This window comes from Rhinichthys klamathensis, unplaced genomic scaffold (genome assembly GCF_029890125.1).
Source record: "Rhinichthys klamathensis goyatoka isolate OS25496 unplaced genomic scaffold, OSU_Roscu_1.1 h1tg000498l_1, whole genome shotgun sequence".
NCBI classification, from domain to species: domain Eukaryota; kingdom Metazoa; phylum Chordata; class Actinopteri; order Cypriniformes; family Leuciscidae; genus Rhinichthys; species Rhinichthys klamathensis.
In genome coordinates this window covers 225,047-513,404 of record NW_026606981.1, presented here as the reverse complement: position 1 = coordinate 513,404, position 288,358 = coordinate 225,047, and the positions used below count along the sequence as shown (strand labels likewise).

At 39.5% G+C, this 288,358-nt stretch overlaps 6 protein-coding genes and 1 pseudogene across 6 annotated transcripts; 5 read left to right on the top strand and 2 right to left on the bottom strand.

Moving 5' to 3' along the window:
- Positions 1-61,789: 61,789 nt before the first annotated feature.
- On the bottom strand, positions 61,790-147,435 carry LOC130072607 (major histocompatibility complex class I-related gene protein-like). Its single transcript, XM_056237787.1, has 4 exons — positions 147,287-147,435; positions 144,897-145,163; positions 62,333-62,611; positions 61,790-62,142 (listed from the first exon to the last, which is right to left on the bottom strand). Exons 1-4 carry the CDS (start codon positions 147,330-147,332, stop codon positions 61,823-61,825), a joined length of 912 nt encoding a protein of 303 aa, XP_056093762.1. The 5' UTR covers positions 147,333-147,435; the 3' UTR covers positions 61,790-61,822.
- A 74-nt stretch (positions 147,436-147,509) lies between these two features.
- Positions 147,510-203,498, top strand: LOC130072604 (major histocompatibility complex class I-related gene protein-like). The gene is made up of 6 exons (XM_056237786.1): positions 147,510-147,656; positions 147,935-148,189; positions 148,661-148,939; positions 151,385-151,651; positions 202,586-202,864; positions 203,070-203,498. Exons 1-6 carry the CDS (start codon positions 147,611-147,613, stop codon positions 203,375-203,377), a joined length of 1,434 nt encoding a protein of 477 aa, XP_056093761.1. The 5' UTR covers positions 147,510-147,610; the 3' UTR covers positions 203,378-203,498.
- An 8,937-nt stretch (positions 203,499-212,435) lies between these two features.
- LOC130072602 (major histocompatibility complex class I-related gene protein-like) lies at positions 212,436-222,310 on the top strand. The gene is made up of 5 exons (XM_056237784.1): positions 212,436-212,603; positions 216,620-216,886; positions 216,979-217,257; positions 219,183-219,467; positions 222,225-222,310. The coding sequence occupies exons 1-5, from the start codon at positions 212,558-212,560 to the stop codon at positions 222,308-222,310; spliced, it is 963 nt and encodes a 320-aa protein (XP_056093759.1). The 5' UTR covers positions 212,436-212,557.
- Positions 222,311-224,777: 2,467 nt separating this feature from the next.
- LOC130072601 (major histocompatibility complex class I-related gene protein-like) lies at positions 224,778-230,299 on the bottom strand. The gene is made up of 6 exons (XM_056237783.1): positions 230,118-230,299; positions 226,974-227,240; positions 226,049-226,315; positions 225,561-225,857; positions 225,278-225,391; positions 224,778-225,043 (listed from the first exon to the last, which is right to left on the bottom strand). Exons 1-6 carry the CDS (start codon positions 230,164-230,166, stop codon positions 224,778-224,780), a joined length of 1,260 nt encoding a protein of 419 aa, XP_056093758.1. The 5' UTR covers positions 230,167-230,299.
- A 40-nt stretch (positions 230,300-230,339) lies between these two features.
- On the top strand, positions 230,340-233,428 carry LOC130072600 (major histocompatibility complex class I-related gene protein-like). The gene is made up of 4 exons (XM_056237782.1): positions 230,340-230,538; positions 232,264-232,530; positions 232,636-232,914; positions 233,112-233,428. Exons 1-4 carry the CDS (start codon positions 230,490-230,492, stop codon positions 233,426-233,428), a joined length of 912 nt encoding a protein of 303 aa, XP_056093757.1. The 5' UTR covers positions 230,340-230,489.
- A 20,206-nt stretch (positions 233,429-253,634) lies between these two features.
- On the top strand, positions 253,635-269,785 carry LOC130072599 (major histocompatibility complex class I-related gene protein-like; annotated as a pseudogene).
- On the top strand, positions 261,882-264,097 carry LOC130072603 (E3 SUMO-protein ligase ZBED1-like). Its single transcript, XM_056237785.1, has 2 exons — positions 261,882-263,121; positions 263,414-264,097. The coding sequence occupies exons 1-2, from the start codon at positions 262,028-262,030 to the stop codon at positions 264,066-264,068; spliced, it is 1,749 nt and encodes a 582-aa protein (XP_056093760.1). The 5' UTR covers positions 261,882-262,027; the 3' UTR covers positions 264,069-264,097.
- Positions 269,786-288,358: the final 18,573 nt, after the last annotated feature.

Genomic DNA, 288,358 nt, shown 5'->3' with positions numbered 1-288,358 from the left:
TTTATGGTTAACGACACAGACGAACGATATCAATCAATTTTAAATAAATCGTTAGAAAGGGTTTTTTTCTTCCTGCTGGTGAACGATAAAAACATTGACAGCCAATCAGAATCTATCCCGCTTTACCTCATCCTTCCCTCGGGTCATTCTGACCTGAACTTTCTTTAAATTGAGTGAGGGGTCCAAGACTCATGACTTTTGTCGCACTTAAAAGAATGTGAAGAATGTGCTTCAAAATAACTATTTATTTATTGATTAAATCTAGTAATTTAAAGGTAAATAAAAAAATCTACAAAAAATGCATTAAAAAATAGAAAAAATATTATCAAAATTAAATAAAACATGCTTTCTAAGAAAAGAAAAAAAAGTATAATTTTTGTGCTTCGGGTCAGTTTGACCCGCGAGGCAAGGATAAAGAGCGCGAGCATTTAAAGTGACAGATGACAAAAGTGCAGCGAGAATAGCTTAGAATAAACATGCTTGATTTTCCTTTTAATCACACAAAGATTGTTTGCTAGTAAAAATCCCTATCCTCTCGAGTAAGACTGTTTGTGTGGTTCGACCAACGGGAAGCTGTAAATACAGACATCACTGCTGCTTACTAGGACGTCCATGGCAAGATGGGGAATTTGGAAAGAAAGCCAATATATGTCTGCGCTCTGGCATTTGACATTGGGTAACTTCATTTGACCGGCCAGCAGAAAGGGCAGGAGGACTGAAGACGCTCGACCAATTACAGCTCATTGGATTAAGCACTGTCCTCATTCCCAGTGACGCTCTTCTTGGTGTCATCATCAAATTAAAGGGCAGCGTTGAGGGTCGAGATGAAAGTCAGCATGGGAACAGAGAGGATTATGGGAAGCTGATGCGTACATCATATGCATTGACAATGTAAATGTGTGCATTTCTGTGTCGGCTACGTGTAAATAATGATTTGAACAATTTAATATGTGAAACTTCAACAATCAGTAGTTTGAGTGAAAAGCATGCCGAGGTATGAGACGTGATGCGAGAAGAACATAACAAAAAAACAAGGTAAATGTCACTTCTTTTTAAAGAATATCCTATTGTGTGTAATTTCCAGGTGAACTATAATTTGGTCAATTATGCAAAAAAAAAAAGAAAAGGATTTGTTATTTTTTTAATAATGTTAAAAATGGTTAAATATGATTTATAATTTTCAGCATGGTTTGAATTCAGATAAATGATTTAAACAATTGTCGTCATCATTTTTGAATAATTTGCAGTTAAATAAAAAAAAATATATATATATATATTAAAAACTAATTTAAATTTATCTGAAATCAAAATATGCAAAAAATATTAAACTGAAGATAAACTATGCAAAAAAGTGAAAATATATGTAATATCTTAAATATCTTTTTAAACTGAAGTCATATTGTGTTAAATATAATTTAACTTGAAATAAATTTTCACTTTTTTCATAATTTGATTTCAGATAAATATTTAAAATGAAAGATTTTGTAATATTTAGTCAGAGTAAATAGATAAAAACTGAAGTAAAATTTTGTAAGAAATCATATTGTCAAATTATTAATATATATATTTAACTAAAATAATTTTAATAATTTTAACTGAAATCACTTTTTTTTAAATGTCGCCCCAGACTGAATTAATATATTCGGATTCTGGCCTTTACGGTTAAAACAATCACATGCCGTTAAATTGCTACCTAAAGAGTTTCAAATTCAGCAAGAGTTGATTTAACATGTTTTTGTTTCCCCTTCATGTTCCCGCTGTGACCTCGTGCTCGTGTTGAACAGCTTCAGTTGACAGATCTTTAATAACTGTGGAAATGAAAGCGGATGATTAGGGCAGGAGGATCGACACCGCTTTCCTCGACAGAATAATGGAATAATAACTCTACAGGTACTAATCTCTCCGGAGGGTCGAAGGCTATCAGCAGTGTCCCCGCAGAGCCTTCATTGACCGTGCAACCACTGTCAGGTGACCGCTAATCCCTTCAGTGAACGTCCCGCTATTGTGACCACGTCCTTCCAGTCGCCCGTCATTGTGGAGATCAGAACGGAGAGCGCTTGTCAAACTCGAGAGGGCAAATTAAACGTTTTCTCAGGAGTCACTTACCTTTGAGCAGGGAATAATCAACGTTTGATGGCGTCGCGTGAGATAGTAGAGGGCTAAAAGGGCTAGTTTGCTAGTTAACGGTCGATTAGCATGCAGAAACATAGGCTAGTGGGTAAAATAGGTAGTTGGCTGGTTCTCAAGTCAGTTTTAGCATACAGTTAGCATACAGAAGCATAATGGTTAGTTGGTCAATTCACAATAGAAATACTGTTGATTAGCATGCAGAAACAAAGGCTAGCGGTTAACATGGTTAGTCTGCTAATTAACAAGTGTGTTTCCCTTACAAATACTGTCGGTTAGCAAACAGAAACATAAGCTAATGGTTAGTTAGCTAGTTCACAGTAGAAATACTGTCGATTAGCATGCAGAAACATAGGCTAGCTGTTAAAACTGCTAGTTGGCTGGTTCTCAAGTCAGTTTTCTTTATAAATGCTGTCGGTTAGCATACAGAAATATAATGGTTAGTTAGCCAATTCACTGTAGAAATACTGTCGATTAGCATGCAGAAATATAGGCTAGCGGTTAAAATGGCTAGTTAACTATTTAACAAGTGTGTTTCCTTTTGATAAATACTGCCAGTTAGCAAACAGAAACATCAGCTGGTTAGTTAGCCAATTCAAAGTAAAAATAATGTCGGTTATCATGCAGAAACATAGGCTAGCGGCGAGAACTGCTAGCTGGCTGGTTCTCAAGTCAGTTTTCTTTATAAATGCTGTCGGTTAGCATACAGAAATATAATGGTTAGTTCGCCAATTCACAGTAGAAATATTGTCGTTAGCATACAGAAACGGACTAATGGTTAAAATGGCTAGTTGACAAGTGTGTTTCCTTCAGAAATACTGTCGGTTAGCATGCAGTAACAAGCTAATGGCTAAAACGGTTAGTTTGGTAGTTTACAAGTGCGTTTCCTTCTAAGGGGCCGTTTATACAACACCGTTTTCAACTAAAAACGGAAAACTTTCTGCCTCTTGGTTGTTCACTTACATGACATTCACTTAAACTTGGGGGCCATAAAACATAAACTTTTGAAAAAGGGATGTAAAGTCCAAATTTTTGCTAAAGGTTAAAACGGTTGGTTTGCCAGTTTACATGTCCGTTTTCTTATACTGTTGGGTCAGCATACAGAAAAATAAGCTAAAGGTTAAAATGGCTAGTTTACAAGTCAGTTTTCTGTAGAAATACTGTTATATAAGCATACAGAAACATAAGCTAATGGCTAGTTTGCTTATTTACAAGTTACGTTTTGGGGTGTAAACACTCAATAATGGAAAAATCTGCCTACATAGAAATGTTTCTACACACACACATATATATATATATAGAGGCTAATTCATAAGGAAAATAAGATTTTGATATAGCAGAACATTTCTGTTCTCTCTTCATACGGCAGAAATCATAAGAGTAGTATGTTAATCCTAACTTAATCATATGTATTCAAAGTTTGACATTGCCTGAACAAACTTTCATATTAGCGTTTCGTTTCATATTTTAGCTCGCGCTCACATTCGAGGTTTTCAATTGACCTCCTCGTCGTTTTGTGTCTGGTTCTAATATTTCTCCTCTTTTAAGCTTTGTCTCTTTGACACGTAATAAATTAGCGCGCATCTTAGCTCTGTGCTTTTGGGTGGCTTCCGCGCGCTACGCCTGAGCGCGTTTTGGCTTCCTGACCCTGGATTATCTTCTGGTTATTATTGGCACAACTCTCAGTCTGTCTCTCCTTCCATAATCACACCTCAAGACTCCCCCACCTTAATGCTAGCAAGAAAACCTTATTAACATCATCTCACAGTCAATTAACCTGTCACATGTGACTTAGCCGCCTTTACCCACAATGCAGTGCTTCAGTCTATTAATAAACCGCTAACTCCTGAGCAGAAGTTGCTGTTAAAACTGTTAAGACTCTTCACAAAAAAGCACCTGGAATGTATTTGACACTCCTCATCCACTTCTTCTCGCTTTATCTCTGTTGTGTTTGGAGATGCTAGCGCATGACAGGCAGGGTAAATGGGTCTGGATGAGCTGAATTTCCCTCAAGACCTGTGATCTTGTCGCACAGAACAACACGCTAACGCTAACAGAGCATCTGCGATTGATGTGACTCATTCTGTGAATAAACGAAGGAAAGAAATAAAAGGGGTTGCTACTTTTAGACACTTTGCTTTTTCACAGCACTTTTTTTTCCACAGTTTCACAACATTGCAGTTTGTTAGCTGTTAGCTTATGTCGCAGAACAGTTTAAACCAGTCTAAGGTTGTTTGCTGGTCTAGCTGGTATCTTAGCTGCTGTATTTTGCTCATTTTCACAAGAAGCACATTAGAAGTAGACATGTAATATATGTATAACATTTAATTTTTTTGGCCGGATACAGTACAACATGTTTTGTTTACGTTTCCCTGATGAGAAAAAAAAGGTTTAAACCAGTCTAAGTTGGTTTGACAACCATTGCTGGTCTAGCGGTTATTTTTCTGGCTCATTTTGACAACCTTTCCGCAAGCAAAATGCAATGAATGTTACAGTACAGCGTTGTAGAAACGTTCTAGGTCATTTCAAGAAACTACACCAAATTGTTATACAATACTAACAAGCATGCACCATTTGTGGAACATTTTGTTCATATCTTCTATTGGGGGATATAGGCAAGGCGAGTTTATTTATAGCACATTTCATACATAATGGAAATTCAAAGTGCTTTACATAGAAGAAATTAAAATAATCAAAAGAAATAAAAATTAATAAAACCGTTTAGAATAAAATATAAGTTTATACTAGGTTTGAACCTGGTTTAAAGGATTCAAATTTCCTGATGATTTACTCATACAAGATGTCCATGTCTTTCTTTCTTCAGTCGAAAAGAAATGAAGGTTTTTGAGGGAAACGTTGATGTTTCTCCATATAGTGACTTCAATGGGGTCGAAGGTCCAAATGTGAGTTTCAGTGCAGCTTCAGAGTCTCGACACGATCCCAGCCGAGGAATAAGAGTCTTATAGACGAACCATCGCTCATAAAAAATATATATACTTTTTTAGTTGGTATTTATTTGGCTAATTGGCACACTGTGATGGTTTTGCTAACCTAACTGCAAACAAAATGCAATGTTAATGTTGTAGAAACGTTGCATCACTCATAGCAACATCGATCAGTTATAAGTCGCACAACCAATGACGTAAACCCGTTGTTGAGGAAAGTCAGCATGACTTTACAGTAACGTAACAGTGCTAAAAACAAGCGAGTACACTTTCTGCGGTTACACTTGTGCTTACGTCGGCTTCTCTCAGTGTTTGGCTCTGCTGAATGGGCTTTTATCCTCCTCCGGTGGGCTTCTCCATTGTGCCTTTCCTTGCCGATTTATTCCTGGAAATGATTGAGAGTGTACAAAGACAAGAGGTAGTGCTCTTAAAAAAGCAAGTCCTTGTGTTTAGACAGCGTGGGCCGCTCGTCACACTCGACAGTCGGAAAACACTCCAGTTAATCCCGTCAATGACAGGAGTCGTCACCCGCGCCGTACGGTAATGACACGGCGGTAAACACGCGCCAATCAACGGCTCGCTCGCGGACCGGCACTGTCGACTCGAGTAGCGGGAGCGAGCAAAGGACATCATCTGCACACTCGTTCCTCATTTCATGAGCTGATTTATCTTTAAACATGACAGTAGGACACTCATAGCTGAACACACAATTGCAATCGCTGTTAACAACATTAAACATCTTATTAGTACTTAGTTTAAATCCTGTCACTTCCCGTGTTGTTTACCATTAGGTCCGTATGCCGAAAGTATGGTCTGATATCAAGATGTAGGCTACTTGTACATGAACTTCATTCATACGAGAGATTTGTTCAGAGATGCTGATTTGTCCAGTAATAAAACAAGTGAAGAACTTATTGACTCATTCATTCAAACCAATAAAAAAAAAAAAAAAAATCATTCAGATTAAACATTTTAAATAGACTGCAGTCAATTAATACTTTGTCAGAATCTTTAGTAAATTAAATGTTATTTTGTTTAGTTTGTCTGTTTGGAATCGCAGGAGAATCGTGATTCTCCTGGTTTTAGTGCATGACTTTATGGTTCAGATGTTTGGACATATTTTTAGTGCATTGCTGGTTTTTAGCATTTTGTTAGATTGTTTTTGCACTTTGCTATGATGTTTCTAGATTGTATAAAATAGTTTTTAGTTTAATGGTATTGCTGAGGTATTTGTTTTATTTCTTTATTTTATATTTTTTATGTTTTTTTAAGCATGCTGCAAGGTTGTTCTGAATGTTTTTTGCTCTGCTGTTGAGTTGATGAAAAGGTTTTTTATGATCTAGTTATTTATACAACTTTTGAGTGCAGTAAACACAAAAATGCAATTTTTTTGCAAGCTTAAGTGTTTATTCAAATATATGCACTTGCTTTTATACACGTATAGCCATTTAAAATACATATTGACGTACAATGCACATTGGTTGACCTTAATAAAAACCTGTCTGCCAGTCTTGGTTCAGAAGTTGGCAAGGCTGCTCTCTTAAGCATTCATAATTTGTTGCTTTTTCACTCTTAACAAAATCCGTCACGCATAACATCCACCCTGTCAAATGAATTACACAGAAAAGTTATTATATTTATATTTTTTCTACAGGTCATATAGGCCCATGTTGACTCTTGAATGCTGATGAGAGCAGGACAGAACCTTAAACATTTCTCTTTCCAGCTTGAAATGACACACACTCTTCGGAAATGCACTGAAAAAAATGTTGTGGAACAGAAAATGCGTCCGTAATACAGATTCGTTCAGAAATGCTGATTCATAATGAAAGTATTTATGAGTGAGTTCATTTTTTTTAATTCATTCAGATTAAACATTTTAAACTGCAGTCAATTAACATTTAGTCAGAATCTCTAGTAAATGACCTGTTATTTCGTTTAGTTGTCCGTTACAGAAATATTGTGAGAATCAGGATTTTCAGTGTATCCAGAATCGCGCTCGTTTTAGTGCATCGCTTTATGGTTCAGATGTTTGGACATATTTTTAGTGCATTGCTGGTTTTTATGGAAGCTTGTTTCCGCTACGGAATGAAAAATAAAAAAGGTAATTGCGACTTTTTATCTCACAATTCTGACTTTATTCTCACAATTGCGAGATATAAAGTCAGAATTGTGTGATATAAAGTCGCAATTGCGTGTTATAAAGTCAGAATTGATTGATATAAAGTCCCAATTCTGAGAAATAAAGTCAGAATTGCGAGATATAAACTATTCTGAGGGGAAAAAAGTTAGTCTTTTTTTTCCTTAGAATTGGCCTGATAACTCGCAATTGCGACTTTATATCTCACAATTTTGAGAAAAGATGTCAGAATTTCGAGATATAAACTTGCAATTATATGTTATAAAGTCAGAATTGCGAGATGTAAACTCACAATTGTGAGAAAAAAAGTCAGAATTGTGAGATAAAAAGTCTCAATTCTGTCTTTTTTTCTTGCAATTGCGACTTTAAATTTTCATAATTGCGACTTTATATCTCGCAATTGAGACTTTATTTCTCAGAATTGCGACTTTATATCTTGCAATTGCGACTTTATTTCTCAGAATTGCGACTTTATATCTCGCAATTGCGACTTTATTTCTCAGAATTGCGACTTTATATCTCGCAATTGCGACTTTATTTCTCAGAATTGCGACTTTATATCTCGCAATTGCGACTTTATTTCTCAGAATTGCGACTTTATATCTCGCAATTGAGACTTTATTTCTCAGAATTGCGACTTTATATCTCGCAATTGCGACTTTATTTCTCAGAATTGCGACTTTATATCTCGCAATTGCGACTTTATTTCTCAGAAATGCGACTTAATATCTCGCAATTGAGATTTCTCAGAATTGCGACTTTATATCTCGCAATTGCGACTTTATTTCTCAGAATTGCGACTTTATATCTCGCAATTGCGACTTTATTTCTCAGAAATGCGACTTAATATCTCGCAATTGAGATTTCTCAGAATTGCGACTTTATATCTCGCAATTGCGACTTTATTTCTCAGAATTGCGACTTTATATCTCGCAATTGAGACTTTATTTCTCAGAATTGCGACTTTATATCTCCCAATTACGACTTTATTTCTCAGAATTGCGACTTTATATCTCACAATTGCGACTATATTTCTCAGAATTGCGACTTTATATCTCGCAATTGCGACTATTTCTCACAATTCTGACTTCATATCTCGCAATTGTGAGATAAAAAGTCGCTATTATTATTTTTTTATTCAGTGGCGGAAACAAGCTTCCATAGGTTTTTATAATTTTGTTAGATTTTTTTTTTTTTTTTTTTGCACTTTGCTATGAGGTTTCTAGATTGTTTAAAATAGTTTTTAGTTTAATGGGATTGCTGAGGTGTTTTGATTGTTTGTATTTGTTTTAAAAGTTATTACATCTTTTCTACAGTTCACATTTGTTGACTCTTGAATGCTGATGAGAGCAGGACAGAACCTTACTAACATTTCTCTTTCCAGCTTGACATGACTCTTCGGAAAAACGTACCGAAAAACTGTTTTGGAACTGAAAATGCGTCTGTTTCCCAGAATGCCTCTGGAGACGAGGCCTGTGATGTGAGATGCTTTGAGGTTGCAGACGGGTGAAGCTAAACCTCTTCTGTGTAAATCAAGGCCGTTCCCCCGTCCCGGAGCCGATGATGAGGCTGTTCTGTCAGCTCACCCTCGCCACTGGATCTGTGTCGAAACTCTCCAGATTCATCGACGGCTGATCAAAGCCCGCGCGCCCGTGACACTTTCATCTCCGACTCCACATCTTTCTTTGTTTTCGCTTGTCATTTCACAATGTTGCTTTCAAAGAAATATAATCATTATTTATCAGAGGAATATTTTTGATTTGTTTTGACTGGAGAATAACGACCCCGCCGTACGTGGCAGTAATTGACTCGCATGTCTGCGATTCGTTTGGTTATTCAGTCAGAGCAACAATTAAAGTGGATCTCGGGGAAAGTTTGGTGCAACTCTTCAAATCTAAAGGACTTTGGAGTTGTTTCAGTGAATGCTCATTTTCAGAAACAAAACTGCATGAATGCCTGGAAAAGGCTTTACACTGTTTAAAGCCTAAACCGTTCCGGTTTTACCGTTAAACGGATCAGTTGCACATGAACATTATTTGCTGTTTTAAATTATTTCACACCTTGAATCATGTTTTTTTGAGTGTGTTGGATATTTTAATAACTTTATGATTTTTTTTTAATATAAATTAGATTTTTTCTTTCTTTTACGCATTTACATTTTTATTAGAATTTTGTTTTTAATCTTTAATTAATCGATTTTTTAAATAATTACTATGTATAAAAACTGCAACAGTATTTTAACCGTTTTAGCGCATTGCTGCATGGTTTAGATTTTTTATTTTATTTATTTATTAGAGTTTTTTTTTAGCATATTTCAATGTATTTGAGATGTTGTGATGTTTTTTTTTGTGACGAGTATTGTTGCCTGGTTTTCAGCATGTTACTAAAAACCACCAAAACACTGCAACCATGCATCACGACACCTCAAATAGATTTGTGTGTGTAGCTTTGCAGTATCGAGGGTGTTCTGGGCGCTTGCATGCACTGAAACGCTGCAGGATAATGCACGCGCTGAGCTTTAATGCTTACTGTGAGGGGTTTGTTCAAAGCTAAAGCAAACACATGCTATATTCAATGATTTTTCCAATATGCTGAAAATACCTCAAAAGTCAAAACCACATGCTGCTTCCATAGCAACCATGGCATTGCTGTCCGCATCTTTAGATATCCTGTGTTGAACATGTGGAGAACAAGATGTGCTGCATAAAGTCATTCAATGCAAACATATTGACGTTTAATGTGCGCATTGGCAGTGTTTGAGAAGGCGGCCTGACTTTGAGCTAATCTACAGCAAATCCCCGGCCAATACGCATTACAGAAATCACATCCTACACGAATCAGTCCGTCAGCGAACTGTAAGTGGGGGCTGTTATGGGTTTAACGCGTGGAACAAAATATTTTCCGGATTATCCTCATTACAGCCTGATCAGTCCTCCGTAGCAATTAGTGTTTCACCGCTTCATCCGACTATTGCTAGCGTCGTGCTCACAGGCCTTTGGGCTCTCCAGCACTCGCTATTCTCTGTTTATTTACATTGTGTGTCTTGAAATCTATCAATCCATGGAAAAACTTCAATTGCGTGAAGTATTACTGGAAATATTAATATGTTTCAGCCTTAAGACAATATTTGATAATTATCTCAGTGTTAATTGTGAATTGTTAATGACTTGTTTTGCAAAAACCACAGTTTCAGAGTAGATTCAGTTTAATGCAGTTAGTAAAGTGCAGTCAAAATCTCCAATTTCCATTAATATTTTCTTGCAGTGCTGATATAAATGAATAGAATCAGAGTTTGACGCAGTAGGTTCACCGAATCGATTCACTGAAGCAACTAATCAATTTACTAAATCGACTAATTGATTCATTGAATCGACTCATGTATTCATCGAATTGACTCATTTATTCATTGAATCGACTCATTGATTCATTAAATCGTCCCATTGATGCATTCTAGTGATGGGAAGTTCGGATCATTTTACTGACTCTCTTGTTCGATCTCGTTCATCAAAATGAACGAATCTTTTTTCGAGTCATTTCGTTCATTTAAGGGGCTTTAAATGTTATACTTTTAACAGGCAAATTCCCCGAACACATCAACTTACGCAATCTTGATCATATTCCGAATTAAGAAATCCTTATAATTCAGTCAAAAAATTTTTACAGGGATAATAAATAATTAATTTACATTCCGAGTCTTTCGTTCATTTGACACGTGACAGACGCAATGAACGGATCGTTCATGAACGACTCATCACTAATTGATTCTTTGAATCGACTCATTGATTCTTTGAATTTATGAATTGATTCACAAAATCTAGGCTGCGTTGGAAATCCCATACTCTTTAGTAGGTAATTATTTTTAATAAGTAATGACTTTACGGTATGAATGTGTGTGGTGTGAATGTAATCTCGACGTACTCGCCATGCTGTCATTTGTCGCTTCACGTCCATTCACAAATGTTCACAAAAAAATGTCATCAAAATGAACAAACATGTTCCCTAAATAATTTATGAGGGGGAAAAATGCCCCAATGAGTTCCTAATTTTTGTATTTATATTGATAGTTAAACAACATGCTTTCACATGAGCAAGAATGCTGTTTCCCCGAAAAGCACACTGCCAATGCGATAATGATATTATAGAAAAGTTAAATAAACAAGAAGTTAAAAGTAAGTAACGTTTCATTCCTGAAAGATTCGTTTCTGAACAAAATGATTCAATGACTCCACCTACTGGTGTGCAAGTTGTTTGTAAGTGTTTCATATTCATAATTTATTGCTTGCAAAAATACCTACATTTTTTTAAATAGCATTACTTGTTGCATTACGATTGCAAGTATCACTACAGAATGTTCTATGCAATCTTTTTAAAGGGCGTTCTCATGGATTGTTTGTTATGCTCCGTGGCGTTGATGTGTTTTATAAATTATGTTTTCACCGTATGCACACCTCAGAATCTCTTGCCGGAAGAAGTAGGTCATCCGGATACTTTTTGCCTACTGTGAATTAAAACAACACTTTTGTCACATACTGTTTTTCGCCAACTATGTAGAAGGGAAGTATGTGATTTCAGACACAGCCCTACTCAGTGAGTCACTGAATCAATTCATTGATTCACTCAGTTGGCTCACTTATTCACTTAATCGACTCACATTCTTTCACTAATTTGACTCATTGATTCACTTAATCAGTTGGTCAATTGCCTACTGTGAATTTAAACTACTTCTTTTGTCACATACTGTTTTTGGCCTACTATGTAGTAGGGAAATATGTGATTTCGGACGCAGCCCTACTCACTGATTCACTGAATCGACTCACCCCCTCACATTTCCTGTAGCTCAAACAGGAGAGCGTTGGCACTTGCAACGCCAAGGTCGTGGGTTCGATTCCCAGGGAAAGCAAGAACTGATAAGAATGTAAATGTGTACCTTGAAATGCAATGTAAGTCGCTTTGGATAAAAGCGTCTGCCAAATGCATACATGTAATTGTAATTTGACTCAGTGATTCACTGAATCAACTGGTCTATTCATGGAATCTGACCATTTGAACTGATTCACTAAAACTTTTATTTTTATTTTTGCTGATGTTTTTTAATGTGTGTGTGTTCACTGCTTCTTCTGTTCGATTTTTTGCAAAGTCCTGTTGTGGGAAACGCAAAATATACTATCCTTCTGCTCAGGTTCTGGTTTAGCGTTTTTTGACTCATTTGCACTACTACACCACATGCTGAAACAAGTGTCTATAAATATGAGTGTACTTCAAGAGGAGGAAGAGGAAGATGATGAAGACGAGGAACAATGTGTCCCCGCAGCATTACTCACTCTGTCAGCTGCTGTCTCAACACCTTTCTGTATCCATGCGTTCACACGGTGGAGTCCGGCCAACCGGTGAGACACGCCGAGACTAAAATACACTCAGTCACCCACTGATGATCCTTTTATTGAGACTGGACACCTGCTTAATATTTTTAGGATCATTTGTAAAAAAAAATATATATATATATATACAAAAGCACATTTGATATGAAAGCCAATAAGGTACACGAGGCTGTGCTGTATCATGAATAAGTCACGACTGAAGGGCGTTGTTCTTATCTCGTACCTTATTGCTTTTATAAACCGGTTACCACATAATACAAATATTAAAGCCAAAAAAAGTGTCAATGCAACTTTCATAGTTTGCAAAAAATAGTCCCTGACCGTGAACAGCAACAGAAGTTACATAATTTCACCTTTAGATGGCGGCAAAGACTGTGTTTATGAGTGAGTCATTCAGAGAAGACTTTTATTTTGAAAGGACTGAAACTTGTGAACACGGAGAAGCAAGACGCAACTGACAAATGACTAGCGTTAGTACACGGAAAACCCCTTAAAGCCCCGTTCACACCGCCAGCGATTTTGTCGCTACATGTCCTTGTCTCTGTACTGTGAAGTCGCTTGTGGGCGTTCGTAGTGCTGTCGCTCTAATGTTATTGGTTGACTGCACGTCTGGCCATATATCTACACAAAATACCATCAGAAGTGACATATACAACTATATCATTTTAATTTGACTAGGAATTAGGCTCAAAAGAAACAGTATGCTGTTGGGAGAGTGTTTTTATATTACCACAGCAGTGTTCAGTGGATTAAATCATTTACTAGATTAACGATCGATCAATCAACAAATTAAACTCACTCATTCTGTCATAAATTACTAAAACGTCATTCGAAATTGACAAATAATCAATTTTCTTGTCCCTAATAGTCAACATAATGCAAGGGAAACTGTAAAATGATCAGTGCTAAACTTGCATCATAAAATTACAACACTCAAACTATAAATGTATATGAATTAAACTTACTGAGACTGTCGACAGTTTCTTTTCCATTCGTCATTTTATTATATCCATGTATGTGGTTACAGTCAAATCATATAAAACAGTGAAATCTCCCTCGACCTCTTCTGTCTTGCCTGCACTCGAGACGGTGACGTGAGCTCCACTGAAAGTCTTCTTTCCTATTGGTTGTCGCTCGCGAAAATCGCTTCTCATTTGCATAAAGTTGAAAATTCTCAACTTTTGTCGCTTGTCTCTTGTCGCTTGACACGCCCACATTCTGTCGCCAACGGTCACTGTCGCTCGTGTCGCCGGATGTCGCCAGCGCTCCATTGAAATGAATGGGATCGTGTCGCTTTGTCGCTGCGTGTCGCTGGCGGTGTGAACGGGGCTTAAAAAGGACAAGATTTTACGCAGCGGACATTCAAAGATTTTTATTACGTATATAAGCCAGACCTGAGGGAAAATGCTATATCTACTGTAAATGCAGGTACACTCGATCTCTCACAATGCTCTATATCAATGAGAACAAACATATGTTTACGTTGCTAAGAGTGGTTGCTAAGGGTGTTGTGTAGTGATACATAGAGCTGTTGGGTGAAGCGGTCGTGTTTATTGTGAATAAAACAGAGCTATTGACCAATCACAATCAAGGACTGGAACTAACCCACACAGCAGGAGACTCCTAAGCGGATCCGCGTTCAAGTCGCCAAACCCGCGTAACTGTCACATTCGTTTTGGGGCCGCCCAGAGGATCAGCTCCGCCTCCGGGAGGCGCCGTAAATTCTACTGTCAAACAACGGATCCAGTGCGGACCCATGTCGGATCCTAGGACGCGGACGCGCCTTTACTGTAACGGTTGAACTACAGCACACCAAGAGCCGATCATCAGTCGAGACTTTCTTTGCTGGGACACGGTTGCGCTGAACCCTCTTTTGAGTAAGTAAGTTATTTATATATGTATATAAGTTATATATTGCGACATTGACTGTAAACATTGTTTTTTTTATCATCATGTAAATGATTGTAATGTCGTTGTTTGAAATTATTGACAACTTTAACATGTTCACTCGTGGATAATGATTTAGCGCTAGCTTCTAGCTAGCTGTGCATTACATAGTTTAACAACAAATCAAAACGCTAAGTGAACATTATTAGCTAACGTTATGTTTATCATGTTGGTTTTAAAACAGTATCGTTAATACAGCGTGTCGGAGCAGCGTCTCCTGCAGCGGGGAGTCACAGGCAGAGGGTCCCTGCAGCGTTCGCTAACGTTAGCTTCTTGTCTGGGGACTGATAGCAGTAAACACTAAATTCATCAAATTCATAAATAAATTTATTTTCCAATAAACTGTAACGTTAGCTGTCATATTTCACGGTAACGCTACCCACGTGAGTGCGGATTTCAACGCTGTTTGTCACTTTGCCTATAGGCAAATATATTATATTATATACACTATAAATAAGTTTGACAAGTAGTAGGCCTAGCAGCTACTCGCCCTGTTGTTAATTTGGTTGCCATGACTTCGCGTGGGACGACGTCCTGTCAGTTGCTCGAGAGGGAGGGGATGACAGCTTATTTGACACATAAAAGTCTTATTCCGTATTGAACTGATCCGGAACGCACTTTGTTCCGTATTTTTGAGAATCAATTTCAGTGCAAATCCATGACAGACACATATAGCTTCTAAAATATAAATGTCAGACAGACTATGAATGAACGAAGACCTGCTATAATGGAAAATTCGGGGACCTGGCGCCCCCTTGGCTGGCTCTGACGTGTAATGACGTAGAGTTGGCTCATTGGTCGCACGCAGCTCGCACGTCAGAGGCGCCCGCGCCATTGGTTGTGCTGTTGCCGCTGCTTTCCACTGCACACGACAGATCGCATACGATTGTCGTATTTCGCCTCCTAGTGTCAGTCGAACGGAACTTTGAAATTGGTCGTGAAGCAACCGTTAAGTTACCCTCGGATATTCACAATGGTTAAATTAATGATTTTTAATGAATGTGCTGTAATGCATGCATGAATATCCACACAAAACAAATGACCCTCAATACATCTAAAATAAAAACATTGTAGATTTTATAGAGCTAATCGATATAATTATTGATTTAATAATTTTTTTTTTAAATCTGCCATAATTATTAATAACCGTCATTTGACAGAAATAGCGTTTACAGAATAAAAATGATGCACTTGTTTATACAAAAACAGGTAATTGGTGAAATGTGCTGTCAGTTATTAAAATTGCATATTACATGTGCATCAGACACCTGTGTGTGTTTACAGGGGATTCACGAGAGAGACGGACATTTTGCAGGCCATGCAGCAGTGAAGAAATGGACCAAAACAGTGGATCTCTTCCTCTATGATCTAGTTCTTGTTCCTTTGCACCTTGACTTGCACTGGGCTTTGGCTGTAAGTAATTTATGAATAGTAATGCCTTTGTAACACATTGTTTCCATATTTATACTGTATGATTAAAAGTGTAAAAATTTTATATTTACCTTTACACTATTTTTTTTTACCTTTGACCTCCATTGCTTATCACCAGGTAATTTATTTCCAGTGCTATGACTCCATGGTCAGAGACATGATGAGATCTGCCAGATATTGTTGTGAGTTATGTCCAATTAGAACTTTGGTTTTAACCTGAAACGGCTTTGAAGGCATGTATGCATGTCTCGTGTGATTATTTAACAGGAAATACCTCATGGAGGAGAACAAAATCAAAAAAGCCTGCTGCTTTGAGGCTTCCAGATGGACCATCGGCCGAATAAGAACCAACGTATGCATGCCCTCATATAATAAGTTATACAAATATTCTTTAAACTGTGCCCTTTTGTTTACCGTTATACTTACTTGGAATTTTGTTTCTAGGCAATTCCCAAACAGCCAAATGGAAATGACTGTGGTGCTTTTATCTGCAAATATGCAGACTTCCTTTCTCAAGGAAAGCCACTTACTTTCAGACCGGTACATGACCAAGCTAAGCTACAATATTTATATTTCTCACAAACCTGATTCTTAACACTTGTTTGACTTTATGGTAACACTTTAGAATACTGTTTCTTACTTACTGCATAACTAATAAGGAATTAGGTCATTCTTTATTAACGCTTAAGTCACTACTGTTAACTACTAAGGAAGATGTGTTAACTAATCAGTATGTAATATAATTTTATGATTGTGTTAATATCTGTCTGTTTGATTACAGGTGCTGTGAGAAAAAACTCGGTGACGCGGTCAGCCACAGATGCGGAGGTCACCAAGCATGCTATCCTCCATCCACACAAACTGAGTAATAGGAGAAATGATTACATTAAACCATCTTTTTATTGAACTTCTTGTTGTTCACCAGTTATTCATTTTCTGATATTTTAGCTGTACATAGTGCTGTATTTCATTGAAGTTGTAGCCTAATAGATCAAATATGTTATGTTTACACCGACCTAGGCCTATAAAGCACTAAATTAGGTTTTGACCACAAAATGAATGTAGATTAGCCTGGCCCACATAGGCTACTTAACAAACCAGAATAGGTTATAACCTATAACTTTCCATAAATGTAAATTTTATATTTCCATTGAGTAGTGATTACTTTTGTACAGTAAATTGATGTCTTGTATCGAAACTTTTATGTTAGGCCTATTTACAATATTGTTAGGTTAAAAATACAAGGCGATGCAGATTTAAGCTTAGGTCTATATTGCTGTAGTAGCCTACTAGCCTAGGCTAGCCCTATAGTTTTTGGTTTTATCCTATAGTTTAGTTTATCCTATTTTATCCTACAGCAAGAACAGAAGGGATTTTAAAAATTAGATAAACGGGTCCAAAACGGACCCGGGCCAGATGAGCCAGAATTTTATGAGTCCGTTGCGGGTCCGCGGCGGATGTATGTATCAATTTGCGGGTCCCAAACGGACCCGCCGCAGAGGTAAGGTTTTAATGGCGGATGCGGAGCGGATGCAACGCGGAGCCACTGCGGGTCCGCGATCCGCCTCCGTTGCGGATCCGTCACTGCGAGCAAGTGGACGCCGATACGGGTCCGTTTCGCGGGTCCGTTCCGGAAGCCGCGATACCTCCGCGGCAGATCCGCCGCGGAGTCCTTTTGCTGTGTGGGAACCGTCTTATATTATGTAATAAATCAGTTTGTTTTGTGATCTTCGCCTGTCTCGTTCCCTCTGTATTTCCCTCTCCTTTCTCTTTTCCAGTAGAAGAGCAGGTGAATATTGCCAGTGATGCGAGGAACATCTATAATGAATGTATGGAGTGGCCAGACGTGTCTCATCGAGGGTAAAGGATCACTTCCCCGCTGCTTTATTGCCACGCGCTTTATTTATGGGTTTGTCATGGTGCCGCTGGGCTGGAGGGAAACCGGACCGGACCATCACAACCTATAAACGCCATCAAAGCAGGGTTAGTTGAAGGGTTATTTCTCCCAAAAATGATATTTCTGTCATTGATTCCTCACCCTAATGTCGTTCCAAACCCGTAAGACCGTCATTCACTTTCAAAACACAAATTAAGATATTTTTGATGAAATCCGAGAGTTTTTCTGACCCCACATTGGCAGCAACGTCATGGCAACTTTCAAAGCCCAGAAAGGTAGTAAAGACATCGTTAAAGGAGCTGTATGTAAGAAATTTATTTCAATTAATCAAAAAATGGCCCTGATATGTCACTAGACATAAGAAATCATGTTCACTACAAATACTTCTATCACTGACAACAGTAGTCCGGCCAGGATATTGTCATTTAAAAAGTGAAGTTGCAGCCCTCAACTGATGTTGATGTTGTTATGTTGTGTTTTGGTCTGATGCTCCACCCTCCACCTATCTACCAATCACGAAGTCAGTAGTGTTGCTGCATCCGGGTTGCCAGCTCTGCTCTAGTTACCACAGCTGCAGCTCGTCACGTTCCTGCTGGATCCTGCAGTCTATCTGGCAACCTCGAGTCAGGGAGGAGGGGGAGGGGATACACCGCTCTACAGTCATTTGAAAGTGATTGCAGTACCAGTTTTGGCCACAATCTTACATACGGCTCCTTTAAAATAGACCATGTGACTCCAGTGGGTCAACCTTAAGTTTATGAAGCGACGAGAATACTTTTTGTGCGCAAAATAACAACTTTATACAACATTATCTTCTCTTCCACGTCATTCTCCTACGCTGTTGACGTTGTAAACACAGTGCAGCACTTCCTGGTTCTACACCAGAATGCCGGCTCACTATTGGCCGACGCTGGTCACGTGATCACCAGGACACATGCGTGTGATGCTGACGCAGGAGCCGGCCAATAGTGAGCAACAAAAATGAACCATCACTGAACTTACTTAAGCTGGACTGTGACGCTATTTTCTTCTAGAAACAAACTTTTTTGCATTTTTTTCCCTGTTATCTCTGTAAAGCTGCTTTGAAACAATCAGAATTGTAAAAAGCGCTTTATAAATAATGGTGACTTGACTTGACACTGTCAACAGTGTAGGAGACTGTCGTGGAGAGAAGAGATTGTTGAATGAAGTCGTTATTTTGTTTGTTTTTGCGCACAAAAAGTTTTCTCGTCGCTACATAACATTAATGTTGAACCTCTGGAGTCACATGGACTATTTTAAAGATGTCTTTACTACTTTTCCGGCCCTTGAAAGTTGCAATAAAGTTGCTGCGTATTCAGAAACCTCTCGGTTTTCATCAATAATATCTTGTGATCTGAAGATGAACGAAAGGGGTTTGGAACGACATGAGGGCGAGTAATTAATGACAGGGTGAAATAACTCTCTCAATCTCTCAAACTGCGCTCATTTGTTCAAAGTGCCAGAGATCAAGCATTTCTCACCAACTTTTTCCACAATCCATTCCATTATAAAATTGCTGTCTTTTGTGCTTTTCTGACAGAAATGCATCACATTGTGGGAGTAACGGCTCTCGGACATTTCCCAGTCTTCTGAGCTTTTAAAGGAGAAACCTCGGAGGAACTGTGAGAGTGATCGGACGCACTGATGTTCCGGTTTCGACTGGTTTTGGGTCTTGTTGGTTTCATCGGGGTCTGTGGATGGACTGTGACAGTAAAGTGGACGAGTTACAGTTAGTGAAAGTAGACCAACTCCAGCAGTTCATACAAACTTTTAAAAATCTTTAGGTTACACTTTATTTTAATGTGTCCTTGTTACATATGTTACCTGTACTTGCCATAGTAATAACAGTAAATTATGCATAATTGCATGCAACTAACCCTCAAACAAACCCTAATCCTATAGTAAGTACATGTTATTAATTCATATTAAACAGTACTTAAATATATAAATATAAAATAAAGTGTAACCAATCTTTAAAATCACAAAAAAAGAAATTACATTCAAAGAACAAACCATAGCACCATTTTTAACATCTTCATAAATGATTGAAAATTGCCATAAAAATAACATTCAGTCAAGTAAAAACGTTCAGATAAATCATGAAGGCAATGTCAGTGAAGTATTAGTATACAGTCGTTCTTATAAACTCAGCAGTCTGCAACAGTGAGCTTAAGCTATCCCAAAAACACTTTCAAAACCAACTTGTCTATTTATTGTTTGTCTGCCGAAATGTCTCCAAAAGTCAGCCGAAGCAATGAGAAACCCCATCTTGTGCTGCGCTTCAGTAATGTCTCCTGTGGTTTTGTGTTCGGGTTGTTGTTCCTCTTCAGTTGTTACACCGCTGGAAGAAAAGCTGAGGCCTGCAAACAGGGTTCTGGAAACATCCAACACCCAATATCTGACTAAGCGCTTCTCCGATCTCTGTCTGTCGGCGGCTTTATTCACTTGCGAGCTCACATCCATCAGAGAACGAGAAGATTAAACCCCTCGCTCATATTTCCGGGACAAATCCCATTTCATGCCAAAGATAGAATTCCAAGTTCATTACCGCCGTTTTCCATCAAGAAAAGTTTTTTGCCAACTGGCAGTTCGAAAATCACAGTGTGTTTGTCATTTTCATATGAATCAGGATTTTGATTTGTTCAATCAGTAGGTGATTGGGTGCTGAAAAGTGGACGGGATAGGCTGAAAAACAAGAGGGATTGGTGACGACGTTATTACATTTTGATTATGCATTAATAAATAAAATAAAAAGGTACATTTTCATTCCATGTTGACTTGAGTGTTTAGAGCAGGTTTCAGGACGTCTCAGTTCTTCAGATCTGCCTCGAGTTCTTAATGAAAGTGTTTTGTTTTTGTGTCCTGTCCGTCCGTCTGAAAGTGTTTGTCTATCTGTCTCTTTGGAAAGTATCAGTCTATCCTTCTTTGTGGAAAAAAGTGTTAGCCCATTTGAAAATGTATGTCTTTGTATCCGTTCGTCTGGAAAAAAAAATCCGTTCGTCTGGTTTGCCCATCCATCTGAAAAGGACACGCATCTGAAAAGTTTCTGTCTATCATACGGATGGAAAAAAGTGTCTGAAAAAAACGATGTTTTCCTGTCTGTTCATCTGAAAAAGTGTCTGCCTGTGTATCCATGTGTCTGAAAAAAGTGTCTTTTAGACTGAAAAACAGCATCTGTCTGTCTGAAAAAGTATCTGAAAAAAGTACCTGTCTGTCTGAAAAATCATCTGACTATCTGTCTGTCTGTCTATTCATTCGTCTGAAAAAAATACCTGTCTGTCCATCTATTCGTCTGACTATCTGTCTGTCAGTCTATCCATTCGTCTGACTATCTAACTGTGAGTCTATCCATTCGTCTGACTATCTAACTGTGAGTCTATCCATTCGTCTGACTATCTAACTGTCAGTCTATCCATTCGTCTGACTATCTAACTGTGAGTCTATCCATTCGTCTGACTATCTAACTGTGAGTCTATCCATTCGTCTGACTATCTAACTGTGAGTCTATCCATTCGTCTGACTATCTAACTGTGAGTCTATCCATTCGTCTGACTATCTAACTGTGAGTCTATCCATTCGTCTGACTATCTAACTGTGAGTCTATCCATTCGTCTGACTATCTAACTGTGAGTCTAATAATTCGTCTGAAAAAAGTACCTGTCTGTCTATCCATTCGTCTGACAAAAGAACCTGTCTGTCTATCCACTGGTCTGTCTGTCAGTCATCTAAAAAAAAAAACCACCTGTCTGTATGCATTCTTCTGACTATCTGTTTGTCTGTCAGTCTATGCGTCAGTTTATGCATTCATCTGACTACCTGTCTGTCTGTCTATTCCTTCGTCTGAAAAAAGAACCTGTCTGTCGATCTATTCGTCTGACTGTCTGTCTGTCTATCCATTGGTCTGTCTGTCAGTCTATACATTCATCTGAAAAAACACCTGTCTGTCTATCCATTCGTCTGACTATCTGTCTGTCTGTCAGTCTATGTATTCATCTGACTTTCTGTCTGTCTGTCAATCTATGCATTTGTCTGTCAGTCTATGCATTCGACGAATGCATATTCCCTCGTCTGAAAAAAGTACCTGTCTGTCCATCTATTCGTCTGACTAACTGTCAGTCTGTCTATCCATTCGTCTGACTATCTGTCTGTCTGTCTGTCTATCCATTCGTCTGACTATCTGTCTGTCTGTCTGTCTGTCTATCCATTCGTCTGACTATGTCCGTCTGTCTGTCTGTCTGTCTGTCTGTCTGTCTATCCATTCGTCTGACTATCTGTCTGTCTGTCTGTCTATCCATTCGTCTGACTATCTGTCTGTCTGTCTGTCTATCCATTCGTCTGACTGTCTGTCTGTCTGTCTATCCATTCGTCTGACTATGTCCGTCTGTCTGTCTGTCTGTCCATCCATTTGTCTGACTATGTCCGTCTGTCTGTCTGTCTGTCCATCCATTTGTCTGACTGTCTGTCTGTCTGTCTGTCTGTCTATCCATTCGTCTGACTATCTGTCTGTCAGTTGTAATACATCATGGGAGTGGCCAGTCACTTGATCAATTCTGATTGGTGGATCTCTCTACAGGATTATGGGTAATGTTGTTTTTCAATTGGGATCTGTCTATTTTTTTTTTTTTTAAACATAACGTAAAATCACTTTGACAGAAACATATCCACTGAACCGACCTAAAATATTAATATGTTGTTGTTAAAAATCAGTTTGGTTTATTTAGTGGCTGTATGAACTAAAGGAGCTGGTCTTCTAGAGTGTGTCATTTGGCATGTTATCAGTGAGGGTCTTTGTGAAGTGCTTCTCACGTTTGTAATTATCTCTTCATTCTGGAGACTCCAGCACTAACAGCACCATCTGTTTTGTGTGTGTGTGTGTGTGTGTGTGTGTTCAGGTACGGCACGCACACACACCTGTCTGATCTCTCTCAGCGCCGTCAGCTCACAGCGGCTTCTGTCCACATCTCACACATATCTCTGAGCTGAACACTGTTAAAGAGACGCCAGAGGAACACGTGCTGTTAGTGAACACCGACACCTGGGGAGGGGACAGGTGTCCTGTCTGTCTGAAGAATACCTGTCTGTCTGACTGAAGAATGCCTGTCTGTCTGAAAAATACCTGTCTGTCTGAAGAATACCTGTCTGTCTGTCTGTCTGTAGAATACCTGTCTGTCTGAAGAATACCTGTCTGTCTGTCTGTCTGAAGAATACCTGTCTGTCTGACTGAAGAATACCTGTCTGTCTGTCTGTAGAATGCCTGTCTGTCTGAAGAATACCTGTCTGTCTGTCTGTAGAATGCCTGTCTGTCTGAAGAATACCTGTCTGTCTGTCTGTAGAATACCTGTCTGTCTGAAGAATAGCTGTCTGTCTGACTGAAGAATACCTGTCTGTCTGTCTGAAGAATACCTGTCTGTCTGTCTGTAGAATACCTGTCTGTCTGAAGAATACCTGTCTGTCTGTCTGTAGAATACCTGTCTGTCTGAAGAATACCTGTCTGTCTGTCTGAAGAATACCTGTCTGTCTGTCTGTAGAATGCCTGTCTGTCTGAAGAATACCTGTCTGTCTGTCTGTAGAATGCCTGTCTGTCTGAAGAATACCTGTCTGTCTGTCTGTAGAATACCTGTCTGTCTGAAGAATAGCTGTCTGTCTGACTGAAGAATACCTGTCTGTCTGTCTGAAGAATACCTGTCTGTCTGTCTGTAGAATGCCTGTCTGTCTGAAGAATACCTGTCTGTCTGTCTGTAGAATACCTGTCTGTCTGAAGAATAGCTGTCTGTCTGACTGAAGAATACCTGTCTGTCTGTCTGAAGAATACCTGTCTGTCTGTCTGTAGAATGTCTGTCTGTCTGTAGAATGCCTGTCTGTCTGAAGAATACCTGTCTGTCTGTCTGTAGAATACCTGTCTGTCTGAAGAATAGCTGTCTGTCTGACTGAAGAATACCTGTCTGTCTGTCTGAAGAATACCTGTCTGTCTGTCTGTCTGTAGAATACCTGTCTGTCTGTCCGTCTGAAAAATACCTGTCTGTCTGAAATACCTAGTGTCAACTGAAGAATACCTGTCTGAAGAATACCGGTCTGTCTGACTGAAGAATACCTGTCTGTCTGACTGAAGAATGTCTGTCTGTCTGAAAAATACCTGTCTGTCTGAAATACCTGTCTGTCAACTGAAGAATACCTGTATGTCTGTCTGTAGAATACCTGTCTGTCTGTCTGAAAAATACCTGTCTGTCTGTAGAATACCTGTCTGTCTGAAGAATGTCTGTCTGTCTGTCTGAAGAATACCTGTCTGTCTATTTGAAAAATACCTGGCTGTCTGTCTGGAATACCTGTCTGTCTGTCTGTCTGTCTGGAATACCTGTCTGTCTGTCTGTCTGTCTGTCTGTCTGTCTGTCTGTCTGTCGAATACCTGTCTGTCTGTCTGTCTGAAGAATACCTGTTTGTCTGTCTGTCTGAAGAATACCTGTCTGTCTGTATGTCTGTCTGTCTTTCCTTTCTGTCTGTTAGTAAATTAGTTTCTGACACTCTATAATTATTTTTTATAAAGGACCAAAATGGCCCTTTGATTTCAACAATAATTTATAATTAGGCATATAATACAATCTAAACGTTTAAAGTAAAAAACAACATCAACAAAGAAAACAGCAGAGGAATTCATTACTACAGCATTTCTTTTTTGGCCCCACTTTTAGTCATAAATTATTTTTGCTCCGACCCCTAATAATTTCCATCCCTGCCTCTTTCCAATTACTGACTTCAAAAGGCTTGAATCCCGACTGCAGTGCGGCGAGGCCGATCATAACCACTGCGCCATATTTCATCATAAAGGGTCACTTTATCAAACATCTCGGCCGGTTTGGAGGCCTACCAAATGTGCGATTAGCAGCGGATGTGCTGATAACGTCCAGATGTCCCGCGATGACTTTCCTCGCTGAGGATTTTAATGACTCAGGTGTGAGGAGGAGGAGGATATTGATTCTGTCTGGAAGGCTGTAGACGGGATGTGTTTAAGATGAGGACAGGACCTGTGAGAAGACCGCGATGGCTTTGTTTCTCTTGTCGTTTGCTAATGCAGGGTAGCGCTCGTGGTCTGTTTAAAACCGGCGCGAGATGGAGCTGAATCTCGGATTATTGATTTGAGTTCACTTAAGGATATGAACTCAGCCATTGAGTGTGTGTACCGTAAAGACGCTCGATTCAATGCATGGCGCCACAGTGAAACACAGACATGACCGTTTGGGTTTCATCAAATCTTCGTCCACCAGGACAGAAACATGCTTTACACAGGAGAGCAAACGTGTCTCTTTCCCATCGAACAGGCTTGAGCTGTGCTTGTGTTACAAGTGTAGACATCATCAAAGCAGAGGTAGTTATTTATTAGCTGCTTGTGTGCCTATTATTATATATTATTATTATTATTATAACTCGTCCCGCACCATTTGTCGTAGGCCTATGAATGGGGTTTTTAAATCATGTGGTTTGAGGAGAGGTGTTCTCACTTTTATGAGCGATCGGGTCTGCGATGTTCGTTCAGTGGGAGAAAAATCAGGTGAAAATTCCCATTGACAGAACAAGCAGCAAATAAACACTGACGTTTAACCCTCCTAGCAACGCCTTAGCAACAATCCCATAGTCACCACTGAAAAAAGTTGTTTTTAGATTGAGCTGTACGATCAATCAGTTCCTAAACTAAATACAAAACCTGTCCTAACTGAGGGAAAACAAGTTGACAAAAAGATTGAATCCAATATTAGCGATGATGAGTGATTTATAAGCTTTTTTTTTTTTTAAACCAGTCTTTTTTTTTTACCACAAGTGTGAGTTTAATTTTGTACAAAATAAAAGCATTTCAAAACAATCTTCCTGGTTAAACATTAAAACACTCTAGTGTGATATATTTAGTTGACTATTGACAAATTTATCCAAAAATAATGCTTTTTTAGCATTATGGTGCATATAAGCTCAGATCAACGAGGCCTAGTTTCAAAAATAAAATGCAAAACCTGACCAAACTGAAGGAAAAACAAGTTGGCAAATTTGCTGATTATATAGCATAACGAGCAATTTACAAGCTATTTTTAAAAGACCAGGAGCACAAAAGGTGTTACCGGGTCTTCAACACCACATAAGGGATAAACACATGTTATTTATTATTATGGGGTTGTTAATTTACGGTGAGCTGATTCTTTCCTGCTCGGATACTGAAAGTCTGCATCATCGTTTCCTAATTAGCCATGAATGAGCGGCGTGCGGCAACTCTCTCTCTCTTGTGTTCAGTCTCTCTGTTGTGGCATGAAAGCGAACTGAATCAAAACGCTAGGCCGCGTTTAATGTCACAAAGCCGGAAGAGAAGTAGCCCGCCTCGACACCTCGGCTCGATGGGAATAAAGCAAATGGTGTGAATATCAACACCCACCAGTTGGCTCTACTTCACACTGAGTCTAAATTTAAACTCTCTAGTCGCTAGTATTAGCTGCTAATGCTCTGGAGAACGTCACGCCCACTCGCCTTCCAGACACGCTTGTTATTGTTTGTATTTCCACGTTTCACTTCTCAAAGCACCTGTGCTAAAATAGAAGCCGCCACCTCGTCTTGTCATCTCGCCTGCGCTCGCGCTATTTAAGAGCTTAACATGTTTTTTGGTATTCTTGGATTCTGAGACTATCCAGTATAGCTAATCTTAAATATATAACATGTGAGAAGTAAAACAGTGCAGATTATTGGGTTAAGTTCATTATCTTGAATCAGAATACTAATCTCTTCTCTGATGACGAGGGCGGGGCAACCTGTCACTCACATGAGATCCACCAATAGCAAACCACAACCATCCAATCAGCCAATCAATTCCCCACGGACAAAATCAAGCCCCGCCCACATTTGTTGTTGTTTCAGAATACAATACGTTTCTATTACGTTTTCTGTTAGATGTCATATAGACATTTAGAAGATGTCTTTAAGATGTTTAAAAGTGTTAAGGTTAAGTCTTAATGCCATTGCAGATTCTATTCTTTCCGGTGAAAGCACAAAAATACACACAAAAGTGTCCCTTTTCTTAATATACAATCATTAATGAACATCTTTAATTCCAATGAGGATTTTTTTTATATATAAATAAACTATATGAGGGCGGATTACAACACAGTACTACGAAAGCGTATTGCATTCACTTGAGGGAAAAAAAATCTACTCTGTTTTTCTGAATTAACGAGTTAATTATCTCAGAATTACGAGATAATTTTTCATGGAAAAAAGTTTTTGCTCTGTTTTTCTGAATTAATGACTTAATTATCTCAGAATTATGAGTAACTCATTAATTCATAAAAACAGAGTGAAAACTTTTTTTCATGAAAAAATATCTCGTAATTCTGAGATAATTAACTCGTTATTTCAGGAAAAACAGAGCAAAAACTTTTTTTTTCATTAAAAAATATCTCGTAATTCTGAGATCTGAGATAATTAACTCGTTAATTCAGGAAAAACAGAGCAAAAACTTTTTTTCATGAAAAAATGTAATTCTGAGATAATTAACTCGTTAATTCAGGAAAAACAGAGCAAAAAAAATTTCCATGAAAAAAGAAAAAATATCTCGTAATTCTGAGATAATTAACTCGTTATTTCAGGAAAAACAGAGCAAAAACTTTTTTTTCATGAAAAAATATCTTGTAATTCTGAGATCTGTACGGAGCCCCTAAAGGGACGTGGTGGTGGAAAAAATGTAAGATGGGAGAATTTTTTTTTTTTAAATCTTTTGCGTTCCCCCGAGAAACTTTGCGTTCCCTCGCAAAACTTTTGCTTTCCCTCGCAAAGATATTTGCATTCCCACGCAAAACCTGTTGGGAGCTCGGACAGACACTTCCTGTTTAATGTCCCGCTGGCAGTGCTTCAGATCTCCGTACGTTAATGGAGCGTTTCATAGTGTTTGAACTTGGACTCAAATATAAAGAAATGCGGTCCGTGCTTAACTCAAGGAGTTCAGTGAAGTTGGCAATATATTCAAATAGGCTATTCGAACTTCCCGGATCAATATTCTTGAGCTAAACGTTGTTAAAACACAAACGACACCTATTTACAATCACAGTTAACCATAGACAACGAGCTACAGCCCAATTCTCCTCAAAACGAGCTTTATAATATACATTTATCTCTAAACAACAGCCGATTGAGACAAGTCCAAATAAGGGGCCGTCTGCAAAGTGCAAATCCCCAAACCCTTCTGCACATTTTATATTATTAAACATATTCTATAGCTTCACTATGACACACTGTAGCTACTGTCACCAAATTCAGTTCACACATCACCACTCTCCGGCTGGTTATACTACACGTAGTTTGATAAAAAAAAAATCATAATTGTTATGATTTTTTATTATGAAATAAAATCAGTAACTTCACAGTTATACAGTGTAATGCTATCGAAATTCAGTAAGCAAATATAATGCAAAAGCTATGGTTGTGACTATTATGTTAGCTGTGCACAGTACCAATATAATTTGTGTAAATAATAGGCCTACTTATTTTTTATGTGCTATTATTTCCCATACTATCTTTCCTGTAGCTCAAACAGGAGAGCGTCGGTGCTTGCAACGCCAAGGTCATGGGTTCGATTCCCAGGGAAAAGCAAGAACTGATAAGAATGTAAATGTGTACCTTTGGATAAAAGCGTCTTCCAAATGCATAAATGCAATTAAGTGTTCTATAACCAATATTAGAGCAGTGATGTGTGAACTAAATTTGGTGTGTTACAGTGAAGTTATTGAATATTTTGCATAATATAAAATGTGCAAAAGCAGTGTAGTACCATTGATACTACAATGGTCACCATTGATGTGTAAGCTGAATTGGGTGGCACTAAAGTTTGTAACATTGAAGTTAATGACTATTTTTGTATTTTTGAATATGAGTTGATGCTGTAGTCGTTTTTTGGGTTATATTGCACTTTGCAGATGGTCCCTTGACTTGTCTCTCAGCCGCCTGCCCATAAAGATCCATTTAGCCTATATTATAAAGCTCGTTTTGAGGAGAATTGGGCTGTAGCTCGTTGTCTATGGTTAACTGTGATTGTAAATAGGTGTCGTTTGTGTTTTAACAACGTTTAGCTGATCCGGGAAGTTCGAATAGCCTATTTGAATATTGCCAACTTCACTGAACTCCTTGAGTTAAGCACGGACCGCATTTCTTTATATTTGAGTCCAAGTTTAAACACTATGAAACGCTCCATTAACGTACGGAGATCTGAAGCACTGCCAGCGGGACATTAAACAGGAAGTGTCTGTCCGAGCTCCCAACAGGTTTTGCGTGGGAACGCAAAGTTTCTCGGGGGAACGCAAAAGTTTTGCGAGGGAACGCAAAACATTAGAAAAACAAATTTCTCCCATCCTAAATTTTTTTCCACCACCACGTCCCTTTAGGGGCTCGTAGATACGAGATAATTAACTCGTTAATTCAGGAAAAACAGAGCAAAAACTTTTTTCATGAAAAAATTTAATTCTGAGATAATTAACTCGTTAATTCAGGAAAAACAGAGCAAAACCTTTTTTTCATGAAAAAAATATCTGGTAATTCTGAGATAATTAGCTTGTTAATTCAGAAAAACAGAGTAGATTTTTTTCCTCAAGTGAATGCTCTACGCTTCCGTACAGAACCTCTGACATGCTTAGCAAAAGTCCTACCATTAGATAATACAAACTGAAATGGTGGATCTAATGGTGTGTTCAAGTCATTTTCATCGGAGTAGGATGGCGGTGTACTTTCTCTTAATTTATTACACAAAAATAAAAATACAGCAAGAAATGACGACATAAAAAAAAAAAAAGAAACATCATGCCCGTGAACTTTTACGACGCTCACATCTGTCCTGACAGCCGAGCTCTCGGGTTTTCAAAGCGTATTGTTTTTTGAACAATGTGAAACTGCATCCTGAAAGCTTTAGGATACGTCTAACACTCGTCAGCAGGGCCGGACTGGGACCAAAATTCGGCCCTGGCATTTGTGGTTTTCACCGGCCCAACTAATTGATGACGTTAAAAAACGTCCCCAGAATCTGAACATTTTTACCACTGAGACACACCATACAAGGCAGCAATTTAGGCGCGTTTCCATTACAGATTTGCGCAAAACTTTTGCGATTTTTTCTAAATGTCGATAAAAAACTATTGCGAAATGACGGCGTTTCCATTAACTGATGTTATGCGATACAACGTCCTTTTTTTTCTCTCGCGATAAGTCATTTAAACATCATGGCAACGGGTCTATCAGCCACCACCACACTAGACATTAGGCTTGTTTGAGATGCGCCTTGCCTCGCCTGAAATGTAGTCGAGAGTAGGCGGCTGCAGTGAGAGGAGGAGTGAAAAAAGCGCAGGCAAGCCGGACAGATCGCTCTTCTCGCAGTGGATCAGACACCTGTGAGATCAAAGGCGGATATCGCGGGATTCACACTCGTGCACGGTGTTGCTAATAAACTGGATGTATTTTAAGTTTTGTTGCTTGAATATGAAAATAAATATAATGAACAAGACACCCAAAGTACTTATTTAATTCCATTTTAAATAGGCCTATATGTTTATGAATCATTTTTTTTCTTTACAGATATGTGTTTTTATTTTTATTTTATTTTTTTTAAATTACATCACATAGATCGCACTGTCAGAGAGTTTGGGGATATCCACACATAATCTATACACATAAAACATGATATCAGAGTTTTAAAATCAAACATTTTAAAAGAGAACAATACATCACGGTTGTTTAAACCAATGAGCATTAAGCTGTGCCGTCAGCAAGTCGTTTCCCATCATGCTTTTGATCAGCGCAGTCGGTGGAGAGCAACTGCGCGCGACTGCAGAATCCGACACGTGGGCCTTGCGGTCGCGAGAGTTTTTTGACACACGTCAGCATGACATCAGAGCAAGGCGGACCGCACTCGGACACATTTCTAACCGGCATGCATCTCGCGCTGATCACCGGTGATCGGTTCTGCGCAGATTTTGCTCATCTCAAACAAGCCTATTATTATTATTATTAATGGAATGAGACGTGGTGTGTTATCCAAGCATTAATGGCAGGGAAAGACGCATACTGCTAAGGAGTTTCTGGGTGTTTCTCTCTCATTTCTGCCCCGAGGTCTTGATTGTGGCATTTCTTTGAGGTTTAGAATCCAGTATTCCTGAAGCCTAATTATTGTTTATTTTATGAATTTAATAAAGAACTCTGTCCAAACGGTCAGTGTACATTTGTGTCCATTCGTTTTTCCTTTTTTAACCCGTATTGCAAAACGAAAAATGAACGGTGATTTTTTTATTTAAAATGCAAAGTTAAGCAGCAATTTTTTTTTAAATTTGAACTGTACACAAATGCTGTGCAAAAATAATAATATATCGACTAAATTTCAGATGTTTCTTTGACTTTTTGCCCCTTTATTAAACATTTAAAATATTCACAACTTAATACGAAAAAAATGTAGATTTTAATGGTTTTCTAAGGGCAAATTAGAACCTGGAAATTATATTTTTCCCGCAGTGCTGAATGAAAAGAGCCATATTTATGTCTCTGGAACCACAAGGTGATTTAGGTGAGTTATAGGCTAATGATAAATAAATCTGTCTGAAAAATAACGAGGCATTTTATTTGTTTATTAATAAACTATTGTTTTCTAAATCAGTGTCGGCTAAAAACATATCTCCATCTCCGCTGAGGCGCGCCGCGCGAATGCACCTTTAGAGAGAAATACACCTTTCATAAGGATTACATCATCAGAATGTATTAGCTTTCGATTCGAATTTGTTCGTTTTAAAGTGGACACTTCAAGCTTTAGCCTACATAGGCTATACTTTGTTTCAGTTCTCGCGCTCCAGTTCACGGAGATCATGAAAGCGCGCATGATTGTTTTATTTTATTTTACAAAAGCACAACGTTTTCTTGTTATTGTGAGTTTACACAAATAAAATCATAGTGGCGAATAATGTATTATTATTTTCTGTATGACCAGAAATTATAGAGTAGGCCTATTTTAAGTTGTTTCTACTGTTGATAGGAAAAAGCAAGTGTTCGCGGCCGCGCCTCCGTGCCATGCGCGCTCAGCAAACACTTGGATATGCGTCAATATCTTGTGTTTATTTGTGATAATCTTAGCCCTGTATTATTATTGTCTAACCATTATGAATGACATTTGACGAATTGCTTTGTTCCTTTTTTTGGATAAAAGCGTCTTCTAAATATGTAGCCTAATAACTGTTATAATAATGATGATATTTATTAGCCTATTATTTGCGTATATCACGGACCCCAAACACACCGCGTCTTCAGGTGACTGTAAATGCGCAAAAACTGTTTCCATTGCAGTTTTGCGAAATATTCCTTTTTCGAATTACCTGAAAAACCTCCTCATGCGAGCGTAAAAACTTTTTTGCGATAACGGTGCAGCAACGTGGTCAGCTCGGCCCAAAACAATAGAAAATCACACCGGCCCTTCTGGCATGTGCCAGAATTGCCAGATGGCCAATCCGGGCCTGCTCGTCAGATCTTTTCCAGAACATGAATGTTTAATTTCTGACAGAGTTTCCTCCATAGTTCGGCTTTACCTCAGGGATGCGCGCGTGTTTTCCCGCCGAGGAATTTTTGATGACGAGGACCGTGAGTCACAAAGTGCCGTTCCCATTATATTCCCTCTTTTCTCTCATGTAGCCTATAGCTTTCCGTTTGAAATGCATATTTATGCTTTCACAGGAGCGCTTACTGGGAAATACGAAAGCTGTTTGAAAGGTAAGCTTTTCTCACGGAGTGAAAGACTGCACAAAATCAGACAGAGTCAGCTTTAACCACACAAGAACACAGAGTGTAAACAGTCAACAGCAATATACATTAATGAACATTAAAAAGACTTGTTTTGCTTTATTTTATTTTTTTAAAATAATATATTCAGTGGTATGATGACGATGCAGCTGAACGTTAATAAATTACAAATTTATTCAAATAAAAAAAATAATAATAATTAATAATATTTTTTTAAAGATTACTATAAAACATTTTTACATATGAATAGTAACTTATATTTAAATGTATAAGATAATTATTAAATTACAACAATATATGGTATGATGGCTATGATGATGATGCAGTTCAACGTGAATTAATAACAAATGTATTTAAAAAAATGTCTTAATTTATTGTTATTATAAATAATTTTGGGCTGAATAATTTAAATAATTGGCTGAATTAATGCATAAATTGGTGACCTCATTTACACAAGATTATTACTTTATGGATCGGATGATAAATGGTATTCAGTTAGAAAAACATTTAGATTAAATCGATTTGTGATTAATAAAGCAAGATGAATTTAGGAGCAATTTTTCATGCGTTTCAACATGCAAGCCCAATGAATGTTTGTAGGAGCGTTCAGGCAATTATTGTAAGTTTGACATTTCGTATAATTAGACACGTGTTTAGAAACGAGACCCCTGAAAAGGCCACTTTCATGCGACACAAGTTCAGTTTGACCACGTGACCCGAACGGACTTGCAGAAGTTTCCCAGCACATGTTGGACGTGGTTCTGGCTGGATGCGGTGTGTCTGAAGACGAGCCGTTGACTCACTGGATCTGTCTTCGGCTCCAGTCCACAGATTTGACGTGGGAGAGACAATGACTTTGGCCTGTTACCAGCTTGACTTCCAACAGCTGCTCCCTCTCTGTCCAGAACCAGCCGGAAGTCTTCGCAATGAGCTGGACCTCAGTCTGGTAAGAAACGAATGCATATCGTATTTATACGGCCTGTTTAAACCAAGGACGATAGACTGTCTCATTCTAAATTTAAAATAATAGCAGAGTCCACAACACAACTATAACGATAACAACAGAGAGACATTTTCACGTTCAAAACAGCCAATCAGAATCCATCCTGCATTTAAAGCGACAGACAACAAAACTGGGTAACACTTTATTTTATTTTACAGTTTCCTTGTTGCATAATGTTACATGTACTTACCATAGCAATAACAGTAAATTATGCATAATTTCATGCAACTAACCCTCAAACAAATCCTAAACTCTATAGTAAGTACATGTAGTTGCTTAATATTACTCAGTACTTAAATATATAATTACACTGTAACAATGACACCTTAAAATAAAGTGTAATCCAAAACTGCAGTGCGCACTTATAATAAACAGAACAAAATCATCCTGTTATAGGATGATATCAGTGTGGGCGCTAATATCGTTACCGTTATAGTTCCTTAACTCAAATGGTAAACGCTAGGCGAGTTAGCTAGATGCTAACATAAGGCTTTCTTTTTATGTGCTTTTTTCACCACTTGACATGAATTCTGGGTCTTGAAGTGAAAATGTTTGAATGTTTTATGTGTTAGTTGAAGGATCGCCGGTTAGCCTGGCTTTCATTCTGGGCTTCAAACGCTTCAAGATGTTGCACAAACGCCGAGCAGCTCTTGCTAACCCGAGTTCTCCCGTCGCCCGAAGCCATAACTCAACCAAACAACAGCATGAGGCCGGTTTCTCCGTGGTTTTCCCGCGTCGTGAGCGTGACGTGTGTGTGGGACGGGTTAGAGGATCTTGACGGCTTCATGCTGGGGTTGATAAATGATGCTCCCAGATGCTGCTCTCTGATCAGACTCGCGACCTGCTAAGTGTCTCTGCTAAAAGCCCGAGTCGACCTTCGCCCTGTCCTGGGATCAGCTGAGGATGACATGTTTGGACAAACCTTCAGAGACGAACGCTTTCAAGTCTGAATGATGATAAACAGACCTTTGAGGACACCCGAAACATGCTCAGCATTGCTGCAAGGGACACTTTATTTATTAGCATAAACGCTGTTCTTCCATGCTAGCTTTTCTCTTTCTGGTCAAACGAATCTTAAAAGGTCTCTTGCTGAGCTAGTTAGTAAAAGTTAGCTATTAATGCTTTTTATTGGCATAGATATTTATAGGAAACTTGTTTATTTTTTTCTGGCCTTATACATTTTATAATATTGATAATATAACAATAAGTTATTATTATTAATAATAGTATTTATTTACTTTAAACAATTAATTATGATAATTAAACAACAATAAGAATAACTATCATTATTATTTTGTATTTATTTTAATTTATATTATTATTTTAATTATTAATGTTTTTAAATAGTTTTGTCTCTATAAAAGTTATGGTTAATCATGTTTTTTATATTAAATTATTAGTTATGATTATTAATTAAATTATATAATACAAAATGATTATTTATTATTAATAATAAAAAAATATATTAATTAGTTAACTGGCATTTATTTCTTTAAAAAAATGATGTACAATATAATTATACTGAAAAAAATTAACAATTATAATATATTAAATAAGTATAATATAAACAAATATTTATTTGAATAGTATTTGTTAAAATAAGAATAATTACTGTAATGTAATTTTTACATAATTATTTATTAAAATTATTAAATTTAATACAAGAAAATTATATAATACAAATGATTATTTATTATTAATAATAAAATGTATATTAATTATTTTTTTAAAGAAATGTCAGTTAACTAATTAATATACATTTTTATTATTAATAATAAATAGGGCTGTCAAATGATTAATCGTGATTAATCACATCCAAAATAAAAGTTTTTTTACATAATATATGTGGGTTCATTGTGTATAATTATTTTATATATATAAATACACACACATGCTTGTATATATTTAAGAAATATTTTCATGTATATACTGTATATAGATTTATATATAATTTATATTATATATAAATATTTTATATATAAATTATATTTTTTTCTTAAATATACATGCATCTGTGTGTATTTATATATATATATATATATATACAAAATAATTATACACAGTGCACCCACATATGTTATGTAAAAAAAACTTTTATTTTGGATGTGATTAATCATGATTAATCATTTGACAGCCCTAATAATAAATAATAATTTGTATTATATAATTTTCTTGTATTACATTTAATAATTTTAATAAATAATTATGAAAAAAATTACATTACAGTAATTATTCTCTTATTTTAACAAATACTATTCAAATAAATATTTGTTTATATTATACTTATTTAATATATTATAATTGTTGATTTTTTTCATTATATTTATATTGTACATATTTTTTTAAAGAAATAAATGCCAGTTAACTATGCACAATATAATTATAATGAAAAAAAAAACTAACAATTATAATATATTAAATAAGTATAATACAGGTTCTTCTAAAATTTTTTGCATATTGTGATAAAGTTCATTATTTTCCATAATGTAATGATAAAAATTAAACTTTCATATATTTTAGATTCATTGCACACCAACTGAAATATTTCAGGTCTTTTATTGTTTTAATACTGATGATTTTGGCATACAGCTCATGAAAACCCAAAATTCCTGTCTCCAAAAATTTGCATATTTCATCCGACCAATAAAATAAGTGTTTTTAACAAAAAAAAAGTCAACCTTCAAATAATTATGTTCAGTTATGCACTCAATACTTGGTCGGGAATCCCCATAGAGAAAATAATGAACTTTATCACAATATGCTATTTTTTTGAGAAGGACCTGTATAAAGAAATATTTATTTGAATAGTATTTGTTAAAATAAGAGAATAATTTACTGTAATGTAATTTTTTTCATAATTATTTATTAACATTATTAAATGTAATTAATACAAGAAAATAATTAATTTTATTATATTTTATATACATTTTTAGCCATCTTACATTGAGCTAGTCTGATGGAGGCCGATAAACACACTCGACGGGATCGGACGAGGACAGAAGATCAGTGTGAAAATGAACGGTGACCTTTCTAGCGTCCACTGACTCGAATCATGTCGTGTGTGTGTGTGTGTGTGACATACCTCAATTAATAAAACAATACAGCCAACAGTCTAAAGTTGCAAAAGCCAAAAGTAGGACAAGCAGGAGTGTGTTTTCTGATGCTGACATGTCTGATGGGGGAACACACACACACACACACAAACATATCTGCCGGCTGTGTCTCTGTAATCTTCCCATTACGTGAAGAAAGGCCTCGGGCTTTTCTCCAGCTGGAGACCTTAAAACAATCTCCCGCTGAAACACGATCCACGTCTGCGACGATGATGAATCCGATGCGTTCTCCAGCGACCCGACCGGCCAAGAGACCCGGAGAAATGAATCAGACGAAACACCATACGAGCCGACAGATGTCTGAAAGCAAGCGTCTCGGCTTCGTCACGGACACTTCCAGACACAAATCACCAGTCGACAGTTCTAGCTTTGACAATTAAAGAGATAATTCACGCAAAAATTAACGTCTGACACTCCTTCGAGTTTTTGGAGACTGTTGTCCAATGGATGGGAACTAGAGCTTCTGAAAAGCATCATAAAAGTATAATAAAAGTGTCCACACAGTATATCATATTCATAAGGAAATGTTAGCTATGTGTGAGGAACCGACCAAAATTAAGTCGTTATTTACTGAAAATGTTCAAGAGAGAATTCATGAACGAATCGTTCTTTTGAGTCGACTCTTTTTAAATGATTCATTCACAAAATGAACTGATCGATGGGAACCGGAGCTTCTGAAAAGCATCATAAAAGTATAATAAAAGTGTCCACGCAGTATATCATATTCATAAGGAAATGTTAGCTATGTGTGAGAAACTGACCAAAATTAAGTCGTTATTTACTGAAAATATTCAAGAGAGAATTCATGAACGAATCGTTCTTTTGAGTCGAATCTTTTTTAATGATTCAGTCACAAAATGAACTGATCGATGGGAACTAGAGCTTCTGAAAAGCATCATAAAAGTATTCACACAGTATATCATATTCATAAGTCCAGCGTTAGCTATGTGTGAGGAACCGGACAAAATTAAAGTCGTTATTTACTGAAAATGTTCAAGAGAGAATTCATGAATGAATCATTCTTTTGAGTCGAATCATTTTAAATGATTCATTCACAAAATGAACTGATCGATGGGAACTGGAGCTTCTGAAAAGCATCATAAAAGTATAATTAAAGTATTCACACAGTATATCATATTCATAAGTCCAACGGAACCGGACAAAATTAAAGTCGTTATTTACTGAAAATGTTCAAGAAAGAATTCATGAACGAATCGTTCTTTTGAGTCGAATCTTTTTAAATGATTCATTCACAAATATATTCATATATCAAACGTTAGCTATATGTGAGAAACCGGACAGAATTGAAGTCGTTATTTAGGCCTACTTAAAATATTCAAGGGAGAATTCATGAATGAATCAGAACTTTTTGATGAATCCACTCTAAATAATTAATTTACTAAATGAACTGGTTCAGTTAAGTTTGACTACCAGAGCCAAATTACCAATGCAAATTTCTATCTTTGACAATAAAAGGAATAATTCACCCAAACATGTACTTTAGGTCATTATTTACACACGTTCCATTACAGAGTTTTTGGAGGATTTTTATTTTTTAATTGCCATTGGACAAGAACTGGAGCTCCAGAAAAGCATCACAAAAGCATAATAAAAGTGGACCGGACAGTATATTCATAAGTCAAACGTTAGCTATGTGTGACGAACCGACCAAAATTAAGTAATTATATACTGCAAATTTTCAGGAGAGAATTCATGTTCGTTTGAGTCGAATGTTTTTGATGAATCTGGCCTAAATGATTCATTCACAAAATTAACCCATTCAAAAGTTTGACTTTTTTTTTAACACAATATAATAATCGAGAAACCCTTAATTTTGAGGTATTTTTTTAAATGTATTTGTTTTATTTTCAATGTGTTCATTTTTTTTTTAATCTCATCTGATCTAGGGCACCAAGTGAGCCAAAACTACCAAAAACACAAATACAGTTGCACGACATGACGCCCTACTTTGGACACCAAGTCTGGTTTGGGAAAGTGGAAAATGAAATTTGTTGGTGCGTACAAAGACACAAAAGACGTTTCATAATAACTGGACTAATGCAACCCAGAAACATAAAAGATGAGAATGTCATGTTCTGATCAGCTGGGGCGGTTATTGTGGTGTGTGAATGGCTCTCTGTGTCGTCAGGCTAGTGGATCCGCACACACAAGCGAGTATTGAGTATTGACACACTCTCGAGAGCATATCTATCTATCTATCTATCTATCTATCTATCTATCTATCTATCTATCTATCTATCTGTCTGTCTGTCTGTCTGTCTGTCTGTCTGTCTGTCTGTCTGTCTGTCTGTCTGTCTGTCTGTCTGTCGTTCGTTAAGTGCTGTGTATGTATGCAGCAAAGGCTTCTGGGAAAGTCCAGATACAGACTCTTTAATTGTCATCTTTAGAGATTCCCTAAGTGCTGCTCTTTTGAGGACAAAAAGAATTAGAGTTGAAAGCGCTGGTTTTAGGGAGCGAGTGCTGTGTTTTTGGGCAGCTGGAAGGGCATCGGTGTGAATGGATGATGAATCGTCTCATTAATTCTTCAGAGAAGAAACCGAGACACACACACACACACACACACACACACAGAGGGCCGTGTAGAGCAGTTACAGTTTTTTGGCCTGTAATTACATGACGGGACTCAGCCGAAGCTGTTTTATTTATTTAATTTCATATTTTCTGTGCAATTTGAGCTTTTCGAATAAAAGGTTTTCTGCTCATCACAGTGACAAAAATCTCACACTTATTATAGGCAAACCATCTTATTATGTTTCCGTGAAAATGTTTTTTTTTTTTGATGTTGTGAAATGACCGGTGATAGCGAACATGACAGAAATGTTGTTATAACTTTAGCAGTACCATTGCATTGATTTATAAGTCTCATAATCACATCCAACCCAGTCCGAGACATATTTAATAATGCCGAAACATTTGAGAGACATATATATATACACTCACCGGCCACTTTATTAGGTACACCTGTCCAACTGCTCGTTAACACTTAATTTCTAAGCAGCCAATCACATGGCGGCAACTCAGTGCATTTAGGCATGTAGACATGGTCAAGACAATCTCCTGCAGTTCAAACCGAGCATCAGTATGGGGAAGAAAGTTGATTTGAGTGACTTTGAACGTGGCATGATTGTTGGTGCCAGAATGGCTGGTCTGAGTATTTCAGAAACTGCTAATCTACTGGGATTTTCACGCACAACCATCTCTAGGGTTTACAGAGAATGGTCCGAAAAAGAAAAAACATCCAGTGAGCGGCAGTTCTGTGGGCGGAAATGCCTTGTTGATGCCAGAGGTCAGAGGAGAATGGCCAGACTGGTTCGAGCTGATAGAAGGGCAACAGTGACTGAAATAACCACTCGTTACAACCGAGGTATGCAGCAAAGCATTTGTGAAGCCACAACACGCACAACCTTGAGGCGGATGGGCTACAACAGCAGAAGACTCCACCGGGTACCACTCATCTCCACTACAAATAGGAAAAAGAGGCTACAATTTGCAAGAGCTCACCAAAATTGAACAGTTGAAGACTGGAAAAATGTTGCCTGGTCTGATGAGTCTCGATTTCTGTTGAGACATTCAGATGTTAGAGTCAGAATTTGGCGTAAACAGAATGAGAACATGGAACCATCATGCCTTGTTACCACTGTGCAGACTGGTGGTGGTGGTGTAATGGTGTGGGGGATGTTTTCCTGGCACACTTTAGGCCCCTTAGTGCCAATTGGGCATCGTTTAAATGCCACGGCCTACCTGAGCATTGTTTCTGACCATGTCCATCCCTTTATGGCCACCATGTACCCATCCTCTGATGGCTACTTCCACCATGTCACAAAGCTCTAATCATTTCAAATTGGTTTCTTGAACATGACAATGAGTTCACTGTACTAAAATGGCCTCCACAGTCACCAGATCTCAACCCAATAGAGCATCTTTGGGATGTGGTGGAACGGGAGATTCGCATCATGGATGTGCAGCCGACAAATCTGCGGCAACTGTGTGATGCCATCATGTCAATATGGACCAAACTCCCTGAGGAATGCTTCCAGCACCTTGTTGAATCTATGCCACGAAGAATTGAGGCAGTTCTGAAGGCAAAAGGGGGTCCAACCCGTTACTAGCATGGGGTACCTAATAAAGTGGCCGGTGAGTGTATATATATATATTAACTTATACTTATTATTATTATTATTATTATTATTTAAATAAGTTACATAATTTTAATAATTATACAACCTGACAGCTACATTTATTTATTAATCATTTATTTCATTTATGTCATTATGAATTTATTGCATTTATCATTAGAGTTATTATACCTATTATAAAAAGCATCATATTTATTAGATAGCATTATATTTAACTAAAGGTTCCACAAACACTTCCATCTTCCAGGATTTTCATAACATTTCCGAAACATATACAACATTCATAAATTTCCAAATGTTACATTTAAAACGTTTTAAATGGTTTACATAAACTTTTAATTTAAAATGAAACTTCTAAGTTTTAAAAAAGTTTACATAAATGTTTACTTTAAATTTGTACTTTACTTTAACTTTAAACTTTTAAAATAAAAGTAAATTAAAGTTTAAAGTAAATGTTTATGTAAACTGAAACTTAGAAGTTCACTTTTAAAGTCAAAGTGCAGTAAGTTTAAAGTAAAAGTTACTTTTAAATTAATCTTCTAGGTTTTAGTTTACATAAACATTTACTTCAAACTTTTACTTCACTTTTACTTTAAAAGTTTACTAAGTTTCTAAGTTTTAAAAAGTTTACTCAAACTTTTACTTTAAACTTTTAATTTATTTTTACTTTAAAATTAAACTTCTAAGTTTTAGATTATATACACATTTACTTTAGACTTTTAATTTACTTTTACTTTAAAAGTAAACTTCTAAGTTTTAGTTTACATAAACTTTCACTTTAAACTTTTACTTTAAACTTTTACTTTACTTTAAAAGTAAACTAAGTTTATGTTTTATTTTACATAAACTTTTACTTAACTTACTTTACATAAACTTACATTTTACTTTAAAAACTAAACTTCTAAGTTTCTAAGTTTTAAAAATGTGCATAAACTAACTTTTTTCTTTAAAAGCTACACTTTTAAGTTTCTAAGTTTACTTAAACTTTTACTTTTTTCTTTAAAAGTAAACTGTTTCTAAGATTTCTAAGGTATGAGTCATCTTTAAAAAATAATTACATACTTTTTTAAAATAAATGCATACATACTGTAATTATTTAATCATTGTTATTATCAGTAATCATTATTATTTGTATTATTCTAAATTGTAAATATGATCATTAATAACTTTTTGTATTAGTAAATGTGTACATGTTTTATTTTAGGTTATTTTTATTAACGTTGTATTGCAAAGTAACCAAAATTCAACATTTGGGAAGCACAAAAATGTTCTTTGCCTCATTTTCACCTAATTATGTTACACCCAAAACATAAAGCAATGCGATCAGGTGAGCTGTTGATGTTTGCAGAGGCTCATGGGAAATTAGGCCAGTTGAACGTCATTGCGTCACAATAGTGAGGGTGAAAGGTCATCGCTCCTGTCAGCTTAGATTGAGGTATGGATTGAAATTGATTTCCCTTTATTATAGTGTGCGTAATGAAAGTGCACATGATTGATTTGCCCTTTGAATTTCCATCCGTTTTCTTAATATTAATGGCGATAATTCGCTCAAACGAACGCTAGACTGTGTTTTTGTGGTGTCCCACTTTGTGGAGAACAAAAACAATCAGCTGAAACATAATAAAATAGCCTAATTATATAAACAATTGCATCTCTATTGAATGACATCTGATTAGCAGAGTAGCTTTCATCTGACATTTTCCCATCAGAAACATGTTAGCTTTGTATTTTAACAGTTTGTCATTGATTAGGATTATGCAATGTCTGGCAGGTTTTGTACTAATGCAACATTTTACAGTTTTCTTCTGTATTTTCCTTCTTTTCTCCAGGTTTATCGTCAGATGTCATTCCCGCTACACAAACAGTGATTTGCATACAGAAATATCATCATCTGGATCCTGCTGTTTCAACTGGGAAACCCTGCGGCGTCGCCAAAGGTCACATGACCATCAATCTCGCTCAGGTGTCGATTTCCCACTGAATTAATGAGAGCGTAAGACGTTTTTAGCTTTTCCTTTCATTTGATCACCTATTTATCTTCAGCGTGTCACTCAGATATTTAGTCAGTGAGACATCTGGACAAGATGGGATGGAAATATTAGATGTCAAAGCATGAGAAATATTCAGCGTGATCATTACATCTCATGCTGGCACGGCAACGTCTTCATTTTTAGTATCAAAATAGAATAAAACTCATTTCCATGGATATAAATAAATGTGATGTGATGCCGGTAAACTCTCTGTTTCTTTATGAAAGAGCAGTTTCTTTAAATTAATAAAAAGAAAATAAATATAATAAAATATAACTGTAATAAATAAATACCATATACAGTAGCATTGATTGATTTTAAATCATTGTTTAAAAGTGTCTCCAGAAATCACTGCTCAACAATTTTAATAAAAAAAAATATTATAAGTAAATATACAATTTTATTCTGTTTATATTTGTATTATTATTATTGATTGTATTTATTATTAAAATAATTGTATTTTATTATTAATTTAATAGTCACATTTACATTAATAATAATTTAAATAAATAGACAATGTATAATTAATATAATTATTTTTTAAACTTATTATTATTATTTTTATATTTATTTGTATAACCGTTTTTTAAATTTATTTCTTATTTAATTAACTCAATAATATATATATATATATATATATATATTAATATTTGAATAAATAACATGATAATTATATTAATTATACGTCCTGACAACCACATTGACGCTACATTATTTATTTATCAATTCATTATTAATTAATTTATTGCATTCATTCAATTATTATTAATGTAATGATTTATTTTGTTGTATTTGTATTTATTTATTTTTATTATTAAAATATGTTTTTAATTACTTAAAAACTATATTGAGTTAGATAGCATCATTGTAGTTCCTAGTTTGTATTCTTCCTAAAAAATAATTTGGCGAATCCAACGTTCATGCGTCTCAAGCTAACAATCAGACTAAAAATGTTTCCTCTCATGAACAAGTATTTAATATGTGTGTTAAATCTCATTTTGACGCCATTACGTTCGTAACACACTTTTTTTTGTTCGTACTAGTCTCAGTGGCTCGTCTACACTAAAGGGGTGGTTGATTATGATTTCACTTTTCTAACTTTAGTCAGTGTGTAATGTTGCTGTTTGAGCAGAAACAACATCTGCAAAGTTACAACGCTCAAAGTTCAAAGCAAAGGGAGATATTTGCTTTTAAAGAAATCGCTTTAAGGACTACAACAAACGGCTGGTAGAGACTACACGAGCTTCCTCCCGGGTTAGTGACATCACAAACCCTAGAATTTACATAAACCCCGCCCCCGGGACACGATTTAAAGATTATCAAGACAGAATATGCTAATCAATGACACATCAGCAACATAAATTCATCAACTAACCATTCAGAAATGTTGTCTACATGTTGTCACTTCTACTCGAGTCTCTCGATCTTTGTCTGACTCCGGTTTAAACACAAAAAGCTAAAAGTTTTTGAAATGTTCAGTGTGTGTCTGTGTGAGGTAATCAGAGCTGCTAACAGACACACACACACACACACACACACACAAACAAACACACACGCACGCACACAAGCTCTTGAAGCTCCGCCCCCTGCGCCGGGAGCAGCAGCTCATTTGCATTTAAAGGGACACACACAAAACGGTGCGTTTTTGCTCACACTCAAAAAGTGTCAATTTTAACATGCTATAAAACAATATCTGTGGGGTATTTGAGCTAAAACTTCACACACACACTCTGAGGACATCAGAGATTTATTTTACTTCTTGTGAAAAGGGCATTATACCACCCCTTTAAGTTTATTAGCAGTTGTCCCTTAGTTGTCAACTTGTTTTCTCACTCTCATTTTCTCGATCTTCTTCGTGGACGCCGAGCGATTCTGCTGACGCACGACTCTGACCTTTCCGAGCCGGTCGTTAATTTCCCCTCAGATTGTCTGGTATCTCTGACGAGTTAAAGTCTAAACGCCTCTCGTTGCTTGCAGAAGTTCTGTGAGAGTTTGTCAGCTTGTTTGGCCAGTGATTCATTTCATTTCGAGCGCCGGCTCGCGTTATTAAAGGCCTTTCAGTTGTTTCAAAGGTTCCCCTTTTCCTCACAAGACAGTCTCATTTCTGCCTTTTGTCCTGGACGGTATTTACAGCCATAATTGAACAGCGTCGGGTCCGCGAGTTCAATTGCAGTCAAAGGGGCTGGAGCCGGCGGATATGAAAAATGGGGCTCTTTTAAATGCTAATCAGCGTGGTTAGCGCCTAGCTCCTGCTTGCCTGGCAAAAATAATTGTGCAAATATACATGAAAAACTGCAGTCCTTATTTAAAGATGCGCCCCGTTGGCTCTGGGAGGGCAGTCATGCACACAATATCCCTTATTTTACCCTTCCACACTTAGCGGAAGACTTTGAGTGATAATTCCTGTCAAATATTTATCATTCTGAAGAGTTTTCGCTGTCGTTTTAGTGGGAAATGTCCAAAGAATAACGAAATGTGAGGATTATTGTAATTACGGATCAAAAGAGACTCAGCGGCCGATGAAATTAAATATATTACCATATTTTTGGGGGCTTTTGTGAGAGTTTGCTGTATAAATAATGTCTGAGGATGAAACCCAACAGAATGAATGCTGGGAAAATTATATATGAGCTCTTTATACGGTCTAGAGAGCGTTTAACCTCGTATTTCTCTTGTTCTCTCAGGCGTTTCGCATTACGTTTCTTAGGAGACATAAAACAGACCCAAATAAGTCTTGATCTTGGAAGAATCTGATGAGTTTAAGACATTTTAGATACAGTTTTACTCGTGTGAAAGTCTCCATTTGCTCTCCGTTCAGTCTCATTACAGTCTAGGAGGAACAACTGCCATATTAAATACATGGCATTTTTATTTTACGTTTATCTATTAAAAGATTATTTATTTTATTATTAATTTAATTGTTTTATTTATTATTAATTATTTAGATCTAGAATAGTCATATTATACAACCTTGTTTAATTTAATTTAATTGTTATTATTATTTAATAAATGTATTTATTAAATTATTATACATATTAAAATTATTCATTATTTAGTCTTTTATTTAATTATTTTCTTATTTATGATTAATAAAATATTATTATTAATAATATTATATATATATTTAAATCATCATTTGTTTTATTAGCAGTTATTTAAATTATACAATATTTATATTATACAACCTATAGTAGTCATATTATACAAACTTGTTTAATTTAATTTAATTGTTATTATTATTTAATAAATGTATTTATTAAATTATTATACATATTAAAATTATTAATTATTTAATCTTTTATTTAATTATTTTCTTATAAATGATTAATAAAATATTAATATTATTAATAATATTATATACAGTATATATATATATATATATATATATATATATATTTAAATCATCATTTGTTTTATTACTAGCAGTTATTTAAATTATACAATATATTATACAACCTGACATTTAAAATGAAGCTGAAATATTATTATTATTTATGCTTTTTACTAAAATAATTAATTTTATTTTAATGCAATTTATTATATAATAATATATATTATTTCTTATTATAATTTATTCTTCATTATTAATAAGTAGGACCTACTTAAATTTTAAAATCATATTATACAACATGACAGCTACATAAAGGTTAAAATATTATTATTGTTCAATTAAGTGTACTTAATTATACTATTAAATATCTATCAATAAATCATACAGTTATAATAATGACACAACCTGACACTTTTACAGTACGGTAGTTCTCACCTTGTAGTGCAACTAATGACTTTTTTTAACACTATCTTGATGGTAGTTTGACTCTGGTCAGTGTTTTTAGTTGCTCTCTTCCCTGTGTTCTCTCACAACAGAAGTCAAGTGTGTTGAAGAGTGAGAATCGATTGTTCTCCGGCTTCACAAACAAGCATGTCGCTGTTCCACGAAAGAGCGTGCAGAGGGGAAGAAACAAAACCAGGAGGAGGAATGAAATGAAATGCGGCAGATTTAAATCGCTGATAATCAGACTGGAGAACACCTGCGTCTCGCTGATAAGAAGAGAACAACAGAAACCTGATGAAACGATACGGTAAACAGAGCGAAGAAACAAATCAACTGCAGAGGAGAATGTGAGCTAACTAAATATCTGCATATCGAATAGACAGATTATTCCAAATGACCAAGAAGATATCATAGTAGACTTGTGATTTCATAAATGATACAAGTTTATGCTTAATATTTTGGGTGTTTCTGACCGCAGTGTCAAGTGCGTTTACTAAGCAAATCGACATCAGGATGTTTCATACAGTCAAGAAACAAACTGAGGCGTTTTAAAATGACCATCCATCTTAGTTTTAATGTCATTTACACAAGCTAACAACACAGATAAGGACTGTGCCAGGTTTATTGGTTAGTATAATTGGGTATCATCTGCATAAATATTGATAGGAAATTGTTGAAATTTAAAGATGGAGCGGAGAGGGAGCAAATATAAAGCAAATAAGATCGGGCCCAAAACAGAGCCCTGCTGCACCTCACATGCAACGAAAGCTGGAAATGATGAAAGTTCACCAGTTTCTACAGAGATAAGACTCAAGCCAACCTCGGTTTTTAACCTATTTAAAAGAATGCATATAAATTCATGATTTGTATTCATTTTTAAATAAAATAATTATATTTTAGTATATTTGTGTGTATGCTATATTTTCATATAAATAATATATATGCTCATTTATTATTAACTATTTAAATAAATTATATAATAGTTATGATAACTACATTAAAAACTATAAAAGCTACATTAAAGCTGTCATATATACTTTAAATTAAATTATTAATTATTATTAAATAAATTAAAGTACTAATTGTAATTATACTTATTTTCAAAAACCCGTTATTTTATTATTATTTATTTAATTTAGGTCGGTGCTCATTCGCATAGTTATATATAATTATTAAATAAATCAAATTATCACATTTTTTTTTTTAAATGCATATTTTTTGGCGTGAAACTGAAAATTTCCCGTTAAATAATTGTGCGACAATGGATCAATCATATTCGCCAGCGAAGTTATTAGTTAAGATTATTTTCTCTATACGCCAATGTACTGCCTTGAGTACCCAGAAAAGCACTATATAAATGTAAAAATTATTATTATTATTATAGGTCACGTTGAAGTTATTATATTTGTAAGATGAACGCCCCTACAGTGTCGTATTTACCAGTGAGATTTTCTCTAAGCCACAACTTTCCAAATATTTGTGTGTGCACTAGAACTAAAAAAAGAGTCTTGGTATTAGTTAAAAAGCGAGAAATATATACTATATTGGCCAAATATGTAAATTTCCCAACCGAAGTCGCCTCGTAATAACGACTTTGAGCTTGTAAATAGGATCTTCCCATGAGGAGGACTTGCATCAGCTGGAAAGTCATTAAAGTTATTGCGTTTTGATGAAAGATTATGAAAACAAGCATTTCCTCCTTCAGAATAACATCCAATCTTGATTCGGTTGAAGTGTTTGTGCAGGATAACGGCGGAGGGTTTTATTACGGAAGTGAACTGGATGAGTTTTGATGTCTTGTTATCTTTCACATCAGTTTGAGGAAGGGATCCAGCTCTCTATTCTCCGCACCAGTGAATCCACTCGACGTCAAAACTCCCTCCATCTGTCACTCGCTCCAAACCGGCCCGATTCCTCGTCTCGCTGTCGTTTAGCTGTGCCGTCACTGGGGTTTATTATTGGCTTCAGGTTCGCTGACACCCGTCACACGGCGTCTTTGTCCTGAGAGTTTCAGAGTTGGATCTGAATTAGAAATCACAAAACATTGGACTCTGTGTTCGTTTGGAGATACAAAAAAGGCCCAAACTTGCGAAACTGAACCTGTTAGTGTCAAAAAATGAATCCTGAGCTGGAGCCTAGCGGTTAGCTTAGATGCTAGTTTTGCACGTTGTTAGCATTGAGTGTATACACAAGTATTACATAGGGGACTTTAGCGTAATATAAACATGTAAATGGGTTTTCTTCCAAACTAAGTTACATGCAGAAACTAGTTTGTCAGTTTAGCATCAACTTTCTCATTTTTTTATCTTAAGAAAATGTGACATTAGCCATTACTTCTTTTTGTATTTCTTTTTACTTCTCATTAGTTTTCTAAAGCAAAGCTAGGTTTTCTGTTTGTGTTAGCATGAGGGTTGTTGCTTCATTTAGTATATAGGTATAATTTTTCTCTGTACTTCTCTTTATGTCCATGTTAGCTTTAGCATGAGTATTGTTTCTTCATTTAATAGGTATTTTAGCACAAAAAGGCTTTCACAGATTAAAAAAAGACAACGGTTCATTGCTAGCTTCTTTCAAAGCCTCTAAAATGTCAAATCAATCTGGAAAAAGAGTAATAATCTTATCAAATGTAGCTTTTAGCTTTCCAGAGAATTTTTTTGTTTTTATGTATGTTCTTCATTTTTCATTCTTTATCTTTAAATAATTTGACATTACCAATGATTTATCTATTTTTTTTCTATTTATTTCCCCATTAGCTTGCTAAAAAAAGCTAGCTTTTCTATTTTTGTCAGCATGAGTGTTGTTTTTCATTTTAACACGGTCTAATGTGTGCTGTTTTAGCATTAGCATTAGCATTAGCCGAAAGGCCTCCACTGATATAAAAAAAAAGAAAAAAGTTCATTGCTAGCTTCTTTCAAAAGCCTATAAAACATCAAAATCTATCTGGAAGAAGAGTAATAATCATACAGTTGTGATTCTGTCACGTTTCAGCTCGTTCTGAAATGTGCGCGGCGAGTGGGCGAACGCTGGTGTGTTTCCCAGAGATTTCCCGTTTTCCACTCAAAGCTTCCCGTAATGAATGGATCTTGTATGATCAGGGAGATTAGCATGGCAGAATCTTAATTCGCTTGTCGGGGGGAATGTTGGGGCAAGCAAAGTAATTGTATGTACACTAATCATGTACACCAGCGTGTGGGCGAGCGCTCGCGCAGAGTTACACTTCTGCCTCTGTCGCGTTATTAATCACGACATGACTGGTCCCGGTTAGCTAGTGCGCGTACAGGTCTGTTAGGTACACGACTTCTGACACACAAGCCTTTAGTGAGCAAAACAAACCATCAGTCACCGCTAAAGCCACGCTCTACTTGTGGACGGAGGGGTTTAGAGGGAATTATAGCGGTACTAGTGTGTTTGCTAACTTAAGAGCGTCTCTATGCTAATACAGGAATGCAAATGCTTCCAGCTAAGCAAACTCATATGCGTGTGCTATTGATTGTGTAAATTTGTGTGTATTTTATATACCTGCATGAATAACACAGCTGGTTTAAAAGCACATTTTATGGAAACTCTAGCGCCTCCTTCAGTACTGGAGGACTTATTATGACACTTTTTTTTTTTTGTGTGTTTATTAAATATATATTTCATTGTGTTGTTTAGATACATGATGTATAGGCGAGCGTGGCACAACCTAACACTTTTTGACTTTCTTAGTTTCCGTAAATCCACTTGGGGTTCAGAGAATTTATTTTTTCCCACATTCATTTCCCACGTCTAGTACAATTATGAGGTTTTGTTTCATTAATACAGTGTATATTTTTTTCTGGATTTGCCCTGAAAGAATGGAATTGAAATGTGACAACATGCCCCATAGGTGCGGTACATTATAACATGACCATATGACAGATTAGGGTTAGACAAACTAAAACTAAAACAAAAAGATTTTGTAAATTTTGGCGCATTTTTTCCCTCTATATAGTGTTAATACACTAAGTTTTGTCATGATGTTATGTGTGGAAAGTTTTAAACCATGTGTGTCACAACTAGCCCCGCGTTAGGTTGTGTCTCGCTCACACTTGTTTATTTCACTGGGAACCAGAGCACAATCCTCAGGAGTGAACAGTGTTTTTGAGCAGTGCATCTGTGAGAGCCGGTCTGTTCACCGGTGTCTCGTGTTTTAAACCGTGTGTGTTACAACGAGCCCGCGTTAGTTTGTGTCCCGCTCACCCCTTTATACTTAACTGTTCATTCCTGAGGATTTGTGCTCTGGTTTCCAGTGTTTTTGAGCAGTGCACCTGTGTGTGTGTGTGTGTGGCGTGTCTCGTGTGCTCAGGGTGAAGCAGACAGTCATGTGGAGCGCTGGTGTTCAGACGAGCTGATGTGACAGAGACCCGTTCACAGCCCTGATTCAGTGTGTCAGCAAAGAGACTAATAACCTCCTGTGAACATCCCTCACAAACAGCCCTGAGCGCTGAGACACACACACCTGCTGAGAACACACACTGCCAGCGCTTCACACGTCATCACACTGTGCACTGAAAACTAGTGAGGTTCACCAGGTTATAAAGATTAGAATAAATTACATATTAATACACTATCAGTCAAAAGTTTTTGATCTGTACGATTTTTAATATTTTTAAAAGAAGTCTCTTCTGCTCACCAAGGCTGCATTTATTTGATTAAAAATACAAAAAGTAATATTGTGAAATATTATTATAATGTAAAACAGCTGTTTTCTATATGAATGTATAGTAAAGTGTAATTTATTCCTGTGATCAAAGCTGAATTTTCAGCATCATTACTCCAGTCTTCAGTGTCACATGATCCTTCATAAATCACTCTAATATGATGATTTGATGCACAATAAACGTTTATTGTTATTATCAATGTTGAAAACAATTTACATTTTTATTTCAGGATTCTTTGATGAATATAAATTTCAAAAGAAAAGCATTTATCTAAAATAAAACGCTTTTGTAACATTAAACACTACCGTTCAAAAGTTTGGGGTCAGTAAGTTCTTTTATTTCTTCCCCCCAAAAAATAAAATAAAATAAATCAATACTTTTATTCATCATGGATGAATTAAATTGATCAAAAGTTACAGTAAAGACATTTAGAATGTTATAAAAGATTATATTTCAAATTAATGCTGTTCTTTTGAACTTCTATTCATCAAAGAATCCTGAAAAAAATTGTACACAACTGTTTTTAACATTTAAATGATAATAATAATAAATGTTTCTTGATTATCAAATTAGAGTGATTTCTGAAGGATCATGTGACACTGAAGACTGGAGTAATGATGCTGAAAATTCAGCTTTGATCACAGGAATAAATTACATTTCAAAATATATTAAAATAGAAAAGTTATTTTATATTGTTATAATATTTAACGGAACAGGGCGGGACCGGCGGATTAATGCGTGCATGAAACACAGGTTTTATTTTAGACGCATGAAAGGGGGAATTAATTCTCCTGTACGCAGGAGGAAGTTTGAGTCGGACTGCCACTGATTTTGGTGACAGAGAACGGGCCAATAAATTTGGGAGCAAGCTTGTTAGACACTGAATGTTCTTAGTTGAAAACCACACTTTTTGACCAACGACGTATACGGGAGGCTTCGACCTGTGGTGATCGGCCTTAGCCTTGGTGCGCGCCCCCACTTGAAAAGAGTCTCACGGGCTCTGCTCCAGGTGTGGCGACACCTCTGGACGAAGGCGTGAGCGGAGGGGACCGCGACTTCGAATTTCATACTGGGAAAAACTTGTGGCTGGTAACCTACACTACATTCAAACGGAGAGAGGCCCGTGGATGACACTGGTAACGAATTGTGGGCATACTCCACCATCGAGAGTTGTTGACTCCAGGAGGAAGGATTCTTGGAAACCAAACATCGCAATACTCTCTCCAAATTTTGGTTGGCTCTCTCGGTTTGTCCATTGCTTTGGGGATGAAACCCCGAAGATAGACTGACACTCGACCCCAGTAGTTTACAAAACTCTTGCCAAAATTTGGACACAAATTGGCGACCCCTGTCAGAAACCATGTCCATCGGGAGGCCATGTAAGCGAAAGACGTGATCTATAACAGTTACTGCTGTCTCCTTGGTGGAGGGTAATTTAGGCAAGGGAATAAAATGAGCCGCCTTCGAGAATCGGTCCATGAGGGTCAAAACGACCGTCTTGCCCTGGGAGGGTGGGAGGGCGGTAATAAAATCTAGTGCAATGTGGGACCAGGGTCTCGAAGGGACTGACAGTGGTTGGAGTAACCCATCTGGGGGTCGATTGGAAGTCTTACCAGTGGCACAAACCGAGCAAGCCAAGACAAAACTGCAGATGTCAAGAGCCATTAATGGCCACCAGAATCATTGCCTAACCAAACAACAGGTGCGGTTAACTCCTGGATGACACGCTAGCTTGGAACAATGTCCCCACTGAATGACGTCGGACCGATACCCCTCTCGCACAAACAAACAATTCGGTGGGCAATCGGGCGGATGCGTTACCCCTCCTAAGGCCGTCATGACCTTCGATTCGATCTACCATCTGAGAGTGGAGACAAATAGGGTCTCGGGTAAAATACACTCTGGAGTGGACGGGCGTTCGGATTGATCAAAAATTCGAGATAAAGAGTCGGGTTTGATGTTCTTTGAACCTGTGCGGTACGAAAGCGAAAAGTCAAAACGTCTGAAAAAAAGTGCCCACCGAGCTTTTGCCTAGAGTTGAGTCTTTTGACGGTTCTGATATATTCTAGGTTCTTGTGATCGGTCCATACGATAAAAGGTACCCCTGACCCTTCTAACCAGTGACGCCATTCTTCCAGCGCTAACTTGACTGCCAACAACTCTGTTACCAATGTCATAGTTACGCTCGGCAGGTGATAAACAATGAGACAAAAACGCGCAAGGATGCATCTGGTCATCTGTGGAAGAACATTGGGAAAGTACTGCTCCAACACCCACCTCTGACGCATCGACCTCCACCACGAACTGACGTGATGGATCAGGAGCAACGAGGATGGTAGCCAAAACGAAGCCGCTTTTGAGTTTAGCGAATACAGCCTCGGCTGTATCGGACCACCTGAACGTCGTTCTGGGGGAGGTCAAGGCAGTCAGAGGTGCGGCTAGTTGGCTGAAGTTGCGAATGAAACGCAGATAGAAATTGGCAAACCCCAGAAACCTCTGTAGGGCCTTACGGGAATCTGGACTTGGCCAATCTATCACAGCCTTAACCTTCTCAGGATCCATACGCACTCCCTCAGACGAGACAATGTGTCCTAGGAAAGGAACAGACTGTGCATGAAAAGCGAATTTCTCCGCCTTGACAAAAAGCCTATTCTCTAGCAACCTCTGAAGCACTCGTCTGATGTGCTGAACGTGTTCCTGGAGAGAAGATGAAAAAATTAATATGTCATTCAGGTAAACATATGAACTGGTCAACCATATCTCTCAGCACGTCATTGAAGAGTGCCCTGAAAATCTCTGGGGAGTTGGACAGCCCGAACAGCATGACCAAGTATTCAAAGTGCCCCCTGGGGGTATTGAACACGGTCTTCCATTCATTACGCTTCCTTATGCGGAAAATGATAAGCGTTGCGTAAATCAAATTTTGTGAAGATGGATGCTCCCTGTAATCGCTCGAAAACATCAACGGTAAAAGTAAAAAAAGTATTTTTTACCTTGATGTTGTTCAGCCCCCGGTAATCAATACATGGTCGCAGAGAACCGTCCTTCTTCCCCACAAAAAGGAACCCCGCCCCCGCTGGAGATGAGGAAGGACGAATGAACTCAGATGCTAGAGAATCAGAAATATATTTCTCCATTGCCTACCTCTCTGGAACAGAAAGCGAATATAACTTGTCCTTAGGCGGAGACTCACCTGGCATTAGGTCTATGGCACAGTCATAGGGACGATGCGGAGGAAGAGAAGCAGCACGAGACTTACTGAACACTTCCCTCAGGTCTTGGTACTCCTAGGGCACATTAGACAAATTCACTGCCTCCTCCTGGAACACAGAAACAGGCTAGGGGTTGAACCGACTAGTCGATTAGTCGACTAGTCGACCTTAATGAAATACCGCGACGCTTTAAGCTTGACGCCGACTAGTCGCGTTGATCATGTGACACTATGATTGCGCTAATTTTGATACTAACATGTTGCAGACGACAACAGATGAAGAGCCCAGAGGGTCATTGCAGCAAGAAAGCAGCATTGGTACATCAAGTGTAAATACTTTACTAACCTAACACTAGATATTGTTGAAAACGAAAGTAAAAGCATGACGCACGCTCACTGTTTTACCGGAAATGAGAGTTCTGTATCTGTATTAAAATCATTAAAACATTTTTTTTTCCATTTATTTATTTAAACATATTAATGATGTAGCTAATTCACCCGCAATTAATTGGAATATTATTTTGTATTAGCTACTTGGATCTGCGCATCACTAAGGCGCAGATGTGAATTTATAGCTTTTTTCCTTTTCTTTTCATCCTAAATGATGATGTAACTGCGGGCTGTTTACATCAGGCCACTTCATGTTTCTGTGATCTGATAGCTATCCGATCGTGAAAAGACCAGGTGTAAATGCCCTCCGAAACGCACTCGAGACGGATTTAAATCCGATCGCTCAAACCGCTTCAGGAGGAGGTCTGGGCCGCTTAACAGACGAAACTGGACAAGTGTAAATGCATCTGGTTGTTGAATTGGACAAAAACATTTCAGCTTCTCCCAACAATGCTAAAAATAAACGTGTGAGAGCGTATTATAGCGATGAAGCTATGGCAACACGCATCGCCGCATATGAGCAGCTCGAGCATCTATTCATCAAGCCAACGTGCAAACTATCGCAAATCAAAGTGAAAGTAAGTCACAGACGCTTAACACACAATAATCTTCATTAAAAGTAAAGAAACAAAAATTATCTTACCAGTGCTGTCTCTCTTATTGCGGTCTTTGATTTTGAAATTAGCTGATGATCAATAAAATGCAGCTCATTATTGTTGCTTTCGGTGACGTGAACTCCGTTAAATCTGCATAGCGCGTTGTTTGAAGATCGGATATATATCTGTTTTGCGAAAACATATTTATGTGACCAGACCAGGTGTAGGCTAATGGAATCGTTTTGATAAATCAGATCAGTAAAAACGCATGAAGTGACCAGGTGTAAACGGCCCCATTATGAGCTGTCTGTCAGCATCTGTATAATTTTCTGTTAATTACTTGCAAATTGTGGCATGTTGCAAAGCAGTCCCATCTCTTGTGTTTTTATGAATGACGTCATCGACTAGTCGACGTCGACTCGACTTTGATGTCAAAACAGTCGACTTCAAAAAATCTGAAGTCGTTCAACCCCTAAAACAGGCACAGACGAACACGCAAATTGTGACCCCAGTCGATTCTGGGGTTGTGTTGAGTGAGCCAGGGATGACCGAGTACTATGGGTTCAAGCGGTGAGTCCATGAGGAGGAAGGTTATAGTCTTAGTGTAGTTGCCAGATGTGATGAGTGTGATGGATTCAGTAGTGTGTGAAATGTTGGGGAGTTTCTGGCCATTGAGAGCATTGACAGAGATCTTGTGCGTGAGTGAGGAGACAGGGATCGGAAGTTGGTTATCTAGTCTTGAGTTCATGAAATTACCCTCAGCCCCAGAGTCCAGTAAAGCCTTGGTGTCATGTGTGTGGGTTGCCCACCTCAGTCTTACCGGGAGCAGTGTAGATGATGAGGTCTTCTCGGTGGAGATCCCACCCGATAGTAGCCACCATAGTTACTACCGGGCCTGATCCTTTTACCGGGCTGGAGTGGACGAAGTGGCCCGCTTTACCACAGTAAAGGCAAAGTCCTTGGGATCTCCGCCTTTCTCTCTCCTCCCGGGAAAGCTGAGCTCTTCCCACCTGCATGGGCTCGTGATCGAAGACGGGGCTGACCGTGTCCCCGCTGCTAGCGCATGAGTCCTCCGCGCCACAAAAAAGAAGATCCTGCGGCTCATTTTGCTCAACCGACCCTAAGCGCCAACTCGATCAGTCCATTCAACCTTGGAGGGAGGTCCAGCATGTAAATCTCCCTCTGGACACGGTCAGCCAACCCATTCAGGAATCTGTCCCACTGCGCCTCCTCGTTCCATTGGCACTCTGCGGCCAGGGTGCGGAACTGGATGTAATATTCCGACACCGAACGATCTCCCTGGCGGAGATCGGCGAGTAGTCTGGCCGCCTCCCTACCCGCCACCCCATGATCGAAGACCATCCTCATCTCTTCGGAGAGTGCCTGGAACGAGGTGCAGCATGGATCCTGGTTCTCCCACACCGCCGTTCCCCAAAGAGCCGCCTTGCCCGACAGTAGCGTAAGAACATGAATGTCTGCAGCTGTAACGAAAAATGCATCGAGCATCGGGTAAGGAATGTTCTGCAATATTCGGGCTCACCTGAATATCCTTCAGGTGTGGATAAGCATGGCTTGCGCTGATAGTCCGACTCTGGTGGAATGGGCTGAACGGACGGTGTGGGTGGCGCAGCTGGACCCTTCAGATGTTGTAGTTGTTGGGTGAGCTCGGACACCTGCGCCACAAGAGCTTGGACTGCCCGACCTGTGTTGGAGATGCTCTCCTCTTGTTGGTCCATCCTTGCGATACTGCGAGAAGCAAAATCGTCCCAATTCATAGAGCTTGCTGCATCCATAATGTGGTCAGATCTTTCTGTAACAAAGAAAGGATCAGGATGCAATTGCAAGTAATGCTTTTATTAAAAGCTGGTGATAACAGAGGCCGGTCAGGCGAACACAACACAGATGTTAGGTGGCGCAGGGACCTCGATAGACAACCGGTGATGGTGCTCGGTGATCCAGTGCAGTAGTGCGGGAATCCAGATGAACGACACAACGAAGAACAAGAAGTAATCCACAATCCAGACGCACAGCACGGGAACAGGAAACACACCGGGGAACCACAACGATCTGACAACATGAGACACCAGTCACTGAACATATAAAGGGACAAACAATTGGTACCGGCTGGAGCTGCTGATCAGGAGTGATCAGTGACCACGCCCACAGACACACACACACACAGACACACACACGAGACGAGAGAGAGACAGTGGATTCATGAACCGTGACAGTATGAGTAAAAATCTGCGAATCATAATCCATGAAACACATTTAGTCCGAATTTCTATTAAGTGATCTCTATTAAAACTATTATGTATAGATTAATGGCAGACACTGAACACAATGAGAACAGCATAGGAGTTTATTATTTAATATAGCACAAAATGAGGGAAAAAAGATAAAAAAAATGTACAAACAGGATGAAACAAAATGTGAATATATGTTGATTGATCACAGGCCGTCATCAATTTTGTTGTTAAAGGGGCTATGTGTAGGTTTTTACGTAAAAAAAATCTTTAAGATAGTCTTCAGTTGTACATTTATGAGCCAACCATAATGTAATAGAAAGAATGACACCTTGACTGTCCACCACGGTTGCCTCTATCAGCCTGTAGGCTCAATTGTGTGTGGAGGATTCGGGTCCGAATTGGCGTGAAAATTCACAAAATGTGACGTCATGCGCGTTCTCGTCTACTTGGGCTTACATCCGTACGGCAGCCATTAGTAAGCAGCGGCAATCGCTAGCAGTAGTGTTTCAAATGGACTCTGCGGACGGAAAGAAGCGACCAGCCTCCAGCACAATCCAGACACCCACGGAAACTCCTCGTAAGTAAAAAAAAAAAAAAGCCTTATCTAGTGCGGCCAACGAGTGTGTGCACCGAGAATGAGCATGATACTGGCTGCAGTTTCTCTAACGGCCACTGGTGTCAGTAACGGATAGAAATTTCAGAACTTCCGCAATGCTCCTTTAGCCCTCTGGGGACCAGAAACGCGCCGGCGCGTTTTGCTTGTTTTTTTTCACATAGCAGAAAAATAGACTTAAAGTACTACCATCATTTCTGTTCAAATAGAGTTAAGAAATATGAAAAAATAATCTGGTAAATGTCTACTTTTTTATGTGCCCACATACAATCGAAATAAAATATTGTGCTTTTGTAAAATAAAGAAAATAAACAGGGTGTGCCTTCTGCCTCTCAGTCACCGTGAACTTTTTTTCTGGAGCACGTCTCTAATCTTCAACACAACTCAGCTAATACTATTCACCCAGCCATAAGCAATATATCTTTTAAATCATTTGAGTTTGTACTTTTAAATGATCCGATTCAAAACTAAAATTAATATTCTCCGTTTATGTCATCTATATAAAAGGAGAGACGTGTCAGCCCGTCTCATTATCGTTCTCTCAGCTGATTATCTCTGGTAATGTGACACGCCCACGGAGAGCACGCGCTATTCAAACGCAAATATGTGAAGCAACACATTGAGATGCGTTAACGCCCATAAACTCTGAAAACACACATTATTTTTTAGTCAGATTAATCTACTGTCGTCTTGCGCGGCTATATGAGGAACAATCCTGGGACATTTACCACTGGGTTTATTTTCACTGCGAGGATGAACAGATTCAGCTGAGAAGTAAGTGTTTTTTGCAAGTGCTTTGTTCTAATCGCGATATAGAATAACGTTAGTGTCTGTAAACGGAAAAATATCATACTGTTTAAAATGTGAATCATGTTTGTGTGTGTGTGTGTGTGTGTGTGTGTGTGTGTGTGTGAATGAATGAATGAATGAATGAATGAACGCACAGATACGCACTGTTACAGACTAAATAACAGACAACATTTCGTTGACTCGTTTTGGATAAAGTTTTTACTCTAAAATAGACATCAAATAAGCTTTTTTTTACGAGTTTCTGCTCATATGTTAAATATATAGTATGTTTTGTCAATAAACCAATCAACTAAGATGTTATAGTGTTTGTTCAAGCTATATCAAAATAATGAATCCTCAACTTTGAAATATGTATGATCAAACTAAGACATTTATGGAGAAAGACAATTTTATTTTCAAGATGTTTCCAACTCTAACTTTGAACTTTGAACTGAAATAAAACCATGTCTATATGGTGAAGGGTGTGTGATAGAAGTGTCCAGACGTATGCACCCTGTATTTTCCTTATATAAATCCAAACAATCTAAAAGCCATTCTTTTTTAAATCTCCTCATTCTTTGTGCAAGGCTCCTGTAATGATAGGGCCTGATAGCACCTAATAGGGCCATTATGGGGAGGGTCTTTGTCTTTCTCAGGTGTGGAATGCCACACATATTAATGAGAGATCAAGCCTCCTGCATAAAGCTTTCTCAAACAAAACACGTCATTAAAAATGTAAAAGACTTTATTGACTTATCTGAATGAGTAGTCAGGATGATTCTCACATAGTTTTGGAGCAAATATTCTAGGCTATGTGATACAATTTTCAAAAGTCTTGTGAAGAAATAATCAATATGTGTTTTGTGGTCTTATTTCAGCAACTTTCATTTTTATTTTTTTCAATAACCACGCATAAACATTATTCTATTAAAAATACAAACATGTACATACATGTTGCACAGATATCATGGTAGCCAAGTTTGTGCTATAGAGTGAGTGAATTTACACCTTTGCCATTAACATGTTTATAAATAACTGAAAAAAGCACAAATGTCAGTGCATGTCAAAACATCCCAAGGGCCCCAAAAACACTCTGGTCCCCAGAGGGTTAAATCAAGATCAACAAGTACTTTTCAATAAGAAATCCTCAGACTGAGGAAATTTAAACTGATCATTGACTCCAGAACACAGAAAGAAATATATACATATATTTCCACAGGAAACAAGGCACATATATAGTACTTACAAATAATTACATATATTCAATATGTGCATAAACGTCTGATTGAGAAAATGTACTCTGATAAAAATGGTATTGGCTCATATCTTAACTTATTGTTATTTAGTGGCAAATCTCAGCTAATTCAATTTTTTAATAATTGTTTTGTAGTTAATCAATATTAATTATTTTAATCTATTGACAGTCCTAAAAAAAGGCATACGTTTGGCAAAATTCAAAGCAACAAATGAGGAAAACAAAATAAGAAGCTTTTCCATCGTCGGGCTGAACGGTTATAAGAACGGAAAGAAATGCTTACGTTGTATTTCCACTTGAGATGGCACGATTTCAAACCGTTCTCAGGCCAAACTGCGTTAACGACTGACGCATTGTTTATTTGTAAAGAGCTCTGTTATCATCACCAGTGGAAAATGAAATCATATCCGTACTGGCTGGAACGGTCAAGCAAAGAGAACGGTTTGGCCCAATGGTGGAAAATCAGCTAGAGTGATTTATTCTAAAAGAAAAGCTAATATTTCAAGATTAGAGATGGAAGAAAACGTAAAAGTATAAAGACGATTAGTTGAATGCTCGTGGAGAAGAGTCTTTAAAGGTCTTTAGCTGTTTCTTGGTCTTCATAAAAGGTCCCGGTTGTCGTTGGTGAAGGTTCTGGAGAGTGATTTTATTCATCTCTGTGAAGGGACCGTGAGGAGCCGCTCACTAACAGATCACTGACTTCTGAAGGGGACGAACTTTCATTAGAGGGAGTGGAGAGAGGAGAGTCCTGATCCGGTGCATGTTCTTGCGAGGGTTTAGTTTTGCCATTGTTGGTCTTCTTGTAGCCTGTGAAGAGAGATAAATGGAGGTGTAATATGCTTCAATGAAGTTTAAAGAACACTATCAAGGGATTCACATTTGATTCCTCACACACACACACACACACACACACACACTAAACAGCAACAGGTTCACATTCACTGCACTCTTCTTCATTGTATCGCCACACACAGAAACACATGTAAAACATTTGCACTTATGATGGGAATTATATCTCACAACAGGTCATTACTACTTACAAGCTTTCAGTTTCTTCCAGAGTTTCAAATGTACACACAGCACAATCAGTCCAACACTAACTGGGATAATGACTAGAGCCGGATACTTGATATATGATGCAGGTTCTAGAACACACAGAGAAACATAATGAATAATATGTCAGAAAACCCCAAACAACAACAAAACAAACCTAAAAACAGAAAAAAGTGACGCTGTTCTCATTGTCAGTGTTTTGCCGCTAAAATAAGTAAAATGTACAGGTAGAAAAATTAACCATGTTTAAACTCACTGTTCCTCTTGATCTGATCCTCAGTCAGAATCTTCTGGATTGTCTCAGTCAAACTCTTGTGCTCGACCACACAGGTGTACCGGTCCTTCTTCCATTTGTTAGGAAGGACATACAGGGCAACAGTCCTCTGGAAGGTCCCGTCCTCATTTGGAAGTGTGTCTCTAGACTCCAGTTTACTGGAATCGCTCATAGCTTGTCCATTTTTTCTCCACAAGATGCTTGCGTTTTTGAAGAGAAAGCCTGTGACGTGACACTCCACATCTTCTGCAAGGTTCTTCTGCAGCAGAGACACTTTAGGCTCTAGAAGTAAACACAGAACAGGGAACAAAACTGAGAACAGAGAAAGAAACACATGCACTTTATACTTGTCACAGTTTAACAATCTCTAAAGTTGACCTGCATAGATTTATCAAGCTGTCTGATAAAACATGGTTTATCTGGATCTGCTCATGCAAGAAAGAAATGATCGGTCTGTCCTCTGATACTGTACCTGTTTTCTTAAAAGTAGCTTTAGACAAATGTAAGAGCTCCTTCAGCCAGTAAACACACTCATGTCCAAAGTATTGTTGTAAGGTTTCAAGCTGTTCTCTGTCATTATTCCACTTCATCACTGTGGGTATTCCCTGTGGTACAGGTGAGATGTATCTGTTCTCCTTCAGGTCCAGTGAGATGAAATCTTCTCCATCATAACCGTACTGATCAAACCCATGTGAGTCTCCAGTCTCATCATCCCAATCACAGCCATACATCCTCTGATACGCATGAACTCCTGAAAGAGAGAGAGTGGGATATTATGTCCACGCCGAAACGAACACGCCGACATTTAACGGCGTGTATGTCTACGCCGTTAAATGTCCGAGTGATTCCGCATGTATGTCTACGCCGTTAAATGTCCGAGTGATTCCGCATGTATGTGTACGCCGTTAAATGTCCGAGTGATTCCGCGTGTATGTCTACGCCGTTAAATGTCCGAGTGATTCCGCGTGTATGTGTACGCCGTTAAATGTCCGAGTGATTCCGCGTGTATGTCTACGCCGTTAAATGTCCGAGTGATTCCGCGTGTATGTGTACGCCGTTAAATGTCCGAGTGATTCCGCGTGTATGTGTACGCCGTTAAATGTCCGAGTGATTCCGCGTGTATGTCTACGCCGTTAAATGTCCGAGTGATTCCGCGTGTATGTCTACGCCGTTAAATGTCCGAGTGATTCCGCGTGTATGTGTACGCCGTTAAATGTCCGAGTGATTCCGCGTGTATGTGTACGCCGTTAAATGTCCGAGTGATTCCGCGTGTATGTGTACGCCGTTAAATGTCCGAGTGATTCCGCGTGTATGTGTACGCCGTTAAATGTCCGAGTGATTCCGCGTGTATGTGTACGCCGTTAAATGTCCGAGTGATTCCGCGTGTATGTGTACGCCGTTAAATGTCCGAGTGATTCCGCGTGTATGTGTACGCCGTTAAATGTCCGAGTGATTCCGCGTGTATGTCTACGCCGTTAAATGTCCGAGTGATTCCGCGTGTATGTGTACGCCGTTAAATGTCCGAGTGATTCCGCGTGTATGTGTACGCCGTTAAATGTCCGAGTGATTCCGCGTGTATGTCTACGCCGTTAAATGTCCGAGTGATTCCGCGTGTATGTACACGACGTTAAATGTCCGAGCGAAACAAAGCAAAATGTAGATCTACATCTGTGGAGCGATATTTCTTTTCCTAGGATGGTAGGGGAAGACTCATAAATGGTATTAACCCCAGTGACGGGTAGGTTTAGGGACGGGGTTGGGTTAGGTCATATATTTATATATACAGTATTAATGTAACGTTAAGTCAACGGCGTTGATAAACACGCTGAAAAGCGATTATTCGTGTTGATAGCACGCCAAAAATGCAAATACGAATTGGCGTCTCATACATACGCCATTTCATGAGATCAGTCTGGTTGGACCACTGTGTTTTCTGAGGTCCAAGGTTAACGCAGCCGTCTACCAGGAAGCTTTAGAGCACTTCATGCTTCTGCTGCGGACCAACTTTATGAAGATGCAGATTTAATTTTCCAACAGAACTTGGCACCTGCACACAGTGCCAGCGCTACCAGTACCCGGTTTAAGGACCATGGTATCCCTGTTCTTAATTGACCAGCAAACTCGCCTGACCTAAACCCTATATTTTCATAAGTTGTCAGTTTTAATCAGTGCTTAATTTGTAAAGTGGGAGGTCCCGGAGCGCAGAGGGGGGGTGGATCCGGCGACTCAAAATGGGGGTTGGAGGTAACAAAAAAAAAAAAAAAAAAAGCTATGTAGCTTTTGACAAAAAAAAAAACCTTAACAACACTGTGTGTGTATCAGGGCAATGTTTATTTTAATTTCAGAACATGCACTACATGGGTGCAAAATGTAAAAAAAAAAAAACTTTTCACAAGCAGCAAGGGGGTCGCACACCGGACGAGAAGCGCCGCGTTGCGTCTAGAACAACTCAAGGTATCGCACATCAGACGCGCACTTTCTCAGTTTATGGCCAGCAATATTGTTATGTTTAAGGACATTATGGAATTAAGATAATGTCTGTATTATGTTATGATTGTACTGTACAATCGTTGCTAGTCTGCAGACTCTGAACACTTCACCTCAGAGTGTCCGTTAACTGAATGAATTGAGAATCTCACCTGAAAATCCGATAACATCAGCAATTTTCATTCAAGCAACTGATTTCTGTAAATGAATGTAAAACTAAATGTATATTGCATGCAGCACAGGGTGAAGTCAGACAGTTTTTACATTAACAACGCCGAATGGCGCTGCCGGTGTGTGTACATAGAGAATAATGTGTTCGAATTTTAAAGACCCACTTTACCCTGAAAATTCACCTCAAAAACGCATCGAAACTGCAAACACAAGATTTTTGTGGAACTTCAATGGGGAATAAAGACTAACAAGACAGATAACAACATTGAACCTTACACAAACAGTAATTATTAATTTGCCATAGTGACACAGGAGGTGCCGGTAATTAATATAATTTATATGAATGTAATATCCAAGTTTCATTTTTTGAATGGAATTACTGAAATAAATCAACTTCCACTCCAAAATATTCCCTCAACTGTTGTCAAGGCAACACTCCACGTGTTGTGCAAAACGCCCCACAGAAAAGAGGGCCGGAGTGAGCAAAGCTCATTATCATTTAAAGGCATATGCACTGAAACGGCGTGCTGAAAACAGAGCTGTTTTTGACCAGACCAAATTGTTTTTTTTCTTACAATACTAAGGAGAATTTTTAAAGGGACACTTCACCCATTTGCATTAAGCTTTGTATTGTTAGAAACCCAGTCATATATTATAATGATCGTGGATTTTTCCTTTATTTTTCCCTGAGATGGGAGAAATAAGGATTTAAGTGTTTTACTTCCTGCTTTTTATGACGTAAAAATCGTCATTTTGCGTCATAAAAAGCAGGAAGTCCCATTTCATTGAAAAGTGTAGAGACTACAAAAGCAAGCACATCATTTATTCAGGGTGTGGGACCCACTCACGCGACAGACCTATTACAGATCAGTGGGTGGGAATCACTTACAGATACAGAAAGCAATATCCGCCATCTTGTTTGGAAGCTGAGCTAACAAGCGCTGTGGATATAGGAAGCTACGACAATGACGGAAGAAACTAAACATGATATGGAAGAAGAGGATTTTGAAATTCTGCTGCTCGAATCCGGTGTTCGTGGCTATTTTTACGAGCCGCAATATAGTGAAGAGCAGCTGAGGCTGATGGAGGAACAGGAGGCGGACGAGGAGCCCGGACTGGCTCGAGCTGGGCGGACTGCTGGTGCCTGTGCTCTCGCTGTGCGCTACGGACACAGATAGAGTCCGTCTGCTGCAGAGAATTTCAACGATCGCAATTTCTCCTGGACGAAATCTCTGAATCAGACGAGCACACGGACGTTTGTGTTGTGATCCATCCAAGTTTCGCACCGCATATGTTCTGACTGAACATCCAGGTATCATCATCATGCAATAATTCACCATATAGAAAGAAATACAAACGAGGAGTAATTCACTAATGAGTTTGCCAATGTAACGGGGTTCGTTGTTGTGGGAAGAATGAGGCGGGAACCGGCAAACATTTAAACATTTTAATAGTAAAATAAACAAATACAAAACAAAAATATAAGCGAGCAGCCCCTCACTGTTGGCCACACACAACAGAAACAAAACACAACATAAAATCAGGCCTGTTCCTCTCTCGATCTGCCCTGTCGTCGCTCCTCGTTTTATGCGTCCGCTCCTCGGTGAGAGACCGGTGCGTCTCACAGCTGTCGTTCATTATCACTCGCGCCACCGGCCTCGCGCTGTCCTATCACATCCCTCGCCCTCGTCCTGCTCGCCACAGCCAACTAACTAGACATGTTGTGTGAAATGAATTTCTAACTCATTTGGCAGCTAACGTTAGCCTTGTAGACAGAAAAGTGATTTCTCTGATGTTTGCGCTGTTCTGGATTAGTGGGAGTGGCTTGCGGACTTGTGCAATGTGGTGCATTGTGGGAGTTGTTGTCTTACATACAAATGCGCCCTAAAGTTATTTTCTGTCTTTTCTCGGTCAAGAGGGCATCAAATTCAAAATTTCTTTTACATTTCGACTACATATATGACCCACTTTCAATAAAGATTAATGTTGAAATGGGTGAAGTGCTCCTTTAAAGCTGCAGTCCGTAGCTTTTTCCCTTTTTGTCGCCATCTCTGTTCGAAATCTGTAGCTGCAGTGATTCGCGGAATTATTATCTTTACGTGGGTTGTAAATCGGCATGAAACAGCGTGGATGAACACAGTGCTTTGAGGCGAGTGCTGCTGTCAGTCACCGCGCTGTGTGGACAGACTGATCTCATGAAATGGCGTATGTATGACACACCAATTCGTATTTCCATTTTTGGCGTGCTATCAACACGCATAATCGCTTTTCAGCGTGTTTATCAACGCCTTTGACTTAACGTTATATTACTGTATTATGTATATATAATATATGACCTACCCCAACCCCGTCCCTAAACCTACCCGTCACTGGGGTTAATACCATTTATGAGTCTTCTCCTACCATCCTAGGAAAAGAAATATCGCTCCACAGATGTAGATATAGATTTTGCTTCGTTTCGCTCTGACATTTAACGGCGTACACATACACGCGGAATCACTCGGACATTTAATGGCGTAGACATACACGCAAAAGATTTCGGCGTGGACATAAACGCGGATATCTCAAAATGCGTATAGATAACACGCCACTTGAATTGAAAGTGGCGTGTATGTTTACGCAAAGTCATGATGCCATGTTGGTGTGGATACTGTCATACAGAATCACAGATTCACTTTTTGAAAGCTTGACCAACATAAGAATTTTCACCTGAAAATGTCTTCTGAACAAGTAAATAACATCCATTTTTGTTCTGATAAGGGGGGAAAAGCATTCGACATGATAAGCGATCGTTAGATTTAATCAACGTGATTTACAGCAACCGTGCAAATTATAGCCTACTTTGTTCTCAAATTGTTCATGTTAACAACATCACATCAGCATTGCGTGACTAACGTTATTTAATGTGTTTTATGATTACCTGTGTAGTTCAGAATTCATATTCTCCATAATAGCAAAACGAGAAAGGCACAACAAAGGAAACTCCATAACTGTGTGAATTAAGAAAACGTACTGTTACACGATTGAACTATTGAAATGTCTTACTTGTTCAGCAGAAAAAAGCCGTCTCTTCTTCCGTTTCGAACCCCTTCGGGAGTTCACGCACTTTTCAAAAGCCCCGCCGATGTTTAAATCCTTGTGTTCGCATGAGACGGTTTCTTTCTCTTTCTCTAGCCACCTTAAATCCGAAGTACGAAGTCTTTTGGGTTTTATAACTGCTGAATCTCCAGTTGACACTGATGATTGTTGTTTGGATCTTTCTGGATGCCATAAGTTTAATCATGTAAAGTGCTGCGAGAAAAGCCTATACATCTAAACATCTGGTCACGCGCAGTATAGCCGGCTAGCCGAAACTCCTTCTTTATGTGTACGGGTGTGACGTCATGACGCAAAGACATGCTCGAATTTCCCGCGGAAACCCACCAGTACCACTGGAATTAAAATCATTATTACAAGCTAACCGTTTTGAATCTAGCTATGGCAAGCAGATAGTTTTGAACACTGGCTGAATATGTTTTTTTTTTTAATAATTAATTTGGATTATTTTTAACTTAAAAAAGTTACGGACAGCAGCTTTAATAATAGTATATTACAAAGGTTTCATTTAGACCCTAAATATTCATATTAACTTGTACAAAAATGGCATTATATGACCCCTTTAAGAAAGTATTGTTAGGATTATGTTTGTTCTTGCCTTTGTGTTCTAGTTTACTTCAGTTTGTTCATTGGTTCAGTCATCCTCGTTTCCTCCCTGTTTGTCTCTGCTTGGTTTCTAATTGATCAGGTTCCTTGTTTCATGTTTGTCTGGTTAATCATCTCATTAGTTCTCTTAGTTTGCCATGCCCATCTGCTTATATATCCTGTGTTCTCACCTATTCTCTGTTTATCCTCGTTTGTATTAGGTTTTGGATGTGTTTTTCATTGTTCTTCTCCAAGTTTATTATTAAATATTGTTCCAGGCTACTCTTCTTATTCTTCATCTTCATTTCATCACACCAAACCGTAACAAGTATATTTGAAATATTTGTTTAATGGCATATTTGTACTAAGCACTGAATGAGGGCCAGTATCACTGATGCCAGTACTGATGTCTCTATTACATGGATTTCTTTCTCAATTTTAGCCATAAAACCACCGGAGTCACATGCATTAGCTTAAAATTATGATGAACCTTTTTGGGGTTTGAAAGTGGTAGTTGCGCAGAAATATCTCAGATTTCATCAAAAACATCTTCATTTGTGTTCTGAAGATGAGCGAAAGTCTTACGGGTTTGAAACGACACGAGGTTGAGTAAATGTTGATCATTTTTATTTTTGGGCGGGTGAGCGAACCCTTTAAAACATTGTAAGCCATGAACCAAGCCAATCTGCAATGAGGTGAATTACAACACTGCAAGCCTTGATTTGAAGCAAAAAAATCTTTGAAAATCGGACAAAAAACGCACAGGCACAAGACTGTGAACTTAACGGCTTTAGTGTAATGGCAATACATGTATATAAACAATATATTTTAAGTTTGTTGCATATATCCATATTTAAATATTTCATGGGAGTGGGCAGAGGTAAAGAAATATTTTGAGACCGATTGAATTTAATGTACAGCATCATGAGTAATGTAGTTTTCACCACAAAATCTGCTGTTAAACATGATTATTTAAAAAAAACTAAGTTAAGGCGGTCTGGGCGCTTCAGCAGACGCAAATAAAAACAACCTCTTAGCTCACAGTAAGGTTGTCTTTAAAGGTAAAAGTTATCATTAATAAACTTCTGGAACCAGACTTTTGCGCTGTATAAACATTGTTAATGACGACGGTCATTATTGGGGAATAACTGACCTCGGAATGACTGACCAATCAGAATAAAGCATTTTTCGGAGAACTGTATAATAATGTATTTTCTCTCACCGTGTGACTGAGTGAATGTCTCCATTAGAACATGAATGTTGTTTTTGTAGATCTGCTGTAATTTTTCTCTGATCTCAAGGTATTCCTTCCACAGTTCTTTAGATGCAAACTCCTTCATCCAGTCCTGTCTGGGAATCAGCTTCTTTATGTTACTGTCATAATAATCGATCTGATGATCATCCAGTGTCGTTACAGCAGAAAACTCTGGAGCTCCTGCAGCCGTCTGTCCAGTGTAAGCGGCCATGAAGGTGTGTAACTCTGAAAAATATATAACACACATTCAAAAACACAACAACACAAATCTCTCAAACTGGTAAATACAAATACAGTGTCATGAATCAAATTACTATTTGATACCAAGACAAGTCATTCAGTTTTTTCTGTTTCTGTTTTAAAGCTAGGGGCAATTTTTTGGTTATACTGTTCTCTTCACATCCTGATAAGAATCAATAATTAGAACTAGTCTAAATATATATATTTTTTTTTTCACAAATATCTTATGTGGAAGTCTCAGGACCCAAACTTTTTTGTCTAATTGTCTATTCACCTGCCTGTCAACATGTATTTCCATACATCCGCGCACCGGCTTGCGGAGACATCACACGTACTTCGTTAGACAGACGTCAGTCACCGAGAGCCGCAAACGAACAGCAGATGCCTTTTACAGTTCCTCCTGAACCAAAACAAGCTGATGCTGCGTTTACACCATAACTACTGTCATTTGGAAGATATGGAAACCCGTGAGGTTCTACACGGAGCTGTTCATGTCCTCAGACTTTATTTAGGATATGTGCTTCAATGGCAACACTACAGCTCTGTAAGTTGTTAACGTTCATTATTGTAAAGTTATGTGCTTCTTTGGACATGAGGTAGTTTAACGCCATCTCTCATGACGGTTTCCAGACTCTGCTGTGTGTGTTTATGTGTTTTGAAGGATGTGTGGCTTTTGAGGCGTGCTGAAGGGAGGGTGAGATCTAATGCTTTCAAAGCTAGCTCGCTATTGCTAGCCTCTTCAAAATTGCCTACCCTACCTTTAAAGTCACCATGAAATCAAATTGGCCAATTCTTAATTTTTCCCCCCAACATTATTGTTGTTTAAAGTCATGCGGCTTGTCATCTCTAATTGTCCTACATTTGTTCTTGTTCCAAAAGCCGTTTTACTTGGATATACGACACAATAGGGAAGAAAAGACTAGCGAAACTTCAGTTTCATGCCAACTTTCATTTTAAATCAAAACTTTTACACAGATAACTATATATTTCACAGAACCATGGCACACAGACAGACACAACTGCACAGGAAGCATGTTCTTTCATTTACAATGTGCATAACTTTAGTCATTTTTAAGTTATAAGACTATTCTCAGTCTTGTTATAGTTTCGCCTTTAAAATTTACCTGCCTGCAGGAGACAAAATACACAACACATCATTGGAAAATACTGCACTTATTTCAGTGCAGCTTCAACCAAACAAATTCCTACTTATCAGTCCACGACGGAACGGCAAGCACTAAATCTGTTAACTAGTTCTAGCTATTATAAAAGATGTTTGAGAAAATATTGCATATCAGATTAAAAACATCTCATGATTTTCTGTCAGTTCAACACACGGAAGTAGCTGAAGGCCTTGTATGACAGAGAATTCATCGTTTAAACGACTTCACGAAATGAATCTCACCTGAGTAAACCAAAGGTGTAAAGATGAAGAAAATGATGAACCTCTTCATTATGTATGAAAATCAATGTATTTGACCCGCACTTCATTAAGTGTAGTCATCGAAGAGCGCTGTAACAACTCTTTAGCCTTCATTACATCTCTGAATCGAAAGGAAAAAACGGTTACTGACGTCACTGCAGCGGTAAACAGCTTCAATGCGGAAGTTTAGGGCGGAAACTTTTACTCACAGATTGTCGTCGCTTCGCTCAGTAACTTCCTTTCGTTTCAGATGTAGCAAAGGCTAACGAGTTTTTACAGCTACACTTAAAAGTGCGGGTCAGATACATTAATTTTCATCCATAATGAAGAAGTTCATCATTTTCGTCATCTTCATACCTTTGGTTTACTCAGGTGAGAATATCGTAAAGTCATTTAAATGAGTTCTGTCATGCAATGCCTTCAGCTGCTTCCGTGTGTTGAACTGCAAAACATACAATAATGAGTATTAAAAGTATTAATCATGAAAATTAAAACTAAGCCAAGAGTTTCAGTGGGATTATGGTGCGTTCAAGTCATCTCGTATAGATCGTATTTATGAGTTGAACACACATGAACGCCACCACAATGTCGTATACGAGTGGGGAGCTCGGGATTTTCATTAAGTCCCGATCTTTACGAGATGTGGGCTTGTCAGTGAGAAACATGGTGGAATATGACAATACTTAAATGTATTTAGCTGTGATATTGTCAGGCTTTTCTATTTACAGCTAATTGCCTGCTCAGAATATGATAGCATTATAAAATAACAATATAATACGAAAAAACGATAAAGTTTGCAGTGGCTCAATAAATAACTAAAAATATAAAAAAGCAAAGCACACCTTATGCAAATCTTTGTTTCTTCATTTTCTTGAACTAGAGTTTACGAACCTTGCTGTATTTTTGTGTAATTAATTAAAGGGTTAGTTCACCCAAAAATTAAAATGATGTCATTAATGACTCTCCCTCATGTCGCTCCAAACCCGTAAGACCTCCGTTCATCTTCGGGATATTTTAGATTTAGTCCGAGAGCTTTCTGTCCCTCCATTGAAAATGTATGTACGGTATACTGTCCTTGTCCAGAAAGGAGATAAAGACATCATCAAAGTAGTCCATGTGACATCAGTGGGTTAGTTAGAGTGTGTTGAAGCATCGAAAATACATTTTGGTCCAAAAATAACAAAAACTAGGACTTTATTCAGCATTGTATTGTCTTCCGGTTCTGTTGTGGATCCACGTTCAGTGCCGCCGCTGACGCAAGACACTGCTGACGTCACGTGTGTCTGGTGTGTGTGTGTGTGTATTCTGGTTCTGTTGTGGATCCGCGTTCAGTGGCGCTGCTGACGTAAGACGCTGCTGACGTGTGTCTGGTGTGTGTGTGTGTATTCTGGTTCTGTTGTGGATCCGCGTTCAGTGGCGCTGCTGACGTAAGACGCTGCTGACGTGTGTCTGGTGTGTGTGTGTGTGTGTGTGTGTATTCTGGTTCTGTTGTGGATCCGCGTTCAGTGGCGCTGCTGACGTAAGACGTTGCTGACGTGTGTCTGGTGTGTGTGTGTGTGTGTGTGTGTGTATTCTGGTTCTGTTGTGGATCCACGTTCAGTGGCGCTGCTGACGTAAGACGTTGCTGACGTGTGTCTGGTGCGCCCGAGCTTCGTTTACAGTCTGAGGGAGACGCACGCTGGAAACAAAAAAATCTTCGCAAACATGTCTAAGGATTTCCACACAGAGGAAGACTTGCATTTTTTTGCCCAGCCATATTTATTTGAACCCGAATACACGGACGCACCAGACACACGTCAGCAGTGTCTTACGTCAGCAGCGTCACTGAACGCGGATCCACAACAGAACCAGAATACACACACACACACACACACACACACACCAGACACACGTCAGCGGCAGCACTGAACGCGGATCCACAACAGAACCGGAACACAATACAATGCTGAATAAAGGCCTAGTTTTTGTTATTTTTGGACCAAAATGTATTTTCAATGCTTCAAAACATTCTAACTAACCCACTGATGTCACATGGACTACTTTGATGATGTCTTTATTTCCTTTCTGGACGAGGACAGTAAACCGTACATACATTTTCAATGGAGGGACAGAAAGCTCTCGGACTAAATATAAAATATCTTAAACTGTGTTCCAGGGATGGAAATTAACTTTTTTGTCCACCGGCCACTGTGGCTGGTGGATTTCAAAATCTACCAGCCACTCAATGTTTTTAACCGACAATGTGTAACTGCATGTGAAAATTAATACTACAAGAATACTTAAGCAGTTTATTTAATCTCAAGTCTCAATGAAATACTGACATTTTCTCTTTCTCTCACCCTCGGCCTCATCCACCTAATCTGTCATTTATTTTTGTTTTGATGATAATTTGAGCCAGCCTCCAAAAGTAATTAACCTGTCCTGTGATTTTTTTTTCTCTCACACAACACTCTCCAGACACGGATTTATGAGCTATAGTATATTGGTTGCCTTTACATTAGAATAATATTTAATATAATCTAGATATGAAATGGAATAAATAGCATTCAATACAAAATGAATATGTCTCATATATTGAAATCAAGTTTTATGTGATAAAATATTTGCTTTGTTGTGCATTAGAACCACATCAGGCATTTAGTACAAAATAATTTATTGAAGCATCCAGATACTTCACCACGTGACAGCAGCTAGGCTCCTGATTGGTTAACGCGGCGCGAATTGACCCCAAAGTTCAGATTTTTCAACTCGGGCTGCAGACGCGAATTCGCGTCAAAAGCGTGAATGCACAAAAGCACTCAATAAAATCATGCGCGCGGAACGCGTCAGACGCTCGAACTTGCCGCGCGAATGAGGCGTATTCGCATCTACCACGGCGCGCTCTACACCTCATTCGCGCCGTCTTTGCATTGACTTAACAATGAAATCACTCGCGCCAGACGCTCTATTCTCGTCTGGTGTGAACGCACCATGATGTTTTCTCTGCAGACCTCTACGCCTGCGATGTAACGCCACATTTTTGTTTGAAGGTGTGCCTCCTCTAAAAGTGTCCGCCGTCCGGGTAAAACAGTATGCTATTTTTATTTACCCGCCACGGCAGGCGCGCTGGAAGCTGTTTCATGCGAGGGGGGCTGAGGGCTGGGTTGGAAAATATGTGACGTGTGTTATGGCTGACGACAAGACATGACATTTCTCTGTATATGTTGTAGCCAATAAAGAAAACATATTTAGTTTCATATTTATGTTTAAATATTATAGGCTAATGTTATTTTTTATTTAATCAATGTTGATTATGAAAGTGAGCGTGCAGCGTGAGAAAGACATGATACATGAGATCATGAGATACCCAAAATGTCTTTGTTGTTGTTGTTGTAGAAAGACTCTTTTAAAAATATTTTCGTTTAGTATAAATTGTATCTTAATTTTGATATGTTTTATCAAACAATTGCCTGTATTTAATAGCTAAATAAGAAGCAAATATAGCAGACAATGTAAGGCGCCGGCGATCACTTGCATTGCACGTAAACTGGAGGGCGCCGAAACTCAGCTTGTGCCTCACAGATTTGATAAATATAGGATATCTATTAGCTTGAAATGTCTTCTTTTAAACGAAACTATTCAAAACGAAAAGAAATAGACGACTCTCTGATTATGTAATCAAATGTGCATTTCTCTCTGGCGTTCGAGTCCGCATAACTTCATCTTTGCAGCGACACAGAAAACACCTGTTTATTAATAAACAATTAAATGTCTCCTTGCTATTTTTGACACATTAATAATCATTACTTTCGCCGGTTCTTTGTGGCAAGGTTTATGAGTGCGGGCGTGCGCTTGAGTGCGGCTACATTAGGCTACGTAAACGCTCATCCTGTAGCCTATTTAAGTAATTAAATCAATATAAAGAGGGGCGATGTGTCCACAGTGGCTAAAATGAACAACTACTAATCGACTAGAAGAAAACTTTAGTCGGAGGCAGCCCTTATTTCACATATTTTCGAACCAGCAGGCCATTCTGGGTTGAGCGCGCGACCCTGAGCGGAATGAGCGAGCGGAGGGATTCAGAAATGCGCTCTCCGCTCACATGCTCTGATCGGAACAAACTAAGCATGACAAATTCAAACTTTATTTAATTTTCTCCGTAGCTTGAACACTCAAACACAGCATGTCTATTTTCATTTTTCCCCCCACGTTTTTTAGTACAATATTATGTTAGTCCACAGCCCCCACCTGTGGCTATGACGAGGGGGGCTGCAGCCCCCGCAGCACCCCCCTTCCAGCGCTACTGCTCCACGGTGGCCGGTAGGTGAAGCGAGTTTACCCGCCACAACACAAAATCACCCGCATTTGGCTGGTGGCGGGTGCTAATTTCCATCCCTGCTGTGTTCTGAAGATGAACGGAGGTCTTACGGGCTTGGAGCGACATGAGGGAGAGTCATTAATGACATAATTTTAATTTTTGGGTGAACTAACCCTTTAAGAGAAAGTACACCGCCACCTTTCTCCGACAAAAGTGACTTGAACATCTGCCGTCGTAAGTACGAACTTCCCAGGAGGACTTGAATGCACCAATAGTGTCTCAAATTCAGATAATATTCAGTTGGATACTTGAATTACTTATTTAATTTATGAAACTGTATGTGGTGTTTAATCATGTTTTTGATAGCTTTATGTCTTGTGTTGTTTTGTTCAATGTTTGTTCAGAGATACACAGGTTTATGACCACATACACTGGAATACATGGACAGACGACTGCAGGAACTCCAGAGTTTTCTGCTGTAACGACACTGGATGGACATCAGATGGATTATTATGACAGTATCATTAATAAGATGATTCCCAAACAGGACTGGATGGAGGACTTTAAATATAAATACATGTGGGAAACAGACACTATGATCAGAGAACATGTGCAGCTGATCTACAAAAAAAACATTCCTGTTATAATGAAGCGATTCAATCAGTCAGATGGTGAGAGAAAATGCTCATTTTACATTTTGTACATGTACATGATACAAGGGGTCCAATTATGCTTTTCCGCTTTTTCAACATTAGTTAGTCTGTAATGTTGCTGTTTGAGCATAAAAAAAGATCTGCAGGGTTACAAAGCTCAAAGTCCCTCCAAAGGGAGATATTTTATTTAACAGAACTCCCTTTTCAAGAACTACAACAAATGGTTAATTTGGACTACAACTGGATGAGCTGTGTTAGAGAAGACAGTGTTGTCGCTATGTCAAAGAGACACTGTTTTTTCCACAACGTTTACAAAACTCATTTGTTTGACCTTTCTAAGACTGACGAACTTAGTGTGTAACACTTATTTTAAACACTGTTCCTGAACATTAAAACCCAAACGTCTATCTGTGCGCTGCACATTTTATGGAGACCTGCTTGTTTTCTGTCGCTTTTGTAAGATGGTTCACCGCTCCTGAGGAAAATTAACCATGGTTTTGTAATCGATTACTGTTTTCCAACAAATATCACGATTAAATGGTGGATAACATTGTATCTATAATGAATAAGAAAATACAAAAAACATTCCACTCTGAAACGTCCTGTGAACTCCATGCTTGAAAGTCAGTGCATGAAATCCGTTCTGCATGATCCTTTCGTTCGTAAACATTGTCAGGGTCTGGATATGGCTTGAATTGTTTTGAAATTGATGCCATCCTCAATATTTACACTAGAGCAGAACTCGCAGTTATGGAGGAGCGGGACTTTTCCGGAACACACACTAAAGCACTGCCAATCACAACACACTGGGCCAGCTAACCAATCACAGCACATTTCTTATTTCAGAAGGAGGGACTCGATCAAAAATGACGTGTTCAACCAGACTGGGGAGAGAGGAGCTGTAATAATGTTTTTTGAGCAATCAAGCATGAACACATATTCTAGTACACTCTGAAAACAAAGTCAAGACTTCATAAAAGGGCATAATAGGACCCCTTTAAATGTCAAAGATTAACTTGTGCATTAAACAAAAAGAGCAAATGTTGTATTTTCTTCTCCAGGTGTTCATACGTTTCAGAGGATGTATGGCTGTGTTTGGAATGATGAGACTGAAGAATCACATGGGTTTGATCGGTACGTTTATGATGGACAGGATTTCATCACGCTGGGTGTGAGGGAGGGCAGATACACTGCATCTGTACCACAGGCATCTCCAACAGTGATGAAGTGGAATAATAACAAAGAACGGTTTACATTGCTGAAACGATACTACAATCATGAGTGTGTTTACTGGCTGACGTATTTCTTGGAGTTAAGGAAAGAGATTTTCAAGAGAAAAGGTACCTTTTCTTTGACAAGTAATTATGTTTTATTATAATGAGTCATTTGTGTTCACTTTCTTTTCTCATTGCTTCATTAAAACTTTTATGTTTGAGTTAATCATATGGATAAATGTAACTAATCTATAACCATCATTTTTTTTATAATTCTTTTTTTATATATATTATACTTAATGTTTATCCTATCTTTACCACATTTGGCTTATAGGATCGTACGATTACACTGGGCAAATTTATTAAATTGGTTTCTATCATGATATCATATGATATTTGAAGTCAATATCACACATTAACAAGTTGAAAGGGATAGTTGAGCTGAAAAATGAAAAAGATGATTGCAGTCAGGCTAATAAGGAGAACACAAAACACCTGTAGGAACAATCAGGGAACAAATCAATGAAACTACAACTATGGCACTGAGACAGAAAGTGAAACAAAAGTCCAAAGACAAACAGAGATCATGACACTATTATAATTTGGCATTCATGTTTTAAATGAGGTTTTCTTTTTAGATTTTCGTAAAAAAAAGTTACTTAGTTTTTGTATTTTATATTATAATTTAGGTTTAATTTATTTTTAGCTCCGTTTTAGTTTTTATTTATTCACAGTTAGTAATTACAGTGCTTTAACTTAAACCTATTTCAGATAGTTTCGTAATATTTATTTTTAATTTGATTTTAGCTGTATTTCAATTAACCTTTTTTTTTGTTAATGATAATAACCCTGGATCTAACTAATAACTTGTTATATTTAGTATTGATTATCATTTATTTCATCATTTAGTTGTGCTGTATATCATTACTTGTATCATCCTTATATTGCCGTTTCTGTATATTATTGCATTTCCAAATGTTTTGTTTTTGTTTTTATTTTTAAGGACCTACAAAAGAATACATACTGGTGTGTGTGATGGGACTCCTGGTTCTTTGTGTTTTAATGGGAATTAAGTCAGTAAGTATATGTTTATTTGTCTTTTTTTCTGCTCTTATTTCACATTCAAGTGGTTTCATCAGCTGTAGGATGATGGGAATGTCCTCAGCAATCACACAAGCATTCATTCATTTTACACACATTTGAATATGTTTGGTAGATTAGGTAGAAGTTCCAGTTTGGTGGAATTAAATAGGACAACTATTACTACTGGCAATTATTCAAAATTATTTAATTACAAAAAAGCCTTAGCAATTAAATCATATTGTAACAATGTCTTTAAACATTGAGAATATATTGTAAATAAAGGATCTCTACATGATATTTAAAGGATGTATTGTTAAAGCAAGCATTAAATCCAGTCTTCAATTGCTGTCTATAAATGGACCATAATAATCAGCTCTTATTCAGACTATTGTACAGACTACAGACTCATCTAACCATGTCAATTGGAATAAACTGGCCAAATAAGATTTAATAATTATAAGAAAAAAACATCCAAGGCACTCGAGTAACTAGTTTTTAGAAAAATACAGAAGGCCTTTATTCTTTCATGGCTTAGATTTTAAAAACAGGTGATGAGCAATTTGCTTGTAGCTTGTCAACTGTTTTTAAAATCTTAAGCCATGAAAGAATAAAGGCCTTCTATATTTTTCTAAAAACTAGTTACTCGAGTGCCTTGGATTCTGAGTGGAACCATCCATGCACGGAGATAGCTACTGAAGTTACCCCCGCACAGCACTTTTTGCATTACTTTTTGCAAAAAAAGTTTAAGTCTGTTTAGTTTCATTGTGTTTTGGTTTCGTTTTCCCTGTTCCTGATTATTATTGGTTTCCATGGTTTCTGATTTATCACACACCTGTTCCAGTTATTTACCTCACTCTGTGTATTTAAGAACTTAAGCCTGGTTCAGACTCTCAGTCCAGATCCGATCAGATTTAGCAAGTGTGAACAGCATTAAATGCTATTTTTACAAATCCATTCCAAGCTACATTTATATGATACATATCGCATTTCTGGAAACCCGTTTCAGTCTGAACGCTCTGATCGGATTTCGAATGGTTTATGTGACTTTCTCACGCTAGAGGACTTGAAAGAGACATGTATTGAATCCAGGCCCGCCCAAAGAAATGTCTGGGCCCCTGAAAAGGTCCAGTGAATGGGCCCTCACCAAATCTGCAATAGGCTACTCATATCATGCGTGTGCTCTCTCTCTCCTACATTAACACATACATTTAACTGACAGAGACTTACTCGGTGATGGGGTACACACACACACACACACACAGGCCTCTCAAGTGTCACGCATTGAGCATGACAGTCACTAATTTCGGTCTTTTGTCACGCACTCCCGCCACATATTTTATTTCTCACGCGGAAAAAACGATTTATAATATATTTAATATGTCGCAGCGCCCAAAATGTCTCTGGCCGCACCGCTCAGGCAAATAAAAATGGTCATGAAACAACTCATTCCCGCGACCTGTCCAATATCTAATGGTGTGTTCACACCGAACGCGAATTTAATTATTTGCACGAGTAGATTAGGCTACAAAGTCAATGCAAAGACGCGAATAGACGCATCATTCGCGCCGGGCGTCGCGAATGACGCGAATTGGGCGACGCGTTTGCCGCGAACGTCTTCCGCGCAAGTTGAAAAATTTGAACTTGAGTGGAAGATTCAAGCGTCTAACTAGACGCGTATTTGACGCTCTATTCGCGTTCGGTGTGAACACACCATAAGGCTGCCACTCTGCAGAAGCAAATTCCATCCTATCTTCGATATGTTGGAGTAGATTTAGCCGGACAGTGCACATGACAACTGCTGTAAATGACATGAAATATTCTCTCAGTCCTCGCGCATCTGATAAGGCCAAATTAGATAATTTACAGGACGATTTTAGGCAATCGATTGCTATCACACTGGGGAGGTGGTGAGCAATAGGTCTTACTTTTTCGTTTACTGTCTATGGTCTTACCGCGTCAATTCGCGCACTCCATCGTGTCACTCACTTGCGCTGCTGACCGCGAACTGCCGCGAAGCACTGGCGTTTTGACTTTGCGTAACTTACGTACAACAAAAATAGCCTACTCATACCATTTTCAGGAGAGGGGTGTTTCATTATGACACAGGCTACATTTTACTCAAGCAACATTAAATAAAATGCATTTTTTCTCACTTTCTACAATAATGGTGCTATTTTGGTTAAAAATAAAATATGGTAACCTTTGCTTATATATAGGATGAACATAATTATTGCTGGACTGCATGGGCCCCCCCTAGCGGCTGGGCCCCAGAAAACGTTCCCCTTTATCCCCCCTTATGGACGGCCCTGATTGAATCCGACGGAGACGAAAGCACAGAATACTCCAACTGTGTTTCTGCTGCCTCATAAACGCAGAAGTCCAGCGCACGGTTACATATAGTCATGTTGTAAATTAGACAACATCTGTATTCCAAACCAATTGTTGTGGTTGCTGTTGTATTTGGCGTATATTTATTTTTTTATTGCCATTAGAAACCGATGCAGATATTCTGGAAAACTAAAGAGCGGCACGGACACACAAATGGGATCTGAACAGTTGCGATACACAGTGTGGACGTCAATAATTTAAAATCAGATTCCAATCGGATACACACATAATCAGATTTGGGCTGACAGTGTGAATGCAGCCTAAGCTCCTCTCAGTTTGTTCATTCTAGTTTATATCTAGGTTTTCACATGTTCTCCTTGAGTTTTTAAAAACTGTTTGGGCCGGTTTCTTAAGTCTAGTCTCAGACTAAAATGCATGTTTGAGCTGTTTTAACTGAAAGCATATCTTAAAGGGGTCATGAACTGGCTTTTTAAATTGTTTTATATTGTTGTCTGAGGTCAACTTATGACGTTCGCTTGGTTTTTACATTCAAAAACATCAAAATGAATAAGTAATAGGCTATTTTCTACCCTAGTTTTGAGCCTAGCTCAAAAACGCTCGGTTTTATGGGCGTCTCGCATTGAAGACTTGGAAGTAAACGCCCACTGCTGTGAGTGGATAACAGTTTTGCATATTATAATGAGTTAAACGTGTAATGCGCGAATCGGTGGGCGGGGCTAAACCGGCCGTGTTGAAGTAGGCGTTGATCTTCTTCTGCGGGGGTGGGGTTTTATCCTCTTTGTCGTCATAGTTCCCCACTTTGAAAAACGAGTCGTTTGCTGAGCCTGGTGTCAATAAAAGCTTTTATTGGACTAACAAGGACGTTTTCAGTTCTGAAATTTACAGGATATTCTTATAATATGATGACCTCTTATCAAAAGCTCAAGGAAAATTTGATTTCTCAGTTCAAAACCCCTTTAAAATATGTCAGCGCCATTGTTTTGTCTCAAGATGCACACCGATGTTTTTAACCACTTTACTTCAAATAGTTTATTAAAGAGTCACTTTAATAAAAAAATTCCTTAATGTCCTAAACTAAGACCTAATCCTGGCTTAATCTAAGCCCTGTCTGTGAAACCAGGCCTTTGTTTCTCTAAATCTCCTGCCTCAGACGCCTTTTTTTTTTTAACAGTCTTTTTATAATTCCAATGTATAATTCCATAAATTTGTGATTTTGAATTGGTCACTTGCTGTTTCATACAAATCGTGTAATAAAATATCCTCATGTAATTCATCTTTATGACATTACTTTGCAGAAAGGAAAGAAGAGATTTTAAGAGATTTCTTCAACCATCTGCGCAGAATCTTCAGGATGTTGGAGAACAGATGCTTGTGTGTCAAAACACGTTTCAGTGTTGAATAATGTCCATGAGTTTGAACGTCTTTTATGAACGAGATACGACATGACTAAACAGGAAAAGTGTGTGTGATCTTGTCTTTCACCTCTTGCATTTGTAAATATTTTAAAAGGTCCTCCTGTTAATGTAAATTAATAAATAAAATTCAAGTTCACTGATTGCAAATAGTTTGATTTTTTTTTAGTTTAAATGTTAAAAAATTAACATTAAAAAGAAATTAAACAACACTTGCCGTTTTCTCCCCCAATTAACAATATAAAGCTGAAAAAAAACAAAGCATGTTTTAATAATAATTTATATAATTTAATAATCATAAGTGTAACATCAGATACATTTGTTAATGTTTTGTAAAGTATATTGCATTTCTGACTATTTGAACTCAAATTTCTATTTATTTTTAATCTAGTAGTTAATTTCTGGTGTTTGCAACATAAAAACATGGAAAACATTTTTTTGTCTTTATATCTTTGGTCCTTGTCCAAAAAAAACCCAACTAAATATGAATTAAGTTAAATAACATTAGAATATTTGTTGTCACTAATACACACAGGTGGCATACAGGCTCATACAGACTCCGCTGCGAAGTCATTGATTTTCTCATTATTGGAGTATTTTAGCCTTTTAAAAATCTTATAAAGATTTTTTTTTTATAAAACCTTAGCTAAATCACACAAATTATTATTATTAATTATATGTATGTGTATATATATACAGCCCTCACCCCTCACATTTCAGCAAACATTTTAGTATATCTTCACAAGGGACAATAAATGAAACTTGGATTTTAGAGTAGCTGGTCAATGTGCTGCTTGTAGCACTATAATATTTACTGTCCTCTGAAAATAACTCAACATACAGCCATTATTGTCAAAATAGCTGGCAACAAAAGTGGGGTTTATGAATTTGTGGGTAGCCTACAGATTGCAAAACTTTTCCCACAGGTGACTTCCCGAGCTCCTTATTATCTAAATGTTCCACAATTATCAAATTTCGCATTTTTGTAAAACGGAAAAAAAGTTGTAGCATATGTCAATTATTTGATTTTCAATTAAATAAGCATTGTATAAGGAAAATAAGTTTGTATGTGAATATTTTTCACCAGTCTAAAAACGAATAAAGAAGAAAGCAGGTTTTTCGTTTTTTAATTATGAGTTAAAATAAAGGAATGGACACAGAACTACACGGTCCGGACTGCTATTCAAGCTGTTTTCTCATTTTTCTACTCTTAATATTGGAAATATTAAAGCAAAAAAACGACTGAACGAACGATACACGGATTATCTTGAACCATCACCACGTTTGCAGCAGAAGACTACTGCAGTGCAGCTCTGTAGCCCCAATTCGCCATTGGCTAAGCCCCGCCCCCCTTAGTTACTGTTGCTACGTCCGACAAACAAACTTCATCTGGGCTCTGGTATCAACATGGCTTATGCTGTGACAGCTCTTCCTGCTGACATTTTATCAAACTTTTATAAAGCAGCAAATAAAGTGTCCGATAGAAGTAGGCAAAAGGGGCTGCAATACACGTTCGAAGGCTATATTCACGACATACAGGTGAAACGCAAGGAACAACAAGGCATCCAAATAGAGGCAAAAGCAAACCGGTCACAGTCAAAAAATGACCCACCGCATATCCTACTAATGGAGACGGAGGCTGGGACTAACAATATCCAGGAGCAACACTGTTCATGCAAAGCTGGGTAGGTCTCTATTCACTTCTATAATCGCTATTACGAAGCAAACGGACTACGCGAGTATAACGTTGTATTTATTAGCAGCGTGTGCTAGACGACACTTGTCAGGATTTGACTTCGGTTTGGGAAGGGAAAAAAACGCACACCCCCCTCCAACCTCTCTGGGAAACACGTGTCTGTGTTACAAATGCCCCAGGCACAACGTTTAACCATATTTTTGATAAAACTACGACGGTAATAGCCGGCCGAGACCAAAAATATGAGACGCCTGTGTTAAAGTCAATGGAGCGCTGTGAAAAAGTGTCGGACCTCTGTGGGAGCTCGTTCTTGGCTGCGCTGTGATTGGTCAATCTACATTCTAGGGTGTGGCTTAGCCAAAGGCGAATTGCCCAAAATGCTCCGTTCGACTTTTCCGAGATCCTCTACTCTTCCCTGAGGATGACCTTCTGTACGATCTGAATTTTATGCTTTTTGAATTTTAGAAAATTGAATTTGAAGTTCCGAATTTCTTCTTCATCTTGAAAACTTGAATCTGTATTTTTTTTTAAACTATATATTTGCAGTCTAAGAATTCAGAACAAAAAACTTCTGTTTGAAAATACATGTCTATAAAATTCAGCCATAAAAACATTTCAATTCGTTACATTTTAAAATGTTCAATATTGATTTAAAGAAATCAAATTCAGAACTTTTTAAAAGTCCACATATTATTCAAATTTGTTAATTACACATGTCAATAAGTCAAATTTACACAATTCAAATTCAAATCATTGTGTCCTCATATGAGCTCCATAGTCGTCGAATATCGCTGGTAAAACTCTTTAGCCTTTGCTCTCTGAATCGAAAGGAAAAAACGGTTACTGAGCTGAACTGACGTCACTGCAGCTCCAGAGAAACCGCCTCAGTACGGAAGTTTAAGGACTCGGAGGAACCTTTAAATCACAAGCTGTCGTAACCACTGTCTATGGTCGTAACTCGCTCATTAACTGTTTTTTCCCCTGTTGATTCAGATGTAATAAAGGCTTAGAGTTTTTCCAGCGCTCTTCGACGACTACACAAGGATTTTCATCCATAATGAAGTTCATCATTTTCTTCATCTGCGTAACGTTACCTTTTGTTTACTCAGGTGAGAATCATTTCATAAAGTCGTTTAAACGATGAATTCTCCGTCATGCAAGGCCTTCAGCTGCTTCCGTGTGTTGAACTGACAGAAAATCATGGTTTTAATAGAAATTAGATTTTGCTATGGTAAAGATCAGAACTGGATTAACACTCAGAAAATGTGTTTATTGAGTGAAACAAGTAGAAACCTAAGGATTATTTTCGGTGGGATTTAGTGTCTCAATTTTTTTTAGTTATTTGAAAAAAAAAAAGTATTTTTTTCTCTCAAGTATTTTGTAGTTATTTGATTGTATGGTGTTTAACCGTTTTGGATATCTTTATGTCTTGTTCAATGTTTGTTCAGAGTTACACAGCTTCATCACCACATACACTGAAATAAATGGCCAGACGGCTGCAGGAACTCCAGAGTTTTCTGCTGTAACGACACTGGATGGACATCAGATTGATTATTATGACAGTAACATAAAGAAGCTGATTCCCAGACAGTACTGGATGAAGGAGTTTGCATCTAAAGAACTGTGGAAAGAAGACACTGAGATCAGAGAAGATGTACAGCAGATCTACAGAAACAACATTCATGTTCTAATGCAGCGATTCAACCAGTCACACGGTGAGAGAAAATGCTTTAAACTAGATTAAAATTTCAAATATTACCTGGTACATAAATACACATGTTGTGTTTTCTCCCCCACCCCGTTATCTTCTTCAGGAGTTCATACGTATCAGAGGATGTATGGCTGTGATTGGGATGATCAGACTGGAGACTCACATGGGTTTGATCAGTACGGTTATGATGGAGAAGATTTCATCTCACTGGACCTGAAGGAGAACAGATACATCTCATCTGTACCATTGTCATTACCCACAGCAATGAAGTGGAATAATAACAGAGCACAGCTTATATTTCTAAAACAATACTACGATCATGAGTGTGTTCACTGGCTGAAGGAGCTCTTGAAGTTAAGGAAAGAGGCTTACAGGATAACAGGTACCTTGTTGTTGAGAAATTTACTTTGTTCGACAAGCAGATCATTGTTTTTATTATGAGTCTTCAATGTCTTTCATTATCTCATTCATTGCTTCATTAAAACATTAAAACTTCCCACAATTTATTAAGTTAATCATATGGATAAATGTAACTGATCTGATATTAAATATTCTTCTCACATTTGTCTCAATCTTTTTCAGCTCCTGAAGTGTCTCTGTTACGGAAGGATCCCTCTTCTCCAGTAGAGTGTCATGCCACAGGTTTCTACCCATCAGGAGTGAGCATTACCTGGTTAAGAAATGGACTGGAGCACCATGAGGATGTGGATCTTGGAGAGCTTCTGCCAAATGAGGACGGGACCTTCCAGAAGACATCTAGCCTTCATGTTTCTCCAGACGAATTGGAGAACAACAAGTTCACTTGTGAGGTGGAGCACCAGGGAAAACCCTACCCGGACCCTAGTCCCCCTAGGCACCCTAGGCCTATTACCATTGATTACTACGAGTGGTACAACGGTAAGTTATTAATAGTGCGGTAGAGTATTTATGGTACCTGTTATAAAGTTTATCCTATCCTTATCACATCTGGCTAATTGGTCATTTGATCTCTGCAGAGGGACAGAAGTCTACCAAATTTCTTCGAAAACATCTTCATTTGTTTTTTAAAGATAAACAAAAGTCTTGGATTTTTGAAAAAGTTGAGTTTGGATCGACATGAGGGCGATTAATTAATGACAGAATTGACGTTTTTGGCTGAACTAACCCTTTTATAGCCTGGATGCCAGCCCGAACCCCACCCACAACATTTTTTGGTTGGGAAGTTCGGTCTGGACTCGATCCATTGAGGAGTAATTATGATCGGTTCAGAATTAGTCGGGCCAATCAAATTGCCAGGGCGGGCTTTATACGATGATGGACAGATGATCTGCAGTTACGTAATCATCACGTTATCAAAGAGCGCTTGGGTTGAACTGGTTTCCCTCAAAGATGACAGCAGCTGGAGAACTGAGATGTGTAGATCCCGCTATCACGTCTGTTGTAAAAGAAATCGACAGCGCATTCATTTTAAAAGACGAACAGAGAACTGCAATCAAGGCATTTGTCGATCGGAAAGATGTGTTTGCCGTCCTTCCAACGGGATTCGGCAAAAGTTTAATTTATCAGCTGGCTCCGATTGTCACTAAGAAGATCCTAAACCCTGTGGTCGTTGTGGTTTCTCCTTTGGTCGCATTCATGGAGGACCAAGTAAAAGAAGCAACACTCATTATTTTACTACTTCTTCCAGCGTGCGTGCAGTTCAGTTCTATTGACAACTTTGCGTAGCTCAACATACGTCACTTACTGCGTTGCTCTGATTGGTTGTAGGTCTATCCAATTGAGTGCAAAGATTTTTTTTCCTGGTTCGGTTAAGACACGCCTCATAATCAAAGCCCTATGGAGCAGTATCAGACGAAGTCAGGCTAACCCTTTTACATAACAATGGGCAAATCTATCAGATTTTTTTACATCAAAATCACACATTAACAAGTTGAAAGGGTTAGTTCACCTGAAAAGGATGATTCTGTCATCATTTACTCGCCCTGATGTCATTCAAATGTGCGACTCTCATAAAGACGACATACAACACAATGTCTGATCTTTCATACAATGAATGTGACTGGGGAAAGAGTTTGTCAAGACAGAAACACAACATAAGTATTATGAAATCAGTCCATATGACTTGTGGGCTGTATATGAAGTCTTCTGAAGTCATATGATTGCTTTGTTTGTTTTTTGATTTTAATTTAAATTGATGTGCATCGCAGTGCGCTATGCAAACAGGTTTATTCTCAAGTATGTAAATAAGGCACCAGATTTGAATTTTTGGGCTGTATCTCAAACTAAACATTTACACACTTCAGAAGATTCTTGCACGTTTATTTCATTGTTAATTCAGTTTTAGTTTTTTGTTAATGATAATAACAACGTTTTTTTTTTTCCAGCCTTATGTTGCTATTATCTCTTTTACATGTTTTTTATTTATTTACAGAACTTTACCTAATACTTTTGTGTGTGATGGGAGGAGTCATAGTCCTGGCTATTGGTACTGTATTATATATTAAGTACAAAGTAAGTATATGTTTACATGTCTTTTTGTATTCTCTAATTTCTCATACTAGTGGTTTCATCAGCTGTAGGATGATGTGAATGTCCTCAGCAATCACACAAGCATTCACCAGTTTGCATTAACACAGACATTTTAATGTGATTGATAGAAATTGCACCAAGGTGGAAATAAACAGAGCAACTGCTTCACTAATATTGAAAATCACTATTATGTATTATAATGTTATTAAACTGCAAAGCAGCCATCATCAACAGCCATCACTATCAAATGTACATGTTTTTGAATGCTAGTGTAATCTGACTCCAAAACATCTTCAAATGTCAAGAAATTAGACATAGCCTATTGTTAGATGCATAATCCAGTTTTCAGAAGTCTTATTCACACTAGGCTAACTTTAATGAGTCTCATCTAACCATGTCAGTTGGGTATTTGATGCAACTAACAACAATTATGAAGAGCTGCATAAAGCTATATTTACAAAAACAGTCAAAGCCAAATGTTGATCTTTAAGCACATTTTAGAGAAAGATATTGTTTGCAGAATTTGGTGTTTAATTCCAGTCTGTAATTGCAACAAAAAAAGGGGGGATTTAAATTGGTTACACGCTGTTTCAGTGGTCATACGAATCATATAATTAAACATATCCTAATTTAATTAATCACTACTTTGCAGAAACCAAAGCATGAGCCGGTACCCAATGAAAGCGAAGGGCAGAATCGCATTGACAAAAGTCTTTGAAGAGTTTCCTCCAGTCGTCTGCACTCTCTCCAGATTTCAGTCCGGGAATCTTCAGGTCATTTCCATCATGCTTGTGTGACCAAAACATGTTTCAGTGTTGAATAATAATCATAAGTGTGGACACCATAAAAAAGTTTTCCCAAACAAGACATGACCAATCAAACAAAGAAAAAGAACATATGTGTGGCGTTGAGTCTAAAAACCCAGTGGAGGCGCATCAATATATAAGTGTGAATGCAAACAGCTAAAGAGCATCCAGAGACTGTCTAGATGTGAAACTTGTGTTAATATCGGGTGTAATGGGCGCCTTAGATGTTGTACAACATGTTATTTTGTCTTTCACCACTCGCATTTGTATATATTTTAAATGAAAATGTCACTTTTTTTTATAAATATACAATTTATTTTCAAGTTGTAAGTTCACTGATTACTAAATGGAACTAAATAAACAATGAAACATTTAAGAACATGTTCAGTTCTCTTCTTTCAACAAAGTTGTTAATAGTGTGCGTTTATACAAGTATGCTTATGTGTTCTTTGTTATTAAGTCTTATTTTTGGCAGGAGCTCTATTGTCCACACCAATAAATATGGTATGTCTTCAGTTCCCACAATGCACCATGGTATGAATTTATTTTGCAGATTATTGTTTATGGGTTTATACTGTCATTTATACTTGGTTTATACTTCTTAATACCAGTCCTGAGTCTTTTCTATGCACTTAAAGTTGTATTAATTAAAAATATGGTGTTATAGTTTTTTTGTTGATAATGTCAGATAAATTGTTGCATTTGACTTTTATCCTGAAGACTTTTAAACATCAAACCGGGACTGACAAGAGGGTAAGTATGATGACAGTTTTCATTTCTGGGTGCACTGTACCTTTAAATATGTGATTTGAAGCCCGAGTCTGAGCAGTAGTGATCGTGAAGTGGAGCCGAAGTACCAAAGACCCGTCCACAGACTCAATCTCCAGCAGAGCTGTCTGTTATATATGTAACTAAATGTTGTGCTATATGAAGAGTGACCACTAGGGTGCATTAGTGTTCTGTAATTGACGGAGTTCTCGGATAAAATAAACTAGTTCAAGAAGTGAGTGAACCAAAACCTGCGTGTGAGTGTGCTCTGTGTGCGAATATAGAATTGTTTATATGAAGATATTATGAGTAACATAATATAAATTGGCGACGAGTTGTGTAGTCCTGAAGACTTTTCACTGCATCGGCGAGTGAACAGCCAGTGTTGGACAAGTTGGACTAAAAAGAACAACCACGCTAAAAACACCGAGCTAGTGAGCTAGTGTTAGCAGTGATGAGTCGGTCTTCTTCCGAAGAGTCTAACGTTACAGTGCAAGCCACCAGAAGCAGACACATCATGGCTGGAATAATTGGACATATGGATCCCTTTGATGAGGCCGGTGAGCAGTGGGCAACGTATATTGAACATTTCGAACATTATATCTTGGCTAATGACATTAGTGACACAAAGAAAGTGCCTGTGCTGTTTAGTGTGCTGGGATCGAAAACGTATGGACTACTTCGAAGTTTGGTTGCTCCCGACAAGCCTGGAGATATGGGTTATGACGATATTGTGAGAGTGTTGCAGGCTCATTTCGCTCCGAAGCCGCTCGTGATTGCGGAGAGATTCCGATTTCACAAGCGAAATCAGGGGGACGGGGAAACAGTTGCACAGTATGTCGCGGTACTAAAAAAACTGTCAGAACATTGTGAGTTTGGTGCTTACTTGGAAGACGCACTAAGGGACAGGTTCGTTTGTGGACTTAAGAGTGAAACAGTGCAGAAGCGCCTTTTGACGGAGAAAGATCTCACGTTTCAGAAAGCAGTCGATTACGCTGTATCTGCAGAGACAGCAGCGTGCGACGTGCAGCAGTTAAGTGGCTCGCTTAAAGTGAACGCGGTGTTTTCCCAAAAATGCCGTCGTTGCGGGAAAACTAACCATAATGATGAGGACTGCTGGTACAAAGATCGTGATTGCCACCAGTGTGGGAGGAAAGGCCACACTAAGCGTATGTGTAAGAGCAAAGCCAAAAGCAGCCAAGGCAGAGAATGGAAACAGAAAGTGGAAAAACCGGAACAGAAAGGTAATGCAATTAAGCGCAGTGTAAAAGATAGAAAGAAGAGAATTTATCACGTGGATACAAGAGGAGATGAAAATGAAAGTGAGGAAACTAAATCTGACACTGACTGTGAGTTGGGACTGTATTCCATGTCGAAAAACGGGAAATATTCACGAATCTCAGTGCTGCCTGTAGTAAATGGAAAGAAAATGGAGATGGAATTGGATACAGGGGCTGCTGTGTCGTTGATTCCTTGGAAACAGTACAAAAGCATGCTGGGTCAACTGCCACTGCAACCCACTGATGTCATGCTCAAGACATACACTGGTGAGTCTTTGGCGCCAGAAGGGGTCATTAAGGTGCAAGTAAAGTTAAACAAGCAATGTGCTGATTTGCCCTTGTATGTAGTTAAAGTGGATGCACCCGCACTGTTTGGTAGAGAGTGGCTGAGAGTTATTAAACTGAACTGGAAAGACTTAAAGACTGTGCATGCAATTGAGCAAAGAGAGAAAGACAACTTGGAGACGGTGTTAAAAAGACACTCAGCTGTTTTCTCTGAAAATCTAGGCACAATGAAGGGAATTAAGGCCACGTTGAGTATTAGACCTAACAGTGTACCCAAATTCTGTCCACCACGTAATGTGCCATATGCTCTTAGACCTCGAGTTGAGGCCGAACTAAAACGACTGACTGAGCTTGGAGTGATCTCACCAGTGGAGCATAGTGATTGGGCCACGCCGGTGGTGCCTGTCAGCAAAAAGGATGGCACTGTGAGACTGTGTGGAGATTTCAAGGTCACTCTCAACCCAGCTCTGTGCGTGGATAAGTATCCAATTCCCCGCATTGAGGACATTTTTGCTTCTCTAGCAGGAGGCCAACGCTTTAGTAAGTTAGACTTATCAAATGCCTATCTACAGATGGAGGTAGAAGAGAAGTCTAGGGAGCTGCTGACTATCTCTACACAAAAAGGGCTATTTCGTTTTAATCGGTTACCGTTTGGTGTAGCATCATCGCCCGCCTTATTTCAGAAGGCTATGGACCAAGTGCTTCTCGGACTACCCTATACGCACTGTTACTTGGATGACATTCTTATCAGTGGCCCTGACGAACAGACTCACCTTAAAACCCTGGATGCAGTCCTGGGCAGGCTAGAAGTACAGGGCTTGCATCTCAAGTCAGAGAAGTGCCTGTTTTTCCAGGAGTCCGTGGAATACTTGGGCCATATCATTGACGCAGCTGGACTCCATAAGTCACCAGAGAAGGTACGGGCCATTGTGGAAGCACCTGCACCAGGTCAGTCAGCTACGTTCGTTCCTAGGGATGTTAAACTATTACGGACATTTCATTCCCGATTCAGCCACAGTCATGAAACCACTGAATGAATTGCTGAATAAAGGGAAGAAATGGCAGTGGACGTCAGCCTGTGAGTCAGCGTTTCAGACATCTAAAGCACTACTTGTATCACGGGAAGTATTGACCCACTACAATCCTAAGCTGCCCCTCCGCCTTATGGGGTCGGAGCTGTGCTCTCGCACGTCATGCCTGATGGTGAGGAAAGACCTATAGCATTTGCATCACGAACTCTCAGCAAGGCGGAACAAAACTATGCTCAGATCGAGAAGGAGGCGTTAGCGATAGTTTTGGGAGTACGCAAATTCCACCAGTACCTCTATGGTAACAAGTTCACCATACTCACTGACCATCGTCCACTGACGTCCATTCTGAGTCCATTGAAAAGTACACCGTCCATGGCTGCAGCCCGAATGCAGCGTTGGGCACTTCTCTTGTCAGCGCATGATTATACCATTCAATACCGGAAAGGTGCATTACACGCCAATGCCGATGGACTTTCACGGTTACCACTCTCCTACACCCACAAAGAGAAGCTGGGCGCAGTAGAGGTGTTCTACACATCTCAGTTAGACACACTACCAGTCAGTAGCACTGAGATCAGATGTGACACTTCGTCTGACCCAACCTTGTCTCGTGTCTTAGAAATGGTCTCAACTGGTCGTTTTCCAGCTGCGAGGGACACAGGTGAGGAGCTGTCGCCCTATCTGTTGCGTCGGCATGATCTCACAATACAACAGGGATGCCTCATGTGGGGTGTGAGAGTGGTCGTGCCACCTAAACTGCGCCCCCGGGTTCTGGAAGAGCTCCACTCAGCACATCCAGGTGTAGTGAGGATGAAGAGCTTGGCACGCAGTTATGTTTGGTGGCCCGGCATAGACTCTCAAATGGAGCTCCAGGCCAAATCTTGCCAATCCTGTCAGAATGTACAAAAAGAGCCTGGGCTAGCACCTCTACACCCTTGGATGTGGCCCTCCAGTCCTTGGGAGAGGATACGTGTGGACTTTGCAGGTCCATTTGAAGGACATATGTACTTGGTCGCTGTGGATGCCCATTCTAAGTGGCCTGATGTGCATATCATGGACAGCCCCACTGCCAGCATGACCATTCAAGTGCTCAGGGGCCTTTTTAGTCGCTATGGCAGTCCACACATCCTTGTGAGTGACAACGGACCTCAGTTCTGTGCTGAAGAATTCAGTGCATTCCTGAAGGCCAATGGAGTCAAACAAATCCGCTCAGCGCCATACCATCCTGCCACCAATGGCTTGACCGAACGATTTGTGCAGACGTTCAAACATGCCTTAAAAGCGTCAAAAGGGGCAGCACGTGTGCGCCAGAGACTTGATACGTTTCTTCTGACATACCGAAACACCCCTCATGCAACAACGAAAGAAACGCCGGCTATGTTGTTCCTCGGACGCAGGCTGCGCTCTCGACTGGATTGCCTGAAACCCAGTGTTGCTGGAGTAGTACACCAGTCACAGGATGCCCAACAACAACGGCGCCAACGTCACTCTAGGGCCAGACAGTTTGATGTTGGGGAGTCAGTCCTTGTGCGGGATTATAGGAAAGGGGAAGAAAAGTGGGCGCAAGGTGTTGTGATGGAAAAGACAGGACCGGTGTCGTACAAGGTGAATGTGGGATCACCAGGGGTATGGAAACGCCATGTGGACCAGATGCTGACACGCCCGGATTCAGAGCCTCAGCAGACTGAAGTGAACCTTCCGGTAAGCTCACAGGTGTTACTACCTCAGAGTGATAGTTGCACCACACCGCACCTTCATACACCTCCGCAAGAAAATAATGATGATCAAGTTCCTGAGATCACCGAGCCATCAGAAACACACCAGTTCCCGGAACCACCATCTACGGAACGTACTCAGGCAACAGAGACTGTGAAACGCTATCCTGTCGGGATCACAAGTCCACCAGCACGTTACCGTGATGAGTGAACGGTGATTAGTTAACGGAAGGTTGTAGCACAGTTTGAGTTGTGGGACACGTTGGTTTCAACATAAAAGTTATAACGAAAGTAAGATAACTCAGTTTTGTTTTGATATATAGGAAAAAAACAACAACAAAAAAACTGTACAAATGTATCTCTTATGTTGTGCACTGAAAAGTGTGTCATTTAGGTTATGTTAAAGACAGTATATTTTATGTCAATGGACACCGTATCTTAGTGGGGAGGAAATGTTATATATGTAACTAAATGTTGTGCTATATGAAGAGTGACCACTAGGATGCATTAGTGTTAGAGTTCTCGGATAAAATAAACTAGTTCAAGAAGAAGTGAGTGAACCAAAACCTGCGTATGAGTGTCCTCTGTGTGCGAATATAGAATTGTTTATATGAAGATATTATGAGTAACATAATACTGTCAATTATGACGCCACACCCTGTTTTATAGCATCAAATAATTGACTAACAACGAACTTAATTGAAAAACGAACACTTGAGCATACGACAGCGTGATAAGAGCTACCTAAAATGACAGAAACCATCTTTGGAAAAATGTTGAAGTGTAATTGGATTTTTTAGTTCGGCTCGAGTCCCATTGGATTACATGGAGAGGCTTATTGACCTATACTGCAGCCAGCCACCAGGGGGCGATCGAAAAGCTTTGGCTTCAGGACGTGTTGGTTTTAATGCTATAAAAGTTGTTTTTTGTTTTAAAATTGCTGTCAAATTGATTAATGTCGATTAATCAACATAATTTGTGTGGGCCGAATGTGTGTGTGTGTGTGTGTGTGTGTGTGTGTGATTGTGATTGTCCCAAAGCTGGCTGATTTTGCGGGTGTGAGGTCATAGGGACTCCTCGTTACGCGTTCGGCTTTTAATGTTTTAGGACTTTGTAATGGTATGTGTTGGGGTCGCTTGTTTTTAGGTGTTTCCAGAATTTGATGTCTCTTTTTGGGATGTTTAGAAGGAGGAATTTGGCCTAAATCTGACCGGCATCCGTCGTTTGCTATTTTTCTTTTGACTTTGAGTTTTCTTTTACAGAAATCTAAATAAAAATTGAATTTCAATCGGATATTTTTCACAATTTAAGAAATAAAATTATATTGGAGGACACTACATCCATATAATAAAATTTTTGATTTAAAACATTTTTTGAGCCAGATTTGGGTTGGGATTTCAATTTTAATCAAACTTGTTATGGCATAAAAAGCCCTTTGAGCTTTCTCTTTTACCCCTTTTCCACCAAAAACGAACTGGTTCGGAACTGGTGCTGGTTCAAAATTGGTTCGGAGTTGGTTCAACTTGCGAACCTTCTCAGAACCTGTTTGTTTTTCCACTGACTAGAGCGCCCAGCGAACGACGTCGTTACGTCACTGTGTACGTCGCCATACATCTTAGCTAGAAACGCTTGTACAACATTACTTTGGGATTATCTCTAACTCGTGAACCAAGAAGGCTTTAAAAACAATTGAAATATGTAAGTCTTTTAATCTTTTCCTTTGATATGTAATCTTTTCTGATTAGTACTCCTGTCTTGTGTCTTTTTTTCTTTCCATTTATTTGTTCTATATTGTGACTGTTTTCTCCTTTGCTTACATAATGTTTTCAATAAAAAAATAATTAAAAAAAACTAGAAACGCTTGCGCCAACTTCAAGCATAACAATTACAATGGCGGACTACATCGTGTTTCTGCAAATGTTTCTCCTGGCTTTGCGATCCTATATTATGTCAGAAAATATGTTATCTAAACCCGCCCCCAGCCCCCGACGTAAGCATGACGTGGTAAAAGAACGGTTCTAGTCCAGCAAAGAGTTGGTGCCGCTTTGGAACCAGTTTTCCTGGCCGAGAACCGGTTCTTTGGCTGTCGAAACACAAAGAACTGGTTCGCGCGCAGGCACCGGCTCCGAACCGGCTCTCAAAATGCGTTGGTGGAAAAGGGGTATTTGAGTTCATTCACAGCCACAGTAAAGTTACCAGTTGAAGATATTTTCAGGCCGAGGTAAGTGTATGTTCCCTTTCGAGGGAACTCGCGATGCGTCATCGACGCTTTGGGAACGCCCCCAGCGTGAATGCGTCTGAGCATCAATGTCAACTAGTCCAATGGAAAGAATGAGCGTCACGGGCGGGTGACGTCATGACCAGGAAGGCATAAGAGCACATCCGGTGAAATGCGGCATTAGCTTCTGTGTCTCAGCAAGCGATCTGTGTTACTCTGTCTCTGTCTATTTATTGTTGTCTGTTCGATATTATTGGGAAGAGTTATGGCGAAACAACTTTACAAACTCTGTGCTTCTCCCTGCCCGCGTTATTTAACAGGTGGGGACACACACGAGCTTTGTGTAGTTTGTTTGGGAGTGGAGCATGTGGTATCAGCCTCCGAGGGGGCTGATTGCAACATTGTGAGAAGCTTTCGCTTCGCATGCTCCACTCCCGCCTGTCACTTTTCGAGGAAAGTGGCCAGGCTCGCGATCCTCAGGGTGCAGGACACGCGTCTGCCGAGGCAGCGCGGAGAATGCATTCCTGTGGATCGCGAATAGGATCTCTTTACGGGGTTGGAGACGGGTCCGCGGATCTTATCTCCTCCCTTTCCACGAGGGATCCAGTGCTCTCTCTCCGATCTCGGAAGCCCGCGCTGCGGTCTCTTCCGCCCGGGGAGAGAAATCAATGCTTCAGTGCTCTACCTCCGAGGAGGTAGATGTGCTGGACATTGAAAGTGACACAATCATGGGGGAAGTGGATTTGCCATCTCTTCCCCAGTGTATGAGAATTATATATAGCCTATATATATATATATATATATATATGATAGTTTATATATTATATATAAAATAAAGTGTATATATATAAAGAATGTATATATATATATATATAAAAAAAATATATATATATATTAGTGCTGGGCAACGATTAAAAAAATTAATCGCGATTAATCGCATGATTTTCTTGCGATTAATCGCGATTAATCGCATTGTTACGCGCAAAATTTAATAATGAATTCTAAAGTAGTGTATTGCGCACTTTTGATTTAAATGTACTGCTACAAAAGTCCAATAACATGTGGTTTGCAAAAACTTTAAACAAATAAGGTGCTTTTATACCAGCAGTATTCCCTTTACACAGTATCAATAAAATATTTCTTGTAAATCTCAACTTAAACATTAACGTAATCAAATCAAATATTTAAACAAAGCTATTTGCCACTGCCAGTGCATTACCTTTTATCTAGCTTGGTAAAACGAGTCCAGTTTTTTTTTTTTTTTTTTAACAGGTATCTTGTATCAGGGATCAGCAGAAACAGTCTATGTAGTCAAAGGGTCATGATCACTACTACAGACATAAGTCGACCAACGTTACTTCTCTGATAGCAGCTTAGGTTTGGTCATGGCATGCCATGGTTTCCCACGTAAGATTACATTAAACAGAGGTAAAGCCAATTTATACTTCTACGTCGAACTCACGCCGTAGCTGTGTAGCGCGCGTACCCTGACGTGCATCTCTCCAAATATGTAACGTCAACTCTACGCGTACCGCAAGCGCTGTGATTGCTAGAACCGCTCCCCGGGTTTCACACTCTCCCTCTGCATGTGTAATTGCGCGTCAACGCGGACAACGACACAGATATAGAAATGAAAACCAACGCGTAGTCTATAGCGTAGAGGCTGCGGCTTAGGTCCGACGCAGAAGTATAAATCAGCCTAGAGTGAGGTGAAGTGGTCGAGCACAGGTGTAGCGACAAGCGGGTGCCTTCCTGTGAAACTGTTGCGGTCATGCTCGCCTCACGCACGCGCCCGCGCGTTGCCGAAGTTGAATTGTCTAACTTTTTGTACACGACGCGCAGCCCAAATCATTGGAAGAGAGACTGATCCTCGGCTCGCTGTTTGTGAGTTTCCAGAATCTAAATAGTTATCAGGACATCAACAGGAGGGCATTCACATGGCAGAGCATGATCACGGCGTCAGACCGGTGAGGGCAGCCCCAACCGGGGTGGAATGGTGTACACCTCATTATACGGTGCCCTTTCCATCTCTGTGCCCTCAGGGGACCGTTCTGCCAACCCCGCCACCCTTGGTGCTTCGGGGCGCAGCGTTCTCCAGCGAGCTTCTGGCGCAGCGTCAACTCGACATTGCGTCGGACTCGCGCCCTCTGAGGGGGGTTCGAAAACAGTCAGTTCGGGTGGTTCCTGCCAGTATGTTTCAGGTCCCCGAACTGGCTGTCTTTATTACACCAGAGGCCAGCCTCGAGGGGCTGGTTCCCTTGGTAGATTTTCTGGCAGCGCGGAAGCTACTGCCAAATATATCTCTATGGGTAATGGTAATCTCTCTGGTAATGGAGCAAGGGGTAAAGGCCCTGTTAGCAAAGAAAGCTATAGAGCAGGTGTACTCACCCGACATTGCGTCGGGTCTTTACAGTCGTTATCTCATTGTTCCAAAAAAGGATGGAGAGCTGCGTCACATACTAGATCTTCGTCTGTTGGAGTGTTTGATGCTGGAACTCAAGTCCAAGATGCTGACACTCAAACAGATCGTGACTCAAATCAGATCCGAGGACTGGTTTGTCACGATAGATCTAAAAGACGTATACTTCCATATCTCCATCCTCCCTCAGCACAGGAGGTTCCTGAGGTTTTCTTTGGGGCAAAGAACACCAGTATCAGGCACTTCCTTTCGGTCTAGCTCTATCACCCCGCACATTCACGAAGTGTGTAGACGCAGCTCTGGCCCCGCCAGGCTGCAGTGTATACGCATTCTGAATTGCATAGATGACTGGCTGATTCTAGCGGAATCAGAACAGTTAGCGGTTTGGCACCGAGGTGTCGTTCTCGCTCATATGCAGATGTTGGGGTTGAGGCTCAATGCCAAGAAGAGTGTGCTTTCTCCAGTACAGAGAACCACTTTCCTTGGTATGGTATGGGATTCAGTGACGATGCGGGCCACTCTGGCCCGTTCGTGTAGCTGCTATCCTAACAGCCACAAAAGAGCTGAGGCTAGGCCAGTCACGCACTGTAAAACAGTTCGAGAGACTGTTGGGTCTTGTGGCAGTAGCGTCCAACGGGATACCTTTTGGCCTGCTGTACATGAGACCTTTGCAGTGGTGGCGCAGGACCAGAGGGTTCTCCCCGAGGGGAAACCCACTTCGTATGATCAAGATCACGCGGCCGTGCCTTCGTGCCTTGGTTATATGGAGGAAACACTGGTTCTTAACCCAGGGTTCGGTGTTGGGAGCTCTTTGCCATCGAGTTGCTATCTCGACAGATGCTTCCCTCACCGGCTGGGGAGCGGTATTGGAAGGCCGCCCAGCTCAGGGCTTGGGAGGAGTCATCATCTCGCTTGGCACATGAATTGCCTAGAGATGATGGTCGTCTTCAATGCGTTGAGACATCTCCTTCCAGACCTGAGGGGCCATCATGTGTTGTTCTGAAACAGTGACTGTTAGGCCTCAGGGCAGCAGCGTTCAATGTGATACCCTTTGACCTGCTGTACGTGAGACCTTTACAGTGGTGGCTCAGGACCAGAGGGTTCTCCCTGAGGGGAAACCCACTCCGTACGATCAAGATCACTCGGCAGTATCCCCGCGCCTTGGTTATATGGAGGAAACTCTGGTTCTTAACCCACAGACATCATGTTGGTGGCCTATTATTTTGGTCCCTCAGGAAATTACGCTGTCTGAGGGCAGTGTATATTCCAGGGGGGCCAGAATATTGGAGCAGACACCCTGTCGAGGCAGGGGCTGAGGCCAGGGGACTCCACCCCGAGGCGGTGGAGCAAATATGGGAGTTTTATGGCCAGGCAGAAGTGGATTTGTTCTCGTCTCAGCATACGACGCACTGTCCACTCTGGTTATCCCTCACTCAACCAGTCCCCTCGGGGCTGGTTGCTATGGTGCAGACGTGGCTGAGGCTACGTCTGTACGCATTTCCCCCTGTTGCTCTGCTCCCAGGAGTTCTGGAGTGATTCCGCCAGGATGGAATAAGCCTATTTAGTAGCACCACCCTGGCCGAGCTGGATTTGGTTTGCGGACCTAATTTTTCTCCTCGACGGACCTCCCTTGGAGGTCCCGATCAGGAGAGACCTTCCGTCTCAGGCAGGGGATGCAATATTGCACCCCCGGCAGGGGATTTGGAAACTGTGGGTTTGGCCTCTGAGGGGGCCCAACTCATAGAGAGTGGTCTCTCAACCGAGGTTGTTGAGACCATTCTAAGCTCCAGAGCTCCCGCTACGAGGAAACTATATTCACTATTTCGAGAGTTTTTCACTTCTTGGTGTTACCAGCGTCAGTGGGATCCGGTTAACTGTTCAGTAAACACAGTATTCGAGTTTCTGCAAGAACGCTTTGTATCAGGTCTATGTCCTTCCACGCTTAAGGTATACGTGGCGGCCATTGCGGCTTTCCACGCCCTGGTGGGTAGTACATTTTTGGGTCGAGACCCCCTGATCACTCGTTTCCTTCGTGGCACTTTGAGGCTGAGGCCTGCAACTTGCACTAGGGTGCTGGCTTGGGACCTTGCAATAGTTCTAGAAGGCCTATCTGGGGCTCCCTTCGAGCCCTTAGATTTGGTCTCAGAGAAGTTCCTTTCTTTTAAGACTATTTTCTGCTAGCTATTTCGTCCCTATTAGAGTCAGACCTTCAGGCCCTTTCGGTCCCCACCTGCCTTGAGTGCACCGGGGATGGCCAAGGCATTCTTACCCGAAACATGGATATGTTCCAAAGGTGCCTACCATTATTTCGAGGCCTATTGTGCTGCAGGTTTCTGTCCTCCTTTTACATCTGCGGACCAGGAAAGGCTGAACCTCTTGTGTCCAGTGCGAGCACTGGATACTTATGTTCATCGGACATCTTCAATGAGGAAGTCCGACCAGTTATTTATTTGCTTTGGATCACCTAAGAAGGGTCTTCCTGCTTCTAAACAGACGGTTAGTAAGTGGATAGTTGAGGCTATTTCACTTGCATACGAGTACTCTGACCAGCCGTGTCCTTTGGTGGTCAGAGCTCACTCTACGAGGGGTATGGCGGCCTCTAAAGCCTTATTATTTGGAGTTTCTCTTCAAGACGTATGTGATGCGGCAGGCTGGTCCTCACCGCTCACGTTCGTCAGGTTTTACAGTTTGGACCTGGATGCTGCCCCAGGTTCTCAGGTGCTTAGTGCTTAGTTCCAACAGACTAACACTCAGGTACTTGGAATTCTGGCGTTTTGGGTATTCTCGTTCCCAAAGCGTCGATGACGCATCGCGAGTTCCCTCGAAAGGGAACGTCTCAGGTTACGACTGTAACCATAGTTCCCTGAGAAAGGGAACGAGACGATGCGTCACCCTGCCATACTTCCTGCATCCCTGTGATCGGCTTGCTTCGACTTTTTGAAGCTTATGCCGCGTTTCACCGGATGTGCTCTTATGCCTTCCTGGTCATGACGTCACCCGCCCGTGACGCTCATTCTTTCCATTGGACTAGTTGACATTGATGCTCAGACGCATTCACGCTGGGGGCGTTCCCAAAGCGTCGATGACGCATCGTCTCGTTCCCTTTCTCAGGGAACTATGGTTACAGTCGTAACCTGAGACGTTTTTGCTCTCAATGGTTCTGTGTGATAGTGTGTGAATGTGTGTGTTGGTCCCTGAGATCTGAAGTGTTTCTGGAACATCATTACTGTAGTTTTCTGGAGGTTGACGGTCAAGACTCACAGTAATCCTCCAGCAGATCCAGGTTGTCCTGAAGACCCTCTTTAGTGGACGGCAGGAGAACCAGATCATCTGTGTAGAGAAGACACTTTCTCACAAGCGACTTTCACACCGGGTAGTTATAGGAACGAGCCACCAGGGTGGTTGTCCGAGTACTAATGGCTTCATCTATCACTGTTTTCCATGTTCGTAGAGTTAGTTTCTGGAGTAAATATATAGCCTATAATCTGTGTGCTTACATAGCCTTAGCCTAGAAATTATCAATTGTCTGTCTGAGAAAAAAAAAAAACGCATAGCCTACTGAGCAAAGCGACCACAGCTAGTGAGTAAAAGCTAAACTTCCGTATTGAGGCTGTTTATCTAGAGCATCAGAGTCTGTTCTCCACAATCTCACCACTTTTTCCTGTTGATTCACATGTGCTGAAGGCAAAAGAGTTTTACAGCGCTCTTCGACAACTGCAGGACTAAGGATTTTTGTCCATAATGAAGAAGTTCATCATTTTCTTCATCTGCGTACCTTTGGTTTACTCAGGTGAGAATCATTTAATAAAGTCATTTAAATGGGGTGGTGATGGCGCAGTGGATAGGACACATGCCTTTGGTGTGAGAGACCAGGGTTCGAATCCACTGCGAGACACCAATGTGTCCCTGAGCAAGACACTTAACCCTAGTTGCTCCAGAGGCGTGCGACCTCTGACATATATAGCAATTGTAAGTCGCTTTGGATAAAAGCGTCAGCTAAATGAATAAATGTAAATGTAAATGTAAATGATAAATTCTCTGTCATGCAAGGCCTTCAGCTACTTCCGTGTGTTGAACTCAGTGTTACTTTAGTTTTATTATAGTTTTAGGATTATTTTGAATAGCCTTTTATTAGCTTTTTCATTAGCTTTTATTTTATACTTTTATTTTTCTATTTTTCTGTTAAAGGGAGGGTAGGCAATTTCGGAAAGGCTAGCAATAGCGAGCTAGCTTTGAAAGCATTCGATCTCACCCTCCCTTCAGTCTGCAAACCGTCACGAGAGACAGTGTTAAACTACCCCATGTCTCAAAGTAAATAACTTTACAATAATGAATCTTAACAACTTACGGAGCTGTAGTGGTGCTATTGAAGCACATATCATAAATAAAGTCTGAGGACGTGAATAGCTCGGTTTGCCAGCTTGTAATTACAGTTACGACATGGATTGAACAGCATCAGCTTGTTTTGGTTCCACAAAAGATATATGTAAATGTTTTAATATTTAGACCACTTATATTATTAATTTCAACCAGAATAACATAAAAGTTTTAATGAAAAATAAATTAATAATTTTAATGCTTCAACTTCAAATTATTTCAGTTGCCAAGACAACATATACATTTTGTTTCTACTAAAATTTAAATTTTATTTATTTTATTTTATTTCAGCTTCATTTCAGTCAACAAAAATGTTTTTAATAGTAGTTGTTGAACTGACAGAAAATCACGAGTTGTTTAGGGCCCTGCAATGCAGCGCCAAGCAAGTGTTTTTTGCTCGTTTCAGCCCGACGCAGTTTTCATTTTCACATCCTGCGTGCACCACGTTGTTTAAATAGCAAATGCATTTGCACCCATTTGTGCGCCCCTGGGCGGCTAGTCTGAGAACGAGGTGTGTTCAACTTCAGGCGTGTTGTTGGCGCGTTGCTATTTTGAGGAACTGAAATAAACTGAAGCATTGACCAACTGCAACCTTGTCTAAAGGCAATGCTAAAGTTTTTATTTATTTATTGTTATTAAAAAGCGCGTTAGTAATATGCGCCTATAGGCGGATCCAACGTGCACGTACACTCTGCTTATTACACACACACTCTGCTTATTACACACACAGGGATGCACAGCAGCACACAAACATTCCAAATATTCATAATAAAAGTATTACAATGTTAAAGATATGGTGAATCCGGCTTGTCCTGTTGATGGTCTCGCTTTAACCTTGCGCACGAGCAGATCCGTTTCCTCGCTAGAGAAGCGTTCAGTTTTTCCGATGCAAATTCTGCCATTTAAATAGCAAATCCACCATGGCGCGGGTGCAACTGGCTTTTAAAGGGAATGGGAGATAAGACTCTGATTGGTTTATTGCACGTTACGCTTAAAGTAACACTATGTAGTTTTTCAACCTTCATAATATATTTCCAAGACCCTTGTGATGGTACATCGACTTAAAATAAGTTAAATGACACGTCTGCCATAGCCTGACGTGGTCTGTATCGCTTTTACTGGCACTATGTAACTTCGGGTTTTGGGTAGGAACCCGTGCACAAAAAGAACTACAAAATTCGACTGCTTTACGGCATACGTCACTTCCCCCACCACTTCCTCAAATTGTCTGTGGCCATTGCAGACATCCCAAGTCTCCCGGGAGTCTCCTGCGTCTCCCTGATGCCCGCAAATTAGTTCAGATCTGCCGGAATCTAGAGCGCGCATGCGAGACAGAACACACTGCGCGCATAACATACATAGCGCGAGCACGGGAGAGAGAGAGAGAGAGCGAGAGACCTTGCGAGTGTGCCTCACGAAAGCTAGTCAACCCGCCACCAGCCGCCCCCCCGTCAACAATCCAGTCACCAAGATATACCTCCCTGAAATGACTTCTTGCAGGTTGGGATGTCTGCCATTGTTGATTCCAAAGCCGGTGCTGGATAAACAGCGAGCGTGCGACAGTCGGCTGCGGAAGGCTAAATTATTTACGACAGCAGTAATGGACAATTCTGCTTCCAACCTGTAGGGCGACCGCTGAGGAAAAATCACATGGTGTTGCTTTAAAACACACCCATTACTCATTAAGAGAATAGAGACAAAACACACACATTACTCATTAAGAGAATAGAGACAAAACACACACATTACTCATTAAGAGAATAGAGACGACCCTTTTAGACCATGCACCGGAAGCACCGACCATTTTTCCCATCATTAAACTAGCAAAAGTGGATTCAAACACGGCCTAACTGCTCTTGCGCTTTAGACCATGCGCTTAGATGGTTAAATAGGGCCCAGGTCTGGACGGTGTCAAGTAGACATGAGAGAGAGAGAGAGAGGAGCTGCAACAATGTAAAATATGGGGAAAATAATGTGTTTTGAACATTCAAGCATGGAAACCTATTAGTTGAGTCCCAAAATAGATAAATAGCCCTGGATAAGATGCAGTAGGCGTTTTTAAGGAAAAGTACCTCAAGTGTTGTTTCTATATGATTTTTAGGTGCTGAATCCATTTCTGCCGTATAACAAGTTGTAAACATCACTGTTTTGGCATAAACAATAAAAACAAAATGGCCACCAAAAAACAACAACGTTTTAATGCATTTATTGCAGTTTAAACATGAAACATTAGAACAAACTGTGCATTCTCAGAATATTTAAACAATGAAAAAACAACATTAACATGAAAGGGACAGTTTTTAATGTTAAAATGGCTGCTAGAACTCTGAAATTTCAACAAAATCAAGCAACAATACTGTGATCACAGATATTCCAAAAGTTATTTGTTCACACAAGTATCATTGGACTTTCTGCATTTGCAAGATACAGTGCTTGGATTAGGCTTGCAGCCGCATCGGGCTGTCTTGCACCCAGTGGTGCATACACAGGTGATTAACTCCTCACAGGCATCTGGAACTGGGGGTAGTAACATGAGTTGAGGAATAAGGGAATACCCCTCTGTCTTCCATCCCATGGTTTCAGGGGGTGGCAGAACTTGCTGCTGCACGTGGGCCTGCCGCCAGACCAAAGCCTGGAAGTGAGAGCGCTGAATGTGGAAGTAGAGTTTGTCATGCCCTTGACAAACATGCTTGCTCGAACTTCACTGATGTTATCAGCATCCTTTACAACATAGAGTTTGCAGAAAAACTGTTCTGCATTCTGAATGGTGTGGTCACTCAGTTCGGGACCTTCGCCAAGCCCCGTTAGTAGATGTGAATGCTCTTTGAAAACGTCCCATCATGTCTTCTTTGAATGTCCTGTAATGTATGAAGTTGAGTCACTCCCAGTGAGAGCATGGAAACCATGAAGTAGCTCGAGGACCTGTGGCTCCATCTGCAGTTGTTCAACTACAGAATGAATTAGGACGTACTTTCTCTCCTTTGCTGTACCTGTCTTCATCCAGATCTTTTGGCATGGCATCATGTGGAAGTGGGCAATCACCAAGATGTCGGTGTCTCTTGCAAAGACAACAATTTTTTAAGCTTTGGTTCTGATGCAGTGAAGGATAATTCTTGTGTCTGCTTCTTCATGTTTAGCTTCCAAGCTGTCAGTGTTAAGGGTTGTGTTAGATGCTTCAACCCTCTCTTCATCGCTGAAGCCACCTGCAGCAACTATAATCTTGGTGTCCTCACAATCAGCTGTTGTGATAGAAAGCGAGCAAGGTCTGCCTTGTTGTCCTCGTGGGCGATAAAGTTCTCCCATTTTGTGAGAAGAGGTAAATCTCTGCCCTCAACTGGTCTTCTGATTGCCAAGCCTCTTCCACGCCTTTTACATGTTCCACTCTTGATTGAGTGTGTGTGGTAGCGATCAAACAGAACATCAATTCGCTGGAACTGTGCTCCACTTTCGGAGAACAGTTTCCACAAAGATGTCTGCCAGGTCTCCAAAAGTCTTTGCTTCTTGTGGCTTCCCAATAGCAATGACCAAAGCTTGACCATCAACGATAAGCATTGATTCGTCTTGTAGGTCTGTGGCACCAAGGTGGTTGGGACATGGAATGTCAGCAGTCAAGACCTTAGCAAGTATCGCCTTTGAACCTGAACGAAGCTGACCATTAACTTCTGCCAAGGACAGAGGTACAACGAATAGTTCATGCATCATGCATTATAATGTTTTTGAGGTTGACTGGGCGTCCTGCCTCATATGCAGCAATGAGGTGCTGTAGACTGTTTCTGTCTGCCTTGACAGTGTTTACCTTCCCAGTGATTGAGTCTGACTGTTGAACTTCAAACAGGGAAGCAAAAGTCAAAAACTTGTTCTTTTTCAGTTTGTCCCTGAAAGTGACTCTTCTCCCCTCAGTACAACCAAAAACACTGTTGTTGTTTTTTTATGCAGTGGTCAATTGAGATTTTGTGTTATTTTGCTTTCTTAACTTGTATTTTTTCAGATCAGTGCACAACACACAACATACACAACAATACAAAGCACAACTGTTAATTTCACTACACTTTGTCTATTCGAGTCTGTGGATTTCAATTCCGATATAAAAGTTTAGATTATGCAAATTAGCACATATTTAAATAGGTAATACCTCATTTGCATATGTAAACATGACATTTCAGAAAACTTATAATACAAACATTTTTTGTCTCTATGTAAGTAAAAAACTGGAAAAGTTTTATGGTGATATCTATAACTTAAAAATGTTACCCTATCCACCTGCAGTGTTTCAGCTGTGAATAATGCACCTATTGTTTCGATAACAATTACAAGAAAATGGGACCCTTATTTCAATGTTATACGGTGGATCCTTATTCAGGAGACATTGAACTTTCTAAAAATGTGGTATAACAACTTTTCCTCAAAAATGCCTACAGGGTTACACAATCTTGAAGATTCGGACCTGCCTATATTCTAGTAGAGCCCAAAAACAAAATCAAGACTTTGTAAAATGTTATAATATGGCCTCTTTGTTAATCTTCTCAATATTTCCCCTAGCGGCTAATGAATCGAAATGTCTTGCACATTCACAGATAGCTAATTTCCGCCTTGCAAATCATGATGTTGATCATGTCGAGATTAATTTCATGCCACCTTTATGGGTTTGTTGGAGCATGAACATGATGTATATATGTACAGAAAAGCGTCCTCTAAACGTCTGTATTGAGAGTTTATCTAGAACATCAGTGACGTATGTTCGGCACAATCTGCATCTTCCAGTGGTAAGAGCTTCTTCCTGTTGATTCACATGTGGTGAGGACTAAAGTGTGTTTACAGCGCTCTTCGACAACTACACTTAAAGAAGTGTGTCTAATATAAGGATTTTCATCCATAATGAAGTTCATCATTTTCTTCATCTATGTTCCTTTGGTTTACTCAAGTGAGTTTCATTTCATAAAGTCGTTTAAACGCTGAATTGAATTGAACTCTGTGCTGCTATAGTTTTATTATTATTTTCAAATGGCTTTTATTTTTATATTTTTAGTTTATATATTTATGTTCATTTAAGTGTATTTTTTTGTGTAATTTCATGCATGTGCTCTTTAAAAAAATATTGCTATTTTGGTTTAATTTATTTTTATTTCAGTTTTAGTTTTAGTTAGTTTTATTCATATTTTGAAATAGCTTTTATTTTTACAATCATAGTTTATATTTTAGTGTGAATTTTAGGTGAGTGTTTTAGGAATTTTGTTACGTGCTTTTGTTATTTTTATATATATTGCTATTTCGGTTGAATTCATTTTTATTTCAGTATTTTTTATTTATTTTCAGTTAATCATTTTAGTGCTTCAATTTGAACTTATTTCCGTTTATTGCTAAGACAACATTTCTAATTTGAGTTACTAATAAGTTTTTCAACTAATATTTACACTATTTATTATTAATTTTATTGATTTCATCTTTATTTCAGTTCAAATAAATGTTTATAACAGTTACAGTAGTTGAACTGACAAAAACTCATGAGATGTTTTTAATCTGATTCAGTGCTTGCCGTTTCTGTTGTGTGTTGAAAAGCAGTTCCCTATCGGTCAGTCACTACAACGTAGGTCATGACTGACCAATAGGAATCTCGCTAGAGAGGCCAATCTACTTCGAGTGAAACTAAAACAAGCCAATACACATTGGCGTGAATCATTTGCAACAGCTGTGCAGCCTCGCAGCGCGGGTATTTAACAAGCAGCTGGTGCGATTGCACACTAGCTTTTTGCTTCGGAGGCAAGCACTTCGTATGCTGAACAGAGTGAATTTGAAAGCAAGCCTCTTCTGGATCTCTCCACTTTGGTGTGGGCGTGATGGCACAGCAGCGCAAGCGGTCTTTTTTCTCTTCTCTCTCTCTCTCTCTCTCTCTCTCTTCTTTGTTTGTTGTTTTAAAACTGAGCAAACAAGAAAGCTGTTTTCACGGCTGGTAAGGTTCGCTGTTAAAGCGCTCAACGGCCGTTTTCACGGCGTTCGTGGATGAGTCATGTACCCATTGTGGGAAGATGACCATCTCGGAGCTGCGGTCGAGACTCACGTTCCTGCAAAGGGGTGGAGTCCCAGTGCCTCGGCCTCGAACCAATCCACCTCAGAGGGTTGCTTCGGGCAGTGGCGCGGGAGACCTGAGGATCACGGTGAGCGCGCTTCCTTCGGGGAACCAACCCTCTAGGAACCCTCACCCCTCCCACGCTCCGCAGCCAGTTGAGCCACCATAAGAACGTAATGGACCATCCTCGAGGTGTGTACCAGTCGTTTCTTTTGGTGCTCCCCACGACGATCAGATGTCGATCGCCTTCTGGTGTGCCAGCAGTGCCCGAGTCGGAGCCGGAGATGACGGCCATGCTTTCCCGGGCCGCCAACAGGATCGGGCTCATGTGGAACCCTCCACCGTGTCCCGAGCCCTCGAGGTTGGACGATTGGTATCTCGGGGTGGCGCGCTGGTTCTCAGCAACCCACCCAAGTGCCTTTCTTCCCGGAGGTGCATGAGGAGCTCACAGGGACGTGGACGGCACCTTTTACTACCAGAAACCGTCTCGGTGGCTCCTCCTCCCTCACCACCCTTGATGGCAGGGCAGCTAAGGGATACACGCGTATTCTGCCAGTGGAACGGGCCTTTGCTATGCAACTGTGCCCTAACTCCACTTGGCGTGGAGAACAGTGTCTTCCTTCCCGGGCCTGTAAGTACTCGTTGGACCTAACCGGCAAGGCTTACAAGGCCTGTGGGGAAGCTGCCTCTGCCGTGCACGACATGGCGTTGCTGCAGATTCATCAGGCTAAGGCACTGAAGGACCTGCACGAGGGTGGTCACGATCCGCAAGTTCTCCAGGAAATTCGTGCCGCGACGGACCTCGCGCTGCGTGCGACGAAGGTCACCACGCGGTCAGTGGGTCGTGCGATGTCCACACTAGTGGTCCATGAACGCCATCTCTGGCTGTGTCTGGCTGACATGCGGGAGACTGACAAGCTCAGGTTCCTTAACTCCCCCGTGTCCCAGACCGGCCTCTTCGGCGACGCGGTCGAGAAAAAAGCAGACTGAGGCCATCAAGCACATCCTGCCGTGGCGGTCAGCTGCTGCCTCAGTCTACTCGTCGCCGGGGGCGTCCTCCTGCGCCTGCCCCTGCTCCCGCGCCGTAGCAGCAGCCTCCACCTAAACGGCGTCATCGAGCCAGTCGCAGGCAGGCCGCCCCGCCCGTCCAGGCCCCCGCCAGCAATTAACCTGTGAACTGTTACTCCTAATCATGAATGTTTTGGAATAAAGACCTTTTTTAAAGAGACACTCAGCAAATTATTGCAGAAATTAAAGCACTTTGAAACATGTAAGTGTAAAAAAGTTATAGAAGTGCAGGTTTACTGTAAAGCAAATGCACTTTTATATATGTTTTACAGAATTCCAAAGTTGAAGTTGATGTGTCAAAATACCGCTAAAAGGTTTTAAAGTAGCATTACCATATTAAAACAATGTTCGATTTCAAAACAGTTTCACAGGATTAATTTTGAGTGTTTTTCTAATGATACCTAAAATACAAAAATATTTGTGCAAAAGTATTGATTTGAAATGAAAAGAAAAAGTGAATGACTCAAACAGTAATTTGATTTATGACATTGTATATGTTGCTTTTGAGAGCTTTATGTCTTTATGTTGTTTGTTCAGAGTTACACAGTTTTATCACCACATACACTGAAATAAGAGGCCAGAGGTTTTCAGGAACTCCAGAGTTTTTTGCTGTAACGACACTGGATGATCATCAGATCGATTATTATGACAGTAATATAAAGAAGCTGATTCCCAAAAAGGACTGGATGAAGGAGTTTGCATCCACAGAACTGTGGAAGAAATACATTGAGATCAGAGAAAAACTACAGCAGATCTACAGAAACAACAGTCATGTTCTAATGGAGACATTCAATCAGACACACGGTGAGAGAGAAAAAAACTTTATACTACATTTTTAAATGTGAAAGATTATCTTGTACATTAAAAAAGAGTAGATCTTATGGAATCCCTTTTTTCAGGAGTTCATACGTATCAGAGGATGTATGGCTGTGAATGGGATGATCAGACTGGAGACTCACATGGGTTTGATCAGTACGGTTATGATGGAGAGGATTTCATCTCACTGGACCTGAAGGAGAACAGATACATCACACCTGTACAACAGGCAACAACCACAGTGATGAAGTGGAATAATGAAACAGAACAGCTTGAATTTCTGAAACAATACTATGATTATGAGTGTGTTCACTGGCTGAAGGAGCTCTTGAAGTTAACGAAAGATGCTAACAGGATAACAGGTACCTTGTCACCAAGTAGATCATTCATTTATATATATATATATATATACAGTACATATAGGGTAGGGATGGACCAATACGATTTATCTGCATCATCAAATTATTTTCATTGAACATGGATAGGATCCATTTTTTATGGAGAAACAATATGAGAGGAAACAAATATATGTCACAAAACTTTTGCATCTATTTATATCAGCCTTTTTTATGCTATATCTGATTAGCTGATATTCTGATGGTTTTATATATCGCTCAATATCAGCGGCTGATACATCGGCGCATCTCTAATAATGAGTCATAAGCAGGGGCGTCATGCAAGCCAAAATTCTGGGGGGGCACAATCTGAGACGTTGCAATTGTTTTCTGACGGGTGATATGGATCATGTTAGGAGGGGTCAGGGGGTTTCTCCCCCTGACATTTTTTTAATTCTGGCTGCGAAACATACTATTTCAATGCAGTTTGGGAGGGACAGAAATACCTTAACGGAGCTAGCAGCAACCCTACTCTATCTGAGGACTACGTTAAAGTATATGTGTATCTTATATGTGCATTATAAGATGTTTTGAAGGCCAAAAAAACTCCTAAAGTTGAGCTTTGACTGATAGGCTTTTCATTTTTGTCTGTCAGTGAAGAAAGTAAACATAGGGTCAACTGATAGGTTGATTTATGAATCATTTTCTCAGACGAATTTATTTACTGAAAGCTACTAGGAAAGCTAGGTAGCCTAACTAAGTTTATTAAATTCATTCACAGTACACATTCATTATTGATCTTATGCCTATACAGGGCCGTAGACAGAGCTTTATAATCACAGAGGTCCTAAATTTGAGGTGGGTAAGGGGTTCAAATTTTTTATTTCTCTGATATGTGCATTTCAAGACGTTTGAAGGCCAAAAAAAGGATAAGAAATAACGTTAGCTTTAAAACCATGTCAGTGGGCAGATTATTTGTCAATACCTGCTCTCACTTCTTATCCATCACTCTTTCTTTTTCTCTCAGTCTCCTGATCTTGCCTTCCCCTCCTAAAGCTGAGCTTTTTTAATTTACTTAAGGCTACAAATTGTACTATATTAATTCTCAATATGTACACATTCATTATTAATCTTGTGCCTAACAATGAAAACGTCTTTTCCCCTCACAATGACAGTAAACTAATTATTAGCCTACATTACGAGTCACGTTACATAGGCCTATTTTCAGTTCAAAATGGCGAAATTAGACAAGAGTATATTCGTGTGCCTGATTATTTTTGTCATTCGTTTAACATTTATGAACTAAAAAAACTGTCAAATATGAAATGTTTAGTTTAGCTACTTACATCTCGCACTTGACTGTACACTGAAGCGTCGAGTCTCACTGCTAAAATTCGCGCTCAGCTTCTGTGAACATAAAGCCCGCCTACTTTGAGTTTGATTGGTCATCTCAAATATTCAGACATTGACGAGCAGTGACAGACCAATGAGGCTCAGATGAACACACACGCACACACACACACACCCCCGTCCTCTGTTTCTGACGTGCGCTCTGCTCGGCACCGCTGCGGATTGAAGATGAACAATGCGCTGAATCTGATTATAACAAGACTGAAGAAATAAAAAATTATCAGGGAGGAAAAATCTGATGGGCATCACTTTGAATGGGCATGACGCCACTGGTCATAAGCTACGTTTACATGGACACCTTTCGGTTCAATCGGAATGAAATCAATCCGATTGATGAATTATATTTATCACGCAGTAAAACCCGCGCCCAAAACCAGTCGTCTGTGGATGAGAGTGAAATGACAATTTTAAAATAACAGGACATTTATACGACTCTTTATTCAACAGGAAGAACAGCTCATTTCATGCGTCATACGTTACTACGCTATTTCTACATCATTGCACAATCCTTATAGTTTCGGTTTTCAATCCGATCAACTGTTTACATGTTCTCTCGATCGGGTTACAAAAGGAGTAAACCACCCCTTTCAATCCGATCGAAATTCCAATCGGATCGAGCTCAATCAGATGTGTTTACATGTTTTTTTAGTCCGATTGAGCCGTCAATCCGATTATAAGTAAACACAGCTACTGTTTGTATCTGTTTTATCTCATTGTCTTCATTAAACCAAATACACTTTTATTCATAAATGTATATGTTCTGAAGTATTAAACTTTTTTCTAACATTTTTCTTAATAATTTTCAGCTCCTCAAGTGTCTCTGTTACAGAAGAGTCCCTCTTCTCCAGTAGTGTGTCATGCCACAGGTTTCTACCCATCAGGAGTGACTATTACCTGGTTCAGAAATGGACAGGAGCACCATGAGGATGTGGATCTTGGAGGTCTTCTGCCAAATGAGGACGGGACCTTCCAGAAGACAACTAGCCTTCGTGTTTCTCCAGACGAATGGAAGAACAACCAGTTCACTTGTGTGGTGGAGCACCAGGGAGAAACCATCCAGAAGACTGACGAAGAGATCAAGAGTAACAACGGTAAGTTGTTAATAAAGCTGCATAGTGTTTTTATGGTTATGCCTCTTTAAATCATTGTTTCTTTTCGATACTTTACTCATACTGTTATGGGGAAAACTCATTTTACTTCGAAGCCTTTTTAATCACGCGGTGAAACTGCACGACCATTGGTTTAGAGGAGTAAAATGAACCAATGGCGAGGCAGCACAGCAGCACGAGTGCTGCGTGCACTGCGAGAGCGAGCTTTACGCTCAGCTGATTACAGCTTAGTTGGATATGACGTGCTGCTCTCCCTTATTACTTAGGTAAGACTCATGGAGTATATCCTTTCTGAAAGAGCATTTATTCACCGGCATTTGCTGTAAAATGCCGAAACTCTGAGCGCGTCACTTGCCAGCTCCGCCCCCGCAAGCTGCATTCATTGAAGACGAGCGCTTTCACTACGAGAGCGCGAGTCTCACCTCGCTGCATTTACTGACAGTGCTCAGCTGTATTACAGCACTGACAGCTCTCTGACATGACGTTCTCTCAACTATCAGGTGGAACTCATGGAATATATTTCTAAAAGACCATTAATCCAGAACTTCCGAGTGCGTCAATTGCCGGTTTCGGGCCCCGCCCCCGTAAACCCCCTGGATTTAAAATGGTCTTGCTCGCTACCAGAGCGCGAGTCTTGCCTCGCTGCATTCACAGGCTCCTCCCCTCGTTCTACATTGTTTTCTTTTCTATCTAACATGAGACAAAGAAACAATGGAATCGCAATGCTGATTGAATGGGACTAGGTGAGCTCACGCCGGCCTTTTTCCCGCGTGTCTCATCCTCTCTGCAGCAAGGGGATTTCCCAGCTCTATGTGCACCGGGAGAGCGAGCACAGGACTGACAGCGCTCAGCTGAATGCGATGCTAGTAGCTCGTTATTAAATGACGTTCTTCCCTGTGTCTGTCAGGTGAGGCTCATATAACTAAGAAAGGCTCCCAAAACCGCCTCTTTTATGCCTCCTAGCACCCGGTTCAGATCCTGGTGCTGGAGACGGTGTGTTTGTTGCAGCCACTTGGCCTGTTCAGTTTCACACGCCCATGCTGTTATAGCGAACAAAAACATACTCAAAAGAGAGAGCTCTTTTCCTCTTCCACTTACCATGAGCACCAGGCCCCTGCACAAAGGCCTGTCGCTCGACCTAATAGTACACCTTGCCACGCGGGCCAAGGCTTGGGAGGCCACCCCTGGAGTGTCAGAATGGGTTTTGGGGATAATAAAACGAGGTTACTCTCTACAATTTTTCGTTCTCAGACTACCGCTCTTCAGCGGCGTGGTTCCCACCTCGGTAAGGAGCAGAGAAGCTCTCGTCCTCCGCACGGATGTGATGAATTTACTGACGAAAGGAGCCGTAGAAACGGTCCCGCCAGCACAGAGGGAGTCAGGCTTTTACAGCCGTTACTTCCTCGTCCCCAAGAAGGATGGCGGTCTCAGACCCATCTTAGACCTCAGATGCCTGAATCGCGCCCTTATGAAATGGACGTTCAGGATGATTACTATGAAACAGATCCTCTCGCAAATATGCCCAGGGGACTGGTTCTTCTCTCTGGACCTGGACCAGTAAATTTGATACTATAGATCACACAATACTCTTAGATCGACTACAAAATTATACTGGTGTTCAAGGACAAGCATTAACCCTCTGGAGTCTGAGGTGTTTTTGGGGCCCTTGAGATGTTTTGACATGCCCTGACATTTGTGCTTATTTAAGCTACTTAAAACATACCATATGCCAACATATAAATGTGCTGTATTCAGCACAAACTCTGCTACAATAATATGTGAGCAAAATGGATGTACATGTTTGCATTTTATAGAAAAAAAATATTATGCGTGGTTAGTACGTTTTGGGAAAAAAATTTCACTGCAATGAGGCCATTTAACACATACTGAATAGTTGTCCACAAGACTTTTGAGTTACTATTCTTGTAGGCTAGAATTTTTACTTCAAAATGAAGTGAAAATCATTCTGACCACTCTTTCACAAGCAACAATCAAACGATTTAAATTTCTTACGTCAGTTTTTGGTCAGCACTGCTGTATGCCTGGGAGTGTGAATGGCCATTGTAGTAGTTTATACTGTATAGTAATGATAGTATCAGTATTAGAGGAAATACGGCAAAAGGGGTGGGGACACTCTCGCCCGGATATGATCTGTATCAGAGTTGTACCAGAAGTAAAATAGCACTCAACTTGGCTCCGTCTCTGCGTGTGTTGAAGTTGCTGGGAACCCAGTGAAAATGCAAGTTGATACAGCCGCTTTTGTGTCCTTGATTCCAGAGTCTCTCTATCGTGACCAACTGAAGGACTGTTCTCTGCAGCCAGTAGCCATTCATCTGTCTTCACACACAGGAGAAACCATTCCTGTGCTTGGGAAAATTCTAGTGCCAGTGAAGTATGAGGGATATGAGTGGAAGCTGCCACTTGTGGTGGTGAAAGGCAGTAAACCACCACTTTTGGGAAGAAATTGGATGAGGAAGATAAAGCTGAACTGGGGCAAGATCTTCAGTCTTCAAGGCGGCGAGAAAAATGAACAGCTCACCCTGCAAGCAATGCTTGAAAAGCACAAGGATCTTTTCAAAGACGGATATGGGAAGGTTAAGAACTTCAGAGCGAAGATTAGAGTCCAAAGTGAGGCCAAGCCCATCTTCCACAAACCACGACCAGTACCTTATGCGTTGAGGGACTCAGTGGAGAAAGAGCTGGAACGCTTACAGAAGAATGGCATCATAACACAGGTGGAAAGGAGTGAATGGGCGGCACCTGTTGTCGTGGTACCAAGGCAGTGAGATTGTGCGGTGATTACAAAGTGACCGTGAATTGATGCATACTCCCGGAAGAATATCCACTTCCAAATCCTGAGGATTTGCTGAGCGTCAGAGCAGTATCTTACAGTGAACACACACAAAGGCCTTTTCAGATTCCATCGCCTGGCCTATGGAGTTTCCACAGCTCAAAGGAAGAACCCCTGGCAATTTTGGATCAAGTGATGGCAAGACTGGAAAAGTATGGGGCGGCAGTGGCTCAGTGGTTCATGTGGGTTGTCTACAAACCGGAAGGTTGGTGGTTCAATCCTCGGTTCCACCTGACCAAGTGTTGAGGTGTCCATGAGCAAGACACCTAACCCCAGCTGCTCCCGACGAGCTGGATGGCGCCTTGCATGGCTGCCGTCGCCCGTCGGTGTATGAATGAGTGAGTGAATGGGTGAATGTGAGGCAAATTGTAAAGCGCTTTGGTGGCCATTGGGTCTGTGAAAGCGCTATATAAATGCAGTCCATTTACCATTTACCATTTACCATGGTATGAGAATCAAGCTTTCCAAATCTGCATTCCTGCAAGACTCAGTGGAGTACCTAGGGTACAGAATAGATGCACTGGGACTGCACCCAACCACAAGCAAGGTAGAGGCCATAGTAAACGCACCAGCCCCGCAAAATGTTACTGAGTTAAGATCATTTTTGGGGTTGCTTAATTACTATGGAAAATTTTTGGCAAATCTGTCCACATTGTTGCACCCACTGCACCAGCAAGCTGAAGCACCATAGAAGTGGTCTCCACAATGTGAAGATGCATTTCAGGGCTGTAAACAACGGCTCTTGAATAGCAAATGCCTTGCACACTGTGATCCAGAGAAGCCTCTCAGGCTTGCTTGTGACGCCAGTCCATATGCCATGGATTTAAAAAAAAAAGTTTTTTGTAATTTCACACAAGAATATGAACTTTTACATTATGACGATGTAACACAATTAGGCTACATTACATCTGTAAAATATTACGTCTATGCACTTACTCACTATGATTCTCGATCGCACTGAGAACTGAAGGACACCTCCTGGAGAAGGAGAACACGATGCAGCCACATTCCTAAAAAACAAAACAAAAAAACTGTTAGCACATTATCCAAAGTAAACTGATGGACAATTAATGGGTATTGATGCACAATGTATCTGTTGATGGACGGAGAAACATCTATTGATGGATAGACCGCGTCACCGCGAGTATCTGTTTATGGCCCATATAGACCGCACGCATTTACTGATACACTGAATGAACGGATCGTTTGCGAACGACACATCACTACATTTCAAACATTTACACATCTATTCACAAACATCTGTGCATAAGGCAGTATTTATACAAATAAATAATAATATATACAAATAAAACATCTCCAGTTAACTAGCGCTAAAATATTTTGTTTTTGAACTCAAGCTGAGCGCTTGTGTCCGCTGCTATCAGTGTCATGGATACAGTGTTCTCTTGTGGCGGCGCGCGCACAGTCTTCACTCGGACGCGCTCATCAATCTATCGCCGTTGCGGACACTATTCATTCCGGTGAAATGCCAAAATAAAATGCACACAAACGTGTGTCCCTGCTTGATATAGACTGTAACCACTGATGAACATATTCGGTTTTGATGAGAGAAAAAAACCTATACCGAGGGCGGATTAGAACCCGTAACCTCTGACACGCTTGGCAAAAGATCTGCCACTAGACCACTGAAGTACTCAAACAAAACTTGCGGATCGATATATTTCACTAAATCATTATAACCTAAGCAGTTATTCAAAAAGTTTACACGAGCGTATAGGCCTACACGAATGTTAGGGATATTGTGAGGTAATATTTCCTATGTCAAAAGCTAGCCAAACCTAGGCAAAATATAGTCTGAAAATTCCTTTGAGCTCTATGATCAGAAAAGGAATTATATAACACTAAACAACTTACTCCGAACTTGTATCCTCGGCGGGGTCAATTCGTTCTTCAAAATGCAGCCATTGGTCGTCCAAGTTTCAAATTCCTCTGAGGAAAAGGTGAATTCTTCCCCGCTGTCCAGAATCATCTGAAGGAGTAGCGTGCCATCCTAAAAACGCGCTGAACTATCAGTGAATCTGATGAAAAAACTTTGTGTTGTTATGGCATTGATCGGGGGGCGTGCCGCGTGTGCTATGCATAGATCGCCTATTTACCATGTGAAAAGCTCTGGGGGCGTGGCGGCCTCAGCTCATTAACCCTCTGGGGTCGGCGGTATCCTTATCCTTAAGGTTTTCCTTATCAGTGCAAAAGAGACTCAAATCACTCTGTTGATTTTGATCTTACATATAAGTGTTATACATCATTCGATCCTGTTAAGTGTCTATTTTTTTGTGGGTACTCACAATAAAAACAAAGTGTTGTGCTTTTCGTCAAATAAAGAAAAAATATACATGATGCGCGTTTTGCCTTCTCTCTGTCATTGAAGTCCATTCTGAAATGCGTCCGAAAAATTATCTGTAACTCAGTCAATACTTGTCACAGAGATACGAGAGATTTCTCTTTATGAAGCCGAAATTCTCTTCTTTTAAATGAAGTAATTTAAAAAAAAAAAATACTTCCAGTTTATGTAATCCGTTTGAAACAAAGGAGAGGTACAGTTTTTTCGTTCTCCCTTCATTATCTTTAAGCTGGTTCAGATCATACTTATCTGACCACTACCATTTTGTCTCTTTAAATGGAGAAAAATCTATTATAACTTCAGTAAACTATGGAGTGCCGCAGGGATCTGTTTTAGGCCCTCTATTATTCTCAATATATATGATGCCACTTGGAAATATTATAGGGAAACATGGAATTAGTTTCCATTGTTATGCTGATGACACTCAAATATATATTTCATCACGGCCGGATGAATACACTAAATTATACAAATTGACAGATTGTGTTAAAGATATAAAAGATTGGATGACGCGTAATTTTATTTTATTAAATCCAGACAAGACAGAGGTACTACTTATCGGTTCGAAAAAACTGTCCGCAAAACCTCTCACAACACAACTTTAACATAGTAGGATGCCCTGTTACTTTATCCTCTACAATAAAAGACCTGGGTGTTACATTAGACTGCAACCTGTCTTTTGAAAAGCATATTTCATATGTTAGAAAAACAGCCTTTTTCCACGTTAGAAACATTGCTAAGCTATGTAATATGCTATCAGTTTCTGATGCAGAAAAGTTAGTTTATGCATTCATGACCTCGAGACTAGATTACTGTAATGCTTTATTAGCTGGTTGTCCTGCATCCTCAATAAACAAGCTACAGTTAGTCCAAAATGCAGCCCCTAGAGATCTTACTAGATCATGAAAATATGATCATATACTGTAACACCGATTTTATCATCACTACATTGGTTACCTATAAAGTTCCGTATTAATTACAAGGTATTGCTACTGACTTCTAAAGCCGTAAATGGTTTAGCTCCAGTCTATTTAACGGATCTTCTATCGCCCTATAATCCATCGCGCTCTTTAATAATAATTCATTAATAATAATTTGTTACATTTATATAGCGCTTTTTCTGGGACCTCAGAGCGCTTTACATGGAAGAGGGGGAATCTCCTCAACCACCACCAATGTGCAGCATCCACCTGGATGATGCGACGGCAGCCATATTGCGCCAGAACGCTCACCACACACCAGCTTACTGGTGGAGAGGAGACAGTGATGAAGCCAATCAGTATATGGGGATGATTAGGAGGCCATGATGGACAGAGGCCAATGGGCAAATTTGGATTTTTTATGACCACAGAGAGTCAGGACCTCGGTTTAACGTCTCATCCGAAGGACGTCTCATCCGAAGGACGGATTTAAGATCACTATATTCGAGGCTTTTGGTTATTTCTAGGATATCCAGATCCACCAAAGGAGGGAGAGCATTTTCACATTTAGCTCCAAAGCTCTGGAATAGCCTTGCTGATATTGTTCGTTGCTCAGACTCGCTCTCCCAGTTTAAAACTAGACTAAAGACGCATCTCTTCAGCCTAATTCATATAATTTTTTTTATCTTACAGTTACTGTAAATCCGGCCTCTAGTTCATAAACGCCAGAGGAGAACTGGCCCCCGACTGAGCCTGGGTTCTCCCAAGTTTTTTTTTTCTCCATTAGGTCACCTGATGGAGTTTTAGGACACCAGTAGGTCACTTTTTTTCGGTTCCTTGCCACTGTTGCCTTTGGCTTGCTCAGTTGTGGATATTCAAATTAATTAACCAATCATTAATACCATTGACCAGCCCTACCTACCGTGGATGTTTTTTCCACTAAGAAACAAACATTGTTATGTTATTTTGATTGATACTGTGAAGCTGCTTTGATACAATCTATATTGTGAATATAGAAATATACTTGACTTGACCTGTAAGATGCATACTTTCACATCCAGATAGCCCACCATCACAGGCGATTCTTGAGATTCATGAGATTGAGGGAGTGGCATATAAGTATACGGTCCTGCCATTCAGTCTGTCCCTGGCTCTTTACTCGTACGATACTTTAGTGCATGGATGTTGCCCTCTCCCCTTCTGAGACAGACGGGAATCCACATTCTGAAACATCTCGACGACTGGCTCGTTTTGGCCCAGTCGGAGGCGGAGCTAAACTCTCACAGATCCGTGCTTCTCAGCCACGTGGAGTGCCTGGGACTCAGGGTCAATTTCGCCAAGAGGTCACTGTCCCCCAGAAAACGGATTTCATTCCTGGGAACAGTCTTCAACTCGACCCAAATGTGGGCTGCAGTCACGTCAGAGCGCGCTCTGACCATTCAGCAGCTTGCGGCCTCCTTCAAAATTGGAGCTTCTCCCACTGTCAGGTCTTTTCAGAGGATGCTGGGCCTCATGGACTCTGCATCTCTAGTACTTCAGCTACGCCTGCTGCGCATGCGGCCCCTTCAGTACTGGTTGAAACCTCGAGTACCAGCCCATGCCTGGTGTCACGGATGCCTACGTATCAAGATGAACCAGCCCTGTGTCTCAGCCCTGGCCTTTTGGAGGAATCCTCATTGGTTCCAGTTTGGCATGGTGCTGGGGGCGGTCACCAGAAGGAAGGTGGTCTTGACAGACGCTTCCAACACAGGTTGGGGAGCTCTGTGCAAGGGCAAACCGGCCTTCGGCTCCTGGTCAAACGAGGAAAGTCGGCAACACATCAACTGCCTGGAAATGCTGGCAGTCTGTTGAGCCTTTCAGACTTTCCTACCAGACCTGAAGGGACACCACATCTTGGTCCCATCAGACAGCATGACAGTGGTGTCTTACAAAAATCGCCAGGGCAGGCTCACCTCGAAACTTCTGTTCAAACTGTTGAAACACCTCCTGGTATGGGCACACCACTCTGAGAGCAGCGCATGTGCCGGGCAAGCTGAACCAAGGGACAGACATTCTTTCTCGAAGCAACGTCCCCTCTTGCCTCAGAAGACAACTCTCACTGACCAACTTATTTCTCAAAGAGCAGGGATGCGCTGGCCCACGACTGGCCCAGATTGCTTTGATCCCCCAGGTCATCAGACGAATCAGGGAGAGCAAACATGTAGTCCTCTTCATGGCCCCACTCTGGAGAAACCAACCTTGGTTCTCAGAGGTAACACAGCTGCTTACAGCAGCTTTGGCCTCTCAATGCGAGCCTATGGACCTCCCCGAGAGAGTTTAAATACTATTTCTGACGCTAGAGCCCTGCCTACACGACGCCTCTATGCCCTTAAATGGTCTGTGTTCTCCGCTTGGTGTACAGGTCGGAGCGCAGACCTCTCCTCATGCAACATATCCTTGATATTGTTCTTCCTGCAGGAGCTGCTGGATAAGAGCTCCATGCTCAGGGTCTATGTTGCAGCCATAGCAGCGTTCCACACCCCTGTGGCTGGCCAAATTATAGGCAGAAACAACCTTGTGGTCAGTTTCATGAAGGGGTCCAGGAGGCTGAACCTGCCTTGGCTCTTCACTGTCCCTACATGGGACTTGTCTATAGTGATGAGGGCTCTCAGGAGCCCTCCCTTTGAGCCACTAAGTCAGTCAACCTGCGACCACTGACGCTAAAAACCATACTTCTGCTAGCACTGGCATTGGTCAAGCGTGTAGGTGACTTACAGGCACTCTCTGTGAGCGCCTCATGGATGGATGGCTTCATATGCCTTTTTAATTGGGATGCATCACCTCAGCATTTGCCTGTGCCCATTTTGGTGTTGTCTTCACATGTAGACAGTCATTTCTCCCACAGAACTGTTGAAATTGAGCAGACATGAACTGAGAGCCACAGTCTGATCTGATGGTACAGGTCAGACCGTGACGTCTGAAAAGTTTTGATATTAAAGTTTATTGACTGAGCTGATCTCAGTTTGATGTTTTTATTCCTCAGACTCTGTCCACTGTTGTGGTCCTACTGAAGCTCTGATCCGATTTGTCCTCTCTGCTCTGGTGGGCCTGGCTACTGTGATCATTCTGGTTTATGAGATCAGATCCAGAAGAGGTGAACAGAAGAGGTGATGTAATTTCTAACAAACTGATTTTTTATATATATTTGTGAGATTTAATAATGTATGCCTTTATATGTTTATCTTTTTCAGAAAGTAATGAAATCTAAAGCAGAACACTGAACTTCAAGTGTGTTCTTGTTCTTCTAGTGTTTTTGTCATAAATACTGATGATTATTTGAGCTTGGGCTCCCTCTTTCAGTGTCAGATTTAAAAAAAAAATTCCAATTTGAAAGGCTTTTTAAAAATATATTTCTCTACAAGACACATATCAATTTACCACTACTGTTGTATATTTGCTCTATGTGTTTGCTTGCCTTTATCAATAAAGCTTTCTCACTCTAAGGTTCAAGAGTCTCTCCATGTTTTATTACATTTGTTATGTCAGGCGCCCACTGGAGGAATACTAATTTTATGTAAGCAATTAGTGTGCTGTATTGTGAATAAGTCCCTCACGAAAGAAGGGCGTGGTTAGACACGACTATAGCCTTTGACTACATTCACAATACAGCACGTCTCAAGTACCTTAAGTTACTGCTTTTATAAAACGGTTACCAGAAAACGGCAGTAAACGGCCTCATCTGATGGAGCTCAAATGAAAACAGCAAAACTACAGCAAGTATAATTTTGAGTTTTCATTTGATCCAATAGCGTTTCCATGACTTTCAAAAAGGGGAAATATAGAGAGATTGATTACAGCAGTCAGAAGAGAGAAAGATGTCAAATCCAGAAACACCCCTGCAGCAGTGTTTACTAGTTTTTCTTTTGTAATGTAATGCCAAGGTAAAATAACATAACGTATATTGTTATGAATGTACATTTATAAGAAATTTATTTATATGAAATATAAAATTTATAATTTAAAAATATATTTTAAATATGAAAACTTTGTTAGATGTGCGATGCTAATAACTGGAAGCTGACTGTTTTGACTGTTTCTCCTCTCGACAGTCTCTCACGTGACACCTCTTAAAGGTATTGTAGGTAGGAATTTTATAAAAAAAACTTTTTTCCAAATTTGTTTAAACTTTCTGTATATATCAATGCATAATTAAAATGTAAGTACTCTGAAAAAGAAAGTATAAACATCGAGTGTCTGTAGACCTCTCACGACTGTTTTAAAGACAGCTCATTATTTCCATTCACTCCACCCCCTCCCTTCTGGGCTCTTTCCAAAGCCACGCCCCAAAAACACATGAACGCGCGACTCCGAGCGCTGAGCTGAAGACGCATTATTTACCTGAGATGAGCGGAGAGGAAGGAGCACAGTGCATGTAGTGACATCATGTCAGAATCACATGTAATAAAAAAAATAACTTTATCATTATGAAGATAAACAAATAAGATGTATTTTAGTACTCACTATCAAGCTAGCATATTGATATTGGTAAAGTTTAAAATATATATTTATTGATTCGCTAATGGGCTAGTTATCTATAAGGCAAAGCTAAAAACAGGTTGCATGATACACGTTTTTCCATTGCCATCATTTACACTGTGATGAAGATGAATTTCGTGTAACATTCGTAACATATATGGTGTTCTGCACAGGGCCGGCTCTAACACTTTGGTTGCCCTAGGCGATATTGAGTTTTGCGCCCCCCCCCCCCCCCCCTTAAAAAAAATTATAAGTATTTATTAAACTAAACATGCTCTTATAGTTACTCGAAAACTTAAACAATAAATTGTTCATACAAATGCTACAAAGAACGTTCAAGGATATTTATATAGTTGCATTGTACAACTATATTTTATCTGACCATAAATAACTTTTAGTAGATAAATTACAACTACTACCACCACTAGGCCTAATATTATTACAATCTATTGGGCTGCTACAAGGTTAAGGGGGTTTAGGGGGTATTTCCCCTTAAGAAAATTTTGTGCATTTTAATGTTAAATTCATAAATCTGGCGCACTTTGAGAGTTCAAAACTAAAAGCTCCAACCCATATTCAGTGTGCAAATTGAACAAAGAAAAATTCAAACCTCTTTTAATTCTTCATTACACTACTACATAATAATATATATAATATTAATCCCATGACAGTAATTGCCATAGGCTATATTGTTAAACAAATGCACTGAAAAATAAAGGAAACTTTCATGAGTATTGTACAAATTTCTATAATTAAAAGTAAGTTATATATTTGGAAGTGACCCAGAGCCGCCAATTAAGCAAAACAAAACCAAACGAATGGGCCACCGATGTACGAGTTTTATGGGCCGTTAAGACAAAAATAGAAAAATAAAAGTATGAGATGTATGTATCGGCCCAAACAGCACGTCGGGCCCGCGGGAATCTCCCGGTAGTCCCGATGGCCAGAACATTTGACACCTTAATGGATGAGATGAGAAGACTTACCTCTATACTGGGCTTTCTTTTTATCTTGTTGCTTTCTCCGTTTTCGTCCCTGTGCACCAGAGGGTTTAGACCGCTTCATTTTCGATAAGCGCGCGCAGCAGCCGAGCACTTGCCTAACGTAACCATAGAACGTAACGTAACGCAACTAACCCCCGCCCCCCCTTTAGGAAATGATCGACAATAATCATCCATTCAATCTAATAATCAGGTTGACAAGTAATTAAACGTATGGCTGAGGGGCGCCTTAGGATGATCATGTTTAATAAACATGTTTTCGTTTCGCTTGTCATTCTAATTCTATGATTAATGGGAGGTACGCCAGGGGCGACACTAGAGGGCGCCCGCGCCCCCCAACACATTTGTCGCCCTAGGCAACCGCCTAGTTCGCCTATAGCAATCGCCGGCCCTGGTTCTGCATGTAATGGTGTGTTCACACCGAACGCGAATTTAATTATTTGGGCGAGTAGATTACATACAAAGTCAATGCAAAGACGCGAATAGACGCATCATTCGCGCCGGGCGTTGCGAATGACGCGAATTGGGCGACGCGTTTGCCGCGAATGTCCTCCGCGCAAGTTGAAAAATTTGAACTCGAGCGAATGTTCAAGCGTCTAACTAAACGCGATAGACGCGTATTTGACGCTCTATTCGCGTTCGGTGTGAACACACCAGAAGAGTTTCCATGATGAAAGCATTGTTGACTCTGATGAGGACTACACTCCAGAGACAAGTACCGCATCGTCAGCTCGAGGACAGATCCGGGGTCGAGGGCGAAGCAGAGGAGGTCGTCACAAGGCGTCACTTTTCAGCACCTTGAGGTCTCTCAGTTCTCGCTATCGCTGGAAAGCCACGCCGATATTGACGCGCGTTTTATTTCGTTGTTTATCCAAAGACTTTTTGTTCATTACCTTTTCTAGTAATGTTACTGTCTTCCTTTTTTTGCCTAGTTTGCCTTCGCGAACTGCATATGTGAATTTTGATTGGTCTTTCTCTGCCATTGTTTTGCTATTCCTAGGTTTCGTGCCTCTTGACTTCCTCAAATCAAACGGGTACGCGCAAGTGGGCAGGTCCTGTGTGGCAAAAGGGTGGTTGCGAGAGAGTGACAGTCGCCTAAGCCAATCCTTTGTTTCGTCCCGGATGGAAATAATGAGCTGTGTTTAGTGCAGATTAAACGGTCTAGAGTCACTCGATTTGTATACTCTTTTTATCAGAGTACTTACATTTTAATTATGCATTGATATATACAGACAGTTTAAACACATTTGGAAAAAAGTTTTTGTATAAAATTCCTACCTACAATACCTTTAATCATATGGATAAATGTAACTGATCTGATATTAAATATTCTTCTCACATTTTTCTCAATCTTTTTCAGCTCCTCAAGTGTCTCTGTTACAGAAGAGTCCCTCTTCTCCAGTAGAGTGTCATGCCACAGGTTTCTACCCATCAGGAGTGACTATTACCTGGTTCAGAAATGGACAGGAGCACGATGAGGATGTGGATCTTGGAGAGCTTCTGCCAAATGAGGACGAGACCTTCCAGAAGACATCTAGCCTTCATGTTTCTCCAGACGAATGGGAGAACAACAAGTTCACTTGTGAGGTGGAGCACCGGGGAAAACCCTACCCGGACCGTAGGCACCCTAGGCCTATTTTCTTTTATTACTACGAGTGGTACAACGGTAAGTTATTAATAGTGCGGTAGAGTATTTATGGTACCTGTTATAAAGTTTATCCTATCCTTATCACATCTGGCTAATTGGTAATTTGATCTCTACAGAGGGACAGAAGTCTACCAAATTTCTTCGAAAACATCTTCATTTGTTTTTTAAAGATAAACAAAAGTCTTGGATTTTTGAAAAAGTTGAGTTTGGATCGACATGAGGGCGATTAATTAATGACAGAATTGACGTTTTTGGCTGAACTAACCCTTTCATAGCCTGGATGCCAGCCCGAACCCCGCCCACAAAATTTTTTGGTTGGGAAGTTCGGTCCGGACTCGATCCACTGTGGAGTAATTATGATTGGTTCAGAATTAGTCGGCACTTTTTTTTGTTGTAAATATACAATTTATTTTCAAGTTGTAAGTTCACTGATTACTAAGAGTTTTACAACTATAGCTTTTGAGTTTCAAATGGAAAAAAAATAAACAATGAAACATTTAAGAACATGTTCAGTTCTCTTTTTTTTCCAACAAAGTTGGTGTGCGTTTATACAAGTAGGGATATGTGTTCACTATGTGAGTTCTTTGTTATTATTAAGTTATTTTTTGACAGGAGCTCTGTTGTCCACACCAATAAATATGATATGTCTTCAGTTCCCAGAATGCACCATGGCATGAATGTATTATGCAGATCACAGTTTATGCATTTTTACTGCCATTTGTACTTGGTTTATACTTATTAATACCAGTCCTGGGTCTTTTCCATGCACTTAAAGTTGCATTAATTAAAAATATGGTGTTATAGTTTTTTTGTTGATAATGTCAGATAAATTGTTGCATTTGCCTTTTATTTTGAATACTTTTAAACATCAAACCGGGACTGACAAGAGGGTAAGTATGATGACAGTTTTCCTTTCTGGGTGCACTGTACCTTTAAATATGTAATTTGAAGCCCGAGTCTCTCTGAGCATTAGTGATTGTGAAGTGGAGCTGAAGTATCAAAGTCCTGAACTTAATTGAAAAACGAACACTTGAGCATACGACAGCGTGATAAGAGCTACCTAAAATGACAGAAACCATCTTTGGAAAATTTTTGAAGTGTAATTGGATTTTTTAGTTCAGCTCGTGTCCCATTGGATTACATGGAGAGGGCGGGGCTTATGACCTATACTGCAGCCAGCCACCAGGGGGCGATCGAAATGCTTTGGCTTCAGGACTTGTTCGTTTTAATGCTATAAAAGTTGTTTTTGTTTTAAAATTGCTGTCAAAGTGATTAATGTCGATTAATCAACATAATTTGTGTGGGCTGAATGTGTGTGTGTGTGAGTGATTGTCCAGAGGCTGGCTGATCTCTGCGGGTGTGAGGTCACAGGGGACTCCTCGCTACGCTCAGCTCTTGCTGTTTTAGGACTTTGATGTCTCTTTTTGGGATGTTTAGACGGAGAGGGTATTTGGCCTAATTCTGCCCTGCATCCGTCGTTTGCTATTTTTCTTTTGACTTTGAGTATTATTTTACAGAAATCTAAATGTAAATGTAAGTGTTTCAATCCAGTGGCGGTTCTAGAGGGGGGGCCAGGGGGGCCCGTGCCCCTGTGACAAAAAGCTTGGCCCCCCTTGTGGCCCCCCTAAATGTGGAGTTTGAAATAATTTTTACAAAACTGTTTTTTGCTATCGTTGTATGCGTATTATTTTTTATTTTTCTATCTTTGTGGATTTGCATTTTCACGTGACAATTCGCATCACATTCGCGGGAATCGCGGCAGAATAACGCCTGTCTCCTGCACGCGAGAGGGGAGAGAAGAAGAAAGTTGGTAAATGTCAGTTCAGTTGTAAGTTCATTCTTTATGTGCGTATGGGGTGTGCGATGTGTGTTGTCTATTATGATATTGTAATCATTGTTTTAACTCTGTACGAGGCAATGTGAGCTGACATAGCATTTGTCTATCGTCCTTTCACTGCTGTGTGCAGTTCATATAGGCTATGTCCCCAAATTCGTTTTTGTCTTATATCATATTATGTTCTTATATTAGAATATCACATCAGCAAGAGTGCCGTTTTCCCGTGCACAATTGCAACTGTGATATTTATGTTATACAACAGTTAAATTAACAATAAGTTAACATTGGGAGTTACTTTTTAGACACAATATTGTCAATAATGTTTGTTTTCCCTTTATTTCGCCGACTAGAATTTCATGAGTCTCAATGCAACACAGCGATGATTTATTGACTGAAATCCGCGTTTTGAACGAATCACTTGCTTCTTTCCCGAATAAATCAGCCGTTTGAACAAATCGTTTGAATGAATGAATCCCTCTTACGGGTACTTGCCGCCGCCTACTGGCGGTTTTAGTTTCATATTTAAAGTATCCTTTAATTAAAACGTTAAAATTAGAAATAATTTCATATTTAAATATTGATTTAAATGTAAAAAAATTATTTATGCAATTGTAAATGGAGTGTAAATATATTAATGCCACTTCTGTGTCACCTCTGCACTGCAAAGATGGATTTTGATTGAATTAATTAATTTGACTGGTAACAGTGGTACTGTATAATTATTGCATAATTAAGTATTATTGTATAAATAAGTATAATTACTGTATAATTTGAATGTTAGTATTTGACATAAAAGGTGATGCATAACTCTAAATAAGTTTAGAAAAAATGTCCATATATAGGTGAAAATGCCCCTGGAAATCAATTTAAGGTGGCAAATATTGCCCCTTAATTAAAAAATGTATTTCTGTCACTGCTGTGAACTGACCACTGCATAGAATATGAAAAATATTAATATCTTCGTGAGTCAGCTGTCAACAACAGGCCTAAACCAGCCATGGCACCAGCACAAAAACACAATCAGTAAAATATTATCTAATTATTAACAAAATGTTGAAAATATTGAAATATATTTTTGTCAATATTGCACACCCCTAATGTACGGTATTAATTTTGATTTCTTTAGGTCTTAAAAAGCCTTAAATTTGACTTTAAAAAGAGTGCAGGAACCCTGTAAACGGTTAGACATATCAAGTCAGTTATTTTCAGTAAATTAATTAATAAGCTTCTTGGTCCCCATTGCTTTTGCTCTATAGTTCTCAAAATGAAGAGAAAGAAGGACATCATGTCTATTACAGTTACTGTGACTAATACTGAATATGTAATGCAAATGTAAAAATATAATGGAAATACAAATACATTGTTGAATGATTATAAACACGGTATTTTGCCTGTTAATGCCTGCAGCAGTGCAGAAAATGATATGACAACAATAAGGTCTAAATGTAACTGGCCCCTCTAACAGTACAACTGGCCCCAGCTTGGCCCCCCCAGTTGAAATGGGCTAGAACCGCCACTGTTTCAATCGGATTAATAGTTACGGATTAATAGTTTTAAGAAATCAAATTTTATAGGAGGACCCCACATTTCACTGCCATATAATGCAATTATTGATTTGAAAAGTTTGAGCCAGATTTGGGTTGGGATTTCAATTTTAATCAAACTTGTTATGGCATAAAAAGCCCTTTGAGCTTTCTCTTTAAGTTCATTCACAACCACAGTAAAGTTACCAGTTGAAGATATTTTCAGGCCGAGGTAAGTGTATGTTTGTGCTCTCAATAGTTCTGTGTGATAGTGTGAATGTGTGTGTTGGTCCCTGAGATCTGGAGTGTTTCTGGAACATCATTACTGTAGTTTTCTGGAGGTTGACGGTCAGGACTCACAGTAATCCTCCAGCAGATCCAGGCTGTCCTGAAGACCCTCTTTAGTGGACGACAGGAGAACCAGATCATCTGCGTAGAGAAGACACTTTAGGGGCTTTCACACCGGGTAGTTATAGGAACTAGCCACCAGGGTCGTTCCCCGAGAACTAATGGTTCCCTTAGGAATGTTTTCCTGGTTGCATTCGCACCGCCAGTAGGAACTCTGAAGTGACGTAAGACTTCACTTCAGTTGTTAATGTGACTTTTATTTTGACGGCGCTGAGAACGACTGAGCTCACAGTGCTCACATTCTCCATGTTCATTAGTTTACAATCTGTCCAACAGTCCTGCATCAAAAGCGCACCCTCATTGTACCCACTGATATGGCGATTAAATTGGGGAGGACGAGGAGCAGGTTATGTTGGTTGCGCCTCATTGGCCCAGCCGAACCTGGTTCTCCGAACTTGTACTCCTCGCGACAGCACCTCCCTGGCCAATTCCTCTGAGGAAGGACCCCTTTCTCAGAGACGGGGCACCCTATGGCACCCTGTCCCAATCTTTGAAACCTCCACGTGTGTCTCCTGGACGGGACGAGGCAGGTGTGAGTACCCTACTAGTGGTAGTGGCTACAATCACTTCCGCTAGAGCATCGTCCACGAGACATGTCTACGCGTTAAAGTGGAACCTCTTCATCAACTGGTGCTCTTCTCACCAAGAAGACCCCAGAAAATGCCTGATCAGTGTCGTGCTTTCCTTCCTCGAGGGAAAGTCCATGGGAAAGCACGACCTGATCATCAGGTTCCTGAGAGGAGCGGGGAGACTAATCCTCCTCGCCCTCCTCTCGTTCCATCTTGGGACCTCTCAGTTGTTTTTTAACTGCCCTGCAGTGTGCTCCCTTTGAGCCTCTGCAGTCAGTGGTGCTTAAGTTCCTGTCAGTTAAGACCTCAGACCAGCTCTTTGTCTGTTATGGTGGGAAGCTGAAGGGAAAGGCTCTCTCCAAGCAGAGGTAATCTCACTGGATAGTGGACACCATTGCTTGGCATTCCACCAGCAAGGTCAACCGTGCCTCCTTATGTGAAGGCCCACTCCTCTCGGAGTGTGGCTTCCTCTTGGGCTCTAGCGCATGGCGCCTCGCTAACAGACATCTGCAGAGCTCTAGGCTGGGCGACACCCAACACATTCGCCAGATTCTACTATCTCCGAGTGGAGCCTGTGTCCCCTCGTGTACTCGCTTCAACCAGCCGGTACTAGGACATGCTCAGGTGTCTTCGCTTGCTCGCCATTCACTCCACGGACTGGATACGTGTGATATTTCCTCAGGTGAGCTTCCCCAACAAGCCCTGAGTTTCTCCAGCACTGTTGACGTCAAACGCCAGAGTTATGCCACCGGCAGCTTTCGCGTTGGCAAGGTGCCTCCATGTGCATAGTCCCCCCTCTGGGCGACCCCAACATGTGTATTTCCACTGTAAGCCTCTGTAAGTCTTTCCCTTGGCAAGCCACCTTGCCACTCCTGGGGTTGAAACATTCTACCCTTCGGGCTGGACACCCCAGTGTTTTCCATTTGCAGCCCCCTCCCGGGTCATATGTGTATTCTGTAAGTCCCCCCCTTCGGACAGGCAATAATTGCATATTTCCACTGAGATATGCTTCCCAGTGTACCTTGGTTTTTCTGTGGTAAGCAGGAGTCCTATGTCCGTGGTAGTCTCACGACAGGGAGCTCAGACATAAGGCCATTGCACACTGAGTCCGAAATTCGCATCCGAAATTTTCGCACGTAAAAAAAAAAAATTGACCTCACGTTATGTCAATCACGCTTGCACACCGCCTCCGAAACTTTCGTCCGTCATAAAAAAAATTCGGATCGGGTTCGATTTTCTGCGTTTTTTGCATCCCCAGCCAGCATTTTGAGAGGTTTCTTGACAATTCACAGCCACCGTACAAGCGAACGACAAAATCCAGAATGGCGTCTGACAAGTTGATAGACTTCGTCTCGCAGCACAAAGTACTGTATGAAAAACAAAATGCGGATTACATAATCCTTTCAGTTTCGGTTTTCAATTCGATCAAGTGCTTACATGTTCTCTCGATCAGTGAGAAAAGGAATAAACCTCCCCTTCCTATCAGATCGAAATTTCGGATCGATTGATTGAGCAGCCAATTCGATAACTAATGTATTTTTTGGGTACAATATATAACCTGTAGCCTATACTGCTGTACTGTCTGCCCAGCGCTTCCGCCGTCTGCGTGGGCGTGTGTGTGTGTGTGTGTGTCCATACTTAGACATGCCAGTCTCTGTTCAGGATCGATTGGTTCACGGAAATTGGTGGTCTTCTTTTTAATATGTGGCTCCAGAATCGCTAGCAAAGCATCAAACTGTTCCACTGACATTCTGAAGTAAATTTTGAATCGCTCGGGATAATTTCGCAACTCCTTGATAAGAAGGTGGAACTCTCCTTCCTCTCTGCGCAATTTCAGGATTGGATGGACCCAATATTTTCTCTTTCTTTTTCTCTTTTTAATAAGAGAAAGGGCAACAAAATCATCCCACTGCTTGACGAATCCATTTAGTATTTTTTTTGCGTTTTTTTCCGCAAAAGTTTAATAAATACGCATCGGACTCAGTGTGCAAGGTTTCTGTGCGTGATGAATTTTTAGGCTGACTAACACGAAAATTTCGCACTCGGTGTGCAATGGCCTTTACGCAGGGCACTGGAAGACAGCCGAGTGATGTGATTATACTGGGATCCCCATTTCCTCATCACAACGTAACTCGTAGTGACTACGAAAGGGAACGTCTCGGTTAAGGATGTAACCCTTGTTCCCTGAGTAGGGAACGGAGACGTTACGTCTCCCTGCCACTTTCGCTGTACCGCTGGAACAGCCTGAGTTCAGTCTCGGCTCCTCAGCAAGTAATATAACTGCATGTTGCCAGCGTACTTCCTGATATACCCACGAGGTGGGTCGGAGTCATTTGCTATTGGCATTTCTTTGCTATTGGCTCGTTTTGTAATACTCAAAGTTGATAGGCTTTCTAAGCGAACCCGATTTTATTGTCACAACATAATGTCTCCGTTCCCTACTCAGGGAACGAGGGTTACATCCGTAACCGAGACGTTCTGTGGCCACGATAGATGATCATTACTGGGTGTTAGCTGGATGAACAGGTTAATTGATTGTAATATTAATTCTGCTACATCAAGTAAATTATTTTAACTCTTTCCCCGCCATTGACGGAATTTTCCTGCTTTTCGTGTTTTCACTGTTACGGTATTATGCTTCTTCTGAAAGTACAGAATCTCCTGATTAAAACACAGGAGAAGAAGCAGTGTTTGGCAATTTTCAAACTGAGGTGAGTATCCCTATGCCCTACTCCCTTTGAAGAGCAGAGCTCTTGAAGTGGGGACTTTGGAGTGAGCAGGGCACTTGGCGAAGGGAGCATCGAAAGACAAACGTAATTTCCTCATTATTTTCACCTGGGATGTTCCCATGACAACGCAGCATGGCGTCCATCAGCTGAATAGCTGTTCTTACGACAGAAATGCAAGTAAATTTACATTTTATACAAAAAAGTTTTTCAAATATGCATTATGTATATGTGTGTGTGTGTGTGTGTGTGTGTGAGTGTATTTCTCTGCTCTCAACTTTAAAACTTGCCTTCTTATCTTTAACTATACACTATAACACATTTCTTACTTATGAAACTTATTTAAACATAACATTACAAAAATGAGTTAAATATATCACGAACAAAACAAAACTTGAATCGCTCTGTTTGTAAGTTAACTCGAACTCTCCTGCCATAGCTTTAAAATGAATAAATAGTATTTACTGGGTCACATGACCATAAATGATAAAATGACTTCCTTGAAGTGACCATCAGATTGTTCACTTTGGTTTGGACCACCCCTACAGTGTGTCAGTGAAGAGACTAATAACCTCCTGTGAACATCCCTCACAAACAGCCCTGAGCGCTGAGACACACACACCTGCTGAGAACACACACTGCCAGCGCGTCACACGTCATCACACTGTGCACTGAAAACTAGTGAGGTTCACCAGGTTATAAAGATTAGAATAAATTACATATTAATACACTATCAGTCAAAAGTTTTTGATCTGTACGATTTTTAATGTTTTTAAAAGAAGTCTCTTCTGCTCACCCAGGCTGCGTTTATTTGATTAAAAATACAAAAAAGGAATAATGTGAAATATTATTACAATGTAAAACAGCTGTTTTCTGTATGAATATATAGTAAAGTGTAATTTATTCCTGTGATCAAAGCTGTATTTTCAGCATCATTACTCCAGTCTTCAGTGTCACATGATCCTTCAGAAATCACTCTAATATGATGATCTGATGCTCAAGACACATTTATGATTATGATCAGTGTTGAAAACAGTTATTTACATTTTTATTTCAGGATTCTTTGATGAATAGAAAGTTCAAAAGAACAGCATTTATCTGAAATAGAAAGCTTTTGTAATATTAAAAAAGCTATTCAATTACCACTATTCAAAAGTTTGGGGTCAGTAAGAATTTTTATTGTATTTTTGGGGGGAAAGAAAGAAAAGAAATCAATACTTTTATTCATCAAGGATGAATTAAATTGATCAAAAGTTACAGTAAAGAAATTCATAATGTTACAAAAGTTTCTATTTCAAATAAATGCTGTTCTTTTGAACTGTCTATTCATCAAAGAATCCTGGAAAAAAAAATTGTACACAACTGTTTTCAACATCGATAATAATCATTTGTTTTTTTGAGCATCTGTAACGTGATGCGGTGAAGGCAGATAGGAGGCTGGATCCAAACGCAGTGTACACGCTTTATTTAAACAAACTATAAACTCAAACATAGACTCAGAACGTGGAACAATAATCTTTAAACTGGGAACAACCCACACTCACGTTAATCCTAAAACATATAACAACTCACAAAGACAGGGCAGAAACACAGGGCTTAAATAATCAGGGACAAACGAGCTAACAGGATAACAAGGGGGCGTGAGAAATCAGAAACACCTGGGAAAACTAATAGACAAGACAGGGAACCAAAGAACATGACAGGACACAAACCCACATCGTGACAGCAAATCATAAATGATTTCTGAAGGATCATGTGACACTGAAGACTGGAGTAATGATGCTGGAAACTCAGCTTTGATCACAGTAATAAATTACATTTTAAAATATATTCAAATAAAAAAAATATTTAAAATTGTCATAATATTTAACAATATTACTGTTTTTTTGTTTTGTTGTTGTATTTTTAATCAAATAAACGCAGCCTTTGTGAGCAGAAGAGACTTCTTTTAAAACCATTAAAAATCTTACAGATCTAAAACCTTTGACTGATAGTGTTACTGTAGGGTAAGAACTTGGATCCAGAAGCTACAGTCTGGTGTTAGTTCATTTGTTAATTCAATTTGAGATTAAGTCTCGCATATGCAATCAAGAATTCTGCGGTACATTTTTTTAATGTAGTTTTACAAATTGCCATAGTTGACAGATATCAGGTCAAATCTGTGTAGCATTATCCATGAAACACATAAAAAAAAAAATATAAAAAAATAAAAAAAAGCAAGCAAGCATCCATAAAAAACCCCCCAAAAAACACATTAAGTCAGAATCTCTATTAAATGATAAAACTATATGTATAGATTAATGACAGAGACTGAACTCGCTCAGAAAAAAATTGAGAAAAGTATAGGTGTTTATTATTTACTATAGCACAAAATGAGGCAAGAAAATTTACAAACAGGATGAAAAAATTGTGAATACATGTTGATTGTTCGCAGGTCGTCATACATTTTTATGCTTTTCTGTTAAACCACAAGATCAACAAGTACTTTCAATGAGATATCATCAGACTGAGGAAACTTAAACTGATCATCGACTTAAATATAAAAAAATATAAATATATACATATATTTCCACAGGAAATAAGGCATATATATAGTACTTACACATATAATTACACATATACAATATGTGCATAAACATCTGATTGGGAAAATGTACTGTGATAAAAATGGTACAAATGGTATTGGCTCATATCTTAATAACATATGACTTGTTATTTAGAGGCAAATTTCAGCAAATAAAAAAATTAATTGTTTTTTGTAGTTAACATTATTTTAATCTATTGACAGTCCTAAAAAATATATTTTTAGTAATTTATAAGACTTTGTTTTCAACAGAATGGGAATTTTAGTTTATATATATTTATATATTAAAAAAACACATCAAGTAATACCATTAAGACAATTATCATTAAGAAAATATTTACATTTTGTATCATTTTACAAAATTCAAAGCAACAAATGAGGAAAACAACAAAAAACACTTTTCCATCGTTGGGCCGAACGGTTCCAAGAACGGAAATAACTGGTAAAGAGCTCTGTTATCAGCAACATCGTGAAAAATGAAACCATGGCACGGAATTGAACGGTTAAGCAAAGAGAACGGTGGAAAAGCAGCTAAAGTGATTCATTCTAAAAGAAATGGTAAAATTTCAAGATTAGAGATGGAAGAAAAGGTAAAAGTATAAATAAGATTAATTCAAGGATGTGTAGTTGAATACTCAGAGTCTTTAAGGGTCTTTAGATGTTTCTTGGACTTTATAAAAGGACTCAGTTGCCGGGTAGAGTTGGGAAGATCCGTCCACCGGTGAGGAACTGTGAAGGTGACGGTTCTGGAAAGTGATATTGTTCATCTCTGTGGAGGAACCATTAGGCGCTGCACACTCACGATTTAAAGGATTCTGGTTCATGAGAGGGAGTGAAGTAAATTTTAAATGTTTGCGATTTAATAATTTCTTTATCACACTAATGTACTAGGAGGTTGCCGATCATGTCCATGTTCTGTACGCTCGCTTTGAGTTATGATATACTTGATGTTCTTGCTGGCTGTAAAGACAGATAAACAGAGGTGTGTCATGCTGTAATGAAATTCAAAGAACATTTTCAAAGGATTCACATATAATTTCACACACACACACACACACACACACACGCACACACACACACACACACACACACACACACACACACACACACACCACCACCACCAACAGAATTCTTAAAGTTTGATCATTTCAGAGAATATAAACATGATGGCAACAGGTTCACATTCACTGCACTCTTCTTCATTGTATCGCCACACACAGAAACATATGTAAAAATATGTGCACTTATGATGGGAATTATATCTCACAACAGGTCATTAGTACTTACGGTAACACTTTAGAATACGGTTCCTTCGTTAATGAATAACTACACAGGAACAAATGAGTAACACAATATTAACAATCTAGTAACTACTATTAACTAACAAGAAATTCTGAATAATGAAATAGTAAGTAACAGCGCACAGATGAAAGTGGTAGTTCACTATTAACTAATTGATAACTACTATTTTTTTAATGCTTCCCAGAGAACTACTGAAGAAGATTAATAGTTCATGCAAAACTAATCAATAACTAATGCAGGACAAATGACTAGCACTACATTAACATTAATAACTGCTGTAAACAAATACACAAGGTTTATCAATATGTAATAGCATAGCAGACTTATGATTTGGGAAATAATTAGCCTATGCTCTCTCCTAGAGAACTATTTATCAACTGAATAATTTTAAAGAAATGGCTTTTTAAATGCAGTTGTCGGGACCTTACTTGTCCTGTAGTGATTCAATGCCAGTCCAGAGGAATGCCAGAAAATTGGCCAGAGTCACGGTGACGGCTGGAACATATTGAGTTATCGGCCATCCAAATACCATATACAGTGATTTTATTATTTAACCTATACCTCGCAAAAAAAAAAGATTTTATTAATGTCTCCTACCTCATACGTGCGTGCAAATATCTTGTGAAGGATTAGAAGATTCTACACTTTAGGATTGGCTTTTCATGTAATAATCATGATAACTAACTAGTAATTACTCAAGTGTTACTACATACTTCTAAAGGAATGACTAATTATTTGGATCCGTATTCTAAAGTGAAGATCATGGTAACTAACTAGTAATTACTCAAGTGTTACTACATACTTCTAAAGGAATTACTAATTATTTGGATCCGTATTCTAAAGTGAAGATCATGGTAACTAACTAGTAATTACTCAAGTGTTACTACATACTTCTATGGGAATTACTATCTAAAACTTCACCAAAAACCTCAAAAGCTTAAAAGAATTAGTAATTCCTTTAGAAGTATGTAGTAACACTTGAGTAATTACTAGTTAGTTACCGTGATCTTCACTTTAGAATACGGATCCAAATAATTAGTCATTCCTTTAGAAATATGTAGTAACACTTGAGTCATTACTACTTAGTTACCATGATTCTTACAGTAGTTCTCTGGGAAGCATTAAAAAAAAGTAGTTATTGATTAGTTAATAGTGAACCACCACTTTCATCTGTGCGCTGTTACTTACTAATTTGTTAATCAGAATTTCTTGTTAGTTAATAGTAGTTACTAGATTGTTAATATTGTGTTACTCATTTGTTCCTGTGTAGTTATTCATTAACGAAGGAACCGTATTCTAAAGTGTTACCGTACTTACAAGCTTTGAGTTTCTTCCTGTGTTCCCAAATTACATACAGTCCAATCAGTCCAATCATTACAGCAATAGCTGTGATAATGATGACTAGAGCCGGATACATGATATATGAAGAATCTGATGCAGGTTCTAGAACACACAGAGAAACAAACACGATATGCAATGAATAATATTGCATAAAAACCTAACAACAACAGAACAAACAAACCTAAAAAAACAACAGAAAATTAAAGTCAGTGTACAGTACAGGTGAAAAAATTAACCATGTTTAAACTTGCTGTTCCTCTGGATCTGATCCTCAGTCAGAATCTTCTGGATTGTCTCAGTCAAACTCTTGTGCTCGACCACACAGGTGTACCGGTCCTTCTTCCATTCGTCTGGAAGGACATACAGGGTAACAGTCCTCTGGAAGGTCCCGTCCTCATTTGGTAGTATGTCTCCAGACTCCACCAAGTTACTAGAATCGCTCAGAGCTTTTCCATTCTTCCTCCATGAAATGCTTGTGTTTCTGAAGAGAAAGCCTGTGACGTGACACTCCACATAATAGTCTGGGTTCTTCTGCAGCAGAGACACATTAGGCTCTAGAAGTAAACAGAACAAAACTGAAAAACAGAGAAAGAAACACATGCACTTTCTACTTATCATAGTTTAACAATCTCTAAAGTTGACCTGCATAGATTTTTATCTAGGATCTTCACATGAAAGAAAAACATTTGATATATAAATCCTGGTAACTCTGATAATGTACCTGCTTTTTCATAAGTAGCTTTAGACAAATGTAAGAGCTCCTTCAGCCAGTAAACGCACTCATATCGCAAGTATTGTTGTAAGATTTCAAGCTGTTCTCTGTCATTATTCCACTTCATGACTGTAGGAGATGCCTGTGGTACAGACGCAGTGTATCTGTTCTCCTTCAGGTCCAGTGAGATGAAATCCTCTCCATCATAACCGTACTGATCAAACCCATGTGAGTCTCCAGTCTCATCATCCCAATCACAGCCATACATCCTCTGATACGTATGAACACCTGAAAGAGAGAGAGTGGGATACATGTACTTACTTTTTATTTTTAAAGCACAATATAATCCTTTGATGTTTATAAATGTAGTATAAGAAAGGGATGATGTACATATAAACCCTTCAGAGTGATACAAGACTCCTCCTGATCACCCTGTCGGGGTTTATTCTGCGATAACAACTGACTGGATGTGCATTATATTTACAAGGCTGCTTGCCACATAAGTAAATATTTAGACATTGAATATTGATTTAAGTTGAAATATTTTATTATCTCATCAGTTGTGTGATATGATGTGTGATAAACTTAAGATCGAGCCACTGTAGTCACTTGGACTATTTGAACGATGTCTTTCATAACTTTTCTGGGCCGGCCAGTTTCAATCCCTTAGAAGCCTATGGAGGAGTGATCCAGCTCTCAGATTTAATCAAAAATATCTTAATCTGTGTTCTGAAGATGAACGAAAGTCTTACGGGGTTGAACAACATGAGGGAGAGTCATTACTGACAGAGTTTATATTTTGGGGTGAACTAACCCTTTAAGGTCAGGCGAGTTTACTGGCCAATTAAGAACAGGGATACCATGGTCCTTAAACCAGGTACTGGTAGCGCTGGCACTGTGTGCAGGTGCCAAGTTCTGTTGGAAAATGAAATCTGCATCTCCATAAAGTTGGTCCGCAGCAGAAGCATGAAGTGCTCTAAAGCTTCCTGGTAGACGGCTGCGTTGACCTTGGACCTCAGAAAACACAGTGGACCAACACCAGCAGATGACACGGCACCCCAAACCATCACTGACTGTGGAGACTTCACACTGGACTTCAAGCGACTTGGATTCTGTGCCTCTCCTCTCTTCCTCCAGACTCTGGGACCTTGATTTCCAAAGGAAATGCTAAATTTTTGCTAAAACTTTGGACCACTCAGCAGCAGTCCAGTCCTTTTTGCCTTTAGCCCAGGTGAGACGCTTCTGTCGTGGTGTCTTGTTCAAGAGTGGCTTGACAAGGAATGCGACAGCTGAAACCCATGTCTTGCATACGTCTGGTTCTGGAAGCACTGACTCCAGTCCACTCTTTGTGAATCTCCCCCACATTTTTGAATGGGCTTTGTTTCACAATCCTCTCCAGGGTGCAGTTATCCCTATTGCTTGTACACTTTTTTTTCTACCACATCTTTTCCTTCCTTTCGCCTCTCTATTAATGTGCTTGGACACAGAGCTCTGTGAACAGCCAGCCTCTTTAGCAATGACCTTTTGTGTCTTGCCCTCCTTGTGCAAGAGGTCAATGGTCGTCTTTTGGACAGGTGTCAAGTCAGCAGTCTTCCATGATTGTGTAGCCTACAGAACTAGACTGAGAGACCGTTTAAAGGCCTTTGCAGGTGTTTTGAGTTCATCAGCTGATTAGACTGTGGCACCAGGTGTCTTCAATATTTACATTAGTTGTCAGTTACAATCATCAAAATTAAAAGAAATGAACACTTGAAATATATCAGTCAGTGTGTAATGAATGAATATAATATCCAAATTTCACTTTTTGAATGGAATTACTGAAATAAATCAACTTTTTGATGATATTCTAATTATATGACCAGCACCTGTATATACATATACATACAGGTTTAAAACAACTTCAGGGTGAGTTTATTACAAAATTTGCATATATACATATTCAAATACAAATTTTGTCAATCATTTACTCACCCTCAAGTTGTTCCAAACCTGTAAAAATCAAGCACAAAAGAAGATTGACTTCCATAGCAGGGGCCCATCAACTGTTCAGTTACCCATATTCTTCAAAATATCTTCATTAACCCTTAAAGACCTATACAGCCGCCGGCGGCTAAAAATAACTGTTGTTCTTAAATTTTAAAGAACTTTTGAACCGCTACTCCAATCCGTATGCTTTAAAAAGTCCCATAAAGAGGAGATTCACGGCTTTTCTGTGATATCGGGTTAATCGCGTTTGGACATTCAGAAGCTCCGTAGTGAATGTGATTGCGTCATCAAGTTTTGATCAGCATTGATTCGTCAAAGAAACCCGTGCGGTTTGTTCCTCTGAGCCAATCATGAATGACTGTTGATGCTTAGTCCCGCCCTCATGCCCAGATTGGTTGAAACTATCATCTACTCAACCAATAAACATAGTTCTTGGTCTTTTGCACGAACAACTAGCATCATTCTTTGGAAATTTGAACTGAGGTAAAGTGAAAGTAGTTCATATAGGCTATGTGTGTGTGTGTGTGTGTGTGTGTGTGTGTGTGTGTGTGTGTGTGTGTGTGTGTGTTTTAATACATATAAAGTTTATTTTGCTTCAGTGTTCTATTACAATGTTTCTATTTATTTTACTTCCTACACTTTTTTGGACACATCTAAATTGTCAGTAAATAAAAAACACCAGCTTTTCACTGAAAATCGCCTATATAATGTTGTAATAAATGGCTATAACTTGCTTAGGGATTGTTACATGTAGTCAAAATTACATCTGGAAATGTAGAATATCCAAGTACAGCTTTCTAAAGGAAAAAATCCAAACTTCAGGAGGATTTGTTTGAGTTGAGTAAAAAAAAATCACAAAAAATACGCTGCCGTTTTTCTTAAATCTGGTACATTCATCCATTCTAAGACAAAATAAATGTAAAATTGGATTATTTAAATGAGATAGATTGAAACTTCAAGTTCTCCTGTTAAAAATGATATATGACACTTGATGCTGACTGCTATAGACGGTTTCATCGAACGCACGCGCGTTGCCCGGGTTACGCGCTGGCCCGAAGTTAACTTCCGGTCTGTGTTTGTTAACCGGTAATATCATAATATCATTCTCTGGTAATATGGCGCCGACTACAAACGCAGTGAAAATTAAGGTGATGAGCAGACTGAAGTTGGGCTCAGGTTGTTGTGTTGTGGGATTCAACCTGAGGCTCTGGGACAAATACCTTATCAAAAATAAAAAAAATTCGTTTTCCTAAAAACGAAGGGAGACGGCGAGCGTGGATCACCGCTGTGCGATGAGAGGCTTGGCAGCCAGGCAAGAATTCAAGGATCTGTAGCACTCACTTCGTTACAGGTAACAAACTCATAATAAGCAACAGATAATTATGGAAGCTTGTTTCCGGCCATGAAGAATAAAAAAATAATAATAATTGAGACTTTTTATCTCATAATTGCGAGATAAGAAGTCAGAATTGTGAGAAATAAAGTTGCAATTCTGAGAAATAAAGTCGCAATTGCGAGAAAAAAAGACAGAATTGAGACTTTTTATCTCACAATTCTGACTTTTTTCTCACAAAAAGTCTATGGTTTCTACAGATGAACTCTGTTGTTATTGACTCTACCGGAAGTTAAGTTTGGGCCACAAAAGCGCGCATGCGCAGTAACGTTTGTTTATGTTGTTGCCGTTGAAACCGTCTATAATGGGTTAGAAAAACAAAGAAAAGGACAGGCGGTGCAGGTGCTCCAAAAATGGTCTAGGTCTTTAAGGGTTAAAGGGGTGATGAACTGAGAAATCAAATTTTCCTTGAGCTTTTGACATCTAAGAGGTCATCATATTATAAGAATATCCTGTAAGTTTCAGAACTGAAAACGTTCTTGTTAGTCCAATAAAAGCTTTTATTGACACCAGGCTCAGCAAATGACTTGTTTTTCAAAGTGGGGAACTATGACGACAAAGAGGATAAAACACCACCACCGCAGAAGAAGATCAACGCCTACTTCAACACGGCCGGTTTAGCCCCGCCCACCGATTCGCGCATTACACGAAACTCATTATAATATGCAAAACTGTTATCCACTCACAGCAGTGGGCGTTTACTTCCAAGTCTTCAATGCGAGGCGCCCATGAAACCGAGCGTTTTTGAGCTAGGCTCAAAACTAGGGTAGAAAATAGCCTATTACTTGTTCATTTTGATGTTTTTGAATGTAAAAACCAAGCGAATGTCATAAGTTGACCTCGGACAACAATATAAAAAAAATTAAAAAGCCAGTTCATGACCCCTTTAAGTATTGAAGTCTTTTAATCGTTTTTTAACAATTTACAAGTTATTGTTAAAAATGAATTTCCTTATGGAGAAAATGAATGGAGTTTTTACTTCTGGAACCCGACTGTTTCGCTCTATACAGCGTTGCTATCAAGCAGAAACCTTCCGATCTCTCTCTTGAAACCAACACGGAAGTGACTTAAACTGCAGTCCATCGCCTGGCCACTAGAGACAGTTTCAAAAGAGAGACAATCCTATAAACCCCATGTTTATATACTGCAGAAACCTTACAGCAGATGTTTTTTTTACAGCCTGGTGCAAAAAGGGGGTTTGGTCTACATAACTAATTTTACCCTTCTTGACAACTGTGAGGGGGGTGCATTTTTTTATAACCCTTTTCGGTTATCTGGGAGTGACGCGCTGCCAAAAAGGTTGATGCTCTTCAGAAACCCACAGTGACGTCCCGGAGAGTATGTCCATATTTTTTTACAGTCGAAGGTTGCTACTGATAACAGTTATTATCGGGGAAAAACAGACCTCGGAATTTCATGACTGACCAATCAGAATCAAGCATTTCAGAGAGCTGTGTAATAATGTATTTTAACTCACCATCTGACTGAGTGAATTCCTCTTTTAGAACATAATTGTTGATTTTGTAGATCTGCTGTAGTTTTTCTCTGATATCAGTGTATTCCTTCCACAGTTCTGTAGATGCAAACTCCTTCATCCAGTCCTGTCTGGGAATCAGCTTCTTTTTGTTACTGTCATAATAATCGATCTGTTGATCATCCAGTGTCGTTACAGCAAAAAACTCTGGGATTTCTGCAAACGTCTGGCCGCTTATTCTGGTGTAAGCGGTCAAAAATCTGTGTAACTCTGAAAAAAATAAATAAACACACATCAACACACACACACAAAATAACACAAAGCTCTCAAAATGGTTTCTATATAAATACAAAATACATACAGTGTTAAGTCAAATTTCTTTTTGATACAAAAATGTCTTGGTAACTCGTGTAACCTTGATTCCCTGAGATAATGGGAACAAGGATTGTGTCAGTCACTGACGCTTTGGGGAAACTGCTTTTTATCTGAAATACTGAAGCCTAATTGAATCAGACAATTGGCATTTCAGTCCGCCAAAATGGGCAGGGGCGACTACCTATACATGTTGACGCTGAATGCTATTTCATCTGAATCCTTTGACCTCTCCTTTGGCTGATCGGACCACAGCTCGATCGGCCCACTGGAAAATTCCCAGTGCTCATGACAGCAAGTACATGCCAGGGCCTGTGAGAGAAACTGGGGAGTCGAGGAGAGCTGTTTTGGCCACGTCCTAGATCTCTATTAAATTTAAATGACCACCAAACTGCTCATCGCATGGCCAATCGCCTGGGTCGTTTTCTTAGTAGCGCTGCACAGCTCCTTGAAAGCAGCAGGGTCTGGGCCAGACTCATCCCAAGCGTGGACACCGGCCAAGTCGGGGGGAGCGTCATGTCTTGGTCAGTTCATCATGAATTTCGGGAAAGAATGGAGCAGTTCTGCAGGAACCGTTTGTCAAGGCGGCTGCGGGCAGGCTCTTACGGGGCCACTCCAAGCCGAGGTCTTCATAAGCCTTGGTCAGGAAACTGATAAGTTTGGCGTCCAGACCAGGCCTGACATCAACTGGCTCCTTAGGCGGCGGGGGGGGGGGGGGGGGGGGGCCTGGGGGGGCAGAGTCCTCCATGATGTTCGACCACTCCTCCGCATCATAAGTTGCCACTGACATGGTGAATGTCATTAGTGAATTCCTCCTCGGAACCCTGAGAAATAGACCAAACCGCTCACACCAGATGAGGGTTCTGGTCTTCACAGGAGAAGGAATCCCCTTGCAAAGAGTGATGTACGCGGGATCTAAGCGTGAGCTCACTTAGTCCTCGGTCAGTCCTTAGTCACTCATTGCTCGGCCCTGTGACTCTGCTGTTAACTTCTCTCAAGCTCCTGACAAGGAGAGCAATTCGTCTCGATGAGCGCGGCTTCAGCGTGGGCACAGCCCAGCCAGGTAACGCACTCACAGTGCTCATTCGAGGAGTGCGTGAGAGCCCTGCATGTGCACCTTCATGGCCTGGCGAGCAGAAGGCTTCTTCTCTTTGTCTTCTCTTCGTCTTCTTCAGAGTCAAGCAAGGAGACGATCTTCACGCTTGGAGAATAATTCAGATGAAATGGCATTCAGCGTTGACTTGTATAGGTAGTCGTCCCTGCCCGTTTTGGCGGGCTTAAATGTCAATTGTCTATGTGATTCAATCAGTATTTCGGAGAAACAGGAGTTTCCCCCAAAGAGTCAGCGACCGACACAATGCGAGTGAACCGTATCGAAAGGGAACAAGTCATTCATTATTTTTTTTTTTTGCAAAGGCACCATAAAATCAAAATTGACAATTTTATGGAATATTGCAGTAATTTATTATAAACTATTTATTTATCTGTGCACATCTTTTTTTTATTCATGTGCCTCGTAATCTTTAATCGCCCTACATTTGATTTTGTGACAGAAGCCATTTTACTCAGATATACATCATACTAAGAAGAGACTAGCGCAACTTTCATTTCAAATCAATACTTTTGCACGGATAACTATATCTTTACAGAACAGGGACACAGACATAGACCTGCACAGGAAGCATATTCTTTAATTTACATTAAAATGTGCATAACTTTGTCATTTATACAAGGCTATTCTCATTCTTATTATGGTTTTGCTGTTTAAATAGACCTGCATGCATGAGACAAATACACAGAACTGGATAACAATGAAACATTTTCAGTGCAGCTTCAACAAAACCAAATCCTGCTTTTCAGTTCAAGAACAAGTTCTATTATCCTGGATATTATACGAGATGTTTGAGAAATTATTACATATCAGATTTGAAAACTCTTCATTTCTGTCTGTTCAACACACGGAAGTAGGCCTTGTTGAAAGAGAATTCGTTGTTAAAATGACATCACAAAATGAATCTTACCTGAGTAAACCAAAGGCATGTAGATGAAGAAAATGATTAACCTCATTGCAGACGAAAATCCATTTATTTGACACACAATTCTATGTGTAGTCGTCGAAGAGCGCTGTAAAACTCTTTAGCCTTTGCTACATATGAATCAACAGGTAAAACCGGTTACTGAACTGACGTCACCAACTCTAGAGAAACAGCCTCAACACGGAAGTGAAGGGAGGAAACTTTTTGCTCACAGGTTGTCGTAACTTGCTCAGTAGTTTAAAGTTGAAAGTTTCTCTTCGGTGACTACACTTAAAAATTGTGTATCTTATACATGGATTTTCGTCAGCAATGAAGTGCATAATTTTCTTCATCTTCATACCTTTGGTTTACTCAGGTGAGATTCATTTCGTACAGTAGTTTAAACGATGAATTCTCTGTCAGCAAGGCCTTCAGCTACTTCCGTGTGTTGAACTGACAGAAAACCATGAGATGTTTGTAATAGAATAGATTAAAATATCAAAGTATAAAGAAAGTAAGTTGAGAATTTCAGTGGGATTGGTGTCTCAAATTAATGTAATATTCATTTGGTTAATAGTATTTTATAGTTATTTGATTTGACATTATGACCATGTTTGAGAGCTTTATGTCTGTGTTTGTTCAATGTGTGGTCAGAGTTACACAGCTTCATCACCGCATACAATGGAATAAACGGAGAGATTTCATTGTTTTTTGCAATAACTTTCCTGGATGGAGAACATATCGATTATTATGACAGTAACACAAAGAAGCTGATTCCCATACAGGACTGGATGAAAGACTCTACATATAAAGACATGTGGAAAAGAGACACTGAAATCAGAGAAGAAGTTCAGCAGATCTACAAAAACAACATTCCCGTTCTAATGGAGCGATTCAATCAGTCAGGTGGTGAGTTAAAATGCTTTTATACTACATTTCTTAATGTCAAAGGATTACCTTGTGCGGTTGGGCGGCATGAAGATATATCTGGTTACCATGGTATAAAATTACATATAATTGTATATAGTTATAAGCTCAAAATATCCTGAAAAGGAACACTTTTAGAGATGGGTGAATTTGGGATTTGGTGTTTGAGTGTCATTAAGCACAATAAGTTTTGTTTCATTCATATTTTTTATAATTTTATATTTGGCCTTTTTTTGTAATTTGCTTAATTTTTCTTATTTTTATTAACAGAAATGAGATCAAATAATACAAAATATATATACTGTGTTTTTTTTTTATCATTGTTGTAAAATATTTCTCATATCATGAAATAAGAATTTGGTCATATCGCCCATCCCTACTTGTGCATAAACAAAAAAGAGCAGAAGTTGTACTTTCTCCCAAAAAAGTTGTACTTTTTTTTTTCTTCTCCAGGAGTTCATACGTATCGGAGGATGTATGGCTGTTTTTGGGATGATGAGACTGGAGAATCACAAGGGTTTGATCGGTACACTTATGATGGAGAGGATTTTATCTCACTGGATGTGAAGAAGCTCAGATACAACACATCTGTACCACAGGCAATACCCACAGTGCGGAAGTGGAATAATGACAGAAAACAGCTTGCAGTGCTGAAACGATACTACAATCATGAGTGCGTTTACTGGCTGAAACATTTCTTGGCATTAAAGAAAGCGGGTTTCAAGAGAAGAGGTACCTTCTTATTGAGAACTAATGAATAATGTGGCTAATAGCAAGATTACACTGGGCAAATGTATCTTTTTTTTTTTTTTTCATTGGGATTTTTATCATTAAAACATTATTCAAATAGATATCTGAAGACAACCGTTACTAGAACCAGCCATCCAGTATTGTTTAGTATTATTTATATGCTATTATAGTTTAGTAGTAATATTTTGAATTAGATTTTTTTCCATATTATTATTTATTTATTTATTTTTGTAATATTGTTTATTTTAATAAGTACTATTTAGGTTTTATACAATTTTAGTTCGGTTTTAGTTTTTTATTTCTTTTATATAACAGTACTTTGACTTAAACCATTTCAGCTATTTTCCATGGAAACATTTATTTTGTTTCATTTTTGTTGAATGCAATTTAAGCCCTCTAAATCAAGGAGCATCTCGATAGTTAAAGGAAAGGTAGTAGATAAAACATTCTTCATTAATGGTGAGGCAATACCAACAGTTTCTGAGAAGCCTGGAAATGACCTTAGTAGAGTCACGCGACAAATGTGTAAGGGAGGCAGCCCCTGTGTTAAAAACTGGTAGAAAGTGGTCAGCAAATAAATCTGTAGTAGAGGCAAAGGCTGCCCTTCGAATTGGGGATATCGTGGGACAGGTACAGCATGGAAGAGGGGGTTTTGGGCTCAGTTTAGCTCCTCCTAAATGGCACAAGGCAGGCCCAGCTCAAAGGAGGAAGCTGGTAGGAGGAGAGGATGAGGTGTGTAAAGGCCATTTCACAGGCCAAGCAGGGAGAGTGGATGAGATGGGAGAGTGTGGAACAACGCAAAATGGGCTGGCAAGACCTTTGGTCAATGGAAGAGAGTAGGATCAGTTTCCTTATTAGGTCAACATATGATGTTCTCCCATCACCGCAGAACCTAAACCTCTGGGTAGGAGAGGATCCCTCTTGTCCTTTGTGTTCATCACCTGCCACATTAAGGCACATTTTGACAGGATGTAAGGTGGCTCTTAGCCAAGGTCGGTTTACTTGGCGCCATGACCAAGTACTGCGATGTTTGGCTTTAGCATTAGAAGGCAAGCGCAACATGACCAATAAGTTGCCACCTGTTCTAGCAAAACATTACACGCAGAAGACAATATTCCTCCGCCCAGGCGAGCAACCACCAAGAAAAGGTGTTAACACCAATTCTCGCCCAGGACAACTGGAAGCTGCTAGGGACTGGAAGATGCTGGCTGATCTTGACCAACGGCTTATTTTTCCACCTGAGATTGCCACCACTAACCTACGACCAGATATTGTTTTGTGGTCTGGATCAGCACGCATTGTTCAACTGATAGAGTTAACAGTGCCATGGGAGGATGCGGTAGATGAGGCATATGAGAGGAAGAAACTGCGGTATGCTCATCTGGCCACTGAAGCAGAACAGCGAGGATGGAGAGTCCAGGTTTATCCAGTGGAAGTGGGTTGTCGAGGTTTTGTGGCACACTCTACAACCCGGTTCCTCAGAGACATCGGATTCAGCGGCCAAGAGTTGCGTCGCACAGTAAAGAACTTATCTGAAGCAGCAGAAAGGAGCAGCAACTGGCTGTGGTTGAGACGGAAAGATGCTAGCTGGCTGAGTACTGGCCGCCACGCTACGGTTTCGTAGAACTCTTGAAAACTCGAAGAGTCTGTTGGTTTATTTTGCATTGTTTGCATAGTAATTACAGTTATTACGTTCCTGTGTATATTGCGTGAATGAGGGTTGGTGGTTGGGCAGATATTGTGTTTTGCGGTAGGTGGTATGCCATACGGAACCGTTGTCCACTGAAACTGCATATTAACGCACCAGTGGGGCTCGACAGCCTTAGTCAAACGGGTTGGCGCGTATGGTTGGTTTGCGGAGAGATTGTGAGATAGTGGTTAGGTCACATGTGAACTACGAGGAAGGAGCAACCTCAGCAGAAGGAGGGACGTAGAGGTCAGTAAGCTGGGCTGAGTTGAGTGGGGGACGGAGGGGGGTGACTCTGGGACGCCAGAGTCACTGTCGAGCCCTCTTGAGGTGTCGTGGGCTAGTCGACGAAACACTGAGGACGGAAGGTGCCCATTTGAAGACCCTAGAGATGTCCCCTACTCGGTTCAATCCAGACAGTTGTGGTGCTGGTCCACTAGGGAGATCACACTGTAGTTGCAGCCGTCGCGTGCGCTACACGCCAAGTACACTGCAGTCGTTAACGCCAGACAGAAGGGGAGTCACACCACCATATGGAAAGAAGCGTAAATGGGTGAAGCATAGTTTACTGTAAAGCTACGTCTTAGTTTTGGCAAAACCCGAGAACAAATCAGCATGAAGTTTTTAACATCTACTCTCGTGAAATTGAAATCATTTATATGGTTATTTGATTTGACATTATGAGATTCTTAACCATGCTTGATAGCTTTATGTCTTGTGTTGTTTTGTTCAATGTTCAGAGTTACACAGCTTCATCACCACATACACTGGAAAAAATGAACAGACGATTGCAGGAACTCCAGAGTTTTCAGCTGTAACGACACTGGATAAAGAACATATCGATTATTATGACAGTAACACAAAGAAGCTGATTCCCATACAGGACTGGATGAAAGACTCTACATATAAAGACATGTGGAAAAGAGACACTGAAATCAGAGAAGAAGTTCAGCAGATCTACAAAAACAACATTCCCGTTCTAATGGAGCGATTCAATCAGTCAGGTGGTGAGTTAAAATGCTTTTATACTACATTTCTTAATGTCAAAGGATTACCTTGTGCGGTTGGGCGGCATGAAGATACACTGTAAAAAAGTTTCATTCATATTTTTGTTATTTTATATTTGGCTTAGTTTTTGTCATTTTTCTTATTTTTTATTAACAGAAATGAGATCAAACAACACAAAATAATTTCTCATATCATGAAATAAGAATTTGGTCATATCGCCCATCCCTACTTGTGCATTAAACAAAAAAGAGCAGAAGTTGTACTTTCTCCCAAAAAGGTTGTAGTTTTTTTCTTCTCCAGGAGTTCATACGTATCGGAGGATGTATGGCTGTTTTTGGGATGATGAGACTGGACTATCACAAGGGTTTGATGGGTACACTTATGATGGAGAGGATTTTATCTCACTGGATGTGAAGAAGCTCAGATACAACACATCTGTACCACAGGCAATACCCACAGTGCGGAAGTGGAATAATGACAGAAAACAGCTTGCAGTGCTGAAACGATACTACAATCATGAGTGCGTTTACTGGCTGAAACATTTCTTGGCATTAAAGAAAGCGGGTTTCAAGAGAAGAGGTACCTTCTTATTGAGAACTTCAAATGTGTTCAAAAAGTAGATTTGTTTTATTATAATGAGTCATTGGTGTTTCTCTTTTCTCATGCATTAAAAAAAAAAATCTGCACAATTTACATTTGAGTTAATCATATAAAACCATTCTGTAACCATCTATTTATGTTTATATATACTGTATATATACTTACTACAATGTTTAACCTATCTTTACCACATGTGGCTAATAGCAAGATTACACTAGACAAATTGATCTTTTTTTTTTTTATTGGGATTTTTATCATTAAAACATTATTCAAATAGATATCTGAAGACAATATTAAACATTTACAACTTGAAAGGGACAGTTCAGCCAAAAATGAAGAAGATTATTGCAGTCAGTCCGACGCAAAATCAAACCGTTACTAGGACCAGCCAACCTGTGTTGTTTAGTATTATTTATATACTGTTATAGTTTAGTAGTAATATTTTGAATTAGATTTTTTTTCCATATTCATTTTTTTTTGTTTTGTAATTTTTGTTAGTTTTTTTATAAGTACGATTTAGGTTTTATACAATTTTATTTCGTTTTTCATTTTTTATTTCTTTTATATTACAGTACTTTGACTTAAACCATTTCAGCTATTTTCCATGGAAATATTTGTTTTTGTTTAATTTTTTTTTCATCTAATATTTATATTTAATTAGATTTTAGCTGTATTTCAATAAAAAAAATGGTTAATGATAATTACCTAACTAACCTACAGTAAGCTATCTGGACCTAACTAATAACTTGTTTTTATTATTATTTATTTCATCAGTTAGTTGTTTCAGCCTTTTATTGGTGTTTCAATATATTATAGCATTTTCAAGTGTTGTTTGTTTGTTTTGTTTGTTTATTTTTTAGAATCTTCAAGAGCAACCTTAATAGCACTGGTGATGGGTGGGATAGGACTATTGATAAGCCTGGTTATTGCTATTGTTTTAATTAAGATCAAAGTAAGTATAAGTTTTTTTTCTGCTCTTATTTCTCATTCTAGTGGTTTCTTCAGTTGTAGGAAGATGGGAATGTCCTCAGCAATCACAGAAGCATTCAAAAGTTTGCATTTACACAGACATTTTAATGTGTTTGATAGAAATTCCATTAAGTTGGAATTAAACTAAGCTAATGCTTCACTAAAGTTGAGGGTTACACTTTATTTTGATGGTCCCTTTTGAACATCCTGTTGACTATAAGTAAGGCTGCGATTTTTTTAAAAAAATTGATTTTTTTGCGAGGCGTTCACATTTCCAATTAAATGCGACCTTTTTTGATCTCCTGTGTGAACATGAAATGACCCAGAAGTGACCCGCATGCGCAGAAGAGTACTCAACGGTCAACGACGTCACTTGTTTGTGGAAGTAGCTAAACATGAATGTCAACAGTGGAGCTCGTTTAGCAATATTAAAGTTATTTGTGTGGGTGCGGAGTCACAGCCAGGAGTGGTGGGATACTGATGTGAGTGGCTTCACTAATACAGAATTCATCAGTAACTTCCGAATGACCAGATCCACCTTCGATTATGTTTGAGCCTTCGATTAACTCTGTCACGGGAAGAGACACGTCTGCTGCGGACCATAACAGTGCAACGCGTTGGAGTGTAGTGGCTAGCTACAGGTGCGTGCTATCGTACGATGGCTAACTTGTTTATCTTCTCATTTCCGCCTACTTCAACGCAGAATTATGACGTTTGTCGCATATCAATGGCGTGCGGGTCGGATACATGTGACCTGGCCGTTCAGATTGAGGTCGCATTTCAAAAGATCGGATACATATCGGATTTGGACCACATACCCAAGTGGCCTGGGTCGCATTTGAAAAGATCGGATGTGTGTCGTTCAGACTGTCATGAAAAGATCAGATACAGGTGCATTGCGGGGAAAAAACCACGGAATTGGGTCGTTTCAGCCTGCGGTGTGAACGTAGCCTAAGGCCGGAGACACACTGGCTGCGTGGCGTGAGCGTGGCGTTTCTGTTGCGTGGCGGCTGCGTCGCGTTTTCTGTGTCTTTGCACACCAGAAGCGTGTCTGACGCGGCGCTGCGTGGCGTACACCAATACATATTCGCTATATGTGACATTAGGGAGGGCGCCGACAGACCCGTCTACATTTGGATTACTGTTGCTCTTGCCTTTACGACAACAATTTCAACTTTTATCACGCATCTTCCAAAATCCGAAAAATAGGGAAACATGCGGCTGTCTGTTTATTTCAATAACATTTACAAATTTTGTGTAGCTTTAAAGAGCCTATATTTAGCCTACCTGATGTTGGACCGTCACTCAGAAGACACACTACGATGTTATTGTAGCCTATCCTAACTTTATATCCTCCTGAGGCCCAGAAAGTTTTTTTCAAATAATTTGTTTGATTTTTTTTTCATGTAATCACATTGTTAAGAGCATTAGAAACAAATGAATATATATAAATATATATAGGCTATATTTTATTCATATGCTATGACCTCTGTAGTGGACACCAGGACTCGACTGTTTAAAAAATAAAATGACATGAAATTGTAAAGGCAAAAATAATGGGATTAAAAAAAAAGACATTTATATCTGAATTTATGTCAAAACCTAGATTTTCAAACATCAAAATGTAATTTATTAATATGTATTCGTGTACAAAATGACATATAAACATCTTTTCCTATACTATTTTGCAGAGGTGGGAGTAAGTCACTAAATGCAAGTCTCAAGTCAAGTCCAAGTCTTAACATTGCAAGTCAAAGTCAATCAAGTCATACTCTTTGTCAAGTCAAGTCAAGTCAAGTCGCAACTTAGTCATCAGGTCATACCAAGTCGCACACAGGCTAGTTTTACACATTTTTTAACTCTGGGACTTTTATTACTTTATTTAGACACAGAGGGCTAATGGGTTACAAAAATAAATATATTAACTTAAAATATAATATCATATCATTAAGAAGCACTTTAAATGCTCTAATATAAAAATAAATTAAATGAACAGAAGTAAACAAGAATTAATAAAACTTTTCCCATCTTGTAAAAAAAAACAAAAAAAAAAAACCATATAGCATTCTAAATTAGTACTGTATGCCAAAGTCTGTATGTTCTTACTCTAAATATCCAGGTGATTTGATCCCATAACACAAAATATTATATGGAAATTAAGAAAACAAATTTAAACATTTAAATGATTTAAACCCGGCTATTTTTTAATACGTGGGTCGTTGTAACTGACGTTCTCAACTACTTTCTATATTACTTTCTCCCGCCCGCAACATTTATGTTTCGCTTCCGCCCGCAAAAAGACTTTTTCTGTACCGCCAAATACTTTCAATTTAGCCTACGTGTCGCCACCATAAACATCCCCAGTCGGTTCAGCTGATTTGGGACCAGTTCGGGGACGCTCAGGTAGATCTGTTTGCCTCCCACGACTTGACCCATTGCGCCGTTTTGCTCCCTGACGAGGGCACGCTCGGCACAGACGCACTGGCGCACAGCTGGCCGCGGGGCTTCCGCAAATATGTGTTTCCCCCCAGTGAGCCTTCTTGCGCAGACCCTGTGCAAGATCAGGGAGGATGAGGAGCAGGTCATTCTGGTCACGCCTCACTGGCCCACCCGGACCTGGTTCTCCGAACTTGTACTCCTCGCGAACAGCACCTCCCTGGCCAATTCCTCTGAGGAAGGACCCCCTTTCTCAGGGACAGGGCACCCTATGGCACCCTTGTCCCGATCTTGGAGCCTCCACGTGTGGCTCCTGGACGGGATGAGGTAGGTTTGAGTACCCTACCACCCTACTCGCCCTCCTCTCGTTCCCTCTTGGTACCTCTCAGTGGTTCTAACTGCCCTGCAGAGTGCTCCCTTTGAGCCTTTGCAATCAGTGGAGCTTAACTTCCTGTCTATGAAGACAGCGCTCCTGGTTGCATTGGCCTCCATCAAGAGGGTAGGGGACCTGCACGCATTCTCCTTTGACGAAGCGTGCATGGAGTTCGGGCCGGCCTACTCTGACGTGATCCTGAGACCCCGGCCTGGATATGTGCCCAAGGTTCCCACCACTCCCCTTCGGGACCAGGTGGTGAACCTCCAAGTTCAGACCCAGCCTTGGCACTGCTCTGTCCAGTACGCGCTCTCCGCGCCTATGTAGACAGAACGCAGTGTTTCAAGACCTCAGACCAGCTCTATGTCTGTTATGGTGGGAAGCTGAAGGGAAAGGCTCTCTCCAAGCAAAGGTTGTCTAACTGGATAGTGGACGCCATTGCTTTGGCTTACCAGCAGCAAGGTCGATCATGCCCCCTTGGTGTGACAGCCCACTCCACACAGAGTGTGGCTTCCTCTTGGTCTCTAGCGCATGACGCCTCGCTAACAGACATCTGCAGAGCTCTAGGCTGGGCGACACCCAACACATTCGCCAGATTCTACAATCTCCGAGTGGAGCCTGTGTCCTCTCGTGTACTCGCTTCAACCAGCCGGTACTAGGACCCGCTCAGGTGTCTTCGCTTGCTCGCCATTCCACTCCACGGACTGGATACGTGCGATATTTCCTCAGGTGAGCTTCCCCGACAAGCCCTGAGTTCCTCCAGCACTGCTGACGTCGACGCCAGTGTCTCTGCCTGTGCGTTGGCTAGGTGCCTCCTTGTGCATGGTCCCCCCTCTGGGCGACCCCCACCTGTGTATTTCCACTGTAAGCCTCTCTGAGCATGTGTCTTTCCCTTGGCAAGCCACCTTGCCATCCCTGGAGTTGAAATATTCCACCCTTCGGGCTGGACACCCCAGTGTTCCCCTTATGCACCCCCCTTCAGGGTCATATGTGTATTTTGTAAGTCCTCCCTTCGGGCAGGCACTGATTGCATATTTCCACTGAGATATGCTTCCCAGTTTACCTAGATATTCCTGTGTTAAGTAGGAGTTCTTCATCCGTGCTAGTCTGACGACAGGGAGCTCAGACTTACGCGGGGCACTGGAAGACAGCTGTGAAGGTGGCGTGAATGATTAGACTGAAACCCCATTCGTCACCACGACGGAACTCGTAGTGACAATGAAAGGGAACGTCTCGGTTACGGATGTAACCCTCGTTCCCTGAGTAGGAGTAGTTCCGTCTTCCTGCCACTTCCTCTGTATAGCTGGAACAGCTGAGTTCAGTCTTGACTCCTCAGCGAAGAAACATATCTGCAATATTGCGGCGTCCTTCCTTTTATACCCACGCGGTGGGGCGGAGTTACGCCATGCAAATTCCGCAGACCCATGGCATTTCCTTGCCATTGGCTCGTTTTATTTCTTTCGAAGATGAGAGGCTTCTAAGCGAACCCCATTCGTCGTCACGACAGAACGTCTCCGTTCCCTACTCAGGGAACGAGGGTTACATACGTAACCGAGACGTTATTATCTGCATTTACTGTACATGGACCACAATAGTCTTATTCACACTAGTCCAGGGGTTTTCCAAGACAGTCAAAGACAGTGGGCCTCCCTTTTGACACAACAAATCTTTTGCTCTTTGACATCTTTTCGCTTCTCAAAGAATTGTTTTCGCTATAATGTATTGATTTAAACTATTAATCATTTATTTATTCCATGAATTCTTTGACCACTCTGTGCCCCTCCCCTGGGAAGGCACACCCCACACGTGGAAAACCACTGGACTAGTTTAAATAAAAAAAAAGAGTTTCATCTAACCGTCAATTGTAATAAATGGTTCAAATCTGATGAGGATTTCTGTAACTATAAAATAGAATGCATTTAAAAAAAATACTGATTTATTATTTGGTTCATGTTTTCATTTGATGCTACAGACAACAATTAATAAAGTCGAATTTAAGTTTTAAAAAAAGCTATATTTGCAAAAACAGTCAAAGCCAAATGTTTATCTCTAAGCACATTTTAGAGAAATACCTTTGCAGAATTTGCTGTTTTTGCAATTGTAGTGTGTAATAGCCTTATTTAATTCATATTTATGACATTACTTTGCAGAAACGAATCATCGAGAGACAACAAGAGATCTACTCCGACAAAAGTCTATGAAGAGTTCCTCCAGTCGTCTGCACTCTCTCCAGGTTTCAGTCCGGTTTTGAATCTTCAGGATGAGGGAGAACAGATATTTCCATCATGCTTGTGGGACACGTTTCAGTGTTGATTAATATTCATGAGTATGGACGTCATAGAATTATTTTCCCAAAGAAAAAAGAACATCAAGACACTGTCTGAAACTTTTTAATGTGTGTAATTGACGCCTTAGATGTTGTACTGCTGTGTGTCACAGTGATTTTGTCTTTCACCACTAGCATTTGTATATATTTTAAATGATAAGGTCACTTTTTTGTTAATGTGCGGTTTATTTATTTTCAAGTTGTAAGTTCACTGATTACTAATATTTTGACAGCTTTTGTGCGTTTCAAATGGAACAAAATAAACACAGAATATTTTCTAAAAATGTGCAGTTCTTTTTAAAAATAAAACTTGTACATAAGAAAATATAAAGATGAAAATAGTAAAAAGTTTTAAAGTATGTGTAAAAACTAGAGAATACTATCTTGAACTAGTATATTGTGATATTTTAGCCTCTAATTTTTTTTAAATACTAGTTAATATCTTGCATTTGAACGCAAATTGCAAAATTATTTTATTTAGGAATATTTATTTATTTTATTGCTTTAGTTCTCACAATTTAGACTTTTTGTCTCAGTATCCAGAGATAAAAAAGAAACATGAATTTATATTTAACTAATATACACAAGTATCATATAGGCTCTTATCTTCATTTCTTTGCTGCTTAGTTTTCTCATCATATGAGTATGTTGGCATTTAAGTTAGTTTATACAAGTATGTGTTCAGTGAGTTCTTTATTATCAGTCTTATCTTTTGACAGGAGCTGTTGTTCACACCAATACATGCGGTATGTCTTTTCAGAAAACACCACGGCATGAGTGTATTATGCAGATTACTGTTTATGAGCTTATATTGTTATTTATACTGGAATATCCAGACAAGAGTCTTTTTCATGCACTTAAAGTTGTATCAATCACAAATATGTTAGTATAGTTTTCTTGTTGATAATCTCAGATCAATTGTTAACATCAAACCCGGACTGACATGAGGGTAAGTATGATGACAGTTTTCATTTGTAGGTGCACTGTACCTTTAAATAATACACCACACCACCAGATGCATTGGCTATCACCTTATTTATAATTAATTTATATATACATATGTGTATACGTATATGCGTATATAGTAGTAGGAAGGCTATATACTATACAGAAATGGCCTTTGCCCGAGTCTGAGCATTAGTGATTGTAAAGTATCAAAGGTCCTAGCCTGGTCCCACCAGATTCTCGTACATTTCATTTGTCTGGGCTTGCTCCATTGACAAGCGTTAACTTCCTTGTAGGCGGTAACTCTGTTGAAGTCTAAAACTATTGGATCTGCCCAGAGTCACTCTGGATCTGCCATAACCAATCGCTGACGTTTGGTCGTGACGTATGACGACTCAAACCCATAGACAGTAAAAACGGAGAAAAGTGAAATCAACTAGAAACACTCACATCTCGATTGCCAAGCGCACTGCGCCGGCTCACACTAGCCCCTTTTCCACCGAAGCATTTTGAGAGCCGGTTCGGAGCCGGTGCCTGCGCGCGAACCAGTTCTTTGTGTTTCGACAGCCAAAGAACCGGTTCTCGGCCAGGAAAACTGGTTCCCAAGCGGCACCAACTCTTTGCTGGACTAGAACCCATGGGCGTAGGTTTGGTCTCAGCTTTGGTGGGGAATGCTTGCTAACGTAGCATTCTATCATGATAGCGCGACTTCTATGAGTCTATCCGTGCTGCACACCCCTAATTAATGCTCCTAACCTTGAAAGATTACAGAAGCTAGGTTTAACTGTAACAATATGGGTAACCAGGATCACTAGTTAATACTATTTTCCACAGTAGAATCTGCATTTGAAAGCCTGGTCAGTCACTACTACTGCTAGTTATTTGTGTGGCTAGTTATTTTTGCCTGCTTACACTCTGCTTTATGAAAAGCTTCGTATGTCCCCTTTTCTTCTTCTTGGGTGACATAGCTGATCTACAAAGTACAAAAAGGGGCAAAAAAAAAAAACGGAATATTAAAATGTTTTACTCTGGCCTTTGTATATGGCAGGCAGAGAGACAGCCCTTGTAACTTACCGTCGGCGTCGTCACGCGCACACACACAAAAAGTAGTCCCGGCCCGCGCGTGTAGCCTGCCTGTCAGATACCCCACCGCCAATCAAATTGCGGCGTATCTTGTACTGTCGTCGTCCTGGCCGTTGGAATCGATCCAAATAGCAGCGCAAAGATCCAAAAGCAGCGCAAATATCAAAAAAGCAGTTCAAAGGAGCTTGCTAAATATTGGTGGGGACAAATTTGTCATCTCAAAATATTGATTGGGACTAGTACCTAGCGTCCCCCCCTAAACCTACGCCCTTGCTAGAACCGTTCTTTTACCACGTCATGCTTACATCGGGGGCTGGGGGCGGGTTTAGATGTTCTAAACATCTTTTCTGACATAATATAGGATCGCAAAGCCAGGAGAAACATTTGCAGAAACACGATGTAGTCCGCCATTGTAATTGTTATGCTTGAAGTTGGCGCAAGCGTTTCTAGTTTTTTTTTAAAGTTTTTTTTTTATTGAAAACATTATGTAAGCAAAGAGGAAAACAGTCACAATATAGAACAAATAAATGGAAAGAAAAAAAAGACAAGACATGGGTACATAACATATCATAAAAGATTACATATCAAAGGAAAAGATTAAAAGACTTACATATTTCAATTGTTTTTAAAGCCTTCTTGGTACACGAGTTAGAGATAATCCCAAAGTAATGTTGTACTTGCAAGCGTTTCTAGCTAAGACGTATGGCGACGTACACAGTGACGTAACGACGTCGTTCGCTGGGCGCTCTAGTCAGTGGAAAAACAAACAGGTTCTGAGAAGGTTCGCAAGTTGAACCAACTCCGAACCAACTTTGAACCAGCACCAGTTCCGAACCAGTTCGTTTTTGGTGGATAGGGGGTAACTGAGCTTGATGACGCAGATGTGACGTGAGCAACCGGTCTGACAGCTGTAAGTCTTCTAGTCGCGGTGCCAAGAGGAATCTGAATCATTCCCTTCCGAATCTCACAGAGTCGGAGAGCGTGAGTATTAGCTGTCCATGAGCAGCAGGAGCAACTTTATCACTCTATGGGATTCTCCCTCGACTTTATGCTCCACGTCCCCCGATTGCGCGCAAGCTTCTCCTTCTGTCTATACGGTAATTTCTCTACTGTGAGTCGCGTGTTATGACGCAATCGTTAGCCTATTTTTACAAAAACTGCATCTACGGGGCCATAACGTAATGGTAATACATAAAGGTAAGGTAATGGAGCCTTTTATACATTGTCGTGTTTCTTTAGAAATAAACAATGGACAAATGGAGTCTTTAAACGCCTCAGATGTAAAGGTATTCACTGCCAAAATGAATGGGAGTCAATGGAGTGCTAACAGCAGGAGAAGGCTTGCTAGCGCCCGGGGAAGCTTCGGTTTCCGGCTGATGGATTACCCCCCGCCCCACCCACTCAAACTAGCACACGACATCAACGTCATCGTTCTCAGCCACTCTCTGTTCGCTGATTGGACTGGTAAAAAATTGACCGGAGAAAACCAAAGAATACACCACAATCCCAGACGTAGTATTAAAGGAAAATTAAAATTGAGCGGAAGTACGTAGGAGGGCGGAGCCAGGCCATCAAGGTCCCGCCCATAGACTCAATCTCCATCAGAGCTGTCAATCATGATGCCACACCCTATTCTATGGCATCAAATAACTAACTTAAACCAAACTTATTATGATAAGAGCTAATGACAGAAACCATCTTTGGATTTGTTAAAAAAGTGTAATTGTATTTTTTTAGTTTGGCTAAGTTTGCAGCCAGCCACCTCTCTTCATTCTTCTTCTGGTTGCTGTTAATGTGGAAAAAAGGTCTGGAGATAAGATCTTTTCCCCGGTGCACAGCCGGAGGGGTTACAACCAGCCCTTTCCTAACTCCCTTGACCATAACCGAGTCAGACTAACACACAAGTTTGCCATCTCTTCATTCAACACGGAAGAATTGTTCAACAGCTATTCAACATGACTATACTAAGTACAACATTACTGAGTGTTCGCTGGATGAAGAGGTTACTTGATTATAATATTAATTCTGCTACACATCAAGTTAATTATATTAACTCTTTCCCCGCCATTGACGGATTATTGTAGCTTTCCATGTTTTCACTGTTATGCGGTAGGGAGCGCTATTACACATCTTCAGAAAGAGTGTAGAATCTCCTGATCAAAACACAGGAGAAGAAGAAGCAGAAACAGAAACAAGCAATATGATGGGCAAAATCCAAACTGAGGTGAGTATCCCTATGCCCTACTCCCTTTGAAGAGCAGAGCTCTTGAAGTGGGGACTTTGGAGTGAGCAGGGCACTTGGCGAAGGGAGCATCGAAAGACAAACGTAATTTCCTCATTATTTTCACCTGGGATGTTCCCATTACAACACAGCATGGCGTCCATCAGCTGAATAGCTGTTCTTACGACAGAAATGCAAGTAAATATAGCCTACATTTTATACCAAAAAGTTTGAAAAATATGCGTTATATATGTGTATTTCTCTGCTCTCAACTTTAAAACTTGACATCTCATCTTTGAACTCTGCATTAACTAACACATTTCTTACCTATGAAACTTATGTAAACATAACATGACAAAAATGTGTGAAATATATCACGAACAAAACAAAACTTGAATGGCTCTGTTTGTAAGTTAACTCGAACTCTCCCGCCATGTAGCTTTAAAGTGAACCACGAGTATTTACTGGGTTACATGTCACCTTCTATTATATACAGCGCTTTTACCAATACAGACTGTTTCAGAGCAGCTTTACAGTGATAACAGGAGATTACAGTAACAGATTGTTTTGGGTTTACAGCAGCGCTAGAATAAAGTTATTGTACGGCTAAAGTTAGTTTTGATTGAAACGCTCGAGGTTCCAAGGTGCAAGCCCTGAATTAAAAAAACAAAAACATGATCATCTCTGTGTAAACTTGATGGAACTTCAAAAACGCGAATCTGTGAAAACGCTGACGGCGTGCACATGTGTATTATGCGTTTAGTCTACATATGTGTGCAGGCCTGTAGTCTTGACACTTGAACTGTGCGCTTTAGACCATGAGCTTAGATCACAAAGGTAGGGCCCAGGTCTGGATGATGGTGTCAAGTGGACATGAGAGAGAGAGGAGCTGCAACAATGTCAAATATGGGGAAAATAATGTGTTTTGAACATTCAAGCAGTGGCGTAGGTTTGATTTTGAAATTGGTGGGGACGGGGACATCAATATTTAATATATTTAAAGTTTTGATCGGAAATTTTGCTAGGGATATATCAGTGTCACTGGATATTGGTAGGGACACGTCCCTAGCGTCCCTACTAAATTCTACGCCCCTGCATTCAAGCATGGAAACCTACTCTAGTAGAGCCCAAAAACAAAATCAAGACTTTGTAAAAGGTTATAATACGGCCTCTTTGTTAATCTTCTCGTTATTTCCCTTAATGCATCGAAAGTCTCGCACATTCACAGATAGCTAATTTCCACATCGCAAAATAAGGTGGATAAAGTGATCATGTTGAGATCCATTTCATGCTACCTTTATGGGTTTTTTGCAGCATGAACATTTTGTATATCTTCAAAAGCTTCCTCTAAACGTCCGTATTGAGTTTATCTAGAGCATCAGTGACGTCAGTTCTGCGCAGTCTGCATGTGGTGAAGACTAAAGTGTGCTTACAGCGCTCTTTGACGACTTCCCTTAAAGAAGTGTGTATCAAATACAAGGACTTTCATCCATTATGAAGTTCATCATCCTCTTCATCTGCGTACCTTTGGTTTATTCAAGTGAGTTTCATTTCGTAAAGTCGTTTAAACGATGAATTCGACGAGGCCTTCAGCTACTTCCCATCATATGGGGATATTCAAATTAAATGACCCATCATACCACTGATCAGCTCTACCAAACTTGGATGTCTTTTCCAGTAATAAACAAACACTGTTAAATTGTTTTGATTGATACTGTGAAGCAGCTTTGATACAATCTGTATTGTGAAAAGCGCTATATAAATATATTTGACTTGACTTGACTTCCGTGTGTTGAACTCAGTGCTACTCTAGTTTTATTATTAATTTCAATTAGCTTCTTTTAAAAATATTTTAGTTTATATTTTCATGTTAATTTAAGTGTAATTTTTAGTAATTTCGTTATGCGCTTTTGTCTTTTTTTATTTAAATATTGCTATTTAGGTTTTTATTTATTTATTTAATTTATTTTTATTTCAGTTTTAGTTTTAAGTTAGTTTTATAATAGTTTATCAATATTTTGATAGCTTTTATTTTTCGTTTATATTTTAATGTGAATTTTAGTTACTTTTTTAAATAATCAGTTAATTTTTGTGCTTTTATTGTTTATTTATCATTTATTGGCAAGGCAATATTTTTCCATATTTACATTTTATTTATTATTAATTTTATTTGATTTCATCTTTATTTGAGGTAAAAGAAAGGTTTTTAATAGTTTCAGTTGTTGACAGAGAGGTCTTTTTAATCTGATTCAGTGCTTGCCATTTTGCTGTGAGTTGAAAGGCAGTTTTCTTTCTTTCTTTTTTTCTCACTAAAATGTTCAAATATGTTTCAGTATTTTCCAATGACGTCGATTTGTCTCATGCAGGCAGATTTTTGTAAAACTTTTTTTTTTGTCTATTTAAAAGGCAAAACAATAACAAGTCTGAGAATAGTCCTATAAGAATGACTATGTCATGGTAGTACAGAGATCACAGAAAGCAAACGCGAGTATACTAAATATTTATTAGAGACAGTCCAGACAACAGTACAAGCAGGTAGATGGGTGACGCAGGGACTTCGACGGTCAGATCCAGTGAAGTGATGAAGTGAAGCGTTGACATTTGAGACGAACAAAATCCACACAATGATGACGAGGAACAGGAACACGGAACCAGAAGAGCAACGAGGAGGACATCAAACAACGATCTGACAAGGATGATAGAACAGCGGTGAGTATATATGGTGTGGTGAGATCAATTGCAGCTGGTGAAGTAATGATGAACAGCTGGAGCGGATCAGGTAATGACAGACATACACGCCCCTTACACATGTGCACTCATACAACAGCATAAACACAAGACTAGAAGAAACCAGTGAATACGTCTACCGTGACAGTACCCCTCCTCCTAAGAACGCCTCCTGGCGTTCCCAGACTCCCCTACCTGTCGATTATAATCATCGATAAGGGAGTGATCCAGGATGTCTCTAGCAGGTACCCAACTTCTCTCTTCCGGACCGTAACCTTCCCAGTCCACCAAGTTCTGAAATCCACGTCCCCTCCGCCTAGAGTCCAGAATACGATTGACCGAATATGTGGTCTGCCCATCTACGAGTCGCGGTGGAGGAGGAACCGGGACAGGCGGATTAATTTGAGAATGAAATACGGGTTTAATTTTTGATACATGAAACACGGAATGGACGCGGGAGGTAACTTGAGGCGGACTGCCACCGGACTAATGATCTTGGTGACAGTAAACGGGCCAATAAATTTGGGTGCAAGCTTATTAGAGACGGTGCGAAGAGGAATGTTCCTAGTTGAAAGCCACACTTTTTGACCAACGACGTATACAGGAGGCTTTGACCTGTGGCGATCGGCCTTGGCCTTGGTGCGCACCCCCACCTGGAGTAGAGTCTCACGGGCTCTAGTCCTCGTGCGGTGACACCTTTGAACAAAGCCGTGGGCGGAGGGAACTGCAACCTCGGATTCCAGACTGGGAAAAATTGGTGGCTGGTAACCTACACTACACTCAAACGGAGATAGGCCCGTGGCCGACACTGGCACAATAGATAGTTGTTGGCTCCATGAGGAAGGATTCTTGGAAACCAAACATCAAATCCTGGTTGGCTCTCTCAGTGTGACCATTGCTCTGGGGATGAAACCCAGAGGACAGACTAACCGTCGCCCCAGTAATCTACAAAACTCTCGCCAAAATTTCGCCAAAATTTCAGAATTTCAGAAACATCAGATTGGAGGAAACAAATATATGTCAATGCTCTTGCGCTCTCTCACAAAACTTTTGCATCGTTTTATATCGGCCTTTTCATGCTATAGCCGATTAGCCGATATTCTGATGGTTTTATATCGCTCAATATCGGCGGAAGATATATCGGTGCATCTCTAATAATGAGTCATTGTTTGCCTCTTTTTTATCTCATTGGCTTCATTAAACCAAATATATAGCTTTTATTCATAAATGTATATGATCTGAAGTAATAAACGTTGTTCTCACATTTGTCTCGATCTTTTTCAGCTCCTGAAGTGTCTCTGTTACAGAAGGGTCTCTCTTCTCCAGTAGAGTGTCATGCCACAGGTTTCTACCCATCAGGAGTGATTATTACCTGGTTAAGGAATGGACTGGAGCACGATGAGGATGTGGATCTTGGAGAGCTTCTGCCAAATGAGGACGAGACCTTCCAGAAGACATCTAGCCTTCGTGTTTCTCCAGACGAATGGGAGAACAACAAGTTCAGTTGTGAGGTGGAGCACCAGGGAGAAACCATCCAGAAGACTGACCATGAGATCAAGAGTGACAACGGTAAGCTGTTATTAATACTGCGGTAGAGTGTTTTTATGGTTATCCCTCTTAATTTCATAGATTTCACCTGATATCACACTCTTATACGTCTCTGCCCACCTTGTGGACAAAACAAGCCTTTCCTTCCGCCGCCAGTCATTTTACCAAGTTGTAATTTAGGAAGACAGTGATATTAAGAATTACATTCAATATACACCTTATTTATGATACATACCAGCAGAAGTGTTTTTCCATAGAAATCCATGCTAGAGAAAATCATTTAGCGTGTCACTGCTCGCTTGTATAGTATACATCATCAGTAAGGTCTATGCTGAATCTATTATTATCACTGTTTTAGGACATTACGGCACTTCTATATTAGATGTGATTTTCCATATTAACTTTTTAGAAATCACCACTGTTTTTAGTGGTTGAAGGTTCCTTGTATGGATCACACGTCCACAAAACTTGCATTCTGTTCAGATATTTTCGTTTTTCTTCTTTTGAGATGGAAAATTGACAGGCCTGTGCTGCAGTTTTATGACTGTTTTGCCCCCAAGCATATTTCTAGTCTTCTGAAATCATATGATAGTTTTGTTTGAGGGACAGACCAAAATGTAAGTTGTTATTCATTGCAGTGCACTATAAGCAAACAGGTTTACTCTCGTCTACTGGATATAATGAGCCGACATTGGTGGATTAACTTAAACCCATTTCAGTTATTGTAGGTGCCAGGGAAACATTCATAACTTTCATTTATTTTGTTTTTAATCTAAAAGTGTTAATGCCCGACGAGGTGTCCATTGTCAGGTATTAATGGACGACGGCGAGGCGTGAACCGTCCGACGCGCAGCGGAGTCCATTAATACCTGACATGGACACCTCGAAGGGCATTAACCCGCTAATACCACGATCACCTGCCGAATAACACATTAGTTTATATTTTAATTAGTTTTACAATCGAAATCTAAAGTTTTTACAAACAATAACTTGGTTTCCCTGGTTACGCCTGACGGTTTATTTAGCAAGCGGAGATATTTATAGTGCGCTCCGCTCGGAGAAGCCTTCAGTTTAGCTAACTTACGAGACAGAAACTTCATGTGTTTTTAGGCTTGTCTAGCCATGGGCGTTACACTTTCATTTTTTTTAACCTATAACGGCTAACTAGGGCTGCGTCCGAAATCGCGTACTATGTGAGTAGGTACTACATTTAAATAAGAACGTACTTCGCGACCGTTAAAAAAGTACGTTCTATATAGTATGAATACGGGTAGTATGAATGGAGTCCGGACGTACTACATGCGCCATGTTGGAATTGTCACGTGACATCCGCTGTCATAACAGCGCGGAAATTTAAAGAGCCCATTCCACTGACTGCACCAACTTCGCGCTGTTTTTAGTTCTGCTTTCTGTTTTCATCGGCGTCTGTCAGCTGCTCGCAGATCACGCCTTCATCGAGAGCTTTTGCGGAGTTTCTCAAATAACGTAAGTAACATTTATTTACCTAATAAATTTTACTTCAGAAAACACACACACAAACCTATGAACAATGACAGATGTTGATTTTTGGCAAGGAAAAAACAATTTATTTGCTTGTGATATTACCATCGATGAATAAACATGAATGAATCAATAGATACATGCATGTGTGTCTGTGTGTACCTGTTACCTCTATTGATTCATTCATTGATGGTAGGCTAATAGCACAAGCGGTGTGCCTGTTTGCTTGTGTATGTACGTGTGTGTGTGTGTATATATATATATATATATATATATATATATATACATATACATGTATGTTAGATTTTATGGCAATAGGTTCTTTTCATTGCCATTACAGTGAAATTACTGAACACAAATATACAAGCTTGTTAAAAATTATAATTCATTTAAACTACTACATCTGAAGTCAAATATATAATGTTATATATATATACACATTTGACTTCAGATGTAAAGTGACATCTTAAAATTTCTTCTAGAATTATAGTTTTTATCAAGCTTGTATATTATGATATATATATACACACACAGACATATATTCAAATACATCATGCATAAGAAATGGATCATATACATATAAATACATACATATTATATTTATAAATAAGCCAACACAGGAAACAAGTGTCTTGTTGATTCAAATTGTATTTTATATTAAAACTATATAAATGTTTACAGATTGTGAGCCCTACTGCCACCTGAATGCTGCTGTGCCAATTCTTTGGCTGTATTTTGAAGATGGAGCTGACCGGGGCGGAGGTCAGCTCCATCTTCAAAATACAGCCAAAGAATTGGCACAGCAGCCTCCGACTTTCACGGCAGTCCATCCAGTCCCTGATTGCTGCAGTGAAACCAGATTGCGACCATGGGTGGGAAAAGGACGTTGAGGTGCTGGTGTTCCCGACCTTTACTGGCTGGCCCATGCAGCATCGTACCGGGTCGTGCCACTCGCCTTTGACATCCCGAAGTCTACTGTGCACAGAATGAGTAAGGCAGTCATCAGCATTTTGAGACAGGTTATCGCTTTCCCCAGCGTAGATGACCTGGAGGCAGTGGGAGCAGGTTTTACCCAGCTGGCAGGGTCTCCAGCTTTCAGTGTAGTAGCTGGTGTATCACATCCGCATCAAACCACTAGCAAGTGACGTCCAGTGCTACTTCAACCGGAAAGCTTAATTCTATCCAGCTGCAGGCCATCACTGACCACCAGGGGAAGTTCCTCGACATTTTTGTTGGGTATCCTGGGTCGGTGCACGATGCCAGGGTGCTGAAGAACAGCCCTGTGTACACTGGCCGGCTGTTTCCTCCTGCAGGAAAGTGCATCCTTGGAGATGGTGGGTATCCTTGCCTCGTCTTGTACACATGCGTTGAAAAAAAAACATATTGAATCATTTTAAAGTGATGCCCTACAAATGAGATTGCTATTATCAAAGTCCCTTTAGATCTTTTTAGAAACCTGTGAAAGTTACCTTACTGAAGCTGCTAAAGTTAATTGTCTTTCCTCATGATGACACCATAATATATTTTTTTTAATACTTTTCCTTTTGGTGGTGCTTTAAGCTGTATTATACTAACTTATGCCTAAGTTATGTGATTTTGTTTTAAGCTTTGTATTCTGTATCCATTTAAAAGTTAATACACAAGTGATTTGGTGCCTAAAGTGGAAGAATGGGTAGATGTAATGCTAAGCATTTATAAGATGGAAAAGCTAACTGCGTCATTAAGATTGGAAGTCGATAAATTTAACAATATCTGGAAAGGATGGATTAAATATATTAGGCAACATAGAACGGATTTTGTTTAGAGACTTGTGGTAAGGTCTGAATGTTTTATGAATACCTCTTTAATGTACTATGTAGAAGGATGAAGAAAGCAAATTTACTATGCAAGGATTGTCACGGAGAGTAACACATACCACACCCCAGTTCTAAGCTACAATTTTATTTTAGTTTTATGTTTATGTTTGGTTTATGTTTCAAAAAACGAATGTCTTATCATTAAGGGAATTCAAGGAAAAACAAGTTTTGACTATTTAAATATTGTCAATGTTTGCCTTCCTTGTTGTTCTGTAAAATTCATATTGTGAAAAGACAATAAAATATAAATGAAAAAATAAATAAAAGTTAATACACAACAATAAAGCAAATACATTTTAAAGGTGTCTGAAGTGTGTGGGTATTTCTCTACAGTGCGGCATTCATAGTCAGACAATATATTTTTCAGATATACCTGGAATTTGCTTGTTTGCTTGTAAAACATATAATTCGTTAAAAGATTGCATTACAGGGCCAAACATGAGCATGATTCAACCATGACAGAATTCTTATTTTGGGGTGAACTATAAAAAGAATAAAAAATAACGGTAACACTTTACTTGAAGGGGGGCGGCATAAGACTAACATGACACCTTCATAATAATGACATGACACATGTTTGTTTATGACAACTCATTAAGTGTCATTTGCTCAATTATTACTTTTTTAATGCAAATATGACATTTTTTTAGACAAACTTGACACTGACAGGTTATGATGTAGGCCTATTGGTTTATGTCAAGTTGTCATGACAAAGACATCTCAAACTGTCATATTTGCATTAAAAATGTCAAAATTGAGCGAATGACACTTAGTGACAGTTGTCATAAACATGCATAAAACCACCTTAATATTAATGACATGTGTCATGTCATGATTATAAAGGTGTCATGTCAGTCTTATGCACACCCCTTCAAGTCAAGTGTTACCAAAATAACTTACTTTATATTTTTGTTTAAGGTTTTGCCCTCTAGGCTCTGCTCTGTGATAAAAACTGCAATAAATGCACAGAAATCAAGCATAAAAGAAATGCAGTAAGAGATTGAGTCGAAATGTTTACATCTAAGCTACAAATAACTTACCATTGAATCTACATATTCTTAATCTTACCATTTTGCCCCTGCAAAATCAACACAGGATTTAACATGTGATGAACTATGGTCAATCTATTAATGTTACATTGACAAGTTGAGGTTAGTTACACTTGTTAACAGTAGTTTGCTATGTAGCCAACACATATTTCATAATAACAACACCGGTAAAGGAGAAATAAAATCGTTTTAAAATAAATAAAATAAAAGTTGTGTAACTATCTCATTAAACTGCGAAACAACGAACGTCTTTGTTTAAAGAAAACAGAGTTAGCTAGCTGACAGGCATTAGCTCGTTCTGTTCGGTAATAATGATAATGATAAAAAGTGTCATTTTGCAGCCAATTCAGAAAATTGTACCCGCGATTTACATTATTTAAACGTTTAACACGTCAATGGTTTACTTATATGATGTTAAACAAACACAATTTAACCACAAATAAACAAAAAGTGTTTTATATAGTACTTACACTTGAAAACTCCCGCGTCTCCGGTTTCCGGCATTTTCAAATATAACGGCGTCAACTCCTCTCCCGTGGCATCATGGGATAGCAAAGTGTCCATCGTATGCGCACTTCAGAATCTCGCCGGAAGTAGTAGGTCATCCGGGTACTTTTCGCATACTGTTTTTCGAATTCTATGATTTCGGACATACTACTCTGCTCGCGTACTGTTTTTCGCATACTATATAGTATGGAAGTACGCGATTTCGGACGCAGCCTAGATGTTTGTTTTGATACAATAAATGGTAACCGGATACGTTGACTGCCTGTTGCTATGGTTACTCACAGCTGATGTCGCCAGCGCATTTATTTATTAATTTCGAACGGTAAACAGTCAGTTTCACCAGAACTCCTTTACTAGGTGTCCTCTATCACCCTGCAGCCAATCAGAATCGAGTATTCACCCAGACCATGGTATCCACCTTATTCTGCTCTAAACAATGCGCGCTGCCATGACGACGACTCCGGTTGTCAACTTCCGGTTCGTAGCGATCGACCGGTAAGTTACTAGCAGAGAGAGAATGAGTTCAGGTTCCACATGTGCTGTTGTTGGTTGTTTTAACAATTCAAAGAAGATACAAAACTTTTTAGAAACTGAGTGCTTCGAGCATAAGATAAGAAGGAGAGAATGTCCGTGTCCGGTTCCGTATCAGCTACATTCAATGCCAGAGTGTAGACATTTAGAGTGGTTAGCTGCGCTAAAACTGAAACATCCACCGAAAAAGGTGTACGTCTGCTCGCATCATTTTGTTGACAAACGCCCCACGGATGACCATCCCAACCCGGAATTATACCTTGGATATGACAGACCAGTGGTGAAGAAGAGACGTGCAATTGTTCGTGTCGAAGCGACAGGTAAGCCACTTTTAATGTTGAATTCTGTTGAGTTAACGTTAGCTACCTCCGGTTGTTTACATTTTACAAAATATTTATTTTATCTGTGGGCAGCCTAACCTATATTTTTACAATCAATATGCCCCAGCCTGAAATATTCGTGTCATCTGTGGGCAGTCTAACCTACATTTTATGAATAATATGCCCATTATGTGGATAATATGTAATAATTTTATGTAACACTATGCCCATTATGTAATAATATGCCCATTATATGCCCATAATGTGTTTACATTTTTACGAGCTCCACCGGCCTGAAATATTCTTGTTATCTGTGGGCAGTCTAACCTACAGTTTTTTTTTTTAACAATATGCCATTTATGAGTAAATATGTTAAAAACATGGCCATTAATGGTTTATGCCTTTGTCCACCGAATGTTACTGTAGGTTTAATGCTATATGAGTGCTATCTTTATGTGGGCTAGGTAGTTGTTAGCCTGAGCGAGGAAGAGCTTCCATCACCATTTATCATAAGCTTTTACTATAATGTTGTCAGTGTGAGAAACATGGACAGAAAGAGTTTAACATGTAGCCTATGTGCTCTTTTTTTTTTACAGCAACAGCAGAAGTGACAGACCAGGAGGATGAGGGCATACCTGAAGTGCCACAAGTATCATACAGCACTATTTCCACCCAGTGGGAAGATCCATTGCTTTGGGACCACAACTATGGTGAACAGCAGGGTGCTGATGAGACAGCCAAAGATGCCACAACACAAACTGAAGATTTCAGCTACTCCATGCTTCAGAGTGATGCCGATTCATTCCTCTACACTGGAGTCTCACTGGAAACCTTCAACTCTCTTGTTTCCACCTTAGATGGATTTGCTGAAAGGGCTTTTGTTTTGTCAGTGCGTGATCAGATACTAATGACACTGATAAAATTGAAATTAAATCGTGTGCTGGGTGACCTTGGTAGGCAGTTTCATGTGTCTCAGAGTGTTGCCAGTAAGGTTATCTCCTTCTGGATTGATAAAATGGAGGAGGTCTTGCGCCCTCTTATTATCTGGCTCCCAAAAGAAACCATTAAGGCCACTATGCCAACTGCATTCAAGAAGTTTTTTCCCAACACTACCTGTGTCATTGACTGCAGCGAAAGTTTATTACAGAAGGCGAAAAATCTTGACTCTAGAGGGGAGTCCTACAGCCATTACTACTCGCACAACACAATCAAATACCTTGTTGCTGTTGCCCCATGTGGCTTAATCATGTTTATCTCAACTGGATATGGAGGACGTGCCAGTGACAAATATATCACTATGAACTCTGGTATCTTGGACTATTTAAAGCCTGGAGACGAAGTCATGGCAGATCGTGGGTTCTTGGTTCGTGATTTGCTGTTTGAAAAAAGGGTCAAATTGGTTCTGCCTGCTTTCACTAGAGGGGGTGCCCAGCTAACTGAGGAACAAGTCACAGCATCTCGCAGGATTGCAAATGTTCGGATTCATGTTGAGAGAGCAATCAGACGACTTAAAGTATACAAGATCTTGTCTCAAGTAATACCAATAAACATGACCCCCAAAATTGAAAAAATCCTCAGAATCTGTGCGGCCCTCGCAAACTTAAGGGGTGATCTCATCTGTGAGTAATAAGTGAAAACAGTGATGTTCTGAGGTTGTAGTTTCATCTGCACACACACACACACACACACACACACACACACTTTACACATCTACATAAATTGCTCCTGTATATTTCATATTGACACTCGCTGCCTTTTTTAATTTTTGACTGTTTATATTTACTCTTTGTATGAAATTTAGCCTGAAATGGTTTTGGATAGTCATGTTAATTCAAAAAATCTTGTATAATATGAATTACTGTTTTTTTTATATTTTTTTTATATATATATATATATATATATGATATTTGTATTTTTGTAATTGAATTTGTCATGAAAATAGCTTTGAATGCTGATATGGCATTAAATAAAATAATCTGAATCTGTAAGAAATTTGTTGTTATTATTTGAGTTTGTGTACAATAGATTTTATCAGATTTGCATACAATTTTACATGAACAACATTATGTATTCATAAATATTCACTTATGTACAACAATACTTATGCTCAGCATTTTTACATGTATAAAATTGTTTGGGTAAAAAAATTAGTTTTCATACTGTTAACAGCAGCAGCACCTAACAGTTGTTTTGTGATTTGAACTAAATGTTTCTGAGGGATATTTTCTATTAATTCATTATGCTCATGTATCTGTTCTGCAGTTTCAGTCGCTGACCAACAAATTCATCCACAAGCTGGGGCAACATTGTTGAGAAATAAAATCTCTTCAGATGTCCTACCCTCTCCAGAACATAGGGCTCATCAAATGGTACAGTGAACATAACTGTGTCATTTGGGCTCCAGATAAACAATTTGGCCATCTTCAGACCGGCACAAAACATGCCTAATTGTATCTGCATGTAATATCCTCGACTACCGGTTTTCTGAAGTTGTGGTACTCCATCTACTAGCTTGATGTCACTGCAGTTATGGTCAAGTTGATCCAAGAGGGTAGAATGGAGTTTACTTGGGACGGGACATTTTATTTCGAGTAGGACAGATGAGTCAATTACCCCATCTGGGCTGGCTGACAACCATGGCTCTGTGACACTAACAACGATGCCCCTGTGTGTAATACTCATGCCTTGCTCTCGAAGTGCATTACCAGCAACCACCTCATTCTCCTTACCATAGTTTGTGGCATAGTTGCCACGAAAGGAGGGGTACAGGTGCTCTGCCATAAACTTATCAGGATTGGTGGATGCTCTAGAAGGAACCTTTTTAGCTGAACTTGCAGTTATTCTCAATTTTCTTGCATTGTGCCACAAATCGGAAGAACTCTGCTCCCTTGTTTCAGATTCTAAAGTAGAAGCCTGTGCACAGCTCACTTGAACATACAACTCATAGAAACTTTTACATGTCTCACATGTGAGATCAGAACCAGCATGTGTTTGATGGGGTCTTAAAAATCTTGCATCTACTGCAGTATTTGCAAGGCTACAAGGTTGCTCTACTGGTTTTACACTGTAACACTTGCCCAATAGACTGTTTTTTAACAAGAAAAGTGGCTTTGTTGGGTCTTTGTCTACATTATTTATCAATTCTGCTTGTGACATATATTGTGGGGTGTTTGGTAATGGCTGAGCACCTGACACACTAATGCTAAATTCATCTCCTGCCCTGTGGTGGCTGAAATTTATGTCCCTCAGTCGTTTTGGCTCAAGGTTCCTGACTGTCCCTGCATTCCACCTGCGCTGCTCATCTGTACATGCAAGCCCTGTCTTCCCGGTAGTAACTGCATTCTCAACCTGTCATGAGCACATTCACCTAAAACGTTACCAGAATCTGCTCTATATGCTTTTGCCATGTGTTTCAGATTGTGTCATCCCCACATCGCTAAACTAAATCGAAAAAAACATGCATCAAATGTGATCTGATCACGTTATTTTTTATTAAATCACAGATAAAAACAAAATGAACTTTTTTCTTTTCTTCATACCTTCCAAAGGATAGCTGATGCATGACTGCACGATCGCCCTAATCCAGCAATACATGAACATCCGGCAGTCTCTATCACCCCCGACTGCTGCAGCATAACCCAAGCAATAAGCTTAGGCTGATTAGCACTTTGACTTCTGTCTACCTCTGCTTTCAAAAATAAATAGTCTCCGTGCTTCAGTAAGGAAATGCGCCCGACTTTATTACTAAAGAAGTAATTGAAGGCCTCTGTGCTTTTGTAATTGCGCATCTCCTCATGATCTACACCCTCCGAAAAAAATAAATAATTAATAATGTCAATATGGCTAACTCCTGGCCAAAGCTTCATGTCATCCACCCAACCTGTCAATTTTGAGGGATGTAGCACTCTGATACGGTCGCCTTCACGATCTTTTGTGATTTCATCAGCGGTGTGTAGCCACCGACTACTTCCCATCTTGACAGAATAATTATCTTATACTTTAATAACTACAATCTATCACCGCAGCCTTTACGCGAGTGCTAGCATTCTATGTAAACAAACACTTCAACCGGAAGTAGAAAACCGTTTAGTCAGTTGAACCCGCTATGAATCATGGGAAATAGAACGGGCGAAGAATAAGGTGGATAAATACACATATATTATTTGATTTAAGCTATGTTTTAATTGACAGTTTTTTGTTTTGTTTTTAAGGACCTACCCAAGCATACATGTCCTTCTGTGTGTGATGGGAGTATTCATATTTGTACTGTAGTCCGTATGAAGTAAGTATATGTTTACATGTCTTTTTCTGATCTTTCTCTGAACTGCTCTTATTTCTCATTCTAGTAGCTTCATCAGTTGTAGGATGTGGGGAATGTACGGAGCCCCTAAAGGGACATGGTGATGGGAAATCATATGGGAGGAAAAATTAGATGTCAATGCTTTTGCCTTCTCTCCCAAATGTTGGGGAGTTTCTCTGGGGATCGCAAAAGTTTTACATGAGAACCCAAAGTTTCTCTGGGGAACACAAAACTTGTGAGCGAATGCAACGTTTCTCTGCAATAATTTTGTAAGAGAACCCAAAATCATTGAAATAATTTTTTTCCTCCCATCTAATTTTTTCCATCACAATGTCCCTTTAGGGGCTCTCTGTAGGACTCCTGGCCAATAACACCATAGGTATCCATAATAAAGGCTAGATGTCTCGTCCGTGCTGCTGGCCAATGGAGGTCGACGTCCACACCTGGCGGCCATCTTGTCACAGGCAGCTCGCTCACTCGTAACATTGTGTTTTAATGGCGCATGTACTTTTTAAATAACCGTAACTTGCTCAATTTTCTAACGATTTTCAAACGGTTTGGTTTGTTATAAACGTCAGAGATGTAGTTATGACACTGCACACTTATGAATAATAAGTGTATAAATAAATAACCCAGACTTGCACAATTTTCTACCGATTTTCAAGCGGTTTGGTTTGTTATAAACGTCAGAGATGTAGTTATGACACTGCAAACTTATTAATAATAATAATATAAATAAATAATTATCCATAATTATAGCCACGTTAATAACGTTTGTAAGAAACCAAACGTCTCGGTTACGTATGGTAACCCTCGTTCCCTGAGTAGGGAACGGAGACGTCTCGTCGGAGGAGTTTCCAACGAATTGGGATCACGCTAGGGAGACCAATTGCCTTCGAGTGAATTAAAACGAGCCAATGAACATTGGCATGCAGGACTTGCATTCCGCGCCCCGCCTATCAGTGCGGGTATAAAGCGGAAGCGAGCGCATAGGCAAAATGCTTTACGCTGAGGAGCCGAACGGAGTCCAGTCCTCCGCGAGGGTACAGCAAGCATGGCGACGGGACGAGACGTCTCCGTTCCCTACTCAGGGAACGAGGGTTACCATACGTAACCGAGACGTTCCCTTTCGTTAGGGAACTCCTACGTCTCGTCGGAGGAGTTTCCAACGAATTGGGATCCCTACTAAAACGCCATGGTGCTGGCCCCTTCCAGCGCCCAGCCTAGCTACCCGCCTAAGCAGTTTCTTAGTTTTCTTTACGGCGGGAGCTAGCTAGGAAGAGTCACACTGCTGTTCCGCAAGACCCGCTCAGTGGACTTTGGATAACACTGGGGAAGCGTGCCCCGTAGGAGGGGACGCTGCGGAGCCCCTGCCCGCCCGAAGGGAGGCACTGGAATACACGCATGTACTAGCCCGTAGGGTAGTGAAACATACGGCAGTCCTTGAGGTAGTCCCAGCCCGAGGGGTGGGAGCGTACTCAGCAAGGACGACAGAGCAGGTCTGTCGAGGGGAAGACACGGAGCTAACCCGGAGGGTAGCTGGAATGTGGAAAAAATGGGTCACCGAAGGGACCACTGTAAGGACACCCAGTCTAATAACAACTCACACGAGAGGTAGTAGACCTGGCGCCGAGCGATCCGCCTCGCCTGGCGCCGGAGGGGTGATGGAGGAACTCACGAGGTTAACCGTTTGTTGGGGAACCAACGGAGCAAAAAAGACGCACGTATCCGGCCCCTGGGGCGGGAATGGCGTAGCAAGCCGACATACCTAAATCCTCGTGCTACTGGCCGTAGCGAGTACACGGGAGGAAACCGGTACAACACGGAGGCTATAAAATCTAGCGAACGTGTTAGGTGTCGCCCAGCCCGCAGCTCTACAGATGTCTGTCAGCGAGGCGCCTTGAGCCAAAGCCCAGGAAGCGGCAACACCTCTAGTAGAGTGAGCGCGCAACCTGGGAGGACAAGGCTCACCTAGAGACTCATATGCTCTGGTGATAGCAACCACTAGCCAGTGGGCTAACCTCTGCTTGGAGACGGCCTTCCCCTTCTGCTGGCCTCCGTAACAGACAAAGAGCTGATCTGAGGTTCTGAAGCTTTGCGTTCTGTCGACATAAACCCGCAGAGCGCGGACGGGACAGAGAAAAGCTAGGGCTGGGTCTGCCTCCTCCAGGGGCAGCGCTTGCAGGTTCACTACCTGGTCCGCGAAGGGAGTGGTAGGAACCTTGGGCACATATCCAAGCCGGGGTCTCAAAACAACGTGAGACAAAGCCGGCCCGAACTCCAGGCACGATTCGTCGACCGAAAAAGCTTGCAGATCCCCGACCCTCTTGAAAGAAGCCAATGCTAACAGGAGCGCTGTCTTAATGGACAGGATATTCAGCTCTACTGACAGGGGCTCAAAGGGAGGACTCTGAAGAGCTCTAAGTACCAGAGCTAGGTCCCAAGAGGGTACAGGGTGCAAAACACGAGGTGGATTCAACCTCCTAGCACCCTTAAGGAATCTAATGATCAGGTCGTGCTTTCCCAAAGACTTACCTTCTACTGCATCGTGATGTGCGGCTACTGCGACGACATACACTTTGAGGGTGGAGGGAGACAGCCTTCGCTCCAACCCATCTTGCAGGAAGGAAAGCACGACTCCGACCGAGCAAGTTCGGGGGTCCTCCTGACGGGAGGAGCACCATTCGACGAACAGGTTCCACTTCAACGCATAGAGGCGCCTCGTAGAGGGGGCTCTAGCGGAAGTGATGGTGTCTACCACTGCCTGTGGTAGCCCACCTAGAACCTCCGCGTCCCGTCCAGGGACCAGACAGAGTCTCCAGAGGTCTGGACGCGGGTGCCAAAGAGTGCCCCGTCTCTGAGAAAGCAGGTCCTTCCTCAGAGGAATGGGCCAAGGAGGTGCTGTCGCGAGGAGCATAAGTTCTGGGAACCAGGTCCGGTTGGGCCAATACGGCGCAACTAGCAAGACCTGCTCCTCGTCCTCCCTGACTTTGCACAGAGTCTGTGCGAGAAGGCTCACTGGGGGAAACGCATATTTGCGAAGGCCCCGGGGCCAGCTGTGCGCCAGCGCATCTGTACCGAGAGACCCTTCGGTCAGAGAATAAAACCACTGGCAATGGGTCGTGTCCGGAGAGGCAAACAGATCTATCTGAGCGGCTCCGAAGATTCCCCAAATCAGCTGGACCGCCTGGGGATGGAGTCGCCATTCTCCCGGAAGAGGCGGCTGCCGTGAGAGCTCGTCGGCTGCACGGTTGAGCACACCCGGGATGTGAATGGCCCGAAGCGACCTCAGATGCTTCTGACTCCATAGGAGGAGATGGCGGGCGAGTCGCGACATACGACGGGAGCGTAGACCACCTTGATGGTTGATGTACGCAACGGTCGCAGTGCTGTCCGTACGGACCAGTACATCTTTGTGCAGAAGGAGCCCCTTGAGGCGGCACAAAGCCAAGCGTACTGCTTGCAACTCTAGGCAGTTGATGTGCCAATGCAGCTGAGGCCCCGTCCACAGACCTGAAACTGCATGCCCGTTGTACGTGGCCCCCCATCCGTTGGCAGAGGCATCTGTGAAAACCACAGCGTGCCTGGACACCTGGACTAGGGGTACTCCGCCCGTAGAAACGCAGGATCCGACCACAGGGAGAAGGTTTGGCGACAGTGCGGGGTTACTTTGACCCGGAACGTGCCGCTCTGCCACGCCCACCTCGGGACTCGATCGTGAAGCCAGTGCTGGAGCGGTCTCATATGTAACAGCCCGAGCATCATTACTGCGGCTGCCATATGCCCCAGGAGCCTCTGAAATTGTTTCAGTGGAACCGCTGTCCTGCCTCGAACCTGAGGCAGGTGAGCACTGACTGGACGCGCTCCTCCGTGAGGCGCGCAGTCTGGCGACCAAGTCCAACTCCATACCGAGATAAGAGATCCTCTGCATGAGGCAGCTCTTGTCCCAGTTGACCTGAAGCCCCAACCGGCTGAGGTGCCGTAGCACCATGTCCCTGTGATCGCACAACACATCTCGCGAGTGAGCCAGAATGAGCCAGTCGTCGAGATAGTTGAGAATGCGAACGCCTTGTTCTCTCATGGGAACAATGGCCGCCTCCGCGACTTTCGTGAAGACGCGGGGCGACAGGGCCAGCCCGAAGAGTAAGACCTTGTACTGACACGCTCGACCCTCGAAAGCAAACCGTAGAAACGGTCTGTGACGAGGAAAAATCGAGACGTGAAAGTACGCGTCCTTCAGGTCGATCGCTGCAGACCAATCCTGGGGACGGATGCACTCGAAAATGCGCTTCTGCGTGAACATTTTGAACGGGAGTTTGTGCAGGGCCCGATTCAAAACTCGCAGATCCAGGATTGGCCGTAACCCACCGCCTTTCTTGGGTACAATGAAGTAGGGGCTGTAAAACCCGGACCTCATCTCGGCAGGAGGGACCGGCTCGATCGCGTCCTTCGCCAGCAGGACATCGATCTCTTTCCGCAGGACAGGGGCATCCACTGACCGCACACGGGTGAAGTGGATGCCCCTGAACCTGGGAGGCCGGCGTGCAAACTGAATTGCATAGCCGAACCGAATGGTGCGGATGAGCCCTCGAGACGGACCCGGAAGCGCTAGCCAGGCTTCTAGGTACCGAGCCAATAAGCCCACCCGAACCACCGGCGTACCCGCGGAGGGGCAGCGAGGTGGAAGGCCGGGACCCGGCTCCAGTGGCAATGTAGCCACTGGAAGCGGGGTCTGGGCGGTCCACCGTGGGGCAGACGGCAGAAAGAGCTCGTAGGCTTTCTGCTGCGGGCTGCCCGGTGGCGAAGGGAGGGGGAGAGACGAAGAACGAGGCCCTGACTCCTCGTGTCCTGGTCTCTGCGCCTCCGGGCCCAGCTGCAGACCGGAGCGACGCAGCCGGGGCTGCGTCACTGCTATCTGCAAGCTGGGGAGAGGGGAACGGGAGTGGTGCAGCTCGGTGGCGGCACGCACTGCCATTCTGACCCTCTCGGACGGAGGAAACTGGTCTTATTATACTGCCAGTCTCGACCGTGAGGGGAAACGAGGAACGAGGCCCGGGGGCGTCGAGTCCTGGTTTCCCCTCACCCAGCGAGAGACGAGAGTGACAAGGCCGCAGCCCTCACTGTCATCTGAACACTGGGGCCCGTGAACGACTCAGAGGAAGTGGACTGCTCAAACTTTGGGTACCGCTGATTACAGGATAACCAGCGGCGGACAGAAACGAATTCTCCACCCGGCCCTCCCCCGGGGGAAGGAGTGGTAAAGACACGCACTCCCAAGAGCAGAACGTCACATACTCTGGGTCGCTCCTCTCAGGGTTGTTTCCCTTCCCTTTGCTGGGGGAAAACAAACTCCGAGCGGGCTGGTTTTGAGGTGCTTCTGGACCACCAGTGTGGACATCGTCTAACCGAGGGCCAGCGCTGTGACTAATCACGGTCAGTCACTAAGCACAGCTCAACCCCGAGTTAGAACTACGCACGTGCAGTGGTAGTGAGAGAGGAAAAAACTTCTGCAGATTTAGGCATGTTTGGCTTGCCATATTGGCACCAAAATGCTTCCATACTGCCAAAATTCTTCACACACATCCAGGCGCTTTAGAACAGCCCAGGAAAGTGTGGCCGTTAAGTCTGAATCTTCAGCACGAGAACACACCATTATAGTACGAACTCAGCATCATTTTCAGAGTATAACCGCCCTCTCTCCGATGTAGCGATCGACATCTGTCCTCCCTGGGGCCCCGAATGAAATGCCTGGTCCCTCATAAGAAGGACCAGAAACCCATTCGAAAGCCTCGACGGCACACGGCACGCTGAACTGCTCCAACCCTTACGTGAAAGGGGAGGCGAACAACGTGCCGACGTGGTCATGCACTCCTAAGAGAACATGAACCACCCACGAACGCAGTCTCAACACACTGATTAGGCATGTGAAACCGTGATCGTGGCCGTCAAGCAGGCATGCAAGATAGTGAACGTGGCCATCGCTTCGATGACACACGGCACGCTGGACGCTCAAGCCCTCAGGCAGGCGAACAACGTGCCGACGTGGTCATGCTCTCATAAGAAAGCATAAACCACCCACGAACACAATCTCGGCATGTTTGCGATGCGCTAGAGGAGTGAGTGGTTCGTGCTCACTGAAACCCTCAGATCACCAATGTTATTCGCCAAAGCAGCCCTCCTCTGGAGCACCAGAAGAGAAACTGGATCGGGAAATAAGCAAAGGGACTCACCTCATAGAGGCACGCGAGTCTTGATCTTGACCACGCATCTTGAGCGCCGAATGACGCGCGCTGGGTTGCCGTGACAACCCGCGCTGTCAGCCGGCGCTCGACGGCACACGGCGCGCTGAGCTGCTCCAACCTTTACGTGAAAGGGGAGGCGAACAACGCGCCGACGTGGTCATGCACTCCTAAGAGAACACGAACCACCCACGAACATAGTCTCACACACTGATTAGGCATGTGAAACAATGAACGTGGCCGTCAAATAAGGACAGGAAACGACCGCATCCAGAAACACACAAGTGAAACGTCATCCTGAAAAGGACGCGATCTTCACCCGTGTTGCTCTTTCACAGAAAACACTCTCTTAATTGTGCTGAAGCACACAGGGATAACCGCGGCAACACAGCGGGGAAACTGCAAGCCCGCTGTGCGCACTCAACCGAATACCAGCTGTGACAACAGCTCTTTGAAAAAAAGGCAGATCGCTTGAAGCAGCAGCTGGCACCCGGGAGATCGCGAAGATCGCTGAAGCGCCGTCACACCAACACAGAGAGGTCTTCAGAGAAACAGCAGACTCGTTGAGCGTGAAGACAAACACAATCTCAAAGCTCATCACTCAGAGGACACTACCGGTCGGCTCCGAAGGTAAAAGCATTTTGCCTATGCGCTCGCTTCCGCTTTATACCCGCACTGATAGGCGGGGCGCGGAATGCAAGTCCTGCATGCCAATGTTCATTGGCTCGTTTTAATTCACTCGAAGGCAATTGGTCTCCCTAGCGTGATCCCAATTCGTTGGAAACTCCTCCGACGAGACGTAGGAGTTCCCTAACGAAAGGGAACCGTTTGTAAATCCGTCAAGATTTCAATGAGATAAGAGTATTTGTGTTCGTGCTGATCACTCATCTTACATCAGGCACCACAGAGCCCGCCAGAACGCTTGCCTGTGACAAGATGGCCGCCGGTGATGGCGATAGAGACTCCACCGTAACACATCTAGCCTTTATTATGGATATCTATGAATGACACAAGCATTTAAAAGTCTGGATTTACATAGACATGTTAATGCATTTGTTATAAATTCCAGTAAGGTGGAAATAAATAGAGCCAAGGCTTCACTGTTGAATATATACACACACGTGCTGATTGGACGCAACTGACAATAGTTAAAGAAAGTTTTTTAAAAGTTACATTTAAAAAAAATGGTCATAGCCCAAAGTTTGTCTTCAAGCAACATTTCAGATAAAGAGATTTGCAGAACTTGCTGTTTTTACCATTTCAGTGTATAATTCCATGAATTGGGGATTTAGAATTGGAATTATGGCTGTTTCAGTGGCCATAAAAAAATCATGTAATCAAAAATGTCCTCATTTAATCTTTATGACATTACTTTGCAGAAACTAAAGTTTGAGCAGACGATCTGTCAAAATGAAAAGCAGAGCTAAAGTGACAAATCTTTGAAGAGTTTCCTCCAATCGTCTGCACGTTCTCCAGATTTCAGTCTTCAGCATGTGAGAGAGCAGAAGATTTCCAGCATGCTTGTGGGACCAAAACATGTTTTTATTTTAGATGAAAAGGTCCTGTAAATATACATTTTAAATATTTTTTTTTCAAGTTGTAACTTCACTAATATTTTTTTTCCAAGTTGTAACCCCTGATTTCAAGCAGTTTAAAGGCTTTTATGATTTTAAATGTTTAAACATTAAAAAAAAATTAAAGAACACTTGCCGTTCTCTTTTTTTCAATAACAGACGACAATATAAAGCTGACAAATTTAAAAATAAGCATGTTTTAAATTATATAATAATAATAATTTAAATTATTGGTGCAACATCAGGTAAATTTGTAAATTTAAATGGTGTTTTGTAAAGAATGTGTGAGAAACATTCATTTTAATATAATTAGCAATATAACATTCCTTTTAATATATTTTTGTGCCTAAAATCTCACAATTTATGTTCTGAAGACTGGAGTAATGATGCTGAAAATAACTGTTAAACATAACTGTTTTCAACATTGATATGATAATAATGAGAAATGTTTCTTGAGCATCAAATCATCATATTAGAGTGATTTCTGAAGGATCGTGTGACACTGAAGACTGGAGTAATGATGCTGAAAATCAGCTTCTATTAAAACTCTATTAAAACTTTCTGAACTCACTCAGAAAAAAATGAGAACAGTATAGGTGTTTATTATTTAATATAGCACAAAATGAGGGAAGAAAGATACAAAATGTACAAACAGGATTAAACAAAATGTGAATACATGTTGATTGTTCGCAGGTTGTCATACATTTTTATGCTTGTCTGTTAAACCACAAGATCACCAAGTACTTTTCAATGAGAAATCATCAGACTGAGGAAACTTAAACTGATCATCGACTCCAGAACACAGAAAGAAATATATAGGCCTACATATATTTCCACAGGAAACAAGGCACATAGTAATACACATATAATTACACATATACAATATGTGCATAAACATCTGATTGAGAAAATGTACTGTGATAAAAATGGTACAAATGGCACTGCTCATATCTTAATAACATATTACTTGTTATTTAGAGCCAAATTAAAAAAAAAAAAAAATTTGTGTCGTTAATCAATATTAAATATTTTAATCTGCTGACAGTCCTAAAAATAATATTTTTTTTAGTAAAGATTTGTTGGACTTTGTTTTCTGCAGAATAGGAATTTTAGTTCATATATAACCTAACAATAAAAAAGCACATCAAGTAATACCATTAAGACAATTATCATTAAGAAAATATGTAAACATTTTCTCATTTAGCAAAATTCAAAGCAAAAAATGAGGAAAAAACAGAAGAAGCTTTTCCAGGATTGGCGAACGGTTCTAAGAACGGAGAGAAATGCTTACGGTTGTATTTCCACTTGAGATTGGTTCTGTAGATTATGTGAAGTGACGTCGCCACTGGAAGTAAACACAACCATACTCCACGGTCGCTATTTACATCTCATAACGTCTGTAAACTCTTGCATTACCAACGACTGACGCATTGTATATTTGTAAAGAGCTGTTATCAACAACACAGTGGAAAATGAAACCATGGCACGGAATTGAACGGTTAAGCAAAGAGAACGGTGGAAAAGCAGATCAAGTGATTCATTCTTAAAGAAATACGAAAACTTCAAGATTAGAGATGGAAGAAAAGATTAATATACTCATGCAAAAGAGTCAGGGCCCGTATTCATAAAGAATCGTAACACAAAGAGTCGCTCCTAGTGACAAAATTCTAAGAAAATTCGTAGAAATGTGGGCGTTTACTCTTAAAATTAAAGAAAAAATCCTAGTAAAGAAAAAAGTAATTCAGAAAGCATCGTAACCCTTAAAAGAGGTCTTAAGGTCAAAATTGTTAGGAGTATGGATGAGGACTTTTAAGAGGATTAAGAGTTTCTTTAGCAGAAGAGAAAATGACAGAACGATGAAGAGGAGGGAGAAGACATGTGTTGCAGACGATAGATGACAGTGAGTTAATAAGACGCTATAGATCGACACCCGGCCCGAATGTCCCTTTAAGGATGGCCTTGTGTTCGTCCACTAACTGGGCTAACAGTAAACACTGTTCCTCTGTCCAGTCGGGCTTTCTCGTCCGTCTTGGTTTTGATTCCATGTTTGTTACATTAAAACCAACATTCAAACCACCACTTAAATAGACAGCAATCAGTGTTGGAATTGGAAAGAGTGGAACAACTTTTATCATTCTAAGCCAATCAAATAGCTTATACAGGAAATGAACAGCATGGTAAATAAATAAAGGATTTATATACACATTTATAATGTGTGTGTGTGTGTGTGTGAGAACGGTCAAATAGGAAAAATTACGCATGTAATTTCAAAGTAAAGGCTTAGAATAGACCCTATACTTAAAATCACTTTTTTTTTCCTTCTTGGACAACCAACTAATCACAGTCTTCAAAAGATTGTGTCACACATAGCAACGGGGTCAGCCCTGCCTCCTCACTAAGATGAGAGTTTTTGTCTTTTCCTTACTAAGAGTTGCTCTTAGATCGGTCCCGAATTAGCCTGGTTAAAACCAGACCATTCTCAGTTGTAACTGAGTTATGGTCTGGCAAAGCATCATAGACAAATCATTTCCAGAGGGGCGTCACCAACGGACGTCGCGGATAGACCTAAACCCAATCAGAGCGCTGAAGGAGATGACGTATGCAGAGCGGCGGAGAAACATCTCCGAGTGTTGTTCTTTGCTCGGTTTTTAACAAAAAGGAAACGTTCAAATGGCTTAAAACAGACGCGATAGCTGATTCGAACGAGTGATGTTCGACGGTGGCATCCATCTTTGTAATGTAGGCTACAAAATCTGCTTCAAAATCCCAGCGCTGTCGTCATCGCGTAATAGGGTGACCAGAGCCTATTCGAAAACGAAACCTATAATATATAAAAATATATATTAACGATGAAATACGGGACAAAACATGATTTTTTCATAATAAGTCGGGACACTAAAATTAGAGTTGACATACGGGACTGTCCCGGGAAAAACGGGACGTCTGGTCACCCTATCGTGTAAAGCCCGCCCCAACGTTTCTGATTGGTGCCGCGATTTCGGCGGATTGGAAATGGGCTTGAATGAGCTCTTTGCCAGACTAACTTTCAGAGCAAATCTAAATTTGCCGGAAGTTGTCTGGGTTTTCCCAGGCTAGTCCCGAATCGCTCTTAAGCTAAGACTCCTACGTAAAAGTTTTTTAAGATAAATTAAGATTTTCTGAGAGGATTCTTAGAATCTTTATGAATACGGGCCCTGGTCTTTAGATGTTTCTTGAACTTTATAACAGGACTCAGTTGTCGCGAAGGGTTGGGAAGATCCGTCCACCGGTGAGGAACTGTGAGGGTGAAGGTTCTGGAAAGGGATTTTGTTCATCCGTGAGGAGCCGCTCACTCACAGAATCACTGACTTCTGGAGGGGACGAACTTTCATTAGAGGGAGTGGAGAGAGGAGAGTCCTGAGACGGTGCATGATCTGGCGAGGGTTTAGTTTTGTAATAGGTCGTCGTCTTCTTGCTGTCTGTGAAGAGAGATAAACAGAGGTGTGTCATGAAATTCAAAGAACAGTGTCAAAGGATATGATTTCACAAACACACACACACACGCACGCACGCACGCACGCACACACACACACAATTCTTATAGGTTGATCATTTTAGAGAATAAAAACATAAAACAGCAACAGGTCCACATTCACTGCACTCTTCTTCATTGTATCGCCACACACAGAAACACATGTAAAACATTTGCACTTATGATGGGAATTATATCTCACAACAGGTCATTAGTACTTACAAGCTTTGAGTTTCTTCCAGTGTTTCAAACGTACACACAGTCCAATCAGTACAACACTAACTGGGATGATGATGACTAGAGCCGGATACTTGATATATGAAGCATCTGATGCAGATCCTAGAGCACACGGAGAAACATAAACACAATGAAAATTGATGAAAAAAACCTAAACAACAACAGAAAAAAGTAACTTCTCATGTGCTTGGCCCCTAAAAGTAGTAAAGTGTACAGATAGAAAAATGAACCATGTTTAAACTCACTGTTCCTCTGGATCTGATCCTCAGTCAGAATCTTCTGGATTGTCTCAGTCAAACTCTTGTGCTCGACCACACAGGTTATAACGGTCCTTCTTCCATTTGTCTGGAAGGATATACAGGGTAAGTGTCCTCTGGAAGGTCCCGTCCTCATTTGGTAGTGTGTCTCCAGACTCCACCAAGTTACTAGAATCATTCATAGCTTGTCCATTCTTCCTCCAAGAGATGCTTGTGTCTCTGAAGAGAAAGCCTGTGGCGTGACATGTATAATAGTCTGGGTTCTTCTGCAGCAGAGACACTTTAGGCTCTAGAAGTAAACACAGGACAGGGAACAAAACTGAGAACAGAGAAACAAACACATGCACTTTCAACTTATCTCAGTTTAACTTTCTCTAATTTAATGTTTTGTGTTTTTGAGGTTTGCGCAGAGATAACGGATAATCGTTTGCACCTTCAAACCTATTTCAGGGAGTGCGTTCTCGAGACACCAGGCACTGTTTTGTGCGGATGGGCGGCCGGAGCATGTCACTGTTTTTTCTGTTAGAACGGTGTCGTGTATCAATCAAGACTATCTTTAGCTGGACAATAACTTTATCTTAGAGCTGTGGTAAAGCCTTAACAATCTGTTACAGTATTTAGGTGTTCAAGCACGAAGTGCTGAAAACCTATTGTAATTGCTATTTAAAAAAAAAAAAAAAAACTAAAACGCACCGTGCAGCCCAAACTGTAAGGCCTAGAGACTTGAAACTCGGCCAGATGGTAGGCCACACTTTTGGGGAGAACATTTCCGAGTATGACCCCGATTGGCCCATAGGTGGCGCTACAGCAACCAAAAGTACTAAATTGCTCATAACTCCTAGACCGTTGGTCCTAGCCTCAAGCTTTTTACACCACTGTGATCGAATTTCGATTTAGGCAAGAAAAAATTTCCGCTATGTCGAATTTTGTTCAAAACCTACTTTTGCGAACTAGTCCCTGGTTTTTCGGCCGATCGGAACCAAACCAGTCTAGGCCTATTCTCTGGACACTCTAGATCAATAATCATCGGAAAAAAGTTTAAATTTTGCAATTGGGTGTCTCTAACAGGGTAATTTAGAAAAGGGGCGTGGTAAAATACAGTCAAAAGCCTATAAATCATAAATAAAAACTCGGAACTTCACAAAAATTGATGAGCATATGTGTCATAACATGGTGAAGAAGCATGCAAAGTTTCATGGAGATCGGACCATAGGTGGCACTATAACTGTTGAAAAGCTTTAAAACCATGTATTTCCTATGGTCAATTGCTTGTATTGGCTGTAAATGGTCTTTTCCATCTATGATCGTATAATTTTCATATCATAATGTTTAAAACCAGTGCAGTACAATTCTCTGGACTCTCTAGATCAGGGATTCCCAAAGTGTGGTACGCGCACCCCCAGGGGTACGTGAGCTGCCACCAGGGGGTGCGCGAGAGGAAAAATGTAATGGCGGTCTGTTTTGTAAGTGGGATTTTTCCATACAATAAAATAAAAACCATGAACAGTAAACATTTCCTTTGTAATCGCTTTTATTTTAAATAAAAAAACTATAATTTATTAGTTTTTGATAGAAACGTTGAAAACAGCTGCTGTCTTCTACGCACTGCTCTGGACTGCTAGCCTCGTGAGACTCGCAGATCAGTCTGGATACTTTCCGTTAAAGAAAATTTGGGAGCAGTTCACCAAACGAACGTCCAATCAGCGTTGGCTTTGAGGCGGGTTGAGGTGTGACGCAATGAGAAGCGCGACAGTTCAGTCTAAAGAACATGTCGGCTTCAGCGGATGAAACTAGCATCAGCGTGGCTATCGAGCAAGTTTAATCGGAATTACAGAGTATTTCTTCACTGAAAGAAGAGCAAAACACTGCTCTGGAGGCTTTTCTCAGAGGAAAAGATACGCTCTGTTAGTACGTCATATGCTTCGTTGATCTGATTGGTTGATTTGGCCCGTCTATCACCAACATAGGCCAATCAGCTAAACAGTATTTTCGCCCCTTACCAAAACTACTTCAACGGAAGGTTTCCAGATGGATATGCGGAGCAAATTCATCTGGCGGAGTCAGGTTACTGGACTGCAGCCGGTAACGTGACAAATGTGCTTTCGCGCGTTGGCTGGCGCTGAGCCAGTGCTGTCATTTACCACAACCATTGAGTGTTTTCAACCACATAGTGTTTATTTTAGGTTTCAGACATTTAAATACACATAAGTACTAGCAAAACAATGATTTTGATTTTGCTGATTTCTATGGAAGCGGCAATATTAATCCTTTTCATTATAATAAGACGACACGTTGTATTCATATCAGATAGGCTACACATTGTGTACGTAGCTTCACATTTTACCCTATTCTTCTCCCAGTTCACCGGCCTCTTACTTTCATGTATTTCGTGAGAAGTGGAGGAATTGACGTCACGTGTTGTAAATCCAACAGATCCGATTCTCTGAACTGTGGCACAAACTAACGATCGTTATGAAGGTGTTTGAACAATAAAACACATCCACTTGCACATATTTGACAATCGGAATATCAGTGTTTCATGCTATAGCTAATACATTTGTGAATATTTTTGATAAAAAAGGAAAAAAGGACATAAAAGCAGATCATCATTCATTCAGCGCTGTGTTGTGGTTGCGCTGTGTCACGTGACAAGGAATGACGCGTCAACATGGAAACATTAAAGTGACAAGTTCTAAATAACGGTCGCCTTGAAAAAAACACGCTGGGGGGTCAGTTAAAATATTTTAAAGTTACGTGTGAAAGGGTTAAAAGTGGAAGCTTGTGCGTAGCTTTGTTGCATTATATTGAAACTTTGTTGATGTTGTTATTGTCATGCGTGTTCTGGTTATTAGCGCATGATTAAACATGAGTCTTTATAGGGCGATAAAACAAAGCTTTGTTGCATTTTTTTTGAAGTGGGGATTGGGGGTGTGCCAACCCGGTTGGGACATAGAAGGGGGTGCGCAGGAAAAAAAGTTTGGGAACCGCTGCTCTAGATCAATAATTATCAGAAAAGGTATAATTTCTTCATTTGGATGGCTATAATAGGTGTAAGTTGGATGGCTATAACAGCTTGGATGGCTAAAACAGCCAATAAGTGGTATTTTACTGCCCCCTGCTGTCATTTCATCATACTACTCCCTAATATTGTTATATATAATTCATATTTAGACTTTATAAAATCATTATTTTAACATTTACAATCACATTTTGTCCCAATTCATCTATTGCTCTGTACTCTCTAGAACAACAATTATCAGAAAAAGTTGAACTTCTGCATTTGGATGGCTATAAGAGGGTCACTTCAATATGTAGCCTTGACCAAGTGTACCTGAAAGCCTTTATCTCTTCAATGAATGCTCAGATCTTCTTAAAAACAATTAAGAACATGTGAAACATGAGTGTAACAGTTAAAAAGGTGAAAAATATATGAACATAATGGCCTATTAAGCCAATAAGTGGTATTTTACTGCCCCCTACTGTTTAAAATAGTCATTTTGTCACACTACTCAACTAAAATTCATATTTAGACTTTATAAATTCACTATTCTAACATTTACAATCACATTTAGTCAAAAATCATCTATTGAAGTATTACTATGACAATTGTGTCACATTGTATCCTGAAGTTCAAAATGTCTGTATCTACAATGAGTGTGTGTACATTAAATGATATGAATAACATGGCATATTGTATACTTAGGCTGTAATACCACTGTTGTCCACTAGAGGGAGCAGCAGTATTAGACATTTTTAATCGTTTTTTTATCAGCTTTCAGCATTGGCTAACAAACAAATTCTTAAAGCTATTTTTTAGTGTGTGTGTGTGTAAGCATGCATTATGGAGTTAACATGATAAAACTGGTCTGTTTTGTACAGAATACTGGTGAAACCAAGTAGTTCACAATGAAAGTGAGTCAGTAAGTGGTCTTCTACTGCCCTCTGCTGGCCACTCTACTTATCAATAGTCTTTTCACATGTGCTTTTGCATTCATATATATAGACACTAAAAAATCCCTTATATAACAATTACTATTATAACACAATCATATTTTGTCAGAGTTTATCACTTCAATTGTTCTGATGCTTCACATAATTGCTATCAACATGGTAAATCATGGTAAATAACGCCAGAAACATGGTAAATCATAGTAAATAAGGTAAATCATGCTAGAATCCTGGTAAATCATTCTAGAATGTGCTATATCATGTTAAATCATCCTATAACATGGTAAATCAAGGTAAACTAAGATAAATCATGCTAGATTGATGGTAAATCATACTGGAACATGGTAAATCATGAAAAGTCACACTGAAATGTGGTATATCATGGTAAGTCATGCTAAAACATGGTCTATTCCATCTATGATGTCAATGGTTAAATGCTTGCTACATAAAACTTAATGTCTTTTGATGCTTTTGTGCTTAACGGCCTTAAAGGCGTTAACTGCTTGAACACCGCTAAATGCTGCTCGCAGCTTTAATTTCTTTTATCACTGTAAAGCTGCTTTGAAACAATCCATACTGTTAAAAGCGCTTTATAAATGAAGGTGACTTGACTTGTTGGCCTGCATAGATTTATCAAGCTGTCTGTTAAAACATGGTTTATCTGGATCTGCACATGCAAGAAAGAAATAATCAATTGGTAACTCTGATACTGTACCTGTAGCTTTAGACAAATGCAAGAACTCCTTCAGCCAGTAAACACACATACGATCGTAGTATTGTTTCAGATATCTAAGTTGTGTTTTGGCATTATTCCACATCATCACTGTGGTTACTCCCTGTTGTACAGATGCAGTGTATCTGTCCTCCTTCAGGTCCAGTGAGATGAAATCCTCTCCATTATAACCATGCTGTTCAAACCCTTGTGATTCTCCAGTCTCATCATCCCAATCACAGCCATACATCCACTGATACGTATGAACACCTGAAAGAGAGAGTGGGATACTGTTCCTCTTTATGTCTTTTAACATACAAGATAATCCTTTGTTGTTTATACAAGTAGTATAAGAAAGAGATGATGTACAAATAAACCCTTCAGAGTGATACAAGACTCCTCCTGATCACCCTGTTGGGGTTTATTCTGCGATAACAACTGACTGTATATACACTATCCTGCTTATAACTAGGGGTTGAACGACTTCAGATTTTTTTAAGTCGACATTTATGTGATGAAAGTCGGTTCCTACAGTTCCTAGCAAGCAGCTTTGACTAACGAACAAGATGGACATTTATGGGATATTATAATCATATCACTTATTAAATATCTTCTCACACATAAATAACAGATACATAAAATCATTATTATTATCTTATAATCCATGACCGCGTACAAAACAATTGTTCTAGCAACAAGACGAACACTTGAACAATATTAGCATAATCCTTCGGTTTTATTTTACAGTATATAGTCGATAACTGAGGCTGTTTGAATGAAACGAGAGCGAGCACGTCTATCCGCATCACAAATACCTGGATGAGCGACATTATATAGTACTGTTATTGACGAAGGTAATTATCTTGAATAACAAACCACAGAATGCCACGACAGACTAATCAGAATCAAGGATTTTCGACAGCCGTGTAATAAAGCATTTTCTCTCACCGTGTGACTGAGTGAATCGCTGCATTATAACACGAATGTTGTTTTTGTAGATCTGCTGTAGTTTTTCTCTGATCTTAATGTATTCCTTCCACATGTGTGTAGATATAAACTCCTTCACCCAGTCCTGTCTGGGAATCAGCTTCTTTATGTTACTGTCATTATAATATATCTGTTTTTCATCCAGTGTCGTTACAGCAGAAAACTCTGGGATTCCTGCAATCGTTTCCATTTGCTTGCCATTTATTGCAGTGTAAGCGGTCATAAACCTGTGTAACTCTGAAAAAAACATTGAACACACAATCAACATCACAAAAACACACCACCACAAAGCTCCCAAACACTATTCAACACCATACAGTGTCATAAATCAAATTACTATTTGACACCAACTTTCAACATCAAAATTCTTATTTTTTTATGGAATATTGCAGTGTTGCGAGACTGGAGGACTGAGGAAACGAGCGGCTGAAGGCCTGAATCTGACTAAAGCATTTGCCAAAAAGACGGCATTCTCAAACTCACTCACATTCACAGCACTGGAGAAACGTACTCGGTTACTAACGTAACCTCGGTTCTCTCTAGAGAGGGAACGAGTACTGCGTAATATCTTACGCTATGGGGAAAACCTCTTTTCCACGAGATATTGAAGCCAAAAATTATCCTTAATTTTGAATTAATGTAAAACGCTGTGCAGCAGCATGCAGACATAGGCAGGACGGCTCGCGCGCCTATTGGCTGCCCTGCGGCAACAGCAGCAGCCTATCGAGAGAGGCGCTGCGTGACACCATATCCAATGGGGGCATTTCGCGCACATTTCGTCACGTCCCGCCAGAAAGGGCGTGGTCTCTCCCTATAAATATAGCTCGATAAGGCTGGTACACTGGTTTTTATCGCCGAAGCGAACCAGAGCTGTGTATGCTTGGCAAGATACGCAGTACTCGTTCCCTCTCTAGAGAGAACCGAGGTTACTTTAGTAACCGAGTACGTTCTCTTACGAGAGTATCTCTCGTACTGCGTAATATCTTACGCTATGGGGAACACAATGCAACACGCCGTGCGTACTGGGATCCGACACCAAAGTCCCAAGGGCAGTAGCCCGGGTCTCATGTAGTGCATAATCACCATAGACTCACAGAGAGTCAGAGAAGAGAGGCTGCAAGCATCATTCCCCATGAAATAGCATCCTACAGGAGCTAGTTATGTTAACAGTGTTTCACACAGACAGGGTGAACGTGTTCAGCCTGAACTGGGTAACAGTACGGGTTATTCAACACCCATGGAGCTGTTTTATCGCTCAGTGAGCGATGCACAAGCAAAACTCCGCATATGGGCCGGTACAGCGGGGCAGATAGCACTGAATTCTATACCGACAGAAGCTTGGCTTGTAAGGCGGGAACCTCTAGGTTATAAAACCTTATAAATGTAGACCGCGAGGCCCAGCCCGCGGCCGTACAGATATCTTGCAAGGTAACCCCACTATACCACGCCCACGACGAGGCCACGCCTCTCGTGGAGTGCGCTCTGACACCCAAAGGACACTGCAGGCCCTTAGAAGTGTAAGCCAGTGCTATGGCGTCGACTATCCGTCTGGATAGGCTCTGTTTTGATGCGGCCAGTCCCTTGGAGCGTCCGCCAAACAAAACGGAGAGCTGCTCGGTCTGTCTGAAGACAGACGAGCGGGACACATAAGCTCTCAGTGCCCTGACAGGGCAAAGGAGACTCGCATCCTCCTCCTCATCATGAACCGAGAGAGCGCACAGGGAAATAACCTGGGCCCTGAACGGTGTGTTGAGGGATTTGGGCACGTACCCGTGCCTTGGTTTGAGTATGACTTTTGAGTCATTAGGCCCAAAATCCATACATGACGCGCTTACTGAAAGCGCTTGTAAGTCCCCTATGCGCTTCACTGAAGCGAGAGCCAAAAGAAACACCATTTTTAAAAGACAGATGCTTCATGTCTGACAAATGGATTGGCTCAAACGGGGCACCTTTCATGGCTCCAAAACCGTAGAAAGGTCCAACACTAGGTCGTTTTTCCCCAGTGACTGGCCAGGCACAGGTTTTGTAAACGTTGCTATGGCCGCCACCTACACTTTGAGCGTGGATGGGGTCCTGCCCTTATCCAGCAGCTCTTGAAGGAAGGAGAGTACTTCCGTGAACCCGCAGTCTACGGGTGAAAAGCCCTGAGCTTGACACCAGGCAGAGAACACAGACCACTTCGAGGAGTAGAGCCGTCTAGTAGACGGGGCTCTCGCCTGCGTGATCGTGTTTAACACTCCCTCCAGGAGGTTAGCGGGTACCCGTTGATGGCCCATGCATGTAGGGACCATAGTTGCGGGCGAGGATGCCAAATCGAGCCCTTGGCCTGAGAGAGGAGGTCTTCCCTCAATGGTATTGGCCACGGGGCAGTGCTGGTCAGCCGCATCAGGACTGGCAACCAAGTCTGGTTTGTCCAGACCGGAGCCACAAGCAGCACTGGGCATCCGTTTTTCCCTGATTCGTTCCAGCACTTGAGGCAGGAGCGAGACGGGGGGGAAAGCATAGAGGGGAACAGCGGGGCCAGCGCGTCCTTGCTCTTGGAGAAATATTTCGGACAGTGAGCGTTTTCGTGGGACGCGAACAGGTCCACCTGCGCTCTGCCGAACGTTTTCCACAGCAGTTGGATCGTCTTGCGGGTGCAGCGACCATTCCCCTGCTGGGACATTGTTTCTGGACAGTCTGTCTGGTCCCACATTCAGGTGACCAGGCACATGCGCTGCTCTCAGCGAGAGCAGGTTGTGCTGAGCCCAGACCAGAAGGCGGTCCGTCAACCTGTAAAGGTTTCGGGACCTGACGCCACCCTGGCGATTTATGTGTGCCACCACTGACATGTTGTCCGACCGGACCAGGACGTGGTGACCTTTTATCTGGGGACAGAAGCACCGTAGCGCTTTGTCGACTGCTATCATTTCCAAGCAGTTTATGTGAAGGAGCCTTTCCCGTTCTGACCACAGGCCAGCGAACGGTCTGCCCTTGAGCAGCGCTCCCCATCCCGAGGTGGAGGCGTCCGTAGACACCACCTGCACACTTGAGGCGGTCCCCAGACTCACACCTGACTGACACCAGTCGGTTACTTTCCAAGGTTTCAGAGCTGAAACGCACTTTAGATCGACCATGAGGCGAAACAGACCAGCGGTCCATGCCCGGGGCGGAACTCGCGCTTTCAGCCCCATCTGCAGTGGGCGCATGCGAAGTAGGCCCAGCTGGAGTACAGAGGCTGCTGAGGCCTACTTCGGGACTATAGAGCCGGACTATAGAGAGAGCGGGACTATAGAGCCGTGGCGGAAGGATTTCGCGACACGCTGAATGTCTAGTCCACGCTCCGATGACAGGCATGCTGTCATGGATCGCGAGTCCAGCACTGTACCCAGAAAATTAATTTTCGGACTGGGGGACAGTGAGCTCTTCGCCCGATTGACTGTAAGGCCCAGATTCTCGAGGTGCTCGAGTAATGTGGCCCTGTGTTCTATGAGCTCTGAGTGAGATCGAGCTAGAATCAGCCAATCGTCCAAGTAGTTCAAAACTCGCATGCCCCGGAGTCTCAGGGGTGCGAGAGCCGCGTCCATGCACTTCGTGAATGTACGGGGTGCTAGGGACAGGCCGAACGGCAGGACCGTGTATTGATATGCCTGGCCCTCGAAGGCGAATCTCAAGAATCGCCTGTGATGGGACGCTATTTGTATCTGGAAATAGGCGTCTTTCAGATATATTGACATAAACCAGTCCTCTTGGCAAACTTGCGCGAGGATTTTCCTGGTTGTAAGCATTCCGAACTGGCGCTTCACAAGCGCTCTGTTCAGCTGTCGCAGATCTAAAATGGGTCTGAGACCTCCATCTTTTTTCGGTACCAGAAAATATCTGCTGTATAGGCCCCCTTCGCTCTGAGCTTGAGATAAAGGTTCTATAGCACCTTTGCTCAGTAGTTTTGCTATCTCGGCTCGAAGTAGATGAGATAGTTCGTTTTTCACCGTCGTCTCGACGCGCGCCGTATAACGGCGGGGACGTCGAGCGAACTGTAGCGAATAGCCTCTTTTTATAGTGTTCAGAACCCATTCTGATACACTTTCGCGTGAATAGCTAGGGGTAGAATGAGATCTGGGCTCTGGCCGTGACATAGTGACGGCAAGGGAGCTCCGGCGTGCTGTAACGCAGACACTGTGTTTACAGTGTGTGAGGAGGGGGGCGCGCCGATTGCGGCGGGCAGCCTGGCCGCGCTCAAAACCCTTATAGCAGTTTGCTAAGGGAGAGAGAGCGGGGCGAGCCCCGTGGGGCTTAACATGTCTGTAAGTGAATGTGGGCGCAGGACAGCGGGCACATTTACTCCACTGAAAAACACCGTCGGCCTGAGCTGACTGAATGTGTGTTGGTTTCGTTTTTACAGAACCCGTGGGACATGTGGTGTGTAGTGTTTGTGGGCACTGAGACGTGGGCACATTCACTACATTTAGTGCACAATCGACATGAGGCGATTTTGTTTGTGCGAGCCCTGCATTTTTGCGGGCTGTGTTTGTGTGTAGAAATGAGCCCTGGGTTGTGGGCATTTTTATTACACTCATAACACCATCGGCTGTGGCCGGAATACCAGAAAATACACCGTTTATGTGATTTATCTGGGTCGCCGTGGGAACAGCATTTGTGTGCAGGCAAGCGGGCGTGGTACTGGCTTGCTTACACTGGAACAGTCACATTTTCTGGAACTGAACGAGCGAAAAATTTCAGTGGAAGTCTGGCCGCGGCGAGACTGAAACACCGTCGATTTCCTAGGAGGCTAGGAAGACTTGTGTTGGTTTCGTTTTACAGAAACCGTGGTAGTGTTTGTGGGCACTGGGTTGTGGGCACATTCACTACATTTAATGCACAATTGACATGCGTCGATTTCATTTGTGCGAGCCCTGTACCGTGGCGGGCTGTGTTTGTGTGTAGAAATGAACACTGGGCTGTGAGCATTTTATTACACTTATAACACCATCGGCTGTGGCCGGAAAACCAGAAAATACAATGATTACATGATTTTTCTGGGTCGCCGTGGAAACGGCCTTTATGTGCAGGCAAGCGGGCCGTGGTACCGGCTTGTTTACTGCAAAATACACTGGAACAGTCGCATTTTCTGGAACTGAACAAGCGAAAAGTTTCGGTGGAAGTCTGGCCGCGGCGAGACTAAATTTTTATCTGCTGCGAGAGCCGGGATCAAACACGGGTCTCTCACGCGAAGGCTTCGGGTTCCGCCACTGAGCCACAGAGGAGAACTACATTAGTGCAAGCAGATAAGAGAGTGTCATCACAGTTTTGTGTGTGTCGGCGTCTGTTTGCAGGTGTGCGTGTTATACAACAGGCTCATTGCTGCAATATTGACATTTTCAGCCGCTCAAACTAAGAGGAGCTGAGAAATGTTTGAGAAATGGAGATAAGTCCGGCCTCGGCGGGGACTAAAACACACTCTTTCCTCATTTGCCGGTGACGCACGCCCATGGGGGGCGGGGTATATTTCTTATAACGTAAAGAAAGCCAGCCGCGGTTTTAGGGCTCGCGGTCTTGATGCTGGCCCGTTTCCCTGACGACTCGCGGACAGAAGGGGGAGGTCCACAGAGCTCGCCCAGTCCTCACTGTCCGACGCCAGAATAAAGCAGCAGGTCTCCTCTACAGATGCAGCTATCTCGTCGTCATTAATGGCGGAAGCGGCGGCGCACGGCGGCCGTTATCCGTCAGTGAGCGACTCGAGTGAAGCTGGTGAAGCTGGCGGGCGAACCGGCGAGCTTTCACGGGCTGGAGAAGGCTCGGGGACCCGCTGAGTACGGCGCTTTAACGGCGCGGCACTGTAGCGGGTGGAAGTGCAGTCTCGCTTAAGGATGCCAGGCGAGTCCTCAGAGTCACCGTAGGCAATAGCTCGCAGTGAGGGCAGCCGCTGTCGGCGAGCGCGAGAGCTGCATGATCCTCTCACAGGCAGGAAACGCATCACATGGCGGTCCCCGTCGCTGAGTGTGGCTCGGCACGAGCCACAGGAGGATGGCATCTTTAAAAAGACGCGGCTATTTTAGATGATAGACGTGTGAGTCGCGGGGCGAGCACACACACACACACATACACACAGAGCAGAGTAAAGGATATATAGTGCGTCGGAAAGCGCAGCAGGTACGGCGGCTGAAGGTGGCGAGGTGAAGGCCAGCGACTTCAGGCTCAAGGGCTCGTCACGCTGAAGGCTTGCGTCGACGGCGCGGCTTCTCACTCCGGATCCAGCGATGCATGTAGCTTCGCTGAAGAGATGAAAACCAGTGTACCAGCCTTATCGAGCTATATTTATAGGGAGAGACCACGCCCTTTCTGGCGGGACGTGACGAAATGGGCGCGAAATGCCCCCATTGGATATGGTGTCACATAGCGCCTCTCTCGATAGGCTGCTGCTGTTGCCACAGGGCAGCCAATAGGCGCGTGAGCCGTCCTGCCTATGTCTGCATGCTGCTGCACAGCGTTTTACATTAATTCAAAATTAAGGATAATTTTTGGCTTCAATATCTCGTGGAAAAGAGGTTTTCCCCATAGCGTAAGATATTACGCAGTACGAGAGATACTCTCGTAAGAGAACTGTAGTTATGAAAAGTCACCATAAAAGCAAAAAAAAAAAAAAAAAACTGTCACTCACATGAGATCCACCAATAGCAAACCACATCAAATCAATTACTTTATAAAGATAAATATCCTTCACATAACCATGAACACCTGTATGGCAAGCCTGTTCTTTCATTTACAGTCAAATGTGCATAACTTTAGTCAGAACTATTCTCAGTCGAGTGTCTCCGATTTTGCTGTTTAAATAGACCTGCCTGCGTGAGACAAATACACAACATTAGAAAATACTGAAATGATTTCAGTACAGCTTCAACAAAAATCCTCACAAAGGAACTAGTTCTATTTACCTGCTTAGTATAAAAGATGTTTGAGAAAATCTGAAGATTTGAAACGTCTTATTTTCTGTTAGTTTAACACACGAAAGCAGCTGAAGGCCTTGTTGACAGAGAATTCATCGTTTAAACGACTTTACGAAATGATTCTCACCTGAGTAAACCAAAGGTATGAAGATGAAGAAAATAATGAACTTCTTCATTATGTATGAAAATCCATGAATTTGACACACACTTCTTTATGTGTAGTCGTCGAAGAGCGCTGTAAAACTCTTTAGCCTTTGCTACATCAGAATCAACAGGTAAAACCAGTTTCTGAACTGACGTCACTGCAGCTCGAGAGAAACAGCCTCAACACGGAAGTGAAGGGTGGAAACTTTTACTCACAGGTTGTCGTCGCTTCGCTCCGTAACGTGTTTTACCATTTCGATTCAGATGTAGCAAAGGCTAAAGAGTTTTTACAGCGCTCTTCGACGACTACACACAAAGAAGTGCTGGTCAGATACAAGGATTTTCATCCATAATGAAGAAGTTCATCATTTTCTTCATCTTTATACCTTTGGTTTACTCAGGTGAGAATCATTTCGTAAAGTCATTTAAAAGATGAGTTCTGTCAACAAGGCCTTCAGCTGCTTCCGTGTGTTGAACAGACAGAAAATCATCAGACATTTTTAATAGAAAATAGATTTGGTAAAGTTGCTAAGGTACCAGAACTGGATTCACACTCAGAAAATGTTTAATGAGTGAAAAAAGTAGAAACCTAAGGATTATTTGTAGTGTCTCAAATTCAATAAATATTCATTTGAATAGTGATATTTAAGTTCTTTGATTTATGACACTGTATATGTGGTGTTTAACCGTCATGTCTTTGTGTTGTTTTGTTCAATGTTTGTTCAGGAATGCACAGCTTCATCACCACATACACTGAAATAAACGGACAGACGACTGCAGGAATCCCAGAGTTTTCTGCTGTAACTACACTGGATGGACAACAGATTGATTATTATGACAGTAACATAAAGAAGCTGATTCCCAAACAGGACTGGATGAAGGAGTTTGCATCTACAGAGATGTGGAGAGAAGACACTGAGATCAGAGAAAAAGTGCAGCAGATCTACAAAATCAACATTCATGTTCTAATGCAGCGATTCAATCAGTCAGACGGTGAGTTAAAATGCTTTAAACTACATTAAAAAGTCAAAGATTACCTTGTACATAAAAAAAGCACATGTTTTGAGCACATGTATTTTGTTCTCTCCCCGACCTTGTTATCTTCTTCAGGTGTTCATACGTATCAGAGGATGTATGGCTGTGATTGGGATGATGAGACTGGAGAATCACAAGGGTTTGATCAGTACGGTTATGATGGAGAAGATTTCATCTTATTGTACCTGAAGGAGGACATATACATCACACCTGTAGCACAGGCAATACCCACAGTGCAGAAGTGGAATAATGACAAAACACAACTTACATCTCTGAAACAATACTATAATAATGAGTGTGTTCACTGGCTGAAGGAGCTCTTGAAGTTAAGGAAAGGGGCTAACAGGATAACAGGTACCTTGTTGTTTAGAAATTTACTTTGTTCAACAAGTATATCATTTTTTTATTATGAGTGTTAATGTCTTTCATTTATCATGTATTGCTTCATTAAAAAATACAAACTTAGCACAATTTAATAAGTTAATCATATGGATAAATGTAACTGATCTGATCTGAGATATTAAATATTCTTCTCACATTTTTCTCGATCTTTTTTCAGCTCCTGAAGTGTCTCTGTTACGGAAGGATCCCTCTTCTCCAGTAGTGTGTCATGCCACAGGTTTCTACCCATCAGGAGTGACTATTACCTGGTTCAGAAATGGACTGGAGCACCATGAGGATGTGGATCTTGGAGAGCTTCTGCCAAATGAGGACGGGACCTTCCAGAAGACAACTAGCCTTCATGTTTCTCCAGACGAATGGGAGAACAACCAGTTCAGTTGTGTGGTGGAGCACCAGGGAAAAACCATCCAGAAGACTGACCATGAGACCAAGAGCAACAACAGTAAGTTATTAATACTGCGGTAGATTGTTTATGGTAATTACTATAAAGGTTATCCTATCCTTATCATATTTGACATCACCTAGCTGAGGGACAGAAATCTACCAAATTTCTTCAAAAAGATCTTCATTTGTATTTCAAAAATAAACTAAAGTTTTGTAGGTTTGGATCGACATCAATTATGATCGGCAAGTAAATTGAGACAGTATTGGCATTTTGGCTGAAATAACCCTTTCAACTTGTTAATGTGTTATTTTGATTGAAAAAAAATCTATTTGATAGATTTGCCCAGTCTGATCTAGTTCACCTGAAAATGATCATTTACTCGCCCTGATGTCTTTCAAACCTGTGCGACTCTCATAAAGACGTCATACAGCAATATTCTGATCTTTCATACAATAAATGTGACTGGGAAAGAGTTTGTCAAGTCAAGAACACAACATAAGTATTATGAAATGAGTCTATGTGACTTGTGGGCTGTATTTCAAGTCTTCCAAAGTTATATGACAGCTTTGTTTGTTTGTTCATTTAAAAGTAAGTTGGTATTCATCTCAGTGCACTATACAAACAGGTTTATTCTCGTGTATGTAAATAAGGCACCAGATTTGAATGAGTTTTGAACTGTGTCTCAAACAAAACATTTACACGGCTTCAGAAGATTGTTGCAGGTTTATTTAATTTTTAGTTCAGTTTTATATGATAATAACTCTGGACCTAACTGATTATTAACTTGCTATTATTAGTATTGACTATTATTAGATCAGTTAGTTGTTTCAGCTGTGTCTGTATATATTGCATTTCTTTTACATGTTTATTTTCTTTTTAAGGACTTCGAGAACTAGGCGTAGCGATTCTTGTGTGTGTGATGGGAGGAGTCATAGTCCTGGTTATTGGTACTGTTTTCTATATTAAGATCAAAGTAAGTATATGTTTATTTTTTTTATTTTTCTGCTCTTATTTCTCATTCAAGTGGTTTCATCAGCTGTAGGATGATAGGAATGTCCTCAGCAATGCATTCAAAAGTTTGGATTTACAGAGACATTTTAATGTGATTGATAGAAATTCCATTAAGGTGGAATTAAACCGAGCTAATGCTTCACTAATGTTGAAAACATGTTGGGGAAGTTACTTTTAAAAAGTAGTGTAACTCGTTACTCGTTACTTCTTAAAAAAAAGTAATCTGTTACTTTACTTAGTTACCCCATATGGAAAGTAACTTTTTACGTTACTCTTACTTTTACGTTACTTTTATGTTGCTTGACTTTGGGCAGAACCCAATATCTGTTCCTAAATGTGTAGGCCTACATAAAGTTATACTATGCATAATGCCATATTTGATGCCATAAATGCATAATGCATTTATCAAAATTTTGAATATTTATGAAGAAATGCCCGTTAATGGATAGGCATATGCATGGGCGGCGCTAGGGAGGGGCTAGAAAGAAAGCCCAAAACAAAGACCAAAGGTCCCTGTTAGCACCCCCAAAAATAATTTCTGGAAGCAATTATATTCAGGCTGTATTCTAGGGAAGTCCTGAACCGCATGGTGAAAATTTTTAAAAAAAAAATTCGACATAATAAGGGGACATTCTAATCTGCATTAAGCGTTCTTATAATGGTTTTCTATGGGAGGAAAATGCTTAATGTGTAAGTAAATGCGTTGCGTTCATATTCTGGGCTCATCTGATTTTTTGTACATAGTATACTTTATTATGATTTTAGTATCATAATGATTAATAAATGCACGCACAATTATCCGTGAACTTGATAAATGTTGCAGATATGTTTTACTATGCACGTAAACAAATGCCTTTCAACATGTGTGCAAAATTCAGAATTAAATGAATGTGTAGCAATATACAAATAGAGAGTCTGTAGGCCTACTATATGTGTTGTAGCCATTAAATAAGCGCATTTAGTTTCATATTTGTTAAAATATTATAATGTTATTTTTTTCCATTTATGTTGATTATAAAAAGTGAACAGCATGAGTAAGATGGATGTGCAATATATCGGGAGACATTGAGTCGGTCGGACATGATTTTGACCACTTCATTAAGTTTTGAAGAAAGCCTTTCTTTAAAGTGAATTTTGTTTTGTATAAATTGTATCTTAATTTTAATAAATTTTTTATCAACCAATTGCCTGGATTTATTAAATAAGAAGCAAATATAGCAGACAATATAATCATGACATGGAGGCGCTGGCGCGGTCACTTGTTGCGCGTGAACTGGAGCAGCTCATCATAAATTACCCGAAACTCAGCGTATGCCTCACAGACATGAGAAATATATCTATATAAAAAGCTTGAAATGTCTTTAAACGAAACAATTCAAAACGAAAAGAAATAGGCTACTCTCTGATTATGTAATCCATTATGTGCATTTCTCTCTGTAGGCGTTCACTACGGAGATGGTGATCGCAGTCAAATCTGTCAAATGACGGAGATCCCGGTCAAATCTGTCCCTGGGAAAAGTAACGTTTCGCCGAATTGAAAAAGGAACTACGTTTCGTTACCAAATTTTTACAGTAGTAGCGCGTTACACTACTTTTTACCCGAAAAAGTAGTTACGTTAATGTAACGCGTTACTTTGTAACGCGTTACAACACTGGTTGAAAATCACTATTATTTTTGAATTACCGTACATTATGTACAGCCTTAAATTTACATGTAATAAACTTTAGAAAGCTAATGTAAACTGACTCCAAAACTTTAGAAGTTTAGATATTAGAAATTAGACATGTTGTCTATACATAATACAGTTTTCAGTCGCTGTATTTACATTAACCACAATATTCCAGTCATATTCAGACTAGTCTTAATAAAAAAAAGTCTCATCTAACCATGTCATTTGGAAATAATGGGCAAAATCTGATTTAACTTGGATTTAAACTGCTTTTTGTAACTAAAAAATGATGCATTTCAAATATACTGATTAAATATTTGGTTCTTGTTTTCTGATATACACAAATGTACTGATTTAATGCAACTGACAACAATTAAGAAAAGTTCAATTCAAGTTTTAGAAGCTATACATACAAAAACAGTCAAAGACAAATTTTTGTCTTCATGCAATATTTTAGAGAAAAAGATTAGCAGAATTTGTGTTTTTTACAGTTCCAGTGTAATTGGTCACATGCTGTTAATTCATATTTATGACATTACTTTGCAGAAACAAATGAGTGGGTTTAGGCCGGTATCCTGTGATAGCAAAGAGCACATTTTCATTGACAAGGGTCTTTGAAGAGTTTCCTCCAGTCGTCTCTCTCCAGATTTCAGTCCGGTTGGGAATCCAGATGTGGGAGATCAGATATTTCCATCATGCTTGTGGGACACGTTTCAGTGCTGAATAATATTTAGGATTATGGGCGTCATGGAATTGTTTTCCCAAAGAAGATATGACAACCAAACAAAGAAACACTTTCTTACGTGTGTGGCGTTGAGTCTATAAAAACATCGATGTATAAATGCGAATACAAATCAGCTAAAGAACATCCAGAGACTGTCTGGATATGTTGTGGTAATATCAGGTGTAATGGGCGCCTTAGATGTTGTTGCTGTGTGTGATTTTGTCTTTCACAACTCGCATTTGTATTTATTTTAAATGAAAAGGACACTTTTATTTGTAAATATTCAGTTTATTTATTTGCAAGTTGTAAGTTCACTAATTACTAATAATTTGACTGCTAACTTTTGTACTAACGTTTCAAATGGAAAAAAATAAACAACGAAGAATTTCAGAACACATGCAGTTGTCTTTTTGTAAATAAGAAAATAAGAAAATATTTAGCTGAAAATAGTAAAAGTATGTAAAGTATGTGTAAAAATGGAAAAAATTGTATCTTGCAATTGTGAAAGGTGTAACCTCTAATTTAATTTTTTTATATATATATATATAATTAGTAGTTAATATATCTTGCATTTGAGGACAAAATTGCAAATGTATTTTATTTAGTTAATATTTATTTATTGCTTTATATCTCACAATTTAGACTTTTTCTCAGTATCCCGAGATAAAAAAAACTAAACATGAATCTTTGTAATCACTGAAATACACAGGCATCTTTGCAGACATATATTCTCTTCTTTACTGCTAAATATTGCCCTGTAAGGGCTAAATATTGCCCTTAAATTGCCCTGTAAAGGGACAAATAAAGATTTTACTACTACTAAATCACTGTGAGTATGTTGACATTATAAAGAAAGTATAAAGAAAGAAAGAAACAAAAACTTCGTAAAGTTTAATAAAAAAAGCAAAAAATTTAACAAAAAGCTGAATTTTTTTATGTTTTAGTTAAAGACTACATCTGGATAGGATTCAGAAAAATGATCAAAACATAGATGGATTAGATAGTCCATCAACACAACTCAAATTCCTACTGTTTTGATCAGGAGATTATGTCATCTTTCAGAAGATGCATAATAGCAGAAAGCTATATATTTTCGTCAATGGCGGAGAAAGAGTTAAGTATATCAGAGTATGTGTTCAGTATGTACTAAGTTCTTTGTTATATGTCTTATCTTTTGACCGATGCCGACTGTAATGTCCACACCAATAATGCGGTATGTCTTTTCGGTATGTTTGTCCTGAGGCTCGGGACAAGGGACTCTCGTTATGCTCAGCTCTTGGTGTTTTAGGGCTTTGTAATGGTGTTGGGGTCGCTTGTTTTTTGGTGTTTCCAGAATTTGATGGCTCTTTTTTGGATGTTTAGAAGGAGAGGGTATTGGCGTAATTCTGCCCTGCATTCGTTGTTTGGTGTTTTTCTTTGGACTGAGTATTCGTTTGCAGAAATCTAAATGTAGCGTTTCAATTGGATGTTTTTCCCAATTTAAGAAATCAAATTTTATAGAAAGACCCCACTGCCATATAAAACAATTGGTTCAACTAATTGATTTGTAAAGTTCGAGCCAGATTTGGATTGGGATGGCAATTTTAGTCAATCTTTTCATGGCATAAAAAGACCTTTGAGCTTTCTCTTTGAGTTCATTCACAGCCAAAGTAAAGTTACCAGTTGAAGATATTTTCATGCCGAGGTAAGTGTATGTTTGTGTTCTCGATGGTTCTGTGTGATAGTGTGAATGTGTGTGTTGGTCCCTGAGATCTGGAGTGGAACATCATTACTGTAGTTTTCTGGAGGTTGACGGTCAGGACTCACAGTAATCCTCCAGCAGATCCAGGCTGTCCTGAAGACCCTCTTTAGTGGACGACAGGAGAACCAGATCATCTGCGTAGAGAAGACACTTTCTCACAAGGGACTTTCACACCAGGTAGTTATAGGAACTCGCCACCAGGGTGGTTGCCCGAGAACTAATGGTTCCCGTAGGAACGTTTTCCTGCTTGCATTCGCACCACCAGTAGGAACTCTGAAGTGACGTAAGCATGACGTAAGCAAGCATTCTGCTATTTAAACAGACAGTGTTTCTAATCCTAAAGTTTTTTTTTTTTCAGTTTAGTTTTTTATCTTTTTTATTAATCTTCTACATACATGCACCACTTTTATTATGCAATAAGAAGCTATTTTTTTCTTTATCTTAATACATGGTTTTATTTAAAAAAAGAGCTTTACGCACAACCTTATCAGAGCGAATGATAATGACCTGTATTGTTATACATTTATGTAGTCTTGATTTGGGTGTGTACAGTGGCTTTATATTTAAAAGGGTTGTAAATCACGCCATAGTCAACTTTAATCAGGTAATTTCACAACAACAAAAATGTGGCTAATAAAAATGCTGTGTGGCTAGTAACTTTGGAAAACCACTAGCCACATTGGCTAGTGAGCAAAAAAGTTAATGTCAAGCCCAAGGTCACAGTGCTCACATTCTCCAAGTTTCATTAGTTTACGATCTGTCTAACAATCCTGTCTAATACTTCATTAGATGGAAGTATTATACATAGAAAGTAGACAGTAATGAAAAGTTATTAGCGTATGGCGTGTGGTTGATGTCCAGAAATGCATAATCATGTTTCTCTTGGTCTCCTCAAAGTTGCGTTAGATTTTCTCCTCAGCGTAAAGATTAAGAGCTTCATCTATCACTGTTTTCCATGTTCATAGAGTTAGTTTCTGGAGTAAATATATAGGCTATAATCTGTGTGCTTACACAGCCTTTTTAAAAATAAGGAAGTCTAAATGTCATTTCAACATTTTAGGCCGAAGACTGAGAAGTTTTGACCTTGAATATTGTGATTTCATCACAAAGCTTTTAAAATAAACATTTTAAAATAAACATTGCACAAACGTCATGCAACGATTGAGCCACAGTTCATCCTCTCTAAAGTAATGTTGGCCTGAATAAGTTAATCAAGCTGTTTATTAAAACAAGGGTTTATCAGGGATTTGCATGTAAAAAAAGAAATTATCAATTGTCTGTCTGAGAGAGAAAAAAACCACATACTGAGCAAAGCGACCACAAGTAGTGAGTAAAAGCTGAACTTCCGTCTTGAGACTGTTTATCTAGGGCATCAGAGTCTGTTCTCCACAATCTCACCACTTTTTCCTGTTCATTCACATGTGCTGAAGACAAAAGAGTTTTTACCTTTGACAACTGCACATAAAGTGTGTGTCAAATACAAGGATTTTCATCCATAATGAAGAAGTTCATCATTTTCTTCATCTGCGTACCTTTGGTTTACTCCGGTGAGAATCATTTCATAAAGTCATTTAAATGATAAATTCTCTGTCATGCAAGGCCTTCAGCTGCTTCCGTGTGTTGAACTCAGTGTTACATTGATTTTGTTATAATACTTTTTACTTTTTTTTTTCAGTCAACAGAAATGTTTTTAATAGTAGTTGTTGAACTGACAGAAAATCATGAGTTGTTTTTAATCTGATGTGTAAAATTTTCTCAAACATCTTTTATAATATCCAAGCTAATAGAAGTAGTTAACAGATTTAGGGCCCTATCATACACACGGCACAGTGCCGAGCAAGTGTGTTTTGCTAGTTTCAGCCTGACGCGATTTTCATTTTCACGTCCTATGCCACGTTGTTTAAATAGCAAATGCATTTGTGCCCATCTGTGCGCCCATGGACTGCTGGTCTGAGAATGAGTGTGTGTTCAGGCGCATTGTTGGCGCTTTGCTATTTTGAAGAAACTGAAATAGACTGAGCCATTGACCAACAAAAACCAAGTCAATGCTGAAGTATTCATTTATTTTTTGTTATTTAAAGAGCGTGTTAGTAATATGCGCCTATAGGTGGGTCCAACACGCGCATACACTCTGCTTATTACACCACAGGGACGCACAGAAGCACACAAACATGCCAAATATTAAAAATAAAAGGATTACAATGTTAAAGATATGGTGAATCCGGCTTGTCCCGTACATGGTCTGCTTGTGCTTTACCCTCGCAGACGAGAAAATCCGATTGCGCTCTGCAAATTTTTCCGACGCAAATATTCTTGTGTAAATAGCGAATCCGCCAAGGCGCGAGCACATCTGGGTTTTGAAGGGAATGGGAGATGAGACTCTGATTGGTTTATTGCACGTTACGCCCAACACACACCAATTACTCATTACGAGAATAGAGACGACCCTTTTAGACCATGCGCCGGGACCGTCCACCATTTTTCCCGTCGTTAAACTAGCAAAAGCAGATTCAGACACGGACTAACTGCTCTTGTGCTTTAGACCATGTGCTTAGATGGTTAAAATAGGGCCCAGGTCTGGATGATGGTGTCAAGTGGACATGAGAGAGAGAGGACACAACAATGTCAAATATGGGGAAAATAATGTGTTTTGAACATTCAAGCATGGAAACCTATTCTAGGAGAGACCAAAAACAAAATTAAGACTTTGTAAAATGTTATAATACGGCCTCTTTGTTATTCTTCTCAATATTTCCGTTTAGCGGCTAATGAATCGAAATGTCTCGCACATTCACAGATAGCTAATTTACGCATTTCAAAATAAGGTGGATACCGTGATCGGTAACACTTTATAATAACACGCTAATATTCATTAGTTAAGCATGAGTAAACAGTTAATTCATCATTCATAAAGCATTAATAGACATTAATAAGCAGTTTATAAATACAGCTATAAATGCTTTCTTCTTGATTTACAAGCATATCTATAATTTATTTAATAATTGTATTTTCATCCTTTATTTATGATCAATTTATTATTTCTAAATGATTAATTGCATTTTTTATAAACCAGTTATTTAAGAGTTTTCAGTGGTTCACAAGATTACTTAGAACGTGTAAGTAAATGATTAATAAACTATTTAAATGTACATTCATATATCTTATTATTCAGACATATAGTGATGGTTACTTAGTGTGTTAATAAATGCTTTATTAACATGTATTTAAGCTGTAATTCAGGGTTAATTCGGGTAGTTATAAAGCATTTAGTAGTGGTCAGATAACTATGTTTATGAGCTCATCTAAAGTGAGGACTATTCATGCCTTGTAAAGCATTTATAAAGGAGATTTAAAGGCTGTTAAATATTTCTATGTTCTGTATCACTGTGTTGTGTTTGTTACATTTTACTGTTTAGAAGATTGATGCGCCTTTAAATCTCCTTTATAAATGCTTTACAAGGCATGAATAGTCCTCACTTTAGATTAGCTCACAAAATAGTTAACTGACCACTACTAAATGCTTTATAACTACCTGTATTTACTACATTTACTTACACTTTCTAAGTGATCTTATGAATGACTGACAACTCTTAAATAACTGGTTTATAAATAATGCTATACTTCATTTAGAAATTATTAATTGATCATTAACAAAGTATGAAAATACAATTATTAAACGCATTATAGATATGCTTATAAATCAAGAAAAAAAGTGTTTATAGCTGTATTTATAAACTGCTTATTAATGTCTATTAATGCTTTATAAATGATGAATTTAACTGTTTACTCATGCTTAACAAATGATTAATAGCATGCAGTTATTATAAAGTGTTACCAAGTGATCATGTTGATCATGTCGAGATTCATTTCATGCTACCTTTATGGTTTTTTGTAGCATGAACATTTCGAATATATATATAGAAAAGCTTCCTCTAAACGTCCGTATTGAGAGTTTATCTAGAGCATCAGTGACGTCAGTTCTGCACAGTCTGCATCTTCCTTTAGAAACCGCTTCTTCCTGTTGATTCACATGTGGTGAAGACTAAAGTGTTTACAGCGCTCTTCGACAACTGCACTTAGAGAAGTGTGTCAAATACAAGGATTTTCATCCAAAATGAAGTTCATCATCCTCTTCATCTGCATACCTTTGGTTTACTCAAGTGAGTTTCATTTCATAAATTCGTTTAAATGATGAATTCAACGAGGCCTTCAGCTACTTCTGTGTATTGAACTCTGTGCTACTCCAGTTTTATTATTATTTTCAAATGGCTTTTATTTTTATATTTTTAGTTTATATAATCATGCTAATTTAAGTGATTTTTTTTAGTAATTAAATTTATGTGCTGTTTTTTTATTTTAAATATTGCTATTCAGGTTTAATTTATTTTTATTTCAGTTTTATTTTTAGTTAGTTTTATTCCTATTTTGAAATAGCTTTTATTTTTACATTCATAGTTTATATTTTAATGTAAATTTTAGTTTAGTTTTTTAGCAATTTTGTTATGTGCTTTTGTTATTTTATTATTTATATATATATTGCTATTTCGGTTTAATTCATTTTCATTTCAGTATTTATTTTTTTAATTCAGTTACTATTTGTAGTGCTTCAATTTGAACTTATTTCCAATTATTGCTAAGGCAACATTTCTAATTTGATAGTTTTTCAACTAATATTTACCCTATTTATTATTAATTTTATTTGATTTCATCTTTATTTCAGTTAAAATAAATGTTTTTAATAGTTTCAGTTGTTGAACTGACAGAAAATCATGAGATGTTTATAATCTGATTCAGTGCTTGCCGTTTCTGTTGTGAGTTGAAAAGCAGTTCCCTATCAGTCGGTTACCATGACGTATGTCGTGAACGACAAATAGGAATCTCTCTAGAGAGGCCAATCTACTTCGAGTGAAACTAAACAAGCCAATGCACATTGCGTGCAATCATTTGCATCAGCTGTGCAGCCTCGCAGCGCGGGTATTTAACGCAGCTGGTGCGATTGCACACTAGTTTTTTGCTTTGGAGCCAAGCACTTCGTATGCTGAACCTACACAGAGTGAAGTCTGCAAGCCTCTTCTGGACCTCTCCACTTTGGTGCAGGCGTGATAGCACAGCAGCGTGAGCGGTCTTCTCTTCTCTCTTTTTTGTTTTTTTGTTTAAAAACTGAGCAAAACAAAAAAGCTGTTTTCACAGCTGGTAAGGTGCGCGGTGAGAGCGCTCAATAGCCATTTTCATGGCTGGTAAGACCAACGCACAGACAGGTACACATTCCTGTCCGTGTTTGCGGTGACCGTTCCCTAGCTAAGGTATACACGTGTATCCCGCCAGTGGAGCGGGCCGTTGCTATACGACAAGCTCCGGTTCCTCAACTCCCCCGTGTCCCAGACCGGCTTCTTCAGCGACGCGGTCGAGAACTTCGCCTAGCAGTTCTCTGCTGTACAGAAGCAGACTGAGGCCATCAGACACATGCTGCCTCCACCCCACCGCCCGCGGCTCCTCAGTCTGCTCGTCGCTGGGGGCGTCCTCCTGGGTCTGCGGTCGCTTCAAGCCATGTATGTCCCCGGCGTGCTCAACCGTGTGTCAGACGAGCTATCACGAGCTGTGCTATCGGGAGAATGGCGACTCCACCCCCAGGCAGTTCAGCTGATCTGGAGAGAGTTCTGAGAGACTCAGGTAGACATGTTTGCCGCCTCAGAGACCTCCCACTGCCAGCTGTTTTACTCCCTGACCGAGGGAACACTCGGCACGGGCAAATATGCGTTTTCCCCAGTGAGCCTACTTGCGCAGACACTGTGCAAAGTCAGGGAGGAGGTCCTTCAGGTGGCTCCCTATTGGCCCACCCGGACTTGGTTCCCAGAACTCATGCTCCTCGCAACAGTCCCTCCCTGGCCCATTCCTCTGAGGAAGGAGCTTCTGACTCAGAGACGGGGCACCCGCGTCCAGACCTCTGGAAACTCCATGTCTGGTCCCTGGACGGGACGCGGAGGTTCTAGGTGACTTGCCTCCAGAGGTACTTAACACCATCACTTCAGCACGGGCGCCGTCCACGAGACGTGTCTACGCCCTGAAGTGGAACCTGTTCGTCGATTGGTGTTCTTCTCGCCGAGAAGACCCCCGAAGATGTCCGATAGGGTCTGTGCTTTCCTTCTTGCAGCAAGGGTTGGAGCGAAGGCTGTGTCCCTCCACCCTCAAAGCTGTAAGGATTCAGGGCGGATCTAATCCGTGGGGAATTTGCATATCATAATTAATAATTGGTAATTAATAATTATTCATACATGTTTGGATTAGATCAGTCTTACATGTTAATAAATCTCCCGATAAGGGAGGATCTGTCATTCTACCTGCATGCGTGCATGTGAATCCCTGAAATTAACCACAAGTTGATTGCAGTTAATTACACGGACCATGTTTCACAAACAGGTAAAATGAATTAGCTCAATTGTCAGGATAATATTTGTGGGATCCACAATATCATCTTACTTTATAGGATTTCAGGAAACGCAATTCTCTGGCCAGAAGAATTGGGTTTCCCGCCCTATCAACACATACTCTTTAAAGTATCTTTAATTTGTAAAGCTTGTAGCATAAGTTAGACCTTTGGCACTTAAGGGACTTGAAATTGAGCAAAGAGACAGCACATCAATCAAAATGAATATAATGGATTTAATAAAGGCATGTCTACTTATATATTTACTACAGTACAGTAATATATATATATTTACAAACAAAAAAGACATAAACAACACAATAAGACATCAATGAACGAGAAAGTGTGTGAGATATAGAGATATGGATAAATTACACGCGTGAGAGCGAGTAAGAGAGAGAGAGAGAGAGAGGGTTACGTTCACCTAGACAGTCAACTTTCCTGAAACAACACGAAAACACATTCTTAATGCTCTGAAAACAGGGTAACCCAAATTTACTTGCATGTGGAAGGGTTCTCTCATGTGTTGCTGCGTTCCTTGAGCGGCCTGCATGGTCTAGCCGCGTTTTGGACGGCAGATCTTTTGTTCTCCGTGCGCGTGCGGCCCGCATGGTTTAGCTGCGTGCGTGAGCTGAATCCTTGGTTCCGTGGAGTCACGTGATGCGGCGCGAGTCTTTGAACAGCAGTCGGAAGTCTTTTAGGTCACGTTACTAACGGAAATAGTTCGGCTCAGGTCATTTCACTTCGTGGAAGTGAAACAAGTTGAGTACAGAAAACAGATCTTAGGCTAGAAAGTAAAGAAAAGATCCAGGATAGGATCTGATCCCCTGAGGGGACATCCGCGTGAATTACATGTTTCTGACGCGCTGGAAAGTTCAAGAGAGAGTTGGGCGGAGCCGCGCTCCTACATTTATCACCTCGGAGAAATCCATCCCCTTCCTGTTCACTGGGCCAATCGGGGAATGGATGTTGCACGCGGGAACCCTTGGTTTATTGTCCTTTGTTTGGGAGAACGTGCCCTCTCGTGGTACAGGGGTGTGTTCCAGGAGGGTGTATAGTTTAACAGTTTGAATCTTCAATGGCGGTAAAACCTATTAAAAATACACTTTACTTTATATCTCTGTGCATATTCAGATAGCCCGTTCCATGAGCATTTTAGAGGTGTCAAACACATCAAATGAAAGTCAAAGGAAAAATACAGAGGTATTTAATATGTATAAAGAAGGTATTTCTAATGTCTATTTATGCCGTGGCCAAACAAAGATATTTCACTGTGACATGGGGAAAAACACATATACATTTAACAAAATATATTCAATGGTTTTTATGTCTTTACCCATCAGAAATGTCCGTCTCTTTGTTCAGAGACATTCTGCGACATTCCGATGGGTTATAAAGTCTCATAACAGGAGCTTCACTCGTGTGTTGGGGGAGGGAAGGGCTCGCGTGTGTGTGTGTGTGTGTTACATTCAGTCTTTTTGGGTCTTTAGCAGGATGTATTTAGTTATTCAGATTCACCCTTTTAGCCCAGTCCTTACAAAGCATTACCATTGTAAAACAATGTTCGATCTCAAATCAGTTTCACAGAATTCATTTTGAGTGTTTTTCCAAAGATAACTAAAATACAAAAATATCTGTGGAAAAGTATTGATTTGAGATTAAAAAGAAAAAGTGAATGACTCGAACAGTAATTTGAGTTATGAAATTGTATGTTGCATTTGAGAGCTTCATGTCTTTGTGTTGTTTGTTCAGAGTTACACAGCTTCATCACCACATACACTGAAATAAATGGACAGACGACTGCAGGAATCCCAGAGTTTTCTGCTGTAACGACACTGGATGGACAACAGATCGATTATTATGACAGTGTCATAATGACGCTGATTCCCAGACAGGACTGGATGAAGGAGTTTGCATCTACAGAACTGTGGAAGAAATACATTGAGATCAGAGAACATGTACAGCAGATCTACAAAATCAACATTCATGTTCTAATGCAGCGATTCAATCAGTCAGACGGTGAGAGAAAATGCTTTATACTACATATTTAAATGTGAAAGATTGCTTTGTATGTTAAAAAAGAGCAGATTTTATGGACTCCCTTTTTTCAGGAGTTCATGCGTATCAGAGGATGTATGGCTGTGATTGGGATGATGAGACTGGAGAATCACATGGGTTTGATCAGTACGGTTATGATGGAGAGGATTTCATCACACTGGACCTGAAGGAGAACAGATACATCACACCTGTACAACAGGGAATACCCACAGTGCAGAAGTGGAATAATGACATAAAGCTGCTTACATCTTTGAAACAATACTATAATCATGATTGTGTTCACTGGCTGAAGGAGCTCTTGAAGTTCTGGAAAGAGGCTAACAGGATAACAGGTACCTTGTTGTTTAGAAATTTAATTTGTTTACCAAGTAGATCATACTGTATATATATATATATATATATATATATATATATATATATACAGGTGAAACTATAAAAAAATAGAATATCGTGCAACAGTTCATGTATTTCAGTGTAATTCAAATTAAAAGGTTGAAACTAATATATTTAGTATATATAACTATATACATATGCATGATTATATTTTCAGAGGGCTGACATTTCTGTATTTAAAATCCTTTTTTTATTGATTTCATGTAATATTCGAATTTCCTGAGATTTTGAATTGGGGCTTTTCATAAGCTGTAAGCCATAATCATCAAAATTATAACTTTTGCACAATATTCAAATTTTTCGAGTTTCACCTGTATATATATACACTCACCTAAAGGATTATTAGGAACACCATACTAATACTGTGTTTGACCCCCTTTCGCCTTCAGAACTTCCTTAATTCTACGTGGCATTGATTCAACAAGGTGCTGAACGCATTCTTTAGAAATGTTGGCCCATATTGATAGGATAGCATCTTGCAGTTGATGGAGATTTGTGGGATGCACATCCAGGGCACGAAGCTCCCGTTCCACCACATCCCAAAGATGCTCTATTGGGTTGAGATCTGGTGACTGTGGGGGCCATTTTAGTACAGTGAACTCATTGTCATGTTCAAGAAACCAATTTGAAATGATTCGAGCTTTGTGACATGGTGCATTATCCTGCTGGAAGTAGCCATCAGAGGATGGGTACATGGTGGCCATAAAGGGATGGACATGGTCAGAAACAATGCTCAGGTAGGACGTGGCATTTAAACGATGCCCAATTGGCACTAAGGGGCCTAAAGTGTGCCAAGAAAACATCCCCCACACCATTACACCACCACCACCAGCCTGCACAGTGGTAACAAGGCATGATGGATCCATGTTCTCATTCTGTTTACGCCAAATTCTGACTCTACCATCTGAATGTCTCAACAGAAATCGAGACTCATCAGACCAGGCAACATTTTTACAGTCTTCAACTGTCCAATTTTGGTGAGCTCTTGCAAATTGTAGCCTCTTTTTCCTATTTGTAGTGGAGATGAGTGGTACCCGGTGGGGTCTTCTGCTGTTGTAGTCCATCCGCCTCAAGGTTGTGTGTGTTGTGGCTTCAGGAATGCTTTGCTGCATACCTCGGTTGTAACGAGTGGTTATTTCAGTCAAAGTTGCTCTTCTATCGGCTTGAATCAGTCGGCCCATTCTCCTCTGACCTCTAGCATCAACAAGGCATTTTCGCCCACAGGACTGCCGCATACTGGATGTTTTTCCCTTTTCACACCATTCTTTGTACACCCTAGAAATGGTTGTGCGTGAAAATCCCAGTAACTGAGCAGATTGTGAAATACTCAGACCGGCCCGTCTGGCACCAACAACCATGCCACGCTCAAAATTGCTTAAATCACCTTTCTTTCCCATTCTGACATTCAGTTTGGAGTTCAGGAGATTGTCTTGACCAGGACCACACCCCTAAATGCATTGAAGCAACTGCCATGTGATTGGTTGATTAGATAATTGCATTAATGCGAAATTGAACAGGTGTTCCTAATAATCCTTTAGGTGAGTGTATACATGTATAGGGATGCACCAATACGGTTTATCTGCATTATCAAATAATTTATTGAAAATGGATAGGATCCATTTTTTTACGGAGAAACATGAGATGGGAGGAAACACATATGCTCTTGCGCTCTCTCACAAAACTTTTGCATCTTTTTATATCGCTCAATATCGGCGGCTGATACATCGGCGCATCTCTAATAATGAGTCACTGTTTGTATCTGTTTTATCTCATTGGCTTCATTAAACCAAATATACTTGTATTCATACATGTATATGATCTGAAGTATTAAACTTTTTTCTCACATTTTTCTCAATTTTTTCAGCTCCTGAAGTGTTTCTGTTACAGAAGAATCTCTCTTCTCCAGTAGAGTGTCATGCCACAGGTTTCTACCCATCAGGAGTGACACTTACCTGGTTCAGAAATGGACAGGAGCACGATGAGGATGTGGATCTTGGAGATCTTCTGCCAAATGAGGACGGGACCTTCCAGAAGACAACTAGCCTTCATGTTTCTCCATACGAATGGGAGAACAACCAGTTCACTTGTGTGGTGGAGCACCAGGGAGAAATCATCCAGAAGACTGACGAAGAGATCAAGAGTTACTATTGTAAGTTGTTAATACTGCGGTAGATTGTTTTTATGGTTATGCCTCTTCATTTCATAGTTTTCACCTGATATCACACTCAGATCTGCCCACCTGGTGGACAACACAAGGCTTTCCTTCCACCGCCAGTCATTTTACCAAGTATGTACCAAGATCTAATGTAGGAAAACAGCAATATTTAAAATTACATTCAATATACACATTGTTTATGATGCATATCATGTGAGCAGATGAACCCAGAATACAAATTCAATGCAACGCTTGAATGTTTCTTAAGTATTTTTCCATAGAAAACCATGATAGAGAAAACCATTGAGTGTGTTTCTGCTCGCTTGTATATAGTATACATCAATAAGATGAATATATAAAATAAGATCAAATACTGAATCTTTAAATATCACTGTTTTAGTACATTAAGGCACTTTATTTCAATATTGGAAGTAGTTTAATATATTCATATTTTCCGCATTTGGCGTTTCAGAACGTCCAGCTGTTTTAGTGATTACTAAAGTTTTTCTCGATTGTTTACACACATTTTCTGAAAGCATGCCTCATACTCTCAGAAGTCTACACACAAATAAAAAAACACACACACAATGGGCAAAACGCCTCAATTCTCCTGCAAAATGAAACTTTACATTCAAAACAAAGTTATTTCTTCTCACAATGGTATTTTGTTTTCAAATAACACACACAAACCATCATATGAATAGACATTTATAAGAACCAGTTGAACACTGATGTGCTCAATGTAAAACACTATGATGAATGGAAAACACTTCTTCTCCATTCATCATAATGACTTAGGCCTTTTTTTGTTCAGTGTTACACTTACTACAGACAGTACATACATAAGTGAGTTGTAAAATATTTGAGAATATTGTTTTTATACTCAGAACACGCAAATACACAGTTACAAATATATTTTATTTTTCCCTCAAAAACAATGTACAGAGTGTACATCCCGAACAACACAAAGTTGCACATACAGTGGTCTACATACAAAACAACAGAAAAATTTACTGTATACTGTTACAGTAAAAAAAAAAAAAAAACTATGCTGCATCCTCTCTTCTGTTTCGGTCTCTTATGCTAAAGCTCTGATTGCTAATTGTAAAACTGTGTGACAGGTGTTTGCCCATGTGACGAGTCAGTGTGCACATCTGAATGGCAGTGTGTTCCTTGTGAAAGAGATTTTCTGCATGAAAATTGTGCCAAATGCAGATAATTGTGTGTAGTGTTTTGAAAAAAGTGTGTTTTAGAACTGCAATCTGGTTGCTGCACGAGTTACATGTTGTGGTCATTGTGTCTCAAGTACCAGTATTTGTGTGTAAACAATTGAGAAAAACTGTAAAATACTGCAGCACGTGTTGTATATTATGGAAGCTTGTTTCCGCCACAGAATGAAAAATACAAAGGTAATTGCGACTTTTTTTCTCACAATTGCGTTTACATCTCGCAATTCTGACTTTATTTCTCAGAATTGTGAGTTATAAAGTCAGAATTGCAAGATATAAAGTCAGAATTGTGAGATATAAAGTCAGAATTGTGAGATATAAAGTCAGAATTGCGTGATTTAAAATCGCAATTGCGTGTTATAAAGTCAGAATTGTGAGATATAAAGTCAGAATTGTGAGATATAAAGTCAGAATTGTGAGATATAAAGTCAGAATTGTGAGATATAAAGTCAGAATTGCGAGATATAAAGTCAGAATTTATTGATACAAAGTCGCAATTGCGTGTTATAAAGTCAGAATTGCGAGATATAAAGTCAGAATTTATTGATACAAAGTCGCAATTGCGTGTTATAAAGTCAGAATTGCGAGATATAAAGTCAGAATTTATTGATATAAAGTCGCAATTGCGTGTTATAAAGTCAGAATTGCGAGATATAAAGTCAGAATTTATTGATATAAAGTCGCAATTGCAGGTTATAAAGTCAGAATTGCGTGATACAAAGTCGCAATTGCAGGTTATAAAGTCAGAATTGCGAGATATAAACTATTCTGAGGGGAAAAAAGTTAGTCTTTTCCCCCCCTTAGAATTGGCCTGATATATTCTGTCTTTTTTTCTCGCAATTGCGACTTTATTTCTCATAATTGCGACTTTATTTCTCACAATTCTGACTTTATATCTCGCAATTGCGACTTTATATCTTGCAATTGTGAGATAAAAAGTCGCAATTATTATTATTTTTTTTTTTATTCAGTGGCGGAAACAAGCTTCCATAGTATATGGATGACAAGTGCACAAAACTTGCATTTTGTCGACATAATTTAGTTTTTCTTTTCTTTTTTGATGGAAAATGGACAGGCCTGTACTGCAGCCCTATTATTGTTTTGCCCTCCAGCATATTTCTAGTCTTCCAAAATCAGTTTTGTTTGAGGGACAGACCAAAATGTAAGTTGTTATTCATTGCAGTGCACTATAAGCAAACAGGTTTGCTCTCGTCTACTGGATATAATGAGCCGACATTGGTGGATTAACTTAAACCCATTTCAGTTACTGTAGGTGCCCCGGCAACATTCGTAACTTTCATTTATTTTGTTTTTTAATTTGATATTTATATTTTATTTGATTTAAGCTTTATTACAATTAACACTTTTTTTTATCTTGTTAAGGACCTACCCAAGCATACACGTCCTTCTGTGTGTGATGGGAGTATTCATATTTGCACTGTAGTCCGTATGAAGTAAGTAAGTATATGTTTACATGTCTTTTTCTGATCTTTCTCTGAACTGCTCTTATTTCTCATTCTAGTGGCTTCATCAGTTGTAGGATGTGGGGAATGTACGGAGCCCCTAAAGGGACATGGTGATGGGAAATCATATGGGAGGAAAAATTAGATGTCAATGCTTTTGCCTTCTCTCCAAAATGTTGGGGAGTTTCTCTGGGGATCACAAAAGTTTTACATGAGAACCCAAAGTTTCTCTGGGCAAAGGAAAAAGTTTTACAAGTGAACCCAATGTTTCTCTGGGGAACACAAAACTTGTGAGCGAATGCAACGTTTCTTTGCAATAATTTTGTGAGAGAACGCAAAATCATTGAAATATTTTTTTTTTTCATCACAATGTCCCTTTGGGGCTCCGTAGGACTCCTGGCCAATGACACAAGCATTCAAAAGTCTGGATTTACAGAGACATGTTAATGCATTTGTTATAAATTCCAGTAAGGTGGAAATAAATATAGCCAACGCTTCACTGTTGAATATATACACACACGTGCTTCAATGCAACTGACAATAGTTAACGAAAGTTTTTTAAAAGTTATATTTTCCAAAAATGGTCATAGCCCAAAGTTTGTCTTCAAGCAACATTTTAGATAAAGAGATTGGCAGAACTTGCTGTTTTTACCATTTCAGTGTATAATTCCATGAATTGGGGATTTAGAATTGGAATTATGGCTGTTTCAGTGGCCATAAAAAAATCATGTAATCAAAAATGTCCTCATTTAATCTTTATGACATTACTTTGCAGAAACTAAAGTTTGAGCAGACGATCTGTCAAAATGAAAAGCAGAGCTAATGTGACAAATCTTTGAAGAGTTTCCTCTAATCGTCTGCACGTTCTCCAGATTTCAGTCTTCAGCATGTGAGAGAGCAGAAGATTTCCAGCATGCTTGTGGGACCAAAACATGTTTTTATTTTAGATGAAAAGGTCCTGTAAATATACATTTTAAATATTTTTTTTTCAAGTTGTAACTTCACTAATATTTTTTTTCCAAGTTGTAACCCCTGATTTCAAGCAGTTTAAAGGCTTTTATGATTTTAAATGTTTAAACATTAAAAAAAAATTAAAGAACACTTGCCGTTCTCTTTTTTTCAATAACAGACGACAATATAAAGCTGACAAATTTAAAAATAAGCATGTTTTAAATTATATAATAATAATAATTTAAATTATTGGTGCAACATCAGGTAAATTTGTAAATTTAAATGGTGTTTTGTAAAGAATGTGTGAGAAACATTCATTTTAATATAATTAGCAATATAACATTCCTTTTAATATATTTTTGTGCCTAAAATCTCACAATTTATGTTCTGAAGACTGGAGTAATGATGCTGAAAATAACTGTTAAACATAACTGTTTTCAACATTGATATGATAATAATGAGAAATGTTTCTTGAGCATCAAATCATCATATTAGAGTGATTTCTGAAGGATCGTGTGACACTGAAGACTGGAGTAATGATGCTGAAAATCAGCCTCTATTAAAACTCTATTAAAACTTTCTGAACTCAGTCAGAAAAAAAATTAGAACAGTATAGGTGTTTATTATTTAATATAGCACAAAATGAGGGAAGAAAGATACAAAATGTACAAACAGGATTAAACAAAATGTGAATACATGTTGATTGTTCACAGGTTGTCATACATTTTTATGCTTGTCTGTTAAACCACAAGATCAACAAGTACTTTTCAATGAGAAATCATCAGACTGAGGAAACTTAAACTGATCATCGACTCCAGAACACAGAAAGAAATATATAGGCCTACATATATTTCCACAGGAAACAAGGCACATAGTAATACACATATAATTACACATATACAATATGTGCATAAACATCTGATTGAGAAAATGTACTGTGATAAAAATGGTACAAATGGCACTGCTCATATCTTAATAACATATTACTTGTTATTTAGAGGCAAATAAAAATAAAAAATAAAAATTGTCGTTAATCAATATTAAATATTTTAATCTGCTGACAGTCCTAAAAATAATAGTTTTTTAGTAAAGATTTGTTGGACTTTGTTTTCTGCAGAATGGGAATTTTAGTTCATATATAGCCTAACAATAAAAAAGCACATCAAGTAATACCATTAAGACAATTATCATTAAGAAAATATGTAAACATTTTCTCATTTAGCAAAATTCAAAGCAAAAAATGAGGAAAAAAAAACAGAAGAAGCTGTTCCAGCATTGACGAACGGTTCTAAGAACGGAGAGAAATGCTTACGGTTGTATTTCCACTTGAGATTGGTTCAGTAGAACATGTGAAGTGACGTCGCCACTCAGGATTGGTTACTTGTCTGGCTACAGTTTCTCTGTAACATGGCCATTGAGCGAAGTAAACACAACCATACTCCGCGGTCGCTATTTACATCTCATAACGTCTGTAAACTCTTGCATTACCAACGACTGACGCATTGTATATTTGTAAAGAGCTCCGTTATAAGCAACACCCTGGAAAATGAAACCATGGCACGGAATTGAACGGTTAAGCAAGATTAGAGATGGAAGAAATGTAAAAGTATAAAGAAGATTATTTTAAGGATGTGTAGTTGAATGCTGACGGAAAAGAGTCTTTAAGGGTCTTTAGATGTTTCTTGGACTTTATAAAAGAACTCAGTTGTCAGGAAGGGTTGGGAAGATCCGTCCACCGGTGAGGAACTGTGAAAAGGAAGGTGCTGGAAATTGATCATGTTTATCTCTGAGAAGGAATCATGAGGAGCCGCATAACTGACTTCTGGAGGGGGTGTACTTTCATAAGAGCGAGTGGAGAGAAGAGAGTCCTGAGAGTCCTGACCCGGTGCATGTTTAGTTTTGAAATAGATGATCCTCTTCTTGCTGTCTGTGAAGAGAGATAAACAGAGGGGTGTCATGCTGTAATGAAATTCAAAGAACATTATCAAAGACACCGACATAATTCTTATAGGTTGATCATTTTAGAGAATAAAAACATAAAACAGCAACAGGTTCACATTCACTGCACTCTTCTTCATTGTATCGCCACACACAGAAACACATGTAAAACATTTGCACTTATGATGGGAATTATATCTCACAACAGGTCATTAGTACTTACAAGCTTTGAGTTTCTTCCAGTGTTTCCTAAGTACACACAGTCCAATCAGTCCAACAATAACTGTGATGATGACTAGAGCCGGATATATGATATATGAAGCATCTGATGCAGATCCTAGAGCACACAGAGAAAAATAAACACAATATACAATGAATATTGCAGAAAAAAAAAAGAACAATAACAAAACAAACAAACAAACCTAAAAACTAAAAAAGTAAATTCATGTGTTTGGCCTCTAAAATAAGTAAAATGTACAGTTAGAAAAATTAACCAGGTTTCTTACTGCTCCTCTTGGTCTTATTCACAGTCATACTCTTCTGGATTGTCTCAGTCAAACTCTTGTGCTCGACCACACAGCTGTACTGATCCTCATGAATGTCAGGATTGACATAGAGGGTAAGTCTCCTCTGGAAGGTCCCGTCCCCATTTGGTAGTGTGTCTCCAAACACCAAGTTCCTAGAATCGCTCAGAGCTTTTCCATTCTTTCTCCATGAGATGCTTGTGTTTCTGAAGAGAAAGCCTGTGGCGTGACATGTATAATAGTCTGGGTTCTTCTGCAGCAGAGACACTTCAGGAGGATCTAGAAGTAAACACAGAACAGGGAACAAAACTGAGAACAGAGAAAGAAACGCATGCACTTTCTACTTATCACAGTTTAACAATCTCTAAAGTTGACCTGCATAGATTTATCAAGCTGTCTGTTAAAACATGGTTTGTCTGGATCTGCACATGCAAGAAAGAAATAATCAGTTGGTAACTCTGATACTGTACCTGTAGCTTTAGACACATGCAAGAACTCCTTCAGCCAGTAAACACACACACGATCGTAGTATTCTTTCAGATATCTAAGTTGTGTTCTGTCATTATTCCACTTCATGACTGTAGGATGGGCCTGTGGTACAGACGCAGTGTATCTGTTCTCCTTCAGGTCCAGTGAGATGAAATCCTCTCCATCATAACCGTACTGATCAAACCCATGTGAATCTCCAGTCTCATCATCCCAATCACAGCCATACATCCTCTGATACGTATGAAGACCTAAAGAAGAAAGAGTGGAATGCTGTTCTTTGTTTTTTTAATGTTCAAACTAATCCTTTGTTGTTTATACATGTAGTATAAGAAAGGGATGATGTACATATGAACCCTTCAGAGTGATACAAGACTCCTCTTGATCACCCTGTCGGGGTTTATTCTGCGATAACAACTGACTGGATATACACTATCCTCCTTATTACCAGAGGTTGAACGACTTCAGATTTTTTTAAGTCGACATTTATGCGATGAAAGTCGAGTCAGTTCCTACAGTTCCTAGCAAGCAGCTTTGAGCCTAGACTAACGAACAAGATGAACATTTAAGGGATATTATAATCATATCACTTATTACATATCTTCTCACCACATAAATAACAAATACATGAAAATCATTATTATTATCTTATAATCCATGACCAATCAACAAGATGAAGACTTGAACACTATTAGCATAATCCTCTGGTTTCATTTTACAGTAACTATAGTCGATAACTGAGGCTGTTTGAATGAAACGAGAGCGAGCACGTCTATCCGCATCACAAATACCTGGATGAGCGACTTATTATCTGGGTAATTATCTTGAATAACAGACCTCAGAATGTCACGACTGACCAATCAGAATCAAGCATTTTTGACAGCCGCGTAATAAAGCATTTTAACTCACCGTGTGACTGAGTGAATGTTTCCATTAGAACATCAATGTTGATTTTGTAGATCTGCTGTTGTTTTTCTCTGATATCAATGTATTCCTTCCACGTGTGTGTAGAAGCAAACTTCTTCATCCAGTCTTGTTTGAGAATCAGCTTCTTTATGTTACTGTCATAATAATCGATCTGATGATCATCCAGTGTCGTTACAGCAGAAAACTCTGGAGTTCCTGCAGCCGTCTGTCCGTTTATTTCAGTGTATGTGGTCATAAACCTGTGTAACTCTGAAAAAAACATTGAACACACAATCAACATCACAAAAACACCACCACAAAGCTCCCAAACACTGTTCAACACCACATACAGTGTCATAAATCAAATTACTATTTGACACCAACTTTCGACATTAAAATTCGTATTTTTTTTAATAGAATATTGCAGTGTCGCGAGACTGGAGACGAGGACTGAGGAAACGAGCGGCTGAAGGCCTGAATCTGACTAAAGCGTTTGCCAAGAAGACGCCATTCTCAAACTCACTCACATTCACAGCACTGGAGAAACAGCTCGGTAACTATTGTAACCCTCGTTCCCTGAAGGAGGGAACGGGAGACGTAACGTCGACGTGACAACGTAATTGGGATCGCCTTGAGAGACCAATCTACTTCGAGAGTATTAAAACGAGTCAATGCATATTGGCATGCGATAATTGCATCAGCTGCTCTGCTTGCAGCGCGAGCATATAACGAGCAGCAGGTGCGTCGCATATTGTTTTACACTTCTGAGCCGAGACGTTTTCGGCCGTACAGCGTTGGTCAGCAACCTTCAGGGAACGAGGGTTACAATAGTAACCGAGACGTTCCCTTTCAGTCGCTCACATTCGATGTAACGTCGACGTGACGACGTAACTGGGATCCCATTGAAAACGCCACAGTTGCTGCCACATCCAGGGGCACATGACTGGGGCGGAAGAGGCCTGCGTAGAGGGAGTTCGAACTGCTGTTTCTTTATAACCCACACAGTGGAACTCTTGGATAACACTGGGAAAGTGTGCCTTTCCAGGGGAGAGGGACGCTACGGAAGCCACATCCTGCCCGAAGGGAGGTAACATGTGGAGATACACATATGGACTGGCTGGAAGGGGCAGTGCAACATATGGAATGTCACTGGGGTGGCTCCAGCCTGAGAAGGGGGAGGCTAAACCGGACCGTGACGGCAGCACGGACTCTGCCAAGGGAAAGACTCGGGCTCACCGCAGGGAGCTGGTCGTGGAAGAATACGCATATGGGATCGCCGCATATGTAACCCAGCCTAGCACAAGTTACACAAGCATACGAGCACTAGGCCTGGCGTCAGACGCTCCGCAACGTCTGACTGCCGAAGGGGTGCGGAGGAACTCTACAGGGTTCGCCTAAGTGGGCCTAAGTTCGTCTCAAGGCGATCCCAATTATGTCGTCACGTCGACATTACGTCGAACGTGAGCGACTGAAAGGGAACTGTAGTTATGAAAAGTCACCATAAAAGCAAAAAAGCAAACCTTTATTTTTATAATATTCAAGTTTTTTATATTTTTCATAACTTATCATTATTATTTTGTTAAATTCATGTGGAACCTGGAATCAAAATAACAGCGACATCTTTTCTCTGATGACGAGGGCGGGGGAACCTGTCACTCACATATAGCAATAGCAAACCACAACCTTCTAATTAATTATTTAATTAGAAGGTTGGATCAGCACGCATTGTTCAACTGATAGAGTTAACAGTGCCATGGGAGGATGCGGTAGATGAGGCATATGAGAGGAAGAAACTGCGGTATGCTCATCTGGCCACTGAAGCAGAACAGCGAGGATGGGGAGTCCAGGTTTATCCAGTGGAAGTGGGTTGTCGAGGTTTTGTGGCACACTCTACAACCCGGTTCCCCAGAGACGTCGGATTCAGTGGCCAAGAGTTGCGTCGGACAGTAAAGAACTTATCTGAAGCAGCGGAAAGGAGCAGCAACTGGCTGTGGTTGAGACGGAAAGATTCTAGCTGGCTGTGTGCAGGCCGCCACGCTACGGTTTCGTAGAACTCTTGAAAACTCGAGTCTGTTGGTTTATTTGTATAGGTTGTATAGTATTTACAGTTATTACGTTCCGGTGTATATTGCGTGAATGAGGGGTGGTTGGGCAGATATTGTGTTTTGCGGTAGGTGGTATGCCATACGGAACCGTTGTCCACTGAAACTGCATATTAACGCACCAGTGGGGCTCGACAGCCTTAGTCAAACGGGTTGGCGCGTATGGTCGGGTTGCGGAGAGATTGTGAGATAGTGGTTAGGTCTCAGCAGCAGGAGGGATGTAGAGGTCAGTAAGCTGGGCTGAGTTGAGTGGGGGACGGAGGGGGGTGACTCTGGGACGCCAGAGTCACTGTCGAGCCCTCTTGAGGTGTCGTGGGCTAGTCGACGAAACACTGAGGACGGAAGGTGCCCACTTGAAGACCCTAGAGATGTCCCCTACTCGGCTCAATCCAGACAGTTGTGGTGCTGGTCCACTAGGGAGACCACACTGTAGTTGCTGCCATTGTGTGTGCTGACGCACCAAGTACACTGCAGTCGTTAACGCCGGACAGAAGGGGAGCCATACCACCATATGGAAAGAAGTGTAAATGGATGGAGAAGCATAGTTTACTGTAAAGCTACGTCTAAGTGTTGCTTATCTTGGCGAAAGCCGAGTACAAATCAGCATGAAGTTTTAACATCTACTCTCGTGTAATGGAAATCATTTATAAAGATAAACATCCTTCACAGAACCGTGTACACCTATGGCAAGCCTGTTCTTTCATTTACAGTAAAATGTGCATAACTTTCAGTCGAGTCGAGTGTCTCAGATTTTGCAGTTTAAATAGACCTGCCTGCGTGAGACAAATACACTTCATTGGAAAATACTGAAATGATTTCAGTGCAGCTTCAACAAAAATCCTGCTTTTCAGCGCACAAAGGCTCAGCAAGCACTAAATCTGTTAACTAGTTCTAGCCTGGTTATTATAAAAGATGTTTGAGAAAATATTACATAGCCTATCAGATTTGAAACATCTTATTTTCTGTCAGTTCAACACACGGAAGCAGCTGAAGGCCTTGTTGACAGAGAATTCATCGTTTAAACAACTTAATAAATGAAACTCACCTGAGTAAACCAAAGGTACGCAGATGAAGAAAATAATGAACTTCTTCATTATGTATGAAAATCCATGTATTTGACACACAATTCTTTAAGTGTAGTTGTTGAAGAGCGCTGTAAAAACGCTTTAGCCTTTGCTACATCTCTGATTCAACAGGTAAAACCAGTTACTGAACTGACGTCACTGCAGCTCGAGAGAAACAGCCTCAATGCGGAAGTTTAGGGAGGAAACTTTAACTCAAAAGTTGTTGTGACTCGCTCAATAACTGGGTTTTCCTGTTGATTCAGAGATGTAGCAAAAGCTAAAGCGTTTTTACAGCGCTCCTCGATGACTACACTTAAAGAATTGTGTGTCAAATACTAGGATTTTTATCTATAATGAAGAAGTTCATCATTTTCTTCCTCTGCGTGCCTTTGGTTTACTCAGGTGAGTTTCATTTATTAAGTTGTTTAAACGATGAATTCTCTGTCAACAAGGCCTTTAGCTGCTTCCGTGTGTTGAACTGACAGAAAATCATGAGATGACATGGGGTTATTTTATTATTTTATAATGTTTCCTGGGTTGCCCTTATAATGTTAGTATGTTTTTTAGATCAAAAATAGTCATAATTTAGAAATAAAAGGCATTTTTCCTATAGCCTGATTTTAGCCTCTGATTTGAACGCTCTGTTTGAAGGGGCGTGTCTCTGTGGGATTCAGTGTAGCCAGCCACTGCTGTGATTGGCTGTGGGATTCAGTGTAGCCAGCCACTACTGTGATTGGCTGACATGCTTGCATATGAAATAGCTACATATTACATGTGAAACTCTCTCGAATACTTTTACTACAGCTATTGTACGTTTTTACTACTACAGCTATCGAGATTAACGAATCGTGAGAAGTTTTTAAAGTATTTAGATTTATTCCCATCACATAAAATGTTGCCGTGATGAGCATTGAGCAAGCAGATGACAGTCTGTTGATGGCGAGAATGAAGATCTTATCATTGCAACTCAGTTTCTGCACTCTCTAATGCTTTCACCAATGCAAACACGATGATGTAAATACAGTAAGAGCTTCGTTGTGCAGTGTAACGTGCGTCATTGATTTCATAAAGAGTTGTGCAGATAAACTCGCGCTGTGTGGAAAGATTGTTCTTTGATCGCTTTCTGTATTATTTGTTCACAATTTAAGATTATTTTCATCCTACTAAAAGAAATGATGTGAAGTTGATATTTTAGTCACTGGCTTGACTTACTGATGCATAAACAGTATTGAACGATTTTGAGAGAAAGATTACCTGTCTGAACTTGAACAATTAGCCTACACATCAGAAATTGTTGCTTGGTAGCTCGATCGATTTATTTTAGACGTTCATCGAGGCCAGCTCTGTATTGGCCCAAGTTGAGGAAACAGTCGTCGGTGAAATGTTCTTTGGACCATACAAAACTTTGGGAAGTTGTGTCAGCACATTTCCAGAGAAAATAAAATTAACCCATTGTTTCTTCAGAGGCTCAGATGAAGGAACTTAAAAATACTTGTGTGTTCATTTGTACATCCAAACACTGATCAACTGCCATGCTTCGCTCGTTTGCAAGCCATGATATCTCTCGAGGAAAAACTCAAATAGTGCTCACGTGTACCTAACGTTACTTCCTAGCTCATTTTCTCATGGGCGAGCCAAATTCTCGGGGCGGGCAAAGCAGAGAAAGGGGAGGTTACCTTTCCTCCGTATGACGTCATAAGGAGGGGATTCAAGATCAGCGCGTCTGAGCTTTCATTTTCTCAAAGGGAGAGAAAGATATAGCCAAAGCTCGGTTTACACCGATTGAAATTTCTAGCCACTGGGGGACCATATACAGGCTAGGGGAACTCATATTAATGTTATAAATGTTAAAAAACCTCAGAAAGTGAAAATTTCACGTCAGGGGACCTTTAAATAGAAATTAGATTTGGTAAAATTGCTAAGGTAAAGATCAGAACTGGATTCACACTCAGAAAATGTGTTTAATGAGTGAAACCTAAGGATTGTTTTCAATGGGATTAGGGTCTCAAATTCAATCAATATTTATTTGAATAGCGGTATTTTATAATTATTTGATTTATATCATTGTATGGTCTTTAGCTGTTTTGGATATCTTTATGTCTTGTGTTTTGTTCAATGTTTGTTCAGGAATGCACAGCTTCATCACCACTTACACTGAAATAAATGGACAGACGACTGCAGGAATCCCAGAGTTTTCTGCTGTAACGACACTGGATGGACAACAGATCGATTATTATGACAGTAACATAAAGAAGCTGATTCTCAAACAGGACTGGATGAAGGAGTTTGCATCTACATACATGTGGAAGGTCTACACTGATATCAGAGAAAAACAACAGCAGATCTACAAAATCTACATTCATGTTCTAATGGAGACATTCAATCAGTCACACGGTGAGAGAAAAAACATTATACTACATTAAAATGTCAAAGACCTTGTACATTAAAAAAGAGCACATGTTGTATTTTTTCTCTCTTCCACCCCATAATCTTCTTCAGGTCTTCATGCGTATCAGAGGATGTATGGATGTGAATGGGATGATGAGACTGGAGACTCACATGGGTTTGATCAGTACGGTTATGATGGAGAGGATTTCATCTCACTGGACCTGAAGGAGAACAGATACACTGCGTCTGCACAACAGGCAACAACCACAGCGATGATGTGGAATAATGATAAAACACAGCTGGAATTTCTGAAACAATACTTGCGATATGAGTGCGTTACCTGGCTGAAAGAGTTATTGATGTTAAGGAAAGCAGATTTAGAGAGAAGAGGTACTTTGTTGTAAAGAAATGTACTTTGTTCAATGAGTATATTTTTTTTTTATTATGAGTCATTAATGTCTTTCTTTTCTCATGCATTGCTTCATAAAAACTAAGCACAATTTAATAAGTTAATCATATGGATAAATGTAACTGATCTGATTGGAAGTATTACATATTTTTCTCACATTTTTCTCAATCTCTTTCAGCTCCTGAAGTGTCTCTGTTACAGCAGAATCTCTCTTCTCCGGTAGTGTGTCATGCCACAGGTTTCTACCCATCAGGAGTGAGCATTACCTGGTTAAGAAATGGAGTGAATCACTATAATGATGTGGAACTAGGAGAGCTTCTGCCAAATGAGGACGGGACCTTCCAGAGAAAATCTACCCTTTGTGTTTCTCCAGACGAATGGTATAACAACCAGTTCACTTGTGAGGTGGAGCACGAGGGAAAAACCATCCAGAAGACTCTGACTGAGGATGAGATCAAGAGCAACAACAGTAAGCTGTTATTAATAATGCGGTAAAGTGTTTATGGTGCTTGCTATAAAGTTTATCCTATCCTTACCACATCTGGCTAATGGGCATTTGATCTGAATGGAGGGACAGAAAGCTCTCAGACTTCATTAAAAGATCTTCATTTGTGTTTCAAAGATGAACGAAAGTCTTTCAGGTTTGTAACGACATGAGGGCGAGTATTAATGGCAGAATTTAGACTGCACCAAAGTCCTTTTAGGCAAGTCATGCCACTCGGCCGCCATCTTGGCAACGCCTCCGGGCAGCTATTTCGGACTAACAAGACCAGGCTCCTATCTAAATGAATGGGCAGAGAGTCAGAACTGCAGTTTCACTGGTCACCGGGACATAAAAACTGCATGTATAGAAACAGCAGTAAAATATGATCAAAATCGCTGAAAAAGTTTGATGACTTTGCCCCAAAATAAGGTTTAAAACGCCTTTTTGCCCACAGGTTATACGTTTACTACGCATGCGCATGTCGCATACGTTTACTACGCATGTCGCAAACATCAACTGTGCGCATGCGTCAGTGGAACCAGACGATAGGCTTACATGTTTCCCGGCTTGAATATGAGGCAAATGTAAAGCGCTTTGGTGGCCATTGGGTCTGTGAAAGCACTATATAAATGCAGTCCATTTACCATTTGACTGTTAAAAGCAGACGATTGGCTTTCCAGGGGGAGGGGCGGGACATGTGCATACAACCGCCATCTTTGGCGTTACGGGTTTTCCCTATATAGTTGTATTGAGGATTGAGGAAGTGGCATGTCTCTATATACATTGTCTCTGACTGTACTAACTCTTTAAGATCACACTGGGCAAATCTATTAAATAGATATTTTTTCAATCAAAATTGCACGTTATAAGGGATAGTTCACCTGAAAATCTACTCATTCTGGATACTCCATCTGGCGCGTGCAATGATGACGCAGATTCTCTGTGACCAATCAGCAGTCGGCATTGTTTTCACGTCACATTTTAGTATCGGCTTAGCTCGCCTCAGCTCGCTTAGAACCTCGCCGGAGGTGGTACGAAAAAAAGTACCCGAAAGCAGGTACAGGTACAACTTTTACACAGTGGAAAACCAAACAAAGGCGAGTCGAGTCGAGTCGAGCCGAGCCGAGCCGAGGCGAGCTGGTTCTGTGTAGTGGAAAAGCGCCATATGTGACTTGTGGGCTGTATAAAGTCTTAAGTAATATGATAACTTTGTTTGTTTGTTTGTTTGTTTGTTTGTTCATTTAAATGTAAGTTCATCTCAGTGCACTATGCAAACAGGTTTATTCTAATATAAATAAGGCACCAGGTTTTGGACTATTCCTCAAACATAACATTTACACGGCTTCAGAAGATTCTTGCAAGTTAATGTCCGGTTTTAATTCAGTTTTAATTGTCTTTCACCAGTTAGTAATTGCAGTGCTTTAACTTGCCAACACTCTAAAAAATAATTCAGAGGCTTTAAATATCACAGTATTAACTTTATTAACTTAATAAAATCTCTGAATATCATTTACTTGATGGTTTGAGTTGAACATACCAAAATAATTGACTAAAAATCCAAAAGTTAATTTTGTCTAAAATGTACAGTTATATATAAGTTTTTTTTCTCACTAAAATAATTTAGTATTTGACTAACCAATTATTTATTTTAAATAAACTTAATGTATTTGTGAAATTTCTATCAAAATATTTGAGAATGGAGAATTGATCTGATTATTAAACAATATTATTAATATATTTAACACACACTTAATAAATTGAGTAAGTTTACTCAATTAAAACAATGCACCCCTCCCCCACCGTCTGCCGTGACGACAACTCAACGGTTGAGTGAGCGCGGGCTGTTTGAACTCTTCAGTCTCCACTCCAGAACAGTTCTCCTCTTTTCTTCTCAGCGGCCCAGAATTGGTGTATTTCCTCTGTAAAATTCAGGTTTGTGTATGTTTTATTTTATCTATAAAATCATTACTGTGCTTTAAATCATTTTATTTAATGCAATGCAACATACAGAGGCGTAATGTGACACCCAAACTTGTGTCGCCTGTCTTTTCTCGTGATTGAAACGCCTTGCATAAAACACACGACTTTATTCCAAATGATAATGAATATAATTAATTTGGATGTCCTCAGAAGTGTGCACTGTTTGTTTATTGGCAGGTTTTGGAGTCGCGCCGCAGCATCTTTCGGTAGTGAAACGCGGGACGGCGGTCTAAAGTTAGAAGTTCCCCCGCAGAGCGCGAGTCCATCTCCGGCACGAGAACCAGCGCTGATCCGGTGGTTATTGGATAACAGACCGGTCGATTACACTTGAATAAGGCTACCTGAATGTTTAAATGTTTAATTTTTACTTCTAAAATATTTGGTAAATGAGTTTAAATGTAGGTAATATTGTATACATGTTAAAACAGTGTAAAATATGCAATATTGTTGTACTTATTGACAATAAAGGCCAATGTCATGTATACTGCTGGTTGTTGTATGGAATACTATTTTACAAGGGTTTAGAGGAAATAAAAAGGTTAATATTACTCATAATAAAAACAGTTAATATTAGGCCTACTCATAAATATTGTTTTTTTTTTTAATGTTTAAGTGTTAAATTATTTCCACTAAATTTGATTTGTTAATGTACCAGATGCAGTTACTCGGAATTACTTAATTTTTTTTACTTGCATTTATTTTCATATTTAATTGATTTCACAGCTTTAAAATGTACTCACTTTTTTTTAGTGTAAAAATGTTTCAGTAAATCGTAGTTAAACGTTTTAGAGTGAAGGCAACATTTGTAATTTACGTTTGTTTTTCATCAAATATTTATATTTTATTTGATATCATATTTATTTCAATTAACATTTTTTTTGTTAATGATATCAATCCTGGACCTAACTAATAATTTGTTATTAGTATTGATTATTATTTCATCAGTTAGTTGTTTAAGCCTTGTATTACTCTTACTTGTATATTATTGTATTTATTTTTTACACATTTTTATTTTATTTTTTTAAGGACCTACAAATGCATACTTGCTTCTTACACTGGTGTGTGTGATAGAAGTCATAGTCCTGGTTATTGGTGCTGTATTCTGTAAGTACAAAGTAAGTATATGTTTACAAGTCTTTTTTCTCATTTAAGTGCTTTCAGCTTTAGGATGATTGAAATGTCCTCAGCAATCACACAAGCATTCAAATGTTTGGATTTACACAGACATTTTAATGTGTTTGATCTGGAATTTGGAACGCTGTTTCAGTGGTCATAAAAATGCTATAATTAAAAATATCCTAATTTAATTAATCTTTATGACATTACTTTGCAGAAACTAAAGCATGAGCCCTTACCCTGTGAAAGCGAAGAGCAGATTTGCATTGATAAAGGTCTTTGAAGAGTTTCCTCCAGTCGTCTGCAATCTCTCCAGATTTCAGTCCGGGAATCTTCAGGTCATTTCCATCATGCTTGTGTGACCAAAACATGTTTCAGTGTTGAATAATAATCATAAGTGTGGACGCCATGGAAATGTTTTCCCAAACAAGACATGACCAAACAAATAAAGAAAAAGAACATATGTGTGGCGTTGAGTCTATAAAAACCCAATGAGGACACATCGATGTACAGTATACTGTAAGTGTGAATGCAAACAGCTAAAGAGCATCCAGAGACTGTCTAGATGTGGCACTTGTGTTAATATCAGGTGTAAAGGACGCCTTTGATGTTTCACTGCTGTGTGTGATTCTGTCTTTCACCACTCGCATTTGTATATATTTTAAATGAAAATGTCACTTTTTTTGTAAATATACAATTTATTTTCAAGTTGTAAGTTTAGTGATTACTAATAGTTTTACAGCTATTTTGAGTTTCAAATGGAAAAAAATAAACAATAAAATATTTAAGAACATGTTCAGTTCAACTTTTTTCTAAACAAAGTTGTTAATAGTGTGCATTTATACAAGTATGCTTATGAGTTCAGTATGTGACTTCTTTGTTATTAAGTCTTATCTTTTGGCAGGAGCTGTTGTCCACACTAATAAATATGGTATGTCTTCAGTTCCCAGAATGCACCATAGCATGCATGTATTATGCAGATTACTGTTAAAGGGTTTATACTGTCATTTATACTTGGTTTATACCCATTGGATTACATGGAAAGGGCGGGGCTTATGACCTATACTGCAGCCAGCCACCAGGGGGCGATCGAAATGCTTTGGCTTCAGGACGTGTTGGTTTTAATGTTATAAAAGTTGTTTTTTGTTTTAAAATTGCTGTCAAATTGATTAATGTCGATTAATCAACATAACAATTTGTGTGTGCTGAATGTGTGTGAGTGATTGTCCAGAGGCTGGCTGATCTCTGCGGGTGTGAGGTCACAGGGGACTCCTCGCTACGCTCAGCTCTTGCTGTTTTAGGACTTTGATGTCTCTTTTTGGGATGTTTAGACGGAGAGGGTATTTGGCCTAATTCTGCCCTGCATCCGTCGTTTGCTATTTTTCTTTTGACTTTGAGTATTCTTTTACAGAAATCTAAATGTAAATGTAAGTGTAAGTGTTTCAATCGGATTAATAGTTACAGATTAATAGTTTTCACAATTTAAGAAATCAAATTTTATAGGAGGACCCCACATTTCACTGCCATATAATGCAATTATTGATTTTAAAAGTTTGAGCCAGATTTGAATTGGGATTTCAATTTTAATCAAACTTGTTATGGCATAAAAAGCCCTTTGAGCTTTCTCTTTGAGTTCATTCACAGCCACAATAAAGTTACCAGTTGAAGATATTTTCAGGCCGAGGTAAGTGTATGTTTTTGTGCTCTCAATGGTTTTGTGTGATAGTGTGAGTGTGTGAGATCTGGAGTGTTTCTGGAACATCATTACTGTAGTTTTCTTGAGGTTGACGGTCAGGACTCACAGTAATCCTCCAGCAGATCCAGGCTGTCCTGAAGACCCTCTTTAGTGGGCGACAGGAGAACCAGATCATCTGCGTAGAGAAGACACTTTAGGGGCTTTCACACCGGGTAGTTATAGGAACTAGCCAGCAGGGTCGTTCCCCGAGAACTAATGGTTCCCTTAGGAATGTTTTCCTGGTTGCATTCGCACCGCCAGTAGGAAATCTGAAGTGACGTAAGACTTCACTTCAGTTGTTGATGTGACTTTTATTTTGACGGCGCTGAGAACGACTGAGCTCACAGTGCTCACATTCTCCATGTTCATTAGTTTACGATCTGTCAAACAAACCTGTCTAATACGTTATTAGATGGAAGTATTATACATAGATAGACAGTAATGAAAAGGTATTAGCGTTTGCCGTGTGGTTGATGTCCAGCGTCCAGTAGCTCATCAGAAATACATAATCGGTTTCTCTTGGTTTACTCAAAGTTGCGTTAGATTTTCTCCTCAGCGTAAAGATTAAGAGCTTCATCTATCACTGTTTTACATGTTCGTAGAGTTAGTTTCTGGAGTAAATATATAGGCTATAATCTGTGTGTTTACACTGCCTTTTTTAAAAATGGCGGTTGCTGGTGTTTCACGAGCGTTCAGCCAATCAGCGAACACTAACGTCATGGACAGTTCCTATAGCGCTGGTTTAGACCGACTCTGAAGTTGGAGTAAATTAGTTCCTCTAAAAGGAGTTCCTAGGACTAAAATCGCTCCTAGTTCCAGCAGTGCGAACACGCCAAACTCCGTGAACTCCCGCCAATAGTTCTAGGAACTATGAAAGAGTTTATAATAATAATAATTCATTACATTTATATAGCGCTTTTCTCGGCACTCAAAGCGCTTTACATAGAAGGGGGAATCACCTCAACCACCACCAATTTTCTCCAGTGTGAAAGCCTCCTTTATCTCTGTCGTGTAGAAGAGAGACCTTGAATGGGAGCATGTTCTAATATATTGGCCAATCGGTTGATGTAAATGTTGAATAGGGAGGGGCTTAAACGGCAGCCCTGTCTCACTCCACGCAGTACTTTGGTTTCTAATATTAACAGCACATTGGCTGGCTGTGTACATTGATTTGATCAAATCATAGAATTTTTCCCATATCCCACGGTCAATAAATGTAAACCCTAACGCTCAAAATACTTAATTGGTTTGAGTAGGAAAAACTTAAACTAATTAGTTCAGTCAAATTAACTTTTATGAGTATTTAGCACTTTCTTTTTCTTTCAAGTTCACAGAATGGATATATTTTAAGTAAACTGAACTGTTTCATTGTTTTGAGTTTTATGAAATTATTTCTTTTAATTTAGACGAACTTAAGTTTAACTGAAACGGCTGGGATGTATATTTCCCAGCATGCTTTGCCGATGGCACTCGAAAGGGAGTAAATGCTAAAATTAAGTGTAATACAATATTTTTTTGTGCAAGATTAATGTTAAGCGGGTGATTTAGTAATGATTAATGTTTCGTTATGCTAATTTAGAAGAATTTCTGTTAATGTTGGTTTTAGGATAGTTACCATCATGGTGACAAGTGGTGCATGAGCTTGATTTGAGAGCAAATAAAACCTTCTTATTGCTGAAAGTGTTACTGTATAGCATACTATTGTTAAGATGTTAACAAAATAGTATGTTAGCAAACTAGCTTGTTAAAGCTAGCTAAGTTTATACTAATAAAAGTGTTCACATTGAGATTACATGAAATTTTAAGTTAAATGTATGAATTAGTTTACTCAAACATTTCAAGTTAAGAACAATTCAAATGTACAAATACAAAATAAATATATGTCAGTTCTGCTTACTTAAACTTTGAATTTCTTAACTTAAAAAACTGATTGCCTTAAATTTTTTGAGTTGTGCCAACTTATTCGGGTTTACAGTGATCATTCATGCCAGACTGAATCAAATACTTTCTTGAAATCAAATTAGCCTTTTATTTTGATTTACACATATTTATCAATTAGTGTTTGTAATGTAAAAATGCGATAAGGTTTGTGCAACATTTTTGTGAGAAAGCCAATTTGACATTTACTCAAAGCTTCAAAAGGAACGTTCATTTCAATGTTTTAGGCCAAAGACTGAGAAGTTTTGACCTTGAATATTGTGATTTCATCACAACGCTTTTAAAATAATCTATGCGGTTTGTTTGTCATTTTGAGAAAAGAAAACGACACAAAAAAGGTGTAAAACCACAACAGATTAAACGCTGCAGTTATGGAAGGAACTGAAGATCACAGTTCAACCTCATAAAGTAATGTTGGCCTGAATAAGTTAATCAAGCTGTCTATTAAAACAAGGGTTAATTAGGGATGTGGACATATAAAAATTAAATGATCAATTGTCTGTCCTACAAACAAAAAATGCTTACTGAGCAAAGCGACGACAACTAGTGAGTAAAAGCTAAACTTCTGTATTGAGACGAGAGTATTTATCGAGAGCATCAGTGACTCAGTTCTCCACAATCTCACCACTTTTTCCTGTTGACTCACACGTGGTGAAGACTAAAGAGATTTACAGCGCTCTTCAACAACTGCACATAAAGAAGTGTGTGTCAGATATAATTTCATCATTTTCTTCATACTCAGGTGATACTCATTTAATATTTTATTTTACACTTTTAGTTTTCTATTTATCTGTTACAAAAAAATCCTTAACAAAATCCTGCTTTTCAGTTCAAGAAAAAGTTCTATTATGAGGGAAACAGACTCAATACGGAAGGGTGGAAATAAACTGAATACGGAAGGGTGGAAACAAACTGAATACTGAACCGTTTGATCGGTACACTAATGATGGAGAGGATTTCATCTCACTGGACCTGAATGAGGGCAGATACACTGCACATGTACCACAGGCAATACCCACAGTGGAGAAGTGGAATAATGCCCTGGCAGAAATAAATCTAGTGCTGAAACGATACTATGAGAATGAGTGCGTTTACTGGCTGAAACATTTCTTGGCGTTAAAGAAAGCGGGTTTCAAGAGAAGAGGTACCTTTTTATTGAGAACCTCACTTTGTTCAATACTATACTACTGTAATAAAAAGAAATGCATCAAATTACCTCACATACAGGTAGATTTTTCTGAATGCTTTCATTTTGTAAAAATGATATGTTACAGTTACAGTAATCAGAACTTCTATTTTCTAGGAGTCCGAGATGAAATGTAAGAAGTTGATGCGTGCCAGTGGGGAACGCATGCGAGAGGACTTCACCCCTCATCTATTATCCTGGATATTATACGAGATGTTTGAGAAAATATTACATATCAGATTTGAAAACTCTTCATTTCTGTCTGTTCAACACATGGAAGTAGGCCTTGTTGAAAGAGAATTTGTAGTTAAAATTACATCACAAAATTAATCTTAGTAAACCAAAGGCATGTAGATGAAGAAAAGGATTATTAACCTCATTGCGGATGAAAATTAATGTATTTGACACACAATTCTATTTGAAGAGCGCTGTAAAACTCTTTAGCCTTTGCTACATATGAATCAACAGGAAACACTGGTTACTGAACTGATGCCACCAACTCTAGAGAAACAGCCTCAATACGAAAGAGAAATAAACTCAATACTGAAGGGTGGAAACAAACTGAATACGGAAGGGTGGAAACAAACTCAATACTGAAGGGTGGAAACAAACTGAATGAAGGGTGGAAATAAACTGAATACTGAAGGGTGGAAATAAACTGAAAACTGAAGGGTGGAAACAAACTGACAGTGTTGTGTGTAACGCGTTACAAAGTAACGCGTTACAGTAACGTAACTACTTTTTCGGGTAAAAAGTAGTGTAACGCGTTACTACTGAAAATTTGGTAACGAAACGTAGTTCCTTTTTCAATTCCGCACAACGTTACTTTTCCCATGGACAGATTTGACAGCAACACTGTCTCCTCAGCTGCGCGCTTGCAATAGTCACAAGCTCCACATGGAACGTGACTGAGGCTGGTAGCAGAGCAATCAATTCTGTGAATTACACTGCGCAAACCAATACTCCCACCGGATGAAGAAGGGTTGGCTCTCCACAGAACATAAAATATTAATTGTATTGAATTTTTCGTGTTCGCATTTATGAGGAAAGAAACAATGTTATGGACGTAACAGTTCTTCGGACTTGACCGCTCTGAAAGCGGCACTAAAAGACTGCTTTAAATCTTTCACAGAGACCTCAAACATGCATTTAAAACACCAAATATTAAGGATTGGCATATCAAGCAAAATAATATTCGATGATTGCTCGAAAATCGTACCTCTACCCCCACATGCTTAGTAAGACGGCGTTCGCTCAAATCCCGCTCCGATATTAAATTTCTCTGTATAGACCTGCGTGTTGTAGCCTAGTCATTAAAGAAAACGATTTAGTTTCATATTTCTGTTTAAATAAAATAATTTATTTTTTAATTTCATCAATGTTGATTATATGAAAAGTGAAAAGCATGAGTAAGAGCATGCGCAATCGGGAGACAAATAGAGTGGGCAGACATGATTTTGACCACTTCATTAAGTTTGTTTTTTTTAGAAAGCCTTTCTTTAAAGTGAATTTTGTTTTGTATTAATTGTATCTTAATTTTAATCAATGTTTCATCAACCAATTGTCTTTAATAAATAAGCAGTAAATATAGCAGGCAATATAATCAGGACTTCTCAGGAGCTCCGTGCCAGCGCGTGGACTGAGCTCGTCTCATAAATGAACCGAAACTTAGCGCAAGCTACTTGCCTCAAAGATCTGAGAAATATATAGAAAGCTTGAAATGTGTACTTTAAAACAAAAATATTCAAAACGAGAGAAAACAGACTCTCTGCATGCAATCCATATGAAATGTGCATTTCTCTCTGGCGCGTTCACTACTGTAAAGATCGCGAGTCAGCATCGTCAACTTTATCTTTGCAGCCGACACTGACTGACAAAGAAAACACTTGTTTATTAATAAACAATTGAAATGTCTCCTTGCTATATTTGATATTCGATATTCATAATCATTTCTTTTGCCGGTTCTTTGTGACATTTTTCATGAACGCGTCACCACCGCTCAATAGTTAATATTGTGCTTTGGTGTTCAGTTTATACAGGTTTTTCAAATGTTATTTAAATAAACATATTTTATTTTTCTATCTCAAAATCTTTCTTTTTTTTCTAGTTTTTCAATAAGTAGAGTTCATAGTAGAATTTTATGTAGGCCTACACATTTAGGAACAGATATTGGGTTCTGCCCAAAGTCAAGCAACATAAAAGTAACGTAAAAGTAACGAGTAACATAAAAAGTTACTTTCCAAAGGGGGTAACTAAGTAAAGTAACGGATTACTTTTTTAGGAAGTAACGAGTAACGAGAAAACACTACTTTTTAAAAGTAACTTCCCCAACACTGCAAACTCAATACTGAAGGGTGGAACCTTTTACTCACAGGTTGTCGTAACTTCGCTCAGTAAAGTTTCTCTTCGACGACTACACTTCACAATTATGTCTCAAAAACATGGATTTTCGTCAGCAATGAAGTTCATCATTTTCTTCATCTGCGTACCTTTGGTTTACTCAGGTGAGATGCATTTTTTTTACAGTAGTTTAAACGATGAATTCTCTGTCAGCAAGACGTTCAACTACTAACACAAAAATCATAAGATGTTTGTAATAGAATAGATTAAAATATCAAAGAATAAGTTAAGAATTTCAGTGGGATTGGTGTCTCAAATTAATGTAATATTCATTTGGATAATGGTATTTTATAGCTATTTGATTTGACATTATGAGATTCTTAACCGTGTTTGAGAGCTTTATGTCTTTGTGTTGTTTGGTTCAATGTTTGTTCAGAGTATCACAGCCTCATCATCTCATACACTGGATATAATGGACAGCCTCCAGAACTCCCAGAGTTTATAGCTCAAACTTTCCTGGATGGAAAAGTGATCGACAGTAGCATACCGATGCCGCTTCCCAAAGAGGGCTGGATGGAGGATTTTAAAACTTCAGAACGGTGGAAGGAATACACTGAGATCAGAGAAAAACAACAGCAGATCTACAAAGACAACATTCCTGTTATAATGCAGCGATTCAATCATTCAGGTGCTGAGTTAAAATGCTTTATACATTTTAAATGTCAAACGATTACCTTGTGCATAGGGCTGGGAGGTATGAAGATATATTTGGTTACCACGATATAAAAATAATATACAGTTATATATACACACACACATATATATATATATATATATAATATATTTAAGCCTGTCCATATTGGTCCAATGAGGGTTTCCAATGATACGGGGAAGGTTTCTCGCGTGTTCCGTCTTTTCTCATGGCAAAGTATTTTGGGTTAAATGCAATACATTTTCTCATATGTATTTTCTCGTTATTTCATCTGACTCCATAAATGAAAAGGTTTTAATGATATCTGTGCATCATTAAATGTGAGCGAATGTTTGACTATTCTTTTTAACTCTTTAATGAAAATAATAACAAAGTTCGTTAGAATAAAATCAAACGTTTACAATTTATTATGTCAGGTAGATGTATTATGCCAATTTCATAATCAATTCAAAGATAATCAATACATCGAATGTTCTAGAATAAAGAGAATAGATGCGAACCCGACATTAGGAAATACATAAGGCTGAGAGTCTCGGCCGCTCTCACGGGCTGCTCCATTAAATATCCAGAATCTCTTTTTCATGGAAACATGCTAACAATGGTAATTTGCATTCAGAGGTTACATCTGTTGGGGGTAGGAGGACCGTTTGCCTATCTTCCTTTGTGTGCCAGTTTCTCTAAACTTCTAAAAACCTCATTACCTTGTGTTTTACTCTTTTGGGAATGAGACATTTGTACAAGTCACCCTGAGACATTTTAAATGATACTAAACATGTATTTTACTCAATGATAATCATTCTCATTAAACCATATGTATTCTTGTGTGAGTTTTAGATGTGCATGAGAGAGAGAATGAAATGTAGATTAGGTGAGACTGCATGAGGGGGAGGTCAAATGTTCATTTCCAGCAAGGTCTTTTGTCTTATTGAGCAGCGGTCGTTCTTCAACCAGTTTTTCCAGTCTTACATATATATATATATATATTTCTTGGCGTTAAGTAAAGCGGGTTTCAAGAGAAGAGGTACCTTGTTATTGAGAACTTTACTTTGCTCATATATATATATATATATATATATATATATATATATATATATATATATATATATATATATATATATATATATAAGCTCAATATATCCTGAAGAGAAACTCTTTTAGAGGGCGGATGGGTGAATTTGGGACGTGTTTGATGTTGAAAAGTGTCATTAAGCACAAAAAGTTTTGTTTCATTCATATTTTAGTTATAATATATTTGGCCTAGTTTTTGTAATTTGCTTCTTTTTTCATATTTTTATTAACAGAAATGAGATCAAATAACACAAAATACATATTGTGTTCTTTATTGTTATTGTAAAATAAAAAATCTTATATCGTGAAACGCCCATACCTACTTGTGCATTAAACAAAAAGTTGTACCTTCTCCCTTTTTTTTCTTTCTTCTTCAGGATTTCATTTGTATATGAGGAGCTCTGGATGTGATTATAATGATGAGACTGACGTATCAGAACCGTTTGATCGGTACACTTATGATGGAGAGAATTTCATCTCACTGGACCTGAATGAGGGCAGATACACTGCACATGTACCACAGGCAATACCCACAGTGGAGAAGTGGAATAATGCCCTGGCAGAAATAAATCTAGTGCTGAAACGATACTATGAGAATGAGTGCGTTTACTGGCTGAAACATTTCTTGGCGTTAAAGAAAGCGGGTTTCAAGAGAAGAGGTACCTTTTTATTGAGAACCTCACTTTGTTCAATACTACACTACTGTAATAAAAAGAAATGCATCAAATTACCTCACATACAGATAGATTTTTCTGAATGCTTTCATTTTGTAAAAATGATATGTTACAGTTACAGTAATCAGAACTTCTATTTTCTAGGAGTCCTAGATGAAATGTAAGAAGTTGATGCGTGCCAGTGGGGAACGCATGTGAGAGGACTTCACCCCCACTCCTTGGCTAAGCCAATATAGCCTGTGATGCTGACGAGATTCTCTGGCCTGAACAGACCAAACACAGGATGCTGAGGCTGAATACATTCTTTTTTGTGTATGTGTTGTACTGTGTGGTGCATGAATGAATAAAAATGTACCAATCTATTCATTGGTTGTGTCTTTTGTGTTCATCATGTGAAAAGGTTTGTGTTGGGGTGGGGGGGTGGACTTGTAAACTGGTAAAACTTACCAGTTTTAGAAATGTTGTTTTGAATTTTTTGCACCAGTGTGTAAGACTATGTTGTAGTGTGTGTGTTTGTGAGGGCTTGTGTGTGATGTCTGAGGGCAAAGTTTGTTTTTTCAGCAAGAGTGGATGTTTTTGAGTGTAGAGCTTAATTTTACTCCAAATCTTTTTATTGGTTTTCAGTGACAGTACAGAATAAGACAGCATAAACAGTAGACAGTAAGATATTGTCCATTATTAATCCCTTGCATCATCTCCCCCCTCCCCCAATCCAATAGCAAAAAAAAAAAAAAACATAAATATGAATTGGAAAATATAATAATAGTAATAAAAATAAAAATTATAATAATTATATCCCCCCTAGAAAGATCCTTCTAATAAGTGAAAATGATAATAATAATAATAATAATAATAATTAATTACATTTATACAGCGCTTTTCTGGGTACTCAAAGCGCTCTACATGGAAGGGGGAATCTCCTCAACCACCACCAATGTGCAACAGCAATGGGCCAGAACGCCCACCACACACCAGTTTACTGGTGGAGAGGATATATATCTACACTCACCTAAAGGATTTTTAGGAACACCATACTAATACTGTGTTTGACCCCCTTTCGCCTTCAGAACTGCCTTAATTCTATGTGGCATTGATTCAACAAGGTGTTGAAAGCATTCTTTAGAAATGTTGGCCCATATTGATAGGATAGCATCTTACAGTTGATGTAGATTTGTGGGATGCACATCCAGGGCACGAAGCTCCCGTTCCACCACATCCCAAAGATGCTCTATTGGGTTGAGATCTGGTGACTGTGGGGGCCATTTTAGTACAGTGAACTCATTGTCATGTTCAAGAAACCAATTTGAAATGATCCGAGCTTTGTGACATGGTGCATTATCCTGCTGGAAGTAGCCATCAGAGGATGGGTACATCGTGGCCATAAAGGGATGGACATGGTCAGAAACAATGCTCAGGTAGGCCGTGGCATTTAAACGATGCCCAATTGGCACTAAGGGGCCTAAAGTGTGCCAAGAAAACATCCCCCACACCATTACACCACCACCACCAGCCTGCACAGTGGTAACAAGTCATGATGGATCCATGTTCTCATTCTGTTTACGCCAAATTCTGACTCTAACATCTGAATGTCTCAACAGAAATCGAGACTCATCAGACCAGGCAACATTTTTCCAGTCTTCAACTGTCCAATTTTGGTGAGCTCTTGCAAATTGTAGCCTCTTTTTCCTATTTGTAGTGGAGATGAGTGGTACCCGGTGGAGTCTTCTGCTGTTGTAGCCCATCCGCCTCAAGGTTGTGCGTGTTGTGGCTTCACAAATGCTTTGCTGCATACCTCGGTTGTAACGAGTGGTTATTTCAGTCACTGTTGCCCTTCTATCAGCTTGAATCAGTCGGCCCATTCTCCTCTGACCTCTAGCATCAACAAGGCATTTTCGCCCACAGGACTGCCGCATACTGGATGTTTTTCCCTTTCACACCATTCTTTGTAAACCCTAGAAATGGTTGTGCGTGAAAATCCCAGTAACTGAGCAGATTGTGAAATACTCAGACCAGCCCTTCTGGCACCAACAATCATGCCACGCTCAAAAATTTCCACACTTTAGGCCCCTTAGTGCCAATTGGGCATCGTTTAAATGCCACGGCCTACCTGAGCATTGTTTCTGACCATGTCCATCCCTTTATGGCCACGATGTACCCATCCTCTGATGGCTACTTCCACCATGTCACAAAGCTCTAATCATTTCAAATTGGTTTCTTGAACATGACAATGAGTTCACTGTACTAAAATGGCCTCCACAGTCACCAGATCTCAACCCAATAGAGCATCTTTGGGATGTGGTGGAACGGGAGATTTGCATCATGGATGTGCAGCCGACAAATCTGCGGCAACTGTGTGATGCCATCATGTCAATATGGACCAAAGTCCCTGAGGAATGCTTCCAGCACCTTGTTGAATCTATGCCACGAAGAATTGAGGCAGTTCTGAAGGCAAAAGGGGGTCCAACCCGTTACTAGCATGGGGTACCTAATAAAGTGGCCGGTGAGTGTATATATATATATATATATATATATAGCAAGAGCATTACATCTAGCATTCAAGTCAAGTCCCCTTTATTTTTATATGGCGCTTTTTAGCCTACAATACAGATTATTTCAAGGCAGCTTTACAGTGATAACAGGAAAATAATGCAACAAAGTTTGCTTCTCCTTTACAGCAGATCTAGAAAAAAAATAGTGTCATAATCAAGCTTAAGTATGTTCAGTGATGGTTTATTTTGTTGTAAAAAAATATTAATTTATCTAATTTATATATAGCTTGCTCTGGATAAAACAGTGATGTCATCGTCCAAATGTCATTCATGCACAAACTATTCATTGAGCACTAGCAAAAGTGTTTGTTTGGGAGTTGATGGCAGCAATCTTCCACTAAATTATGGCACGGTTCATGTTTTCAACATGAATGAAACTGCAAAATGTCTTCTTTAATGTGAATTTTACATAAAACATAATAAACCTATAGCCTATAAATATCGTTAATAATTTTGGCAAATAAATTTGAAAAAATGCCATGTATCCCCCTTAAAACTGCACAACTGTATAGTAAAACATTAATTAATAAAAGTGATAGTAAATGCGTCTAAAAAAGACTGACATGATTGTTACAAATCGCATTGTCTGGGGGCTCTGAAGAACTCAGAACTACTGTTAGCATAAAGTTATAAGGTAAAAATAACTGCCATTAAATTATAGTATCTTACTACTATGCAATTAGATAAACTGTTCATTCATTACATCACTTTACCTCTGTCTTTATCCCCTTGTAGCCTCTTCTCTTTGGCACTGTATCGCAGGCTATAATGCTAATTTCAATGTGTCATGAAAATTCGGCCATCCGTCAATGAGGTAACTTTCACCGTGTCTCGAGCTGGCTCGAGCTGCCAGGCCCGTTTCTAGTGCTTGAGTGTGTTAAGCGCCCTCAAACGAAAGCAATGCTGTCAATTGGATGCGGCGAGGGGCGACGCTACACAACAAATGACCAACAGTAAACTGATCGCGGGCGCTCTCTTTCTGACGCACTTCAAGCGCTCGCTGGGCGGAGGAAAATTGATGCGCTGGACCGGGGACTTAGTTAAGTTTTTGTGGAGTTGGTTTGCTTTATTTTGTAGTATTTCGAATTAATGGTTTTAAAATAGTATTAGTAAAAATAAAAAAATAAAAAAATTTCACTCGTTCACTCATTTTGGCGCCCCTGTTGAGTGGTGGCGCCCTTAGCATTTGCCTATACCGCCTATGCCACGGGCCGGCCCTAGGCTATAATAGAATAGCAAAAAAAGACTTCTCATACAAAAAAAGAAAAATAACACAAACTCATTTTCCAAAACTGTAAAAGGTTATATAAAAATAGTACATTCATCAATTATTTTATGATAAACATATTACTGTCTTAAGTGAAGTCATTTATAGTTATACACGCAAATAATAATAATTATTATTATAGCCTATTACATTTATTAGGCTACATTTATTAGGCTACATATTTAGAAGGCACTTTTATCCAAAAAAGGAACAAAGCAATTCGTCAAATGTCATTCATAATACAGGTTAGACAATAATAATTCAGGGCTTAGATAATCACAAATAAACACAAGATTTTGACGTATATCCAAGGGTTTGTGCGAAGTGTGGAGCGCGCACTGCATGACGGAGGCACCCTCTCATTAATATTAAATTACATAAATCAAAATAAAATACTATTGTATATAGAAGGAAAGAAAACAAAAAGTAATAATCTCAACAAAACTTATTTTGTGAGTGTCACATTAGAACACAACTGTGTGGTCCTGTCCATGTAAAATACAAAATGACTTTCAGGCTTTTGTTCAGTGCCACATTTAATACCATCTAGGGCACATGGGCATTGCAAAGATTTTTCTAAATCGTGCTTAATATTTGCTTAATATTTTCGCTCCGCTCCTCGCTGTGCTCCACCATTTATAAAATCCTACAATAGCCTCTTCCGGTGCCTGTTCTTCTCTGTTCTGTTTAGTTTTGAAATATATGATCGTCTTTCTTGCGGTCTGTGAAGAGAGATAAACAGGTGTAATATGCTTTAATGAATTTTAAAGAACATTATCAAGGGATTCACATATGATTTCACACACACACCAACACCAACAGAATTCTTATAGGTTGATCGTTTTAGAGAATAAAAACATGACAGAACTGATAAAACAGCAACAGGTTCACATTCACTGCACTCTTCTTCACTGTATCGCCACACACAGAAACACATGTAAAACATTTGCACTTATATGATGGGAATTATATCTCACAACAGGTCATTAGTACTTACGAGCTTCGAGTTCCAGAGTTTCGTTCAGTCCAGTGAAGAATAACTACAATATTTATAATAACCACGATAATGAGACCAAGCGTAGGCAGCATATGAGGATGCTTGAACACACAGAGAAACACACACATGAATGAATGAAAAACACAATGAATATTGTAAAAAAAAAACAATACAACAAAAACAAACCTAAGAATAACAACAGAAAACAGTAAATTTTCATGTGTTTGGCCTCTAAAGTAAGTAAAATATACATGTAGAAAAATTAGCCAGGTTTTTACTGTTCCACTTGGTCTTATTTACCATCAGAAACTTCTGGATTGTCTCAGTCAAACTCTTGTGCTTGACCACACAGCTGTACCGGTTCTTCTTCCATTCGTCTGGAAGGACATACAGGGTAACAGTCCTCTGGAAGGTCCCGTCCTCATTTGGAAGTGTGTCTCCAGACTCCACTAATGTACTATAATCGCTCATAGCTTGTCCATTCTTCCTCCATGAGATGCTTGTGTTTCTGAAGCGAAAGCCTGTGACGTGACATGTGTAATAGTCTTCTTTCTTCTGCAGAGACACTTCAGGAGGCTCTAGAAGTAAACACAGAACAGGGAACAAAACTGAGAACAGAGAAAGAAACAAATGCACTCTATACTTATCACAGTTTAACAATCTCTAATGCTACGTTCACACCGGACGCGAATAGCGCGTCAGGCGCGAGTGATTTCAATGTTAAGTCAATGCAAAGACGCGTTAAGCCTTGTTTACTCGACGCGTCCGCACGAGCGCGAGTCTCCGCTGTCTGCGCGCGCACCTCTCCAAAAACGGACGAGGCGTTTATACTTGACGCGCTCGCCGTTGTGCTATTCTGTGAAACGACAGGGGGCGACTCGGAGTATTTCTCCTCTAAAACACCAGGAATCAGCAGTGAAGAAGTAGTTTGCCGTTTATTAGTAGTTTATTAATTGCTGATTCATATAAAAAGAGTAATAAATGCAGTAGGTTTATTGTACTTTCACTGCATGTAAACTAGTTAAACAACTGAAGCCTTATTGAAGAGTGTTTAAACTTTAATTTCATCAGCAGGGCTTACTTCTGCTATTGTAGGCTTATTTTGTAAATATAAGCAGTTTAGACAAGTGCAAACTGGGTGCTTAATGCAAATGTATTCCTATTCACAAAATGAGAGGCTTTTATGGTCGCCCATCAATGCAAATGTCTCTGTGTATAGAAGGATCATAAACATGCTGGTACAGATGTACCAGTTCGGCCAGATTCGGCTCGAAGTCGTTCATCTTCGGATGCGGCGCCGCACGCGATGTTACAAAAAGTGCCGTGCACACCGCCAGGCGAAATGGGGTCTTGCGCACCCAACGCGCACGACCGCCCACACCGCAATGACGTCATTTTTGCCTCGCGGACCTTCGCGCTCTTGCGGACGCGTCGAGTATAAACAAGGCTTTACGCGCGTAAAAAATTCCTGCGGCGCGAATAACCCCTCATTTACACTGCACACGTCTGCGGCGCATTACGGCTGCAACACAGTTTTATTCCGTCCTTCACACAGTGCCAACTCACACCAGGAGCATTTCAGAAGCGAAGCGACTGGATGCGCGAGACCACGTGATTTGCCTGTCCGGCGTGGTTTTTCTTGATTTTTGTGTGTCTACCTACAGTCTATGGATTTTACCAAGGATATATTGGTGTGTAATACAATTGGGATTCTGCACAGGGTGTTTATTATGAAATTGACAGTGTTTTTTTACTTTTATTTTGTATTTACGGTGCGGCTTGGACGCGGTGTCCGTCAAAAATAGACTAGGCGCCTATATTTAGCGAAGCGGCGCGGAGAGCCGCTTCTGGGAAGCTTCTGAAACGCGCCGCTTCGCGGCCGGTGTAAACACACGCATTGACTAGGATGGCCGCGATCAGCTCCGGTAGCCGTGTCGCAGCCGTAACGCGCCGCAGACGTGTGCAGTGTAAATGAGGGGTGAGGCGTAGAGCGCAGCGCGGTAGACGCGAATACGCCTCATTCGCGCGTCAAGTTCGCACGAATGGCGCGAATTGAGCGTCTGGCGCGTGACGCGCGAATGGTGCATTTTGTGCATTCACGCGTTTGACGCGAATTCGCGTCTGCCGCCCGAGTTGAAAAATCTGAACTTCTGCGTCAATTCGCGCCGCGTTAACCAATCAGCTACCTAGCTGCTTGCTGCTGTCACGTGGTGAAGTATCTGGATGCTTCAATAAATTATTTTGTAATTTGACGGTGGTTCTAATGTAGTTCTAATGCACAACAAAGCAAATATTTTATCACATAAAACTTGATTTCAATATAGGCCTATGAGACATTTTCATTTTGTATTGAATGCTATTTATTCCATATCTAGATTAGGCCTATATGAAATATTATTATAATGTAAAGACAACCAACATTCGTGTCTGGACAGTGATGTGTGTGAGAGAGAGAAAAATCACAGGACAGATTAATCACTTTTGGAGGCTGGCTCCATTTATCATCAAAACAAAAATAAATGACAGATTAGGTGGATGAGGGCGAGGGTGATCCTCGCTCCGATGCGGGACAACAGGTCATCAAGCTGGGCGCGGGACAGGCGGAAGTACCGCTGACAGCGGCCGTCATCCAGGCGCAGCTCCTGGAGCGAGCAAATGGTGAAACTCGCCACACTGGGTTCGCCTTTGAAGGGTCTGGTGGACACAAATACGGCGACGATGACCCCTACGGCGCCGTTCTGCTCTCGTATTCAGAATATATGCTATTCAGAGCAAATACAGAGTGGTGACTCTCTCGATGAATGCGCGATCAACATAAAAAAAGATGGCCGCCAACGGGTTTCGATTCTGACGCGCGTAAATTTCGCTTCAAAGTTTTGTTTTTTACGCGCGTCAATTTCGCTCGTGACGCGCGAATGGATTCAAAGTGGTCAAGCGTACAACTAGACGCGGTAGGCGCGAATTTGACGCGCTATTCGCGTCCGGCGCGAGTGATTTCAATGTTAAGTCAATGCAAAGACGCGTTACGCGCGTAATAAATTCCTGCGGCGCGAATGAGGCGTAGAGCGCGGCGCGGTAGACGCGAATACGCCTCATTCGCGCATCAAGTTCGCGTGAAAGGCGCGAATTGAGCGTCTGGCGCGTGACGCGCGAATGGTGCATTTTGTGCATTCACGCGTTTGACGCGAATTCGCGTCTGCCGCCCGAGTTGAAAAATCTGAACTTCTGCGTCAATTCGCGCCGCGTCAACCAATCAGGTACCTAGCTGCTTGCTGCTGTCACGTGGTGAAGTATCTGGATGCTTCAATAAATTATTTTGTAATTTGACGGTGGTTCTAATGTAGTTCTAATGCACAACAAAGCAAATATTTTATCACATAAAACTTGATTTCAATATAGGCCTATGAGACATTTTCATTTTGTATTGAATGCTATTTATTCCATATCTAGATTAGGCCTATATGAAATATTATTATAATGTAAAGACAACCAACATTCGTGTCTGGACAGTGATGTGTGTGAGAGAGAGAAAAATCACAAGACAGATTAATCACTTTTGGAGGCTGGCTCCATTTATCATCAAAACAAAAATAAATGACAAATTAGGTGGATGAGGGCAAGGGTGATCCTCGCTCCGATGCGGGACAACAGGTCATCAAGCTGGGCGCGGGACAGGTGGAAGTACCGCTGACAGCGGCCGTCATCCAGGCGCAGCTCCTGGAGCGAGCAAATGGTGAAACTCGCCACACTGGGTTCGCCTTTGAAGGGTCTGGTGGACACAAATACGGCGACGATGACCCCTACGCCGCCGTTCTGCTCTCGTATTCAGAATATATGCTATTCAGAGCAAATACAGAGTGGTGACTCTCTCGATGAATGCTCGATCAACATAAAAAAAGATGGCCGCCAACGGGTTTCGATTCTGACGCGCGTAAATTTCGCTTCAAAGTTTTGTTTTTTACGCGCGTCAATTTCGCTCTTGACGCGCGAATGGATTCAAAGTGGTCAAGCGTATAACTAGACGCGGTAGGCGCGAATTTGACGCGCTATTCGCGTCCGGTGTGAACGTAGCTGCATAGATTTATCAAGCTGTCTGATAAAACATGGTTTATCTGGATCTGCACATGCAAGAAAAATGGTCACACTATAGTTTAGAGTCCAATTCTCACTATTAACTAGTTGCTTATTGGCATGTATATTACTAGTATATTGTTTATTAGGAATTATATCAGCACATATTAATGCCTTATTCTGCATGATTCTACATCCTTTAATATCTAAACTTAACAACCTTACTTACTATTAATAATACGTAATTATGAGTTTATTGAGGCAAAAGTCATAGTTAATAGTGAGAATTGGACCCTAAACTAAAGTTTGACCGAAATAAATAATCATCTGGTAACTCTGATACTGTACTTGTTTTCTCAAAAGTAGCTTTAGACAAATGTAAGAGCTCCTTCAGCCTGTAAACACATTCATAATTATAGTATTCTTGTAAGAATCTAAGTTGTGTTCTGTCATTATTCCACATCATGACTGTAGGATGGGCCTGTGGTACAGATGCATTATATCTGCCCTCCTTCAGGTCCAGTGAGATGAAATCCTCTCCATCATAACCGTGCTGATCAAACCCATGTGAGTCTCCAGTCTCATCATCATAATCACATCCATGCATCCTCTGATACGTATGAACACCTGGAAGAGAGAGTGGGATACTGTTCTTCTTCTTTTTTTTTTACATACAAGCTAACTTTTTGATTTTATAAATGAAGTGTAAGTAAGAGATGATGTACAAATAAACTCCTTCAGAGTGATACAAGACTCCTCCTGATCACCCTGTCAGGGTTTATTTTGTGATAACAACTGACTGGATGGATTTACATTATCCCATTTATTACACACCTACTTGCCTCTCAAGTATATAATTAGACATGAAATATTGATTTGAGTTGAAATATTGTATTAGTGGTCGGGGCTAACAAGTTATTATGGGGTGTTTTGCTTGTTTCGACTGATTGGTTGAATTTTCTGTACAGCATCATGGGTAATGTAGTTTTCAACATACATTCCTTTGATTATTTAAAAAAAAAAAATTGAAAGAATGCGGGCTGGCAGCTTCAGCATACATAAATACCATCGATTACCAACCTCAGTTCACAGTAGGCTTGTCTTTAACGGTTTAAAATATATAGTTAAAAATAAAAGTAAAAATTATGAAGAAAATGAATGGAGTTTTTACTTTCAGAACCAGACTATTGGACTCTATACAGCAATGCAGCTTATTATCGGGGAATAACTGTATTTTCTCTCTCACCATGTGTCTGACTGAATCGCTGCATTATAATAGGAATGTTGTCTTTGTAGATCTGATGTACATGTTTTCTAATCTCAGTGTCTTCTGTCCACAGTTCTCTAGATGCATACTCCACCATCCAGTCCTGTCTGTGAATCAGCTTCTTTATATTACTGTCATAATAATCAATCCGTTGATCATCCAGTGTCGTTACAGCAAAAAACTCTGGAGTTCCTTCAATCATCCTTCCATTTATTGCAGTGTATGTGGTCATAAACCGGTGTAACTCTGAACAAACATTGAACACACATTCAACAACACTAAAAACACAACACAAAGCTCCCAAACTGGTAAATACACACAAATACAGTGTCATAAATCAAATTACTATTAGTAACCGAGACACTTCATTCAGTTTTTTTCCTTTTAATTCACTATGAAATCAAAATGTGCAATTCTTGTTTTTTTTAATATAATTTTGTATTATTTATTATAAATGATTTATTTATCTGTGCACATTTGTTCGTAATCTTTAATCGCCCTACAATTGTTCTTGTTCCAGAAGCCGTTTTACTCGGATTTACGGCACTATAGGGAGGACAAGATGAGCGCAACTTTCATTTCAAATCAATAACTTTTGCACAGATAACTAGTGTATCTTTCACAGAACACCCGCAGAGGAAGTATTTTCTTTCATTTAGCTACAAAATGTGCATAACTTTAGTCATTCATACAGGACTATAATCAGACTTGTTATAGTTTTGCTGTTTAAATTGACCAGCCTGCGTCACACAGATCGACGACGCCATTAGAAAATACTGAAACGATTTCAGTGTAGCTTCAACAAATAAATCCTGCTTTTCAGCCCAGGACAGAAACAATAAGAACTACCCAGCTAACAGAATTTTGTTATAAGAACGTTCTCTAAATATTCAGTGTTGGTTCTGGGAACGTGAAAAATGTTCAGTTTTCTTGACGTTAGAGGAACGTGTTTTAAAAGGTATAATGTTCCTCAAACGTTCTTTAAACGTAATTTTCTATTAAAAATTCAACATGATAGTAATGTTGATTTCTAACATTCCAAGAACATAAAAATGTCCAGTTTCCTGAATGTTACTACACAGCAAAAACTCAAGAGTGTTAAAGTGTTAAATTAACACTGAAGAGTGTTAAAGTTAATGTGCTATTTAAGTTATTGATTGAGTGATGATTGAGCATTATTGAAGACACCTGATAATAAAAAGCAGAATCACTGAAGAAGAAAAATCAAAGTTAGTCACCATTATGGGGATCAGTGTTTGATTTAGTTGGGCAGTTGACCTTTACATGTTTAACTTTAGAATTTGTTTGGCTGCTGTACATGAGTTATGACAGCCAGATGAACAAAGAGAAAAGGTGATCTGATGGTGTTGGTTATGTTAACGTGATCATAATTTCACAATCATATGACCTGAATCACCGAACTCATTTAGTCCTAAACTCTGACATAGATGTAGATTGGTCATTATCGTTTCAAAGTGAGTTAACAGCATAAAATCCCGATTTTTCAATATAATCCAAAAGATTTCTTAAAAGTTGTTCTGATCAAAAGTCGTTGAAACTGGAAATTTGTTTGGACACACAGATATCAATAATCAGCCTGTGATTCTCAACAATGGTGACAATAATAAAGCACGTTGCAGTGCATTCTGGGTGCCACCAATCAAAACTCATTCATAGCTCCCATCATACATTGCGGTATGAATAAATTATGATCTGAATTGTCTTAGGAATGTCCTTTTCCTAATCGAATATTCTTTTTGTCACCATTGTTGAGATTCATACACTGAATCTATATGTCTGTGTGTGCCTGAAAGAGAGATTTTTTTTTTTTATCAGAACAACTTTTAAGAAATCATTTAGATTATATTGAACAACCTGGAATTTATAAAGTTGAATCACTTTGAATCTGTAATGACCAATATACATTCTAATCAGAGATTAGGACTACTTGAGTTCAGTGATTCAGGTCATACGAAAGTGAAATTATGATCACGTTATAACATAACCAACACCATCAGATCACCTTTTCTCTTTGTTCATCTGGCTGTCATAACTCATGTACAGCAGCCAAACAAAATCTAAAGTTAAACATGTAAAGGTCAACTGCCCAACTAAACCAAGCACTGATCTCCATGATGTTGACTACAATTTGAGTTTTCTTCTTCAGTGATTCTGCTTGTTATCATCAGGTGTCTTCAATAATGCTCAATCATCACTCAATCAATAACTTAAATAGCACATTAACTTTAACACTCTTCAGTGTTAATTTAACACTCACATTTTAACACTTTAACACTCTGGAGTTTTTGCTGTGTAGCAAAATTCAGGAACCTGGACATTTTTATGTTCTTGGAATGTTAGAAATCAACATTACTATCACGTTGAATTTTTTAATCGAAAATTACGTTTAAAGTACGTTTGAGGAACATTATACCTTTTAAAACACGTTCCTCTAACGTCAAGAAAACTGGACATTTTTCACGTTCCCAGAACCAACACTGAATATTTGGAGAACGTTCTGATAACAAAATTCTGTTAGCTGGGTAGTTCTATGAGCCTGGCTATTATAAAAGATATTTGAGAAAATATTACATATCAGATTTAAAACATCTTATTTTCCGTCAGTTCAACTCACGGAAGTAGATGAACGCCTTGCTGACCGAGAATTCATCATTTAAATGACTTTACAAAATTAATCTCACCTGAGTAAACCAAAGGTAGGCCTACAACGAGGAAGAAAATGATGAACTTCTTCATTATGGATGAAAATCATTAATTCTGACCCAGAAATCTTTGTGTAGTTACAGAAGAGCGCTGTAAAAACTCTTTAGCCTTTGGTGCATCTGTATCAACAGGTAAAACTGGTTACTGAACTGTAATCACTGCAGCTCGAGAGAAACAGCCATAATACGGAAGTGTAGGGAGGAAACTTGTATTCGTAGGTTGTCGTAACTCGCTCAATAACTGGTTATACCTGTTGATTCAGATGTGGCAAAGGCTAAAGAGTTTTTACAATGCTTTTCGACGACTACACAAAAAACTGTCAGTCAAATACATGGATTTTCATCTGCAATGAAGTTCATTTTATTCATCTATGTTCCTTTTGTTTATTCAAGTGAGATTCATTTTGCAATTTAAATTGAATGATGTATTCTCCGTCAGCATGGCCTTCAGCTACTTCCGTGTGTTGAAGAGACGTAAAATTTTTAATAGAACAGATTTAATTATATAAAAGTATATAAAAAGTAAGCTAAGAATTTCAGTTGGGATTAGTCTCAAATTCAAGTCATGTCAAATATATTTATATAGCGCTTTTCACGATACAGATTGTATCAAAGCTGGTTCACAGTATCAATCAAAACAACTTAACAGTGCTTGTTTATTACTGGAAAAACACATCCAAGTTTGGTAGAGCTGATCAGTGGTATGATGGGTCATTTAATTTGAATATCCCCAACTGAGCAAGCCAAAGGCAACAGTGGCAAGGAACCGAAAAACTCCATCTGATGACCAAAAAAAAAAAAAAATCAATTAATATTCATTTGGAGGATGAAACTGTATGTGGTGTTTAATCATGTTTGATATCTTTATGACTTTGTTTTGTTTAATGTTAGTTTAGAGTATCAGAGGTTTATGACCACATACACTGGAATAAATGGACAGACGATTGAAGGAACTCCAGAGTTTTCTGCTGTAACGACACTGGATGATCATCAGATTGATTATAATCAGAGATGCACCGATTCCAATTTTCTAGGCCGATCCCGATTCCGATTTTTCCTCGAGTTTGACCTGCCGATACCGATTTTAGCCGATTCCGATTAAATTTTTTCAAACCACTTTACAGCACACACAAATATTTATTTTCTATCTTCTCTTTAATAGAATAGAACATTTTTTTTAACAGATAATCGCTACAAAATAGAACTATATAAATTACTCCTGGTGTGGGAAATTCACACACATCTAAAGTGCAGTGTTATGGAAGAACCATTTCCTTTTCACATCCAATATCCAACTAAAACAATTTGATATTTAGTATAAAGATATTTCTCTCACACACACACACACACACACACACACACACAGGCCTATTGCAATCACTTGTACATCAATGGCAAGGTTTATTTCTCACACAGTTCTTCTCTCATCTGGCACATGTCCAGCCAAGCTAAACAGGACAAGTGGGGCATGTCCAGGGAAACGATTGGGAAATAATAAAAACAAGTTTAAATGGGTAAATTTTCTATAAATATTTTTGTCTCTTCATTTTCTTTCTGACATAGCCTAGCCTACTTCAGTTCTTGTTAAAGCACAACAGACATGCAAATTCTGTGCATTTTGGGCACTTTTTGGATGAAATCATATTTATTTTGTCCATCAAAAGTGAGCTTTCACTTAAATTGAGCGCAGCAAAAATGGACTCGATCGGCGCTGAAGCCCGCGCTTCACTGTTGCTCACGCGACCCTCACGCGCTTCTCCGGCTCCCGGTGTGAATGCACTCATTGATTAACATGCACGCCAAACAAAAATAAAACGCGCTGCTCCCGCTTGCGGTGTGAAACGGCCGTAATTCATGAGGTTTCCTACATGTGCGCGTTTCGTGTGCACGTAATGCTGATGTTGCGCGATGTTAATCATGCGGCGCCCGAGTGCATTTGACCGGCATAAAATCGGATTATGTCAGACTGACCGGCCGGTCGCCGATCATGGCCGATCACGTGAAAACCGGCCGATTCCGGTCACCAGCCGATCAATCGGTGCATCTCTAATTATTATGACAGTAATATAAAGAAGCTGATTCCTAAACAGGACTGGATGAAGGAGTTTGCATCTACAGAACTGTGGAAAGAAGACACTGAGATCAGAGAAGAAGTTCAGCAGATCTACAAAATCAACATTAATTTTCTAATGCAGCGATTCAATCAGTCAGATGGTGAGAAAAAAAGGCTTAACCCTCTGGGGTCTGAGGTGTTTTTGGGGCCATTTGGATGTTCTGTGATGCCCTTACATTTGTGCTTTTTTCAGTTATTTATAAACATGTTAATGGCAAAGGTGTAAATTCACTCTATATAGCACAAACAGGGCTACCATAATCTGTGAGCAACTTGTATGTACATTGTTTGTATTTTTAAGAGAATATTGTTTATGCGTGGTTATTGAAAAAAATTAAAATGAAAGCTGCTGAAATAAGACCACAAAACAAATACTAAATATGTGTCCACAAGACTTTTGACAAATGGATGTTGACGCTTCGAGTTCTGGCTTCAAAATGATCTGAAAATCATCCTTCCTAATCATTCACATAAACCAATAGATTGTTTTAAATTGTGAAAAACATTTTTTTGTTTGCCAAGGCAATATGCAGATGGGCGGAACGGCCCAACCCCTATCATGAATATTAAGTGGTTCTCAGACAGTGACCCTACATAATAATGAGCCTTTCATTCAGGGGTGTCACACAAGAAATAATGCAAGGACAATATATATATATATATATATATATTGTCATTGCATTCTTTCTTGTATATATATAGCCTAAATATATATATATATATATTAGGGCTGTCAGCGTTAATGCATTAATCGCGATTAGTTAAAAAAAATCCATAACGCGTTATTTTTTTTAATCGCATTTCAAGGAACGCCTTTTTGTCCCTTTGATTAGCCCGTAGTCAGCCCCTTTGGTTTGTGAAGCGGTAAAAAGTGATGGATAGAAAAAGTACGACCGGATTTTTAAACAGCCTGTTTAACTTTAAAAAAAAAACAGACGGTTCCGTTGACAACACTAAGGTACAATGCAGCATTTGTTTCAAGGAGTTCAGCTACCATCGGAGCACGTCAAGTCTAAGTTACCACCTCCAGGCGAAACACCCCGGTGTTTCACCTGACGCCTCCCCGCCAAGCCACCCGCAGCCTCGCCAAAGAACTATTCCTGAGTGCGGGCGTCGCAGCAGACCCTTGGATGAAAATAAGTTAACCACAGCGATCGCCAGATGGGTGGCAACTGATTGCAGACCAGTCAACATTGTTGAAGATTCGGGTCTCAGGGATGTAATCAGGTTGGCAAGTTCTGAACCGGCTTACATGTTACCATCGCGGGGAACAATTGTTGCTCGCATAGAGGAGCTTTATGAAGCTGAGAAACAATCTAAAATCAATCTCCTGCGAAATGCAAATGCTGTGGCATTAACCGGGGATCATTGGACGTCAGTAAGAAACCAGAATTATCTTGGAGTTACTGCACACCATATAGACGCTGACTGGAAGTTGCATTCGTTTGCTTTAACGGTTAAACACTCAGAAGAACGGCACTTTGCAGAAACATGTGCCGAACAATTTTCTGAAGTTGCAGAGCAGTGGGAAATTGCGGGGAAGGTGACAACAATTGGCACCGACAGTGCCCGTAATATGACAGCAGCAGCAAGACTCCTGCCATACGAGCACATGCCGTGCGTTGCGCACAGTTTACAGCGATCGATCACAATGTCACTCCGTGACAGTGGTCTTGAGAATGTCTTGGCAAAATGCCGCAAATTGGTTGGACATTTTAAGCATAGTCCAGCAAATGCAGCTGAATTGCGAGCACAACAAGAGAAGTTGGGACAGCCACAGGAGCCCCTCATCCAAGATGTTTCCACCAGGTGGAACTCCACTCTCAGCATGATCACCCGGCTTCTGAGAAACAAGGACCTTGTCAAGGCTACACTTGAACTCCATCAACAAAGAGGCACACCAGCCATGCTGACTAATGCAGAACTGGAGAAGATCGAAAAGCTTGAAACACTCCTTGAACCATGCAGGTAAATATTTTGAATTTGTTTTGTTGAAAATTAAAATGTGACTGATTTATTAGTCTCTCTTTAATCATTTAGTTATTGCTAAAATTAGATGCTGCTGCTTTTGTAGCTTTAAACATTGGTTATATGAATATGAAAAGCACTGTAAGATGAAGAGGAGGAAGGCCTACTACACACATGCTCTAAAAATTTCGTTTTTAGAATTTTATTTCACTGGAGCTTAACTTCATCCTTTTTTTTTTGTTTTTTTTTTTTTTATTACTGGTCATTGATTGCACTTTATGTTTCTTGGCAGGTATGTGACTGAGCTTTTAGGAGGAGAACAGTACATATCCTGCTCCGTGGTCCTGCCTGCACTGTGTCATTTGTTCCGGTTGATGACTGCTTCTGACGATGATCCAGGTTATGTGCTCCGGTTTAAAGCGGCCTTCACATCTGACCTATCAAAGCGAAAACAAAGCACCAATCTCCAGTGGTTGAAAGTGGCAACAGCGCTTGACCCCAGATTTAAGGATCTGAAATGCCTTCCCAGATCTGAAAGGGAGGAAGTCTGGAAGTTGATTAAAGAGGAGAGTGCCCAGCAACCTGAGCCTCGTAGAGAACCTGAGCCAGGTCCACCTAAAAAGAAGATGCACTTTCTGTTAGCTGCTGCATCAGATTCAGATGACGAAGAAGACCCAGCATCTGACACGTCTGTGGATCGGTACAGAGGTGAGCCCAGCATCTCCATCGATGACTGTCCATTGGAATGGTGGTCTGGACACGCAAGGGCCTACCCAACCTTGGCACCTCTAGCACAAAAATATCTGGCTACACCTGCAACAACGGTACCGTGTGAAAGACTGTTCTCACTCTCTGGTCACATCTTGCAAAAAAAGAGAGCAGCACTGTCCACTGCTAATGTCAACAGACTGGTGTGTATTAGCAATTGGGTTAAAGAAAATAAATAGGAGAGACAACTTAGAACTCAAATAGTTCTGAATCTCATGTCCAATCATGCAATATTTTTCATTTCATCTTACTGTCATTTGGACTTTTTTTTTCATCCATGTGCAGCACAGGTTAATTACAAGGATGACATTCTTCATTTAAAACTAGAAAATGTTACAAATATCCCGCTGTGGCCGTCAATGTTTTAGACTGTTCTGTTTGTCATAACGCGAGTTAGAAATTTCCTACCAGTGTTACATATCACTTGATTGCTGTTATTTCCAGCTAGGAATTGTTTTGCTAATGATGTTATTGTTTATTTTTGAAGTAGCTTATGAGAGTGGCCTGATAAATGTAATCTCTCAAAGTAAGCACTGCGTTACTTTATTCCTCCTAATATTTGGAAGTTGGTCTACATTGCACCTTTTTTTTAATAAAAAAAGGTCAAAAAGGAAATTGTATGTGTTCTTTTGATTCCCAATGAAAACTCTGGTAAGATATACTACATTATGGGCTTAGAACTGCCTTGATATGCAAAATAACAGAATTTTACACGTGCAATTCAAACCGCGATTAATCGCAGTTAACTATGAAGCTTCTGCGATTAATTGCGATTAAAAAAATTAATCGTTTGACAGCCCTAATATATATATATATATATATATACACACACACACACACACATATATATATATATATATATATATATATATATATATATATATATATATATATATATATATATATATATATATATATACAAACAATCAAAATATAAATGAAAGCCAAAAGCACATTTTTAGTCATACCTGGAAACAAATTCTAGTCAAATGCTATATGGGCCATTCTACAGAATCTTGAAAAGAAAATAGTCTTTTTCCATAAATGTCTTATAAAGTATTATTTTTTAAAGTAGACCAATACAATAAAAATAAACCAGTCGCATTTCAAAGTCGTTCGCGAAATGACCGCCAGGTGGCGCAAAGGGACATTTATCAAAACGTAAGTGGGGCTAATGTCAATTAACAGTAAGGATGAAATTCTACAAGTTATGGTAATTTGCAAATAAGCCTACAACAAACATTTATTTTTAAACAAATATTTTTAAATATGCAACATGCACGTTTAAACAACAAACAATACAATCTGAACCAGCGCTTCTGCTCCTGTATTGAGACATGCAGCGCGTTGCAGTTACGATCCGGGTTCCAGTGGCCTTAATACATTCACGGCTTTTTAAAATGTCACAAAGCGTTTTGAGATGGTTTTGAATGAAATATTGAAGTTTATAATTAGGGTATTTTGGCACACCACGCCGAGTGGCTATGCATTATTCTAAAATCTGGCTTTATTCTGGCATGTTGAATTAGAGTTTGACAAACGCGGCGGCGCGTTCATTTGAATTTATTTTTCTCATAACAGCTAAAAGAACTTACTGCGTAATTGTTGGTCATACAGATAAGATATCATCTTTTAAAACTGTAAAAGGTCTACTTTTATTCATGTAGGCTAAAGTAGGCCTACACTCACAGGCTAACGACAAAACGTTTTCTCGCTCATGACAAACAAACGTTTGGGCATTTCTCAGTGAGAAAATTCATAGCCGAGTGGTAGAACTGACGGTTCGATCATCAAGATGACACGGGTTCAAATCCCGAACAAACATGGTCTATTGTAAATTTTATATTTATTAATGCAGAGAGATTTGTGTAGCTCTAAAACTCTGGTACACCATACAGTTTTTTGCTTATATTTATAAAATAAAATTACCATGCATTTCCATTTTACACTAAGGAACAATAGTATCCAACAGAACGACTTTGCATCTGTACCAATCGTATGAGGCCAATCGTAATTTCAAAAGCAGTTCTGTAAAAAAAGTAATTTTATATATATAGCCAATATATATATATATATATTTTATTAGGCCTATTATTATTATTTTTTTGATTCCCTACAACCTAGAGTTTTTAAAAACATGGTTTTAAGTAAAGTGTGATTTGCCAGGGGGACGGGGATTTCCTTCTGGTCTAAACATCCCTGCTTCTGCTGAATTATTTGAATCCCCACACCCCTCCCTCCACAGTAATCAATGCTATAGGCTACTTCACCAATAGACCATATCAAATATAAAATAGAGATATGCAACAGAACAAGCACGTTTAAACAACGATAAACAATAAAATCAAAACCAGCGTTTCAGTTGTCCATAGTTCAAGTGGCCTTAATGCATGCACGGCTTTTCAAAATTTCACAAAGCGTTTTGAGATTATTTTGAATGAAATATTGAAGTTTATAATTAAGTGTTTTGGCAGACCACGCCGAGTGGCCCTATGCATTTTTCTAAAATCGGGTTTTATTCGAACTTTTGCTAACGACAAAAGTTTATCTGTCGTCTCTGTCTCCGGGAACTGCGCGTCACAAAAATGAACCGAAAGCCACTTCAGCTCAGTCACTATAAGAAATCGGCTCTGTCTAATGCCTTTAAATGTCTAAATATTCAGGCTAATAAATGTTATCTGATTATGTAATCCATATGAAAACGAGAGGTACAGAGGATCTACTCAAACATGTAGCCTATGTAAGCGCTTCCCAATGAGAAAATGACAAGGGTGAAAATCTCGCTCTAATGAAATGTAGCAGGCTAAATCGCCCTGAATTAAAATGTAAAAACAGATCAAATAATGTATTTGTCGAAATGTTGCGATATTGTTTCATTTAAGTTCATAATTATTCTATAGGCCTACATGTTATTTAATTTAGCAGCATTACCACGAAGCACCGTGGTTCGATATTTATTTGAATAATAAAAAAAATAATAAAAACTTAATTCACAAATTGCATGCCTGGTTGAAAGGATCCAAAGATCCCTGTAGAATTTAATATTAAGTTGAACATTTTGTTCATGACAACAAATGAACATGCGTTTTTTCAGATTATATTTAGTTTTGCTTGGAAAAAGCTGGCCCAAACCAGTTTTATTTCATCAATTATTGAAATAATGAAATATTTAGTAATAAACTTTTATGACAGAAAATTCACTAGGCTACATGTAACTTAAATCATTTAATTCCTTCATTATCAACACTGTCTAGAATAGCGATTTAAGTGTGAATTACGACTTCTCTTTGTGTTAAATCAGCCTCAGACTCCGATAGCCTGTGGGGGGTTGGGGGACAGTTCAGTGCTGTGCGCGCAGGACAATAGGCCTAGGTGTTAATGTTCCTCTTTCATATGGAGAGCGAGGGAGACTAAATAAACTTGTTAAAAAGAGATTCAGCGCGAGAGAGGCAAAGAAAAACGCATGTTTTAATTTAATTATGTTGCTTTGGACAATTTTCGTTTTGTAGGCCTACTGTTTTAATTGTTTAATGTCATTTATTTGGCAATACAAATTTAAAATGTCGCAAGAATAATATTAGCCTAGTGTTTCTTATTTTGCATCGCAAAAGAAATAAACTCTAAACCCGATGCAACCCTGTTTTAAATAAAAAAAAACACTTTATTTAAACCTTGAAATGTTCGAACTTGGTTTCAAACTTAAGTAATTTTAGTGTTCTTTTACATTACACAATAATTTAGCAGACTAAAGACGAGCTTCTTCATTTTCATTTTCTGATGCAATCGGCTGACAATCTTCCTTCATCAGTTTGTGTCCTTTGTGCAGCGGCTGCGGTTCTACTGGAATGTAGCAAATTTATGTTGTAATGATAATTAAACAAAACTCTTGACTTTAAATAAGTAAACAGTTATAAACAGTTAGCTATTTAAGCATCAAGAAGGTAAAATATAAACGCTGTTGGCCAACATCGGTTAACAACATGTATGCCACATTGAGATTCGATCTCGGGTCGATTGAAGCTCCCTGAAGCTCGTGTTGATGCGTTGATCACTGAGCCACCGTTTGTACGCTGTTAGAGTTAAAGTCTTATGCTTTTGTAAAGCTTCATTGATGTAGCCTAAATGTTTTTATTGCAATGTTTTATGTTTTCATTATTTATTCAATTTCATTTCAGTATTTCAGCCTAATTTCAGTATTGTGGTAATGAATTATTTTAACTACGTTTCACTTGTTGAATTCATCTGCTACCAGCTTTCAATCGCTCTGAATGAGCAGCAGATTACGCATTAGAGAGAATAAACGAACACTTTTCAGAGTCTATGATTGTAGCGCCTCTTAGCGGTAAAAGGTAGCAAATACACCCCACATTTTACCGCCGCGGTGGAACGGCTGATGTGGGCGTTGTCATGGCTTTCCTCTACATTTGCGTTTGAATAGCGCGCGTTCTCCGTGGGCGTGTCAGATTAACGCGTAATGAAGTGTAATGAGCTGGGGGAAAAAAATTCTGACAGCACTCTCTTTTCATACAGATTACATAAACTGAGAATATTTGTTTTTTATATAAATTACTTCATTGAAAAGAAGAGAATTCAAGCTTCATAAAGAAAAATCTCTCGTGCCTGTGTGACAAGTATTTGCAGAGTTAGAGTTAATTTTTCGGACGCGTTTCAGAATGGACTGCACTGACAGAGAGAAGGCAAAACTCGCATCATGTTTATTTTTCTTCATTTGACAAAAAGCACAACACTTTGTTTTTATTGTGAGTATACAGAAAAATAATATACACTAAACAGGATCGACTGATGTATAACACTTACATGTAAGATTAAAATCAACAGAGTATTTTGAGTCTCTTTTGCACTGATAAGAAAAAAAGTCTGCCTATCGCGCCGGCGCGATAGCCGACCCCAGGGGGTTAATGCTAAATTTTTTAATGTGAAAAAGTACATTGTGCATTAAAAAGAGCAGATGTTGTAATTTTTTCTCTCCCACATCCCTTTTCTTCTTCAGGTGTTCATACGTATCAGAGGATGTATGGCTGTGGATATGATAACACTGGAGACTCACATGGGTTTGATCAGTACGGTTATGATGGAGAAGATTATATGACGCTGGACCTGAAGGAGGACAGATACATCTCATCTGTAGCACTGGGATTTCCCACAATGATGAAGTGGAATAATGACAGAGAACAGCTTGAATTTCTGAAACAATACTATGATCATGTGTTTACTGGCTGAAGGAGTTCTTGAAGTTAAAGAGAGCAGATTTAGAGATAAGAGGTACTTGTTCAGACATTCATTTTGTTCAACACGTAGATCTTTTTTTTTAATATAGTATTTTATTATATAACCATTTATTATAATAATAAGTCATTAACACATCTTTCTTTTCTCCTACATTGCTTCATTATATATAAAACATAAAAACTCAGCACAAAAAAGTTAATCATGGATAAATGTTAATGATTTGATCTGAAGTATTCAATATTTTCCTCACATTTATCTCAATCTTTTTCAGCTCCTGAAGTGTCTCTGTAACAGGAGAGTCTCTTTTCTCCAGTAGAGTGTCATGCCACAGGTTTCTACCCATCAGGAGTGACTATTACCTGGTTCAGAAATGGACAGGAGCACTATGAGGATGTGGATCTTGGAGAGCTTCTGCCAAATGAGGACGGGACCTTCCAGAAGACAACTAGTTCAGTTGTGAGGTGGAGCACCAGGGAGAAACCATCCAGAAGACTGACCATGAGACCAAGAGTAACTACAGTAAGTTGTTAATACTGCGGTAGAGTGTTTTTATGGTTATCCCTCTTAATTTCAATGATTTCTGTCACGAGGTTGGAGGAACGAACCCAAGCGCAGACAGCAAATAACTCAAAATGGGGTTTATTGATGACAAAACAGAAAACAAAACCCACGATGGGGCAAAACAAGACAGGTTAAACCAGGGGTGCCCAATCCTGCTCCTGGCGATCGACTGTCCTGCACAGTTCATCTCCAACCCTAATCAAACACACCTGCCTTTAATTTTCAAGTTATCCTGACGTGCTCTGAAGATCTTAATTGGTTGCTTCAGGTGTGTTTGATTAGGGTTGGAGATGAACTGTGCAGGACAGTCGATCGCCAGGAGCAGGATTGGGCACCACTGGGTTAAACTAATAAAACACCTTTACAAAACAAGACGGTCAACAGGTACTCACAGCTTGATACGATAGACAAGATTCACAGAACGTTTGACAAGGATCTTGACACAGTTTTGACAATGAACCGACAAAGGACAGCAAACACAAGGGGATAATATAGGGAGACACTAATGACACGAACAGGTGAAACTGACGTGACAATAATGACAAGACGATGATAACAAGGGGGCGGGGTTACGTAACAAGACAACACAAGCACATGGCCCAAGCAAAAGGCCATGTGCTTGTACACAAAACATGGGTCTGCCATGATCCTGCCACAAGACTAGAGAAATCAAAGACATGATGGCAGAATCATGACAGAACCCCCACCTTAAGGAGCGGCTTCCAGACGCTCCCCAAAGGGACACTAAGCACAAGGCAAGACAGAACGTGACATGGACAAAAACCAACAAAACATAGCGAACATCAACAACGGCATACATGAATAAACTGTAACAGGTTTAGGGTGAAACATCAAAAACAACATACAAGGCAGGGGAGGAGGAGGGAAAACAGAGTTCATGGGGGGAGGTCCAGGGTGGATGGGAGGACTGGGGGTCTTGGGTCCACGGGATGAGGGCTGAGGACGAGGACTCTGGGCAGGTTTAGACGGAGAAACACGAGGAGAGGTCTTGGGGAAAACAGTCCGGGGCTTAATGATGACAGGGACGGCCGGGGAACTCATACAGGTACTGTAGATGACAGGACAGGAAACTTGACTGGGAAAACAGGAGGCAACAAAACAGGTGGGGTAACAGGCGGTTGAAGAGCAGGAACAGGCACCAGGCTCTCAGCAACAGACCTGGAACCAGCGCTCCCTGATGAAGAATCGGCCTCGGAACCCGCGCTCCCTGAAGTCGAATCGGACTCGACACTCTCCATCTCCAACTCAGTAACGTTAGAGGCGTCGACTGTAGTCGACTCTAGGACAGCGCTTGCAGTAACAGGCTCTGGAACAGCGCCTGCAGTAGCGGGCTCAGGGGCAGCGCTTGTAGTAGCGGGCTCTGGAACAGCGCTTGCAGTAGGACGGAAGGCTCCCCTCCTCCTCCTCTTTCTCCTAGGTCGGGAAGCAGAGACCATAGCCGGAACTGAGACGGGTTGGGGAAGCACAGCGGGAACTGTGTCGGGCAAAGGAGGGGCTTTCTCTGGCAGGATAGACTCCGTCGCCGAGGACTCTGAAGGAGAGTCCCACGAGGACCGTCTCCCTCGTTTCCCTCGAAGACCGAAGGATGGAGTGCCAGGAGTCGTGGGGGAACCAGCCTGGTCCCCAAGCGTCGCAACGCCTATCATTCGACCTTCGGGAATGATAGGTAGGCAGGCAGAAGGTAGGCAGGCAACCAGACTTCTTCAAAGGGGTCCGGACGATGCTTGGCAGAGAAGGACAAACGTTCTGCTGGGTTCTTCTTTGGTCGGTTCATTCTGTCACGAGGTTGGAGGAACGAACCCAAGCGCAGACAGCAAATAGGGAGACACTAATGACACGAACAGGTAACACTGACTAGACAATAATGACAAGACGATGATAACAAGGGGGCGGGGTTACGTAACAAGACAACACAAGCACATGGCCCAAGCAAAAGGCCATGTGCTTGTATACAAAACATGGGTCTGCCATGGTCCTGCCACAAGACTAGAGAAATCAAAGACATGGCAGAATCATGACAGATTTCACCTGATATCACACTCTTATACGTCTCTGCCCACCTTGTGGACAATACAAGCCTTTCCTTCCGCCGCAAGTCATTTTACCAAGTTGTAATTTAGGAAGACAGTGATATTAAGAATTACATTCAATATACACCTTATTTATGATACATACCATATACAGGCGAGCAGAAGTGTTTTTTCAAAGAAATCCATGCTAGAGAAAATCACTTAGCGCGTCACTGCTCGCTTGTATATAGTCATAATTTGTTACATTTATATAGCGCTTTTCTGGGACCTCAAAGCGCTTCACATATGGAAGGGGGGAATCTCCTCAACCACCACCAATGTGCAGCTCCACCTGGATGATGTGACGGCAGCCATATTGCGCCATTTTCTGATCTGCTCTTATTTCTCTTTTATTCTAGTGGCTTCAACAGTTGTAGGATGTGGGGAATGTACGGAGCCCCTAAAGGGACATGGTGATGGGAAATCATATGGAAGGAAAAATGAGATGTCAGTGCTTTTGCCTTCTCTCCCAAATGTTGGGGAGTTTCTCTGGGGATCGCAAAACTTTTACATGAGAACCCAAAGTTTCTCTGGGGAAAGGCAAAAGTTTTATAAGAGAACACAACGTTTTTCTGGGAACACAAAACTTGTGAGCGAATGCAACGTTTCTTTGCAATAATTTTGTGAGAGAACGCAAAATCATTGAAATATTTTTTTTTCAATCACAATTTCCCTTAGGACCCTTGGCCCTCCTGGCCAATGACACAAGCATTCAAAAGTCTGGATTTACAGAGACATGTTAATCCATTTGTTATAAATTCCAGTAAGGTGGAAATAAATAGAGCCAACGCTTCACTTTTGAATATACACACACACGTGCTGATTGGACGCAACTGACAATAGTTAAAGAAAGCTATGACCATTTCAAAAAATGGTCATAGCCAAAAGTTTGTCTTCAAGCAACATTTCAGATAAAGAGATTTGCAGAACTTGCTGTTTTTTCATTTCAATATATAATTCCATGATTTGGATTTGGAATTATGGCTGTTTCAGTAGCCATAAAAAAAATCATGTAATTAAAAATGTCCTCATTTAATCTTTATGACATTACTTTGCAGAAACTAAAGTTTGAGCAGACGATCTGTCAAAATGAAAAGCAGAGCTAAAGTGACAAATCTTTGAAGAGTTTCCTCCAATCGTCTGCACTTTCTCCAGATTTCCAGCATGCTTGTGGGACCAAAACATTAGGGGTGTGCAAAAAAATCGATTCACATTTGAATCGCGATTCAATCTTTACCGATTCAGAATCGATTCATAGAATTCCAAAAATCGATTCATATTTTTTATTTATTTATTTTTTATGGCGTGCACGGGCGGAGTGGCAATCGGGTGAGTCGGGACTTTTACCGGTGGTTCGGTAGTGTTTCGAGGCTGCGAGGGCCGGTCTGATAAATAGTTACATTGCAAGTTCTTGCCGCCCGCTGGTCAAACTGTGCAGCCTCTCTGCTCAACCCGTAAATAAATGCATCGATCCGCTGATTATGTTTGAGTTCTTAATGGTCTGTAGATCTTTTGCCAAGCGTGTCAGAGGTTACGGGTTCTAAACCGCACTCGTATACAGGGCCGGTTCTAGACATTTGGAGGCCCTAGGCAAAATTCATGTTGGAGGCCCCCCACCCCCAATAAAAAACTCTTGAAACAAATATGATTCCTAACCTTTTAATTTATACAACATTTAATTTTAAATGTTTTTACTTACACAGTACATAAGTTTGGACACATTACTATTTTTAATGTTTTTGAAAGAAGTCTCTTATGCTAATCAAGCCTGGATTTATTTGATCAAAAATACAGATAAATAATAGTGAAATATTATTAAATAGTTTGGCTATTTTACTACTTTAAAATATATTTATGTGATGCAAAGCTGAATTTAGTGTAATGTGATCCTTCAGAAAACTTTATAATATTCTGATTTATTATCAAATGTTAGAAATGGTGCTTAATATTTATTTTATAACCTGTGATAGTTTTTTTCAGGATTTTTTTTTTATTATTAAAAAGTTGTTTAAAAAAAGTCTTCACTATCACTTTTTATATATTTAACACATCCTTGCTGAATATTCCTGTTTTTCTTTTTTGTATTTTTGATCAAATAAATGCAGGCTTGTAGAGCATAATAAAAACATTCTTTCAAAAACATTAAAAATAGTAATTGGTCCAGCCTTTTTACCAGTAGGCTACTGTATGTACATATTAATCAAACTTCATCTAAGGTAATCTCTTTTTTGTTTAATGAAGATTTTATTGTTATTGTTATTTTGCTGTTTTATTCAATTTATTCACAGTTCCAGAATACCACTTCAGTGATATATGCTTTTATCATTTTTTTCATAGCTGGTATGGGCAGGATTTTCCCCTCCCATTTAATAGATATTGACTGCAGAATGCAGATATTGTCATATTATTAATATAAGTAGGCCTAATATGATATTATGCATTGCATTGCTAGCTTAAATATGCTATACACAAATGAAGTGGAAGAGAAAGACACGATCGCTACTGATTAGAAAAAAAATTCTAAACTGATATTATTGGCGTAAGTAGGCTGATGTCAGACAGGGTATAATCTAATCATCAGCAGAATTTAGAAGATAGACCCATGATCCTTTATTTGAAACATTTAAAAATGTTGTAGTGTGTTGGCTTTTTAACTTTGAATACAAACGTCTTGTCTTTTACTTTTGTAGTGTTTTTAGTCAGCTCCCGACGTGATGTTATTCATTGTTGTACGCGCAAATTCAAAGCGTCGCGTCTGGGCACGGTAATGACGCTCGCGCTCTTTTAAACTCGTAATAAGGCGGTGAATGATTTTTCCAGAAATTACGCTGATCTACAGTACAAGTTTATATTTAGAATACATTGCAATCACTCCAAAATAGATGACGACAACGCACACACCTGCATTAGAGCTGTGCTTCTGTGCGTGCCTATTTAGGCTTTTGCTTCGCAGCACCTGATGGGCTGGCGTTAATGTGACGTAATGTAACAGTCTATGGTTAAGATAAACATCGTCACTATTTTTAGTTAATTAATAAATATTGAAATAAATTGTAGATAGGACATTTGTAAAAAAAAAAAAAAAAAAAAAAAATGTATCCCTCTGTCTGGGCCCCATCCCGCCAGTCGGGCCCTAGGCACGTGCCTAGTTTGCCTTTGCGTTAATCCGGCTCTGCTCGTATAGTTTTTTCTCTCTCTCATCAAAACCGAATATGTTCATCACGTTTGTGTGCATTTTATTTTGAGATTTCACCGGAACCACAACGGCGATATGAAGCGCGCGTCCGAGTGAAGACTGCGCGAGCCACAGAGAACACTGTATCCATGACACTGATAGCAGCGACAACGAGCGCTGACAGCGCTCAGCTTGATTTCAAAAACAACAGATCTCTTATTTAATAGCAAACTAAATAAATGCTCTGCTAGTTAACTGGAGATACCCGCAAATTACGCCTATGAACGACTTCACTGGATCTAAACAAATCAATCTAACCATAGATGTTACCAGTAGCGGTGGCTTTTTAAAATCTATTTAAAACTATTTCGCAAGGGTTCTATGACATTAGTATATTTTTAGGAAGTTCAATGTGCCCAGTCGAGTTCACATTTCAACAGTCAGCCTGGTAGCTGAAGTAGTCCTTAAACCACATTTAGCATAATTGTTTGTTTGATCTGACTACAGCACTTTAAAGCTAAATGTAAAAGCTTTTTATTTAAGTTTTATTTTAAACTTGAATTAAATGTATTTGAAAGCTGGCCAAAGCTTGGCACTTTGCACTTTTTAGTTGCAAAAGTTTTTATTTTTGTTTTTGAAGACATAAAGTAATATCAAACTACATTTAATTTGTTGTGTTTTTTTTCTTTTAAATTGTGTTTACTGCAATCAATCACATAGGAAAAAGTAAACTACATTTATATACTGCGAATCGTTTTTTGAATCGAGAATCGTTTTTGAATCGAAAATCGATTTTGAATCGAATCTTGAGACAAAAAATCGGTATCGAATCGAATCGTGACATTTTCTGAATCGTGCACCCCTACAAAACATGTTTTTATTTTAGTAGAAAAGGTCCTGTAAATTTACATTTTCAATATTTTTTTTCAAGTTGTAACTTAACTAATAATTATATTTTTCATGTTGTAACCACTGATTTCAAGAAGTTTAAAGAACACTTGCCATTCTCTTTTTTCAATAACAGTATGTAAGACGACAATATAAAGCTGACAAGTTTAAAAATAAGCATGTTTTAAATTATATAATAATAATAATTTTAATTATCGGTGCACAACATCAGGTAAATTTAAATGGTGTTTTGTAAAGAATGTGTATCGAGAAACATTCATTTTAATATAATTAGCAACATAACATTCATTTTAATATATTTTTTTGTGCCTAAAATCTAACAATTTAGCCTTTTTTCTTTCTTTTTTCTGTGAAAAAACTAAACATAAATTTGTATTGTAATCACTAACATACACAAGCATTATACAAGCTCATATCTTCATTTCTTTGCTGCAAAGTCACTGATTTTCTCATTATATAAGTATATTGGCATTTTAGTAAGTAAATACAAGTATGTGCTCAGTATGTAAGTTCTTTGTTATTAGAAAGCATGGAAAGTCTTGAGTTCCCAGAATGCTCCATGGCATTAATGTATTATGCAGATTACTGTTTATGGGGTTTATATTGTTAATACTGGAATTACCAGTCCTATATCTTTCCAACCATTTACAGTTGTATTAATTAAAAAATATGTTAGTATAGTTTTCTTGTTGATATTTTTAGATAAATTATGCGGCATTTGCCTTTTACCCAGAAGGCTTTTAAACATCAAACCCGGACTGACATGAGGGTAAGTATGATGACAGTTATCATTTTTGGGTGCACTGTCCCTTTAAATAATACACCACACCACCTGATGCATTTGCTATTTGCTTTTTTAATGTGTCAGTTGGTTGTCACTAATATTGTGGTGTGTTTAGTAATTATATATATATATATAGCAACTACCCATAAAAAATGTAAATATTTCTATAGCTGTTACATAAACTGTTATATCCGCAAGTGAATATTTTAGTATTCACTTGAGAACAGAGCCGTTGTCTCTTATAAAGGTCTCCCTCCATCGCACCACTGTCTCTCTAAATAAAAAAATAAAAAAAGAAAATTAAACAGTGTTTCAGATGATAAAACCCTAAATCGCGTAATTTTCTACCTCATGGGGCCGGGTGTGAGCGCCGCTGAAATATTGGTTATGAAAATGAAGAGAGATTCCAGCACGTAAGCCACTTTTTGGCTCGAGACACACCGTGGCGCTTCAGGAGGAATATAAACAGGTTTTGCCGGCGTGTTTTGGCTCACCTTCTTCGCCCTCTTGTTTCAAACAGCGAGGGTCTTTCTCTCTCCTCGTCTTTCCTCCCAGCAGGTTTATTCCTCTCAGCGGGTTTATTCCTCTCTCTCGGAGGCCCGAGTGCTTGCAGCGGCCATTAGCTCGACGAGAGGTAGAGAAGATAAACGCGCGGGCGAGTAAACACACACACACCGACACACACACACACACGCGCGCGCGCTCGCTCCCCGCTGTTCGCCACGGGCCAAGAGTTCCTGAAGAACCCTGAAGATTTCCCAGACCAAATCACATCTTCAGTTTCTCTCATCCGGAGGTTCACATTGTCATCTCTGACCTCTAGAGAAGAACCACTCACGTGACACACGTGTGTTCTGCCTCAAACACTACAGTTTTAGGTGTTCAATTCCGTGTTATTTACTGCACACGTTTTAGATAGAAACTAGATTTAATATGTAGATTTTTTTTACCCCTGTTTCCATGGTGTTGCTATGCAATTGCTATGGTGTTCTGTTTGGTTTCTTGGGTATTGTTACATAGCTGGTTGCTAGGGTCTATTGTGTGGTGTTGCTATGCAGTTGGTAGTGTTATAATGGTCGCTAAGCGTTTACTAGGGTTGTTGCTAGGGTGTAATGCTACATTGTGGTTAGTATGTTTGCTAGTGTGTTCTTAGTTGTCAGTGCATTGCTATTCAGGGTGTTAAAGTAGTTCTAAGGTGTTACTAGGTGATTTCTAAGGTGTTTGGCTTGTTGCCATGGAATAGCAATGCATTCAATAGGGTTTTGTGGCGGCTTCCTGGGAAGTTGCAGTAATTCCAATCCGACTTCTGACCTGTAATGTTGCCTGAATCATAATCATACACTGCTCGTCCGTTGGCCAGAGGAGAACTGAGCGACTGAGTCTGGTTTCTCCCAAGGTTTTTTTCTCCATTCTGTCACTTGTGGAGTTTTGGTTCCTCGTCTTTTTCACCTTTGTTGCCATTGGCTTTCGGCTTGCTTAGTTGGGGACATTAAATTTAACATTTAATTTAATATTCAACAATAATATTGATCTGCCTGCATTGACACCATTATATGAGAACTGAACTGAGCTGGAAGATGACATCACGGTTTTCTCCAGAACGGCTATATATATCAATGAACTAAATTAATAACTTTTTTACAACAAAAATGAACCATCACTGAACTTACTTAAGCTGAACTGTTTCCTATTTTTCCTATTTTTCCTATTGTTTCCTATTTTCTTCTGGAAACAAACTTTGTTGCATTATTTTCCTGTTATCTCTGTAAAGCTGCGTTGAAACAATCTCTATTGTAAAAAGCACTATAAATAAATGTGACTTGACTTGAAATGTGATTTATATGATGTCTGCAATATTTACATGATGCTGGTGCGTTGCTAGGGTGTTCTGTATTGTTGTTAAGGTGTTGCTATGCAATTGTTTCTAGGGTATTGTTACATAGTAGCTGATTCCTATGATCGTCCCTACTGTTAGGTTTTGCTATGCAGATGACAGTATTGATTGCTGGGCAATTACTAGTGTTGTTGCTAGGATGTAATTACTACATTACGGCTAGGGCGTTGCTAGGGCCTTCTGTATTGTTGTCAGGGCATTTCTAAGGTGCTTCTATACAATTGCTATGGTGTTCTAATTGTTTTCTAGGCTATTATATAGGTGGTTGCTAGGGTTTTCTGTATTGTTAGGTGTTGCTATGGAGTTGGCAGATTGTTATGGTGGCTGCTAGGATGTTGCCATGTAATTTCTACATTGTGGCTAGGACATTGTTAGGGTGTTCTTAGTTGTCAGGGCATTTCTATGTGTTGCTAGGGTTTTACAAGTAGTTTATTTAATATTACTACAGTAGGTGATTTCTAAGGTGTTTTATGGGAGGTTGCTAGGTATCTGCCAGGTGCTGTTATGTGATTGCTAATGTTTGGCATGATGACTAAAGCGTTGCTAGGGCCTTCTGTATTGTTGTCAGGGTTAGTAGGGCATTGCTATACAGTGTTTGCTAGGGTGTTCAGCATGGTTGTTCCTAGGGCAGTTTCTAAGGTGTTTTGGGTTGTTTCCAATGATTTGCTAAGCAATTAGTAGGGTTTTATAAACGGTTGCTAGGTGATTGCGAGGGTGTTCTCTAAGATGTTGCTTTGTGATTGCTACAGTGTTTGGCATGGTTGTTAGAATGTTGCTACCTGTTTTAGTTGTCAGGGCATTATTGAGGTAAGGGTGTTGCTTTGTGGTTACTATTCTGTTCTGCGTGGTTGCTTGGGCATTACTAGGTGGTTTCTAAGGTGTTCTGGGTAGTTGCCAAGGAATTGCTAAGCAGTTAGGGTTTATGTATGGTTGCTAAGTGATTGCTGGGGTGTTTGGGATGATTGCAAGGATTTTGCTATGTGATTGCCGGGGTGTTCGGCATGAGGACTAGGGTGTTGCTAGGTTGTACTGTATTGTCAGGTTGTTGCTTTTTGTTATGCAGTTTGGGGTGGTTGCCAGGGTATTACTACCGTAGGTGGTTTGTAAGGTGTTCTGTGCTGTTGCCAATGAATTTTGTAATTAGTAGGGTTTTATGTGGAGTTGCTAAGCATTGCTTTGCAGTTGGGTGGTGCCAAGCAGTTGCTAGGGGTTTGCTGTGTGGTTGCTAGGCACTACTTTGCAAACGTTATAATGCTCTGCATAGTTACTAGGGTGTTGCTAGGCTGTTGCTAGGATGTTAATTCATGTCTGTGGCTCAAATGGTGAGCCAAATTGAATTCTGAAGTCATTCTGAAACGCCTCACAATGATGACAATATAAAACGACTAGCTGAAACTGCTCTCATATCGTCACTCAGAGGTAATTTGATTGGGTGTGAAGTGTTTTTTAACACATCCAGACTTGAGGTGTCGCTGTTGTTGATTTGCTGTCAGCACCTGTAGAATTTTAACAGGAAATCAAGACTCTTAATGAATAACTTGGTGAAAGCCTCAAATCCCTCAAAATGAAGGTGCGAAATGTAAGATGACACTGTATGTGTTTCCTTAGATATATGGGTTTTAATCATAGACTGTAATAAAAGATAGACGGCGTGTCTCCACTTCCTTTCACTGTAGAAAAAGAAGCCAAATTAACTCTGCAAATGGCTCCTCCTCCTAAGTATCAAGGTCCCGCCCACATTTCCCCTCCCGCAGACTTAATCGTCAGCAGAGCTGTCAATCATAATGTTAAACCCCATCAAATAACTGACTAAATCCAAACTTATTGGAAAAACGAACACTTGAACAAACATCAACGTGATAAGAGCTATACCTAAAATGACAGAAACCATCTTTGGAAAAATTTGAAGTGTAATTGGATTTTGTAGTTTGGCTCGCATCCCATTGGATTACATGGAGAGGGCGGGGCTTATGACTTATATTGCAGCCAGCCACCAGGGGGCGATCGAAATACTTCGGCTTCAGGACATGTTGGTTTTAATGCTATAAAAGTTGTTTTTTGTTTTTAAATCTTTTAAGTTAGATGCGATTTAATCGTGATTAATTGATTTGACAGCACTATTTTAAATACATAACTTTGTTAGGTTTTTTTAATGTAAAACTTTTTTGCAACTTTGCAGAAACGTTATAATGTTGTCAGCACATCCTCTTGCATTGTTTTAAAACATCTTTACCACGTAAAAATGTTCACTGTGCTTTATATTAAATATTAAATGCACAGATTTTATTATAATTTCAACTGAAACGTTCCAGAAACAGTTTTTGTCGTAAAATTAGATAGCGATTTTTTTTTTTACGCTAAATATTTCGCTATTTTAACAATATTTCAGAATGTTGTATATTGGTTGTGTACATTTAAGATAAAACTTTTGACCAAAAATGAATGTCACGAGTGTCGCGGAAAAGACCAGAAAGAACGAGAAGATGAAGGACCACTAGCTTGGATTTAATTCATTTGAGTTATCAGTTTAGCATTTATTAAATGCATGTTTATTACTTAAGACCCCGTGAACAGCCACCAAAAGACATTTGTGAAGCGCACGAGAGATTATAAATGAAGAAGAGTGGCAGAATCGTGCCGACGGCGGGTATATATAGATCTTTACCACACAACATGTATTATGGATTCACAGACAAATGGGCTTTTGCTGTCTCTGCTGTAGATGACTGTATTTATGAGTTTTAAACATGACACACACGGCCACGGAAAGGAAAGACTCAGTCTATTACGTCCCAACAAGCACAAAACACTTTCAAAAACACACGAGCTGAGTGAATAAAGACTCGACATTCGTGTTTAGGTGAACTAGCGGGGAACGCGCTAACTGTGGGTTTATTTCCCGCCCGGCGAGAGCCTCCTCCATTCTTTATGATTTGCCGGCTTTCAGGAACGATTCCTTGTTCATTTGAGCTTAACTCTCGCTGACTGCTTGTGTTTGCCGAGCTCGGATACCTCTGGCGGGAGGGAGTAACGTATCTATCGGGTAAATCTGCGACCTCTGCTTGATTTCTCTTCACACAGAGCTTAAGATGAAGAGGACGTGTCGTCCCGTGTAGCTGAGCTCATCCGTGAGGGACTTTTGTCTTTCCACAAAGAGGATTTTTTCTCTAAATAAGAGCGTAATGGATAAAGGAGATACATCACCGTTCCAATAAATGTAATATGTAGATATAGAGGTATTTGTCAAAGTAACTTCAGCGAGGGCGGCCATGTTGTTCAAACGCACTCGACTGGAATCCATTGATTTTATTTAGTTTAATTCACATGTTCTGCTCTGGAAAGATCCCAGTATCACATCTGAATAATATCTTAGTTTGGGAAACATGAGGATGAACAAAAGCGAAAGAGGAAACATAGAAAGGAAATGTGATTGAGAAGATCAAATGCATTTAAGCGAAATGGTGAAGGTGACATTAAAACTGTCTTGGAAACTTTTTTAATAATGTATTTAGCGTTCAGATGCCTCCGTTTTTGTTAAAATGAGGGAGGCCAAGATAGTCCATCGCTCATTTGGGCTTTTCTTATGTAAGTAAGTTGTAGTTCTGCAAAAAAAAACGAGCCTTGGCTACTACATTGAAACTATCGGTATGGGCTGAGGTTTTGCTTTTCAAATATACAAAAATAAAACACAAAAAAGGTTTTAAAACTATTTAATTCGTGATTAAAATGGTAGTTAAATGTACCTGAAGTATATTTATTGAATTCTATATATTGCACAATTGAATTGAATTTTATCTATATTTTATACAATTATAGAATGTTTTATTTTTTTAATTATTTGTATTATCTGTATTATTAGCTTATTTATAAACTATTTTGCATGTTATGTAGTTAAACAATTAATATGATTTCTATCTTTAAAACTATTTCATTCATGTTGAAAATGTAATGAAGCATTATATTGTATATAATAATATATTGTTTGTACTAATATACTAATATATTTATTTATTTATGCACAATTGAATGGAAAATTATAAATTTGTAACTTTATTATCTTTATTTTTTGTCTTTATTATATTGTATTTTGCATTTAATGTATGTAGTTAAAAGTACAAATCAACTAAATGAATAATTTATAATAGAATATAAAATATAATAGTTTTCAAATTGATACAAATAAATAACTATCTTAAAAAATGTAATTAATGATTAAAATGTTAGTTAAATATTAGTATTATTATATTATAGATTTTTTTGCACATTAAAATAAAAATATGTAGTTAAAATTAATTTTATATAAATATATATATATATATATATATATATATATATATGTGTGTGTGTATATATATATATATATATATATATATATATATATATAAATATTATTATTATTATTTATTACATTTTTTGACCTGATCATGTTGTTTGTGAGATTGACGTGTTCTATGAGAATCATTGGTTGGGCTGACAGTGACATGATTTGGTGATCGACTATTTTTCCTGACACTCCCTGTATCTTATTTTTAGTTTTTAATAGCCATGTCGTTTCTGGTTTCCCACAGACATGATGACAAGCTGTGACAAAACTCGAAAGTTCAAAAGTCAGCGTGCCGACATCTGCCATCAAACAAACAATCAAACAAACACGCGAGTAAACAAACGCTTGCAGTGACAGCGAGAGACGGCGTCTGATGTACATTAGGGAAGAAGTCAGAGAGCGGGTTAAAGATGAGCAGGATAACAGACTTCATGTCTGTGTGGTTTAGTGTGTGAGATTAAGATTAGAGCAACTTCCATCTCGAACTGCAGTTAAAGGGATAGTTCACCAAAGAAATGAAAATTAGCCCATGATTTACTCACCCTAGGTGTATATGACTTTCTTCTTTCAGACGAATACAATCAGAGTTATATTAAATGTCCTGGCTCTTCCAAGCTTTATAATGGCAGTGAATGTTTGTGTCTTTTTCTGTTTTGAAGTCCATAAAAGTGCATCTATCCATCATAAAAGTGCATCTATCCATCATAAAAGTGCATCTATCCATCATAAAAGTGCATCTATCCATCATAAAAGTGCATCCATCCATTATAAAAGTGCATCTATCCATCATAAAAGTGCATCCATCCATGATAAAAGTGCATCCATCCATCATAAAAGTGCATCCATCCATAATAAAAGTGCATCCATCCATCATAAAAGTGCATCCATCCATCATAAAAGTGCATCCATCCATCATAAAAGTGCATCTATCCATCATAAAAGTGCATCTATCCATCATAAAAGTGCATCTGTCCATCATAAAAGTGCATCTGTCCATCATAAAAGTGCATCTGTCCATCATAAAAGTGCATCTATCCATGGTAAAAGTGCATCTATCCATCATAAAAGTGCATCTATCCATCATAAAATTGCGTCTTTCCATCATAAAAGTGCATCTATCCATCATAAAAGTGCATCTATCCATCATAAAAGTGCATCTATCCATGATAAAAGTGCATCTGTCCATCATAAAAGTGCATCTGTCCATCATAAAAGTGCATCTATCCATCATAAAAGTGCATCTATCCATCATAAAAGTGCATCTATCCATCATAAAAGTGCATCTATCCATCATAAAAGTGCATCTGTCCATCATAAAAGTGCATCTATCCATCATAAAAGTGCATCTATCCATGATAAAAGTGCATCTGTCCATCATAAAAGTGCATCTATCCATCATAAAAGTGCATCTGTCCATCATAAAAGTGCATCTATCCATCATAAAAGTGCATCTATCCATGATAAAAGTGCATCTATCCATCATAAAAGTGCATCTGTCTATCATAAAAGTGCATCTATCCATGATAAAAGTGCATCTATCCATCATAAAAGTGCATCTATCCATGATAAAAGTGCATCTATCCATGATAAAAGTGCATCTATCCATCATAAAAGTGCATCTGTCTATCATAAAAGTGCATCTATCCATCATAAAAGTGCATCTATCCATCATAAAATTGCGTCTTTCCATCATAAAAGTGCATCTATCCATCATAAAAGTGCATCTATCCATGATAAAAGTGCATCTGTCCATCATAAAAGTGCATCTGTCCATCATAAAAGTGCATCTATCCATCATAAAAGTGCATCTATCCATCATAAAAGTGCATCTATCATCATAAAAGTGCATCTGTCCATCATAAAAGTGCATCTATCCATCATAAAAGTGCATCTATCCATGATAAAAGTGCATCTGTCCATCATAAAAGTGCATCTGTCCATCATAAAAGTGCATCTATCCATCATAAAAGTGCATCTGTCCATCATAAAAGTGCATCTATCCATCATAAAAGTGCATCTATCCATCATAAAAGTGCATCTATCCATCATAAAAGTGGATCTGTCCATCATAAAAGTGCATCTGTCCATTATAAAAGTGCATCTGTCTATCATAAAAGTGCATCTATCCATCATAAAAGTGCATCTATCCATCATAAAAGTGCATCTGTCCATCATAAAAGTGCATCTGTCCATCATAAAAGTGCATCTGTCCATCATAAAAGTGCATCTATCCATGGTAAAAGTGCATCTATCCATCATAAAAGTGCATCTATCCATCATAAAATTGCGTCTTTCCATCATAAAAGTGCATCTATCCATCATAAAAGTGCATCTATCCATCATAAAAGTGCATCTATCCATGATAAAAGTGCATCTGTCCATCATAAAAGTGCATCTGTCCATCATAAAAGTGCATCTATCCATCATAAAAGTGCATCTATCCATCATAAAAGTGCATCTATCCATCATAAAAGTGCATCTATCCATCATAAAAGTGCATCTGTCCATCATAAAAGTGCATCTATCCATCATAAAAGTGCATCTATCCATGATAAAAGTGCATCTGTCCATCATAAAAGTGCATCTATCCATCATAAAAGTGCATCTGTCCATCATAAAAGTGCATCTATCCATCATAAAAGTGCATCTATCCATGATAAAAGTGCATCTATCCATCATAAAAGTGCATCTGTCTATCATAAAAGTGCATCTATCCATGATAAAAGTGCATCTATCCATCATAAAAGTGCATCTATCCATGATAAAAGTGCATCTATCCATGATAAAAGTGCATCTATCCATCATAAAAGTGCATCTGTCTATCATAAAAGTGCATCTATCCATCATAAAAGTGCATCTATCCATCATAAAATTGCGTCTTTCCATCATAAAAGTGCATCTATCCATCATAAAAGTGCATCTATCCATGATAAAAGTGCATCTGTCCATCATAAAAGTGCATCTGTCCATCATAAAAGTGCATCTATCCATCATAAAAGTGCATCTATCCATCATAAAAGTGCATCTATCATCATAAAAGTGCATCTGTCCATCATAAAAGTGCATCTATCCATCATAAAAGTGCATCTATCCATGATAAAAGTGCATCTGTCCATCATAAAAGTGCATCTGTCCATCATAAAAGTGCATCTATCCATCATAAAAGTGCATCTGTCCATCATAAAAGTGCATCTATCCATCATAAGTGCATCTATCCATCATAAAAGTGCATCTATCCATCATAAAAGTGGATCTGTCCATCATAAAAGTGCATCTGTCCATTATAAAAGTGCATCTGTCTATCATAAAAGTGCATCTGTCCATTATAAAAGTGCAGAATATAACTCAGATTGTATTCGTCTGATAGAAGAAAGTCATACACCTAGGATGACTTGATGGGCAAATTTTCATTTTTGTGTGAACTATCCCTTTAAAGATCTGTGTTTGATTTGATGTTTGTGTGGTGTGGTGTGTTGTGTTGAGGTCACGGCCTGACCGATGGAGGTCTGTGTTTCGTCTGTCGTCGTCTGACCCCACGCCGCCACCGAACTCCTCATTAGGAAAACAGACTAATGAGGCGAAATCCACTCGTGTCTTTCCTCCAATAATGGCTGCAGTCATTAGCGCTCCGCTGAGACTCTTAGCAGGTGAAAGTCTTCGCTTCACCATTACTTTAAACATTACGCACAAACTAATATTACATCTAAATGTAAAAATAAGGTGACACTTTACAATAAGGTCTCATAAGCAATACATTGTTACAGTATTTATTCATCTTACCGGTAATTAATGCCGTTCAATGTGTGTTCATGTTATTTTTGCATTTTTCTTTACAGCAGTAGCCTATATATATATATATATATATATATATATATATATATATATATATAATATATCATTGTAAAATAGTCCATATTTGTAAACCTGTGCCCGCACATTAGCAGAGTTAAGATTTTGTATTTGTAATTTGTAATATTCTTTTTTTAAATTTCCTATATTTCATATTTTATAACATCATTAAATATTTAATTTCTATTAATTTTGATCAATAATTATAAAATCATAAATGTGTCTAATTATTGATCATTTGTATATTTTATCTTATTGCTGTTGTTTTTTTATTAAAGCCACACTAGGCTCTTACACATAAATTAGCACTGTCATTACGCCACCTAAATATGCAATAAATAAATGTAAATGATAATGCGATGTACTAAAGCTCATGTGAAACTACACTGATCTGAAATCTGTGACACGGATATTTGCCAGATGTTTTTCTGCTACTATTTCACACTGTTTCTATGATGTGACTCGCATTAGAGGCCTTTGAATATTCATTCATCACCATTAAAAGTAATTAATCCAGCAGAAATCATGCGGGAAATATCGTCAATGTCGTCCAGGTGATCCAAACCTCAACATTTTGGGATGTCAATCAATACACGTATCTGCATGTGATTAATTCAGTCAAATTAACCACATACTGTATATCAATATGAATGAAATGAGTGCTGTTCACTGTGTCACTTTGCACAGGAACGGAAAGTTTGATTGACATATTAGTTTTGTTTGTATCATTTCGGGGTGGAGTTTATCTGAAATAGTCACTGCAATCATAGACTGGAGTGGAAAAATTCATTATAATCAATCCAATACTGTTAAAAGAAAATAAAACTTTTTTGCGACTCGTACTGTAAAGGGTGTGAAATTGCAGCCCGCATAAACACATTGAACATTTAATCTGTCATATAGCAATAGCAGTGTGATTATGTCTAAAGATATGTAGCTATTCTGTCAAAACTGTATTTTAAAATCTCATGAAATTGGGGCCTTTGAAAATTTTAACCCTTAAATGTATAAATGTTTCGCCAATCATTATTACATATTCGGGTCTTTACTGACCCGGATCGATATCTTAACACTGATGGATCTCTAGCTGCCGCAATAGTAAAAAACTCTCCTGATATTTTAATAACAATTACAAAAAAATAAAAACGAAGCATATAATTAGGCCATGAGACGGGACCCCAAATTTGGGCTACCGGTACCATTTTGAGGGATTAAATTTCTTTTTGATTTTCATGAAGGTACACATCTCTAGTTTTGGAAAATGTGTGATAGCATCCGACCCATGGTAGCTTTCATTAGAAATCAACACTTATATCATCCTACCTCAAGGTAAGGTGTTCAGTGACTACAAGAGAGAAAAATGTATCCTTTTATAATTTAAAAAATTTATAAAAAAAAATTATATTTTTTTTTAATAAAATTTATTTAAAGATAAATTCATTTATCCTTTTTTCTTTACATATGTTTTGAATCGTCCTCCGTAACCAAAATTTACCTTGAATCTAATGCTATCACACATTTTTCAAATACAGGGTCATATACCTACACAAAAATCACCATGCGGTTTAATCCCTCAAAATGGTACCAATCAACCCTCTGTCTCACGGCCTAAAACCAATATTTTGATCGCTGG

Excerpts from the sequence above, each read along its gene's own strand:
- LOC130072607 (XM_056237787.1), bottom strand. The coding sequence starts at position 147,332 with ATGAGGTTAATCATTTTCTTCATCTACATGCCTTTGGTTTACTCAG. Across the intron at positions 145,164-147,286 it reads CATGCCTTTGGTTTACTCAG|AGTTACACAGATTTTTGACC; the intron begins GTAAGATTCATT and ends TATTTTTTTCAG. Across the intron at positions 62,612-144,896 it reads GGAATTCACTCAGTCAGATG|GAGTTCATGCGTATCAGAGG; the intron begins GTGAGTTAAAAT and ends TCTCTCTTTCAG.
- LOC130072604 (XM_056237786.1), top strand. The coding sequence starts at position 147,611 with ATGAAGTGCATAATTTTCTTCATCTTCATACCTTTGGTTTACTCAG. Across the intron at positions 147,657-147,934 it reads CATACCTTTGGTTTACTCAG|AGTTACACAGCTTCATCACC; the intron begins GTGAGATTCATT and ends ATGTGTGGTCAG. Across the intron at positions 151,652-202,585 it reads GCGATTCAATCAGTCAGGTG|GTGTTCATACGTATCAGAGG; the intron begins GTGAGTTAAAAT and ends TATCTTCTTCAG.
- LOC130072602 (XM_056237784.1), top strand. The coding sequence starts at position 212,558 with ATGAAGTTCATCATCCTCTTCATCTGCATACCTTTGGTTTACTCAA. Across the intron at positions 212,604-216,619 it reads CATACCTTTGGTTTACTCAA|AGTTACACAGCTTCATCACC; the intron begins GTGAGTTTCATT and ends TTGTTTGTTCAG. Across the intron at positions 219,468-222,224 it reads AGAGATCAAGAGTTACTATT|TGGCTTCATCAGTTGTAGGA; the intron begins GTAAGTTGTTAA and ends TTCTCATTCTAG.
- LOC130072601 (XM_056237783.1), bottom strand. The coding sequence starts at position 230,166 with ATGAAGAAGTTCATTATTTTCTTCATCTGCGTACCTTTGGTTTACTCA. Across the intron at positions 225,392-225,560 it reads GAATAAGACCAAGAGGAGCA|GATCTGCATCAGATGCTTCA; the intron begins GTAAGAAACCTG and ends TGTGTGCTCTAG. Across the intron at positions 225,044-225,277 it reads CTGGAAGAAACTCAAAGCTT|ACAGCAAGAAGAGGATCATC; the intron begins GTAAGTACTAAT and ends CTCTCTTCACAG.
- LOC130072600 (XM_056237782.1), top strand. The coding sequence starts at position 230,490 with ATGAAGAAGTTCATCATTTTCTTCCTCTGCGTGCCTTTGGTTTACTCA. Across the intron at positions 230,539-232,263 it reads CGTGCCTTTGGTTTACTCAG|GAATGCACAGCTTCATCACC; the intron begins GTGAGTTTCATT and ends ATGTTTGTTCAG. Across the intron at positions 232,531-232,635 it reads GACATTCAATCAGTCACACG|GTCTTCATGCGTATCAGAGG; the intron begins GTGAGAGAAAAA and ends AATCTTCTTCAG.
- LOC130072603 (XM_056237785.1), top strand. The coding sequence starts at position 262,028 with ATGGATAGAAAAAGTACGACCGGATTTTTAAACAGCCTGTTTAACTTT. Across the intron at positions 263,122-263,413 it reads ACACTCCTTGAACCATGCAG|GTATGTGACTGAGCTTTTAG; the intron begins GTAAATATTTTG and ends GTTTCTTGGCAG.